The sequence below is a fragment of the Sturnus vulgaris genome, chromosome 13 (assembly GCF_052056855.1).
Source record: "Sturnus vulgaris isolate bStuVul1 chromosome 13, bStuVul1.hap1, whole genome shotgun sequence".
Lineage (NCBI taxonomy): Eukaryota > Metazoa > Chordata > Aves > Passeriformes > Sturnidae > Sturnus > Sturnus vulgaris.
In genome coordinates, this window is record NC_142255.1 from 15,260,488 (window position 1) to 15,548,845 (window position 288,358).

Genomic DNA, 288,358 nt, shown 5'->3' on the forward strand with positions numbered 1-288,358 from the left:
TATGTTGCCTCTGCACTGTTTTGAACTCAACTGATTTGGTTTTTGGGCTTGCTCAAAATTTCCGTGTGGTTTAACCCAGAGATGGTTATACTTGGGGGTGGGAGAGGGTTTACAGGTATTTGAAATGATTAGAATAGTGAACTATTTAGGGAATGCAAAATAGGAACTGCCACAGGAAAACCATGAGGGCTCTTATTTAGCAACTGTACAGTAGAGGGAAGACTTTTTTTTTTTTTTTGGGGGGGTCATTTTAGGTACCTCAAGGTCAACTTTCACCTGAGGGCTGTTGAGAACTGTTTCTTGGGCATGCCAAGAGCTTCCAGCAATATCATGCTTTGCTTAATTCTCATCAGGATGCTCATGCTCAGGCCCTACATTCTCAGATTTGTCATTTAAAAAATATATATATATATTTCTTTGATAATATCTAATTTTGCCTGAAAATAAGCGACATAAGCCACTTGTGTAAGAAAATACAAAGGGCTGGAGTCTGTGTAGCTGTGGAGTTGTCTGAGTTGCAGCATCTCTCCTTGAGATCTTTGCTCCCCATGGCCACAGAGCGGCAGCAAAATCCAAACAGGTTTCCCTATTCCTATCCCTATGTCAGGAATGAGCCCATGAGAGCTCTGCCAGGTGTGATTCTGGCAGAGCTGAATCCTGCTGCGGGAAAGGCTGGTGGGGATTCACCTCTAGCAGTACTCGATTCCTTTTGTGCTTTGCTCCTGGAGGAACTGGGCTGGCTGGGAGTGACACAAACTTTTCTAGTAAGTTTTTCCAGTAAGTTTTGGTTGAGTTGCATGGTTTTTCGAGGAAATTAATAAACTTTTTTTTTTAGCCTCTCTCTGAGGATGAATTAAAGGCATAGCAGAAATCAGTCTGGCTTTGGAGCATACATGATTTACTTCAGTCGTATTGTCATTACAGCTTCAGGGTCCTGTTAGGCTCTACAAGCACAGTATGAAACCATTCCCTAACCAATCCTTGAAGCCTGAATAAAAAGCAACAAGGGAAGGACCTTTCTGTTACAGGTAAGTTACAAAAGCATGGAGGCAGAGGAAACTTCCTTTTTGTGGCTAAGGATTTCTCTAGAGACAACTAAGAAACTGAGTCTTTACAAAGAGCCTAATTACCTTGGGATAAAGTGTTTGAATGCTTCTTGCCTAAAACTACTCTGGAAATACCTCAGGAGGTGACTGGAAAGCAAAGTTTTATCACAGCCCTGGTTCTAAACCCACTTGCTGCCCCATGACCTGAGCCACAACTAATAAGCAAGGACAGGGCTGGAAAGCAACTAATCATCTATTATAAAAGAAAAAGAGTGCAGCTCAAAATGGATTTTTGTCTCCTGGTGTATAAATCTTCATAATTTCTCTGCTTGTCTAGAAGGACAGGAATTTCTCTGCAACCAGAAAAAAGATGGCTGTGTCTGTAGCATGCCCAGCTCAGCAGAAGGGAAATGCTTGTTCATTATTTGCAGCCATAATTAAGTATGGGACACTAGTTAAAGGAGAAGCTGTTTGTTAAGCAATCACCAAGTGAGATATGAGGCTCTGGGAGCAGCATGGGACAGCACTTGCTCTAAGGAATGTAGTCATACAGGAAAGCAGGGCAAAGCACCACCAGGTGTGTGAACTCTGCAGCAATTTTTTCTGCCTTCCTCATAAATGGATTAGAGACAACTTGAATGCCTTCCTCAATTAACACCGTTTCCTATAGATGGAGTAATTTACTAGTTTAAATAGGAAATAATGTAGTACAACTTATTTAAATGACTCATCAGAGTCATTCAGCCCTCTGGTTTATGCCTGTCTTGTAGGAAGGGGTATCTCAAGGTGCCTCCAGAGCACAGGCTGTCACTTTGGGCTGCACCTCTTGCATGTCACCAGGGGCCTGTTTAATACTTTTGTTCTCTTGTCTTTTCAAGTTTGCCAGAAATGAGGTACACACACCTGTCTGAGTGATGTGGGTGCCAAGGAATTTTATGGAGAGATCATCTTGAGTGGGATTGCAGGATAACCTGGGCATCAGGCCCAGGCAGCACAGGGTGTGAAGGGCAAGTCCTGCCTGACCAGCCTGATCTCCTGTGACCTGCCCAGTGAATGAGGGAAAGGGATGTTTTCTGCCCAGACTGTAGTAAAACCTTCAACACCATGGTGGGTTAGTGGTTGGTCTTAAGAGCTCTTTTCCACCCTTAACAATTCCATGATTCTACAGCTGAGATGGAGATAAATTATCTTGCAGCTTACAACAGCTGGATGCAATAAAGAGCATTTTGCAATTTTAAACTTTTCTTTTGATCACTAACCATTAATTATAAAAGAAAAATAGTGCCACCCAAAATGGATCTCTGTGTTCTGGTTCATAAATCTCTATGGTTTCTCTCTTTGTCTAGAAACAGGAATTTCTTTAAGGTGCTATTGATCAAAATTAATGCTTATCTGTTTTCAAGGCTGAACACAAGGTTGGAACACTGGCACAGCCTCTGCAGACTCCTTATGATTTTCCACTGTACTTTGCAAATTAAATATTCCAGCACAAAATCTGTAGTAATTTCACTGCAAATAGATTTTGGAGGGATACTCTGACCATGAACATAACCCTGGAAGGTTGGTGTATTCTTTTGGAGAAAGGAATTAAACACAATTCTTACAGCCCCATTCCTAGGCAAGCCTGATGAATCTCTGACCATCCTCTTGCTGTTCTTGGGAAGGTACAAACACCTCTACAGGAGGTGGCACAAATACTTTGGATCTCAACTGACACATTTTCATACATCTCACTGTTTTTCTTCCTCTTCTACGTATAATCTTAACCTCCATGACAAATCTCTTATTTCCCTCTCTCAGTTGGTGGTCAGACTTTCAGCCCCTCAGTGCAATGTCAGTTTTGGAGCAGAGAGGTGTTGGGTGAGCTGTCCCTGCACCTCCCTTTCTCCAGGGCCCCCTTCCATCATCTCAGTCTGCAGTCAGGCTTTTCCCCTGAACGTGCCTGGATCCTGTTCTTTGGTGTCATTCCTGCTTGCACAAGTTCCCTGAACTTTTGCTGGCTGTTTGCATAACCAGGAGCGTATTTCCTGGCTGGCGTGTGGCCCTGGGGGTGAGTTGGTGTTCAGAGCTCTGGGCTTGTACTTCATGTGCTCTGCAGGGTCTCCCCAGGAGCTTAACTCCTTGTCTCATTCAGTCACTTTGTGATTTAATTTCTGGCCTCTCCCCCACCCCAGATATCACTGTACTCAAAATTTGTACAAAGATAAGATTCCCAGATGTGATCCTGATGATGATCTGAGGGAAAGTGCCTGGTACCACATTGCCTACTTCAGTCCTTCTCAAAAGTTTCTAAACATTAGCCACCTTCTCACCATGCAGCTGTAAATTTTAAAGCCAAGTTTTCAGGATATGGAATAATTTATGGAATCTGAACAGTAATAATGCCTCAAATGCACCTTGAGCTCAAGCTTTTGATATTTCTTTATACCCACTTGTCATCCATCTGATTTTCAGATTCAATATGGATTTCTTGCACAGTACAATTCTTCCTCTGAGTCATCTATCTGTTGAGTGTCAACTGATCATCTTTAGTGTCTCAAGCAAGCCAGAATAATATTTCTTTGCTTTTCCTCCTGTGTTTGCCATTTCTATTACTGACAATGGCCATTTGGCACCAGAGCTGCACAACTGCACTTTGCTCATCCACTGTACCTTTTGTCTCTTCTATCATCAGACCTCCTCTCTCTGGTGTTTGGAGCTTCCAGCTCCTCTGAGGGTAAAGCCTGCAGGTCAGCCAGAAGGGAGGAATGTTTCTGTGCTGCAGAAACCCCATTTTCTGCCTGAATTCTGCAGAAATGGTCTTCTTTGGCAAAATGTAGAGGTAGCCAAAAACCAAACTGTGCCCATGGCCTTGGAACCTCATGGTGGAAGATGCTCCAGGTGTGTTTCTATTTAGCTTCCTCATGTAAGAGTGGTGCTTCTGAACACTATGGCATTGAAGCTTAGTGGTATAGAAAGTGGAAGAAATATGGTGATGCCAGTTAGTATAGGCTAAAAAACCTTTTTAACCTTATTTAATTCAGGTAAAAACAATTCCTATGCAAGATAAACAAATGGAGAATCTGAGGTTTTTTTTACCATAACAGCTATTTCTTTTCTGTAGAATTCAGTTGACTATTTTAAAATGGAAATACAGTTAATAGTGAAAACACGTATTTGACATAGTGCAACAGAACCCATGGCCTTCCCTAACCAGAAGGAAATAATATTCTATAACAGGGCTATGATGTGGTTTCTCCCTGTCAGAGAGAGGCAAAGGAAGAGAGGGGAAATATTCATTTCAGGAAGAGGAGAAGCAGAGACTTCCATCAAGTCTGTCTTGTGTTGTCAACACCGGAGAGAAATATTTCATGCTTTTTTATAACTTTACTAAATCATATGGGAACATCAGGCTCTGAATAAAGAATAGCATGGAGGAAAAGAATGACTCAAAAGTCGATCTGTGTTACTGAAAGCACAGCTAAACTCTGGGCATGCAATATTCCTGAAACTGTTTTCCCTGCTTTTAAGGTTTATCCTTGAAGTCTCTGACTTGCTACCGCTATTGGAGGAAATGAATGCTGGAGTCTGTACAGGATGTTTGTAATTTGTTTGTAATTCTTCTAGTGGTACAAAAATAACTTCCCCAGTTTTGATTGAGTCCTCATAAAGATAATTTTGGGTTTATGTAATGAAATTTGGCAAATTCCTAAAGATATTTTCTATTTAACTACCAGTCTTAGAAACAAGATTGTCAGTGTACATCATTGATATATCAGCTGTTAGGAGTGATAGACTTGTAAAGAAGGAACATTTTCCTTCATTCTTAGTGTTGTAATTTTGAAAATCATTTTACTAACCTTCACTTTTAGATTAGACTTCATTCCTTATTCTTGAATTTTCTTTTTTTTTTTTTTTTTTGAGATTCAGACTTCTGAAAAATGTTTATTTCCTTCTGTAAATGTGACATTTTGACCCTTTAAATAAAATAGTCCTAAACTTAATCTCTCTGTAAAAACTGTGGAACAAAATTTGATACCCATGTATGTTTTCACTATTTCTTCTAAAAGCACAAAAGGTGATGGTGGTGATGGTGCAACAGTTGCTCTTTGGATAGACCACAAATTGGAGGCAGTCTGTAATATTTAAGAAGGTTTATGCTGTATCAGACTTTCTCAGCATTCCCACTCCTTCTCACGAAGGTTCAAAGGTATGTAAAATACAGCCATGTGAAATACTCATAAAGGCAAATGAAGCAATAGCCCACAGTCATGTGGGTTTTTTTTCTTGTGCATCGAGAACCAAAAAGGGGAAACGTTTTCATCTTGCACCATTTTTAGGCAGACAAATTCAACCCAAATGTTAATAAACAATTTTTAGAAAGGAAATTCTCTTCAGGTGGGAAGGGATTTGCTTTGTAAGAATCCACATCTGACCCAGTTAATCTTCTCTGTCTTTGGGAACCCGGGCAAGACCAATAATTCCATTGAGACAGTGTGGCCTGGATGAACCCTATGGTGTGACCAGTGGGGTCCTGTACATAGAGCTAAGACACTGGAAAACATTTCAGCTCCCAGGTGATCCATGTCACATCTCAGTGCTGGGAGTGGTTACCCCTCTGGAGGCTTTGGCAGAGGGATCTGATGCCAGGTGTTGAGTTGAGTGAGCAGCAAGGAAGGTGCAGGAGCATCTGAAGGGGGCTGGGAGGAGGCAGAGACCCCTTCTGCTGACCAGACCTATTAAACCAGTGTTTAAAAGGCTGTTGAAGCTCAACTTCTCTTTCACAGCTACAGAGGAGAAGGGTTCAGGCAAACCTGATTGTCAGCTTGTGTCAGCCAAAATGGCCACTTAAATTAATGCAACTGGTTTAAGTTTTTCCAAGTGATGCAAAACCAGGCAAAGTGGGAGAGTGTTACTGAAACTGAGTGTCCAGAGCTGAATGAAGAGCAGAACTCAAAGGCCAGGTTATCTGGGAAGAGTTTTGTGAGAACTCTGTGAGAAGAAAAGGATCTAGAATAGTTTTTTTGTCTCTGGAGAATGTAATTCTTTAGCAAAAGGCAGTGAAGAGAGCAGGAATATCCATATTGGGTGCTTGAGTATGGGATTAAAGGCAGTGGGAGGGTAACCTTGAAGGCATCTCCTAATTAATGAAGTTTGACTGCAGCAATATGAAAAGGCACTGTAATATTTAGCAGCAACTCCCCTTGTGCCATCCCAGAGCAGTGGAGCTCTGTGTGTCCCTGCCCCCCACACCCTGGATGCTTGGAGCTGTGTCCCCTCTCCTCTCCCATGTGGAATTGGTGAGTGTTTGGATGCTGAATCCCTGCTCATTTCAGGTTTTTTTTGTCAGAGTACCTTTGCTTTTCCATCAGGATTTATATCAGCCTTGGAATGTGTCTTCACTGTCTAGTTATGGAACATTCTGGAATATTGGCCACAGGCAGAGAAATGGTGTAATGGGAGCTTCCCAGGCTGGGCATGGGAAATAATTTAGGGACTGACCAGAGAATATTGCTAATTTTTGGAGGATTTGGTACCATTATTGGCATTTAGAGTCTCTATTCTAATGTGGCACAAGGGTCTGCTTTTTGGGACTATCTCTTACTTTTACAAAGTTACCATTTTCATGTTTAAAATATCTTTTGTTAAATGAAACTAGAAGAAGAGATAATATTCCTGATGCTTTTATCTGATGTTTTTCTGCAGAACTTTGTTTTCTATACCCTGTGATATCCTATGAAATAGATGCAGATTGGTCCTAAGGTCCTAAGAGCATTTTGTGGCATCTGGGTTAGCAAGTAAAAATTGTGGACATTCCCCTGGATTGATCACCTGTTCTAGGGTTGCTTTTGACTGCACACCTTCTTTCCTATACTAAATTTTAAGATGTTTACTGTTGATGGGGAGAAGAACTTGTACTTTACAAGCAAACAAATATTTGTTTCCATTACCCGGGACATATTCCTTTTTTTTTTTTTTTCCATGGTTCCCTCTCTAACTCTCCAATTTACTTGCATGTTTTCAAAATAAGAGTCTGGAAGGAGTCCCAGTTTGCTCCACTTAGGCATCATTGCAATTATAATTTCACATTTGGCCTTCAGCAGAACAGAGTGTCTTATCTCTTAGAAAGGAATATTCATAGGAAAACAAATAAAAGCACTCACCAGCTGGTGCCTGGTGGATTATACTGTTCGAAGTTCAAGGATATTGAGTATAGTACATGCTGATTGGCATTTATGTGGATGTTTCACTGGCATCATTTGGCTCTTTCTAGAACTAAATTCAGGCAGACATACACCAGTCTAGTTTTTGTCTTGCTGTGTGAAAAAGATGTTTAAGCTCTCAAAAACTTTCCTTATTCCCTATAGAGACTTAATTTGCAAATGGTCTAAGTTGGTTCCTTTCTTCCTTGATCCCACAGAATTGCTGTCTTTAGCCCTTTATAAAATATAGGTGGAGGCAGGCTGGAGCAGCAGCTGGCTGCCAGGAATGCCTTGCCTGCAGTGTGATTCCAGCCAGGAGAAGTGGTGTGATCTGCTTGCCTCCTGTCAGCCCTCAACCTGCTGTGTTACTGCTGCACAATTCTCCCCCTTTCCTTGTCCCCCTTTCCTTGTCCCCCTTTCCTTGTCCCCCTTTCCTTGTCCCCCTTTCCTTGTCCCCCTTTCCTTGTCCCCCTTTCCTTGTCCCCCTTTCCTTGTCCCCCTTTCCTTGTCCCCCTTTCCTTGTCCCCCTTTCCTTGTCCCCCTTTCCTTGTCCCCCTTTCCTTGTCCCCCTTTCCTTCTCCTCCTCCTCCTCTCCCACCACCCAAAAAGGGGCTTGGAAAGCTGCACGTGAGGGTTAAAAGGAAAGCAAAATGCTCTGATGTTTCCCCCTGGTGTAAGAGGAATCATGCCACAGCTTCCTTCACTGCCCACTACATCACAACTTGCAACATGGGAATGCTGTCTATGGTGAAAGAAAGCTTTAAAAGTTAACCTGAGGGAATCCTTTCCCCAGAATCTTGGGAGATTTGCAGCCCTCGTTTCAACTGAACTAGACAAACAATGAAATTGCATCAGTTGTCTCCAGGACTTAGAAAAAATAAGACATTTTGGTGCTAAAGCTTCACTGCAATAGTGGTAAAATTCCTGATTTTTGAAGAACAAAGTCTCTCCCAACTTGGCTGCTTAGTCTTTCTCAATACTAAATTATTTGCATCAGTTGGAGATTTATAAAGAAAATTAACAAGACGTTTAAAGTACACATCATTTTGGAACATCTTGCCATGTGATTTATAGAAATGCCATAAAAACTCATACATGCATTACAAATACATTTATGTATTACAAAACCCTTTGAAACACCCACACTCAACAGGTTGTTTTTCTCCTCTGTTTTCTTTTGCTGCATCTTAGTTCTATGTATTGAGGATGGTAAATGTACAGACATAATTTGGTTTGGTCATTCTGTACTAAAACCTTCATTCATATCCCTGTGCCAAGCAGAATACACTTTCATTCCCAACTTATGGATGCCTGCCTGTCTCTTATCAGCTGTGCTGAAGCTGGATGTGCAAAACACCTGGCTGTCAACCCTGGCTGTTACCTGGAAACATCACTCAACTTCTAGTGCTCTTTCACACACCTGGTCCCTATGTTTTTATTAAAAACCTTAACAGTAATCTTTTTGGGTTTATCACGGAGGCAGGGGAAAAGCAAGCTCAAAGTACTTTTGTTTTACATATATATTTTAGATCAGCCTCAAACTGCTGAGACAAGACTTAGGTGGGTTTTTTTCAGGCTGCAGTGCTATAAATCTCCAGACTGGCTCTTGTAGTTTATCGGGGCTGAGTGGCTGAGGTGATCCTCCATAAACAACTGAGACATGGGGAAGATTAATTTTAACGAGTGTTCTCAAAGCTAAGTGCTACATCTTGCTTCTAAGCCTCAAATTCACCCATTTTTTATTTGTATCTTATATCAGAGGCTGCTCTGTGGTTTTTTCCCTCTAATTATCTACACTCAAGCTGGATACTGTCAAACCCAGGGGAAAGGGAACATAGCTGTGTACACAGAGGTGGGGTTTCCACCTGGCCTGACTTATGCAAGGGTTTAAACTCCCAGTTGAAACACCTGGGCTTTTAAAGAGGAGGGATTAGACACTTGTGCCTTGGGATTGTTTCATTTGGTTTTGCCTGTGCAAAAGGCTTTTGTGTTTCATGCCCTCTCTGTAAAATGTTCAACCTTGTTCTAGGAAAGGCTCCAAAGTAAATTACAGCAGCCTCAGGGGCTGTTTTAAATCATAGCAGCTGAGGCCTTAGCCCAGCACTTCATGCTCCACCCTGTGTCTCTTCCACCAACACTCTCCATAATAACCTCAGATCTTCACCTTTTCACAGAGAGAACGCTTTGCTTTGCATCACTGCTAGGTTTTCCTAGGTAGGCTGGGAAATCATGAAATCTGGTTCACAACAAGCAAAGAGAATGAGAAACAGAGCCCACTGGCCTTGCTGGGAAACAGACAGTCACCAGTTACTGTAATTCAGTATTCCTGTTTATATTCTGGAGCACGCAGACTGACGAAGTAGGAAAAACACAGCTAGAATAATTGCTCCTGGGTATTGTGCTTTCATTTGCAAATATAACCACTCCTGAAGCTGCTGAGGACAATTTCCCTGAACTTCCAGCATTGTGCAATTGCCCCTATGCCTTCTGTGGCGTTTCCACTCTCCTCAGCTCTGACAAATACTGGTCCCTGATAGAGGCAGGGCAGGGGAATGGATGGATCAGTGGAATGATCCAGTACCAACAAATTCATAGTTACAAAAATAGGCAGTTATTCTTATCATTTCCTTGTTCTGACACAATTTCCTGCCCTCCTCTCAGGCTGTTCTGAAGATTGCCTGGATGACAGACCTGCTTTGAAGCCTGTCAGCCCCTCTGCAGAGCACCTCTCCTGTTGGGAATTGCTGTCCTGGAGAACAATGGCAGGGAGCAGGGTGAGGGGCTGTGCTGTGTTGTGCTGTGCTAGCAGCCTTTGATCACACCTGGCCTGCTTGTGGGCACTGCTGGGTTTTAGCATTTCTGATCATATCACACTGAAGTATAGGAACTGTGCTCTGCTTGGTGAGTTTTATTACCCCTCCTACAGATTTAGTCATGTCCAGCCTTCTTGGAGCAGCTCACAACAGGAGAGGGATGTGGGGACCAGAGATGCTCCTCAACGAGGTAGTTAGGACATGTCTGCAGCAGCCAAGGGAGGAAGGTGAACGAGTTTAATTAACAGGGCTCTGCCAGTGCAGTTTATTTTGACAGAAGAGGATTAATGAGAACTCACAGCTGCAGCCCTGCTGACAGGTCTGTGTGTGATGATGTTTGGCATGAGGGGCAGTGTGCAGATGGAATTGATAACCTCCTTGGCAAGCTGTCCTTGGCATAGGAAGCCTGAAAGGCTTTAACAATTCCATCAGGAGCCTTAGGGATCTGTCTACTGGTGGCTCTAAGGACGTTTGTGACACTTGGCCTGGCTTTGCACGCTCATCACCTTTAGCTTGCCATTCTCAAACCGTGTTAGGCTCAGTTATGGTAGTTCTCAGCTCACCTTCAGTAATTTCTGGGTCTTTAATATTAAAAAGCAATTGAATTTAAGAGACTAAAGAGTCCATAGGTCAATGTTTTGTAAGACAAAGTCTTTCTATTTGCTCATGGGATAACATTTGGAGAGCAACAGTAGGTGAGGCTCTAAGTAGTCTGTGGCCATGCCTACATGTAAACACTTGTTCTGATCCAGGAACCTTAATATTGAATAACTCATTCAGCATCTACGAGTATGTGCAACACTAACCCTTAGTGTCGGTAGTTCTATGTTATACTGATGAAACAATTCACTGGAAATATGTATTACCAACAGGGATGGAATCTGCTGTGCTCCAGTTTTAGGCTATGGATTTCAGCTTAGTGAGAGTTTTGAGCTCTAATAGAGTGATAACCCCCCCCCTCCCAAAACATTAACAGTAGCAAAAATAAAAAAGCAAGTATCTATTTTTCCTGATTCAAGTCAGTTGTGAGGAATGTAAAGCTTGGGTTAGCTACCAATTATTAGAAAATAGCTGAAAACTCTGCTGTGTTAAAACCCGTGTCTGTAATTTCTTCCTTCAGCTACCCCAGATCACACTTCATGAGCAAATGCCAATTCCAACAGGCATGGTTCAAGGTAGGAAAATACTCTCTTGAATGTGTATTTTGCCGAAAATAGACATAAAGGAAAATAATACCTGACTTGGTAGAGTCTGGAAAAGAGTAAAACTCTTTCTTACATTCACTCCCAGCTCCGTGCTCTGTTCTCTAGATCCGGGACTGGGTCTGGAGCACACAAATGATCTTTAGTTTGTGTTTGTATCTCCTTCCCAGGAGGATCACTTTGTGAGAAACCAGGGGTGATGGTGCACCAATAATCAGCTATTAATAACTCTGTAGTTGAAGGATAATCAACTTTTAATAACTCTGTACTGAAGGAATGGGGAGAGGATATTCAGGGGAAAATTTACAAAAATATTGAAAGACTTTTTTGTTTTGTTGTTTTTTTTCGTTTTTTTGTTTGTTTGTTTGTTTGTTTGTTTGTGTTTTTTGTTTTTTTTGGTTTTTTGTTTGTTTTTGGTTTTGTTTTGTTTTGTTTTGTTTTTTGTTTATTTGTTTTGGTTTTTTTTTTTTTTTTTGGTTTGGGGTTTTTTCTGTATTTTAAAATTTTTTTCCAGCCCTGTGTTCATAACTTATTTGCATTACTCAGACTCTCCATAACTTGTGAGGTGCCAACCTCCCCTCTTTCAAGGACCAAATGTCTCACTGCAGCTCTGGTAGGAGCTTGGGGCTGGGAGCTGCAGACACTGGGGTCCAGTTTTCCCTTTTCAGGATGAACAAGCAGAAAACCCAACCAAAATAAATCACTCATCATCTCCTCCCCTACCAAACACTTTGATATTACTGGGAGGATCAAAATTTCATAATTTATCCCTGATTCTTACTGGTTTCCTGTCTAATCCTGAGCCAAACATCAAAAAAGACTTTTTTTTTTTTTTTAATCAGCCTTTTTTTCTGACAATACTTCTGAGATGTAGGAAGATGATTGATTAATGCTGGTAAATTCCTGGATACAATTCCTTATTTAAATCCCTGACTACACTTCAGTTCTAGAAGTTGTCAGCTGGTCTCAGGAGCCCACAGACCCACTGCTCAGCTCTGCTTTACTCCTGGGATGAATCAGAAGCTGAATTTTCAAATGTTCCAAAAGCTCATTGTTTGCACAAGAAACAGTCCCCAGCATTGCTCCTCAATGGATTGTCAGGAAAATGACTGCACAGATTCTGAATTATAAGTTCTGTCACAAAATGCAGCCTGTTTAAATGGCATTTAAAAGCTAATAATGAATCCTGAGTGGTTGAAACAATTGTCTCACATCTTTGTTCTTTCTCTCCTTGTACAGCTGATGGAAATGTTGTCAGTGCTGTTCAAACGGTGAAGCTGCACACAAACACAGGCATGGGATTGAAAAAAGAATGAGGAGGAAGCTTAAGGTTGTGATGGTTTCATTTCTGTGAAGTTTAAGCTCAGTTTTGCCCATGTGATATTTCCACAGCTGAGACAAAAAAATGGTCAGTGACATTTCAGAGCAGAGAATCCAGCCCTAAAGAATGTATCACACATTTAACTGATAAGGTGAATCATAATGACGTTAAGAGGGATTGAAAATATGTGGTTTTTCAAGGTAACCTTTTGGAGCTGAAAGTGAATAGTCAAGCCACAACTAATTATCGTTATTGATTTATTAATCCCAGACTTACTGACATGCTTAAGTCTCCTAAGGTCTTGAGTGCATTTATTTGTGCAATTGCACAGAATGACTTAAACCTTGGCTTAGTTTGTGTTCTGGGAATGGCTTAACATTCAAAGACCTGGGAACAAGCACACCCTTGGTCCTGCTCCAAATTCTGCCTGTAAACCAGGTGCTCAGCTGCAAGGAAAATAGGCTGCCACTTAGGGACTTGTAAATTTGGATTTTGGGGTCACCAGGTCTATGGGACCCACTTGTCCAAAAGAAATGAAACATGATACTTAACTCTTGCAGGATATTTCACTTTGGGGTTTTGAAAAGCTTTTATCAACTGCATAGCTGAGGGGTTGTGTCCCAGGCTCACAAATGTCCCAAGCAATCTGTCAAGCCAAGTGCTGAAAACACGTCAGTAAAGCTGGTGGTGAACAGGTGGGGGAAAACAGAATTGCTCAAAATCGTGATAAGGGCATCTTCAAAGCTTCTGGAGGTGCTTCCAGTGAACACCTTCCACTTGTAGGTGAGATAAGAGGAGGAATTACTGACAAGCTTTTAACTTGATTGAGCTCTGAAGACTTGTTACCAGATACACACCAGCCAGGTAGGGAAAAGGAGTTTTAACCTACACAGGAGAGAAATTCAGGTTGATATTAGGAAGAAATGCTTCCCTGTAGGTGGTGAAGCCCTGTCACAGCGTGCCCAGAGAAGCTGTGGCTGCCCCATCCCATCCCATCCCTGGCAGTGTCCAAGGTCAGTGTTGAAGTGGATGGGGCATTGAGCAATTTGTTCTAGTGAGAGCTGTCCCTGCCCAGGGCAGGAGGCTGGAATTAGGTGAGCTTTAAGGTCCCTTTCAACCCAAACCATTCCATGACTGTTGTCTTCTCTGATTTGATCTCCTTGTGCCCCTGTGCCCTGATGTCTCTTCCTCACAACCTGAAGAAATGCTGCTGCAAACAGCCTGTGCAGAGGGGTGGGCTAGATAGAAATGCTTCACTTGCTGCCTCTCTGAAAGGTTGAAGCTGAACCTGTAATTAGGAAAGGAGCTAAACCCATTATTTTCAGCAGCCTCACATTGATCCATATTGCCCAGGTTTTGGTTAAGGCTGAGAAGGTCATTTTTCTTTTCAGCAGTCTGAATACAGGGCAAGAAAACACAGGCAAAGAAGAAAAGTTGCAATTTTTTCTCTTTTTTTTCTTTGCTGAGAAGACAGGTCTTCTTTCTCTTCTGGGAAAATGAGATATTCACACAAAAGATGAGTAGGATTTGATAACGCCAACTATGGTTCTCAATTATATATTTTCTCTTCCCTCACAGGAATTGATAATTGACATCCTTAATAAAATCCAGGAGAAAAACATTTGTGTGCATGAAGAGAAGGTGAACAGGGGCTCCTTGTGAGTATGGAAAGCTAATGAGAAATCTTGTTTAGACATATAGATTTCAATTTCTCATGCTGAAATGCTTCTATTTGCTGTATTTTTAACTGTGCCCTTTTTTTTGACAGTATGTTTTACAGGGGAATTTAATTAGTGCTCATCTTTAAGTCATACTTAATGACTTACTGTTATAATAATGCATATCTTGGCTCTCAGTGACTTCAGATTAAATTGGATATGTTCACAGAATACCCTCACATTGATGTTTTGGTGACATTTCCAAAGTTTCATGTTTCTTCCTCTCTTCCTCTTTGCCTGCCAGTGATGTAAAGTTCCTGTCCCAAGGATCTTCCCAGTACTGTCTTCCTTTTTTTCTCTTAGCTAGCAGTGAAGTAACAAACAACTTGATATTCAGCGTTTTGTGGCCTTATCAGCATCCTTAATACAGCTACATGATGCCTAAGACAAGAAAATTTCTCAAGATAATGTTTTGCAGAGCCCATATTTGGGTAATCTTGTATCAGTTAATCAATTTCTATCTTTATTGCCAATAAGTTGTGGCAAGCTTTTCTCATTTGGGTGGATATTGGCTATGAGAATTTAATTTCTGTGTCTCTTTCTCCTATTGCATCCAAGGATCACTGTTACATTTCATTTTGGCAGAAACACACACAAGCTGCTTTCCTTTGCTACTCCTGAAATTAGCAGCCACCTTTATTAGATTGCCTTTGGGCATGTGTGCAGTTTTTTTCTCTCTTGGCTGCAGCCTTTGACAAAACATGCGCAGAACTATATTTGATACACATTTTATGGGATCATACACCTAAGAGAAAAGCGTTTTAAAGGCTATGTTGTTTTAGTTCTAAAGTTATCTGAAGCTGATGTTTTCCTTGGTTTAGATTAAAGGGAAACAAAAACAATCGTGGCATAAGTTTCCTTTCTTCTCTTTTCAGCTGACATCGTTGATTAGTTTTCTGATCTCAGCCAACTTCCCCTTAGATTTTTGATTACATGAGCTGAGTAAAACTGTCCTATTCAGCATTTAGTCAAACTTTGGGAAGGTTTATGCACTTTAAGAGTTGCTGTATACTTATAACACAATGTTGTTGTTGAGCTTATGCTGGAACATCAGGATCTGGCCCTTCAAACATGACCTTTAAATCAGGAGGCAAAATAAAGCATTGCCAGTTTTTTTCCTGTTCCTCTAAAATTGCTCGCGTGTTCAAGCAATAATCTTCCTGATGTGTAGCTCCCAGCTCCTGAACTGATGGATTCTTTTTGTGAATCCATATGTTACTGCACATAGGTGTGAATTCTTCCTCTCCAGAAGTTGTTGAAGAATTGGTGTAATGGCTTTTATGTTTTCCCCACATTTTTATTCAGTGCTTAGAGAATGATTCTTTGCACTGTGGCAAACCCTACCCACGTGTCCATGACCATTTCTGTTTTGCAATGGCACCACGTGGTTGCATCACCAAGTTTCACTCCGTGGTGTGACATGGGTGTCACCACGTTAGTGGTGCTCGTAGACAAGGTGTAATTTCTGGTCAGAATGACATGTATGGAATGTACATATGTCCCATCACCAAGCCTGTCTTTCCCCATCTCGTTGTTCTGCACCTCCTGCAGTGATGCCCCACTTAAGGGATGTTGAACACCGCAGTGGGAGTGGTGACTGGGTGAGTGAGCTCTCAGGGAAGGTGTGTGACCCAGCGTGCTCCAGAAACAAGCTGGCACTGAGGGCGGATTTGGGCGGTGTTTGCCTTTCTATGCTGTGGCAAACTCATGAAGAAACATGTGTGGGACCATGTCTGAGCTGCAGACACGCCAGGTAAGCACATCACCTTACCCCATTCTGCCTCAGTTTCCTTGCCTGGAACACGGCTGCGGCCCCTGGCTCCCTTGTCAGGCACCTGGAGATGCTGCCAATAAAAGTGTTGGGAGATGCAGCCAAGAACAAGTGTTACGTGGCAGCAGTGCTGCTGTTGATTATATTTCCCTTGGCCTGCCGTCATTCGCGTAGTTTCCTTCCTAGCTCCACCCTCACCCAGGGCTCTCCAGGGCAGTGCTGCCAGTCCCCTGCCCTTTACCACCATCCCCAATGTCCCTGCGGTGTTGGGCTCGGTGGGAGTTTGGTGCTTTGGTCTTGGTGTGGAGTGGGCGGGCAGGATACAGGTCTGGGAGGGGGATGGCGATGTCCGAGCGGGGGATGCCTTGGGGGGATGCTCCAGGGGGATGTCGGGGAGATGCTCCAGGGGGATGTCGGGGAGATGCTCCAGAGGGATGCTCCGAGGGGATACTCTGGGGGGATGTCCCAAGGGGATGCTCCAGAGGGATGCCCCGCGGGGATGCTCCGGGGGGGATGCTCCAGAGTGCTGTCCAGAGGATGCTGCAGGGCCCCAGGGAAGCGGTGCGCAGCGGATGCCGGCGGGGCGGGTTGCGGGAAGCCCCGGAGGTTCGGGGGCGGGCGGGCAGCGGAGCTCGCAGGGAGGCGCCGGCGGCGGCACCGCCCCGGCAGGCGGGAGGGGACGGGGACAGGGCCGGGTCGGGCGGCGGTGACAGCGGGGACAGCGAGGACAGCGAGGACAGCGGGGACCGGCGCGACAGGCGCACGTGTCCGGCCGGGAGCGGCGATGGGCGGCTGCGGGCGCGGCCGGCAGGTAAAGCGATCCGGAGCACCTGGACACGGCAGGGTCGGGGAAGGGGGGGGTCTGTAGTTTGAGGGTTTTTCTTGTTGTTGGGTTTTTTGAGGTGTGGCGTGTTTGGCTGTTCTCTGCCAGCTCAGCCGCTCTCGCTGTTGTGCTGTTCGTGCTTCCCCAGGCACCCCGCAGAACCAACTTTGCCGTGGGAGCCTCGGGGTTACTTCGCTTTTTTGCTGTGTGTCGCTCCAGTGATGCTGCTCCAGGGACTCGCACCTTGTGTGAATAATGCTTTTTGTTGCCGGTGGTGTGAGAAGATGATGCTGGGGAAATTCTCTCCTTCCTCAGCCAACCCTGACTGAACCGACGCATCCCCATGCGCACTTGCTGACTGAAATTGAGTTGGTTGGCTGTTGGCTTTGACTAGATAAATAAGCCACTTAACAGTAATAATAAAACAATCCCTAAACTAAAAACAAACAGCAAAGTGGAACATTCTCACAAGTGCATTGACATAGCGGACATAGCGGAGTTCGCTTTAAGGGTAACTTTGTAATGTGTAAGGCATAGTTTGTTTAGGGATATTTTTTTTTCTTGTTGTTTATTTTCTTTTTTGTTTTGTAATTTGTGTTTTTTTTTTTTGTTTTTTTTTTTTTTTTAAAGAGCTGTTCATTACAGATTGTAATGAGAAATAGCGTGAATTTTCATTGATATTCTCCCAGCACAACTATGGCAACTGGCAGGGATCCAGTTGGTGCCCTTAGTTTTATGACAGTCAGTTGCTCAAAGCACACTGAAAGCTGAATTGCTGCTACGTGGCATTAAGAAAATAGAGTTCTCACCTGGATATCTTACTATTAATTTACCGTGATTAGACTATAGAATTTGTCATGTATTTTGCAGTAATTCTCAGAAGATTATATTGCTGAGTGAGTCGATTTAGCTGTCAGGATGAGTGAGTGTATTTGAGTAATATTCTTACTTGTTTGATTTCTAGCTGCTGTTCAATGCCATCATAAAATAGCTTATCATAAAGCAAATAAACTGGCATGTGCTGTAGCCTGAAGATGGATTCAGAATGTGTAGTTTCACTTTGCTATACCGTGGAAAGAAAAAATCAAAAATGGTGCAGAGAGGAAATTTTCGTTTTATTTCTTAAAAATTTAGCACTTTTCAAAAAATAAAAATGGTAAATTTTGTGCTGTTAAGACAAGTTTAACTTTGATTATGTTAAAAGAGATATGAGATAGTTTGTAGATGTGTGGATTTAAGGTGCCAATTATAAACAAGGGCATGAAGAGAGGCACTGCTGTCATTGACAGGAAGTTGGGTGTCTAAAGAGCCCAGGGATTCCTGTAATCATCCCCTCCTGGGACAGAGTGCATGAGGCTGTAACAGTGCTAGAAGTGTTGCTTGTCATGTCATTCAAGGTAATTAGAACCATAACTGGCTCAATTTCACTAATTTCACTGCAGGTTTTTTTCTCAGTACCTTTTGCATTTGGTAGGGTAAGCAGCTGCTTTTGGACTCACTGCACCTCTTACTTGAACAGATAATTATTAAAAAATCGACCTGCTCGGGCAAGGAACACTCCTGAGGAGAACAGTCCAACTTGGATGCTGAAGTTTGCTGGGATTTGGGACTGTCTGTGGTGAAGCTGGAGTCAGACTATGTGTGTGGCTGGAGTAGGTTTGGGACAGGGGAGAAACCTCACCCCAACCTCTTGGTTGTTCCCACTGACATTTCCAGGCAGTACTGAGTGTCTGCTTCTCCTCTTTTAGTCTACACTGTGCAGATTTGCCCATCTTACCTTTAATTTTTCATAGACAGCACAAAGTTGGCATGAGGCCCCCACCAGTGGCTGTCAAATTCAGGCAGGATGTGTGTAATAACTTGTGGTGTCACTTTGTTGTGAGAATTTTGGGTTTTAACTGTTCACCATCACTTATACCATGAATTAATTATAGTATAGGGTTTTGAATTCCAGTCTCCCAAAGTGCAGAGGATTGGGGTCTCATCACCTGGGGTCCCTCTGCCTGAGCATGGGAGGGAAGCTTTACATCAGCAGAGGAGAGTGAAGCATGCCAAGTATGCTCTGCATTTCCTCTGTGTTGTTTCCACCCTCGAGTGGAAGATTGCTCCCGATTTCCTCAGATTTGGAGGATTTACATTGGCACTCTTCCCACATTCCCGTTTTGCTTCCAGTTGTACTTATTAGATAACACGCTTGCATAGAAGCTTGTTTATAAGAAAAATAATATTTTTCTTCAATCTATTCCTATTTTAACTTAAGCAGTTAAATATTCCCTGGGTCCAAGGGATCTGTTTCAGGTTTAACTGGTCTTTGCAGGATTGTGAGGATGTTGGAACCCGAGTGCCTTCAATTCTGATTTTAAATTGCATATCAACGTAACAGTTCATCCTGAGTGCACCTCTGTTTCCTAAGATGTTGATGCTGTAAAATCAAATCCTAGAACCAGATAGAACATTCATATTCAGACAATCTATGTGTCTCAATAGCAGGGCTTTCTTATTGTATTCCACTGGAATCCACATGTTTTCTGTGCTCCACATAAGAATTAACTCCCCATTGTCTTCTGTGTGAGGGTTCTAATGAAGACCAAGAGTGATAAGAGAAACTGGGTCAAGTTTCCCACGTTAGATCAAATCATTGATCACCTTTTTATATACCTGGCAATTTCTGCCTTGGAGAAATTAGCTTGGGTGTAACTACAGGTTTACCAGCATAGCCATGGAGTGGGTTGATTGCTGCGTGGGCACATGGTTTTGGTCCAATTTAGGGATCAGCAGCAGGGAAGCCTTGCTGATGGGGACTTTGTTTCTGTTAGATGTTCTCCATCTTCCCTGGATATTGGGTATCTTGTGAGCTGCAAGGCACCGTGGATGTGCAGTCTGTCTGTCCTGCCCTGAGGATGTCACCTCCTAAGGCAAATTTGACTTTTGACATCTCTGTGGCCTCATGCCTCGCTGTGCCAGGCTAAACACTTGCAGGAGTATAATTGTATTTACACTAACTCATCAAAAAAGCTACTCTGGAGTGACATAAAGGAGAGTATTGCTCTAATTTTTTTGAAATATTTAGGGATTACAAATTTTTCTAAATTAAATCTTCAGTCCTTTAAAAAGCTACACAGCCAGAGGTAATTTTCAAACCCTTTAAACTATTCTTTCAACTTAGAAATTACTTGGTAAAATATTTGTAAAGACTGTAGAGAACAAGGTGTTAATTACCTTTTCTTGAAACATTCCTAGATGGTTTTGAACTTAGGTTGTTTTGCACTACATTATATATTCAGACAAATCAATTATCCCGGGGGAAAAAAAGCCTGTGGTGTGTGCCAGTTCAGCTGTTTGGATGGTGTAACATTAACCAGGTTCCTTGAATGAATCTCTCTTTCAATTAAAAGAGATCATTAGAGAGGAGAATGCAGAAGTGGGAACAATCTCAGTGATGTGGAGTAAACAGAGAACAATTATTTATAATTTCATATAATTCAAGATGTTAAAGAGGTAAAAATAAATGAGCAGGATTCAAAGATTTTTTTCCTAAGGTCCTCTTTAATAAAAAATATATTCTTCCATAGCTAAATTATGCTTCTGCTTCACACAAGTATAATTTATCTGTGGAACTCATTACTCCAATATCTTCCTGTTGTTAAAGATAAAAATGAATTTTAAAAGTTGTTTGGCAAATTAAGAGACAAAGCATGCACCCGGGCTGTTAATCACAAAAATGCAGATACAATTTCTGGCTGAAGCAGCTCCTAAATCATCATGATTCCTGGAAACAAGGAGATTATTTTGCAGGCAGAATCACGGTATGATTTCGTGACCTTATAGTCTTTCCCTGAGCATCTGTTTTTGGTCAGAGTTGGAGGCAGCTTATTGGGCTAAGTGGATGTTTGGAGTGATGTGGTCCCCCTGTGTCCTGTGCATGATGGAAATGTGGATGGGTTTTCCTGGGATCACTGCTGTTTTCTCTGGAATGGATTCAAGCAGGTGAACATTAGATGCAACTTTGATTTTCACACTTGGGGAGAAAACCTGAAGTAAATGGTGGGCTCAATGCTGTGTTTCTTTAAGTTTTGATTAACTGGCTATTCATAAATGTAATCTGTATAGAACACAGATGGAGCTGACCTTTTGCAAGGCTACACTACTGCTGCAAAGCTCCATTGTGAAATAATTGGATTATTGTGGGAAAATCTGGAGCATGTAATAATTTTAGTTTTGATTTCTATTTTCTTAAATGCACACTGCATTTCTAAGAAGACTTTTTTTGTTCTTGTCTTCACATAAGCAGCCTGCTGACCTTTCGGCATTTTTTTAACCCTTGCTTCTGATTCTTTCACTGCCTCCTGTCAAACCCCAGATGGGGACAAATTGTGTCAGTGCTTTCCTCTTGACTTCCACTGCTGCTTTTCTGAGGAAAACAGACCCTGGAGCTCGGTGTCCTCAAGTCTGCCTGTGGAATTGAAGCTGGAGCTTCCAGTCTGATAATGTAGATGCCCAACCCCTCCTGCCACCAGAGAGGACCTTCATGTTGGGCAGGTTGGATGGACACTGTGACCACCTTAAAGGAGAGCCTCTTGGTGACAATATCAGGTGGTCTTTAGTTCAAAGTAAGTAATTAGCTTGCTTGCTCCTGGTGTTTTGGTCAGTGCGTGGTGAGAGCTGGAGCACAGTGACCCAGTGACTTTTCCTCCTGCCGGGGTGGGCGCCTGTTCCTTATGTATTTACACAGATGCTCCCTCCCTGCCTTGTTTTCACTTTCCCACAAAAACAACTTGCTGAAATGCAAGCTAAATACTAGGGTAGCTTTTGAGATCTTTGTTTGGTTTTGTTGGCCTTTTGGGATGGGGAAGAATAAAGGGAGATCTTATTCATATCCTTCCTTTCTGGGAAGTACTCGTACCCTTGACAATTCTTCCTGTTGCCCACTCGTAGAACTGTAGATGTAGTCTGTGGAGTAAATTTTGCTTTACTGGAAACTTTAGGTTTCGGAGATTTTCATTGTTTTGGGAATTCTTGGAATTGTATAGCTTTGCTGCCTTGAGATCAGAGATCAGAGCCAATTTAGAAATAAAACTTTTGCGTAATGCCATAAATGAAGACACAGAAGCAGCTCTGTCTTTTTCAGATTTATGAGTGTGCACTTTCATTCTCTCCTCCCAAATAGATAAGCTCTGCTCTGGAAATTAAGTTTCTAGCCAGAACAGGGTATATAATCTATATTGTTTGATAATCTTTTAATGGGGGTGAATGGAAATGAGGGGGCCATGCTAATTTATTTGAGCAGGAATATGTCTGTGTTGCCATTGATGTGGAGGTGGTGATGATCAGGAGCTGTCAGCGAGGATGGGGCAGTCTCTCTCTCAGCTCACTTTATCACGGTTGTGAAAGTTCTTTTTTTTTAAAGTCTGACTCATTTGGGTTTAAGTGAGGAGAGATTAAGAGCTCAGTTCTTTGAAATTTTATTGGATGCAGGTTCCCCTTGAAGTAAAATCTTATTGAACCTAATGGTTTTGACAATTTCAAATAAAAATATCCAATTGAATGAACATAACTCATCCCCTTGTCGCTGCTTCTCTGGGTTTGAAGAGGAATGGTTTTTTGCTGTCTTCCCTCATGGGAAACATCTGCAGATCCAAATGGCAGATCATTAATGCTCATTCAATAGCAGGCTTTGTTCCCAGTTTCTTCGACTTGGAAACAATTAACTGGAGAGTTTTGTTTTGTCTTGTTTTCCTTTTTGAATGCAAACATCTAATTCCAGTTATATATTCTAGTGGATTTTGTAGAAGTCCTGCTATTTGGGATTGCTTGTAATTATCTTAGAATAAATGCTCCCTACCCAAATTCAGATAGTGGGAACAGTGCCTTTGTGGTTGGGGTGCTATTTTAATTTATTTTATTGTATAAGTGGCTGAATTTTGTTCAACTCTGTAAAACTCTAAGATACAAATCTCATTACAAGCATTTTGTGTTAAGTTCAGGAAGGCTTCTCATTCCTCCCATTCACCAAATGCTTCATAGTAGTATTTAGCAAAAAATCTGTCTTGTCTGTGATAGTAAGCAAAGGAAAGCTGATCAAACATTCACCTACTTGGGTGCAAAAATTGTTTGAACCAGAAAACCTGCAGATCTGTTTAGCTGACTGTGAGCAGTTTGTATTTCAGGATACTTGCCAGCTTGGTGACTCCTGTCCATATCTGCTAGACGGAGGAACTGAAATGTGAACAGCCCTTAAATCAATATTTAAAAAATGACTACATCTTTAAAGGATTTATTGACACCTTGCTGAAAAGTTCTGGATTTGAGCTTTATGTGATTTTAATCCATGTGCCAAACCAGGAAATTATATAATTATGACAGCTGAATTAAAATACCTTTTAGTCAGTATTCACCAGAACTAAACATCCATGATGAATAAACTCAGTGTTTTGTTGGTTAATTAAGGCTAAGTAGTCATAATTTGTGCACTTTACTTTGAGAATATGTGAATGGGGCACGATAATGACAAGTGGTCAGCTTGATCTGTTCTAAACTATCCTGCCTGCAGCTATGTGTGCATGAAAGGAGAATTAAAAACAAAACAAAACAACCCACTGTGGTAGCAGTGTACAAAGGAGCAGCCAGTGTGGTTGGGCAGCAGGAGCTGTAAATATGCTTAAGGGAAGGTATTTAAAGTACCCCACCCTGCCTGGGGCAAGTTTGCCCCAGATGAATCAGGGCCAAATAGTTTTCTAAGGACTGCATAATGTGTCTGCAGGTTTGTCATCCAGAATCATAGAAAAATTGAAAGTGGATTTTAAATTGCTTCGGCAGTTGTCATCCTGGCTCGGCAATGCCAATATTCCTGTTTTGTGGAGCTTTTCTGATTGGGTTACTTCCAGGAGCCAGAATTAACAAAACCAGGCTTTGCTATAGTTGAGGTTCTCTGAACTTCTGCAAGTAAAATCCTGAACAGGTCACTTATTATTCACCCCATCAGAGTATTCCTATATTTTAATTTTTGTCCTTTTTAGTCAAAATAGTTACTGGAATCATAGTTTATGGTTTTCTTATGATGCTGCTGTCCCTGTATTTAGGGACTTCATCTCTAGCAAACCAAAACCCCAGTGTTAAGACTTTGGAAGTGCCCAAAGTGTAATTGCCAATGCACATGAGTTAAATTTACAAACTTTACCTGATCATCTCAGTGGGAAAATAATGCTATAACAGAAACTGGAGATAAGGTGCAGATTTCTAGTGCCAGGAGGCTGAAAACTCAGATGGTGAATGTAAAGAGAAACCTCAAAGCTGGCTCTTTCCTGTGAAAAATGACTGGCATTTAGAGATGCGTGTTGGCATATGTTCAGTCTTTACAGTTGGGAAAAAAAGGAAGTTTAAAGGAGTTAAAGGAGTCTTTGGGTTTGTGTGCTGAGCACTTTGCTGTCATGACTTCAGGGGAATGTGACTGATTTTAGTTGTGTGTGTTGGCTTCTTCATGTTTAAAGTACTAAATTATTGTTCAGGGTGAAACCCTCAAACACTTGACTTCACCAAGAGATTCCTAAGGGGGCTTTCTCTGTCCGGAGATTTCCGAGTGTCCCTTCCAGCTTTCTCAGGGTGATGCACAACTCCAGATGTGTTATTATTATTAGGTGCTGTTATTTTCTGTAGGGAGACCTGTGGCTCTTGCAGAAAATCAGGCAATTCCCTCATTTATTGCTGTGCTGAAACCACGGAACTCTTTTCTTTAGGGCTCTTCAGCCTCCTTTATTTTAATTAAAAGGCTGCAAAAACACTGGTTCCCTTTACCTGCAGATACACCCAAGCCGTGTGCAGATGTTAAACGTTAGAGGACATTAAATGACACAGGTTAATACAGATTCAGAGTAATCTCAACTCCCCCATGTGCCCAGCTCTCACTGAGAGCTCTGAGCCTGGCTTGTGCCATGTTACCGTTGGAAAGAGGAACATGCTGTAGTAAGGAGAAAAAAAAAAAGGCAAACCAACAGGTTTTTGTCCTGCTCAAGTTGTCATCATGCCATTTTTATGAATCAAAAGCGTTCTGTTTGCGTTATTTTGGTAAATTGTTAAATAAGGAATCACACAGAGCTTTTAATAGACCTTTCCTCTGTAGTCACTGAATTTTGATAAGAAGTGTGACAGTAATAGTAGTTATTTAGGGAGAAATGTTGGCACATGGACAAGTAATTTACGTATAGTCAGAAGCTTCTTTCATTGAAATACATGAGCTAGTAAAAGGCAGGGGTTGATTTGGCCTCCAGTGGACATGAGTCTCCGATTTCCTTCCTAGGTTTGTTTTCCTGGAGAGTTATGGAAAGGGAGGATCTATTTCTGTGCACCTCTTGTTATAAAAATAAACCTTTTGTTATGAGGGAGGTGAGCAGGGGCTGGAAGGGAGAGTGAGGAGGAAGGAGGGCTAGATTCCCACCAGAGCTCCTCCAGCAGGGAGCAGCTCCTTCAGCATGTGTGTGCCTGCCTCTATCCTGGCTTTGTGTGAGCCCTGAGAAACCTCAGTTACTTTAGAGTAACTAAACTTTTTGAAATGAGATAAAAAGATAACTTTTTATCTCGTTCTTCCTCTGCTTGTATCCACACCTCTCCTTCCACTTGCTGCTCATCAGCTTTCCCTCTCCCCCTGCTCCTCCAGGTGCCCTGCTCCAGGTGCCAGCATTCCCAGGGATCTTCTGGTGCGATTGGGAACAACGAGACAAGTTATATAAACCAGATATAGTCAGTGGTGAAGAAGTGTCCCAGTTGCTGGTGTGATCTCAGCAGACACCTCCCAGGAGAAGGATCTGCCCCTCCAGAATCTTTCCTGGAGTCTGGTTTGAGGTGCACACCATCACTGCAGGAAAGCAGATCTTTGTGCTCAGGTGTCCCTGGAGAGGTCTGCTGCTCAGCAGGTGTTGTTTGCACTGTAGAGATCATACCAGATTGTCCCATTCTGCTACAATCCCATGAATTAAACTGAAAAGGTTGAAAAGGCCTTTTTGCTTGCACAGGTACAATTTCAAGCCACAATATTTTGAAGGAAGCTCAAAGAGTAGAAGGAACTTGTGAAATATGTTTGGAAAAAAAATACACCCAAACACTTCCTCCCTCATTTCCTCTATACATACTCATCATTTTTCTTCTGTTTTAGAAAAGACAGAAGCGAAATGAAAGCAATACTTTCATAAGCTGGAGGCAGGTGCAGGGTATTTTCTCAGTAACTTTCACTATCAGGTACTATTTTAAGATGCTTGTAGCAGCTGGTCGTTCTCTTCTTGTAGTTACTGTCTGCTCATGAATGTTGAGAAAAAAGCCCTCCAGATTATGCCAAAGAGCCTCTAAGGAGTTAAAGTGTCCCTGTTCCTCTCTTGCTGCTAAGTGGAGGAGGATGTGTTCTTGTTTCATGTGTTTGTGAAAGATGAAACTCATCACATTTGAGCCAATTAAAAATCAAAAAGCCAAGCATGAGATCTAAGCCTAGAGCCTAAAAACCTATGAATCTGTGAAAAACCCCCAAACTTAAAACAGAAAATATTACTTTAGATGCCTTTATTATCTGCATGTAACAAACAGGCTTTTCTTTAAGCTTTGTATTTACCCTGGATGTTACTTGTGATCTTCTGAGACTGCAGATTTCTTTCACCCCACATCAAGAAAATAAAGCTGTTTTGTTTTCGTTATCTTGTTTCCATTGAAGCATGTAAAATTGTTTCTTATGAAGCTAGTACTAGTTTTGTACTAGTTTGCCTGACTGCAACAGGTCAAGTGTCTATTTTATTTTCTATATTTAAGTTTAGCATCCTGCTACACTCTGCAAATGAACCTGTTACAACAGAGCAACAGAAGAGCAGGATCTGTACCCACAGACTGGCATCATTTCAAGCCCTACAGGGAAGCTTAAGCTCAGTGGGAAGATTTGGAAGCTGCCCAAGCCCTGACCCTACTTTAGCAGCAAATCACCTGTGCAGTGAAGACTTTACCTGCACTGCATCAGTGCACTCCCTGTGATGCTTGTTAGTGCTAAAAATAATTCTAACACTGATTTCCCCAGGGTAATTAGCCTGTGCAGAATCAGATTGAGATTAGACTCTTTTTTTCCTGGTGCCTTATCATATTTAAGTCCAGGTATTTGCCATATGCTGCAGGGAGAAAAGGCTGTCTGAGTTTCTCCATATTGTGCTGTATGGAATTCAGTGTCCCTTGCTGCCTTCTGGGATCGTACCCAGGGAGGAATGGCCTCGGGCCCACCCAGCTCAGCCTTTTGCTTTGGACTTGTTTTTTTCTGCAGAGGAGGCACAACACTTGCTTGAAGGTGTTGATGATCCAAGGAACATCCTGCCACTGGTAAAGTATTCCCTTTTCTTTTAATAACTGGTGCTGGGTTTGGAATGCTCCAGAGCAAACTGGTAATGTTGGACAAAGGGTTACTTTATTTGGATGGTATTTTCTTATCTCTGTGTCTGTTGGTGCTTAGCATAAAGCATTCAGATAAGGTACTGAAATGAGCCATTGCAAAGAAGGAAGTGTCGATTTCTTTAGAAAAAGTCATTCCATTCCTAGTAATGGTTTGCATTTGAGCTACAATGATATTAAAAACCTGGTGTACTTGGTATGTTCTGTTATAGAAATAACCACCCAGCACATACAGTGATTGTTCAGCCAGCAGAGAGCTGTTTCCCTGATATTTTCCTTTCTCTCCCAGGGAGAAATGGTTTCATTTATGGCTCCTAGAGCCAGAAGACTCAATTTATAGCAGAAAGATAAAAGAAAAATATGAAAAAAAGTCCTCAGTCTCTTACCTCCCTGCTCCCTTATCACCTTCTTGTCAGCCTTGTTTCTCAGTGCACTGAATTCAGAAATTATAAACCTAGTGGTGGCTATAAACTCATATTAGAACTTTCCATAGCCAAATATTGTGTTGCATAACAGAAATATAATTATCTTTTCTTGTAATTTGTACAATGTCTCATGTTTTAAGTCAGTGAATGTGCCAGACAGGCAGAGACTGGGGTGAATATCCTATTCCCGAACAGCCAGAATCAATAGGGGCTTTGCACTGAGGGAGTTCCATTAGTTCCTTCCAGTTTGAACCTATGCTAATATGCATTCAAGTGAGAAGCATCTTCCTAACAGCCTCTGATGCATGTGTTAGTAATTTCAGCTGCCATGGATTTAAGTGTTTATTAGCATTTAGTTGTAGCTGAAAACACACTTGAGTGAATTCCAGCTCAGAGGTGGCTGGCACACACACTGACCCAAAGTTTTCACCTTCATTGGATAAACAAATGAGTACAAGGTTAAATACATTTAATTATTCAAGAGCTGTAATAGTGCTGCTATGGTGCTCAGGTGTGTTTTTGTCATCTTGGCTGACTTTGAGGATGATACTTTAAAAATATTAACCAGGAGCATCTTCAGCATGCATGGGGCACTTCTGGGTGTGCAGGGAATGGTTCCATAGTGAAGAAAGACAATTTCTTCTGTAATTTCCAGTGTGTAAATCAATTTGGGTTTGTTCAGTTCATTTGCTTGGTTATATTGGGTGCTTTTATACTGTTTTCAGAGTGTCTTGCAGTGTTTCTCACTTGTGGCTTTGCTGGCTTCCTGTCAAGACAGTAAGTGAAGTAGAATTGCAGGATGATTTCTCTAGGCTTTCAATGGCATTTGAAATATCTCTTACAGCCACCTGGTAGAACATCTAAAAACCATTTAGCTCTAAATATTATATGAATTTAAGGGAGTGCATATGGAGTCTTTGCTGAAAGAAACCAAAGCACATAAAAAAAATTTTAAAAATTTCCAAAGACCATAATTAGAAGATACTTAAGGAAGGATAAAATGCTAGAAATATTTGTTCAATCATGGTGAGCTGTGACCAACTGTTCTGTCTCTAATTCTTTCTCTCTTGTCCCTATTACCCCCAAAAGAGGAGGAGATGGTAAAATAAAAGGATATAATAAAAATGACAGGTGCAATCAAAAGCAGTCTCTCTGAAGGAAGAGATTAAAGTATATGTATTCTTCTGAGCATTTGAGATTTGGCAGTGCATTAAAGAGAAGGCTGAAGGAGATAGACTGAAAACATTATTTTCTTCTTGTTACATAAGAACAAGGAGCCATTCAATTAAATCAAAAACAACAGAGTTAAATTGATAACAGGAAGTGTGTCTCTTTGAATGTTTTCTGTTTGCAGATTTTTGCTACAATGTGCCATTGAAAGGGGAAGAATAAAGAGGCCAAGCTTAGACCAAGAATTTGGCAACGTGTGTTTTTCCCTGTGGTTGCTTAGGGAATATTTGGCCATACAATTGGCCATGGACTTGTGAGGCTGAGGAAGGAAGAGGGAAAACTTCTGGCCTGTGGAGGATAAGGACTACATGAACAACATGTTGGTACCAAGAACACGCTTTCCACATGCAAGGGAGAATTCTTCTCACTTCAAAATAAAGCATTCCTATTGATGCTGTTCTGTTTGGAAGAGAAAAGCAGAGGAAATTGATGTAGGAAGAAAGAAGAGTTGTATGTGTGAATATGGGCTGGCCTGGCAGGGGGTACCCCAGTAATCCTGGCATCCCTGGCTCCTGCACCAGTGAGGAGGAGGGTGGTCCCCATTCCCAAGCTTCCAGGGATCTCCCTAGGGAACATTTCTTGTCATGGTGGTGATCTGTGTCTCTTCTGCTTGAACTGAGGAAGTGAAAAAGGGCCACGGGCAGATGGCTGATGTCAGAGTGCATTTACCCTTCAAATTGTATTTACCCTTTTCTCAGATGAGAACACAGTTGTGTGTTTGTTGTTAATTGTGTGTTGTAGCCATCATCTGGGTTAATTTGTTTGTAAATACAATACTTATGTAAGAGAAGCTGTAGCTGCAGCAGTAATGTGGGTGCAAAGGTTCAGAGGCACAGTATGGTTAAACTTCCAGGCAATCCAGTGACCTGGGATGGGCTTATTTCTTCTGTGGCCTCAGTTCAGGCAACCTGCTGCTCCCAGTGCAGCAGATATCACTGATGTGTTGCTCCAGTGTTGGAGCCATGAGGTGGCAGCTCAGTGGAGCCATCCCTGCTGTCTTGACAAAACCCTTTTTAATTTTTTAAAATTTTTTTTGATTCCACTGTGTTTCTGCTGGGCTTGAGGAGGACTCTGCCCCCTCTGGGTTAAATGCAGGTTGGTCTCAGAGACACAGTGTGGTCCCTGCACTATCCTTTCTGAATTGGCATTTCTAATCAGCAACTGAGGCAATGTAACTGGGAAAAAGAACGTTTAACTTGGGGAAAGCAACTGGAAAAACCTATAAGAGCAAGTCTGCTCCTTGGTAACAACATCTCAAAACAAACAAAATAAAAACAACGGCAGTGGGTCCTCAAAGTGAGAGGGGTGGAGAAAAACAGGAAAGGAATAGGAAGCAGTAAGTGCCTTGGGAAGTGGATGTTGAGCTGGGCTCTGCCTTTATTTGCAGCATCTTGGCTCCAGCAGGTTTCAGTACAAGTAGGCGAGCCATGCAGGGAGCACTAGCAGAAGATGAGCTGTTTAAATGACTCCCAGCAGTGTGTTTCATAATGTTTTGTGCAAACGTGTTTAGCCCAATAACTTCTGTTCTTCTGTTGCTGGCACGTGATGTAACAGTACCAGGGACCCTGTGGCTGCCTTGTCGAGATTTTATGGGAAGAGGGAAGGGCCTAAGTGAAACTCTGAGCTGGTGTGAGCAAATCCAGCCGTGTCTTGTGAGGCTGTGCTGTGCATCAGGTGCTGCTCCAGCATGGGCATCCCTTCATCCCCACTCCAATTGGGATTTATGTCTTTTCTCCTCCCTCTGTAAATTTGTTGTGTTCAGCCTGAGTTTAGTGAGAAACACAAAGGCATGGTGGGTCTTTCTATGCGAAATCTTCCTCTGTGAGGTTCATAAAACTTTTTACTTAGTGGTGCTGTAAGGCAAAAAAAACAATTTCAGTTTGTCCATGTGCACTTTGATATTGTGGCTGTGTTAAGCTGATACATCTACACTAACACACATTCCTCTTTGGGCAAAGCCTGTTATTGCCTTGTGCATGCATGCAATGCAATTAAGCTTATTAATTTATTCTATTGAATATAATGATGCTGATATTATTTATTTGCCAATATAAATGGGAGAGGGGAGGATTGTGCAGCTTTAGTTACATGGTAATGCTGTTAGAGAATTTTTTTTGTAGATTCCTGAACGCTCTGCAAGTGTGGCGAGGTTAGTCATAAAGTTATTTAAATAAGTTATTAAGTAACTGGTTATGCAGCCTCATTCAAATTAATGAATGCAAGACTAGATTTCTTTGAAAGCAGGCAGTAATTTTTCTGTGTGGATTAATCTAACAATCGTGCTCTGTTGCCTGTCCTGGTGTTTTTCCTAGTAATCAGGAAAACAGTCTGAAATAATTTTTTTGTCGACTGTGCAATAGTTTGTAGGTAAATATGCTGTTTAGGGAGCAGCCCTCATGTAGTTAATGGCTGTATATTTCTGGGGACATGGGTATGTACTGTAACCTCTGTGTGTGTGCCTGCAAAGGAGTAAATCTGCAGGTTTCACCAGCTTTTTCCTGACTGGGGTTTGATGATGATTTGACCACCTCTTTTCACAGAATAAGGATGATTGCTCAGCTGTTAACCACGGAAGAGTCTGCATGTGAAGATATTCCTGTGCACAGAGGTGTCCCTGTTCCCTTACGATGCACACACAGTGAGTGATTTTATTTTAGCTCTTTTATTTCTGACCCTTCCAGCTGTGTAAATACTTAAAATGAATCAACTCAAAGGTGAATCCACCAGTAGGTTTTCAAAAGTGATCCACCCATCCATTTTTGTATCATTTTTCTCTCAGTTGCCTACTTTACAAGAAAAAATAATTCTGTAGTCTTCACTGATGGTGGGTTAATGTAAAGAAGTGTTTTGGGTTCCCAGTTGGGATTCCTCAAGTTCAATGTCCTGTCTTCAACCTCAGCTACTTAGTTTGTGGAGCTGTTTTTCACATGTGCCATCAACACATCCTGTAATAATCCATGTAGCCTTGGAAATAGCCAACAAAGCCCTGCATGGCCTGGGCAAGTGGCAGCAGAAATGTCAATGCCAGCTTTGCCTGCGTGTTTTGTATGCTTGCATTATCACGATTTAACTCCCATCAGTAAGCTTTGTACAGAAACAGTTTCAAATTGGATTAATCTCCAGTTTTCACAAATCAAGGCTTGACAGAAGAAGAAATGTAATGGCCCCTCTTAGCAATCATGAACTAGTGGGCAGACATTGCATTTTTGTGTAGGAATAAATACTTGCTCTGGCTGTTTTCCTCCTAAATAATCAAACCTACCCACCAGATTGTATTTGGAAGCACTTACTAATGTGACATGCTCCGTTTTAAACTGTTCAGAGAAATGACTGAAAGTTTTAAGATGAGACAACATGAATCATAGTCTTGAGCGGCTGTTCACTTTTGTGATTGACTTGCCTCCTTCCTACGTTCCTTTTAGTCACCCTGGGGATCGCTGAGGCTGTTCTGTGCAGGAGGCATTGCTGAGATTCCCCTTGCAGCAATGGACTTGGATAAGCACTCCGTGTGGGGATCCCTCAAGCAGAAGACCCGGCCGTTCCTGCGAAACCTGAGCGTGAGGAAGACCAAGAAGAGGTCTGGCAAAATGCTGGAGAGGAAGGGCCACTCCTTGGACCGCTGTCTCAGTGTGTCAGTGCCTGACATGCTGGAGGTGGAGACTCTCATGGAAGAAGAAGAAGAAGAAGAAACGACGTACTCGAGCGCTCAGGTGCTGTCGAGCTGCTCCCCCAAGAGCTTTTCCAGGTCCGTGGTGTCCCTGAAGAGCAGGAACGCGTCGGTGAAGGCAGTGGGAGAGGAGTGGCTGTGGGCGTCCCAGCAGGGCACACGGACGGAGGTGACAGTCACCACCCCTGCCATGCAAGCTGTGGGCATCCAGCTGGTGTCCCCACGAGGAGCTGGGGCTGTGGGCAGCCCCGTGTCCGAGGGGAAGAGGAAATCCAGCGAGGACCTCCTGGAGCTGCTGCAGAGCTCCCGCCTGAGCGTCGAGGGGACAGAGGTGGGTGCTGGAGCAGCAGAGAGGCTCAGTGGCCACCTCCTGGGGGCTCCTTGTGCTTCTCCTTAATTTTCTGGGTTATAAAGGGATGGAGGATCCAACCAAGGCCAGGTTGGACGGGGCTCTGAGGAGCCTGGTGTAGTGCCCCCATGGCAGCGGGCTCGAATGAGATGAGCTTTAAGATCCTTTCCCACCTGAACCATTCTGTGAGGAGTGGGCTCTGTTCAAGGAATGAATGAGCAATATAAATAAGCCTAAACTTTACATGATATACACATTATTCAAGACTTCATGTCTATCTGGGGCTGCAAATAAAACTGCTCCATTTTTTTTATTCTTTTATTATTCTTCTCTTATTTATAACAATACTTCGCATTTTTCAGATTTGTTGGAATTGCTTGCTGAAATCAAAAGTTATTGCAATTCTCTGAGCTCTGAAATAAGATGCTGGTACACTTGCTTTCTAGTTAATAAAAGTTACCAGGATTGCTATGTAGCATAATCAATTTGCCATCCACCCACTCAAGATTGGTGAAGGCAGTGAAAGATGCTAGGGGAAAGATGGCTGTGAGTGAGGTGAACTCTGGCCTGTACCTGGAATTAACCAAAACAAGCACATGATGGGGAGCAGACCATGTGGCATCATTCTCAGGACAGTTTTTTTTTAATTTTTGTGATGATGATTTAAGAAGGTGAAAAACTAAAATGTTTCTTCTGCACTCCCTGTCTGTCTTGTCCCCTTTCCTTCCCGTCTGCCTCTGTGGTCAGTATTTGTGTCTGGACATAATGTCCCATGATCAGGAGGATCAGAGACAATACTGCCATGAAACTTAATTCCTGCCTGGCCTGAGCAAATTGGGAATCCTGAGGAGCTGTATGATAGCTTCATTACATAGACAGCAGGTTTGTGGCTGCAGGAAGCACTTCAGGCAAAATTTGTTTTGTTTATATTTTGTGGAAGTATGTCTGCTCCTGTTGAGTTCTCTCTGGGAAGGTTGCATTTTGAACTTCTCGATGCCTTTTTCTCATTACCTGCTTGTTGCAGTGGTGGGAGCTGCCGCTGTAGTCACCCAAGGTGCAAAAATGGGAACCGGGCGCTTTTGTTTCGAGTCATCCCTTGGGAATGGGGATTTCACAGGTTAATTGGTTTTTAACTGCACGTTCAAAGGGATGATTAGCGCTGGTGTGGGGAAAATGCTCCTTTCTGATATGAACTGCTTGTTTTGCATCTCAAAGGCTTGTGTATTCCTACCAAATGGGTGTTGGCTCCCAGCCTGTTGTGATGCAAAGTGTCAGACTGGTAGTTACTGACCATCGCTTGCGGTTTAGTGTTGCTAAACTAGTTTCATCTTGCTGGAGTGTTCATTATTCTGAGGGGTAGTTGAGGAAAGGGACTGAAATAGTATAGTGCTTTGTTTCTCTGCTCAAACGTTTCACCTCGCTCGGTATATGGTGAATATATGGACTCTCATAATTCTGGAAGTTTTTCCAGATTGTTTTAACTATAGCAGCGTTTTTTTTTCCTGCTGTTGTACGCCAGAAACCCTAATCTAAAATCTGCCTCAGCACAACGAAGTTAATACTGAGTCCTGCTCTGATTTTGGGCAAACTGAGTGTTCTAGGAGAATGAAGTACCTGTGTAGTGATGCAGTAGCTTAACCTCAAGTCAGTTGTCATCCAGATGCACAATCTGAGTCTGGCTTATTTTCTGCAGCACTTACATCTTTCCCTAAATGTGTATTTCTGTATTTACTAGTGTGTGTAAATAATTTGCTATTTACTTGTATGGCAAATCATCTCTCTGTATGAATATGCTTCCTTAGTGTAATCTACCTCCAGTGCAATTTATAAAGATCTTTTTCCTCGAAAATAAAAAGGAGAGAGTGCAGCAAAGGAAAGTAAAAATTAATAAGGAGCAGATTTAATTATATCGAATCTGGTGAAAAACAAATTCAATATTGGAAGGTGTCCACGCAGGGAGGGTGGAACTAAATGATCTGTAAGGTCCCTTCCAACCCAAACCCCAGTATTCTATGACAACTTCAATATTCAGCTTCACTTGTACTTAATTGAACAGCGACTGGATTTGTGCTGTGTGTGCCTTGGATGGGATGTTACAGAGGTTTTTGGTCTCTGAATGCTGGGTGGGTTTTTTCTGAAGAGCACAAGAGCTCACACTGTTCCTGTGTGGGCATCACTCCTTGCCCAGGGCGGTAAATCAGAAGGAAGGCAGGACCCTGGAACAAAACAAACTAAAAAAAGGAGAAATGTAGGTTGAGCTTCTTTTCCCACTGAATTGCTTGTTACATGCCACCTACTCATTTCCTGGTTCTCTTTGGCCACCTTATATCGTGAGATCCTCCCTGAGCCTGGTGGGGGAGATCAGCGAGTGCTTGTGGTTTTCACATTTGTGTGAACTCTACGTGCAGAGCTGTGGGTGCTCACCCATCACAGCCCATCTTCACCAAGGCTCTGCCCACAGGTATCGTTTTTCCATTTGTCAGAGATTTGCTCTCTGTTCCTCATTGCACCCAGCCTGAAGAAGCAAGTGAAGTTACGTTGAATCCCTGCGTGTAAAGGTTGTAAAGGGTTCCTGTAATGCCATTTTTTTGTTTTTTTTTTCCGTGGCCACTTGTCATTGCTGAAGTGCTCTGGTATCTCTTTATCTCCTTGCCAACACTTTGCAGTGAGTCACTGGCAACCCAAAGCCTTGTCCTGTTGCTGATGCTCTCAGTGATCTTGTATTTTGAATAATTCTTCTGCAGAAAACGAGGGGAGGCAGAGGTGGGAACACTTGTCAATAATATTTATGTATATTCATACATCTACTCTTAATTTGTTTTCATGCAGATACATTTGGGAATGTGACCCCCCCGGGTGTGCCCACTTTTGTTTAAAGTTGAGAAGTGTCACTGTAGTTCGATAAAATCAAGGTTTCACGACCATATTTTCACCAAGACTTTTATCTATATTCAGTGATCTCATTGCAGTTAGCTACCTAGAATAACAGTAATTTATATTATGTGGTGCTAAAATTAAAAAACACAAGTTTTTCTAGTTACAATTATAATTGTTCAGTATCTGCGGATGTAATGCAAGTAAACAAAAAACAGAATAGACAAAATCATAATTTTGAGGGTAATTTTTAAAATAAATGATATCAAGCTAGCCAAGACAGTACCTTAAAATTATTATAATTTCAATGCAGTTCTTTGATCCTGTGTTTGTCATGTAAAACAAGCTGCAAGGAGAAACCATTACCAGTGCCAACGATGGTGCCTGAAGGAGATTCCTGTGAAGCCAGAGACTCCAAGAAACACTAAGTTTAATGCACGAGTGAGATTTTATGCATACTAGTCAGAAAATTCAAAGTTAGGGTTCCCCTAGCAGCTGTAACCCAGCTCTGTTGTGTGAGAAAATTCTTCTGCTGCTCTTTATGATGATAATTTTTCCACTTTTAATGTGCTTTTGCAAGGTGGCCAAGTTATGATTACTGTGGGAACCATAAAGTTAGATTTTGTCTGTCATGCAAGGGAAATCTTACTTGCAGTGCTGGATTACTGTACTTCCTGATATGTAATATATGTACTTGCAGGAGGAGGAGGAAAAGAATTGCACAAAGGGTGTTTATGTTTATTTCAGCATGTCAATACAGTTGAGATTTATGTACTTTGGTGCAGGAGCCGGTTGACTTTTAAATGTTTCTGCACACAATGCTGCTCTCATCTGAGAGGTTTGGATGTTAGCACATGAACACACTTTCACATGAGGATCGAATTCCACCTTGTGTGCATTCCTGCAGACCGAGATTATCCTCAGCATAAATCTTTGTGTTTGAATGGGCTGCAATTGCCCTGCATCAGAGCTGAAGAGTTTCCCAGGCACGTGGGTGCTCTTCAGCCTAAATGATGGTCACGGGCACTGGAGCAGCCAGAGGAGCATCAGAGATGTCCTGGCTGATGAATCACTTCAAACAGACTCCTGGGCCAGTAGCCTCAAGTTTTTGGATGAGTCACTATTTAGGAAGAAATATTTTACTTCTTCTCCTGTAGATAAAAATTGCTTTGGATCATCCAGTTAGTGCAGCAACATGGGGGAAGTAGATGTTCTTTGTATTTTTTTTTTCTCTCTTTTGTCATGGTTTAACCCACCAGGCAGCTAAATATGACACAGCTTCTCTCTTACTCCTTGCTGGGTGGGAGTCATCACATGCAACAGAAAATTGGGGATAAAGGGTAAAATATGTGGGTTGAGATAAAGACAGGAAAGGACAGAAAAGGAAGAGGTAATTATTTTAATAATATTTTATGTATTATACTATAAATATATTATAAACTAAAAGTCTAAAGATCAATTATAATAATTATATATTTATATAATATTTAAAAATAATTAATATTTTTATAAAAGTGATACAACAGTTAAAATATTCAAAACAAATGAGGTACAGTGCAGTTGTTCATCACCTGCTGGCTGATGCCCAGCCAGTTACTCAGCAGAGGGACAGTACTTGTCCAGCAACTACTAAAAACATCAGTGTGTTATCAACATTGTTCTCACCCTAAATCCAAAACAGAACAACTGTACCAACTACTAGAAGGAAAATTAACTCATCCAAAACAAGGACACCTTTCCTTTTGACAATTTCTTTGTAACTTTTCCCCTGAGCATTTCTTTTAAAACCCAGACCAAACAAAAAAAAACCCCACAAACAAACAAAAAAACCCAAAAAAACCCAACCAAACAAAAAAAAAAACAAAAAAACCAAAAAAAAACCCCAAAAATCCAAACACCAAACCGAGTAAAAAACTATTTAAAAAAACCTGTAAGTGGAACTTGCTTTTTGGATGGTGAAGGAGAAGTTGTGGTCAAGTGAGAGCAGCCGGCCACCAGACACAACAACCTTCAGATATCTGGAGAGTTTGTGATAAGGACCTTCAGCACCCAGTGCTGGGCAGAAGAAGAAGAAATTTATTCCTGGCTGGAAGCAGGCACTTGTTTTTCCTGGATTAAACTCAAGAGACTAAGAGCAGTTGCTGTAAAACAGGAAAAAGAAATATATATTTAAATTATCTAATGCATAAGTAAGAGCATTTCTCTCATTACACATATGTATGAGTAATTTCTTGACTGATGCTAGGAGCATTTTCTTTCCTGTTGTTGTCTAATTCATTCTATCTTTTGTTGTCTAGTACTCGTGTGGAGAAATGGATTTTGACTCCTCCCTATCATCTCAAAATTTTGATGACCAAATGGTAAGTCCTGTCATTTTGAAGCTTGATCAGCAACACAATTTATTTTAGCTTCGTGTTCTTTGCTTCTTATCAATTTAAAAACTCTTATCAGATGAAGAAGTCATCTAGAGATTTGCTCAGTGTGGGTTTTGCTTTTTTTTTATTTGTGGGGATTTTGTGTTTATGGGTGGTTTTGTGTTTTTTTCATTTGTTTGGCTTTTTAGTAGTTCAAAGTGGTTGTTAATGTTTAGAATAGACCCAAACGTTCTGGATTTTTTTAAAGTTGTCTATAAAATCCATATTGTACTGGTAAATGATGAAAGTATCAGTATAAATACTCAAATAACAGTGTAGGAACAAACCGGATTAAAATAAATACTGCAAATAACACAGCTGTAGGCTTTGACAGACAGCAAAATCAGTTTTAGGGCAGTGTGAAAAGGCACTGGCAGCTCTGACACGTTATTCTCATGTAAAACATGTTTGCCTTTTGGATGAACTTCTCTACCTTTGCCCTCTGATAACCTCTCAAGTGCTGTCCAGAGCTGTTTTCACCGAGTGTTCCAGCTGGAGGATGATGCTGAGGTGTGTAACCCTGGCAGCACCTCTGATGAGCAAAAATCCTCTCGAGTTTGCTTCTGCTAAACCTCACAACCAGCACTGCCTGCCACTGGCCTTCTCTCTTTTGGGGCTGCATAAAGAAATGCTGTCCTGTCCTCTCAGGAGCTGTGTGAAATGTGTTCTGCTTCCTCTGAGGTTGTCAGATGGATGCAAAGGACGAGATGATCTTTAGGGGTCTCTTCCAACTTGAGAGATGCTATGAATGCACAAGAAACAGCTCGAAAAAAAAGTGCTGATAAGCTGATAGGATTTGGAAAACCTGTGTATGCATTTGTGGTTGTTCCATCACCACTCATTTCCAGGTAAAACCTTGCTTTTTTAAACATACTTGGTGCTGACATTTAGCTACTTGCATAGTGAAGTAAAGCCTGGGAAAGAAATATTTTTTTCTTTTCCCTCCTTTTTTTCTTTTTTTTTTGCTTTCTGTAAAAGATTGCCCTAAGGAAAGAGCAGAACTTTGTGTCTGCAGCGCTGGGAGCACACCTGCCTCATTTATGATCTGCTTCGGGAGGTGTGTGACTGATTCCTTTGTTCTCCTTAGGCTCTGGAGGAAGCAAACGACTGCCTGAGTGACCTGCCCAGCCCCTTTGCCTACCTGCTGACCATCCACCTGAGGGAAGGCAGGAACCTGGTTATCAGGGATCGCTGTGGTGAGCCCCACCTTTCCTCTGGCTTGCTCTAGAATTCACACAGCTCTCCTTTATCACTGATCTCAGTCTGGCAGCCTATCTGCAGTGCAGAGCCATGGAGTTGTGTCTCTCCTGCAGGTCAGAGCACTCGGGGTTGGGTTTATCCCCCCTGGATGCACAGGGAAGGGAGCTGCCCTCTGCTTGCTGCTCCTTCTTGGCTGCCCTTAGCACCTGTACCCATTCAGGAACTGCAAGAAGTTCTATCTGAGCTTTAAAAAAAACAAAAAGAAGAATAATTGGAGGTTTATTCAATGATGGAGCTGCTCTTAGGAGTGCTTTTGGGTTATCTGCAAGGATGTTAATGAAACCACAGGAGCAGGGCTGTAAGCCAACAATCCTCTCTAACCTGGGATGTGACTGAACAATGAACAGCATGCTAAAAGCCCAAAACCCACCCCCAGATGACGTATCAAATAAATTGCAAAACATTTGGGGAATTCCTGGAAAAAACGTGTGAAAATGCCTGCCCTTAACCTGGCTTGTCTTCAGGCTGCTGAAACAGGGAGTAAAAATGCTCATAAGCAGGCAGTCCCTTGCTGTGGAGGGAAGAGCTGTCCTCTCTGTGCAGAGAGGACTCTGAGGCAGCAGCTGTGTCAGGACCTTCTATCTGAACCTGCCAGAGAGCTCTTCCATATGTCCAGTCTTGATTTCATATTTTTTCCCTGCATGTGGGAACATTTCTGGTAGTTTTGTCTTGCAAAATGTCTGAGCAGCTTCTTTTGAGGTGAAGCCATAGGGTTTATTCATTTGGTTTTAAGCAAAATAAGCTTGCACAGCCCAAATGCCTGTGAAGGTTTGCACCTGGAGGGACCTGTCTGATTTAGGTTCTCACACGAGGTGCTCCTTGGGATTTCTGTTATCTGGTATCTCGGTTAACTTTTTCCATGCTGTTTTTTCATGGCTTCACAAACAGTAACTTTTGGTTGAGTGTATGCTTGTTTTTCCTGGCAGTTTTTGGAAGGAATGAACCAGTACTTAGATTAAGATCTTTACTGGTTCTACAGAAGCCTGTATTTCCTAACAGTATAGCAGTTCATCTGATTTTACTAGCAGGCTGCACAAGCCAGGACACATCCAACTGCTCCTATGAAAAAGATGCTGGAAATGAGCAATTCCAGCAGAGTAATATTTCTAGAGAAGACAGAGCATACTTTGCTCTAGGCTGTGTTTTGTTGTGTAAGAAAGCAAACGCTTGTCTTAGTGAAGCATTGGACAGCATAGTGAAACAACATAAGGGGGGAAAAAAATTCCTTTTGATAAGTCTCTGTTGCTCTGTGGCAAATGACCTCTCATTTAGTAAACTGAGCATGTGAGGTGATGCTTCCTTCAGTAAAACTGCTGCTTTTTATTGCACAGGCAGCAGGAAGGGAGAAAACAGTGACTTAATGATTATTCATCAGTCACCACCATTCTGCAGTGGTGGCTCCTTCAAAAAATAAAAAGCACACTGTGGATGCCCATCGTTACAGGCCTGTGCTGTCACTCTGCTTTATGTGACATCTTTGTGTGATGCTGGGGCTTGGCCTGCACCCACTGGGCTTTCTCAGCGTGCCTTTGAAAGCCAGGGGTTGTCAGCTCTGCTCATCTCTTCAGTGTGAGAAAGCCTCAGAGATAACCTGTGGGCTGGGAGTGTGTGGCATCCCTGCTCTCCCCACACCCTGGTGCTGCTTAGAGCTGCTGGGCTGGGGTGTATCAGTGTGCTCTGAGTAATTTGAATTTACAATTTACCCATCACAGTCTGAGTGGAGAGTTTATACCCCAGCATATTTATCCTAAATAAGGATTAATGTAAGTCTTGTAATTTTCCTAAATTTTAATTTATTATGCAATTGGCGATTTGTGTGGGAAAAAATCTCAAAGCAGTCATCAAACCCATCAGTTTACATTTTTTGAGGGACTTTCTTTACCTACTTAAAGATAAATAAAATGTTATTTAAGTGTGGTGTCCTGTCTTCTTCTCATATTTTCACTTTTCCCCTTAATTTTATTTTACAACAGTTTAAGCAGCTCAGGCTTAGGGGCTGCAGTGTGGGTGGGTGATGCCCTCTCCTGGCAGCTGAGTAAAGTCTCTCGTGCTCATGTTCAGTCTGTTTCTGCCTCTGTTTTGTCCCAATGCAAGAAGTATTTATCTGTGTGTACATGTAAAAACAAATCTAAGGTGTGTGACCAAGGAGAAATATTTCTGACATTGGAAGCAGCTGTTGCGAAAAAAAAATCCTGGCAGTACTCATCAAATTCACAGGTTTCTCCCTGAATTTACTCATTATATGCTGAACAGTTATTAATTAGGAAATAATTATGCTTGGCTGAGTAAAGGTGAACAGGAGTTCTACTTAGAACTGTGGGCTGTATGACCACCACGACTTCACTTTTTTCCAGCTTTCCCAGAATTTTTTTTTTTTTACTCTCTGCCTCAGTATGTACTGCTCTTTCCAGGATATGTTCCCTTTGGTGTGATATAAATTCCTCCTTCACTTTGCCAGATTTTTATTACATTTTTTTCCTTTTCATAGTATTAATCCTGTTAACATCTGCTCTTTCCTATTTTTCCTTCACTTTTTACTTCTTGCATTGCTTTTTATCTGTCTCTTGTGTCTCTCCAGTCCCTGACTTTCTGCAGCTCCTCTCCTTACTGCTCTCTTTAGAGAGGGTGCATCAGCCCAGGAGACTGGTTCAGATGCATGTGCTTCCTCTAAATTGCACAGCAATGCAGAAAAGAAAAATAAATCAGAGTTTCAGTGTTTCTTTATCCTCTTTTATCTATTTTTGAAGGGTAAGTGAAAGAAAAAGCCTCTGTACAGCAACACCCAATATATGTGCCCCAGCCAAGGAATCCAAGTGCTGCTAGAGCAGGATCTTGATTCTGGTGGAAAGTAGAGAAGCTCCAAAAACCCCCTTTTTTGGGTCAAAATCAGTTTCCTGTCGAGGGATGCAGGATGAGAGAGGTGTTACCTGTTGGTCATCACCTTGCTTGGAGTCTGATTTACTTTCTTACAGTCTCACCATACAATAGAACCTGCCTAAGCAGATGGTAAATTTGGCATGTTACCTGTGTGCACCTTTGGGGACAATGTTAGGCACTGCACAGGTCCTACATTTATAGTTCTTGTTGGGGATGAGCCAAACACCGAAGGTTATGGGTCTCTGTGTGTATATACACAGCACCAGAAGTTTGATTTTTATGTTTTTTTATGGTATTACTGTTACTAGATGTGTTTCAGTGATGGGAAGGAATTTGCATCTGTGTGGTTTTAATACTGCAGATAATAAGAAAGCAGGATTTTTTTTTTTTTTTTAAATCTATGAAGCACTGCAGAAGCTTGGCAGAACAGAGAGGTGATTATTCTGTATCTCATTTAAAAAAATTCACTGGTGGTCTAAGTGTTGGCATCTTTTTGCACCCTTAGTGGTTTAATGGCCTTGTTGACACTTGTTTTGTGAAGATCAACTTCATCCTTTGAGCTGGGAGAGGCTGGAGCCCATTTCCACCTGCTGGTTCACCTTCCGTGGGCAGAGTGATGCCTCGTGGTTGTTTGAGTCAACCTAAAGAAATCCCAAAGGTCCTGCTCCCTTTTGGCACTGGGATGCTCTGACTGTGCACATTGGCCCTGGTCGAGTCACCCTTAGAGAGCAGTGAACAAAGTGATGCCACAGCTGTGAGGAAGGGCTGCCTTCCTTCAGGGGGCAAACCCAGCTCTGCTGCTGTAAGAATAAATAGAAACTAGGTTTTGAGTGCCTGTGAGGGTAAGAAACCCCTCCCATTTCCAAATCCTGTGCTTTAGAAGTTCATTTTTCATCTGTTAAAGAGTGTGGTTACAAGAAACACATTTCTCAGATGTGATGTCAGCTGGTGAGTGGCTGTGGTTGGTGTCTTTTTTCTTTTTCTTCCCCTTTAACCACATTGTTCCAGCCTGAACTTTGTGTGTCTCTTTTCTACCTGGTTTCATGCTTTGTAGATATTTTTTTTTTTCTGCCTCGTCTCTGTTTCTTCCTTTCAGGTTTTATTTGTTTCCTGTTGCTGCACTTTGGTTTTCCTCTCCTTTCTTTCCTCTCATGACAGAGGCAGCTGAACGTGCCAAGGGAGCAAGGGGAGGTGCAGCAGTACAGAAGATGCAGTGCCTTAATGGATGCATCCTGCTTTTCTTGTCCTCAGCACATCATCCTCTGCTCTCACATCTCACTGCCTGGGGATCCTGGGGGGCTCCCTGTGAGCTGTGCCAGAGATCAGCCTCCCAAGGACAAAATAAAAAGAAATAAAAGTTGTAGGATAACATGCACTTTAACTTTCAGCAGTAGTGAGTCTGCAGGAACCCACCACTCGTAGCTCTGGGCTATCCAGAAGTCAGACCTTGGTGATCCCAGTGGGTTTTGGCAACTCAGGGTATTTTATCATTCTGTGATTCACTGCCTGGGTCCGTGCTGATACCAGAGTGCCAGAGGAAGGGATGTGTGTGTGCTGTGCTGGGTATTTGTCGGCTTCGAGCAAGTAATTGTTTGGAAAGCAAATGCTCAGAGCAATTAGGCTGAATCGCTCTCTGCAAACACACTGATTAATTTAGACTTTGTCTGTTTTCAGGGTATCTGCAATTAGATCATTAGGCCTTCAGATTTATTAATTATTGCGATGTATTAGGCAACTTTTCACACTCCTTTTTGAAAGGGGTAATCATGGCTAATTTACAACTGCTGAGAGTTTGAGTGGTGCTGAGCACTCGTTGAGATGTGGCTCTGTGAACATTGGCTTGTGCTGAGAGTGTCTGTCTGTGCCAAGCCCGGTTTCTGCAAAGTGTGTGCCTGAAACTTTGCCCTTGGGCACAGTGATCCCTGTGAGCATCCTGCCTGCCCTGGTGTGGGAAAGGAATGCACTGAGATGGGAACCTTAGAAACACAGGAGGAGTTCAAACAAAAGCAGTTTATGTGTCTGGAGGACTTCAAACAAAAGCAGTTTCTCTCTCTCTTCCCATCCTTGTAATGTTAAATTAGGAAATGTAGGGATGATAGCATAAGGAGAGACTACATGGGCCCTGTCACTCTTCTTGTGTCAGAATTGTAGTTTAGAAAACAGATTCCTTAAACTGTTCTAGCTCCATCAGTTGTCAGAGCTGAGTCTTGGGAGGCACCTGCCTGCATTAACAGCTCACACTGCATCTTTCTGGGACCTTGTAAGAGGATTTTATTAGGATGAAGACTTAGATTACAAGAAACAATGCTGAGTTGGGGTTGTTTAGCATGCAGAAGAGAAAGCTCCAGGGAGATCTTGGAGCCTCTGCCAGTGCCAATTAGTTGGACTAATTCTTACCAAAGACAATTCTGTGCTTTTAGTCACATGTCCCTAATGTGTCACATGGCATTTTGGTAAGTTTTTCTCAGTTCCTTTCATTTTTTTTTTTCTGGTGTTTCTGAATTGTCTTGAATAGAAAGTGCTATATCTGCATCTTTCATTCTATTAATATTAAGTTCAGGCATTTTTTTCCTCTCCTTCAGCATCCCTTAAACTGTGGATTTGCACACTTTCTTCACACTTCTCTGGTCTTTTCAGTTTATTAGGTTTTTTTGTGGTGGTTTTTCTTTTCTTCAGGTCTGTGTGTATTTTTTTTTTTCTGGTTGGTTTTATTTTCCCCTGGAACCTATTGGGACTCCTTGTTTCCAGGCAATGTTTCATTTCCATCTGGCCATGTAAAACTAGCTGGGCAGAAAACTTTCCAAAATCACCTGAATTTCCTGCCAGCACAAGACTTTTTTTTTTTTTTTTTTTTCTGATTTCCCCTTTAAGCCTTGATCTTGGCTGTTTCGCTACAAGGATGTAGTGGTTTTCCACTTAAAAAGAAAAATGTGTGTTCTATTTTAGAATGCCTTTTACTCCTTGTCGTAAATAACTCCAGTAATTCTATTTCTAGGAAGATTTTCAGATATTTATTCTTTACATGCATATAAAATAAATCCTTAATTTCCTTCTTCAGATTAAAATTTAGTTTTTTAACCAAACTTAAGATGGTCTAGGTTATATTTCACACTGCTCTTTGATTTTTTCAAGACTTTAAGGCAATTTGGTGGTCGTTTTTTATTTATTTATTTATGGAACGAGACTTGTTTCATATGCTACATTTCCAGTAAGTTTGCTTCCATAAAACAGTGTGTGGCTTGAAATTATATTGGGTCTTCTGGGTTTGCTGGGTTATTTTTTCCCTCGTTCTGAAGCAGTGGATGTGATCCATCGCTCGGTAGCTGCTAGAGGGCAGCAGTATCCATTTAAAAGCACCTTCAACAGTTTAGTTTCTTGGGCTACTCAACCCTCTCCTGCTGCTCTGTCCCAGCAACTTTTTGCTCACTGAAGTTTTCTCGGGTTTTAAGTGATGTCTGGTCTGCCTGCACTCATTGCTTTTTAGCGTTAGTGGAAGAAAATAGAAGTGAAATTGGTATTATGCAAAGGAATTCCAGGGAGCATCACTGTTGAGATGAATGTTCTTTCTCTCATGGGGAAGAGGCCTAGCTGATGGAATGATTTTTTTTTTTTTTTATGAGGTCAGCCTTCCTTTTTACTCTGATTTGGTTTGCTTTAGGCTAAGAAGTAGATTATCTTGGGTATTAATATATATTTTTTCCATATATTTTACTGTGTGAGAACCTACTTGTTTCACTGCACAATATATAAATTAGCCTCAAAGCACCTTGCTTGTCCCATCAGAGAGATATTTTTGGGGGGCCAAATTCTCAACTGGCTTTAAGAATAATCCATTCCCCTGTTGATACTGCTACAGCTGATGTGAGACCTTGCTTTCAGAAGAGCCTGCATGCACGTGATTAAAAGTTGTTGATTCAGTTGCCTTCACTAGGAAGTAGATGCTAAAAAGCTTTTTTCTTTTTTTTTTTAATTGGTCTGGCTTCTTCAGAAAATTATCCATTTCTGTCACAGTTAAAAGAAGATTATAAACAAAAAATCCTTTTTTTAGACTGGTTCATCTCTAACATCACCAGGCTCTTTTAAAAAAAAGTTATGTTTTTCTGCCTAGATTGTAGATTGTCTCTTATAAATAGCTTTTAATAGACCCAGACGTCTTTCTAAGCTTGAATCCAGAAGGCTTCAAGCCCTGAATTCAAATGCAGTCGGTAATTTGCAGTCTGCGCTGTTCATCCCATCAGGAGAGGCTTGCCCACCTGGCTTATTTCTCATTCCTTGTCAAGTATTTTGGTCACCTGGATGCAATCTGGGGTGTCTTAAAGGAAACCAGAACCAGACGCAGGGAGCTTTGTCAGCATCTTGGGGCAGGCCCTGGGGGCTGTGGTGCTGCCTCCATCCCCGACATTCCTCCATCCCCGACATTTCTCCACCCCTGCCCATCCACCCCAGCTTCACCCCAGTGACCAGCACCAACCCCCAGGTGCTCTGTGTCCCACTGCCCAGGTGACAGTCCAGCTGCTGGGTGGCACAGAGGTGCCATCCCTCGTTTGTAGGACGCGCTCCCTGTCCCCCCACCCGCCTAGTTGAGATGTCACCCCCGTGACAGCCCGACGGGCGAGCGCCGCAGGACCCCCCCCCACCCCACCACAATTATTTTCCCTCCCAATTAACACCGGTGCTAACTTGACACCTTTCCCTTGTCTGGCTTTGGTAAGCCGCCGTGCCCCTCTGGCCGGTAATTCGCGCATTAATATTTTCGGCGGCGCGGGTGCCGCCGCTCACCCGTGAAGCTGCTGGAACATTATGGAGCTGTCAAGATAGCAAGGGATTACCCAGGCTGCCTTGCTGGAGTAAGTGACACCACTGAGGCCCCGCTTTGAGATGTTTATTTTGAGAGTAAGCTGACAAGCATGAAGGCCTGATCCCAGAGTGGCAATCTTATTTAATTAAGGGCCTCTTTTTATTATAGCTTCCCCCCACCCCACCTTTTATTTTTTTACAATATATATTTTTACATAAACAAAATATATATTTTCCTTTTATATATATTCCTTTTATATATATTCCTTTTATGTACATGTGTATGTTTCTATATATTGATACATGCAATTATAAAGGAAGAGTTTATTAAAAATATATATGTGAGGATGGTCGTTAAAGCCTGGCTCGCATGAGCAGTGCTGGGCAGCCCTTCTCTCCCCCCCACCTCTTATTTTCCTTTACTGTATAACAACCTGGAAAGCTTTTCAGAGCAATAATGCAGTTGGGAGGCTTACTTAGCTATAGTCTTCCTGCTTCCCATCCTCAGTGAAAGGGCTTGGAGTTTTCTGCTTGTTGGTATTGAACTTGCTGGCGGTTTGCTTTTATTCTGTGTCTCCTATTTTTCTCTCTCTTTTCAGGTTTTGCCCTTTTTCATGGTTTTTCTGTGCCAAAAGCAGATGAGTTATGGCCATAAACCACCTGCCTCCATCGTCGCTTTGTGCTTTCATTTCATCACTTGCTTTCCTTGTCTTGGCCAGTTGCTATTTCATGCACAGAATAGGTTGTGGACATTATTATTATTATTCTTACTTTTAATTATGCAGCTTTGTCCAGCTTACCCTGTAAATAAAAGTCAGGGCGTTTTTTTGCCTTTTCTTTTTTTGGTCTTTTAAAATCTTTTTGAATTGACAACAAAGAGCTCAGCGCTGTTATTTCTTAATTCTGCTTTTTCTGAGGACTGCTGCCCCCCACACTGTGGGGCTATGATCTGTCTGTGTGTTCCCACTCCTGGAAATTGTGCTGGTTTTTAAACTGGATGCTTTGTATAATCATAGTTCTGAGAAATTTTTAAGGAAAGGTTTAGTCCTAACCCACTGGGAACAATGAGAAGCTGCCCTCTGACTTTCCTGGCTTTGGATCAGGCCCTTATTATTATTCTCTCTTAGAGGAGAAGAAAAAGAAAATTCTATTTAAGAAGTCTGCAGCTTTTTTTTTTTTTTTTTTTTTTTTTTTTTTTTACCAAAAAAGGTGTTTTTTTTCAATAATTATTATTTAGGAAAAGGATCAGCTGCAGACAGTATTTGAAAACCAACTTATATTTTCCTTCTGTGAATGAAACACACTTTATGTGCAGAATGGACCAGGTTCTACAGCTCTTCCTTTTTGAAATTAAAACAGAATAAAAACTTTCTATAATTCCTAGAAATAGGTCCATTTCCCAGGGGCACAGTTCTTTACCGTGCTGCATAATTCCAAATAGATGCACATAATTGTTTTTTGTTAAGTTCACATAACACTGATGAGAGCTTTGGATGTTTAAATATGTATTTTTCACATGCTCACAGGTGCACAAAATCATTTGCAAGACTGAGTATTGCTCTTAGGCTGGGTTATCCTGGACTGCCATGTGTTTGTCGGGCCAGTGGGAACCAGGGAGGACAGGTTCAGATTATTTCTCACTCTGAAGTCTGCTGTAGAAATCGGTCTTTTCTTCCAGCAGCCCTCGCTGCAGGCTGGGGGGCAGCCAGGACCATCCCTTTAGCTGTTACCTTTCTAATGAAATTGAACTGTTAGGAGGGAAGTTTAATTCCAACTATCACATACACTACAGAAAATACTGGATATGACAAGTGAATGGCACCTAGGCTCAGTTAATTGTAGATGCTGCTACATCTCCGTTTGATTTTTCCCATTCATTTGCAGCTTGTGAAGATTTTTTTGCAAAGTCTGTAGGAATAACTAAATGAACCATCATCTAGTTAAATCCTCCCCGTGCCTTGTTCTCCCTCTTACCTGGTGTCCTGCGTGGTGGTTGGTGTTAGGGCAGGTGCCACCAGTTTAATAACAATAATAAAAAAGTTGATTCCCTCTTCTGTTTTCCTTTGACAGATGCAAGTCTTTCTATTGCTGCCGAGTGGCACAAGCCTCACGCTCTGTCCATGGACATCTGCTCCATAAAAACAGGGGACATTATTGCCCTGGCAAATTGTGCCACTTGGATTAAAAAGCGTGTTACCTGGACAGTGCTTGTTTTCACAGAGTCTGTTCTCTGTGTGGTTTTTATCCTGAGCTGATGAATAACGTCGCTGTTTTTTCACTGAAACCTCAAATTAGGTTTTAAGTAAATTGGCAAAGTGACACCAGTGATGAAATCCTGACGGGTATTTTAGCTATTGTTACTGGTTTCCTTGGAGCTCCTATCCCAGTTACGATGCTTTGGAGTTTGGGTCCTTTGAATATATTCCTAGTCTCAGCATCACATTTTCTCTCTTCCACTGTGCCATTAGTTGGCCTGTAAATAGTGCTTCAATGCTGCTTCTGTTTGCTCTTTTACCAAATTAAAATTTTAACAGAGTTGTCAAACAACAATTAATGTTCTTTAAGAATAAAACAACAGAGATCAAGCAAACAATGAAGATTTTTTTTGGTGTCTGCTTTCAGACAACTTTCTGGTTTTCTCTGTAGATTTCCTGTATGAATGAGCAATTTTTATATAGGTAATTAACTATATGCATGTATCTGTAAAATAGGTAATTACCATCAACTGTTTTTAATTATTTTATGAAAATATAATTTAAGGTTGTGGAGTTGCATACGGGCATGCTAATCTATTTTTTAATTAATTATCACAGGTACAAGTGACCCGTATGTGAAGTTTAAACTGAATGGCAAAACCCTGTACAAAAGTAAGGTAGTATACAAGAACCTCAACCCAGTTTGGGATGAAACTGTTGTGCTGCCCATACAGACCCTCGATCAAAAACTCTGGATCAAGGTAAGTTTTGGTCTCAGATTTTTGAAAGTCTGGCCAATATTTTTTTAAGCAATTATTTTCAACTTGAGAAACATATTGATTTTTATTCGCTGTAGCAGCACGGCATAAAACACAATCGAGTTTAAGAGCTTCAGCAATTTCAAATTAAAATGCACATATGTCTTTCCCAGATTTTACTTGCATGTTTTGCTTTCCGTCTGCAAAAACCCAAGTTTGAAATAAAACTCCTTGACTGGATCTGTTTAAAGCCGTGAAAGCTGAATTCTGCTCTCTCTCTCTTTCTCCTCCTGCTTGTGTAAACTCAGGGAAACCAAGGGCGGTTTCAGAAGCACGTTTTAGGAGTGTAATTTGGCTGGGCTGCACAGAATTATTACCTGGGATGCAGCCGTGACAAGTAGCAAAGCCTTTTCTGGTTATGAGTAACGTTACAGTTACCAGAACCACAAGCTACCAGTTGTGAGCACTAATTGCTAAAACATCTGTAAGCACAAGTACCTGATTTTTGTGCAGCGTTTCATTATGCTGTCGTGTGGAGTATAAAGGAGCAGGCACAATCCATAGCAGCACACATGTCTCTGTTTACATAATATTAAGAAGATACTTTCAAAATGCTGGTTAAATATTTAGCTAAAAATACAAATTAAAGCGGGGAGATGGAAAGTGATCCCTGAATTATATCGAAGCTTTGATCTTTCAAATACAAAATTGAACTGAAAGGGCTTAAAATATCTGTTCTTTCATCGCCTGGGATAAAACTGGCTTATGATGTGAAAATTGGAAATATTTGTCTTATTTTGCCACCAGGTGTACGATCGTGATTTAACCTCTTCAGACTTCATGGGTTCGGCATCTGTAGCGCTCACTGAACTTGAGCTCAATAGGTAACAGTTCATTTAATTAAAAGTTATTATTGCATCTTAGTTGAGAAACAGAGAGACGTAGTGAAATGCTTTTTTTCTGGCTTGGAATTTTTCTATTCATGAAAACTTGTTGTTGATGGAAGAGTGGGGATTTCAAGAGAAATCGCTTGATATAAATCTTCTGCACACGCTTTTATCCGGCGTTGTGCACCCGATTCAAATCCAACCTGGACGGAGCCCAGTTCTGGCACTCAGAATTTCTGTGTGCAGCATTGTTCAGGGAGAGCTCACCCCAGGACAATTTATGGAGGTGGGAGAAGGTTTGGGACCTGTCCTCAGCCCCACGGGTGCCTCTCTCTGGGGCTGAGGATCGTTTAGCCCGGCTGCTGCCAGCGCCCCTTTTCCAGCCTCCCCCTGCATCCATCCCTGCTGCAGCAGCTGCATCTGGCCCTGATTTAGTGCCGAGGCAAGCCCTGTGCCTTTTGTCTGCTGCTGCTGCTGCTTGGGCTCAGTGTGGAGCTGGAAGCCAGGAATTCAAGTTTGAGTTGTTTCTTTTATACTCCCTTGCTGTGCGATGACTTTTTTGAGGGGGAAATGAGTTCTCCCTGTGCGGGGGGTGTTGTAGCTCCTGTGGCTGTTGTATCTGGATTTCTAGAAATGTTAATTTGTCCATGAGACAGTGCCACCAGGTAAATACCAGCATTCCTTTTTTCAGCAAAGGAACAGAGTCACGGAGGGGGATTAAGAGCAGGCAGAATAAATATCTCTGGAGTCAAATACAAATCATTAATATTAGAAGATTCACTTGGATGAGTTTCCCTGTCACTTTTCTCTGTGTAGTGGAGGTAGTAGTAACTTAATTCAGTGTGTACCTGAATATGGAGAGTAATGAGTAGTGAGCAGTGCTATAGGAACATTGTGCTGCATTATTAAAGGAGGGGTGTATTTTGTCAGAACCAAGAAAGAACTCTCCAGGTTTCCCATTTTAACATTTAAACTCAATATTGGGAATTTCAGACAAGAAGCTGAAATTTGCACAGCTCAGCCTGACCTTTAATAATCAACTCGAGTTAACTGGAGTCAATAAATGCACAACTTTTTTTTTTTTTTTCTTCTTTGTTGCCTTGTAGAACTACTGAACAGGTTTTAAAACTGGAAGATCCCAACAGTTTAGAAGATGACATGGGAGTGATTGTATTAAACTTGAGTCTAGGAGTCAAGCAAGGAGACTTCAAGAGAAATGTAAGTGGCTTAGGAAATCAAATTTATAGCTGGAATTTGTAGGGGGGAAAAAAGAAGAGCTGGCATAATCTGATTTACTGGGAAATGCCACCTTTATTTTCATCCTCTGAGACTCAATATTGAAATCGAGATAGAGCATAACTTTAAAAAAAAAAAAGCCTTGTATTTAGCTGGGTTAGAGTTGTGTAGACATTTGTAGCTGGATGTTTCTCTCTTGTCACTGTGATGTGCACTGTGGCAGTGCTCTCTGTGCTCTGGGCTTGTGTCCAGCACTGCAATGGGCAGGTTGAAAAAAAGCTATTATACCTTTTTTTTTTTTTTTTTTTTTTTTTTTTTTTTTTTTTTTTTTTTTGTTTTGTTTTGTTTTGTGGGGTTTTTTGTTGTTGTTTTTGTTTGGAATATTTTTTTGTTTGTTTGTTTTGTTTATTTGGTTTTTTTATTATTATTTTAATGAAAAAAACTTATCCATGTGAGATCTAGAAACTGATCTTGGATGTTAAGTCTTAAACTGCCCCAGTCCTGTGGAGGAGCCCCAGGTTGAGAGGAGGAGGTTGCTTGTAAAACCCTGATCTTCCCACTGAAAATTTCTTCACTGAGTTAATTGTTAGAAGTCCAGACAAGCTAGGCAGACTGGGAACACCATAACTGAATCTGATAGTTTTTTTTAAATTTCAGGACCTGCACATAGATTTTTTTGCTTCTATTTTTAAAGTTTTCTCCTAGTGTTTTATACAGAGTGTACAGCACACAAATATTGATGAAGTAATCCTGCTTCTGGCCCGCAAGGGGTGGAGAATACCCAAGATCAGGCAGTTAACCTGGACTGTCTTAACAACAAGACCTAGTTTTAAATATGTGTAATACATATTAACAGAAAATATTTCTACAAGCTTTCTGCAGAGTCGAGTATGAAACTTGCTGTTTACAGCACATTATTGAATTATAGGTGTGGAATTCCAGCCTGAATGGGATTATTTATAGAAACATAAATGTTTCAAGGGGTTGGAAAGAAAAATGAGAAGAAGCTAATGTGGGATATCTGCTGTTCATATTTATTTTTCAAATAGATGCCTTTTTGAGAATTGTGAAATCTTAATTAATAACAAGGTAATGATAGTTTATTTTTACCTCACTATGTGATTATTTGAAACCCTAATGACAATATTTAAAATAATGGTGTATTTATATGTCTGTACTATGAGATGGTTTTTATTTGGAATGTGAACTCCTCTGTAACTTATACAAGACAGCATTGTTACTGAATTGCAGGAAGAGCTGAAGCAAAAATGTAAAGTTACTTCAGCAAAAAAGTTAGTTTAGTCAGAAGAGCCTCAGGAACTCTAGGATTTTTAATAAGGCCTGGGCTAAAGTGGACCTAGCCAGTGAAACAAAGCTTATTGGTTTAAATAGCAGCTTTTGGTGCTCTTGGGTGCTTATTTAACATTCAGAGTGCAGATGATAGAAGAGCTGGTGCACGCTGTAATTTTTTTTAAAGACAATGTTTTAAGCCCTCATATTTCAAATGCAGATTGCTCAGCCATTTCCAAAGGAGTCAGAACAGTGAAATAGCTCTGTCCACATTAGCACTTAACAGCAAGATGATTTTTTTCCCCCCTTTTTAAATTAGCTTACTGTAGAACCAGATGGCACCAAAAATATAAGCCATGTTTCTTACTAATGGCTCTGGGTCCCTCCACTTTTTATTCTCAATTACTTTTTTTTTTTATTACCTCTTTTTTTTTTTTTTTTGGTGCAATGCAGGTATTTTGAGTTTGTTGATAGTTATGTTCCACGAGGCAGGGAAGGTAGATGGAGACGCAGTTGTAGATTTAGCCCCCTATTTTATAATAGTCTTTTGTAATTCATTTGACAAGCTGCTGTTTGAATTATTTTTCTAAAATAATTTCCCCATTTTCCTCCTTACCTGTTTCCTTTCCCTGGATTCTCTTTGGTACAATAATGGGGACTCATGAACAGAGATGGTCAAGTCGAAAGAAACGAACTTCATCCAAGGTAATCCTTTTTTTTTTTTTTTCACTTAAAGAAAATGAAGGTCCCCTCCCAAAATCTGTGCCCTCCTCTGAAACAGGCTAAACAAAGGAAAACCCAGAAGTGTAGAGGCAACCTGTCACAATGTGATGGCTGTGGTAACCTTTGCTGTTTTGACTTTTCTATTCATCGTGGTGGGAAATTGCTGTTGTTTTCTAATTGTAGGTGCCGTGGTAGTGTCTAGTGGCAAGTGAATGTAAGACCCCATTCACAAAGAGCTGTAGAAAGAGAGGAAAACTTTCTGTACTAAGGAAAGAAGTTTAAATTCAGCCAAAAAGAAAGGAGCTGTGGAGGGTTTGAGTTGTTTCAGAACACCTGGATGGTGGCTGGCGCAGGAGCTGAACGAGGCTCTCCTGCATCCCCCTCTTGTCTTTGGGGCTGCCTCCCACTATGGGTGGAATTTTGTGAGGCTGTATTTCTTCTGGTCACCCCTGTGGGTTTTGAAATTCCTTTTGTTCTTGGGATGGAGGCTGAGCAGGGAGTTTTCATTACCTCCATTGTAGCAGGATTTCCAAGATTTTTGTGTTGCCACATGTCCATGTAACATGCTTCCCTTGGTCTCCTGTAGGATCTCTGCAGGCTTCCATTACTTTTATATTCCTGTATCATTTCTGCATTAGATTTTAACTTGTTCAGGAAACAGACTGTGGCTTTTTATGTGTTCTATAAAGCTTTAATTTGCTATTGAGTAAATAACAATGATACAGACACTGCAAGCCCCAGTACTCAGCTTGAGAGCTGTACAGTCTCAATCTCTGAAAAGCAGAATTTGGCTCTTAAGATGTGTGTTCTCATGATATTTTCCCTCTGTAACTATCGGTTTGTGCCTAAATAAATTGAATCATTAACCTCCTCTTGTTTTATTCATTACAACCGTGGTGTGCTGTGTAGAGGAGCCAACCATCTCAGGTACTGTGCCAGCAAGAATGTTTTTGTCAATAGAAGAAGTGCAAAGTACAGCCTTTGGAGCCCTGATTGCAGAGATATTGCAGTGCTTGGAGCAGAGAGCTGCCAGGGATCCCTGAATGCCACATGATAGACAGTGATGGAATAACTGAACAGCTCATCACTTTGGTTTTTAACTAAAACTCTGGAAATTACTGTGCCCTGGCTTGGTCCGTGTTGCTTGATCCCCATCTTTGTCACACAGCTGTCTCTGGATACTGGTTGGCTTTGGTACGTGGGAAAGGGAGGCAGGTTTTTAAACTCAGGTTCTTTTTCTTCAGAATAGCCAAAATTCTGTCTTGGCTGCTGTTACTGGAAGTTTTGGGGTGTTTTTTTTTTCCGTTTCCTTAGGTGTTTTTTGTTTGGTTTTTCTTTTTGTTTTTTACATAATATCTCATTGCATTTTGTATAATTTTTTTACATACACGCTTTTGGACCTTTAGCTGTCAGCCTTTCGGCTCTCAAGACTCTGTCTTGTGCCTTAACACCTTTCAGGATAAAATTATGAGATGCTGAAGCGTGGTGCTGATTTAGGAGACATAAAAGTATTGTTTAAAAGGAAAAAAGCTTCAACCCTGTGCTCTGTTCTGTTCCAGTCACTAGAGGGTAGGAGAGCTTCAGCTCTTCCTAGGGAAGACACAGTTCATGCTCCAGTGTGATCTCTAAAGAAAACCTCTGTGACCATCCAAAGGCAGTAAAAAATATTTCCCAGCATGCGCCCGAAAAAATCTGACAAAGCAGTATTTCCTGGTTTATTGATTCTGCTACTGCACTAAAACACTAGTACTGTACATCAATAACCATCTTTAGTTAGGAAACTCTGCTCTGTGGAAGCAGTACTAGCAGTTTGTGGCAGAACATAAAGCCTAGGAAGAAAAATTGTGTGCATGGGGAATATAGGTGTCTAGGGAAGGCACAAGAGGTTATGGAAGAATAGCCAGAGAGTATGATGGGGTAGAAAACAATGTTGCTGGACGAGATAAAGATACAGGAATAAGGAGGGCAGAGGAAATGGAGAGAGCTGTGTAATGGATCCACAAGCTTGTCTGTTTTTTGGCTCCTGAGCTGACTCTGGTAGGGTTTTGCAGGAGGAAAACACAGTATACTTTCCATTTGAGCAGCTGAACTGAGACATCTAAATTTTCTCTCTCCAGGTTTAGGCAAATAAAAGTTTTCTATTTGAAATAGTTTTCCTAGGATTTTTTTTTTTAATGTGCTGAACTGCAGCTGACCCCTATTGTAATATTTAGCTTTTCCTCTTCTATAAATACAGGGAAAATGACTTATTTTAAGGATGGACAAAATGAATATAACTTTCACAGCTGTTTTTTAATCTGTATTGCCTACATGAAAGAAATCTGATTATCCTCTAATTTGACCATTTTGTGTTGTCTTAATGCAGATTTGGCACATCAGTGTCCTAAATGAGTCTTTTCACATTAATCACGGGATTCTTGCTGACTTCCCAAATTTACCCCAAATGTTGATGGCATGGATACCTGTTGCAGCTCCGTGTCAGACTGGCAGCAGGGCTCATGTGGGCTGTTGTGGATACTGTACTCTCTTCATGTGTGTTCTCTGAGCTCACTTGCTTTTTGAAGAAAGAGCTGCATTTCAGGCAACAGCAACAACTGTGTCAGCACAAGATCTCCAGTCCAGCTCCAGTAGCCTCATGGTGATTACAGGGAGTATGCAGGAAGAATTCCAGCAACTCAGTAAGGTCTTTTAAATCATTTTGGAGCAAGAGCTGTTGAACTGCATGATTTAGGTATCTCTTGATTATTACACAGTATATATTTTTCACTGCTGCTGGAAGGGAATCGTTGCATATTTGGGTGGATTTCCAAGACATGGGCAGCACATTTAGATCCCTCATTTTTCATGGGAGCTGAGAACAGCATTGTCCTCGGTGGGAGCCGTTTTCAAGAGTGTGGCTTTCTTCTTTTCCTCGTGGAGTGTGGCATTACAAAGGGAAGAGGATGCTATTAGGCAGCATTAATCTATTCACTCATATCTGTGTATTGACAAGCTCTCCCCTGTGTTCTGCTTTCCTTTCTGGGGCACAGAGGGAGTTGGTAGCTCTCTGCTGGAGCCCAGCATGCTGATGCTCAGTACTCTTGTTTGTCCCGGGTGGCTTGAGTCTCACCCTGAGTGCCCTGCACGCTATTTCCAGCATTTGTACAGCTGAGTAACCTTTAAGTGTTGAACATCCAGGAGGCAGATAAGCAGGTCTGCTTGGGGTGGATTGACCTGCAGCAGTTCAGTCCTGAAACAAAAGCGACGGAATTGCCACCTTGATCGCCTAAGCTGATTGAATAAATTGGCTGAAAGGCTGAGCGGACCCAAGGGTTCCTCAAGCATCTCATCTCAGGGGAAAATCCCTCACTCTCCTTCCTTTTTTTTTTTTTGTTTTCCTGTGTGGGCTGTTAGGTTTCATTTTTGTCTGCCTCATTGTGTTTGGCTCTCTCCCCAGTCCCCCGTGGGCAGCAGAGCTCTGCGGGGACTCGCTCGCCACAGGGTCACTCCTCGTGGTGCCAATCTCGTGTTGGTTCACTTGCCTTTCCCCCTGCCCTCTCCTCTTTCCTAAGGGGAATCTGCCTCTGCAGAAATGGTTTCTCTGCCTAATGAGGAGAGGTCCTAAGAGTCCTCCTATTTGTGTGTTGTTGTTTTCTCAAATGGCAAATTACGTGGCCCAGTTTTGACGTTGACCTCTTCACAGGGATTGCAGCAGGCTTTCTGTTGTCCTGTCTCATCCTTTTAAATGAAAGATGGCAGAGATGGGCTCACTTCACACTTGGCCACCTCGCCGTGTCATTTAAATGTACAATTTTTCTGCATCTCTTTATTGCTTCAAAAACAAGTTTGAACTTGGGGCATGTATGTGTGTGTCAGGAAAAGAGACAGATCTGAAAGCAGCCCTGATGCACCAGAGGGGATTTGCTGGGTGCCCATAGAGGGACATTACAGACAAATGGAGTTATCAGGGAGACTGGAGCTCCTAAAGGATTTTGTGAAGCTGGGTCAATGAGCCGGTTCTTTCCCCTCCAAAGCTCTGTCATTCTTGTTCAGCTCCTGTATTTGACTCTGTGAAGGCAGAATATAGCCCACCTGCTCATCCTTCTCTTTTAAACCAGAACCAGAATGTGATAAAAAATTGAAAGTTGATGTGAGAAACTTTTATATTAATTTTGAAACCAGGAACAAGATTTTGATAGTGGTGATGTGAGCACTGATTTTTAATTTTTCTGTTCAGAACTGTGGGATGTTTTTTGGGCACATGTCCCTTCTAAGCAGTTTGGAGAACCACCATCCTCTGGTCCTTTTATGGCAGGGTCCTGCTCTATGACCAGGCCATACTTTTGCTTCAGAGATTGCTCATTACTTATCTGATGAGTTACAGTCCCAAAATCTGCAGTGGACATGGGTTCTTAGACTTAAAAAAACATCTAGTTTGTTTTAAGGAATAAGGATCTCTGGATATTTTTGTGCTTATTGTCTGCTTTTTTTTTCTGGCTGGCTTGTTCAAGGGATGTCTTTAGTTCCAGTTTTTATCCATTTTACAGCAATGAATTGCTCATAAAGGTGACCTTTATGGTGTTACTGCTTATTTGCACACAGAGCCCAGCCAAAATCAGAGCTCTGTCTAGAGACAACCCTCAAATTCTGGTCTCAAGGCTACCTTGATTTCAGACATGATGAGGGGAAGGAATAAGCAAGCTTGTCCAATGCCTTGTGCTTGGGACATGTGCCAGCTTCCATAATAAATCATGTGTTTCTTAATTTCCAGCCCTGTAGCCTGATCCCAGCTTCAGCCAACTTTTCTGTACCTCAGCACCTTTCCGTGGGTCTGGGATGTAGCCAGAGTGTGAGCAGAGAGCTTACAGGAAAATAGAGCAGGGGAGGCTGGAGGGAGCTGGCATCCAGTGTGGGAGCCCAGCTGGAAAAGGGCTCAGGTTCAGCAGGGGAGGAGCTGCAGTACCTGAAGTGTGGCAGCATCAGTAGCCTGGGAGGTAACAGCAAAAGGAAGAACTGAATAGATAAACACTTCAAAATTGTCACTGATTAAGCAGTTATGTCCTCATTCTCTGGCCAGCATGGACCAGGGCTTTGGATTTTCTGGTTGTGAAGGCAGGTTAGGGTGGTGGTGGCTGGAGGCAAGGGAGAGTGTTTGGGGTGTTTTTTTCAGTGCTTGTTTTGCTCGAGTAACTCTGTTGGACTAATGGCTGTGCTCTGCTCTGCAGTAGTTTTGCCAACTCAGAGGGAGGCTGTGAAGTTTAATCAATTAGCTCTGTGTAAATCAGTTTGAAATGAGTAGGTGTGGGGTATCAGAGAGGAGGTAAGACGTCTAAAATAAATAAGGCAATATCATTTTCTTGTCACCTGGGAGGCTTTTTCCATAGAGCAGACTTCCCTAGGCAGCACTAAAGTTGACTCATTGAAGGCCTGGGTCTGTGGGTCTACCACACATCTGATTTTCCCCAGACGTGCTTCCTTCCAGAAACTGAGAGTGGAATCTGAGACACTGCCTGTTTCACTGGGATTTCCATCAGGGTGGTCAGAGGAACAGCCTGCCAAATACCTGGGGAGGCTGGAGAGGTGGCCACAGAGCAAGTACAGAGGGGCTCTTTGGTGCTACGAGGCACAGGAAATGTGCCAGACCTGCTGAGCAGGCTCTGTGGGGGCGACCTGGGCATGTCCAGGAAATCCAAAGCATTCCTCATGTGCTGTGCCTTGCAGGGCTGTAAGGCAAGCAGCCTTCCCATGCTCAGTGTGGAGAGAGCCCTGTGCCAGTGGCAGGGCTGGGCTGTGGGAGCTGGGGGAGCCTGTGTGGAGCTGCTGCAGGTCAGCACCCTGCCCTGAACCAGTTGCAAACCTCTTGGCTCCACTCTGCAGTGGGATGCTCTCAAGTGATGCTGGATCTCATGCAGGTCCTGTGAGCTGGTGACCAGCACAGCCCTGTTCTGAGAGGAGCACAGAGCACTTCTGCAGCTGCACAGCCAGAGAGGGGGGAGCAAGAGGCTCTTTGCTTGGGGCCACCTGTTTTGGGAGGTCAGGGTTGGTGCATTGCAATGTGTTCCAATAATACTGAGTGCAGGTGCTGAATTTTCCTGGGGCTGTGTGGGATCCAGGATGGTTTGGGTACCTCCCAACAGTCCTTTGAACTGTCAAGTCAGCAGCTACGAGGGTGGGGTTATGTGTGCTGTAGAGCTGGGGTAGGAAGGTCCCCAGCACTGAGTGACTCCCTAAAATATTGGCCTGGATGAAAAAAAGAAAAGAATCCAAGTTTGATTTGAAAACTGAGTGATAACAACTGTCTTTTGTGTTCAGCCTGGAAGCTTTGAAGAGAGCTGGATGCTTTGTTTTTAAAAGAAATTGTAACGTGGATAATAAACTTCATCTGTTTTTTAATTTTTTTTATTTATTTTTTTTTTGTGAACTAACATCAAATACCTCTTCTTCCTCCAAGGAAGGAGCAGGAGGGGGGGAGGGAAAATCCTTGCTCCTAAAGCAGCGAGTACATCACATCAAACATGACTATGTTAAATACTAAAATGTTCAAAGTACAAGCGAGATAGATAAAGGCTTTGATGGGAAGTGGATATTTCCCAGGGACATTACAAGCAATAATCCAGATGTTATGGTGTAATGCAATGAGTGTCCATGGATAGATGGGGAGCTCAAGCCAAGCAGCGCCTGCTGTAGGCCTTAGCCCTCCACTCCCATGCTGTTACGCCATATGGAAGCAATCTCCAGGCCCCCTTAATAGCCAGCTTTGGATTCCATTTTCACAGGGCTCATAGAGCTAAGTGGAGCTGTTTTATGGACAAGTTAGATAGAAGCCTTTCCAAGATAAACATCCAATTCGAAATTAGGACATACCAAGCTGCAAAATTATTTTAGGGCATATTTCATGGAAGCACTGCCATTTTTCTAAGGCGATTGCCAGACTAGAATGCCCTTTGATCCCTTGTGGACATTACTCCCTTTTTTATAAAAAGGATTTTGAAATAGTTGCAGTGTTTAGGGAGGAGTATATCTGCTGGGACTTTGAAGTATGTCCATGGGAACAGTCATGCTTTAGCTTTTTGGCCCAAAAGACAAACTTTTTTAAAAAAAAAAGAGAAAAGAAATTACATTGCAGCTGGATTTATGAATCAAAATCTCGTTTTCTTTTTAAAGGTAGGAATTTTTACCCATTGCGCCAGGAAAGCCAAACGGGGTGTTTAAATAGAAGTATATTAATATGCTTGTGGGATTCAGAATTCGGTATTTTAACCAGTAAAAAGCAAGTAAAAAATTTGTGAGTTCACCACCTATGATTTAAGAATTTTGTTGCCGGGTAATTGATCCATAAAAAGTAATCTTCAGACATCAGGTGCTTTTGCAATAGTTTTATTTAGCAACAACATTTCTTACTTGCTTTTAAAGCTAACACGTCCTGTTTTAAAGTGACTTGTGAAATCTTCTCCTCCGTCTTGCTCCCACCTGTACATGACATGATTGAAGCTCCAAAGTGTGGCGAGTTAAAAGTTGCTTCAGGAGAATAAAATATGGCAGGATTTTTACTGCGGGAAGAAGAGTGTAGCCTTGAGTTTTAATGTTTCCAGCTCACTCCCCCCCAAATAAAGGCCTATTTAATCATCCTCTGTCCAATAAAATATTGCCAGTTAGCAAACTGTTAGCGCAGCCGTGCTGCGCAAGATGAAGCTGTGGAGGTAACAAATGTGGCTACCAGGTAACCATAACTCCAGATAAAGAGCCTGGTGGTGTCAGTGTTTTTTCAGCAGGCATCAGTATTTTTGATTCGTGGGCTCAGTTTCTGGAAGCAGGAGCAGCAAAGGCAGCGGGCAAAGAGCTAAGGCGAGTGGCTGAGTGATGGAGGAGGTGGAAGATGCTCAGCCTTTCACCTGGCTCTGGGCTTTATGATCCTGGGCTGCCTCCCCAGAAAGGACAGACACGTTTTGTGGATGTAGCTGGAGACGTTTTAAGAGTTTACTTTAGTTTCTCCCCTGCTCTGTTCCCCATCGCTCTGCCGTGCCTTTCCCTGAGCCAAGGTACCAGATTGCTCTCAGTGCTCGAGGTCTGCTCTTGCCAGAGCTCAGCCAGGGTAGCTGAAGGCGACTTCTGTGGTGCTTTAAGCAAACCCTGCTGATTTTGCTGTGACATTGAGCACCATCCCTTCACAGGGACTGTAGTCGGGAAGAAAATCCATAGCATCCTACTGCCTTCCACTGCCTGCTTACCCTTAGGGAAGCATGGTGTCTCTCTCACTCCGGCTGTGCTTTCACAGCACAGTTAAGGTGAGCATGAAAATGTGTTTGGGTCTTGAAACATCTCGTGTTGCTGCCTTGCTTTGCAGTCGAGTTTCACGCGGAACATGCGGCTCTCGGAGTCTCTGCGCAAGAACCAGCTGTGGAACGGGCTGGTCACCATCACCCTCTTGGAGGGGAAGAACATGCCCAGAGGGGGCTTGGCAGAGATCTTTATTCTCCTCAAACTGGGAGATCAAAGATACAAGAGCAAGGTAAGTATTAAGGATTTCCTTAAGTTGTCTGAAGTCAGTGAGGTGCTTGGTGCTTCTTTTACTGGTGTTGCTACCTCAGATGGAACTATTCTTTTAGATAAGTGAGTCCAACACCAGGAGACCAGACCAGAAGCATTAACGTTTCACCCTGTTTTGATGCCAGTAGAGAAAGAGCAAGTTAGGAATATTGTGTGTTATCACTTTTTTGTGCATTTAACATACTCATCATGTTGATGGATGTTTGACATTAATATGAAATGAAATGAAATAAAGCTACATGCATCACACATGTGTTTTGTTCTCTGCCAATACAGAAGTTGCAATGTTAGATCTGCTGGAAAAGTAGACCTGAAATGGTTTCCAGTGCAAGGGAATTATTACTCTTTTAAAGTACATTTTTTGAAAAATATGTTGTATATTACAGAACCTTCCCCCAAAACAGATAAAATGTTCCATGGTTCTGATATTAATTTTTATTCTTCTAGGCTGTGTTTATCTGTATACAGTTCAGTTATATAAGAATCTAAGAAATGAATGGGGTTCCCAAGGATACACATTTCATCTGGAAAGTCTAATAAGAAAGGCTATAATTAAAATAATACTCTTTTGAGGGAGCAAGAGCTCTGCATGTCATGAACTGGAAGTGCAGAGGAGGAGAAAACAAACCTCCTCCTGTACAAAATGTACAGAGCAAGTTCACAGAACATAACATTTGGATGTAGGCGCATCTGAAACCTGCACTCTGTCCCTCACATCAGACCTCAAACCAAGGTCATGATATGTTTTCTATTTAGAAAAGTAGTTTTGAAAAATAACAAATGGTTTAGTTACTTCAGAATAAATAGATGTTATTCCCATTACAATCCCTTTTAATGTGTCTCTTTAATGGCTAAAGAGATAGATGTGAATCTGCAAGGCTGAGCTTTGCTTAAGAAAGAGGGTGAAAAAATACTGCTCTGGGTTCCTTAATTCATTCAAACCTGTTTCCAGGTGATTGTCCTCAAAAGGATTATCCTGATTTCTTCCAGTGAGTGATGGTGGATGATGACCACAGTCCATTGGCAGTGGAGCTGGTGGGGTCTACCTTACATTTTGGAATTTTCCCAGCCATTCATTCAGATAACAACTGTATATTTATTTTATTGAGAGGGAGGAAATAGAATATTTAGGAAGATGAGACTATATGTGATGGGCTGGGGAGCTTTGGTTGGAATGACATTAGTACTTGATGCTCTAACATCCAGCCTTGTTCTGTAGACTTGCTTTATTTTTTTTTATTTTTGATTTACTGTGAAAATAACTACTGTTTAAGAAAAGTAAATATTATAACTGCATGTTTTCTAGACACTGTGTAAGAGTGCAAATCCTCAGTGGAGGGAACAGTTTGATTTTCACTACTTCTCTGACAGGAAGGATATGTTGGACATTGAGGTGTGGAGAAGGGATAACAAAAAGCATGAGGAGCTTTTGGGAACGTAAGTTTGGTTTGAATTAGATTTTATTTCTGGGGTGGGGGGGAGAATGGGGTAAGTACAAAAAATAAAGAAGTGATTTTGACTCTTTTTCTTTTTTTTTTTTTAATGGATCAATTTGTTTTCATTACCAGCATCATAATGTATTTTTCTGTCCTTATTCCAGTCATGTCCAGGTTATACTTATATTTAATAAAACCTATTAATAGGTAATTGATTAGCCAAAATCTGAATGCAGAGATGCCCAAGCTGCCTCTAAAACCCGAAGTACTGAGGGAGCTCAGTGGCATCAAGGGGCGGGAATTTTCTATATTTTTGTGGTGTTATTGCTCCACATCTTTATATGCTCTGCTGGTGCCAGTCCGGGGATTTTGTGCTCCTTTTGAGAATGGTGTCCCTTTTTTTCTGTTTGTACTTTGATATTGTGTTCTCCTAAGATTCTTTAATTCCATTCCACTCTATCTGAATCTGTACAGCGTTGTTTTCTTAGTTCTCTTCCTTGCTTTGGCTTTCACCATCTCTCCAGGCGACATCTGTGCTGTTGGGTACATGCAGCAGCACCAGGAACCACTCGCTTTTCTGGACACCCTCTTTGGTCTGTCCATGCTCATCTGCTGCAGCATTATTGCCACAACTCTGAATTTCCTGAGGGTCGGGACCCTGCCTGCAGTTGTTTGCTGCTCTCACCTGGCCAGGGTTTCACAATGTGCTGACTAAATAACAGTAACTCACAAGAACATTCTCTTACTTTAGGCATTCAAATAGTTTGAGACTATTCACAGAGAAGAACAATGCCCTTTGGCTCTAAAAATGTTTGTGGTTTTGCAGAGCAGGAAATTCTTTCTGGCTGAGTGCTGTTGCTCATCACATGGAGAAGTGGCTGAAGATGAATCTGTTCCTTCCATTCTCACAGTTACTTCCATTACTTCTGATATTCTGTTTAGAGTTAAGAAATAAAGCAGTGTTTGCAGCTTGCCTCAAGTCAGTCTCTGATGCTGGAGCAATTCTTCCTTAGGTTTTTCCCCTTTTTAATTTTTTCTTGGGCTTTTTCCCTACTGTTTTTTTTTTCCCTACTGGTTTCTGGCGGGTGCTGTTTAGTGTTGCAAAAGGTATCAGTGAAATGCTTATTCTGTTCACTGGTGAGGTCTGCGTGGTAGATTTACCTTAAAGTAAATCTTTCAGGATAAATCCCTGGAATTGCTCAGTGCCAGGCTGGCTGGGACCCTGAGCAGCCTGGTCTACTGGAAGGTGTCCCTGCCTGTGGCGGGGGGGGTTGGAACAAGATGATTTTTAAGATCCCTTCCAACCCAAACAATTCCATGATTCTGTGTTTAAATGTATTTTTGATGTATATGTGGAGAAAAAGATCTTTTTCTTTTGTTGTCTTAAGCACAACAAATTGGCTGTAGCATCAAAACAGGGAAAAATACATTAATTTTTGAAGAGCAAGAACGAATAAACACCAAGTGCATAATAACAGGTATTGTTTTTACAGTGTAGAAACTTTTTGACACCCTATAAATAATATTTTATGAAGGGTTCAAATGCAGTCTAATCTGGAAAAGGATTCTCTTGGAAAAACAGCATTATGAGGTGCCATGTTTATTGTCTCCATGATTTCCAAGTTGAGTTTTGAGATTTCTGGATTTCACAACATCATTGTAAGAAATATTCTTTAGTAAAATGTTTGTGGGTTATATTCGGTCATTACACACAGCAGTGCAGCCAACTGCCCTCAAATAATTTGCATGGCTTTAAGGAAAAAGCAAAATTTTCTGGATCTGACTTAATAATTTTGTGGTCAATTTATGAATAGAGTTAGAATTCATTATAGTCTCTTCCAGCCTGTTCAACCTCCAACTGTGTTGATTAAACCTTTCAATACATGCATGTTTTTAATATTTAACTGAAGCTGGAGGTGCTCACAGTGGAGTCAAAATCTGATAATCCTGACTGCAGAACTTTTGTGGCACAGAGACTCCTGTTAATTCCTTTAGACTCAGGGTTTCAGATAGTATGGATGCCTTAATGTGGTTCTTCTCCCAGGCATAATTTGTTTTCAAGGTAAAATATTGTTCTTGAAATAGGACCTGAAGTGTCTGTGGAGAGCATGGAGCATGTAGAATAAGGAATGCCTTGGACCTCTGGTACTGAACACAAACACCTGGGGTGTTTGTCTGCTTCTGAATTAGTGAGGAAACATTTCATGTCACCCTTCTATCGCAAAACAAACCCTCACTGTCAGTGCACATCACGAGCTAAATTATTACATTCAGCCTACCTGCAGTCTCCTTAGAGTTTCAGCTGGGTCCAATTTCTCTTCCTCACTTAAAATCCCTCAGCCTTGAGTGGTTCAGCTGCAGGCTCTGACACTGAGGGCTGGCTGCATTTTGGTGCTGGATGAAATAATCTCTATTTAGTCTGCACAGGACTGTTAGTAACGTTTATGGAGTGCTTTTTGTGTCCTTTGGGATAAGAGGCATGCTATAAACAGGAGACAATGTTAATGTATATGAATAAACAAAGGTGTTAACGTGTGCAGAATTTGTCCAGGCAGAGTTAAATTGTTTATGCCAGGTTGTTAGAGAGTGTTTCTGCATTAGGGGATATGTTCTGGAAAAAGAGATGCTGCAGAACGTTGGAAGGTTTTCTTTCACATATTTACCTCAAGAAAGAGATTTTACAAAAATTGCTAAACTTAAGACCATGAGCTCTGAGACTGGAGTGCATCCAATATCTTTATGATGAATGCCTCCAGGAAGCTGTCTTTGCAATAAGAAACAACCCATGTTTTAAAGGCTGTGCTGTTGGGATGGAGCAATAAAATCTCCATTATGACTGCAACCAAAACCTTCACTTAAATCTCACCAGGCTGTAGGATGAATCAGAAAAAGCAAAATTTGTCCATTGAATAAGTCATAATGAGACCTTATTAATTGTTTCCCTGACACCTGTGGCATTTGAAATTTCAAGCATTAATCATAGATACATCTTTCTGTACTCTCTGATGATTCTGATTTCTTTTGTGAACAGCTTTCAAGAAGTCTGCAGGGGGTAAAGTGGCACTGTTGTGTATAGATTTTTTTAATATGTATTTATATAAATATATATTTATATATTTAAAGATACCTGTCATAATTTGATTAACTATGAATGGGAAAATAAAATACAACAACATGGCTAGCAAGAAGCTAACCTCAGCATATTTTAATGAAATTTTAGCATATGATTCCCTGATAAATATTTTAATCCCAAATTTTCTGTGTACTGTTCTCAAGTATTTCTCTGCTAAATGAATAAAAAACAGGGGAGAAAGAAGCTACGGGTGAGGGCTTTAAGACAGAAGAACAGTCTTAAATGAAAAGCTGTACAGGACTAGAGGCTAATATAGAGGTGTAGACCTCAATACTGATTGAGAGGAGGAAGGAAAGCATTTAATTAATTGTGGTTAAAAGAAATAAAAGTGATACACTTGAATGCACAATGCATTCTTAACTTACAGAACTACAGTCTCTATAGATTGTACGTGTAGCCACTTGTGTGAAAAATTCTGTCTGAATTTAATATGTAACATAGTGAAAGATGACAACAAGCAGAGCTGTTCCATGCTAAAATGGGATTACTGTCAAGAATTTAACTCAAGAGATCATTTGTATCACCTAAAATACAAATGTTCTGAGAGTTTTGCCCTTTGCATTCAGAGCAGGCAACTTTTAAACAAAAGTGGATTACCTCCATTAGTTTGATTCTGTGCTTATCACAATAGTCTGTTACCACTTCCCTGTGAAATAATTATCTGTAATTAGATCTTGCAGATAGAAAGCTGAGAAAGAAGGAAAGGAAGACTTTCCATTTCAAGAGAATGAGGGAAGTAGTTTGGAAATCATTAGACTCATTTTAATAGTGTATAAGTGTTAGTGTGGAAATTGCTGAATTTATATAGTAAATTGAATGTCTAATTATTTTACGAAGCTGCATTCTCTATTGCAGTGTGATCAATTATGTTGTATAACCTAAATGAGACAGATTGTCTTTTTTTTGTTTTTTCTTAAGTCTTTTGCCAGTGCAAATGTGGGATTTTTTTTCAGCTCTTCACAAGAAAATACAGGCATACCTTGAGTGAACACAGATGTTTTAAGGAAAGTTAGTTTGCACAGAAATCTGACATGATTTGAGGAAGAAATACTTACACTCCACCTCCTGCTGTTTTCCCCTCAACATGTGCATCCCTCCAACCCCCCACACCCTTATGCTCCATCCTTTCTTTGACCTTATGAGAATCCAGTTCTTTTAGGAAGAGAAACAATTCCAAATTGCCCAAACAAGATAGAATTATATTTAACTTTGACATATGATGGAGTTTGAGGTTGTCTATTGGTGGGAGATGCACTGTTATCTGAACAAGTTGTGTTTTCTGTCTTACTCCATGGAAAATTTTAAACATAAAAAGCAACTGCAGCTTTTCCCAGTTGTGGCCTGTGTTGAGTGGGTGGTGTATGAAATGCTGATGTGGGAGACATGGCCTCTGTTGCCAGCTGAACCACAGACCAGCTGGGTGACCTTGAGTTTCCCCTCTCCTTCCTTCAGTTTCTGCATCTAGGAAAGAAAAAAAACAAAAACACCCACCTAAAACCAACAACAAAATACTAAACTCCAAGATAAGGATACATCCCCCCCTTTTGTGCTGATACCCAAAGTATCACTGGAACTGCTGCAGCCTGAGACACACTGGTGTTAATGCAGCCAAGGTGATGTTGACCTCCAGTATGGAAAGTGATAAGGGCTTTTTCTCAGAAAGAAATAAGGTCTTTTTTTGCTCTCTTTGTTGTTTTGTTTTCCTTCCTGCTGTAACTTTTCCTGACATATTTTTCTGAAGAGTCTAGGCGTAGCAATGAGCTTTAAATGCAACCTCTCACACTTGGAAATGGTGTTGAGAGGCAGCCTACGTGCCGAGCCGTCTTGGTACTCTGCCTGGTTTATTTTCCTTCTCTTTCAAAGCTCTTGAAAGCAGTTAATAAGAGTAAACTTGAGACCTGTTGTACTTCCAGAGCAGTGGAGAGAAAAGAGCACACTTAAGGCAAAGTCATTCCTGTTGATTGTGGTCAGAGGAGGCTTAAGGAGTTGTGTTTTAGTACATGGAGGTACTGGACAACTTAGAAACTCATCAGAGCATTGGCTTTTACTTCATAGCATGGTTTCTTGGGTTCTCAGGCTGAAACGTTTTGAGATTTTTCTCTTTTTTTCTTTTTTTTTTTTCACCCCCTTTAGCATTCACAGAAAATAGGCTGTTAAGAAGCGGAAAGCATGCAATTTATAGCAGATGGGCATAAACTGCTCCAGCTCTACTACTGGAATGGGATCAATCAGGAGCACTACATGCACCATTTACCCAGAAGAAACCCACCTGGGGGAACCCTGTGGAATTTTAGCCTATTAAGACAACACCTTAACAAGTTTAGTTTAAATAAAAACTTGTCGGCAGGCATTAAGTGAAGCAAAACCCCTCACTCTCCATCATCCACTGCCCGTCCCTTTGAGGAATGTTCCTCCTCTTGTAGTGTGGCAGCAAACCTTCTCCTTTCTTTATTTATTTTTTGCTTTTTACCCTCTTTTCATCTGTAACTTTTGTTCAACCTGTTCTTACAAGCCAAGCCCCACAGAGGTTCAAGAAAGTTCCACTCCATTTACTGGACTTCTAAATAGAAGACATTTAGCTAAGCCAAGTGATTAGACTTTTTGTTGCATTTAACCACTCCCTTCATGTGTTACTGGCTGCCTGGTGATCCCTCTGCTTTAGCCCATACCCATATTTTATTGTTGTCTCTTTATGAATGTTTCTCTTTTATCCTCTTTATTTTTATTTTTTGGGGAAGTATGAGGATAATGATACATATTAAGTGCAAGGAGTGGGTGGGGGGGACTTTTAAGACAATCCTTCCCTTTGGGAAATATAACAGTACACTGAAAATGTAGCTCTAGTAAGGCTTGTAAAAGAGATTGGGGCATACAGTATAATGTAGCATAAAATGGAGTATGTGACTTTAAAGAAACGAATCTATTTTAGGCTAATGTTTTAAATTTTACATTTGCCCCTTTTCCCCCAGGTGAAATAAAATTGTGTTTCAAATCCATCGCAAAACACTGGGGGATTTTAGAGGGGAAGTGAGGCAGGCCAGAGTTAAGTTTTCCTTCTGTACTTGCAGCCCAAACCTTTTACCTCTCCTTACCAGTAGACAGACCAGAAAGCAAAATCTTACAGTAATTGCAATAGAATCTGCCTGATTGGTTTCCCGTGTTTGATTTTGGGATGATTTTTTTTTGCACTCTTTCTATCCTGAAGAAACAGTAAGTTTTGGTGCCTGCTTATTGCTGAAATCAATATAAATGTTGCTTTATTTTTTTTTTTACCATCTCCTTTTCCTTGGCAATGTTGTTCCAGATGCCACGTTGACATTACTGCCCTGCCAGCAAAGCAGACCAACTGCTTGGAGCTGCCTCTGGAAAAACATCCAGGGTCCCTGCTGATGCTGATTGCTGTTGCCCCATGTACAGGAGTGTCCATCTCTGATCTGTGTGTCTGTCCTTTGGGAGACCCCAATGAACGACAGCAGATTTCTCAGCGTTATGTGAGTTTGTCTGTCTTTTTTTTTTTTTTTTTCCATTTTTTTTCTTTTTTTTTTTTTCTTTTGAAATAGTCAAAATTGCAGAAAAAAACTTCTTCAGTCATAATAACATGCCCCCTACCAAAGAAACCTATTAAATGGAGTAGTTGTATTTTGAATGACAGGGATATTGGCAGGGCAGACAGACCCAAGCAATTTGGCTGTTTGTATTTGTTGAGTTTTAAACTAATGTTCTTTGCAAATTTGAATTGTATTAGGAGATTATCATGGGGAATGACACACTGAATATCATGAAGAGATAATAATATACTTAACTTTATTCCCTCCTTTGGGGAGGTTATTTTCTGGAGTTTCAAATGTTGAGAGATAAAACTTTGTGGCTTCCACATCCTCAAAAGCTAGTTAGGAAGGAATAAATGTATCTCAAGTTGTGCCAGGGGAGGTTTACACTGGATATTAGGAAACATTTCTTCACCAAAAGGGTTTTCAACATTGGAACAGGCTGCCCAGGGAAGTGGTTGAGTCATCAGTGCTGGAATATTTAAAAGACAGGTAGATGTAGCATTTGGGGGTATGGTTTAGTGATGGGCATGGCAGTGCTGGTTAATTGTTCAACTTGATGATCTTAGAGGTTATTTCCAACCTAACTGATTCTGTGATAAGTTATTTGGTGGTCAAATAGTCTCTGTTTCTTACTGAATTACAAGCAAAATACATCTTTGTGCTTTTCTTCTTGCAGTGTATAAAGAATTCATTTCGGGACATAAAGGACATTGGCTTCTTACAAGTCAAAGTTTTAAAGGCAGTGGACCTGATGGCAGCAGACTTTTCAGGTATTTTATTTCTATTTTGCAGCATATGATGCTATAATATATTGCAAATTATAGACTTTGTGCAGTACTGTCAGTTGATAGAGGAAAAGTAAATCATCCCATCATCTCTCCAGCACTGAAACCTGCCTCAGGGAACTGACACACCAAATGGCTTTGACTGCCTAAAGTATGTGGGAAGGTCCAGTGGATGGAGATCTTAATTTCCCATTAGACCTGAGCAATCTGACAGATAACTTTACAACAGCACATCATGCTAAGTGCTTTTTCCATCAGGAGTATGTAAAGTAAGAGTTGACACAAAGCAGTGGTGCCTGCAAAGCACCTGCAAAGCAAAGCCTCTCCATCTTCTATCAGGTGTCTTGTGAGTTTGGAGCAAGACTGAAAGATTTTGGGGTGTCTGATGTGGTGCTGGGTGTGTGGGTTTGGGTGATGCTGCAGGCTGTCACCTGAAAGAGAAAGCTTGTCAGCAATGGGGCTGCGAGTGTGATGCTTTCTCTTAGAGCTTATTTGAGGCTTCAGTTTGGGATGACCTTTTTGGTGCTCTTAGTCCATGAAAAGTATGGATTTTCCACTGAGCTGTTCCTCAGGTTGTGCTTGGTCCTGACAGCAGTGGACACTTACACCTTTTAAAACCACAGCTTTATATTGTACCTCTGGGGAAAGTCTAGGAGGTTGATACTTCTCTGTAGCGACTGCCTGGATATTATTATTTTTATTATCATCTTCTCCAGGATTCTGGAGACCTTTTAATTCCCCTCTCTATCTCACAGCAGCTCATAATTCACAGGCACAGCATTGTGTGTTGTGTATTTGCTGACATCGTCGTTTTTTTAAGATAACTTGTTGATAAAGGCAGGAAAGATGGTAGAGAGAAAACATTCTTGCTCCATTCCCTCGTATTTGTTACATAAGAGAATGCTGCTCCTAAAAAAAGGAGCAAAGGAGAAAACCCACAATTAATCATGGAACTATTTTAAGGCTATTTTCAATTCACTGCTTAACCCTGAATTGGAAAAAAATGTTTACTGCAGTAAGCAGTACTTTAAGGAACTGAAGAATTTAATTTGAAAAAAAATACCAAATCAAGCCAAAACCTGTCAGTAACAAAAAGTAACCTGTAAAGAAACTAAATTGACATAATGTATAGGGCCATATGGAATTAGGAATGTAACTGCACCTTGCTGACTAATTTAATTTAGTAAGTGTAGCACAGCAGAGCAGCCCCAGCTTTGCCATGTGCCAAAAGTTCCATCTAGAAATATGTGAGGTTTTAATATAGACAGAATTCATGGAAAGAGCTGAGCCCAGAAGGTTATTTACCCTCTGGAAAACTTTGCTGATGCTAAAGCAGTTGCATCAGTGATGGATTTGGCCCCTTCTCCCTCAGTACTCAAACAGGAGCATGTGGGTGGATAATGAACATTGGAAGAGACACGCAGGTTCTTGATTCTGCAATTCAAAGACTTTTCATATAGAGTATGTGACACACATTCCTTGTGCATAGCACAGAATGAAATTCTGCTTAAGTAAAAGGTTACTCAGTCTGTCATTATATTCAAAATAACCCAGGCTTTGAGCCTGATTCATGAAGCAAATGACAAATTGTTTTTCAATGGCAGTGCTGAAAATATCCTAGTATTATGCTGTAATAGACCCACCAAATTGCAAAAGGATGCAGCCATTTTAGGTAAAAATAGCATAATTTCTGATCATGAAATGAGAGACATAAAGATTAATTATCTGTTCTGAGCCATTCATAAATGATTAGTGCAGCAATTATGGGCTTCCATAATAGAGCCCTCCTAGAGCAGTGCCATATTTCCTGCATTGCCAAGGAGACTGCTCAGATTTATTGTTATTGATAAAAGTAAATTCAAAGTCCCAGCTAAAAATCTAATAAAGGGAAAATCACAGAGGGAATCAGAGGTACAAAGATTTCCAAGGGTTAATAGAGGAGCAGTGTGAGCAGGTGGTGTCCCCTCTCTGTCCCTTCCTGTAGCAGTCACGAGTCTTGAATCCCCCAAGTCCTGCAGACCAGTGGGTATGGTGAGTGTAATGCCACCTTGTACCTTATTCCCACAGTAAAGATAGGATTTTGATGTAATTGGGATTTCTGTCAGTTGCTTGTATATTGTCATCAATAGATTTAATTGCAAGTTTTTAGCTTGCTGTAATAATAGTGATCAGAAAACATACACTATCTGCTTCGGTTTTGAACACTGTTCTGAAAATCCATATTTTACTCTTGGACATAAATTTTTGGGCTGGTTTCCAGACAGCTGTATCATATATGTAGAAGCTCTTTAGCCACATCTACCCAGTTTGAGCCTTCTATACTTTTATATTCCTAGATAATAGTTCTGTTGACGTGGAAATGACTTTTTCTGCTTTGTTGGATGTTTTCTGTGTACGCATGAGAGTTCTTCTCAAACACTGCATTTGCTCACTGACCAAAAAATAGCATTCAGAATACCAAATTATACAGTGGGATTGTTTTTGGCATATACCAGTTTGCATTTCAAGCAGTTTTTCTGAAAGGCTACATGCATTTTCCACACTTATCAGGGAATGCGCATGTAAGCTGAAAAGGAGAAGACAAATAGATTCCAGTAATACACATGGTCTTTAAACTTTACCAATATTGACTAGTTAATACCCATTGTTTACATACTGGAAAGATTCCTGTTTAGTTTATAAACTTCTGAGAGTAAGACCCTTAAAAGCTCTGCATTAATAATACAGAAAATAAGGATTAAGAAAAGGACAGTTTTTGCTTAAATAACTTGTTTTTCTGGTATCTAAATCCCTGCATTGCTGACATATTTAGATGCCTACATAGAAGTTAGGCTGGAGTGTCTGTGGCCGAGTTGTACATGAACATTGGAGATGAGATTAAATCAACTACTAAGCCAGACATGCTGATAAGTGGCCACTCTGCTCACAAAGGAAACTGCTGAGCTGCAATGAGTTAGGAAAACTACAAATTCATTTAATGTGAGTGATCAAGAAATATATTAGCAAACGTGTTCACCTAATAGAGTCCATGTTGACATCTTTCTTGAGAGGAGGGTTTTTTTTTTTTTTGCCTGTTTTGTTTTGGGGACTTTGCTCAGTTTGTTTGCTGTAAGTACAATACCTGGATCATGCACGGATTCTCCAGTTGATGTTGGGTTTTGTTTAAACTGTGACATGGCATTGAGACTTCATAGCTTCATGGACTTGCTCACATGGAACTAATTGAAGAGATGCTTCTGATTTCAGTCAGTGTTGTGCTTCTTTTCTCATGATGTGGATACTTAATCCTGTGATCAACTGAAGAAGACCACAGGCTGTAAGCAGAGGATAAAATAGGGAGTGTAACTGCAGCACTGCTCCTTCCCTGGCTCAGAGCAATGGTGCTGCTTTCCTAAGGGCATCTGAGTAATTGTCAACATGAACAGTTCTTTCTTGCTATAAAGACTGAGAGATGATTCACTGAAAGTCTCAAGATTTCAGGTATTAGAGTGAAGCCCCCTGAGTGAGCTGTAAGGTAAGTGTTGGAGTTTCCAGGACTGGGGATGATCAGAAATATTGTTTTTTTGGTGAGTAATTCCAACAGGACGGGGCAGTTCACAGTTGCTTTAATGGATCTAATTTTATTTAACCAATCACTTCCTCAGCCCTACTGCAAAGAAGGAGTCTGCATACTAAATGCCATAACTGGTCTACTTAATTTTCTTTTATTTCCCTAGGCAAAAGTGATCCTTTCTGTGTCTTGGAGCTGGGAAATGACATGCTTCAAACACACACCGTTTACAAGAACCTCAATCCAGAGTGGAACAAAGTTTTCACATTGTAAGTGGATTGCTTTGGAAACCATGCAGCAACTCCAGTTAGCAGCTCAACTAAGAAAGCTATTGACTTTGGGAAAATACAAAGGTCAAGTTTAAAATATGTCACTTTTTTCATAGTCAGAGAGGATGCTGGAGAAATATCAAATATAACTTAATTAAAGCCTTTTGCCTTTTACTAGTTCTTGCATGGAGTTTATTAATAGAAGTCATTAAAAGAAAAATTACTGTGATATTTATAGGAAGAATCATGACTAGACATAATGGAGTCATAGCTTGATCCAAGAGATAATGTAACAGAAAGTTGAGACCAGATACTCACGCCTACATTTTCCGTAACTTAAAATAAAATATGTTTCATTGAACCTTGGTAGAATTCTTGTTTAATTTGAAGTAAGCAGAGAATTAGAGCTCACATCGGTTTTGGTATATCTTCTGAATTTAAACTAGTCAAACATGTTCCAAATTAGATGCTTAAATTTTTATGAAAATCAAGGTATTCTTTTATTTGTCACTTTATTAATAATAAAAGTTATAATTTAGGTATTGCTTTTAGGCAGCTCAATTTTTTAATCTTACTTTATGCTGACAAAGATTTTTGTGAATAAGTGAGTGAGATAAACGTCTCCCAAGACTGCAGCAGTCTATGCAAAGGCTGGCAATGAAGCACTTGTGACATTTGCATCTGTCCACTGGAAGAACAGTTTGAAAATTATGAACTTCTTGCTAAAGCAACATTCATAAATACTAGGCTGAATGAGAACACAAGAGAAACTATCTGATTTCTTTAATAGAAGTACTTTGCTGGATTTCTGTTTAATTCAGGGACACAGCTGAATGCTTGTTTCTTGGAGTCCTTTCTCATACTTTGTTCTCAAGTAACTTCCACTCATCACTGTTTTTTCTGAGACTGTACCAGCAGATGAGTCTTGTCGGATGTTCAGCCAGCAAAATAAATCCAATAACAATCCAAATTTATTTTATTTAAAAAGAAAGTTTGTGTCTGTACTTCCTGTGGGTCTCAGAAATGTCAGCTATGGACTCTCTTTAATTTTTTTACTAATGTTGCCTGGCTAATCCAAGCACCAAATCTGTAGAGACAGTCAGGCACTCTCATCTCCTTATATTTTTGTCCATTAAAAAAAAGAAATAATTAAGCCCCTTAAAAGCTATTGACGATTTAAATTTATTTTGGAGCAGTGTGGATTGTTTTGGGTGGATGAGTCCATTACAGCTGGAGCTTTCATTACCACTAGGAAGCCCTCCCCATTATATCCAGGTTTTCTGCAGCACACTTCTCTGTGTGTGTCACTGTGCAGTTTTAATGCAATGAAACTTGGGTTGAATTCAGCCCCTGACCTCTCCAGCCACCAGAATTCTCTGTTGGAGAGCTGAGTTTTACATTGATAGCATCACAAATACAAAAAGTACCAAAAGTCACTGTCTGGTAGTTTCTTCACCTAGTTATGCAACTGAATCATGAGGGCAAAGCTTGGGGAATACCCATCACTTGATTCGTTTTGGGGGGGAATTTAATTAAATGCTAGTTATATACCCCAAGGTAATACAAACTTAATTAGTAAAATAGTAGTCTCAGATCTTTGTGGAGCAGACTGTGTGCATGTGTATTGAATATTATTTTTTATGTGTCTGTGCTTTTTTTTGTTCCAGCCCTATTAAAGATATTCACGATGTTCTGGAAGTGACAGTGTTTGATGAAGATGGAGATAAACCCCCTGATTTCCTTGGAAAAGTTGCCATCCCTTTGCTGTCTGTAAGTTACCTTTATCACATGTATCATGGTTGGCTGGGAACAAATTGCGTTGTTTTTCCCCTGTAGCACAAAACCCCACAGATTTAAACAGGTTTTGTGATGTGTACATGCCTTAGTTGACAGTGTTTATAGTTCTCCTTTGTGTAACAAGCACTGTCAACCCATCTTAGTACAAATTTGGTTGATTGGAAAGCAAATTGCAGAAATGTCCTTACTTCATCATTGCCACGTAGGTCTGAAAACATAATTGAGTTGTTCTGTGTGTTTCCACACCGTCTTCTGAAGGTAACATTTTAAGCATGTCTTTGTTCCGTCTTGCTTCTTTTTACTCCAAGAAAGTAATTGCACATCGCAGTAGGATTGACTAGAGATAGCTGTTGTTATTGGCACAGCTGAATGAAATTACCTAAAAGGGGTGTTTTCCACTCCATAGTGCTTTTAAAGACTGGTGGCTTTTGTTCTGTAAACAAATATGTGAGGAGTGAGTGCTACCATGGGAGTATAAAATCAAAACTGGAAACAAAGCGAGCTCAGGGGAAAGTGGTTGCTCTGGAGATTAAGGAGAGTTGAAGCTTTTTCAGAAACAGCCAAAAAAGGCCAAGCTAAAGAGAGTGGAACATGAAAGGATCATTAAAAGACTTTAATAGAGGAATGGGGGGAAAGCAGCTTTGTGTTTGGTAAGACTGATTTAATTTTGAAACAAGACTGGTAGTAATGGCAAGCAAACCAGATCAAGAGGACGTAAACAGCTCCATGTGCATGTGCAGTGCCACAGAAGGTTCTGGTAGCTTTTACAGTAATGTGTAGGAAGAACTTCCTAGGCTGTGACTTATTAAATCAATGAGTAGATGAGGCTTGAAACATCATGGGACTCTTGTGTCATATGAGCCAAGTTGTGCAAACACGTTTAGCTGTAAGCATGGGGGTTTCTGTGAGTTGTGAGGCAGTGATGCTTTGCAGGAACTTCCCTGGGCCACGGGGAGGCTGTGACAAGTATTTGTACAGTTGAGCCCTGTGCAAACGTCTGGGGTGATGATTTGTTCTGCAAACATCGTGGTGTGATTCTCGGGGCTGTCCCGTGCAGGATTTGGACTCAAGGATCCTTGTGAGTCCCTTTCAAGTCAGGATATTCTATGATGACATTTATGCTTTCCACATATAACCTGATTCCAGCAGCACAGGCTGTGGTGAGATGCTTTTGGTAATGCTCGGTGTGATGCTGTGGGTAATAGCACTCTCAAATAGGCAGATGGTGGATCCTCATTGAAGCTGCTGAGTACAAAATTGCAGTCTTGTTTTGAAACATCCCTGTGAAAGCAGATTCACCTCTGCAGAAAGGCAGGCACACATCTTCCAGGGCTAAGGCAAGCACTTGTCTTTGGGTTTCAGAGATCGGCTGCTGCAGGAAAGGCAGTGATGGATTTGTGGGGCTCTGTCCCAGCAGAGACTGGAGAAATGGGAGATTTCTAGGGGGAAAGCAAAGGTCCTATCTGATCAAAACAGATCATATAAGCCTCACAGCATCAGCACAGTTTAGGTAAGGGAACAGTCAAGATCGCAGAGGGGACTGAAACATTTGGTATTTCCAAATAAATAATGAACTGCCCAGAAAACTCTTGAACTGACTTAGAGGATATGATCCCAAACTAAAGAATGCTTTATAGTGGTAAAGAAATAGGTCTATGTGCTCCAGTTTCGTTGTGATTTTGACTAAATAAGTGTATTTCTTGTATGGGTGAATTAAAAGCAATGTGGCTTCTGAATCTCTTCACAAAAGTGTGTATGCTTTCATTCATCCTGTGCTGTTCACACTGGTGTCTGAAACAGGGGAACCCCAGCAATTTGGGGATATACAGAGTCTAAGATACAGGAGTAAATACTGAGCTTTCAGTGGCCCACGTGCTGCTGTGAGCTTTACAATGCTTTTCCCTCTGTGGCTCAGACTACGTGATCTTTTTGGGGATATTTTAGATTGTCCATCTATTTTCGTAGCTTGAGTTGTCAATATCTCCTATTTTAGAATAATATTAGAGTCAGTTGGGCATGGAGGATTATTTGATGTTTACAGGGAGGAAAAAACCTCTTAACATCTTTTATTCCATTTTTGATCACTTTGTTAATTTCTCCCCAAGTCCTCGTATCTCTGATGTTACTGGAAGAGAGTGGCTGGAGCAGCTGCTCTCCTGCAGACCCAGTGCTTGCCAAATGGCCTGCATGATCGGCAGCAGGCTGTGTGGGCTCACAGTGAGAAGATGTTAGATTTGGATTTTCTGTTGATTTTATAGGCATTTGTCAAGTATCCCTTAGGAAGCATGTAACAAGGCAGAGGAGGGGAGTGCATGTGTGTGGTAATGTCCAAACTATGCAGTGTAGGTTTTTCTGTGTCCAAGGTTTGGAACAAAAAAAATAAAATAAAAGTTGTTTATGCTTTCCCTTGCCAACTGATCTTCTTCCTTCCCATCCAAACTTCTCTGCCTCCTATTTCAGTCAAATCTAGTGTAAATATACTCATCTCTGCTTCTGATTAAAAACATTTTGCACCTATTAACTTGGTCTGCTCAGAGAGAGAACTGTAATTTTCTAAGCTCTTTTTCTTCAAATGGGAATTTCAATGTATGTTGTCATTTTAACTGTAACTTTGAATGTATCCTTTGAACCATTTAGATAAATATACTAAAAGAGAACAAAAGTTAAAGACTCAAGGAAGCCTCACAATCATGTAGGTTTAATTTCTGTATGTAATCAGGCCTAATATTTGCCTGGCATTGAATTGTCTTTTGAAAATAGATGTGCTTTTGCCATTCTTCTTCCTGCTAAAAATGCACAAGTTTGACTTATGAGCTGTCAGCACGTGAAGTAAGTTTACTTCAGGAATTGTTCATGGATGACTAGATTCTTTTCTTAATGAAAAATTGCCGTGAATAAAGTGTATGTTGGAGGGATGTGAAATGTTTAATTAATATGACACCAAATTTTGGGTTAAATGTGTTCAGTAGTCCCACACTGGCATTTTGCAAACATGACTACACCCTCATCATCACATTAACACAGGAATAACCTTATGGCACAAAAATTCAGGGATGGTGAAATTATGTATTCTTTCCGTTCATCCTTGACTGTGATCTAGGATTACAGCAGGAACCAAATAAGAAAAATAAAAAGCTGGGCAGCATGAGAAGAGTTTTAAGGTGCCAAATGATGAATAAAGCTGCAAACTTCACATTCTGGTAGATGTGATAAAGCAGAATTGGATAAATGCACATTTTGCTAGCAATAAACTGAATTTGGGGAGCAAAACAGAGGGAGAGAAGTTTGTAGTTTGGCTTTAACTTTTCCATGTTGATCAACCTATTGTACTTCTTTTCTCCCGTTCTTTTTGTCAAATTACTGTCCTCCTCTAAAGCATGTGTGAGACCTCATCTCAGACACTGCTCTGGTCAGCCACATTCACAATTTACTCTAGAAAAGACACAAATTAGTGCTACCATGGTATCCAGTGCAGTGGATCCTTCTCTTGCAGAGGTGGCCCATAGAGTATGGCTTGGCCAAGCCTTGGGCTGGCAGGGAGATCCTGGGGCATGGGGAGTGCAAGGGAAGCCCATGAGCTCTGAACAGTGCAGGCTTTTGTGCCAGAAACTGGAGAAGAACCTGGGGAGCAGAGAAGTAGGGCAAAAACTTTATTACTTCAAGAAAGAAGTTTGATAGGTTTTAGAAGTTTTGTAGGTTCTGGGGGACTTGAACTAATTATCAAAGAAGTCCTTTCTATCTCTGTGTTCCTTTGTGTCCTAGATCTTAGTAAAGGCAACCGTGTGTCTCTTTGTGAGGGTCTGTCTTTTTTCTTCTGCTTCAAGAGACTCCTGTCTTCTAGAAGGCTGCAAGTTATTAGAGACATGGGAGCATATAGTGTGCTTCAATGAATTTGAAAGCAGAGTATATCAAATATCCTCATGTAGAAAGGCCTTTGAGTGAAGAGTTGTAGCACAGAATGGAATATTTTTTATCTGCTGGATTATCAGGTCAGAGTAGTCCTCAGCTGCACCCTTTTTTTCCAGCCAACAGGAAGAGGTCTGTGAAATATTCTCAAGTGCCAGGCAAGGTCAGTAGCCAACGATACACTGAAAACAAGGAGTGTGCCTTTGGCAAGCTTAATGGTCTACAGGATGGCCTGGATTCAGAGAGCAGACACCTGAGCATTGCACTTACTTAGCACTTGACCACAAGTGCACAGTCCTTTCCAGGAGAAAGTTTTAGAGTTTGAGAAAAGGGAAATCGCTGTGTTTATGCAATGGAGGCAGCTGTGAAGTGTGCTGTCTGTTCTGACTTTTATCCTGATCATGAACCAGGATTTTAGGGATGGGAAAAAAACCCCCACATCTCTTCCAGGGAAAACAGTGTCTTGTTTCTGACATTAATTCTCCCCCAGCCACTCGCTGCTCGCTGAAAAGGTATCAACAGGGATGCTGTCTCAAGTATCACCTAGGATCCTTGTGTTCCCAGGGTTTTTAGCTCCTCCTCAGACAGGCTCAAAGCCCTCATTTGAAAGCCCTGCCTGCTTTCTTTCAGTCCATTAACTCCATAAATCCAATTTCGTCTTTGGATATCAGTCCTCTGCCAAAAACCCAAATCTCCGTTCCACTTTGGATCCCACAGAAGGTTATTCAAAGTGTTTGGGGTAAAATGTTTTGGGGTGAAAGAACAGGCATTTTGTACAACATTGGTTTGGTGCATATGGCAAGACTAGGGAGGAACAAAATCCTCTTTATTCACATACAGGTGGATCAAATATGTGGCTTGCTTTCATCTTTTCCTGGGGAAACACGTCCTTTGATAAGGGGAGGTGTGTGTCTATTACAAGACAGCTTTATGTTATGCAGGGCAAATGGGATGACATTGTGCATCAGCAATGAGCTCAAGCAGGAGTATCAGAGGTCCCAAATGCTTTAGATGAATTACCCTTGGAGAGTAGCCATTACCCTCTCCACACGTCACGGGTGTTGATGTACAGAGGTTTAACCCAGCGTTCTTCTGTCAGGTCATCAATATATGACATTGAATCTGCATCAAAGCTGGATACAGAGTGAAGTTTTCTTAAAATCAATGTAAAAAAAAAGCCTCTAAACCATATTTCTTTAAGACAAGAGCAATGAAAAAACACGCTTTGCTGCGTAAGGGTCCTGTCTTCTCTGTGTTTTGTGTCATATCAATCTTGGCTTTTGCTATTTCATTAAAATTCCCAAGCGGTCAGAAGGTTGTTGCTTAATAGATTTAGCATTGGCTGGCTACATCAATACTGTGTTTAGTCACATTTGTTTTACTGGGGACATCTGTGCGAAGAGTTTAGCAAATATATTCATTCATTTGAGAGGAACCTGGTGCACTTTGGACCTTGACTGGATGGTGGTCTCGTGTACCTCAACATTCCCTTCAGTTAGAGGCAACTTCAGGGAGTTTTTTGCCTCAAGTGCCTCTGTGAAAATATTTATTGCAAAAAAGAATTTCAGCTTTTCTTCCAAGTAATAATTTCCTTTTTGTGGTCCTGTATGGAGAAGGGATGTGACACAGAATATACAGCTTTTTTCTGTGAAAATATGGGTATGATTTTGTCTTTCTGTGTTGACTCAGAAGAGGGAAATGTCCCAAGTATCAGAAATTCCCATGGGATGAAAATCCAGACTATTTTTCTGACGATGACCTTGAAAAATGCAGCATGTGGATGTGGTAGGCACTGCTGTCCTCATGTTAATCCCAGGGTTATGGGCAGTCTTGCTTGGTGGTTGAGCCCCAGTAAGCTATTAAGAAGCTTTCAGAGAATACAGGCATTAGTATTCATTGAGGATATAAAGCATCATCAATAAATGAATAATATTGATTATGTCTCTTTTAAGGTGCTTATCTGCAGATATTTTCACATTTAATTTGAATATTCCTTTCCCTTCCCTTTCCCATAAGTAGATAAGCTATTTTAGACCCAGATACCAGAACTACTCATTGAGTCAAACCCCTGTGGCATCATCAGGTTTGTAGCAAAAGGTGTTTGGGTGACAGAAGAAACCTGATCTTTCTGACACTGAGGTTCATCCTATGACCCCAGTCCTGGCTGCTCCTTTGCACAGCTGGAGAGAGCATTTAAGCAGTCTTTGGGAATGGCAGAGACTGGGGGAAAGTACCCAGAGAGCAGAAAGAAATAGATGCAAAATAAAATTATTGTAACTGTCTGTCCCTCAAGTTAGGGGAGAAGCTGAAAAGAATCTGGACTCAGCCCCAAGAACAGGATGTAATTAAAATGAGGAGTATTTAAGGCTCTTTTGCATGTTTTCTTGTGAGCACAGTTGAGACATGCCACCAGTGTAATCTCCATGCAGTCATGGGTCTTAGAATTACCCTGTACCTTTTGTGGAACCACACTGCCCTAGCATGGTGCCAAAACTGTAAGGGAGTCTTTTGTTTGACTTATTTTTTAGTTTGTTTTTTTTTTTTTTCCTTTTTATCCAAATGAAAATACAATGGAGACAGGCCATTTCATTGCCTGCCATTCTTGTCTTGTGCCTTTTTCCCTCTGAAGAGAGCCTAAAGCTAAAATATCTGCATGAATGTTTAGTTCTAGGCTGAGTTATAATTGCACATCTTTTTCCAGACAGTTTGAACACTTAGAATTAAATATACCAAATAAATCTGACCGTAAAACTTTATTTGCACTGCATTACTTCCTGCTCTGTTCTATTTAAGAATAGCAGCAACAATAATAATGACACCATTCAAGAAATTTCCCAAGCAACCCCTATTTACAAATACAGAGGTGGAAACTACTTGTTGCTGATTTAAAACTTACTGTTTGAAAACACCTGCAGACACGCCCAAAATGTTTGATTCAGCTCCAGCTCTTAAAATAACGAGTCTTTTCCCCAAAGCATTTTTTTGGAGTGCAGGATACCACAGTATCCAGGCTCAAATACTTAGAAACATTTCTTTTCCTTTTTCTACCAATTTAGCTCTGTGGCACATTTCCTTTCCTTGAGGGTTATGCTCTTGAAAGATGTAAGAAAGAAATATATCCCAAAGAATATAAAGAGGCATTCCCACTAGCTGTTGCTTCTGGTGTAAATGGCTGAAACGTGATAAGAAATATGTGTACCTGAAATACAAGGAAATTCAGCTCCAAAATTAATAACCATGGAGAATCCAGAATTAGGATATTGTGATACACACTGGACATCTGCATCTCTGCAGGCACACTGGGTATAAAGTACATTCTATCCTGTCACAGCAGAATCCGTGAATCAAAGCTCAGGCTAAACCTGTTGCTGGGGCACCCTCGACGACATCAAACCAAATCCTTCTGTCTCAGTAACCCTGCCATCAGTAAAACCATTTATCCTTTAATTTGTAAAATTTAACAAATTCACTATTTTCCAAACAAAATTTAGTTTTCATTCAGTAAATTTATATTTTTTTGCCTTTTTTTCCTTTTGAAGGGGGGCAAAGTAAACTGGTGAGAAAGCAGAAACCTTTCTGATGGGCTGACAATGCTGTATATGGCATGTGGCCCGAGGACCTTCTGATGCCAGTCCATTTGGCCCTAGAAGAGGGTCTAATCACTTTGGCAGCTCTTCTGTTTTGAGTCTGCAGGACTGCAAAATGGGTTTTCACCTGCCCCTTTCCTGAGAGCTGCAGCATCCAGCTCCAGCACTGTGTGTGCTCTCTTGTGGTGAAAGCAGAGGTGCTTTGTGACCAGTTTAGTGTTATTGTTTTCTTATTTATTATTGATTAATTCCACATTGGTCTCTGTAACTGTAAAGCTTTGGATGGAAAAATAGGAAGTAGTTGGAGTTCCTTGCCATAAACCACTGAGGATGCAAAATTGGTCCTTGTGAGATCCCTCTTCCCCTTCAAGCCTTAGGCAGAAATCCCATCTATCCTTTGACAAGCTGTTTTGGTATAGAAAGGATGGAGCAACATTGGGAAAGAAAGTGACCTTTCCCTTGTCTTGTGAAATCACTTTGTTCCTATTACACCTTCTTTTTTTTTTTTCCTTACTTATTTTTACCATGGTTTATATGAGTGCCTCTTCTAAATGCCAGAGCAGCAATAGCCATTTTAAATATGGTTGCAATTTCATGCCCCCAAATTTCCTCCGTTATCTTTAATCTTTGATCATTACAGTCCCTCAATATAGCTTTTTGGTAAGCTGCAGTTTTTTATGTTACTGCTGTTTAGAATTAACTGGTCTGCTTCCTAAAATGCCAAATGTTTAATCAATACATATCCTACTGTGTATAATAAATACATTTCTGCCATCATTTTTGAAGAGAGAATGTTTTTGCTTTGAGCCAAATAGTTTACAAAATGGCAAGGAAGGTATTTTGGTTTTGGGCTGGTTGTTTTTTGTTTTTTTTTTAATAGATGCTTAATGAGATAGGGCCAACCGGTTGATCAGAGCAGAGAAGTGGTATTGAAATTCAGAGGTGGGGTGGGGGGGAGAAGTCTTTTACATGAATTAGTTAATTTTGAACATTTGTTACATTAGCATTCGCTCCACTTCAGCCGATTCATTTCTTTGGATTGCATTTGTTTGCTGGGTAATAATTTGATAGCATTGCAATAAACTAAGCATTAAGAAGTGGTTTCGTGTACTGGAGTGTGCAGTAGGTAGGTAAAGTTGTTGTTTGTGGCTCTTTTCCTAAACTTTGGAAGAAAAATCCCATTTTAAACTTGTAATAACAGAGGCTGATTACTTCCCATCAACTCACTGGCTTCCAGGGCAGAATTTTCAGACTGGTTATTGCGTGCACTGCTCTACTATAAAGTACAAGGTCTGAAAATTAAAGTTGGACCATAAGAGATTTAATCTGCAATTTTATAGGTCTGTAATCCAACAGTTGTTTTGTATTTCAGGCTCCAAGTATATTATCAGGGTTTGGGGGAAGTTTTTGGTTTTTATTCTTTTGTGCTTGAGTTAGTTATTTATTTATTTGTTTGCAGTGTCTTTAAATTATATCCAGAATTACAGCCAGGAAAAATATTGATGCTTTTTCTCCCCTCCCCACCTTAAACTATAGATTAGAAACGGTAAACAAAGTTGTTACACACTGAAGAATAAGGACTTGGAACGTGCTTCAAAAGGAGTAATTTACTTGGAGCTGGATGTCCTGTTTAATCCTGTAAGTTGAAGTATTTTCTTTTGCTTATCACTGGTGTAAGAAAATAGCAAATCTGCAAGGACGAGGTGGGGATGATGCTTTTAAAACCAAGAGCCAAGCCAGAAAAGTCGTGTCCCCATTGCATCTGGTGATGGAGGGATGTTTGATGTTGTGAGTGAAGAAGATTTGGGCTATCAGAGCTGTGGCTCCTCCAGGTGGATGGGACAGAGAAGGGGCATTTCTGGAGGGACAAATAATCCACAAGCACTTTAGGGAGGAGGTGCTGATTCTGCAGCCACGGCTTCAATTGCAACAGCCAAAAAAGGGCTTCAGGTTCATTTTATTATACATTACTTTTAACACTTACTTCTCCCCCAAAAAGCTGACCCAGGATGTTCTCTTCCCAGGGTGTTGACAGGAAAATTAATGAGGCATGGACACAGTGCTTAGTTTTTAGGTGGCTGAGTCAGTCTTGATCCTTTATGCCCTCCAGCCTTTTACTGAGTTTAACTCCTATTTATTAAGGCCACCGTGGGCTGTGCCACAGCTCTGCTCCTGCTAAAGTGAGTTCAGCCTCGCCCAATTTAACTTGTCTGCATTTTCCTTAGCGTGGAATCATTCTATGATTTGGTTTCCAAAGCTCATCTCATGGGCAGGGTGTCCCTTACAGCAGGCTGGTCTGAGTCCTGTCCACCTGAATTTTTCCATCCACCCTCTCTGGCCAACCTGTGCCAGTGCCTCACCATCCTCATCGTAGAAAATATGTATTGAAAGCAGCTCCTATGTTACACAGAGTCTGGAAAGACTCAGACATGCTGAAATTCCTAATCTTCCTAAGCAGTGCTGGTGCTATGAAACTGAAACAACTCCTTTAAAACTACATAGTGTTATTTTTATTGTATTTTTTTTTCTTTCTAGATAAAAGCAAGTATTAGAACATTCAAACCCCGAGAAAAGCGCTTTACTGAGGAGAACCGCAAATTTTCTAAAAAGGTGAAAATTGTATCTGGGCTAAGCTGCTGCATCTGTTTCAGAAAGATTTGAATTGCTGTAGCATGGTTGCAAGAACAAAACCTATTTATGCATAAAATGCCGAACACATGTAAATTCAGTATATTTCTGTATATATTAAAAGGTTTGTTTGTGTTAACGCAAAATTGCTTTCTGATCTGGCTTGCATCAGTAGTTCTGCTTTGTGCTTCAGAGTGGGGAAAATGATAGCTGTGGATTTTGCACAGTTCGCAGCACTTAAGAGCCTTATCCTCTTCTTTGTGAAGAAAAGCTAAATTCCTTATGTAAAAAGTCCATAGGATTTTCCATAGGAACAATGGCCATTATTCTTGTTAAAATTGAGAGGCCTTATAATAAGTATAAAAATCCCTATTTATTTTTATGGACTAGTCCAAAATATGTAGAAAAGAGGATCAGACTACATTCTCTCTGTCCCTTTGCCTGAGACATTGGTGTATTTTAAGAATTGAATGAGGATAGAAGTAGGTATGTGTAACTGTTTTATTTAGTTTTGGCATCACTTTGTAGCTTTTTTTCTTGTTTTTTTTTTTTTTTTTTATTTTTAAGAGATGAGGAAAATCTGGAAGGTTTGGGTGTAATCAGAAAGCAGACAGGAGCTGGCGAATGTGTCTGAAATAGAGGCTTTATTTGTAATATGTGTCCTGGCGTGCATTTGTAGCTTAAATTATCCCTGTTTCTGAAGCAATAGTAGGATATTAATGTGTTTGATTAAACTCCTCTTCTCCTCCCCTCCTCCCACTCAATATTTATCAGATCTTATCAAGAAATGTTGATCGCGTGAAAAAAATCACCATGGCAATATGGAATACAATACAATTCCTTTGGAGCTGCTTTCTCTGGGAGTCCACAGTAAAGAGCCTGATAGCATTTGTGGTAAGTGGATTTCTTCTTTTACTGCATGGGGCTGAATGATCTGAGATCCAGAGTGTTCCCGTGCCTTCCTCCCCACCAGCACAAAGCCCGTTCTCCTCTGCTGCTGTTGTTTCATGGCTGCAGGGCAGCTTGGGCCACACTGGGCCTGATGGGGGTGGAAATTAGACCTTCAGGAAAGCCTTTCCTTGCTTGGAGCAGAGGTGTTCACCCCCTGCACCCAGCACTGAGGATGTCCATGTCCATGGTGGGTGATGCTTCCATGCACAGGCTGTAATGGTGTGGCGACTTTGGAATTTTAAATTATTTTTAATTTGAAACATGGCAGCTGGGGGGTAGGAAAGGCAGGAGGTGGTGGCCAAGAGGGTGATGTAGGGAGATGCTTTTGATGTTGGTGATGCAGTGAGCTGATGGGTTTTGTCCCTTCCATCTTCCATTGCAATGAGGCATCGCTTCACTGCAGGTTATCAATTCCTGCTCTGCCTGTGTTGGCATTGCCTGTTGCAAATTTATTCTCCTGACTGTAATAATACATTGTTTAAAAGAAAAAAAAAAAAAGGAGAAGGCCAGTCAGTGAATTCTGCTGCACTCTGCAAACAAAAAGCCAAGTTCTCCACCTGCCTATCCTGCTTTTTATCTCTCTCCTTTTTCCTCTTGGTAGTAAACACCCCATTTGCAGTTTTCTCATAATCCACTCAAGCACAAAAAGATTTTGCCTGCTCTTTACTCTGCGGTGTGACATTTTCTTCATGCTTGAAATGTTTGGCATGCCATTAAAGGTTGCAAAAATCGTTTTGTGGTGGTCCAGCATGCAGAAAGAAAGTTTTTGAGTTGAGTGTTTATTAAGCAATACAACATCCACATCTCTAAATTTTCTCCTGTGTTTACTGTCTGTGAATTGTAAGATGCTTAAAGGCTTTTTTAAGGAAAACACTTCAGTGTACTTGCCACAGATGGGTAAAATAGACCAATCTTGATTGAAAGAAGCTTCAGAACAAGGACAGAGGAGCTGTCTTAACCCTGTAGGTCAGAGGGATGGCTCACACAGATGAGTGGGTAGGATGAAGAGGGTATGTTCTTTCTAATTCTATGTCTTCCTTTATCTTGAAGTTCATTCAGAAGATATGATATGATATATATAGTTAATGGCTGGAGAACAGAGTAGTTGGTACCTCACTGAAGTAAGAGTGGCTGTGAAAAGGAATTCTGTAGTTGTGTCCAAGGGAATCAGATGGCTGTTCATGCTGGGGCTGGAAAGGGAGGGTAAAATCCCAGTGTCCATGTCCTGCCATCACTGTACAGCAGGAATTTAAACACATATTTGAGAGGATTACTCTTTTTTCACCAAAGTGCTTGTGAAGTTGCAGCTGTCAAGTTCAGTTTTCCAAACCTAGGAAAAGTTTGGAAGGGGTGGAGAGGCAGAGAAATAAGAAGGTAGGAAAATGGATCTACAGAAAAAAGAATTTATTCCCAGTGAAAAGGAGTATGAGCAGGTTACAAGTTACAGGTTGATAAATCTTTACTGGATACCATAATACTCCTGGTTTCCTGAAAGCAAGTGGGTAATGGGAAAGGAATAAAAATACTCAACTCTAAGAATAATTACCACAGGGTTATTCTACAACCCCAAAATTTAAGTCTATCTGATTTTTCTCACATGGAGATAATTCAGCTCTGGCACTGAAAATGAAATGCTAATTATATATCTCTCTCTCACTATTTCCAGCATGAGTGTTCATAGTATTGAAAATATGCACACAGCACGGTAGGTGCAGGATCCCTCCCTGCCCAGTCTGTGTGGAAAATCCACTCCTATGTGCTGGTTAAAAGATGAGGTGAGGAGGATGCACAAAGCTTCTCTGCCCATGTTTCTGCTGGGTTCATGAAACTCTCATTGGTAGCTTCGATGCCAGTTAGGCCCTCAAACTAGAAAATGCATTTTTTAAGAATTATTTTTCCTTACAGATGATGTCCCTCGGGCCCCTGGCAATTACCATTTTGATCTGGTATTTCCCTTGGTTTCTCTCTGCAGGTAACCCATGCCCCTTCTTCCAAGGGGGAATGAAGTGAGGGAGGAGGAGGAAGGCAAGCAGACAGTGTAATCATCAGAGCCTTGTTTTCTTCAGCAATCAGACAAAACCCACTGCCAGACAGATAAAATATTTCTGAGGTTGTCAGAGGACAGCAATAGCCAAGGACAGGGAATCTTTCACCTTCCTGTTTTAGTCTTCCCTCCCCATTAGTGCGACAGTTTGTGAGTGTGACAAGGACATCAGCTGCTTTAGGGGTGTGAGAAAAAGAGGGACAGGTAAAGAGGGAGGAAACAGAGGACAGTACAGGCAGGACACGAGTGAATGAGAAAAATGCTCCCACTCTGTTTTCTCATATATAAGATTCATCATCCCAGTGTAAATTTCTTTATTAGGATGTAATGGTGAGAGGAGACAGTCCAAGAACATGTGAGTAGATGAATTTTTTTGTGCTATAAAATGTAATCACATTTTTCATCAGTGTTCTGTGCTTTTAATCTGATGATTTTTCATCTGAGTTAATTGTATAGGCACAGAGGACACTGGGCTCTTCTGAAGCACATGTGAAATCAGATTTTTTTCAAGCTTAGAGGTTTAGGAAAGAGGGTGGAAAGGGAGGTGAGATGAAGAGCAAAATTTCACTTTTGATGATGTTTGCCCTGTGCATAAAGGGTTTGGTGGAAACGGTGTTACACAGCTAGAGAAAACATCCTGGGTCAGAGGAAAAGGGTCACACATAGGATTTCTGGGTTCTTCACAGTTCACCTCTCTTCGCTTGTCTGGTGTGAAAAATGGTCCCACATGGTTGTGTGTGCCTGGGAATATCAGGAATATTCCCCCACGTGAAAAATGTTGCCTGTAGAATTGACAGTGTCTGTATACCAAGAGACACCTTTAATCACTTTGTGTATTCTTCATCAATTCAGTGTTTCGGGGGATTTGTAGATTTTTAAGACCAAAAAGACCTTCAAACATTCCTTTCTGTTTAATCTTGTATAGTTATCTCTGTATTCAACCCAGTATGTTGTGTTTTGTTTGAAACAGTCATCACAAAAAGGTCTTTATTTTGAAGATACCTGGTCACATAGTCCAGTACATCCCTGTATGGTCCTTCTCATGTGCCTGACACACTTCACATCCTACCTTGGACAATTTTCTACCAGTTTGCACTCTCAATGTTGTCGTTTTAGTCTGGTTCTCTTTACTCCTTCCTCATCACACTTTTCTCCATTGAGCCATCACTTCCACACAGTATCACTGGTGTCCAAAAAGCCAGAACTGTGTGGTGTAAAGTGCCTGGGGGAATGTCTGCTCACAACTCAGCATATAAGTCTGATTATAACCTGTTTGTTTTTCCCACTCATGCATACAAAAACTTGTTTTCTTACCTTCCTGTTGCACACTTAAACAAAATTTTTCAACCTTCTTTCTGTATGCAGACACTCCCTGCCCGCTCTGCTTCCCCTTTGCTGGTAGTGGAAGTGAAATCTGTAAAAACCAAATCATTCTTACTGTATTATATGTATTTTTAAAATATTTAAAAGTTAATTTTAGTCACAATGATTTTCATGAGGAATTATGCATCATTGCACATTGTGCTTGTGATTTTATACAACATAATTACACCTTCTATTGACAGTTTTCTCTGCATTAATGGTAATTATGCCATTTAATGAAATTACAGTAATTGCATTAAAAAATATAATCTGGTGCGAATTAAAAGGATATATTGACTGGAATTTTTACTATCATATATATATTTTTTGCAAGTTTGTATGATAGTTGCAAGAGATGTTGACAGGATCAGGCAAATGATGGGAAACCAGCCACCAGAGCACCTCTGGTGTGACTGGCAGTGCTGCTGCTGGATTCCTTCAGGGTCCCTGCACACTCACCCATGCCAGAATACTTCATTTTCACTGGCAGCATTTCCCACTCCAGCAGGTTTAGGCTTCTTGCTGATCCAGGCTGCTGCCAGGGTGGGGACAGGTGGGAGTGATTTTTCCAGCTCAGCCCTTGCTGGCAGCCAGGGCCAGCCAGACAAGGAATGCACAGGCAGCATTTATTTATTTTGCAGTGACATTGCACTGTGTCTACTAATTATTTTATGATGGCTTAGTGCTGGAGGTAGGAAGGGGAGGAATGTGTGGTGATGCAGCATAATGAGTTGGAAATGTGGGGTCAGACTCACTGCAGCTATTTAATGGTGGGCAGCTGGGAAAATGACAGGCATGGGGGCATTTTGGAGCACTTTGGGCTTCCCAGAAAGCTGGCTGAGGCAAGAGTGGGGATGCTCTAGGGGTTGTGGATGCACCCAAGTGTTTTGTGCTCCTTGCTGCAGAGGTGAGATTTTGCCTCTCTTCTGCACTGAGGTCTCCAAAGCTCTTTGAACCCAGAGGGAGCTCCAGGATGCCTGGTTTTTGGCACTGGCCCCTTGGGCTGTGGGAAGGTGAAGGCTGAGGAGCCCAGGGCTGGCTGGGTGAGGCTGCAGGGATGTGCATTGCTCTGCCAGTTTGCTCCAGGTCTAACTGGGGCAGTAGCAGAGAGAGGACAGAGCCTGCAGCCTGTGACCTCCTGGGCATCTCCACTGAGTGTGATTGAACACTCTGCCACTTCATCCTGCCTGCCACAGGAGCTGGATCTGAGCCCAGCCAAACTCATCTCAGAGAGAAGATACCAATCATCTTATTAGACATGAACAATTTTTGATCCCTGTTGAGCTGGGCTATATTTATAGAGATGAACTACGGGCAAAAGGCCATTTGCTTGTTGACAGTGTCCTCTAAAATTGCTAATTGCCTATCAGTAAGAGGGAAATGTTTTTTATCCCCTCGGGAAAGATATTTGTTAACTCAAATTCTGAGCCTTCTGGAGTTTACTTGGGGTAAATCTCTCATTCTGTATGTGGACAAGTGTCTCCTGCATGTTATAGTTTGGCTTTCTGAGCAAAGCACAAAATGTTCCAGCCCTGGTTGTTGAGCATAATTCAACCCTGGACATGGCAACAATATACGGGTAAAACATCCTATTTAACTCCTGCATTGTTTTGCAACACAGTGATTAATTTTATTTTATTTTTCCCTAGATGGGAGGGAAGTTACAGATCAATAAGGGGAAATTCTTGGGATGAAAGTTTCACAGGGAATATGAAAAATCTATGGAGAAGGGAGACCAGTAGCAGCTATGGAATAAGAGTCACCAAACCTCTCTTGCACCTCTTGTCAACCAAGCAGAGGAGAGAGGTTTAATTTAACTGAGTATTTACCAGTAGGTAGTAATAACTCACTCTTCTGTAGGGTGAGGAAGCAAGATGTGCTCTCACATGAGCTCCCCTAAAATATTTCTTATTTTCCCTGCTAATTTTGTCCTGATATGAAGCACAGACCGCCCTGCCATGACTACATGTGTAACTGATGAGAAGGGTATAGTCTTTTTCTCCCCCTCTTTTTTTTTTTTTTTTTTCTCCATCCTCACAGCTGAGACGAAATAGAAATCATTGTTCCCAAACTACTCGGGAACAGCATTAAAGTAATGGTAGATTAAAATGTCTCCACATTAAAAGCTAAATAAAATGAATAGATGTAATCCTAAAGAGAGAAGAATGAGTATTCTTCAAACACTGAATAGGGAACTTGGAAGAAGAAAAAACTTTGAAAAAAAAAAAAAAAAGAAGGAAAAAAGTATTAATGCAAAAGAGATGGTCTTTACATGGCCATTACTGTAGAGCTCTTGCTAAGGGCTGTTCTCAGCCCATTTGCAGCTTGTGTTTTGCCACAGTTTTAAAGAAGCAGTAGGCAAAGGAAGGAAGGCAGTTTCTGTTAAAATAGGGGAGCTGTAAAATAACGCTGCTACAGAAATTCGTTCATGTTAAGGCTGGAGCTGGCGCTGGAGGAGCAGCAACAGGCAGGTTTCAGGAATTTGACCTAGTAAGTAATTCTTCAGAGCCCCCAACATTTCTTCCCCTCTTCCCCTCTGCAAACCCCTGGCAAAGGCACACCTTTGAAATCGTGGTCTCTGTCTCTGGTGAAAAGGCTGGAGTGGAGAGGTGTGTTTTTATTCCAGGCTGTTACATCCCAGCAAAAGCATTTTCCTCATGACGGGGGAAGCGTTTCCATCCTGCTTCCCCCTGGCTGCTCGTGGCAGTGCCTGTGCAGGCAAGGCTCCAGTTCTGGCTGCAAAGCTGTCAGGAGCACGGAACCTGACACGAGTGGCTGCTCGGATGAGAAACAGGCTCCTCCAGACAATTAGAGGAGGTGGTTTCACCCTCTCCCCAGCAATTTTTACATTTCCACTATTACTCTTCCGTGGTTGAGGGGGGAATACAATTTAAGCTTGAGATCCCAGACTTTGCTTTGCTGCAGCAGTTAAAATTCCTGGAATAGCAACAGTGATATTGACGATGCTGAGAGACACACAGCAAAGTAAACACATGTTATTTCCAGCTCTTTCAAAAATGCAAGAACAAACAAGGACAAAGTTAATAGGGAAATAACCACTTTGAGCCTTGACAATACAATAAACAAGATTTAAAAAGCAAGGTTTGAAGCTTTGGAGTCAGGGTGAGATGGAGCTGAGCAGAGACCAGTACAAATATCCCTTTTAACTTTGAAAAAGATGGATGGTCTTATGTTTCCAGCTCAGGAGTTTTGAGGATTTGCTTCTTACCAGTGAAATGTTCCAAAATAAAAGTAAAAGCAAAACTATGTTTTGCATCTGAGGAGTCATTTCCTCTGTGTGTGCATAACAAGGCAGTTGTCCTATATAGTAATTCCCTTGATTTTGGGGTTGGGGATCTTCCTCTTAAATTATGCTGTACTGATATTTTTGAGGCTTTCTGTGTCATATACTCAAAATTTGAATGCATCACATCGAAATGATTCCCTCAGCCCTGGTAATGAGAGAGACCTAAATCACTGCCTCTCACTCTTTAATTGCATTTTTCTGGGTTTAATTGATGATAAAGCCTTTTAATACCTTGGCTGTGTGTGTTAAACACTGTGGTCCAAGTATTTGGGTAAAAGAACAGTCCTGATGTAGGATAAGCCTCTGTGCAGCTGGTCAGCAGGAATGTGTATGCAGGCATCTAGTCGAGAATTAAGGCGAGGAGAAAGAAATTCGGCTTTGTTATAGTACGTGGATTTATCACTAGAAGGTGTTGGTGCTAAGATAGCTAACTAGATATGTGTATCTGTCAGTCTCCTGAACTAGATTGGAAATGTAGTTTTCATCTCTTTGGCTATTTAATCACAGCCCACAAAGCCAAGATCAAATGTGGATTCATTTTATCTAATAATAAAAAAAGAGGCAAATTAAAAAGGGCTTTTTCTAGCTCAAACCTGAACTAACTGCATCCACAAATATTTCTGCCTGCCTTTGTGCTCAAGTTGCAACCTGTTGGAGAACTCTGCTCATTTCTTGCATTTCCTGCTAATTTGATATCACCTTTTATTTATTTTATTTTTTTTTTTTTCCTGGTGGTTGAAGCTTTGTCATTTGTTTCGAAGCTGTCATTTTTATTAGTCTCCCTGGCTGATCTTTTTGGGCTCTCGTCAGGTGGTGTGTGTTCTCCATTGTCTGCCTGGTCTTGGCAAGCTGCAGGTCCTTTTATTGCCATATGACGTGGGCGTGCTTGCAGCAGTAGCCTGTAATTATACCCACCACAGGTGACAGCTACAAGAGCGCTTTGGTAATAATTTTAGCTGCCTGATCTGATGTTTATGAAGAGCAAACCCTCTTTGTGGTCTGGCTGGAGTTTGCTATATTGTGTTGTACTTTTCGCCGTGTGATTTATGAAGCCCTTTTTCTATTTTTTTTTAATTTTTATTTTATTTTGCTTTTTTTCTTAATATATAACGTCTTGTGTGTTTTGAAGTCCTGAAGTTTTGCTAAAGGTTTTTGTTGATCTTGTGCTATTTTGTACTTTTCCTATTTATTTTTGCATGCCTTGTATTTATTTTGCTTTGTTCAGCACAGTAAAATGATACTCTTGCCTGTTGCTGGGTTTATTTGTATATTTAACACCACTGAACTCCTGTGTCTAACGCCTTACTAGCTGATATTCTGTGTTCTCCCAACTGTGAGAGTAATCACACATTAGCATCTAATTATTTTTTTTTTTTTTTTTACCTTTGGCTATTATTTAACTGTATTAGAAAAAGTGAAATTCTCTCTCCAGGAAGGCAGCACTGGTTTCTTTACTCCCAACAAAATTGCAAAACTTGGCATATGTCAAAGGTGAATTTAGCTCACGATATTTATGGTTCTCTTACAAACCTCCATTCTGACTTTAGGAATTTGACACAAAAATTTTGGACAAGGCTAACATGCCCACTACCTTGAAAGTTGGCTTTTCTCTTGTGCTGTATTTCTTTTTGCAGTCTTAAATCCTTTAGAGGAACTTGAGATTAAAACTCATAGGCATCTTCTGAATTTTTGATTCATATCACAAGAATCTGACTTGTAATTCTTCTGAATTGAATGGCAGGTTGAAAACCAAGACAAATTTATCTGCAATGATTTGCTATCTTATCTGATCCTAAAGAGATGATTTTCCATGTCAGGATCCAGTCATTTTCATTTTCCCAATTTGCCTCGTGCTTTTTCTGAAAGTTCACTTTATTCATAGACTAGAAATTGCATAAACAAAGATGAAATTAGTATTCTGAGTTGAATGAATGTTGCATCTGCGTGAGACTCATTAAACAGGAGTGTGAGACAGAAGCTACTTACCCACCACTATTGGAAATACCAGAATTTGAGAAGCTTATTTGTAAAATTCCCAAAGTTGGCATGGATTTAGACTCTGCAAGCTGTATGGGAAAAACATACGGCTCAGCCCAAACAAACAAACAAAAAAGGCAGGAAACCCATGGCATGTAGGATGAAAAGGGTATCTATAAGGAAGCAAAAATTACATTAAAATTAAAAATTCTTATATTTAGTGTGCACTCCCCCCCACCAGAGCCACAGGTGTTTTGATTTTCTTTCAGTCAGCATCTGCTTGGGTTTGTCTCATTATTCACATTACTTTGACCTGACACCTCTTTTAGAAAGTACTTTAAAGCACTCAGTTTTACATGAAAATTGTAGACGTTGACTATTAATGCCCATGTCATTGGTGGAACACCCCTATCAGTATTATTTTTATTTTTTTTTCTTTTCATTTTAAAAAGGTAGGTTTTTTTTTTTAAACACAAACGTAAGCTTAGAGCAACACTGCATTCCCCTGAAGCATAGAGGAAGTTTTTGTTCTTCTAAAATAAGGGAATAAGTAGAGACACATCTGTAGGTGGTTTAAATCACTGTAACTCCATTAGCTTCAGCAAACCTGTGTTATTTAACATCAATTTAAAAATCTACATCCTCGTTTTGGGAAAAAAAATCCTGTGTGAATAGAATGATCAGGTTTTCTGAGAGGAAGAAAAGCCTGTAGATGGCGATGGACCCTCAGGAATGAGCCAGTTCTGGCATTCAGCCTTTTGTCAGATTTTTCTGGCAGGTTTTCTTTCTCTTGCTTGAACTATTTTATTTTTAATTTAATTCACCCTTTCTCTCAGTGCTAATGTAACACTAGTTGCAGAAATCGTGACAACTGGAAGAAATTTCCTATTTGAAGGTAATGCAACATTTTGGTTTTATGATGGAGACAGATACACCTTGAGGGATTTCTCTTAAGGCGTTCTGCTTGTCGGGCTTTTTTCTTCTTTTCTCTTTTTTATTTAAAATAAGAAAGAGTTGGATCCTTTACAAGTTCTGAAATAAAAAGAGATTGGTAGAGAAGCTGCAGAGCAAATACACTTTTTAAAAAGCCTGTTCTCATTTAGCATTACTTTTCTTTATTAGCAACTAAGATGTGCTTTAACTTAGAGGTAATTCTAAGTAATCAGAAAGTTCTTGGGTTGTTTGAGGATAGCAGTAATAGTAAAAATACCTTAAATTATGGTATGTCCCTTTCTTTTTTTTTTTTTTTTAATATTCAGTTGGAAATAAACCTGGAGCAGTGAGATGACTGCAAAATGCCAGAAATCTGATTACAAAAAAAAAAAATCTTTACTATTAATTATGTATGAATTTGACTGCTTCCCCAGTAAAAGTTTGCACCTTTTTACTACCAATAACATCAATAGAGTTTTGATCTCTTCCCCCACAACTTCATAAAAATTAAATCTGTTATTCTTAATTGTGGCATCCACACTGTAATTAAGCTTAGCTGGTTTCTTTTGGTATTTTTCTGTGCAGTTGGTTTTTTTTGGTTTTGTTTTGTTTTTAAAGGCAGTACTGTGATTTTGAGAAGTAATAAATATGTAAAACATGTAATGTTTTGTACCAGTCTAATATGCTGATTTATTTTACCTTTAGCATTACCCGTGTAAAGTCAGCATGTTTACTGAGAGATGAGTGCCAAAGGTGAGAAAAAGTCTTCACTGAAACAGCCTTTAACTACTTTGCTAGCTCAGGTTCAGAACTTTCTACTTTTGTTTTGGGAAGAGTCGCTGTCTTCTGTACTTTCCTTCAGCTTTCATCTTTTAATGGAAGAGAAGAGCAGCACATCTCTGTATCAAAGCCAATTGTCAGCTTTCATTAGATGCATTCTATTGTTTGTTCAGATTAGAAATAACTGCATTACACTTTGACTTTGAAGGCTTGCTTGTTTTTAAATATACTGGGTATATGTGACCTTTTTGTCATTTGTGATGCACTTGGCTTGGCAAATTTGAGATACCCATTTCAACAGCAGCCAAACCTTTTTGTAATGCAGGTACTCCACAAAAAGGCACTTTTTGTAGGTCTACAAAACAAAACAAAATCCTGCTGCTAATGAAAAGCATTAATAGCCTCATTGTAAATATTTTCACCTGAAAGGGTACCTCAAATGCATTGCTTGGGGGACAGAACCCTCAGTGCTTTGGGAGACTGCAGCACCCATTTTTTAGCAGTGGGTGGGAATCCAGTGAGCTGCTTTTATCCTCCCTTTGTGTGTTGGCCATAGGAGATGTGGCTGCTGTCAGAATTTGATGGCAAGAAAGTCTAATTCCATTAAAAATTTTCACTAAGCAAATTTTCTTAAAATGTTTAGAATATTAAATGGGAAATGCATAATTGATACAGCGATATTAGCTTTTTTTTTTTTTTTTTTTATCTGAACATGCCCATCAGGAATGAGATGATGACTTGTTCTAGCAGTTAAGAAAACTTCCCCAGATACTTCCATGTACACATTTGGGAAAATTATTTGCAATGATATATTTCAATTTCCTTAATAAACTAGACCTGTCTTCCTAATTCCCTTTCCCTTAAGTCCCTCTGCAGGGGTTAAGAAATGAAGTATTTTGAAATTATTATCAGATAACTGTTTCTACAAATAAAAAACTAATCTAAGCTTTTTAAAAAAAAAAAAAAAAAAAAAGAAGTAGATTTATATTCCAAAGCTGGGAAATAAACAGTGGCAGTAGAAAGGAAATATGAGATTAATAAAAATGAAGACATTTTGCAGAGCTACTCTGGATGGTTTTAATCTTGTTTTGTTTCTTTTTTTTTTTTTTTTTCCTTTCTTCTGGGAAGTAGTACTTCTGCAGCAGCATGCATTGCAATGAAAGCAATTCCTGCTTTCTTTTTTGAAAGTTGTATGAATACTGGCAGAGCCAGTGGTCCTTTAGTGCCCAATGAATCCTGTCTCACACACGGATACCTATAGTAAGACACACAGAGTGGCGATGAGATCAAATGCTCTGGTTAAAAAGCCTTAGGGAAGCATTATGTGTCTGAGGTCTGATCTATTGTCTGGGAGGTCGGAGAGTGTTAATGCACTCTGCAAAGATTAAACTCCCTCTCTAATTGCTCCAACACTTCCTTAAAGGATTTAAACAGTCAGGAAAGGTGATGCTCCTTGTCAATTTTTGTCTTCTGACAGCTGTTGAAGTTTATCTGTCTTTCCATGGAGACCACTAGATCATGCACACCAAGCAGTGGCAAAAGCACAGACCCCAAATTAGGACTGAGAGCAACGAATGCTACTATTTACAACTATTTCAGCTTTTAAATACTGTAAGTCCTCAGACCAGGGTTGTCCCTACATTGCCAGGCCAGTTACTCTTGGTTATAGGAGCTCCTGAAGTCCCATGAAAAGTTTAATTGCTGAATTTGATGAAAGTCACCCTTTTAATTCCGAAGTGCTCACGTTATGGTCTGCATCCCTTTTTGCTGGGCTGGTGCTTCCCCAGCACATCTCAGTGGGACTCACAGCTCGTTTATCCCAGGGCAGTGCCACACCTCAGATACTGTGAGGCACTCTGCTCTTTGCTCCCAGCGTTTTCCTCTCCCTCTCTAAGTCTGATTAGCATTTGAGTTCTCTTGGTCCATAAAGCCTCAAACAAAAATTATTCAGGCTGGTGAGACTCAAGGCAGGAAAGTTTTTCTGCTTCCGAACCTGAATGTCCACACTGACAAGTACCTGGCCTCTGCCCCTGTTTTTTTGAAGCAAAATAGAAATTTGCCCAGTGGATCAGAGCGACTTAAAAGAACTGGTTTATTATTTGGCAGTCTAGATATTTGAAATAACTACGTTTGCAAAGGATGCTGCTTTTGCTTGGAAAGTACTTTAAGGGCAGGGATGGAAAAGAAGGTAACTGTTAGTGAGGAGGGAGAAGCCTGGCTCCACCCCAGCAGGATTTGGGAGATTTAATATTTCTGCAACAAGGCCGTGGTATCCTCACGTTCACAGTAGGGTAACATTACTGTAACAAGAGTGGAATTTGATCCATCTTTTTCAAAATGCCCGTTCCTGTTTCACAGACAGATGTGAGTGTGTCCTGTTTCACTGCAACTCACACAATGTGACAGCTCTGCCGACCAGAGAGCCATCCTGTAGTTATTTTTTCTGGTGGATCAGAAGCTTTTTAAGTTGATAGTGTCTGTGTTTTTGCTAGTCTTGTAGCATCTAAATGTGTTGGTGTATCAAATCCATTTCACACATAAATGTATAAATATGACCTATATAAATATACATATATTCAATGCCTCTTTTCTAGACTCTGAGCAGATGAGTAATACAGCTGTTCAAAGGAGAAAAGGATTTTTTCTTTCTTTTTTTTTTTTTTTTCTTTAAAGCCCTCTTGGCTCTGAATCGGAAATTGAGGAGTAGAATTCATCAAGTGTATTCTGATCGTTCTCAGATGGGTAGTTCCTCCTTCCCTTCCTGCATAGCATGTTCCTTTGCACTGTTGCTATATTACATGAAATGTTTCATCTGTATATAAAAATTAAAAATTCAAACAAAAATCTGGCCCACATGAAGAACAGGCCCTTTGGGCATATGGTTCATTATGCATATTCGTTTAATTACTAAAACACTTGGGATGTCTCTACTGCCCTTGCTTTCAACTTGTAAAGTTGGATCTGTTCTGCAGCACAGAATATGTTGAACAGGCATGTGTCATAAAGGACTTCAGTTTTCTCCTACTTCAAACTCTATATAATGTTCTTGGCTGAATCGTTAGAATTTACTGATTATTAGTTCAATCTATTGCATCAAAACAGCATTTCAGGATCTCTTTTCTCTTAACACCTTCTCTAACCCCAAAAAAGCAAGTTTTACAGTGGTTCAGAGTTGTGTTTAGTGTTGAAGTAATGTGAGACTCAGGATTTAGATTTCAGGCACATTCCCACAAAGCACCTAAAGCTGCATGTTGAAGCTGTATAACTTTTATTAGCTAGGAAGGGATTGCTGTGATAGTGTGACTTTAATTGATTTTCAGGGCAAACAGGTGGTGATGGTTCAGGCATCCCCCAGTCTCCTGCCATTCCTAATTTGGAGTTGCACATATAATAGCTTTATTAAAATAAACAATCTTCTGGCTTTAGTTTTACCTGAACAGCTGCCTGGAATTGCAGGAGTCTTGCAATTTTTCAATTTTTTCTTTTTTTTTTTAAGATTATTCTGTGTTTTGGAAAGCAAGATGCTGCAGGTCTGCTAGTGGAAAATCTCTATTACATAGTCATGCTGTCAATGTACAGGGGGTGTTTTTGTGTGTCACTGCTGTTAGCTTACAATGGTAACATATCCAGGGTATAATTACAGGGAGCCTCAGTCAGCTTCATGCGTTTGTTCTGTAATGCAGCAATTTTGTCACACTGTAGATGATGAACCTGCTGAAATTGTTTAAGTGTTGTGTAATCACACTGTACCTGGTGTCCTGGGTGTGTGTCAGGTGTGGGGAGGGCTGGGGTTCAGTTATGAACTACATTTCCCCTCTTCACTGTGGGAAGTCTATCCCAGGAAGATGAAGAGATTTTCTGGGCTCTGGCATGGGGCTGTGTTGGGGAATCCCAGGTACAGCTTAAGGACAGAAAATAAATAATCTGGAATTCTTTTCCTGAAAGGATATAATCTCACTGCTCTATATGTGCTTTAGAGGTGTTTTTAGATTTCTGCGTTTGTGGTCTTGGTTTACTGATTTGTTGGTTTGGGATTTTTAAATTTATTTTTTTTTGTTGTTGTTCCTTTGCTCTGTTTCAATCTGGAAGTGTTTTCTTAGGAATGGAGGCTTTGGAAAAGAGGGTGCCAGGCAGTTTTGCACCAATGGTGTTACAGTGATCTATTCCTCATTTGACTGGGTTTACTGCCAGGTTCTACAAACCTGTTTTTTTTTATTTTTTTCTTTTTCCCCCTGTACCAGAGCTAGAGATGGCAGGGAAGTAACCTTGTGTGTGATTCTCACTGAACACAGTCTAATTTAACATGTTTGCTTTATTAGAGCCCTTTTTCCTTTACTCATTCAGCTCCAATTTACATTATGATTGTGAAGGAGGAGTCATTAAAGTAGTTTAAACATATCATTTAAAACTCCCATTCTTTGCCAGTTGGAATCCAGTTGAGAGCCCAAATTTAAGAGCACTTCCACCATCCCTCCTTCCACTGCTGAACAATTACGTCACCATCTGCCCCTTGTTGCTAATGTTTCTCAAAATGTTAACAAATACAAATTTGTTACAATACAATACAACAAATCTCCAAATAAGTGGACATTTATCAGCTTAGCTAATGATAATTTTTTTCATGACCCTTTTAAGATGTTCACCTTATCCTGAATAAATAAAATTTGTCTACATTTTTGCCTACTTTTAAATAGCACAATATTTTTCTCTGATGCTTTTTGGAAGAATTATTTACTATAAGATCAGGCTTTTAACTTGTATAATGCCTGTCTTCCCTGCCAATAGATTATGACTTTGTGTATGAGAATAATTCCAGAGCTATGACCTTGCTGATAAACAAACCAAAGCATTAGAATTAAAAATGACCATTTAATTGATCTACAATATGATACAACAGATTTGTTATTTTTTTTTTCTTGCATGTCATCCCCTCTTTGTTTTGGGATTTTCTTCAGTCACCTTGGTCTGTGATAGTAACCCATCTAGAAATAGCATACAGATTTATTCCCCTGGCCCATCCCCAGAGGATTACCCCAAAACATAGAAAACTCTTGTTTTTGTTTTTTTTTTTTCTTCTGATTTTAAGCTTTATTGCTTGAGGGTCTTAGCTGTATTTTACTTGGCACAGGAAATGTAAAATACGTTAGATAAAAGCATGAGGGAAAAATTAGACCAGTCAGCATGTTGGCAAACAGCTATTCCTTCAGTGTCTGCCGCCTAAAAGGATTTGAAATCTTTTACTCTAAAACTGTTGTATGTACATAAATATAGAACCCAAAACGTTTGTTGGAGCTGATTTTGTTTTAACCTCTCTTAGGGATTAGGGATAAAGTAGGAGCCACAAGAAAATTGGACAGGGGCACCCACTAGGCTCATGGGCATTGGCTTTGGGGTTGGATGCACATGTTTTAGAGGACAAGGTGACACCCCCAGGCATGCACCCCTTCGTGTTGGAAATTATCATCCACACTGACCACTGTGCCAGGTAATTGTCAAATAGCTGGGATGCAATATAGAAGTCTTAATTTGCACACAGACTTTACAAGTGATACGTTCAGTGGAATAAATTTAGACTGAGTGCCTCTTCCCCGACCTCCTCATAACAGAAATATATCCGTGGATCTTGGTTCCACTTTTCTAGGCTGGGTAACCTCATTAATGTAACGAAAATAATCAGAATAAAAGAAAACCGTCACTTTTTAATTAGCTTAGTTTTTGTTTTGCTGCTTTCTCTTTCTGATTCCAGGCATTGTTACAAGTAGGGGATAAATCCATTGAACGTGTTAACGACAACAGTAATTCAGGCTCAGAGTGGGGACATTTTGTAAGTGTTTGCAGTCTTGAGTGTAGCATCCCAACCTTCCCTGATGGAGTTTCCGACGGCAGTGTCCCAAGAGGATGGTGGAGAACAGATTGCAATATTGTCAGCTCTTCTGATTTCTGTGTGACTTTTGCAGAACATGCTTCTTCTTAAAGCACTATTTCTTAAGAGTCCTGTGATTGCACATGAATCACAGCTTTCATTTAAAACACAAATGAGTCTCTACTTCCTACCAGCAGCAGAGAAAATGAGATCCCCCTGAAGAGTCTAAATCAGGCAATGACAAAAAAGGCCCTAACACATATTGACTTAAACAGTATGAGGTTTTTTGCGCGTTTTTAGGACTATTTTTGTTGGTTTTGCATTTCTTTTTTTCATTTTTTTTTTCTTTTTTAATTGGGAGTGGGGAGCATTGTTTTTTTTTTTCTTGTGCTTTTGAATATTTGGTAAAATTTTGACCATGCTGACCGGAGTTCCCATCCTCCCCAGGCTTTATTCTTTTCCTCCCTTTTCTTGTTGAATCTTCACACGTGATGTAAATTGTCAAGCACAAGCTGGGTACCTCCCAACAAGTTGGGGACCTTTTTTCCCCCTTGAGCTCATCCTGGGCCATTCACTCAGCAAGATGCAGTTGGGAAAAGAAGAGTTGGGATGTGGATATGGCAACAGGACATAGCTTTGTGTCGTTTAACCTATGCAGGCATCTGGGTTGGGCAAACATGGCTTGTTGTTTGTTATCCAAAGCATTACCTGTGGAAAAAACACAGTAGGTTGATGCACATGATAACAAATTCTGCAAACATATCCTTTCTACTTCTAGGTTCTGTGCAATCACAAGTTAGGCAGACTGAGATTTTTAGGGGCACAGTTTGATTCTTTGTTTTGGCTTTTGGGATGTTTAAGTAGATTTTTTGTGTCTTTGCTTTTGGATTCTGGTTGTGCTTACACTTGCTTCAAAGAGCTTTTTGCCTTATGGTACACCCTTAAAAAATTAGTAAGTTGTACGCTGGTGTGTGGAGCAATGCAGAGATAATTTGTAATGTGGCATAAATATTTAAAGCTCTGTATTCCTTCAGGTCATTTTTGATTTTGGTCGTTGCCGTTCAATACAGCGCACGTTCCGCGCTGCCGTTGAGATGCTCCCTGTTCTTCTGCCAGGGACACAAAAAACAAATTGAATCTAAAGTAAATAGGTTTCTTCTGCCAGTGCTGGTTTATTTAAGTATAATTTCTCTTCCTGCCACGTTCTCCATTACTGCATTGCAATGAGGGAGTGACTCTGCTCAGAGCCTGACCCTCCTTGAGCTCCAGTTTCGCGGCTGTGAAGTGCAATAAGAGCACGCAGTGAGGTGAGGGAGCATCAGGTGGATGTGGGAAGGAGAGTATCAGTCACAACGACTCTGGAATGTATCTTGGGAAGAGGATCTTTAGTGGGAAATATATGCTGCATGGTTTCCTCAACCTTTTTTTGCCGTGCTGTGAGATGGGGCTGTATTAAGATAAATACCATTCTTTTTACGGCTTCTTTTTTTTAATACTCTCACTACTCTGTACAAAGCCAGCCCAAGAGCACAAAGCCTCGTTGCTGCACTCCCATCAGCCTGGGCACTCACCAGGCACCCTGATTTTTGTCAGTGGAGGCTGAGCACTGCTGTGTTCCTGCATCCATATTGCCCATATCTGGAAGAGATTGCTCCATATGCACAGCTATATATGCACATATGCACAAATGTACTGCTCTCTGTGAGTGTGTTCATTCTCTCCCCTACTCTTGTACTCTCCCTATCTAAGGGCAGGAATAAGTATCTGTCAGAAATAATTTGTTGTTGACAGGCTTATTGCCTCCAAGGGATTCGAGTGCCCTTTTGGGGAGCCAGTATCTTATGTTATTGGCTAATATCCTGTATTTTGTCTTGAGCAGAGGGACTGAAAGCTTAGAAACCCCCCAAAAATACAGAATTTGTCTCTGAATATTTATTCTCAAAAAATTCTCCTTTTTTACAGAGTTCTTTTGTGTGCACATGGCAGCTTGAAACTGTGTAGACCAGAAATAAGTTAAAAATACAGAATTCCTCTCCCTTGTAAATAAGGGGAAGCACATCTGTCTGTCTCAAATTAAATTCGCTGATTTGGTTTGGTTTAGTTTAGTTCAAAATCCAGCTTGGACATTCACAGTAGTATCAGTCCAAGTTTTTCTCCTGCTTTCACAAGTAATACATAACGTGTTTATAAATCGCAGGGAAACTTTTGATGAAGCTGTTGGAAGTTTACAGTTCAGTTAAATTGTGGGTTCTGAAACTTGGAGTTTCAAACAATATTTTTCACAGCTCTGCTGATGAGGCATTTCATTAGCCTTGGAGCCTACACTGACCGAGAAAATAACTTTTACTATAGATTCTTCTCGTGAGTTTAATCTCCTTTCACTTTTATTTCTTCCATCTGATAGGATGTATTACTCTCCTCCCATCACTGGTGTTGTCCAGGAGTTATTCTGTCACACAACACAGCATCCCTCACTGCACCACAAAGGCTTGCCAGGTCAAAAAGGACCTGTTAATTTTACACTTAGAAAAATTGCAATTACTGTGTAGAAAAATCACGCAGAAAATGCTATCTTACGCTGGGTTTCTAAGCCTCTTAAAACTGTTCTATCCCATGACTGTGGGTTTGCTGGTGACAAATGTTTTATGGGCATATTTTAGTAGACACCCGTCTAAAATCTGGTCTTAATAGTCAGATGCTAAATTGGAACCAGAGCAGCAGAAAAACCAGATTTGAAACGTGTTTCTAAGGGTTTGTTTTTACTTTCAGTTGAGACTCCTTCTCTCATCTTTTGTACTGCTGTCAAAAGGGCCACTCTCATGGTTGTTCAAACTCCATGCTTCTTGACAGGAACAGTTGGACCCCTCTTCAATGATTTTCAGATGAAACGGCTTCCAAACCTCCAGAGCTTTAACTTGTAGTTATTAGGCCCTTTGAAATAGCAACACATTAATCAGCTGAAATCGAGTGGTCCTTTCTCCAAGGCTGTGATATTGCTGTTGTCTTCTAGGTAGAGCTCTAGTCTAAATGTTAGTTTCAAGAGATCTTTTTTTTTTCTTTCCCTCTAGATAGGTCTATCCCAATCCTGTTGCTATTTTGATCATTGTTTCAGAATGCTGTGAATTAAAGTGCTCACTTCTATAATAGGCTTTTATACTCCCAAATTGCATTAAAAGGAATACTGTAGAAAACTTGCTTCTGCTACTTTAACTCTTAGTTTAGAAACTGGCTGCTGTGCTTTTAACTTCTCCCTTGCACAGCGTGAAGCCACAGAAAAGGTATCAATTATGTAATGGATTGTGTCTGACAGAACTTGGTCTAACAACGAGAAACACGGAAAAAATAAATGGTTTGGTGAAACTGGATCATTTGAAGCAGGGTCATGGTTTGTGTCCCTGACTTCTGTGGTTCTGGGGAAGTGATCTGAACCTGTTAATGGATTCCCTTACTAGTTTATGTATTAGGCAAAAGGCAGACAGGGGATGACAAGAAATCAAGAAGATACTCTTCCTTGCATTAGCCATTATTTACTTCAGCAGCTGCAGCATTCTTGAGTTTTGGCAAAAAAAAATATTGATAAGAAAATAATTTAGGGAGCATAATTCAAGACCTCCAAGGAATAAAGCATCACTGAGGAGAGAGAGTAAAAACATGCATGATTGAGGACCTTGTCATTTGGGGAGTGGGTTTCTGTGTCACAGGGCTGCTGGTGCTGTGGTCAGTGTCAGGGAGCTGCCTGAAAGTTGATAAAATAGGACATGGGCCTGCTTGGGATCTGCTTTGAAAACTGATGCTGCAGAACTACTCAAAAGGCTGTTAGAACAACAGAAATATTTCTATTCTCTCTATAAACACACTCTGAACTTTTATTATGTACTGTATGTTCACAGCAATCATTTCCCATACCTCCGAGGCTAAATAATTTCTGAATAGCTAAATCAATTTGTCTTGTGTCTGTGTCGTGTCACAGTAATGAAAGTTCCCTGTACTGTGGCAATAGCAGCAAAGCAGCTCTTGTTAAGGAGATGTGGGAGCTCTATCAAAGCTTCACTGTCTGAGCTATAACTCAGCAGCTGATTAACCAGTCAACACTAGAAAGGAAGAGACAGCATGCCTCAGCTACCCATTGAGCCTACAGTGAGATTTTGTAATTAAGTTTGAAGTTTCATTTGGGGTCTGAAACTTAATAATACACAAAATGTACTGTAAGATCTAAAATCACCAAGGTCTTGCTTTCATAGCTTGCCTGAATGACCTGTGATTGCAAGGTTGTGTTGCACTTGCAGCTGAGCAGGGTGATGTTCACATGGGATGGTGACAGATGCACTAAAATTGGGTCAAGTCCTGCAATTGAGTGAATGAAGAGAGGTTCTTCAAGAGCTTCATTGACTCCTTGTAGGACTTTGCCTGGCTGGCTGCTGGTGGGGTCTTTTTGCTGCATCAAGAGAAAGCTGAGTTTGCTCATACCCCAGAGAGGTGGTGCAAATGCAACCCCCTCCCATGGGCTGAAGCAAATGTTTTGAATTAATATCTGGAAATAGGAACTTCTCTGAAAGGAATTTACATAAGGTTTGGATTGATGTTTATATGTATATCTTTTTTTTTAAATTTATGTGTACCTGTGAAAGATACCTGTGGAGATATGTACAATAACAGGTCCTCATTCTTTGAAGTGACATTTAGGGTAGGACAGAAGCTGTTAGCACCTTCACTTTGTCTTAAAAGACAAGCATATATTCATCCAAGGGAGTTGGAATAGCTTCAGAGGAACTCGTTCAGGTTAGAACTTTTCATTTATGGGAGATGTTTTAGCTGGGAATATCAAAATTTTTGAAGGTTTTATTAGCTAAAGTTATGCAAGACTCCTATAAGACAAATCAAGTACCAATTCTTGGCCTGGATTCATGTGTTTCTGTTGCCTTGCTTACATACTAAATGTGGCTGTGTGAATCATTATCACTTCTAATTTTTTAGTATGTTGAAAAACAGGATCAAAAAGGGGAAAAAAAACCAAACCAAAACCAAATCGTCTTCCACATTCCTGTGCTGCAAATCAATAGCATGGGGATATATTTCCTGGATGTCAGCCCATTTTGTAAATGAATATATCTCAAAGATTGCTTTACTGGCCGACAAATGCCAGGAACAGGATGACAGTGTAATTCCTTGCATAGCAACAGCTAACATGCAATCAGGTGCACTCCAGAAAATGCAAGTGCTGTTTGGGCAAGGTTATGGATACAGGCATTGTTTCTTGGTTTATGTTTGGCCCATGGTAGGTATTAGCTGGCCATTTGTCTGATGTCAGACAAGTATTTTTGTTTAAAAAGTTAAAACAGCTGCTGTTTTCTGGGGGTGTAAATTCTCACACTGCTGAATGCAATGGAAAGTGTTTCTTTGGTACAGTGTGGTTACACTTTCAGGTTCATAACACAAAATACATTGCCATAAATATCCCATTCTACAACTGCCAGCATTGTCTTTATATGTAGTATTTGGCAGGACAAGGATGAGGGGAGGTGGAGATTTAGTTTCCTCATCACCCATAGAGTTTTCCCTTTGTTGTTTGAGATACTTTTATGGGATCTGGCTCATTTCCATTTACCTGTATTACTCTAAAAATGTGACTGTAGTTTCTGATCAAACCAGCTTCTTCTGGGGAAAGAAAAAAATCAGAAAAATGTGTTTGTGCCTTGTCTTTGAAGGAGATTGCTTAAAATAGCTTCAAGTTGCTACCAGCATTAGGCAGTTCTGGAAACACTATGTATGAGTAGAAAAGGAAATGGGATCACAACATACATTTTATGGCAGTTCTGGATTTAGTTTATTAACTTTACATTGCCAACCCCTCCAACTTTGCAGTCTGTTCAGGTGTTGTTGGTACTTGTAAGATAGGATTGCAGTTTGGCTTGATACAGTTTTTTTGAAAAATCCTGTGTGCTTTTTAGATCCCCATCGTGTTCTTTGTGTGTTTTGCAGTTCCAGTTTGGCTTCTGGTTTTGCTTTTAGTGGGTTTTGTCAGATACCAGTCCAAACACACAGACTCATACTGGTTTCTAGGAAAAGAGACTCCAAAGAACCAGTGCAATCAGAAGATACTGTGCATGAGAATGGAGACTGGGCTGACTGGATCCCTCTCCAAAATAATGCATCGTGTGCAACCCAAGGCCTTGCCTCCTGCAAGGTGACAGTCCTTTCTCTGGGCTGCTGTGCCAAGAGTGCAGGTGGATTAATGGTGAAGATGCATTTGCTGATCATCCCCTCTGGAGTGACAAGGGAGCTCCGTGGCTCCAGTTGCACAGGAGGAAAATGCTCTTCCCCAGCCTGGGAAAGACCCCCTGGCAGCTGGGGTTTGATGAAGTGGAGCAGGTTTGCCACTCAAAGTGCATCTGTTGTACACCAGCAGTAGGACAAAAGGCTTTCAGGCTGGAGGGGTCCCAGGAAGGAGTGGAGAAAGATTTTGGGCTGACCCTCATGTTCATGGCCTTCTCCTTCCCCAACTACAGCTACAGCCTGATGAGCACACACAGAATAGAGGGAGCAGATTTCTTTGCCAAAATAATAATAACCTGAATGAGGTTAGCAGGCATTCAAGGATGAACGTGCAGAGTGATAATTAATGACTGTCAGCCTTTCTTACGTGTCCTTCTCTTTCAACACTTGTATGTATTCCCCCAGGTGTTTGTGGTCACCGTCTGGACCGTGGAGCTGTACATGGTGCCCCTGGCTTTGCTGGTGCTCTTTGCATACAATTTCTCCCTCGTCACAACAGGGAAGGTCAATAATGCCCAGGATGCCCAGGCAAGTAGAGTGGCAGGAACATTTCTGGGCAGCCCCGGCGTGCCCCTGAGCTAAGCATCAAGCATTTTAATGGCATTAAGCTGGTTGTGTAGCTAAACAGCACTTCTGTTTCAAAGTTACTGAAAAGAAACCTCAATTCTCTCCGTTTTCATTATTCAATTAAAGCAATAAACCATTCAGAGTAGTAGGAGAAGATGAGAGTGTGTAGGAGGAGGATTTCACTTATTAAATAACTACAAACGTTTTTAAGTTGAATTAAGAAAGGTTTGCAAAGCAGAAAGTTCCTAAAAGCCATTCCCTTCTTGTCATTACACTTTGCAACACACTAACGATTCATGTTTCACAGAAGAGGAAAGTCAATAGTATCCAAAAGAGAATGTAGTTCTTTTAAACTTTGTCCTATGATCTGAGGTGTTAAGAAGCTTTTATTCCTCCTTCCCACCCCCAGCTCTTAAAAGACAATTTTTTCCCCCTAGAAATTTAGCCTTTGGGTTTTAACTTGTGAGAAATAAAGTTTTAAATACAGAAATAATCACCAAGTGTGACAAAGTGCTACTGTTAGGGTATGAAATGATTGTTTGATGTTACAATTTTCTTTTAACAATGGTAATTAGAGCTAGAAAGGAGAGTAAATTCATGAATGTCCATACTATTCTGTTTTTAAAAATGAAATAAATACAGTAATGAAATGGAAGTCAAAGGATCAGTTCCTTCTAACTTTCGATTAAAAGATGATTGACATTGGTAACCATGAAGAATACCTTTACCTGAATGAGTCAAGTGGCTTTTACACAAAGGCATAATATCCTAGAATTGAAAAAGTCAATAGCTGGTTTATTAGTTTTAGAGTGAAAATTTGCTCCTGGTTTTGTTTTCATCTGCTCCCAAGTGGAAAGATTCTTAGAAAACAGGAGAAGTTGGATTATCCAGACCAGGGGATGCTTAATTTGAAAACATGATAAAAGAAATGCCTTTCTCCAGTTTCAGCCAAGTCCAGAATAATGCAGAAAGATACTGTGTGTCTACAGTGACTACTTGATTTCATCAAGAAAAGCAGGACTTCTCATGTCAGAGAATCCCAGGCAAACAGATGTTTTTGTTTTTAATACAAAAGGCAGTAAAAAACAGCAATAATAACTTACCAAGGGAAAAAAAAACCTACACAGAGAGTGCTCTCCAGCCCCTTCACTCATCCTCCGGTGAATTTGTTGCATGTTCAGGTGAGGAGAGTCTCACATAAGACAGAAGAATTAAGCAGAGCATCATTTAGGTGGACACTGCAAAAAGGCTATTTCTAATAATACACCTAATTGTGATAATAGTAAAGAAAGGTCCATCAGGAATTTGGCTCTTTTCCTGTCACACTTTTCTGTAAGCAACACCATGCCATGAAATTCAGGGGTGCATTTTGCATAAGCAAAATCACACGTCTGCCAAAGTGCTTTGCAGGATTGGGATCATATGGAACAAGTAGTCAAAGTGCCTTTAATATTACCTGATTCCTTTTTTATGTGTGTCTATGATTCTAACCATCTGTAGGTCAAAAATAGACAATCAGGTGCTAGCCTGAGTCACATCTGTCCTGCAGATGAGAAAAGGGTTTCTTCAAAATACCAATGCTTTTTACACAGTCATTTATTTATTTTCTGCTTCTTCAGGCCTTGGCTGGATATTCACTGCCTTTGGTTTTTGTGTGCCAGCACTCACATTTTGTGTATACAGAGGAATGCAAGCAAGAGTCTTTGCAAAAGTGAACCTCAAATTCTCTCTGATTTCTGTGCTATAAAATGTGAATAACAGTATTAACCTTGTACTCCTGATCCACTTGCCAGGAGGCTAAATTCGGGAATATTGGTAAAATGTTTTATGATTTACAGATGGGGAGCTTCTATAGAAATTTAAACCATGATCAGTGTTAATTCAGCTGCTCAGGGTATTCCAGAGAGCCAAAGAATAAATCTGGCTATCTGAACTCCCAGTACCTTTTACATCCTAGATGCAACTGCTTTTCAGGGGAAAAAAAAGAAATTAAAAAACCCCAAAAGAGAAACACCCAACCCCCTAAGAAACCCTAAATCCAAAACATCTTTTTATTGTGATTCTTCACATTCTTTGCATGTTTGCTGTATTTAAACTTGTAGTACACAGATTCAAATGTAGCTATTAAATAACCAAGAAAAAACTGGAGGACCCTGTTAAAGGCTCAGTTTATTAAATACCTGAATTGAAAGCCAAGTGCTCCTAATTCCAAGCCTTTGCCAAGTCTTTTGTTTTCTGTCCTACCTGTCAGCACAGAAGTTAAAAGGAGGAAATAATGCTGCATAGAAATCTGCCTGTGATTCTATGTGAGATTGATTATGTTCATACTAATGTGTTTTCTAAAGTCTAATGTTTCAGTAATGGCCCTAAAGGGAGGGAGCAGTCATTGTGGCAGTGGGGATGGAACAAGTTGAGTATGGAGTCCTCAGCCTTGACATACCAGTTGGTGCATTTGCAAGACTGAGAACAAAGCTGTTTACAGATAGTAAAAGTTGGCAATGTGTTTGAAAGCCTGTTGCCTTCAGATTACTGGACACAGCCACTAATGCTTTATTTAGACTTAAAATTTGTATAGGGTATTGCATGCTCTGTTCAGAATACCACGAAAAAGAAAGGTCCTTGAATATAAAACACTGTTTTGGAAAGGAGAAAATGGTGGGGGTTTTTTATGACTTCCAATAGAAGTGGGAGAAAATTGTATAGTGAAATGTTGTGGGAGTATCATAAGCGTTTTGAACATTGCCTGTCACTAAAAAATAAGAGTTGTGTTTTGTAATATGGACATCTGCTTCTGCAGGAGCTTATGGGCTTGGATGAAGACGAGGATGAAGATGATAAGGTAAGCATATCTCACAATTCTGTTGACTAGAATCAGAAGGGAGGTGGGAGAACACGAACAAATAATCTCTCCATAAATCTTCAGTTATTATCTGTATTGGGAAAACAGGTATCAGCAGTTTGCTGCTTGGCAGGTTTGAAAGTAGGAAGGGGTTGGTTTGTGTAACATTGCACAGTGATGGTACCTGTGTGAGACCTGAGCACTGACAGAGCAGCCCCAGGTTGTGCCTGACCCTGTGGTGGGCACACAGCCATGAATGTGCACCTACAGGGCTGTGTGTGGGTGGAGGAGATGCAGAGATGGACACAAGGATGTGCATTCCCCCCTTGCTGCTGTTCCAAGTGCTGGATGGCATTCCCTACTAATGGCCTTCCCCAAACGATTTGGCATTTCCACTTCAGTAGGCCAGAATTGGTGTGATTTGTGGAGGGCTGGTTAGAATTTTCTCAGCATTTCTTTCAGAGCCTGGGAAAAAAACCAGTTTTAGCTCAGCGGCTGAAATGTGGAAAGAATTGGAATTGGCAAGGCCTGTTTTTTATTTTATTGGAGCATACTTACTCATTCTTCTCACTCTGAAAAATTCATTGGATTTTTTTCCAAGTTTATCAAACCACAGTGACAAATGATAAAAGGATTAGAGGGCATGACATATGAAGAAAGATTAAGAGAACTTAATGTATACAGCTTGAAAAAACATAAGTAAGTGAAGGAGGATCTGATAATCTATAAATACTTTAAAGCTAAAAGGTGAGGAATTATTTAACAAGCAACAGCATGCAAAGGAACATTAGCTGTTAGGAAGAAAATGTTCATGAGGGAATGTGAAACTTTCAAATTGCATACTAAGTTAATAAGACTCTTCCTGAATATTCTATGTTTTAAAAATGCTGCAAAGAAATTGTTGATCATTAAGAAGTAAATCAATAGCTCAGCTAGCAAGTGTACCTTAACTCTTCTCAGTCACAGACCCTGGGATTGAAGCTCAGCAGACTAATTGATGGGAACAGTTATTTAAATGTAACTTGCTCTTCTGCTGTGGTTATATTTTAATGAGCAACCAGAAATCCATCAAAGTTATAAAGTGAAGTTTAGGCAATCCAGCTGAATTACAGGTTTCTTGCAACACACAATAGTTGTTTAAATGTTCTCATTTATAATTTACTCTTTACATCGTAAAATTCGTCAGCTGAATGGACCAATATCTGAAAATCATCAGAAGTTGCTAAATGAAAGTTGCATCTTTTTCAAAAGAATACTGTGTACCTGTAAAAGTCAATAATTTCTATTTAGTGGTACTTGGTTCTAGACACCTGTAAATATTATTTATGTGATGCCTAAAGGTGTAACTTATTCACTGGAACAATCCCATTTACTTCCTTCTATTTTAATATTCCTAGTTTTCCCTTGCAAGTGCTGAGGTGGAAAAAGAGAAGTAAGAATGTATTAAATAGGTATCAAATCCTCTGTTTCCTGTGGTGTGCAGTAGATTCATTGCTGCAATGCTAAAATATTCTAGGTTACATTTACCCTACATTTAACTCCAGTGACTTTGATTCTCTCTACAAACACGACTGGGTCACTTCAATTTGGATTTAATGACTTTAGGTTTTTGCCTCCCCCCAAACAGCTTCACTTGTCATTCCCTTTCTTGCTTTATTTTAATTAAGTGTGCAGGTTTGGTAGAACTCCTGGAGAGTCAGTGTTGAGCTGTTGATGGTTTGGCCCTACCATTTTGTGATGGGAGCTGCCTCTCTCTGCCTTTCACACCCACCCCACGACTCTCTGGCACACAGAGCTGGTGGCACTGGCTAAAGCCTCTCACAGTAGACACCTCCAGCAGGCTTTCTCATGAAGATAACACTTCACATCCCAACATTACAGTAATAATTCATAATTCATTCTAACTGTTATGGGTCTATGGAATTCTGACACAGAGTTGCCAGGGGGGACAATTTCCAGCCCCTACATTTGTCCCATGTCCAGTGCTGTGCAGAATTGCCTTAATGTCTTTACTGTGCCCCTGTGATGAGCCATGCTTGCACTCCCATGACTTGCATCTTTAAGTGCATTAGGTTATTCTGAGTCAATTTTCCAAGTCTGAGGGTGGCCAATGCTCTCTGGGTAGTGTAAGAAAAATGTAATTTTATGACACTATCTCATGGCAATGTCAACATTTAAACAGACAACTCTACTTTAAAAAGAAGTCTGTGTATTTTTTTTTTTTCCTCCCTAATACAAGAGCTCCCAAAGTTGAAATCTGCTAGTTGGGTTGTGGTGTACGAGGTCACTGTTTCTGTTTCCTGTCATCCTGCTGTATCAAAATAGTCACACACAGAGCCCTTCTGGGTTCTGCTGCCTGTTAGACATAACAGACCGTGCTTCTGGGAATTGTAACACACCCTTGAAGAGATGAACTGTTTACAAATTATAAATACACAGACACTTAGTTCAAAAACCCAAGAGCAGATTAACTCCCTCCACCTAGACTATCTGTCTTAAATGACAGGGCTTAATTGCTGCCTCCCCCATCCTTTCCCCCTCTGCCCTCCCCACATACCAGCATGGAGGGCTGTAAAAGATAGCAGTGCTCTGTCCCTTTGGCACGAGCTCTTCCATGGATAAATGCCTTCTCGGATTTGTGCCATCATGGACACGGAGTTCAGGCTGTGTCCTGTCAGCTCTGGGGTCTGTCAGGCTGAGTAAGGATCGTTTCAAAATTACATCACTTTGGTCTGCCAGTAAGAAGGTATAGACAAGCATGCAACTCACTTTAAGTTGTCTGATTGTTGACCAGTTCTATTCTTTTTATTTTGGTTTTTTTTTTCTTTTTCTTTCTGTTTCTGATAATGACTGTAAAGTTTCAAGAGCAGACAGTTACCCTGTGATGATTGTGTCATTGCACCTGACTGGAAGGAGCCTTGGAGTCTTCTCCATTGTCTGAGTAAAAGTTTACATCTCCACAACAGCCAAAACTTAATTTACTACTCTTTTCAGGTCTGGTAACTGATTCAAAAGAAAATCAGAGACAAAACTAAAATCTACAGTAATTCCTGTGTGGGGGTTTTGTTGATTTTTTTGGGGGTTTTTTTTGAGAGTTTCTCTCCTGTGGTGAGCCGTGTAGTCCTGCTTGGCTAGTGCAGTGTAACAGGGAAGAATCAAGTGATACTGTGGCTTAAAGCCAAGTTATTTGGCAACTTCCAAGAAATGTTTAGTATCTCATGTATTGGGAAAAACACAGAAGTGGAAAAAAATCACCAAAGAATAAAAATGCAATGCCTTTAATGCAGGAAATTCTCTGTCAAAAATAGGTACCAAAGATATACAAAGTTTTATGAACACAATTCAAAAAGACTCCAGCCAAACAAATTAAAGTCAAATTCATCCAGTAGCAAACAGCTGACATTTTCCATTTGAGTTAGATTCAGCATGTGGAAACCTTCCGTATGGATCTTATTTGTACGGGTGGATTACGATGAAAATTGCATTAATTTTCTCCGCAGTAAAGGTCAGTAATTGAAACATGAACCAAGAGTCTATTGTGTAAGATGCTATATCCCCATACTTAGGAAAGGTCATTCAAGACAATATCATCTCATTGTTTTCTTCCTTGGAAGTATAAATAATTTCATTAGTTTTTTCTTTTTCTCTTCAATACAATTGCAATATAATATTTCAACATCCCCCATTAAGATTGCTGAAGAGAAATGATGGTAAGGACTTGAAAATGCCCCGTGATACACTGGGTATGTTCAGACTGACAAGGAGCATCCATGTCCTCCACAAAATTATGGGCAAAAAGACCCAGTTCAGGGCTTGCTGTAGTTTTGCTTTGCTCTTTTCCTGGGAGCCTTCTTTGTACAAGAAGCTGTAAGTTAAATGGTGTCTTGTTAAATCTTATTTGCACAGCAGCATTGTCTAGGGCTGTTCTTATCCATAGGCCTCTCATAAATTGGCACAGTTCTTACATCAGTGCCATGAGCCACCCATTCATAGGTTTAGAGGTGATGCGGGAGAGGAGCTGAAAAGAGATTCTTGCAGAGGACTTTTAGATATCCTCACAAAGAAACCATAGCAGCCCTATGGCACTCCAGAATTCTCCCTCTTCGAGAGAATTACCTACCTAGATGTAGGTAAAAGCCAACATTGCAACCTTTCTAAATCTCTGGAGAAAGTGGCACTAGGCAGGTCACAGGACTGAGCACATGAGTCTCAGGGAGTTCTCCTCCCTTAAAAACTCCAACTATTTAAAATGTTAAATTTAAATGTTAAATTTAAAATGTTAAATTCTATTTTGAATTGGCCAAATATATTACTAGATCACTCTTTCTCCTGTACCCCAAATTGCTCAAGATCATTACCTAGATTATAGATGATGATTGAGTAGTTTTAAGTCTAATTGTTCTTAAGTCTCATGTGTTTCCAGGAGAAAGCACTTATTTTAACAAAATTTATTTACTTTCCCTTTCCATTTTTTTAAATCAAAGATGACTGATGATTTTTTTATCTCCATTCAGGATTGATTCTTGCTGCTTTTTAAGCATGTGTTCCTCACCTGAATTGTGTTTTATTCTATTGTGACTGCTGATATTGCTTGAAAACTTGTGGCAATACCAGTGGACTTTGGGTTACTTTACATGTCTATGAAAACGTGAGCAAGTACAGAAAATGCTTCTTAAGCCCCCTGCATTTCATGCCTGTGCATAGAGAAAGAATCTGAATTACGACCTAGGGTTTTTCACATAGGATTTTTCTTGGACTTGGCTTAGGAGATTTTTGCTGAATCCCTGTGCATGGATGAAATCCATCTAATGCAGGCAGAGAAAGTGCAGACATGACTGAACAGGGTATGGAGTGGTCATCTTCTTCCCTGCAGGGAGTGTTCCCAGCCTGAGCTGTAGGATGATGTGCTATTGCTTTCCAAATGTGTCCTTTTAAGACCAATGCTGCTCTCCTTCATACCAGTCTGAAGTGATTCTATTGGCTCTGGTGGAATTATTCCAGATTTCACACCTTTTTAACTGAGAGCATAAATTGACCTGTATGTGTTGCATTTCCTCTATTTGGTAATTATTTCAAGTACACTCGGATTCGCTAAATTTCCACAGGCAGGCACATTTGCAGCGTGGTGTTAATAAACAAAAAGATCCTGTGATGCACAGTTTCAGGACTGCACGAGGCAGTTGCTCAGAGTTTGGCAGCCATCCCCTCGGCGTGCCCATCCTCCTGGAAGTGCTGAGGAGCTCTCCTAGCAGGCTTTGCAGCACAGGGCAGGGCAGGGACTCAGCAGGGCGGATTGCTGGGCTCCTCTCAGCAGCCTCAGGCTCCCACCCAAGGCAGGAGCCAGTTCAAGGTTGCTGTGGTGTTTGCAGAGCTCTGCCTGGAATTCATTTTAGCTACCAAGAGGCTGTCTGTCACTCCATGGCTGCCACCTCCCACTAGAGCTTCGTTCTGCTGCTAGACTGGAGCGTTAGCAAAGTGTTCCCTGCAGACCATGGAGGCCAGTGGTCTGCTCTTGATGCCCAATAAAATCCTTTTGGTTTCAGAAGTTCTTCATGGACGAGTATTTTGGCCCTAAGGTGTTGTTTTGCACAGGTTTTGCTGGACACCGGTAAGGTCGGGGTTTTGTAGTCCATCAGAGAGCAAGTTGCAAATTAAATCCAACTTTGGCTAACTCTGCTTGTCTCTAAATAACAACAGCATGTTTTGTTGGGTTTTTTTTTTTAAAGCAGAATAATAGTGGGGCAAAAAGGAATGCATGCCTGAGCTATTTTCCTTTCTTTCCCCTTTCCATCAATCTTGTTTGTTGCTAATACACTGAAGAATTAATAACTGGTACATTAGATAAATCCTGGTAAAACACTGCCCTAATGTGCTTGTAGCAGCAGTAGCATAATGAGACAGCTACTGTAAGAGAGCTAATCCTGAAAGTTAGGCCAGCCCAGGGCTAGGCAGACTAATTCTTCCAATCCCTGAAGATATTCAGGATTTTCATTCCTAACTGAGCTGCCTGTATCCTGTTTTCTTCTTCCTTTTGCATTAATCCATATTTATGTTTTCTCCTCCCCTTTTCCGCATCTTTGCCCCCAAGTGTTCCTCAGCTTTATATATTGAGTTTCCCTTGGCACGCCAGAAATCTGCTGATGAATACCACTTGTTTGAAAGTTGCATGCAAGATTTTTCTCTACAAGTGTTTTCTATGAAATCCAAGTGAGCAAGTATTATGTAGAACTTACCCATGGCTTCAAGCCTAACTTTTCGTTGTGTGCATATGATATTTGCAGTATACATCAGAAATACACTTAAGAGAACAACAGCAAAAATTGTCTGTGCACTTGGAGCATCGCTTGCTGGTTTGGATGTATCCAGAGGAAAAATATTTGAAGGATAGATTTAAAAAATAGGAAACAGCTTTCTGTAAAGATGAAAGCTATTAATCATTGAAACAAATGATCAAAAGAAGTTAGGGGATCTCCACCATCCAAGCTTTGAATTCAGTAATGGATGCTTGGCTGGAGAAGAAGCACTAACGGGTGGCATTTGGCCTTTGTTCCAGAGCAGACGAGTGAAGAATTTTGCCTTCAGTGTCTTCCCCCATAACTCTTAGGATTTTCCCTTGCAAGACCAGCTCTGACTGTTGTAGCTCACCCGTTGTGAATTGCTGTGTGAGTGCTGGGGACATCTTGTCCTGGCCTGCCCCATATTCCCACCCTTTTAAAGTCTTCAGCATTGGGAGCCCCTCCGTGCTGGGGTTGTGTGAAGGTTTCTTTTGTAACTGACCCTAAATGTCTCAGAGCAGCATAAGTTCCTTCCAAGGAAGGGAGATGCCAGAGCTGTGGTAATTCTTTAAGTGTATTTATGAGTCCTGTTTTTTACATATTTCAGAAATAGAAAAATCTAAGTGCATCTTCCAGTGCAGCAGAGATTTTGGAGTCTTCATTTCTGAGTTCAAGTTGATGTATGTTAGCTGGAGACAAAAGACTTAATTTCTGAAATTGCTGGATCTTGGTTGGTGTTAGGTTTTTTTTTTTCCCTCTCCCCTGACATGCTTAATCTTTTGTAAACCCCCTTTTGTGGTTTTGTTCAGGCAATTAATGTAGAAATGCAGGGTTCTTAAATCAGGATATGCAAGGCAGAGATGAAGTAACACACTGATTATATAATTAATTCTCAGTTGTAAATTCATTTTGATGGAGTTAATTCTTTCCCAGAGGCTGAGGACTAGTTTTGGTCCACCCACAGTGCTGTAATCAGCTAAGAAATAAAGGAGAAACAGGCCCTGAATTAATGGAAATTATCACGAGTGGTTTTAGGGAAATAATGACAGAAACAGGCAGGATATTTCATTTTCAATTCATGCAAAAGCTTCTGGGCTATGATCTTAAACTACTGGTATCTAAATTCAGTTTTCAAGCAGTATAATACATTGAGTCCAAAAGAAATCAGAAAGAAATGATACCTGAAGAGGATGGAGAAGATTGTGTGAGTGGTGGCACCTTGCACGGATGAGGAAGTATGTTTATTGGAAGATGTATTTTGGATTCTTTTTTTTACATTTTCCACGGATATGGTGGTGTTCAAATACAGCCTTCTCTATGACAGTTACCCATTTACTAATAAATAGGGTCCAGTGACTGCCATCCTGATGGACTCTTACTGCTTCTGACAGTGTTTTGTGAGGTGCTGGCTTCACAAAGCATAAACAACACTCCAAAACCTAAATAATTTGGAAAACCTCATTTCTTGTACTTCATTTGTCTGCTACTCTGTTGCTTAACCAGTGACCTAATAATCTTGTCCATGTGTTTAGACTGCAGGTTTCCAGAACAAAACAACAAAAACAAAGAAACGACGTTGACAAATTCCCAGGATTTTCACACGATTATGCACACTGTGCATACACACAGTTGCAGCCTATACTTCTCTCAAATAACTGATTTTATTTACAAGGTTTTCTAATCCCAGTGTGTCTCTGCCCTTACATTGGTTGGCCATATTTTGCATCAGAAATTGAAAGCTCTGTTGTCCAGGGGTGATTTTAGCATGCAGCCAGGTGAGCAGGGCATGCAGTTGTCATGACTTAGGGACTGGCAGTTTCTGGTTTATTTTCTGGCTCTGCTTCGTGGCTGCAGCAGGAGTTGTGTTGTGTTGGTTAAACTGTGTTATCACCACATCTCTGAGCTCCATGAGGACGTGTAAATGAAGTCAGCATGATGCAGACAGAGCTGGCAGATGATCTCCCTTACAGCTCTGGGCAGCAAGAGTAGGCTTGCCCTGCAATATCACTTAAATAAAGTGGTCTGCCTGAATTTGGACAGAATGAAATTCCCACTGTCTGGTTTTCCATGAGCTGCTCCCCAAATTCTGCTTCCAAGTTTGGTGGAAAAAAAGCCAACTATGGCTAAAGGACCGTTGTACCATTCCAGTGAAGAAATAGTTAAATATAATTTCAATGTGTCATTTACATTTGAGCCTAACGAGATTATAACTGGAGCTGTGTGAAAATGACTTTTTGGTGCTATTTTCACATAAACTGACTATTTATTTATTTATTTTGTTCTGGGGTTATTTCACACCCCAAGGGTTTCATTTTTGTTGGTTGTTTTATTAATGTAAAAATACTCATTTTCACACCCAAATGTGTGATTATTTAAAATGCTGCTTCTATTCATTGTGCACTGACTTGCAACCTAAAGGCAAATATTCAAATGTCTGGAGCTTGATAACTCCGTGGTGGTTTTGGCTGGCTTTTTAAACTCAAAAATTGCTGGGGAAAGAAATGGGCAGTAAGTAATTAAAAGTGGTGTAAGGGCTGCATTCCCATGCCTGCCTCTCAGCATCCAAGGATGGGTCACGGGTTATTCCAGCACCCTCTATAGAGTGGTGCCCTGTCTCAGCCCCATAAAGACCCTCTCACAGCATGGTAGTGCCAAAATTCTGGAACAAGAGCCCTCACCTCTGTGGCCCTGTGTGATTTTTAAATAGCCTCTGACCCCGTCCTGCATGGAGGAATAATGTGGATGACAGCACAGAGGCAGAATTGCCGCAGTGTTGTTGCAAAAGTCTCTGGCCCTTGCTCATTCCCACCCACCCTTTTCTCTACCTTGACTGGTGTGGGCCACGGAGAACAGGGATACAAAATGCTCTTTGCCATCATCTCCCCTCTCTGGGAACAGATTGGTTAAAACACAGCTTAAGATGTTTTGTTGGTTTGTTTTTTGTTGTTTTATTTTTTTTTCTAAATTGGACTGATTTTTAAGTGTCTAAATGTGATGTAAAATCAGTGTCCAGGGCTCTGCATTTTGTAATAAGTGAATGTTTTGCTGATTTCTTGCTAGAATATCTGCAACCACGCCAATTTGCATGCCTGTATGTGTGTTAGATTGCTGGCAAAGAAATGCTGAATGCTGATAATTGTACACTGGTTTTCAAGCCTGATTTAAGTAATTTTGATTTTTAATTCATTCTGTGCTTCCTTTTAATTTCTGCACATGTGTAGTAATGTCCTGTAGTGTTGTTGCCTAAAATAAGCAGTAAGAAATGTAGTTGAGATGGCCGCTGTAAAGGGAAAATGACATTTTTTCTTTTGATCCTTTTTTTTCCCCCCAGTAAAAGAATAATTCTCTGTATACAGAATGCTCAAAAAATACTGCATTCACTATCTTGCTGCTAATTTATAACCACAAACCAGCATGGCTGTGGGAAGCCTACAAAGCTCAGAAAAGTGATATTTAAAGTTCTGCACAAGAATATTTTTGTTCTCGAGGAGCACTGGGCAGCCAGCTCTCCACACCAGGGGTGCTCAGCACCTCCTGTGCTTTGGCATCCAGCTGTGTGAAATCCTGGTTGAGATCCTGCAGTCAAATTACGTTAGAAGATGGAGAAACCTCTGTCCATGTGTTGAGGAAAAGGAAGAAAACAGGGTTCTATATAAATAATGTTAGTTCTGTGTGATAAACCCAGGGTGTTGGTTCTGTCCTTTCTTCAGTGAAATCCTTGAGGTCATGGATGGATCAGCAGTGCTGGGAACCTCAGTTTCACCATATGTCTGTAAACACCCTAGCAAATTATTAAAAGATGTGGTTTTCTGGTTTCTTTTGATTAGGAATCTGAGAAAAAGGGGCTAATTGAGAGAATCTACATGGTCCAAGAGATCATCATAACTGTTCAAAGCATCCTGGAAGAAATAGCATCGTTTGGAGAGAGGATTAAAAAGTAAGTAATTTTTTTCTTGCTTGGCTGTGATTTGAACTGAAGCAGAACCAGGAGGATCAATTGTCTTGCTCCAAAAGTGCAGCAGGATAAGCTGGCCAGTCTCACCACTGCTTAATCTCTTACACTCCTTTATTCCAAAAAACCTTTGCAGAGCACAGGGGAGAGGAGAAGCAGTGTTCTTTACTGATGTAGCTTTCAGGTTTGCCTGAATTTCTGGTCTTGCTTGTTTGTGTTGGGGTGGGGAGTCATGGATGCCACAGATGCTGCTTGAAGATATGGGCACAGAAGCATCAGGCATTTCCTTTCAGTCCCATCACAGAAAGTGGGTGCTGATGGTCAGTGGTGCCTTTCCCATGCCCTCCCCACCCTGACCTGGCTGTGGGGGTTGCCAGTCACTTGTGTCCCTGGCCAGAACATTGATCTTCTTCTGTCTTTACCATTTTGAGCTGTCTGCTTCCTGCTGATGCCACGAGGAAGCCCAAAGGGGATTCTCAGGGCCTCATGGCAGGGGGGGAGACACAGAGGATATTCCTGACCTTGCAAAGGAGGGAGGTGAAGAGCCTAAAAAAAAATAAAAATCCCACACACAAACACACACAAACCTTTTATAGCTCAGTCTTTATTGGAGCTTAATTGATCCATATTGTTGTCTGTTTTGAACACAAAGTGATGGTTTGTGACCGAGCCTCACTTTAATGAGGAGCTGGGTTCAAGCTAAAAATACAGCGACCACATGTGCTGTGGTGCCTCACTGGACATCCCAGCTGGGGTGGAAGTGGCCCAGAGATGTATTCCAGTCTATGAACAGGGCACTGTTCTGCCCAGCTGCATAGCAGGAAGACTCAAAGCACTTAAACACTGTTAATTCTTGTATTCATTTTGGTAACAATGGTCTTAAAGAACACGTTGGGTATTAATGTGGACGCCCGATGTAATTTCAGAAGAATTCTGTTGTAGCTCGGCAGTGATGTGCCATTAAAAATTGCTATCAAAGTTTTTTTTGTAAGTGACAGACTGAATTGTGCTACAGTTTCCGTCTGTCACTCCAGTTACACAATCATAGGGAGTTTTCATAGTTTAACTCAATTGAGCTGTTTTGCTATTTTTTTTGCTTTAACTTAAGCTACATTGATTGATAATGATGGGTCCTCTCCCACCTATTTTTACTTAATATTTAATACATCTATTGAAGCTTAAATGTAATTCTTGAAGCGTCTTATTAATTTTATCTGTCAAGGGAAGTTTGTCTTATTTTATAGCCTGATAAGTGGTCCAGATTCATTCTCTCTTCTTCCTACTCCCCATCATTGTGATATGATGAAGTTAGCAGGCAGATTGTGTGAAGCAGAGATGCCCAGATCCATAAATCCACCTATGGACTAACAGGCATCCTTGTAGTCCGGGTATCTCAACATTTGGTGCAGGGCATAGGGTTATGTCTTACAAGGGCACAGAGGGACAAAGTAATTTCCAAGATGTGTTAGCAGTGGCTTCTCACCTTCAGTCCATCATTGACTTGCAGATGAGAGGTCTGAGTGAAATAAAATCCTGCTTTTCACTACAATGTGGCCAAAGTCTGAAATGCTGTAGTAACCAAGCCTTTCCAGAGTGCTTCTCTTGGATTGTTGAATTGCAGAAGCTTGGGCTGCTGATGGTTTATTACAGCTTATCCAAGCCAGCCTCCTATATTCAGTGTAGTAAAGAATTGCTGAAAATGTAAAGGTATGGGAGAACATGTATATATATGTGGACAGATGTATATAGAATAGTGTGGCCCTAATGTTATACAGAGAAATTACTCGAACTGCTCTTTCACAGTTTGGCATCATAATTAATCCAATGCAAGTAATTTGATGGGGATGACTCTGGCTACCTGCCATGCCTGGGTCGTGCACTGGCCACACATCTCGTGCCATCTCCACTGTGGCCCAGAGGAGCTGGCTCAGCCCAGTGTCCAGATCAGATAATCAGCTCATGAATAATGGAGAGCTGACTGGCGAGCAGAGATGTGTAACAAGTGCGACACACAGAAGAAGAAACAAAAACAACTCACTTAGACGCCTAACAACTTCAATGAGCTCCCAAGGGCTCCTCTTCTCTTTCCTTATCATGATGTCTGTCTCTCAGATATCTCCCTTAATCCATTATAACATCCAGATGTAGGAATCTGCTTATCCGCCTTCCAAACGGTCTGCAATTTACAGCATATCTGAGCACTGCAAAGAGGTCATTAAATTATTATTGGGTAGCAGAGCACAAACAGTGTCCAACAGAAATGTTGAGAGGGATTGTGTTTTTTCCTTACAGCACATTCAACTGGACGGTGCCTTTCCTCTCTGTCCTGGCCTGCTTGGTCCTGGCAGCAGCAACAGTTATTTTGTATTTTATACCACTGAGGTACATTGTTTTAATCTGGGGTAAGTACTCCACTGTGTCTCATTTGTATGAGATAAATACAGTATATGTCTACAGAGTGAAATCAAACAAGCTTTAAACGACCTGTTACAGAGACAAACAAGTGCTGTTGCTTAGAGGTGAATAAAGATGCTATGAACTTCTTAAAATTACCATTTCTCCCCCCTGGGTTATCCGATAATTTGCTTTTCTTAGGGTTCTTTATAAGTTTCCAACAGCACCACAAGAAGAGCATTAGCCTAGATAAGCTACTTTCAGTGTTATTATTCTTCTGCAGGAAAGTAATTAGTTTCCTGGTGCTGGAGCCCTCCAGCTGGGAAATGGTAGGAAGTGGACAAGATGTGTTTGCAGAGCTGGACCATGTAGATTTGGGAGCCTTTTGGGTCTGAGTATCCTGGCAGTCAGGACAGGCTGTGCCCAGTGGGACACACTGAGCATCTCCTTTTGTTGTGGGTCAGAAAGTATTTGTGTGAAGATACATAATGAGCTAAAAGAGAAGCTTTTAAAAAGTAAAACTTTCCTGTTGGCATTTTGAAGAAATGTGAGATCATCTTTCACAGAAAGAGGTAGCATTGAAGGGCATAGAACTAAGGGGAATGGTTTTAAACAGAAAGAGGGCAGGTTTAGATATGAGGAAGAAATTCCCTGTGAAGGTGGTGAGGCTCTGGCATAGGGTGTGGCTGCCCCATCCCAGGTTGGACAGGGGTTGGAACAGCCTGGGATAGTGGAAGGTGTCCTGTCTGTGGCAGGGGGTTGGATTGAGGTGGTCTTTAGGACCTTCCAACCCAAACCATTCTATGATTCCAGCTGCTGAAGACTTTCTACATCTCCAAATGACCTCCTGTCTTATTTAGGGTGCTAACTTTTATCTCAGCCCTGAGGTAGAAAGTGTGGAGAACACAGTGCAGGTAAATCCTCACTGACCTGCAGAAGCTCAGCCCTGATGTGGCTCTGAGTTGTAGGGACCCCCTGTCCCCCCTGGGGCTGAGCCAGCAGCTGCTGTCTTGGATGTCAAAAAGGGAGGGAATGAGAAGGTGGCATTAAAAAAAAAGCCATTCTTGGGCAACAGCAACAAAGAAATAAAGGATTAAATAAAAAAAAAAATAAAGGGCAAAAGGAAAGGGGAGAAATTGCTCGAGTAAGAAGTTCAGTAACAAAATATTGTTGTTCTTGTATGGAAGACATGGTGAGTACATGAAAACTATACATCCATTCAACATCATCTGGAGTGACAGGGCCTTCAAATATGATACATGTTAAACAACTACCCTGTGGCAAGGCCTCAAAAGACCTTATGGTATTTTCTGTTTTTTAAAAATCAGGTACACAGAAAATTGTGTTGTCATTTTGCTACAAGTATATGGCTGAAAAGCTGAATCTCAGATGTGAAGCAGGTACATTTCAGGGAGAGGAGAAGGCTGGAGCAGCCATCACATTTGAAATCACTTTGAGGGAAAGCACTATGAGATTTTGGACAGGGGCATGATGGAATTGAATGCTGTGTTATGATCCTCAGAGGCAACCAACATTTAAATTTTTTGCTATTCTTTAAAATGGGTTAGCTGATTTTCTTCACCTAGAAGACCTTGAGAGGCAAGAGAAGACCTTATGACCTTCACAATAATGTGAATGTTACACTCCCATGGATCTTCTGTCCAGACTAGGGACCACCTCTGCCAACTGAAGCTTAACCAAGTCCATGGAGATGGACTGCTATTGCTGCAGTTAATAAACCTAATTATTCACACAAAGACCAAAGTAAAGCAAACCTTGTGATAAGGTTTTACAGTCTCCCACAGCATCGTAATATGGGCAGTTTGGCAAATGTGGCTCTGCAAAAAGGGGATAAGCCATGAGGGATGGGGAAGGGAAGCTTTCATTTTCTGAAGAGATGGAAGGAAATAAAAGCCTTTTTCCCAATTATTTTCAGAACCTTCTGGTTTGTCATGTAGGATAGCAGATTTAACAGCACACCTGGTTTTCAATGTGTGTATTCTCCCTGTAGTATCCCCCAGAATGAATTCATGCTGCAATCACTTTTCACCACGTTGTTGGCAACAGATGATCCCAAAAGTAGAGAAATACCTTTATCAATAATGTCCTCTACTTCCTCCAGGAAGCACTTGTGAGATATTCCATGTGACAGGGAACATGTGTGTGGCTTTAAGTCTGAGGCACTGTTTTCACACTAATTTTTACTTGTGAATTCCCTTTCCCTTTTTCACCTTGCCTGAACAAATTTAGAGGGAGGGAGTAGAAAAGAGTCGTGTTATTTTGTTTGCCTTTATTTTTTTTTTTTTTTTTTTTATCCTAGGCATAAATAAATTTACTAAGAAGCTTAGAAATCCCTATGCCATCGACAATAATGAGCTACTAGATTTCCTCTCCAGGGTACCATCTGATGTTCAAAAGGTAAGTAATGAATGGCCAGAGCCAACAGAGGCAAGCAGTGACACTGAGAGCGGCTGGGTGCTCCGTTTGGGAATACAATGCCAAAGACTTTTGAATAACTGTGATAAGGAATCTGGGGAAAATCCACAAAGGAAGGGGGAGAGAGTGTTAGAAGAGAGGGGAGCCAAAATCCTTTGTGAGAAGGATAAAATGATTGCAGAAAAAAATTATCCTGAAAAGACCTACTTAAAAATGATCTGGAAAATCACTCAGCGTGGTTACTGAGCTATGGTTTTTGTCACCTTTCTGCTCTGGTATTTGTACAGAAGGAGGAGAAAAATAGTCTCTTTGATAGAGATAACCATCCAAAAGGATTTGCTGAATTCTCCTTTTTCTCAAGATAGGGGAGGAATGGGGGGGAATTATTTCTGTGACATTGTGCTTGAGCTCCAGGCCTCCTTTGGACAGTGCCCTGCTCATCTTTTTCTTTAAAGAAAACCCTGAAATGTGTTTAAAATACTCTACAGTTGATCAGATCAATCTTCTACCATTATGGAATTATAAGTTTTAATCTAACCAGAATCTATCCTCCCTCAGTTTCAGTCAAGTCTTGTGTCTTCTCCCATTTCTTTGAAACAACAACATTGTCTTCAGCAATCTCGCCTATCTTCCTGGAAATTATTTGAACTATAAATCCTTTCGAATGTCAAGATCTGTTTATTTCTCTTGGAGGAGGGAAAATAGTCTTGCTGGGTAATGAAGCCACACGATATAAAGGATTCTTTCTTTTGTTTTAGCTGACTGGAATCTGTGTCCCCAGGCCCTGATCCTGATGCCCAGGATCCCTCTGACATTGTACCTTTCTTTGTGAATTGTGGCACTTCCCCTGTGAGGTGCTGCTCACTGGGAATGAGGGAATCACAATCTCATCTGTAGTGACTTTATGCTGTTGGAGGCAGAAACTGAATTGCTCACATGCAGTGTTGAGGCATCTGGTAGGAGCAGGGTTGGAAAAAGCTTCTGGTGACATTTATCTCAAGAGGCCATCAGACTGATTGGTGGCAGCAGTAATAACTGGGGAGATCTCACTATGGACTGGTGGGAGGAAAAAGGCTAAGCAGGAGCATTCATAGAGCCATTAAGCTTCAGTATATTTTTATTTGTTGTCATTGCTCTTGTAGAGGCCACTAGATTTGCAGTGATGGTTTGCATGTGCCCTTTAAGTGTTTATGTATAAAGATAAGCTGCTTTTCTATTTATGCTTTATTTAACATTTACACTTACAACATTTCCTTGAGTGGTTTCTATCATATTGGGATCCTTTGAGCTCTCCAAGGAAAATGATCACTGTTTTCTATGGGAAGAATGATAAAAGTTCCTTGGATGGGACAAACCTTGGAGTTTTCCACTAGTGCTGAAAATAGTGACAGCCACACACTTTAGGGACAAGTCATCCATGGAAGCTCCAAAGCCCCTCTGTCTGCTTTGTTTTATGGGCTGTCAATGCATCAGCATTTCACTGGGGTGCTGCCGTGAGTTAGGAATTACTCCTGTCTGTACAGTACCCATTTACAGCCACATGTTGGACAAAAGACAGAGGAGGAGTGAAAAAGATTACATGTTGAGCCAAATTTCCCCCATGATTTCAGTGGGAATACTTTTGTCCCATACAACAGACAATTTGGAGATTACACCATCCTTCACAGTTTACCACATATGTTTTAATCATTATATTGTGTATTAATTTGTTTTGAAAGGTGGAGGTAGGTTTTTCCAGGTTCTGTTTGGGAGAATACTTTCCTTTTCTGAAATTATTAAGTATTCAGCATCCCAGGGTCTGTGTATGGTTTTGACAACTGTGATCTTACTGTCTATTGGGATCCACTTGAATGGAGACTCCTGAGAGAAGTTTATTAAACTAATAGGTTAATGCCAGAAAGATAAGAAAAACAACTCCCAAACCAAAACAAACCCAAAAGATTGCTGAAATCAGGTAGAACCCCATGTATCTCATTAGAAAAATCTGCTTTTAATATTTTTGTTTCAAGAAATGATGCATGACTTCTCAAATCCTTCCTGCAATTAATCCCCCATGTTCCTGTGTTTAGAAAATGATTCATTACTTTTGAACCTTCCTTAGTTTCCCTGGGTTTGTCCTGGGGGAGCCATTAACACACGCTGCAGCGAGCTAGAGTTACCTAAGTGCAAACGTCATGCCTGTTTGTTTTCACAGGTGCAGCACGCTGAATTGAAACCATCCAGCAGCTCCAGCCCCATCAGGAAGAAGCGGAGCACACTATAGGATGCAGCAGGGTTGGGAATGCAGCACCTCCCTCCCTGCACAGGCGTGCACACACGGCTCCCCTCCCCTCCTCCTCGCTTCAGAACAACACTAGAGTCACTGCCACAGACTTTCTCTTTCTTGGAAGATGTGGTTTTTGATAAGCGCCTATCTTGGGTTTCTTTTCTGGGTTGTCTTTTTGGCGTGGAATCCCAAAAAAAGAGCAAGGTGAAACGTGAATTAGTTGTGGGATGGGGAGGAGAATGGGAGAGGATGGTGCAACTGCACCTTTTATTTTTCTTTTTTTTTTCCCCCCCTTTGATTGCAGAGACAAGGCTGGATGTGGCAGCACTCCCTGTGTTATGTAGGAAGAGATAATTCTGCTTAGTGTAGCAGATCAGCTGAGCTGATGTGAGGAGATGCTCTGAACCAGTTTTTAACATATCCAACAGATTTACATTAAGATATGAAAGCTATTCTTTTCTGAGTTAAATCACTGTGCCTAGAAAGGTTTAAGCTCTGAATTAACGAGTCTTTGATACCCATCTTCTGTTCAAGCAGTGTACATTTTAAAAAGTTTTTTATCATAATTAGCAGAAAGAGCTAGGAGCTCCAACAGTATCTCAATATTTCATCCAGCACTTGTGGGTTTTTCTTTTTCCTTTTTTTTTTCCTTTTTTTTTTTTTTCCCCTTTTTTTCTCCTTTTTTTTTTTCCTTAAAGCTCAGCCTGTGGTTAACTCTTTGTATACTGGAATCATCGGAGATCCATTGCTGGCAATGGATGCACGAAAACCTTATGCCATGAAAGGATTAAGAGAAAAGGCTAACTCAGTGACCTGAAAAGACTCTGTTGGCTTGCCTTTTATAATTCCATCTCATCAGATATTTTCAGCATAGCTGTTGTTTTCCTGTCTAAATCCAGAGGGGTCAACACTACAGATCCAAGAGAAAGAAACGAATACTTTATAGCCTTAAAGAAACAAGTGCTTGTGCAGAAAGAGGGCACGTGCCCAAAGAAGAGGTTGTGCAATAGTGTGCAGGCTTTGGTCCACCACTGATGTCTTCTTGCAGTCTTTCCTGGTGGTTCACAAGGAGAGGACCCAAAAGTGAAGCCAAGTGAAAACAGCAATGGAAAGACAGAAGAAAGGACCCCATTTTGTGTTCTGTGGAAAATGTGATTTTTTGCTTGCTTACCAATCTTTTAGCAATTGTGCATTTGCTTTATGTATTTCAGAAAACCAGCATTAGACAGGTTGTTTGACTGGGGAAACTAAAACACAGAATCATATGTAAAACCTGCTTAATTTTGGTGATACTGCAGCTCTCGGTCCTTTAGGTGCTGTGAGAGTGATTTTGGGAGTGATTTTTCACCACAAGTCATTGGTAACACGAGAGCTGGAGTTGTTGTTTATGATTCCCAGGCAGGGATTACCACCAACATTCCCTGGGGTAGTTGACAGTACAAAGAAATACAGAAACCTGAGAGATAGGATTCTTTTTGGGAAAAAAAAAAAAAAAAAAAGGGGGAAGAAAGGAAAAAAGGCTTTGAAAGTCATCTAATAAAAGGTAAAATGGTTAAAACCTTGCTTATGGATTGGTGATCCAGATGGAGCTGTGTGTGGTTCCATAGCACAATCTTGTGGGCCAGGAATATGAAGAAGGAAGACTAACAGCAGACTATTTTGCACTGGGTTATTAGCCAGATTCAGTAGTTTTTCATAAGTTTATTTTTTGAAGTCCCACTGTGCCTTTGAATAAGGACAGGCACATTTTCATATACTTGATTGGCTAAAGAATGTATTTTGCTCATGCAAAAACTGTGTGTAGCTGCAAATGGAAGGATTGAGGAAAGATTATCCTGGTTTAAAAAGCCACAAAAATGCCTCTTTGTTTGCACGTGTGCTTGTGTACCCATGCATATACAGAGTTGTGTATAAAGAGTACATGTATAATGTATTTATAGGCGAGTGTGTGTGGGAAAATGGGTGAATATACAGATTTAAAACCTTGAAAATGTTTATGAAAAATGCCAAAGATTCTAAAGCTTATCATCTCGCGTCTGTTCTTCTTCATTTTGTATCTTTCCCGGCATGTCTCTCTGGCTGAGCCAGATCTCTGCATGATTTGATTTACTTCAACTTAATGAAGCTGGTTGGAAAGAGCCTTGTAGAAATTACAAAATCTCCAGTAAATCTCCTTCTTGTACATACAATAGACGTCCACGGAACCCTTTTGTTAAACCAGTTTCTCAATCTTCTCTGTAAACAATGCCTCATTGTCTCGCTTAAAACTATCATCTGGTTTATCATACTGTAATCTTGTTATTTTGTAAGGACCAAAGTCAGGCATATTTAAGCAGGCGTGTGGGATCTGATTGTTGATTTGAGTGAAAACATTCAACTGCGGGAAAAACTGTTTATTTATTCAGAAATTCACATTGATACTTTAGTAGTTTGAGGGGTTTTTCTTTAGGTTTTTCCACGTGGAACTGATTTCTGTTCAGGTGACAGGGTGATATCTTTTTCTTCTTCTTTTTTTGGTGTAGATATGTTGGGTTTCAGAATAATTTGTGTTAATTGTTATGCTGGAGACATACCAAATGAAGGGATTTGGATGGTCCAGTACCTATATATGTTGTGATGAGCTCTTTGTTTTGATAAATGCTGTTTGAAATACAATAAATATTTGAGGTTAAGATAATGCTTTTAATTTGTCTGGATTAGGAGATATGTTTCACATTCTTTGCAATGCTGTGCTATAATATTTAGTATCTGACTAGGTAATCAAGGACATCCCTTGGCAGTGCAGTGTAACAATTCACACTGGAGTTTGCTTGGAGTAAGGAGTGTAAGTGCATCTCCTGCTGCAGCAGGAAATGAGGTAAAGCCTCACCTCACCTGCCTACAACTCTTTAGTGGGATTTCTTAGGCTCTACTTAAAGGAAAGGAGGGTTATGTTACTGCACAATCTGCTTATCAAACTCTATATATTCAGATTTGTTATGAGATTCTTAAAACAAGGCTATCTTTCTGTGTCCATTTCCCCTTGCAAATTATCAGGTTTTTGCATTTTTAATCTATTCAATGTATAGCATAGAAATTAAAAACTTACATTTTTACTTCAAGGTACTTGTTCCAGGGCACTTGCAATCTAAGGTCTCTAAGACCAGAACTCATTCAGAAGTTCCAGTCTAACTTTGGGTCTTTTGGATTGTAGAATCATGGAGATTTAGGAATGTGAAGCATGTCCACTAACTGTACAGTGTGTAGATAACTGGGTTTGACATGTATGTGCAAATGCAGTATTTACTCACATTTGCCCAAACATAAGGTGCTGCTGAAGGTTTGGTTTTTTGAATATTCATGAATAGGACCAAGGACTTGGCTTCCCTATAGATCGTTGTTAGTAAAAGTCAATCACTGAAACACGCCTTGTGGGAAGCAAGCAAATAACTGAGTAAAGCACAGCTGGAAATGCCACACACCTTTCGTTTCCCTCTGCTTGAAAATCTCTGATTTTAACCTTCAGCCACAGCTCTGCTTCCCTCTCAGTCCCCTCCTGAGCCACCCACAAAGCAGAGGAGAGCCCAGGCTTTGTCCTGCTTCCCAGGGATCCCCCTGGAGAGCCCTGCCCAGCACCATGGGAAAGGGAAGCTGCTTGTCCCCTAGAAATTAAACTGGCTGCTGCTAATTCCCTGCCTGGGGTAAGAGTACAACAGCTCCCTGAACTGGGCTGTCCCACTAGAAAACAGAGGCTTGCCATTTAATTTCCTGTGCTCTCTATGGGGCTGTGTTTTATTTTATATTTTTAATTTGGAGGGCCTGATTCTGCAGGCGCTACCACAAGTGGAACTGGAGTTATTTTCCCATCAGACCAGTGGGTTCACACCCGGAAGGAATTTGGCTTCTCTAATACCTTAATTAAAAAATTGACAAAATACATTCTAACCAAACCTTAACCTTTAGATTTTCCATCCTTTAACTAAGCTGATAGACTGTTTAGGAAATGTTGGCTTTTTAGTCGTAGAGACTATGGCATGTGTTAGTAATGAATCCTGTTCTGATTTTAATATTGTATGTTGTTTTATCTGTAAAGCTGCATGTGTCAGGGCCCTGGTGCATCTATCCCTGTAAATCTCACAGAAGCTTGATAAGAATATCTGCTCCTCTGCATCCTAAGATATACCAACTCAGAAGGAAGCTGAGATGCTCCAAATTATTGTTGATTTGTTGCAGATAGGCTGGTTTAGTCATCCTTGAATTTGGGTAAATTAATCCAGGTGAAATATGATTTTGGGACAAAGTATCTGCCTGAGAGTTTATCAGAGGGGAAGACCCTCAGCAGTGATTGAGTAATTCAAGGAAAATGTGAGCAAAAGGTATATTTGTGATTAATGTAAATATTCACCAGCACTTAGAAATAGTGTTGTAGTGAAAAAAAAAAAAAAAAAGAGTCTCTTGACATTATAACATTTTTAATCTGCTTTTCTCTGTGATGCTTTGACTGAAAACAACACAGTATTTCAAGAGAATTTAGAGGGCCACTTGTTTTGCATGGAAGTTGTGCTCGTCTGACATAAATCTTGAAACTGAGCACAGGGAAGCAGGAGATGGCATCCAGGTCTCAGTGTTTGCAGCAGCACCAGCACCTGGGCAGGCACAAGTTCAAGTTCTCAGTGTGGCTTTAACCTGAGGGCTGGTGGTTCTTGTTAAATTTTACGTGAATGAACGTTGCCAGTCGGTTCCTGCGTGTTGGATTGAACACCTGCAAACTCCCTCCTGGCCGAACATGATGGTGTGCCTCTTGCAGGGGAAGAAAGTAAGAGCTGGAAGACTTGCTGGTGTAAAATTGGTGCTGATGTCCTAGTGCAACCAGCCTTCTAAACTCTTGCAGAAGGAAGGTAGGACAGTCTCATGGACTGGGCACATACATCTGGGTCTGGGTCTTACAGGGCCAACCATGGTCAGGTTTAGATGGTCAGCAGACTTTGCCTCTCACTCTTAAATATTGTCTGCTAGGATGGCTCAGCCAGCACATTTAAAGAGTAGCTTTCAGCCCAAGAAGGAAGCATAAGGCCCTGGCCCTCAGTGGTTTGGGGCATAGATCAATGGGTATTGTAGGGAATGCTTCCCCAGGGAACTTAGGGGCTGCTTACCTGGGGATCTCCCCTCCCTGCTGGATTTATTGTGGTCAGACTTTCAGCAGATGAAAGAATGAATTTTTTTGCTCTTGATTTCTGCATTTTGGTAAGTTGCTTTTATGGTGGGATAAAACATTAAATGTTCAACTGTCATCTACAAACTGAAGGTGATAAAACCTAAGGACTTGGGCTTGCCACTTCCAAATGCACAATCACCTCAATTCTCCTTCAGTCCCAAAGGATCCAAATGCCTTCAGGACAGTGCAAAGTCTGCTCACCCGTAATGTTACAGTGCCTTCAAGGATGCTGGTGAATACTTCAATTTCACACTCAGTACTGATAAGTGAATATAAGGGGGAGTGTCTTAGTACACTACTCTTTATTTCTACCCTGTTGTTTTTTTGGTTTTTTTTCAATGAGATCACATGAAAAGAAACAAACCAAATTATTTCTGTTTCTTGAGCAAACTGCTAGTTCTATCCTAGCTACTCTATGTGGAACATGGGATTTGACTGGTCTTTGATCTCTCACTGTCACATAGGGCAACTGATTTTATGGGCCTGAATCTGTGCACAAACAACATATTTTTCACTTGCTCAGTACTGCCACCTCCCAAAGTAAATATCTCTAATCCTCATTTTCAAGAAGAGATGCACAGTGGAAAGAGCATATGTTCCTACAGACAAAAAAAGCCTGTTAGATTCAGTGAGTTGTGTGCTAAATTTTGCTTTGATCATGGCTGTCTGCTTTCTCCCTCCATCTTCTGTCTGCCCATGGTCGGCTCATTCCAGAGTATCTGAAACCACACAGCAGCTACAACCTTAGAAGAAGGGCTGGGAGGGGGGTGAAGTCTCCCTCCAGCTCTGGCAAGAGACGACTTTACTGAAAGTCAATGCCATTCCCTTGCATTTATCACTGCCACTCTTGCTCTGCATATTTTTGGTATTCGCCATGCATTGTTAGCAGTGATTGTCATGTAATTAAATCACTGCTCATCACAAGAGCCTATTTTTATGCTGAGATAAGCATCAGAAGTCTGCTGCAGCGTCCCCCAGATCAATAAAGATGTTCCCTGTAGGATTACAAATAGTCTGGGGTTGTACAGGGCACTAGAATTAATTAGGAATGATTTCTCTTTTTCTTTTTTCTTTCAATACATTTTTAATTGTTTATCCATTTTCGATGGGCTTGTTTTTAACTCTGCAGTGATGGCCCAGATGCTTCTGTTCAGACCTTTGGAGTAGGATATGATGCCAATTTGGGCAATACCATTTCATATAAGCAGTCACAATTATCATCATCTTTCCACAGCCATGTGTGACTGTTACTTCAAAATATGTTTTTGAGTGAGGTATTTGCATCTCAGGCTTTGCACTTGAGATTACAGATAAATGAGTTTATTAAACAATTGAACTTTGAGATCCAAACACAATGAGTAACTTTCAGGTGCTACCCTGAAGATTTTGGTACTCTGATTCGAAGGCCATAGGGCAAGTGGAGAAACTCGAGCCATTTCCTGAAGATGCATTTTCCCATGGTCACAGGACAAGTATGTGGCCGAAAAAGTAGCCTGGATTATTTTGATTTAGGCTTTCCTAGTCTCAGCTGTCCACTTTCCTTTGCATTGTTTCTACATTTTGTTCTGCTTGTGTGGCAAACGGGTGGAACCACCCTCCCATGATCCATAGGAGCTGTGGGATATGTAAGACCCTGTGTGGTGAGACAGAAGCTTCTGGAGAGTTTCTGTAAGCAGAGTGGGAATGTCCATGAATGGATGAGACATAGGGAAAGTGAAAACCTTCTTTTCTTCTTTCCCTTAAACAGCTGAGTGGCTTGTCCTTCTGATCCAGCATCATAAAAAATGGAAACAACTTCCTCAGCTGTGCTGGTGAGAGTGTGTTTGCTCTCTGAAGAACAGGGAAAAAGTAGATTCCTTTCAGGGAATAGAAGCAGTGTCAGGATTCCTGTAGGAAAATATCACCACTTCTCTACATGAAAAAGCAATGAACAATTGATGTTTTGCACTTGCAGTGCTGTACTAAAGTGGTGTTCTTCATGAGCTGCACCTGAAGTGCACTGAAACCAAATGCCTGCGGAGCTCAAAGGTTTTGGATTAGTCTTCAAAACTCTATGAAAGGGATAAACAGTGGCCAAATTTGCTGCTGATAAACTGGGTGCCCCTAGTGCTGAGAGGATGGTGATGCCCTGAAGGAGGATTCCTCACAGTAACACAGTGTTCCATGGAAATGATTCTGCTGGTGTTAGGATTAGGAGACCCCATGACCAGATGTGCTACAGGAGAGAGGAAATACTTTAACTTAGGCCCATTAAGACCCAAACCATGTGAGTTTACTGCATCACAAACCAGCAGAAGGTGCCCAGAGCATGATGTGATGCAGCTCCTGTCAGGCAGCCAAAACCCATCTGCCCAGGGCTGGCATGGGGCAGCACAGAAGATCTGTTGGCATCTGAACATCTCTAGGTTAAAAGCTTGCTGAGAACACTCTGAATGAACCTCTTTTCATATCATCAGTCAGGAGAGAGCTCCTGCACAGGTCACATTCTGCAGTAGTGCCTTGTTCTGTCCTCCACTGCAGCAGTGAGCACTAATAGCAGAAAGGGCACCGTTGTTCTGTTTGTGCCAGCAGAGCCTGGATGGTTTCAGCACTTGTTCCTGGCTTACCCCATGCAACAGAAAATTCAGTCTCACCCCTTTTCCACTTACCAGCTCCCTCCTTCCTCAGAGGGAAGGGGTTCTGGGGGATTTTGTTTGTCCTCTGAAGCTCTGCAGGTCTGCTGCTCACCAGAGGAAGTGCCCAAGGGTGCAAGGTATGAACGTGTTCAGAAAGTGAGAGGTCTGTGGAGTGGGATTCTGGCAATTCTTCTATTGCACATGCAGAGTGTTAGGCTTCTTCGCAGGGAATCTCTTTCCAAAATTATTTTCTGTTTTCTCACATGTTCAGTCATTTCCATCATCACAGTGTGACTTGGATTAAGGTAATTCAAAACAGGACACTCCTGTAAAAGTCTCAGAAATTGTTAGGAGAAATAATTCTTCCTATTGCCAGATTGTAAGATGAATTTCTCCATTTTTTAACTCTTACTATTAGAGTTCAGATATATGAGATAAATTTAACATTGCCATACATTTTGTTTGACTGCAGCGCTATGCTCAATGTCATGGAAAACTGGATGACTTAACCAGAGGGGGAAGTATACTGAGATTTTTGGTGGGCAGGTTCCTTAAATTCAGTGAGCACCATCCCAGTCCTGCTGAAGTCAATGCCATTTTTCTGAAATTAGCCCTGGACACCCTTGCTGAGTGGTGACCTCTGTGGCAGTTGCACGGTCGCCTCACAGATAATTTGCAAATTGCCCATGAACCATGCGTGCAAACGTGTCTGGTATGGTGCTAATTTACTGGCAAGGTCTGGGTACACGGATCCAGCACTCTGCTCCAGGGGTGCTTCAGCCATGCCCAGCAGCCAGGGGAGAGGTTTGATTTCTATGCAGCATGTCAGGGATGCCTGATGGATGGGCTCAGCCTCCCTTTCACATGTGTTTAGAGATCTCCAGCCAGGCCAGAATTTGCCAGATGACCGCAGTAGGGAAGGCAGCAGAAATATTTCCGTAAATATGACCCCTCCACACCCCCAAAAATTTATCTAGTTTGTGCATGGATGTTACAAAACCCTTGTTCAGGGCTTCAGGAAGTGGCTGGACATTATCTGTCCTGTGTTCCGGCTGGGTTTATTTTGGGGTGGTCAGAAAGGAAATCCTAGCGGAGAGGTGAGTGGAACATTTTTTGTTGAACTGATGTGAAAAAGAAAAATACCTGGCCATTTGAAAGGGTTTGAACTCTTAGCATAAGGCTCTGGGAGATGGATGAATGGTCAGAGGGAGGTGACGGGCGGGTCAGAGGTCCTGTGGCATAACTCATCACTGTGAGAAATCCCTATCTCCCAGTGAAAGTCTGAGGACTGGCTGGCAGCAGCGTGATCTGTGGCAGCCAATTCATCAGAAGGATTTCCCGTCTGAATATGCAGATGTGTGCACAATTATTTTACCTATCTTCACAAACAGAGTCCGTGTCCCTGCACGCTGAAATAAATCTTGGCACTGTCCTCTCCAGGAGGCATTTTGGGTTCAGCCTGGTTGCCTGCATCCTGCAGAGTTTTGTTCAGTGAGTCCTTGCTCACAGCCCGTCTCCTCTTCCCTTTCCGCTTCCCCTTCCTCCTCCTCCCATCCCACTGCAATCACTGCTGCCCAGACCCATCCTTCACTTGCACAAAACTGATTTCTGTTTATGGAGCAGCTGGCAGCAGCAAGGCTTGAGCACTGAGCGATGACTAAGAAACAAGCCCACTTTTCCCTTAGCTGTCAGGAGCTTTTAGAAATAACACCCTCCTCTGAGGAAGTCAGAATAGCAACAGGAAAATAAGTAAAACCTATTATAAAACAGTTGTCCAAGAACTTAGGCACGGCGCGGGGTAGAGATCAATATGCTGTGAAGGTTAAATCTATTTTCACACTGTGTTCTATTTCACAGTTTAATGGTGTTTTAATGTGTCTGTCACTGAGCCCCCTTCATGTTATGCAGGTAGAGCCTTTACAAAGGAGAAATAACGTTGGCTTTACAAGCTTCACAGTAACATCTTATTTACCAGCTGAGATCTGATGCTTTCCTCTCTGGAGGTATGCCAGAGCCTGACTTTTATTTTATTTTATTTTATTTTATTTTATTTTATTTTATTTTATTTTATTTTATTTTATTTTATTTTTTAAATTAAATTTTTAAAAAGATATTTTAATTTTTTATTAGTGTTTTATTTTATTTACTTTTTTAAAAAAAAAATTTTTAGAAGCTGTAAAATGTTGCCTTTACAATAATTTTAGATGGCTTTTGGGGAATGCCTGTAGGGTTGAGAGCAGCAGGAGCATGTGTGTGCCTGTGTAGAAGGGACAGAAATATCTACTGCTGTTTATACAAGCTAAATACATGGAGGATATGCAGAATTCCCAGGCTTGAGTTTGCATCCAATTCACAGTAGTATATTTGAGTGCTTTATCTTGAACTCAGCTGATGCTGGGATGTTGGATCAGGTTTGGGAAGAGGAGGACAAAGTAAAGGTTCTGAGAGAGGATGGGGGAGAAAGAGGGCTGATTTCAGCCTGTGCCAGTGGAAAGGGTGGAAGGAAAAAGAGAGGGAGCAAAGGCAAAGAAGGAAGTGAGATATAAAATCCAGGGTATGTGCAGTGCTAAAGCACACAGTCTTGTGCTCTGTGTTTGGGGTGAAGAAATTTATATTTCTAAGGCTCAGCTTACACCCTTTGTTTAGAAGAGGAAGAAGGAAAAAAAAACGCCTGTTCTGCTTTAATTATCTCTCTTGAGCTTCAGCTAGGTAGGGAGAGGTTGGGATACCCTAGTCCAAGGGCACTGCTGGCTCTGTGCCTCCACGGGGAATGGATGCTCAGATGTGCTGACCTGCTCGGTGGGGCTGCTTTGGCAAAGCTCCCCCTGCCCCCAGCAGCTGGACAAGCCCCTGGCCATTCCCAGGAGTCTGTCAGGGCTGCACACACCTGTGTTTGCTCCCCCTGACAGAGCTGGGTGAGCCACAGCCCAGCAGCTCCTCTGGTTTTGCCACGAGTGGATCTGGGTGCCCGTGTTTTCCAGAGGGACTTGCTCCAGCCATCCTCCTACTGTGACGGATGTGTGCAGCTGGGGGAGGACAACCTGCTCCTGCCAGTGGCTTCTCCTGTGTGGTCTCTGTGCCATCTTTGCCCTCAGCAGCTCCCTTGCATCCCTAGGAGAGCACTCTCCTCCTCTCCCTTGCCTTCTCACATCTCTCATCTTTTGCTCCCTCAGTTGCTCTTTACCCTTCTCTTCCTTTGTCTCACAGCCAAATGACTTAACTCTGCACAGGCTCCTGGGAGGGGTAGGCTGTGAGAGGGGAATGCAGCAGAGGAGGAGATATGATATTAAATCTTCTTAGGAGCAACTTGTTAAAAATCCTCACACTTCCCCTCAACTGGTCGCTTTGCCAGAGTAAAAACCTTTGCTCTGCCCAGGTCTACCGAGGCCTGGTGCTTGTTGGAGCGTGAGTTTTTAGACTTGCAGAGCATTGACTTGGCTTAACCTGTGTATCCCACCGCAGCAGAAATGTCTGCAATGTGTGTTTTGGCTTTGGTGTGCTGTCTGCTCTGAGTTCATCTCTTCCCCCCTTCCGTTTTCCATTGTTGGAACAACAATCTTCTGCTGGATGCAGAGCTCAGCCATCCCTGTATTGTGGGGCCAAAACAAACTCTCTGCTAGCATGTTTTCCATCCTCCACAAGTTAAAATACCAGTGCTGAGAGCAGCTGCCCTCCCAGGTGGGGAGCCTGTTGTCCGAAAATCCAACGACTGACTTCACGGGGCAAAACTTTCTCTCCAGCAATTCTGCTGAGAAACGAATTTATATCCTTTGGAGCTGAGGATGAATCATTTTTGGACAGCTCCAGTGGTTCCCTCCCCAACCACCACAGCCACCAAAGTGCAGCGTGGTGAACAGAAACATCACCAAGCTCTGTGCTGAGCACTTGCTTTATCTGTGCTTTCCAAATAGATGGAAACCTCTGGGAAGGTCAGGGCTGAGGACAGAAAACTTTAGGGAGACACAGCCCCATAGGGCTGCCAAAAATAGATTCAATCCATTTTTCTGCTCCAATGTTTTTCAGGTCCAATGTAGTTAAGGATGGTTGTCACTCAATACTCCTTGCTCAACATCCCTAACGCATTCACATCTGGCCTTGTGTGAAATGGTGAGAAAAAAATATCTGCTTGGTAACAGAACCTGTTGTTTGAATCTCGTGTCTTTGGGTTTTGGTTTGTTTTGGTGTTTTGCACTGTCCTTTAAGGGTTATTTAACTACTCCAACCACTAGATCAAGTCCATGAATATCTGAATTACAATCTCGAATGTACACTCGTCCCTTTTCTGAAAAAAAGAACTGGATACCTGTTATGGTTCTAATATTTAGGGACCAAATTTATATAAGTATGCCACCTTAACCACAGAGTTTTAGATTAAACTGGAAATTTGAGAAAGCTGCCTGATCAAGTGGCTTTGAAGTTTAATGTACATTTTTAGAAGTAAAACTTTGCCTTGGGCAATCCATGGCCAGGTGCCTTATATCAGGTGTTAAGATTTTGGAAAAGTGACAAAAGCCACACTGAAGCAGAAATGCTTCATTGTTGTAAACTAAGTTTCTTTCCTGCTTCAGAGGGGACACCTAAGGAAAAGACTGTTTCGGTTTTTGTCTTGCTGAAAATAAACTTTTACTGAGGTCATTAATGCAATAATATTGTTTCTTTGAAACCTCAAATTTACTGCAGCTTTCCTTGTGAAATATTAAAACATCGAAATCACAGATTAGAAGTAAATATAAAGTTAGAGACAGGAAGATATCCAAAATCATGCGAATTTTAAAGAAATTATTAATACACAGGATATGTTAGTTTAGTGTTGGCTAATTCTTATTTATAGAAGCTAATGGAGGATTTTCTAGCATGAAAGAATTAATATTTCTGGTAGCTGACAGAAGAGTTTTGCATCTCCTGCTGGGAGAAATTCGACATTCCCTTGAAATTAGAGAGTTTCTCCAGGGGTTGGTGTTTTCTGCCTGTCTCAGTTGTGTACTTGGGTGCTTGCTGGGGCTCATTTGCAGGGATGTGTTGGGAGCAGGGGATGGTGGCAGAGGGAGACTTCAGAGATCTGAGCAGCTCCTGGAAAAGAAATGGGTCTGGATGCTCCCAGATGGGAGGAAAAGAGAATTACTGAGCACCAGCCAGGTCAGAGCTTGTGGTCCTGTCCAAAGAGAGAATTGTGCAGGTTTGCTGGCACAGTCCATAGAAATTAATCGTTTTTAGAGTGTAATTTAGATTTTTTCCTTTACATATTCTGTTGATCAAGCTTGGAAAGAATTTTTCAGAACTTTGTCAAGTGAACATTTGAATTGCCAAATGATGTCACACAGAGTCCTTGTCCTGGTGGATTTTCATGGGCAACCTGAAATGTCATGGTCCTGGACTCTGAGGTAAAGAAGTTCTTCAAATGTTCATAGCCAGTTCCACTTGTATTTCAGGTCATTTCCAATGGACTCTGACTTGTGGAGATTTTTGGCTTCTTGAGTACATTTTTGAAGTCATGTTTCTGACAATGATGTTAACTTGTGGCTGCTCATATTTTCCAAGTGTCTAAAATTTCTCAGTTCACATAAAATTCTCTCTCTGTAAAATTGACCCTATAAAACACCCAGGATGCACCAGCACCACTGAAGCAATTTAAGTGAATCCAAATATCTGAAAAACATTGTTTAAAACCCTCACCTAGACCTGATACTTGGTGAAATTTAGTGGAGTATATACGTTTGAGATACTTCTAAGGATAAAATCAGTTCACAACCTGATAATAAGTACTGTGATACAAATTTATACATTTCTCTGAAATGCTGAGACCTTCTTGCCACGTCTAAATTGGAAAGTCACAAACTTAGTTATATGTTTTATTTACATCTCTAGCTACGTTTTATTGCAAGACTTTGGAAAAATATTTTGTAACACTGCAATAGTTCTGACAGTAAGTCAATGTAAGATATCATAGAAAAAGAATTCTCAACAATTATCCTTCCCACCCAAACCTTTTCTTAGAAGCAGTATTAGAAAACTTTAATAGCATTTCACTCCCACCATAGGCAAAAAGATTTTTTTTCATTGACTTGAAGGGAAGAAATATTTAACCCTTTAATTTCTGCAGTAGCAGAGAGGAGTAGTTGAGTCATTGGTGGATTTTGGATTGAAATGGAGTTATAATAAATTAGAACAGTTCCATTTAACCTGAATGGAGCAGCTCTGCAGCTGAGGTTCTCTTTCTGTGCTTGCACCCCCCTCTAAAAATATCTGTCCAGGTGCCATCGTGATGCAGTGGAAAAAAAGAAGCCACTGATCATAAAGAAGTTGCTACTGTGCTGCAGGCAATGCAGAGGCTGAAACGTGATAGTGCTGGCCCTGACACGAGGCTGGGAGCTGTCAGAAAGGTCAGGATTGCAGAGATGTGTCTGTGCATTTCCAGTGCTCGCTGCATTCCCTTCTCTCTCTCTGCTCTTTCCTTTCCAAACCGCTCTGGAGCAAGAACATCCTCTCAACAGAGCTCCCTGGACAAACAAATGTAGATAATAAAAAAGTGGGGAAAGCTTCAAAGTCAGAAATTTCCTTCAAAGCCCTGTGGAAGGGGATGTATTTTGGAGCATGAAGGCCATTCTGGATCCTTGAGCTTCCTCTCAGAGCTTGTTTTTCCATGCTCAAAGTCTTGTACCTTTTCTTTTTTTAAAAGATTTGCTAATTCTGTTCTCATCCTCTGTCTGCCAATTCTTCTCACAGTTGCATTAAATGACACATTTAGAAGGTGTGATTGACCAGGTTCAGGTGAAATTCAGTCCATTACATTTAAAACTCTGATTCATGACTGCAAAATTATATCAACTCAAGTGCAAATTAGAAAAACTCAAGATACCGGTTCTCACCTGAATTTCAGCCTTACCTGAGAGCATTAAATCATTGTCTACATCTCTGCTGTGGGAACTCAGTGTGGGTGTAATATCTGTCAGAGGAGTTGGAGATATAGCAGGGTTAACTCCTCCTGAAATGGATCTGACCAGATTGCCCAAGTCACACAAGACAGCTGTGACATGGCTAGGGACCAAGTTGTGGCCTTCTGTAACCATGATAGCATCCTTTTGAGCAGATTGCTGATTTTTCTTCTTTTTGCCACTCACAAACCCATAAAACATTACCAGTGGAGATGAAGATTTCTGTATAATTATGAGTCTGTGAGAATGGGCTTGATCTTCACATCAGATTTTTTGGATGTACATCTGTATTTCCCTTCAGGTTCACATGTTTAATAGCTTATTTGAAACCAGTTGCATACTTTTTACCTTTGTCTTTAGTGAAATATTTACATTTCTTCAGTGAACACTTAACAAAGCCACAACGATTTATAAACACTTAACAAAAGCAAAAGTATCCCCCATATCCACATCCATAGCCAGTCATTCCAAGCAACCTTTATTTTTTTAATTTTCTTAGACATATATTTCTACAGCCTCTTTATTAGTGCTGTTTTCCAAGATTTGGTCTTCAGGTTAAGCTGGGACTTCACTGTGTTGTGGACCCATCTTGCAGCTCTGCCACCTGATGCCCAGGAGTACAACAGCCAAGAGCTTCTTCCTGGCAGCAGGTGAACCTCACTTGGAATGGAGCAGCTTTTATCCTGCTGGTGACTGTCCTGTATAATGAAACATCTTCTTTTCATCCATAACTTTAGTCCATTTTTGCTTGCTTCTGAACTTGGTAACAATTGCAAAGCAGCAGCCAGGAAAACTGTCACGTCTTGAGTAATACATGGACGATTTTAGGCATTGCAAAAATCAAAAGAAGCAATGGGCCAATCTCAAAAAAATCACCTGCAAAACATCAAATGGCCAGTAGGATTTTTAAATGGCCATTTATTCCAGGAATTGGTACCCCTGCTTTTGTATAATTGTACTTAGATGTATCATCAAGTTCAGAGTGAGAAATCCCACTCTCAGGAGGAGTGTTAGTAAGCAAGTAAGCCAAGGGATGTGAGAAAAGGTAATACCTTTTATTTGACACACTCATCTCAGCTGTGGGCAGGGAGACAAGTTTTCAAGTATTGAAGCATGTTTTCAGGTCTGAGAGAACCCACTGGTTTTCTGGTTGCAGCTCTCAAGTTCAGGATTGATCACATCTGATTGTACCTCAACACATCAAACCACTACAGGGAGCTGCAGATCTCTTTTAGTGGGAGTTTCTACTGGAAGCAGAGTTCTTCCATTAAATTCTTTAACAATGAAGAATTATTCACAGCTGCTGGATTATGAACAGGACACAGCCTAAAAATGAAGCTAACTTTGACTTTCAATCTGTTTCTTAGCAAACTGGTCATGTGTTTCCCCAGCAGGATTGCTGGAGTGAAAGTGTCCACTGTGTTCTGGCCCAGTGTAATCTGCATTTCTAATTAAGGCTATTTGCAAGTCCAGTTATCTGACATGTGCAAAGAACAAATAATAAAGCAATGAGAAAGCAGCAATCTGCAATGAAACCTTTGTTTCAGATTTCCTTCTTTTATCTCTCTCTCATATAAATGTCGAGTGCACAAAGGATGCCTTGGCAATGGCACTCACTGCTGCAGAGGGTTGGGGCACTTTTGGTTATTCTGATCTGCTTTGCATCTCTAGGGAGTTCCCCATTTGGGCACGAGGTGTTTGATAGAAATGGCTTTGTGCTTGTAGATTCTGCTGGTTTGGGGTAGTTCAGCACCTTGCAGGGCTGGGTCTGCAGCTGCAGCTTGGCATTCATTCACCTTAATGATCCTTCCCTCTTGGAGCTCTCCATGGTTGGTTCAGGGGCTGGGCAGAAGCATCACCCCATGTTCAAAACCAGATTTTCCTAAATTACTCACTTTTCAGGTTTCTAGGCTCTGCTCTCTTACCTCTCTTGGAAGGAGAAGTGGACTGTGAAACTTCTAAAACAGTTTATACTTCCAGCCTTTGTTTTGTTTTATTTTGTTTTGTTTTTCCCTGCCTTTTTTTCCCCCTCATCATTTGACACATTTTTGCAAACAGTCTCTACTTTCACTTGAAGTCTCACACAGAAAGTGAGCTTTTTTCACCTTGCCACCCTTCCTGCTTGGTCCCTCATCACTGGCTTTGGCTCTGATGTCTGCTGCCCGTGTACCACCCTCTTGAAATCCCAGGCTGGCTGAGAGACATCCAGCCTGCCCCACTGCTTAGGCTGGTTATCTCTGATTGGGAACTGCTCTGAGATAGGAGAAATTGAAGTGGAAACCAAATCTCCAAAGGTGTGAATTGTCAAGGAAAGGTTAATCCCACCCTCCTGGAGTATGAGTTGCTGATAATTCCTCTGAGAGTTTAACAACAGAAGTGATTCTTGACCAAAATTGAATTTAATTGGAGAAGAGTTTCCAATGGCCTTTTGTTTTTCTTTTCAGTTTTATATATAGGAAAATGTTTTAATGGGTTTCAACACCACTTTTCTGAGTTGCCCAGGGAAACTGAGCCTGTTTGTTAATCTTTTTTTTTAATACAAAATTAAACTGGAGATAAATTTTACTGTTTATTTTCAGATTTACATTTCCAGTGCTGAGAGAATAAAAGCCTTGAGGATGCATTAGCAGTGGAATTCTCCGAGATATTGCAGCTTCCTTGTACATCCAAATGTTGGATTTAGAGGAGCATTCATTTTGGGGTTTGGTTTAGCCTTTGAGACTTCTGTGACAGCAGAAGTCAGTAAAGGCATGACCTGCAATATTAGGTCTCAGATTCACTCAACAGAGCTTTTCTCCTATGACAAATTTCTTGTGAAACCCCAGTACTCCATCCTTCCTAAGTACATTATCTAACATAATGTATCCTAGTGTTGAGAAATTGCAACAGGTTTGTCTAAATCATGAATTGCTTTTAAAAAGCAAGAGAATTTTAAGTGCTGGGTTTTTTTAGCCTCCTTGTCACTGCTAAACCTTTAGCAGTCCCTTCTTTCTATTATTCATGATTTCTCTGCCGTTCTCATAAGAGGTTCATGATGATTTTTGATTTTAGAAGACAGCGCTATAAAAAGCAATTAAAAAAGTCAAAATATCAATAGACTTGTGATATATAACCACAAGACTTGGCAATACTTCATTTTCCTTCAAATTTAGTGTCTTCATCTCATGCACAGGTTTTCTCAGATTTCTTTTGTGAGGAAGCAAGTCTGGAGCTTCAATTTTGCTGGGCATAGTATAGAAAGAAGAGAGGAACAGTGGACCTCTGCTATGGTGGGGAAACCTAATTTTTGTCTCAGTCCTTTGATTGAGTCAATGTTGGCTGGATGGAGGAGCTTGGTCTTGTAGTCAGATGGAGGAAAGCTGGAATTGGAATGTTTAACCTGAGAGCTTTTTTTCTGAGAGCTCCTGAAGAGACAGGAAAAAAAACTGGAGGGAAACATTCAGAAAAGAGGTAAATAACCTGTGAAGTGTTTAATCTTTGTCCTGCTTGAGCTGTTTGTCTATTCATTCTTGTATTACTGTCAATCCTTTGTTTTTGTTGCTCCCAAAGTGTACCAAACACAGCACCATTTGTCCCTTTCATGATTCCCTCTACCCTTGGCACTACAGTTTGCAGAACATCTTGAGAGACAGATCCGTTTTAGTCATTTCTCACCTCATGCCTCTTTCCATGATCTAAAATTCAGCAGAATCTCATCTCTGGTGTGATTCATAGCCAGGAAGACAAGAACACAGCTGGAGGCTGCAGTATGCAACAGGTATGAAAAGGAAGGGAAATATTTTATGCTGCTGCTATCACCAAAAATAGATCTGTAAGACCAATGATGAAAACTATCAAGATCAGATGAATCTTACTCTTTTATTAGCTGCAGAGAAATAAATATTAGGGACAGATAATCCCAACCTGTGACATGCAGCTTTTATTTTCAATATAATATTAAAACGATAGCATGCAAAAGAAGAATTTCCTTCTTCTTCCAGTCATTGCAGAAGCCCAGACCAAGACAAACCACCTGTGACCCCTGGTAGGTCAGACCTGAGCAAGTCTCAGCCACTCTGTGAGGACAGGGAGAGCCCACCTCCCCTGCCCATCACAGGCAGCAACCCTGGGTGCATGGGGGTGAAGAGTTCTGAGATCCTCCGACTGGGAAAGGGCAGGAGAGCATCACTGTCTCTTCCAGGAGCTCCAACACCAAGGGGAAAAATAAATCACACAAAGCTTAAATAGGAAACCGCAGCTGCTGTCAGATTAAATCTGTTACAAGTGCATTCCACTGCCTTGCTGAACAGTGTTTTATTTCACACCTCAAAATGTGAGGCCCTGTGCCATGGACTTGCTCCTTTTTCCCTATTCCCCCTAGATGATTTAACAAGCTGAAAGTGCAGCTGGAAATTAATGCTTCCTGTCTTTTTAAATAATGTGACATTGAAAGCCTGGTATTTAATGTGTTGGCATTTAGCATGCCACAATATTTCAGTTACTTTGCAGTGGTTGGGGTGCAGAAGTGTTATTACAGCTGTTCTGAAATTCTGACAAAGAGGTGCATTTCTCCCTTCTTTTTTTTTTTTTGTTTCTTTTTTTTCTCTACTCTGTCCCACCATAATTGCTTTTTGCTGCATCTCTGAACCGTAACCATGGCGATCTGCCACATTCATCAGAGGACCCTCTTGTTGTTTTGCTTGTGTGAATGTAAGAAGGGGAAAAATATAAAAAATAGAAAAAAGAAAGAGGAAGCATACAGTATTTCCAGAACTTCCCCCCAAAAAGCACAGATTTTTCTTTTTTTTTAATATTTTTTTTCCTTTTCTTTTCCTAAAGACAGAAGCTGCATTGGAAAAGTGGCCTGGCCAAAACACCAAGGACTTGTTCATAGCCTAAAAAAGGGAGATGAGGAGTCTGAGTCTGGAGGTGTCACTCTGTGGAAAACAGGCTTCAATAACTGGAGCTTTCAAGCCATTCCCCCCTGAAAGGAGGAATTGTTATGTGCAGAAAGGGCAGGAAAAGTTGACCGTTTTCCATTTCGGTCTGATGACAAGCTGGTCCTTGTTTGGAGAAGAAGTTCATGCAGAACATCATTACCAGAAACTCATGCCACTTCTGACTGGGGAAGGAGAAATTGCTTGGATTTGGACAAGAGCTGCCCTTTTCTGGGTTTGCTGGGCACATGGTCTGCTCCTCATGCCATGGGTGGTAAGGAAGGAGAGATGTTGAAACTGGCTGTGATGAGGCAGGCAAGAGGTGAAGAGGAAAGGGAATGTTCTTGCTCTGACATGTTTTTCTACATCTGACACCTTGGTGTACTTCTCTTTGACTGCTTTAAGGATCTTTGGAAATCAGCCTGGAGACTGTAGAGGCACTTGGGCAGTTCATCTTTGCCCATGTTCTGGAGCTACTTAGAAGGGATAGGAAAGCTGTCTGACATCCAAAGTGTCCTTTGACAAGCCTTGCCCACCTAATCCATCACTGTTGGGGGACTCTTCAAGACATAAGCAAAGAAAAGCTAGCAGTGGTTGTCAGAGGGTTTTCATGGGATCCTGTAGTGTGGAGCATGGGACATGGCATAATTTCCAGTGACCAGTCTGTCACATGAGATGGCTGGGGATGAAGGCTTGGTGTCCTGCAAAACCTGTCTGGTTTAGCTATAGAAGAGATTTGTGCCCCTATAGAGGTAACACAGCTCATTTCCATGGAGTAGAAACAACTACCTAACATTATTTTGCTATCCTTCAACACGACAGCCTGGAACAGAGTGATGAAGCAGCTGTGCTCTGGATCCTATGGCAGCACTCACAGGGTGATTTTGAGAGATTTCCTAAATGTCCTTGCTGTGGCAGTCATCTGCAGCAATACCCAATTTTCTTGTAAAGCAGTAGCTCTTGACATAAAGCTTCATCTGAATGAATAATTGCATGTCCCAAGGCTGTAAGTTGTTGTAATCAGGGACTGGGCTTTGTTTTGGCTTTACAACATTTGGTGTCTGGGACTTTAGAGCAGCAACAGGCTGGTGAAATTCACCCCCAATCCCAGTTTGAAACTCTTCCAGCCTTGTGTTCGTGCCCTGCCATGGCTGGCAGTGCTCATCAGCAGTGACTGTGGAGCTGTGGCAATCAGGGGAGCTTTTCTGCTCCCCCTTTGCTCTCCCTCAGCCAGCTGCACCTTCTCTAACTTCCTCAGCAGTGGTTCTGGTGGGTCAAAACCTCAGTGCATGCTGCCAGTGCCCCAGTTCACAGACTGGGATCTCAGTCCGTGTCAGTGGTTTCTGGCAGCTCGCTGGCCCGTGCTGGCTCTGGCCAAAGCAGGGCACACATCCCTCCTGCCACCAGCACAGAGAGCCTGGAGGAGGCAGGAAGGTTCCTCAGGCAAAGCTACTCATTGTCGTGCCTCAGCGTGGGCATTTGCTGGCGAGGCAGAGCCACCAGAGCATTGCTCAGTGACCTGAGAGGTATTTGGTTGGAAAATGTCTGGTTCTGTTCTCGTCTGGGAGCCATTTGATCCGTCCCCAAAGATGCAGCATAGTAAAGGGCCCGGGGGCCTCCCATGGGTGACAATGGATACGTTGGGGTCTGCAGAGCCAACTGGGCTGTCTACAAGTCAAAAAGTCTTAGAGACCCGTTTGTAGGTGGGATTGTCAATACAGAATAACAAAGCGAAAAGCACTCCGGGCTAAATGTTATCAGTGATTATTTTTAACTTTATTTTTACTGTTTCTGATGTGTTCTTCAATCTGTCTTGTTGATGTTTATTTTTCCCTTTGCAGTAAGGGTCATATGTCATGCCTCCCTTGCATCAGGTGCCATACAGCCATGTACTGTCCTTCCCACAAACAGTTCCCAAAGTCTTTCCCTGGGGATGAGCTCTCACTGGCACTGCAGTCACCGACTTGTACGTGCCCTGTAACAGGAGTTTCTTTAGAGGGTGTAGGACACCTTATTTCTCTAATGAACCTCCCAACTGGAAGTCAAACAGGACATAAAATGTGCAATAATATTTCAAAATATTTTCCATAATCAAAATTCACAATCAAAATTCATAGTAATTGGAAATACCTCTAAATCTAGTATATTTATATTTGGGTATTTAATATAGGGAAGCTTATTTGCCCTTGCATTGTTTTCTTGCTTTCTGCCTGATTTTTCCACATTCCCCACAAATCTGAGACCTAAACGGTAAACTCAAAATAGGTTTCCAGTTATTTATCAACCATAATGTAGAACTTTCAGAATGCTGAATTCTGAAGAAGTGTTTATCTATGGAAGAATGCTCTGTATGTTGTTTGCAGTGGGCGATCAGAGGACAAAGGTAGAACCTTTTTTATGAGCAGGACCAGCACTAAATCCTGTTCCACAATGTTCAGTTAAAGATTCATTGAGTCCATGTCTGTAGATGTAGAAACCTACTAGTGAAAAATATAAAGCTACTCACTAAATAACTTGAAAAGAGGTAAATTAGGTGATGAGTAATAAAAAGTGAAACAGCAACTTTTCACTGTGCAACTGTCTTAACTTTTTTTTACAAGGAAAATAGGACAATGAAGGAAATATGTAAGGTCCCACGGGACCATGTGAGGTCCATCCTGGGAAGCTACAGGACCTCTGGGAATGCAGCATCTCATCTCAAGGAAGAATGGCCACAGGATGAGGTGGGCTTTGGAGATAGTTGTGGATGTAATACAAGCCTGAGGTGCCAATTTAAATTTAACATTTTTCCCCTAGAAGTGAGAAATGCCTGGAGTTTTCAGCCTCCTGCAGATGAAAAACAATAAAGAGGTTCTACAGGGATGTGTCTTGGTGGGACTAGAAAGGTGCTCTTTCCATACTGCTGATCTCTGAAAGAATTGTTCCAGTATAAGGTAGGTTCTGAGCCACAAATTATTTTCATTTTTTTCAGCTCTATTTTGATTGTTATGGCTGAACACAAAATAGGGCTCAGCAGGGCCATTTGGTGGAGCTGCCATAGGCTTGAGCTTTCCACATAGCAACACTGCAGCAGTCTGTGTGATGAGCACCACAAACTGTAATGCCAGGTAGAGCAAATGGAACTCAGAGCTGGAAATTAAATATTTTTAATTAAAATCCACATCTGCAAGCCGATCACTAAGAGGCAGGGTTTGGCTGCTGAATTCTGCTGCCACACTGGGATCACCAGTGTCAGAGTTGCTAATTCCAGAGAGGCATCCAGCAGATCTCACTGGTTAATATTAAATAAGGTGCTGGTGACCGATGGAAAATGTTTTGTGAACTGCCCCATCAGGAGTGATTGTATCTGCTTGTGAGTAGTGTCACAGGTGGGGAGCATAGCTCTTACTTCTGTTGGGGCAAGCCTGGCCTTGATGAAGGTTCCAAGATATCTTGGAGCTCTTTTGATGCAATGGCCTCTGAATTTGTTGTTATGTCAACAGCATGCCATGAGCTCAAACTAAGCCAACCTCAGGGCTCTGCTAAATTCCTCTGACTGCTCTTTCTGTGGCCTTGGAGAGAATTTCTTGACCTCTCTCTCTTTTTTTTTTTTTTAGGCAGGAGAAGGCTGAGTAGAGCTGGATAATGTGCTGGTAAGGTTACTAAGCCAGAGGTTTGTCCTGCACACGCCCCACTGCTGCTGGCTCCTGCCTCTCCACTTCCCCCACTGCTGCCTTGGCCACCTCACAGCATCCCCTGAGCAGAGCTTGTGTCTCTGGGTGGTCTGAAGGAGCACTCTGGGGCTGGAAACATTGCCAGGAAAGGTTTCATTTCACCATCACTTTCTGTTTTTAATGGAATAACTGAATCAGTCTCACTCCATCCTTCCTTGTGCAGCTATGGAGGCAAGGACGAGCCAATGAGGAGTTAATTACATTCCTCTGCACCTCTCTGTCTGTGTTATAGGCCGTGAGAGAGCAGGTTTGAAGCCTGTTAGCAATGATTTCAAACCAGAGGATAGAGCAGCATATTCATACCTGGTTAATATGCCTCAGCTCTCATCAGCATTTAGCAACCCCCTACTCTGCCTTTACTGCTGTGTTGGTTTTCTATGCAAATTGAACTAATAGTATATTTTTCATGAAAAACAAACAACAAAACCTGTATCCTAATATCTTTTAGCAGGAGACGAATAACGTCAAGTGGCAGACTAAGAAAAACATGCCAGAAATATTTAGAAAGGCTTTGGGGAAGAGAAAAGCTAGAGATTTCTGTTCAGTTCCTAAATTTCAGGTTTGTTGTTGAGGTTTGTGTCTGCTTAAATGGAAAAACAGGAGTGGTAAGAGAGAGATGAGAATTTACAGACTTCAAACATGAAGATCTCTGCAAGACAAAAGCTTGTCACCCTCGTATGTCTTCCCAATTAGTTTGGAAACAAGACTTAATCAGCTGAGACAGTCTGAGCAAACAGGGCTCTCATTCAGCTTTCTCTAAAAGTGGCCAGATTAATACTTAATTCTGTCAAACAAGAAGTGAAGTTTGGAGAAGGGCGGCTGTTGGTGCTACAGAGCAGGTGGTGAAACACGAATGGTCAGGTTCAGTTTTGTTTAAAATCAATTTCATTTGCTCTAACACAACCAGGTTGTGTTTGTATTTTCAGTAATGGCTGGGAATAATTAATTCTCTTTTAATTTAACAGATCTCTCTCTCATCACTCTAACGAAACCCACAATTTTTTTTAACTTTGACACCAAATTAACTCGAGATTTTAAACCAGTTGTCAGTGTGCCTTTAAGTCAAATCCTCTTTCCACTTTTAGCACAGACGCATGAAAGAGGAGGCTGCTGTTCCTCCATGAGCACGGGGGAAGATTGAGTTGTGTGTGGGAGGACAGAACAGGAGAATACTCCAGTTACTGGGACCACTCCTCCGGCAAAATTAATAAGTATTGTTAGAAGGTACTTTGCAGGGTAAAAAAAAAAATAAAAAAAAATTAGTCTCCTAAGTGTAGTCAAATCAGGGGGCTGAGCTGGCAATAATAATAATTAAGGGGAAAAAAGAATTGAAAAAAGTTGGCTAATTTTCTACATCATCCAGACTTATTCTGGGGAAACAGGAGATAGCGCTTTTGTCGCTGTTTCCAAACTGGATAAATCACCCAATCTACAAGCCATAACAAATCTTTCTTCTGTTCTAGCTCTTTCTGAAATTATTTTTCCTCCAGAGAGGGGTGATTGCAGCCCCAAACTTGATTCTGAAGGGTCCAGGATATTCAAGCCTTCAAAGGTCATTCAGACACAAACTAAGACAGACCATCTAGCAAGCATGTGGGGATTGAGTTCAAAATCAAATCTAGGTACTACAAATACCCAGAAGAATTTTCTTTCCATTTTCTATTTTGCCCCATCACTCATATATTGTACTATTGAGTTATCTAAAGAAATAAAGCATGTTTATGTCATCTAGGTATATTCAGCAAACTTTATTCCTCTCTCAAGAGTTCATCCATCAGTTCCAGCCTCCATCTAAGCTGGGGACATGTGGGTCTGTAAGTATATCACTGCATCTTTCTACATCCTGTTCATTATGATGGCTGATCAGCAATCTGTGCTTGAAGAAAAGCACAAACTGGACCCAGACAAACCCCACAAGCCTGTCAGAAGACAAAAAGGGTGAGGAGGGGATAAATCCTTTTTGCTCTCAGAAGTAACCACAGAAACCTGATGCATAAGATAAATATAATGCAAATAAAGAGGAATCCAGTCTCCTTTCAGCCCTTTGGGGTTATACTGACCTGCAGGATTCATGTCTCCTTGGCAATACAGCACCTTTCAAAGGCTTATCAAATTTCAGTTCAGATTCCCTTCTGTTTAATTTTAGAAAATGATAACAGAGTTTCAATACTCAAATAATAAATACTTGTGTTGTTTTATTTTCATGGTGAGATTATTCTTGGTTGATCTTAATTAACTGATCTAGTTCAAAAGGTGTCCTTCAAATTGCATAATCTTTCTTTACTGTTCCCCTTGTCTCACCATCCTGAATCCTGAATGCATTTAAGAAGCGTCATTATAACCTCTTTTCAATCTTTAGGTGTTTAAATAAGACAAAGTCCCTTAACCTCTTCATGAGGGAGCCAGCACATTCCTGTCACATATTTATACCTTGCTCTGCACTTGTCCCAGTAAGGTGTCTGTTCTTAAATACCCGAACTAGATGAAATATTTCCACAAGTTTTTATCAAAGCTTTGAGCATTGATAGCTTTATATCAAAACCACCTCTCCTAGCACAGTCTAGCCATTCCTTGAATGACCAATAAGCCAGTTTCTTTCTTTCCTATGTGCCACCTATTGGATTACTTTTTTCCAAGGTTTTGGCATCTCTCTTTCCAGGGCTTGGTGAATGTTTGGAGGAGTACAGATGTGAAAATTCCAGTTTGAGGAAGCCAGAGCTTTGATTGTTTGCAAAATCTTGAAACTCCGTTTCTTCTTGGCATCTCTTCAGCCATTTTCTGCACAACTTGTGCTCCAAGCAGAGCAGGGCTTGTTTCTGTGCCTCGACAGAACTGGTAAGAAGAATACAAGTCCCATGACCATGATGATAATAATAATGATAACAGTAATAATACTTGCATGGTAGTCTAGGTGACCCCCTCTTAGCCTTTCTTCCTCATGTGTTTCCAAATCAGCAGATGAAAAGGGATTTGCAAGCTCAATGAGAGTGTTAGCCATGCTCTAAGCATCTTTTGCTACTGAGTTCTGCAAAATTACAAATCAAATTTGTGTTGCCTATCAGGTTTCCTAGGAGCCACAACACGAGTTGAAGCAAGTTGTGGGGACTGTGGGAATTGCTCAGGTGGTGCTTCAGCAGCTCCAGGGTGATTCCCCTGTGTGTGATCAGGTCAGACCAGTGGAGACTGTCCTAACTTATAATTCGCTTTTAGATCAAAGATCATATTTTGAGATGAAGAATGCAATTATGAATAGTTTATAAACTGTTAGTAAATTATTAATAGAGAAGAATACCCAAGTCATGAATAACATGTTATAGATTATTTAAAACTCATCAGTTCTAGTAGTGTAGATGAATATAAACCTGGCTAATAAGCGAAGTATTGAACAATCCATAACAATTGATTTACTCATTATTAATATATCTATTACTACCCTATTAATGTGTTGTTCACTATTTATGTGATTGCTCTGGCAGTAAATTAATCTAAACTGATTTCTTTTTAAACAATCATTTGGAAAAGTTATTCTTCTGCATTCTGAATTTGGAATTTGTTGAAGAATACATATAAGAACCTTTTTATCCCTGTAGTAAATTAAAATAATTTGACTCACTCTCTCGGGTAATGGCTACCCGAAAGGAGGAATTTCGTCTGCCACTGCTTTTGACAGCCCTTTCCATAAACTAATCAAATTAATGTGCAGCCAAGGGAGAAAACTAAAATCATGATGTTGATCTAAGGTTTTGATAGGAAAAAGTTATCAGGCTTGTTGGAATTGTGGTCCATGTGAGAACACCCTGGTGAGATGGGTGGGATCTACAGCTTTGGTTGTAGGTACATTATCTGAGCACAGCTCCAGGGATAGCACTGAGGAAGGAGCTGGTAGGGTGGATATCAGGAAGCATTTCCTGGCAGTGAGGTCTGTCGGGTGGTGGAATGATCTCCCTGGAGAAATGGAGGAAGTCCTGTTGCTAGAGTCAATTAAAGGCTAGTCTAGACAATCCCTCCATTAGGATATTCTCCTAAGGAGCACCCTTGTAGACGGGGAGGGAAATGACATGAGGGATGGGAAAATGACCTCATCCATCTCTGTCACCTTTAAAATGCAGAGGCTATGTTGGTGTTGGCTACCACTCCACAGAGGATGCCAGTAAAGATATTAATCGTAGAGATGGTTTTGTGATAAGGCTGGGAAAGAGACAGTAAATATCAGTGACTCATAAGAAATGGCAAAAAGCTTCTTCTTAGTTGTCTTCTGGCCATTATTTTTGTGGTGAGGTCTGTATAAGAATCAATTGAGCACATGGGAAGAGCTATTTGGTCCATTAATAGTGCCCAATCAGGTAGTGTTTGAATTTCATAATCATAAAAGATAACAGAAGAAAAAAGATTAAATTGCAGTACACCTAAAATGATTGGAGCATTGTCCACTGGAGACAGTCATCTTGGCTCCATCCACAGTTGCATTCCTTAGAACTAATGCTGTAGCATAATCAATAAAAGGAGCTCAGCTCTACCTGGGTCATGGCAAAGGGTTTTATTTTATCTCTCTTGACCCACTTTGGCCCTGTGGTCTGTGGCAGCATCAGCAGCTCCTTGCTGGCACAAAGCTGGCACCCTGGTGAGAGTGCTGGTACCTGGACACCCAGCAGCAGAGTGTCACTGGCAGAGCAGGAGGGCTCTGAGGACATCTCTGCCCTCTCTATCCTGGTGTCTGGCAGATGGAACACAATCAGGGACCCCTTCTGCCTGCCTGGCAGTGAGGTACTGGAGCAGCTCCCTGTTGCTTTTGTGGCCACCATAAATGTGATCAGGTTTAGGGGCTGCTCCAATTTGTACAGCACTGGCACCTCCAAGACAGCTGGAAAGCAAGAGTGGCTTTAAAACATCACAGAAATGCACCAAATAAGTGCTTAGCTCAAAAACTGACTCAAAGACTGACAAAGGTCTGTCAAAATCTACCTGTGCAGGAGAACAGGGAAGAGATAATGATGGTTTTTACCTTACTAAGGTAGAAATTATTTTCATCCTGTGCAATAAAAGCCTAACGGTGTACATGCAAGGCACAGCTGTACAATTCATCTCATAGCCAGAATGTTATCCTGAAAATTACGTTTTAGTTAACAAAGCACACAGCAATTCTCCTCTTGTCCAACAGCTAGAAGTCCTGAAAGAACAGGTAGGGAAGGCAGGCTGGGAGTAATTTTCTTCCTCTCACAAAACATAAATTGCTTTTGACTATTTGTTTGTTTGTTTTTAGGTATTTATTTATTTATTTTTTTAAAGCGAGTTTCCAAGGTCATTAAAAATGAATGCAGGCCTTTAAATTTCTAAATACCAGAGGAGCTCCCATTTGCTTTCATCCTCCTGTCAGCGTCTCTTTTCGGGAATATTGAAGCCACAGATGCGGAGGAAATGCGCCCAGTTGGTAGATAACGCCTGACTGGCCTCTGACCCTGGGGTTAAACTGCTGTCTGGGCTGTGTGGACCAGTATCCCCCTTCCCAGGGATGGAAAGCTGCCAGCCAGCTGTCAGCATGCCAGGGCATTGCATCCAGCACGGGGACGTGACGATACGTTATCTTTTTAATGTCCACTCCTTTCATGCCCCTCTGTGCTCGCAGGGACAGAGGGGATTGTGCTGAGCTTCCCATCAGTTCTGTTTTCAGAGCTGCCAACTAAATCTGATTAGTTTGTCTTCATTCCCGGGAAAGTAAATCTGCTGTTTATTGCTGGGTCCATCGAATCCTGGTTATTTCGACTGATGCTTGTTAAGGCATATTATTATTTATTTTCCTTATTGTGCAATAGCCACAAGGATTTTTACAGTCTGTTGAATTATAGGTAAACGGATGGTTTATCAAGCTAATACAATGAGACTGGTAAGGCAGAGCCAGGCTCTCTGAGCCTCTGGTGCAATAAGGGAAGGGACAGATAGACAGAGATTCATGTAGCTTTGATTTGGTCCTGATGGCACTGAGGAGAGTGATTGTTGTTGTTGTTGGAGCTGGGCAAGCCACCAAAGTGGTTTTTGAGGGGTCTCTGACTGCTCTGCTTGCTGCAGAACCCCCATGCCCTGCTGCAGGACAGCTTCTGCCTAAAATCTATAACCAGAACATGCCCCTCCCAAAGCCTGAGTATGCTACAGCTTCATTAACACCACCTCAAGCTGGCTTGGGTTGGGTATTAGGGAAAGAGGGACACACCTTACAGTCCATTATCACAATGATGTTTGCTGCTGCTCTGGTGATTTGGGTTCTCTCTGTTCCTCCCTGGCCCAGCAGTGTTTGCACTTGCAATAATACTGTGAGTTTAGAGACGGGAAATTGACTTTAACTGGCTTGCCCCAAGACATACACAAGGAGTGTACAGAGCAAAGGACTGAACTGTAGAAACAGATCCTGAGCTGAGCCCTGCCCATCCCCACACCATTCTCTTTTCTCCAAACCGAGATGGAAAAGAGAGGTCACAACCAGGCATGCTTTAAAGCATGGCAAACAAGCATGGGACTGAACAGCTTCCAAACAGGATCTTCCTAAAATACAATCATCAGTTAAGGTGCAGAAAAGACTCATCACTTCCCTCTGTATTGTATTTATACTCAGCTGCTGCCTACCCTAGACATGCTTGCATCTTTGAGGGTTGAAATAACTCCTGGGAGGACACAATCTAGACAGTTTTATTAGAGCCAGTTTTCCTGCACTTGGAGCTTCCCAAACTTTGACTCAGAACTGGTTCTCAGTGGGATGCAACAGGGTCTTTCAGGAACGCACAAGAACAGAAAGTTACTAGTCCTCATCAGTCACTTGGGCAGGATATTTTTCTCTCAGTGTAGAAGCTCCTAATGCTTGTTTTTATCTTTCTAAAAAATATTTAGAAAGTGAGTTTTTATATATATACGTATATACACACATGGATGTATTCCCATTGTTGCCATGAATTAATTTTTATGAAGAAAACCTCAGAAGTGATTTTTAATTTTGAAGTAAAGAAGTGTATACCACAGTAAAGCTTAGCAGGTTTATAACAGATCTTTTTCTCAGGTGGTAAAGGCCTATGGTTATTCTCAGATTGTGTCTTGACTTTATACATTTAGACATTGGAAAATCGAACTCAAAGTACAGCAGTTCTGGTTAGCAGAGTCTCTGGTAAGAAAGTGGAGGACAGCATAAATACAAATTACTCTGATTTGGGTGTAAATCATTACATTTGGCTTAAACTCAGCATTGTTTAAGCTTCCTCCAAACATCCCTTCCACACCAAAACCTCTCACACCCCAAAGTATTCACGCCTATGCTTAAAACACATAGAGGCTTGGGAGAGCACATCTGCTGGCAGCAGCAGCAGCTGTACGAAAGCATCCTTTGCTTGCTTTCATCTCCTTCCTAATGGAAAGGAAAATGGAGCATAAAGATATTCTGCAGAAGGTTAAGTGCTCCTGTCGAAATGCGGTGGGTTTGGAGGAGTCAATGAAGCAAAGCAGGATTGGGGGGTGGAGAGGGCAGGGGGGGCCTGGAGGGGATGCACTGGGTTCTGTTGTTTGGCTGCAGATGTGTTATTCCAATTAACTTGAAAGCGGGAATGCGAGGGGTGAGCAGGAGGGAAGGTGAGGAAGCGTTTTTATGGCAGGAGGTGAAGTCTGCCCCGCAGACAGTGATGGAGATGGCCCTTCTGGTCTCTCTGAGGTCATCTGGTTTTATGTGAGGCAAAAGGTGCAGAACCAGGACACGAAACCCAAACAGGAAGGGTCTGAATGGCACATGTGGAAGAGCTTAACAGGCACATGCTTGACCCAGGGCTTGGATTGCTCATCACTGAGCAGCCCTGTAATTACAGGCTTTGCTGGACAGTCACTACAGTGAGTTACAGGATAAGCCACTTGCCTTAATTTGATGATAAGCACTGCACTTTGACTATGTGTGGTTGTCAAGGTCTTTGGGCTTGTTGAGTAGATGGATGGCATCAGGATGTAGATGAAAAGATATTTAAAACATTCCTGCTGGATTTCAACACTGAAGGTACCTATAATTGCACTGTGGTGAGAGTCTGGTGAGTTAATCAGCATTTCAGGCTGAAAAAGAGGAGGGAAGGAAGTGTGTGTGTGTATGTGGAGGACATGATAATACTGAGAATAAAAGTTAATTAAAAAATAAAATCAAGAGAAATGTGTCTCTAAGGCCACTTCTTTTGCAGAGACCACCTGTCAAACGCTTCCCTGTCTATAAAACCCAAGATTGGCTTCCAATCTACTCTGCAGTTCTTTAATTTTTAATGCCCCTCCCCTGGTCTCACAGGTGGCTATTATAGACAGAAGCTGTCGCCTGTATAGATACAGATGTGTGTAATGCATGCACTGAACATGAGTGCTCAGGATTTGGGAACTGACACCAGCCGGGAGCGGGAGCTGCCAGAGGAGGTTGTTAAAGCTGCAGAGAGCAAAGTGTCTCAGTGTTGTTAGGGATTGCCACGTCTCTTCTTCCTTCTCCTTCTTCTTTTTCTTGCCTCTCCAAAATGTCATTTTGGAGAATTTGAATTGACAGCATCACTAGATGGTGAACTGCAGGCAGGAAATTCAGGGTGTGGGTTGTGTATGGGATTTTAAGGTAAGAACTTCTGGTTTTAATCCAAGTCTCCTCTGTGTTCCAATCCTCAGCTTCCCTGTTGCAGCAATTCCAGGTAAAAAAGCAAGGAGTCATAATTCTTTACCTGACTCACAGGGGTGTTGTGAGGCTCAGTTAGTTAATTATAGTAAAGCTTCTGAATAATAATCATAATAACACTTAGCAAATGAAAAGCGAGTATTATTATCGTTAAAGTAATGACAAGGCACCCTGCTGAAGGAAGCAAATATAATGCTGATTATTAAAATCATTTGTATTTAGTGGCAAATGTAGCTGCGGCTTTATAAACTTAGAGATGTAATCTTGTCCCCTAGCCATAAAAATAAGTAATTCCAAGTGCTTTGTTGTTAGGCTTCTCAGGAGCAAACAGGTACCTTCAGTCAGAAGAGATTTTATTTTAAGAATTAAGAGAACAATGGAAGAAAAGAGGGGGAAGCCAACATCTTGCTGAGGTGAGGCTAAAGGTGGGTGTCTTCTCTGAGCACTCCCTGGCTGCTGTGCCCCTTCCCACTGGTGCCACCGAGCCCCAGGGACAAGGGGTGAATCTAGGTGAGATTGCAATGAGATTGGAAAGTGAATGGGAAATCTGAATTTGGAGATCTGTAGCCCAGATTTTGGTACAAATGACACACACAAATTATTGTCACCACACCCAATGGTAAACTCTCAGATTTGCTGCTGTGCATACACCCATCTTTTGGATGTAAAGTAAACATCCATCTTTTGGGTAACGTTAACTTTTTCTTCCTTTTTATTTTTAAATTTTTGCCATTTGACTACAGTTTAAGATTTGAGCAACTAGAAGGAGCCAGTCAAAAAGTCATTGCTGTCAGTTGCCTTCTGGAAAAAACGCCTGTTCCCATCAGAAATAACATCACTGCAACGGGTCATAGCTGGCTGACACTGTAGATGTCATCTCAAAAAATGGTAAAAATATTGAATGGGTCTCTGGATGTGCTTTTCACTCTTCAAACATGCTCTGGCCAAGCCTGCTTTAAAACAAACAGTAAAATCTGCAGAGTCACTGTTTGCCTTGTATATTTTGTGTTGATGGACGGCTTCAGTTATTAGGGCTATTAATTCAGCAATTTTTTGGAACATAAAATTAATTTTTGGAGGAAATAAACTACATAAATAAAATGAGTATAATTGGATATCGCTCTAGTACCATTGATTCTAGGGCTGTAAATTGCACTTGATGTTCATGGTGTCAGGCTCCGAGGCCCTTAATTCTGTTCCTTAAGGATGACTTATGCAGTCAGGGGCAAGTGTTTGCTTCAGCAAGTTTGACTATCTCAAGGGGATCCCAAATTTGCTGTAAAGGAAAAGGACTTGCTTGTTAATACAACCTATTTGCTTTTAGGTTGTAATATTTCACCTTAAAGCTGGCTTTTGATCCCGGGAATGGTTGTTATTCATATAAATCTAATGCATGTGAACGTGGCATAAATATTCAGGTTGACATTCAGGTATTTGTATTTTACTCTTGGTTGTGCTGCAGTTGAGGTTGCATTGTACTCTTGGTTCTGTGGCTGCACATCTCTTCTTCCAAGGTATTTTGTGGCCAGTTTTGGAGTGCTGAATTATAACCATTTTCTTACTGGGTGGGATGAATACATACATATCAGCTTGTGAGACTTCAAAATCACAAATATAGCAAGTTCAAGGACAGAATAAGCTTTGCAATAGATTGGGAAACTCTTCTCTCATCTCAGGAATCTACCAGTAATTGTTGATCCATTTCTGGAAGTGTAAGTTTTGAGGCACAGCAATTCATTGCCATAACTGCAGCATACTTAGCCCTGAAGGCTTCCAAGAATAAAAGACAAAGTAGATATATTAATTCCCTTTACTTCTTACAAGGTCTTATCTTGTGTGGAAACAAAAACAGAATCCACAGAGGTCTCCCTTCTGGTCCAGTCTGAAAGAGGCACTTAGGACCTCTTCAATCCTTCACTTTCTTTGTTTAATTTATTTTACTGTCATGTATGAACATCTTCAGGAAAATATTAATTAGAGTGTGTGTTCCTTGACAACTAACTCTAAATGGATTAAACATGCTTTACTCGATGAAGCAAAGAGCTGTTGATTAAGAGAAATTGAATTGTATCCCTGAGATAATTTTCTGTCTCTGTGTCTAGAGAATATAACTAACTCCAATGCTTGGAGAAGAAACGGAGACACCACACTACAAGTATCTCAAAAATAATAGTCAGGACATACATATTAATTGATTTAATGTAAAAAAGCTTGATGCAAACTTGTGCTGAGACTTTAAATTGAGGTCCTGACCATTCTCTGTGGTCACTAGAGGATCCTTCAAGAATGGGAACGACCTGGCAATTTCCAGTTTGGATAATTATGTTCTGCTTCCTTAATGTTTCCCATGCCCTTTCAATTAGTATGGTAATCATCTCCACTTTGCGACCTACACTGAAGTGTAAGTGATGGTACATGCTGTTAAATAGCTGCTGTGCTCCACCCCAGGAGCCACAGTTTTCCAGGAGTGATGCCAGAGTGAGAGAGCTTTGTCATCTGGTGGAACCAGGAAAGTGAGGGACTCCAGTGGCAGAGTCAGAGCTGCCCCTTCTCTGTAAGCTATTTCAGAATTTTTCCGGGATGATAAGTCTAAAATGTGCAGGAGATCTCCCTTTAAGGAAAAAAAGGGACAAACACACGAGTGTGGAAAGGAGGAGAGAGTCATTAAGTGCAGGAAAATAACAGCAGGTGAGGAAACCTCTGCTGCAGCTTAGAGGTGAATTTTTAGTACATCTGGTGCAGTCCATCAAGCAGCTGTGGAGGAATGAAGAGGTGCTGCAGCTCCTCTCTCCCTGACAGTGTGATTTAAAGAACTGCTCTTTGCTAGCCTGGCCTTGTGCCTTTCAGTTGCCTTGAAAGGGAGAGAACAGTGTCTCTGCTCCCTCATTGGCATTTGTCTTAAAAATAATAAAGGAAAAAAAAGTAAGAAAAACAAGGGAGCATGTGGTTGTGTGTGGGAGTTTTCCACACTGAACCCCCTGGTCAGCCACTGAGTAACAAGACAAAAGGAATATCTCACTGGGCTTCACATGATTTGTTTACATTCCCCTTAATGGCAAAGAATTTTTTAGACCAGTGTTACACCTTGTAGCTGATATGGTTTGCAGCGTGACAGCAGTCCCAGCTGCCTTTTGGATAGCAGAGTTTCCTTGCAAGAGATGTGTTGCTATTTCCATGTTTTTTTGATATGCAGCCCAAATGAAGTCTCTGAAGGAGTATCTGTCTTTTGCTAACAGCCATCATTTTTATATAAATTCGGAGGTATTCATATTATGTCTTCATCTTCTATATCTCAACTAGTAACAATATCACAACTACTCCCTCCTGACAACTATATTCATTTCTCATTAAAGATATTTCATGTTTTATTCAGGAATTTAAATGAAGCTATCAGAGCCTGTAATAGCAACAGTTTGGGATAATTGTATCTCATTGATGGCAGCCTCAAGAGTTCTAATTAATATATATTTAGCTCCCTGGTTGTCTTTAGACCAAACGCCTCAATATGAAAGACTGGGTGAGGCGATAAGGAGAGGGGGAAGGGAACAGACTCCAAAATAACAGCCCCTTTTGAAATTCGGAGAGGAAAATCTGTGTTGTGAGAAGGAACTGCACGCTCTGGGATTCTTTCTGTTTCTCCCCCCTGCTTCAATCCAAAATAACTTTTGAGATATAGAGTCCTTTTTGAGAAATAAAATACAAGAACCTAGGTTTGCTGCCCACTTGTTTGGGGGAAGGAAGGATGACAGATATGTATTTTTCTCCTCCAACGATACACCTGATATCCGAGTTCAGCTTATCAGTGGTCTCTGCTTTTATTAGCTCTTTCCCTGCCTCCTCTGGCCAGAGTGCTCCATTCCAAACTGCTCAGTTTCACAGATATGATCTGCAATGCAAACAGGCTCTCATTACACTTTTTTTATACTTAAAAAAAAAAAAAAAAATCTTACTTTCGTATGTGCCTGATTAGCCCTCACCATACAGCTCTCAATTTTCTTATCCCTTTTGGGCTTTTTATTCCTTTCCTCTCTTTCCTTCAACACTACCTTTCTCTCTGTTGTATGAAATGAGCTAAAAAAAGATTTGGGGAGGGGGTATTATTCTGTCATTGGAATTCATAGCACTTGTATTCACTTACAAGCCTGAACTATTTTCTCAAATCACTTCAGTCTCTGTGACTTTCTCAGACTGTAGTTTATAAATCACTTTTGTGGTACACTATCTAGAGGGGATCAAGACCCCTGGAAGCTTGAGTCATATTGAATTGCATTGTGTAACGGAGAGTCATTAGGAGTTTACAGTCAGGGGGAAAAAAGAAGTCTTATAAATAGGCTAATTCAACTGGCACTTATATGTTTTAAAGACATTATTGAGGAAGCAGGATGGTAGTATTATTTGCTCCCAATTTTGCTCTCATCAGCAGCAGCTAAGGGTTGCTCTTGAATAGGACAGGAATAGAGATTTTATAGACCTCCAGCTTTAAAACCTCTATTTCCCCCCCCTTTATTATTTAAGCAAGTACTAAGGACTGTTTAGAGGTTTATTTAAATGGCTTCCATGCTGGAAGCTAATCCAGCCTATACTGGCTCAAATTGCCTCAGTTTCTCCTAAATAAGAGCTGCTTTTCTCTTACTTCTACTGATTTTTTTTTAAGGTATTAATTTAAGAGAAATATATGGTGCAGAACACAGGCTTTCTGACACTGAAAGGATTTTCAGCAGGAGGTTTACACAGCAGCTGCATTTTTCTAGTCTGATTCTGACAGTAAGGTTATTCCAGTAAAGCATCTCCTTTTTTCCCTTTCTTTTAAAGTTAAAAAAAGCGTGATGACGTAATGTGAAGGTATTTATTTCATTTGGGTGTGTTTTGCTTGCAGATTTGTGACACAGAAGTGTCAGCCCCTGGGTGTTGCCTCTCTGTGGGCTGGATCTTCTTGGCTGAGGTTGGGGCTGATCAAATACCTGGATATCCTCAGGCTTACAGGTGTGGTAGATGGAGAACAATGACCAGAAGCAGGTGCCTTGGCTCTCAGGAACTCCAGCTCACTGCCAACAAGCTCACTCCTAGCTGAAATTGCTGCTTTTTAAAAAAAAAAAAAAAAAAAAAAAAAAAAAGACAATTCTCAGTATTGTCTGCAGTTCTCAGCCCCATGTCATCCACTTCCATGCCATCTGTGGGATTGCTGTGCTCAGCTTGGTCAGGGTTTTCTCAGAAAAAAACAAAGTGAACCCAGGACGAACCCCTGGTTCAAAACAAGGCTGGAGTCAGAAGTTCAAAGGGTGGAGAGTTGAGCAGGCTCACATGGCCAGCTCTGGGTGAAGTGTCTCCCTGGGATTTGGTTGATGGGTTGCTTGGCAGCTCTGCCCCAGTGCTTCCATAACCTGGGCTGGAATCCAGCCCAGTCCTTAGAGATGGAGGGTCAGTCCAGTTTGATAGCATGAGGTCAGGAATGGAACAAGGCTGGGATATCTCGATTGAGATTTGAGTGTATAAAAGTATAAATCAAAAAAGCAAAATCCTTGAAGGGACGCCTTGCAGCTGTCTTGGGAAATGAAAGGCTTTAAAATAAGTAGGCTCAAGAACATGAGAATCCTGCAGTCAGTGCAACTAATAAAGCTCTTTGGTCTCAACTCAGGGAACAGTAAAGTCCCCTCTGTTGTCTGGAAAAGTGGAGGGTGTATGGAAAACCTGAAGGAGACGCTGCTCCTCAACACAGCGAGCTGCCAGCATACTGAGAATTATCTGTGCACATAAATACAGATCACAGCTTTTATACTGCTACTTCTCAGTCAAATACATTGAAAAGCTTATTCTAAAAAGGCTTTGTCAGCTGTAGGGACCCTTTTTCTGTGTCCTTGAAAATTCTCCATAGGCTCAAAGTTCACCACCAAAGTCATGGAAGGGGAAAAGAATGAGCTTTTTTATCCACATTACTCCTGAATGCTGCTGTCTCATTTTTGCTGCAGGATACTCATAATTTTATGCTTATTTAAACAGACACATATCTAGTTTATGGGCATATTCCAGGAAAAAAAAAAAAAGAAAGAATCATGTCGCTTAGAGTGCAGTTCTCATGGGCAAACACCTGATCCCCTTTAATAAGAGATAAAAGGGAAACTATTCCCTTGCCAAGCTGCTACATTACAGGGTTTTGCTCACAGTAACATGCTGGTAAGCTGCACATCTGACTGGTGCATGGCACAGCACGGGCTCAGCTTGCAGGTACAGGAATTGTCAGCAGCTTGTGTCAGTGCCACTGAAACCCACGACAGCAAAACTGGGATGGAGCACGGAGTGACACACAGTGAGGGTGCAGGAGAGATTTCAGAGTTCAGGATGTGCCCATCTGCTAATCAAACACAGGTCAAGGGGAGAACTAATTAATATTTCAAGCTGCATCAGCCTGGATCCTTACTGTTTCAAAGATTTAGGTTATTTGTTTGTTTGTTTTTTTGTTTTGTTTTGTTTTCCCCCTAGAGTTTGCAATGGTTTGGGTTTTTATTTCTATTAGTATTTCCTTAAAGAAAGTGGGTAAAGTGCTGAGTTCCCATATGCTACTTTATTTCCCCCTTTTCAAGGATATTTTAAGTTTGCACTGGTTTTCTTTGAAATAGTCTGTGCTGGTGCTCTTTCATTCTCTGTAGTGTCTGTTACTAGTTGAAAGCTTTGGATTACCTGCTCTTGCCCAAAGAGATGGTCAGAGCAGTTAAAGAAAACAAATGGCTCTGCTGTGTAAAGTGATAAAAGTTACAGGTTAAAATTCTGGATCTGTTTTGAAAGGGACAACCATAAGATGTCTTTTCACAAAATTTTAAAGCTGTTGCTGCTGGACTTTTGTTTTTAACAGGAACACAATGAGACATGCTAAGGTACCTGCCACCTAGCTGGTGATGTGGGATAGCTGAGGATCCAAAACAGGAAAGGCAGGCTGATCTCTGTGTTACCCCACTGCACACCATCATCTGTGTGACAAGGAATAGTGCCATGAAGCCTTTTTTAAGGAGATGGAATATACAGAGTTTGGTATTTGTTATGACTTAAATAAGGAAGGCAGTATACTCGCTTTTCTAGTTTGAATTTGTGAATCTGATTTCTCTTTTGGTCCCCACTGGATTAAATTTTGCTTTTATTAACTGTTTTGCAGGATATTCAAGGGCTGATCTCTAGGCAAAGCATCACTCAGGATCTCAGATTTCAGGAAAAGCTACTGTTGGTGAGTTCAGTGGTTCTGATATAACAAAGTCCAAAAAGTCCTCTGGTTCACTTTAAAGCAGAAAGCAAACATTGGAGATGTTGGCTGAGTAACTTTGCAGGCAAACTTGTATCTTCACTGAACCAGAAGGTATCTCTTATTCACACCGGTATGGACACATCAGGAACCCAGTGAGAAGCTACATTTAGGAGAAGGTTCCACTGAGCAAACCCAATGTGCACTTAGTTCAGATAAACCCTGGAGAGTCAACCAGTGAGACCTCAAAGTCCGGAGTAATTTGTGGTCTGATGTATCCCAGCCCAACTTCACCGCTCTCTTTTTATAAATCAAACGGAAAAAAAATCAGGCAAAATGATCAGGCACTCAGATGTGGTCCCCGAATAAGTGCAAAGTCTGTTTTGTGGTGTCTGGGTCTTGTCTGATTTCTGCTCACACGCCACTCAAAAAGTCCATGTAGGTTTTAATCTGACATTCAACCTGTGCAGACTTGAAAAGAAGGTCAATGTTATTCAAGTGTATTTCACTTCTAGTGATGGTGGAAGCGAATTATTTTCAAAATCCTTTATTTTGAATGTCCTGTCTGGGCAATCTCACTAAAAGAGCAGTACAGTTAAATGGCTAACCTCTTTTTCTCCTCAAGGAACTGGCAAAATACTTGCATCTAAAGCTTTCTATAATGCCTTTTACAGAGTCAGTGAGTGAAAAGAAAGGAAAATATTATGGCAGTGCAGCTCATAAATTTCTTCTGATTTTTCTGGCACCACGTAACACAGAGGGCTCCTCTATGGAGAAGGTGTTGTCCCACCAGGTAGGCAAAGCAGACCTTTGTAAGGTATTTCAGAAAATTGCTTAAAATAAAGAGATAAAATATTGAGTCTAAAGGTGTAGTAAAAAAAGGGAACTTGGTCTGAGAGGATGGAGCAAGCAAGTGGAGGAGTATCTTCTCCTTGCCCATGATGCCCTTCCCTAGCTTCACTGTCTTTTAGGATTTCATCAATGCTATTGCAGCATTTCAAACTTCTGTGGTTTGAACCCAACACAGTTTTTGTAGTCTCTGACAGCTCCTCCCTTTCTAAACATGAACAGCAAAATGCAAACACTCAAGAGAAACTAATGATACTGAAAATCTGCTGAAAGCAGGGTGAGGGAGAAAGGAGAAGAGCAGATTAAGGAAAAACCCTGCTCGAATACATCCTTTTGTTTTATGGCCAATGGAGCTTTCCTCGACAGATCCACAAGAAACAAAGAGTTGAAATCAAACGAAAGGGTCAGCGATTAGCAGAGAAGTGTGTGTAGCATTGCAGCAAGGCCACCAGTGCTTGTGCTGGCTTTGGCTGCTCTCCCCCACCCCTCCCTCTGTGCTCCCCCCGGTTACACGATACTACTTGGGAACATGTTATCAAGGACTGAGAATCAGGCCAGTGGCTGCTGATGTTAAAAGGACATGACATGTGCACAAGGCAGGGCATAGGGGCTGGCTGCACATATTAAAGGCAAACACATCACAATCCAATTAGTAGAAATGGAGTGTGTGTGCTGGCTCTGGGAATTTTTTTTTTTTTTTAAGTAATACTTCTGTGCTTTTTCTATTGATTGATTTATTTTTGAAAGGAGTAATTCCCTTCTAGCTTTTCTTCCTCATCTCCTCCCTCCTTCTCCCCACCTTCAATTCCTTCACTCCCGAGTTTTCACCTCACCAGAGGAACATGAGTTCAAAGGCAACTGGAGTAGAAATAAAAATAAAAACAAAATATTGCGAACGTGAAGAGTTCTCTAATCTCTTTTTGACCTTCCTGTACAAAGGGCAATTTCTGCAAATCTACTGCAAACTTGTAAATCTTCAGTACTGGGAGGGATAAAAGCAACATAAAATATTTCATTAGAATTTAAGCTGACTAGCTAAACGTGTGTCTGTGCATGTACAGAAATTTCTCATTCCTGTGTTTTAAAAATTGTTTTAAGTATGTCTCATCTTCCTTAACACGTTACCTAGCCACCAGAGTTTATCGTTTTATTGGAATGCATCTCCTGTAGCTTTCATTCACTATTTAAGTAAGAGTGAAGGGAAAAAAATTCCTAAAGGAGGGACAGGTCTTAAAATCCTGATACCTGAAAAAGAGCACAATTTCCATTACATTCAGCATGTTTTATTGAATGCAGAATTAAGTATAGAGGCAGTATTCAATATCTACAGTGATGCATTCTGGTTCTGATACAATGAGCAATATTTTGCTATTGGACTGTAGTCTTCCTGCTTGTTTACCTCCTAGTCTAGCTGAATAATTAAACTCATGTAAATTTAAGTTTGTATATAGTCCCACTGAGACTAAGGGAGTTTCTTGTCTGCCTAAAGTCAGTTTCTTTCTAAGTAGTTTGTTGGTTGAGGCCCAAAGTTTTATCTTAAGTCATTATGCTCAAAGGTGTCCTTGCTTAGCAAATCACTTTAAAAAATGCCCAGTTTTAAGGATATGCCCAACTCCTGCTCATAAGACTCATTCTGGTAAAATGTGTGGCCATGAGGATGGTCTAAAGGAAAGGTCAAACAGCAGGGAAATCAGACAGGCTCTTCTTTGTACTCATGGTGGTAAATACATAGAATTTAGTGAGAAGAAAACAAAACCATGGGGAAAAGGAGAAGTTCAAATGAGGTAGGTGGACCTACATGGGCATTCTTGCTTCCTTCCTTCCCACAGCTTCCTCTGTTCCTATAATCTCAGCACAGATGTTTCCTTTTTAATCCCTGGCTCCAGCTGGCAGAGCATCTCTGCTCTACCGTACTTAGTCGCAATTACTGTAGACATTAACTCTGCACATGCTTCGGAAATTGACTGCTTTTTCTTCCTTGGAAATGTTGCTCATCATCAGGTTTTTAACAGCCAGAAATAAAGGCCATTTGTGTAATGATGAATCTGATTCCCTTCAAGATTTGTAAGAGAGATAAAAGGCACAAGAAGCAGGCTTAAAACAATTGCTGGCATGGTGGAAAATTTGGATATTGAATTTATAATACCTTGCTTTACTAGTACAGAGAGTCTTCATCATATGATAGGAAAGGAGTGGGAAATATGTCAAGCAGATGCCATAGTCACCTGCCTAATGCTACTTTTCCAAATTAATCACAAGTCCTTTTTTATTTTGATTAGCAAAACAGAGACTTGGTATATTAAGTGTGGGGTGTGTCTTCTTGCAGGTGAGCTTTAATTTATTAATGGAATAGGGGTTGATCTAAGTGCCAAAGCTGCAAAATCCTAAAGTTAGATTCAGTCTTTTCCTTGCACCCAGGCATGAGACTGTGTCAGCTCAGGGTCACCTGTTTGTGGCATGATGCTGCTGAAGTCCCATCAGAGCCTGCTGTGACCCTGGCCAGATTATAGCAGGAAAAGAAATCTAACTCTTCCCTGGGCTTGAAAGCAACACAAAATCCTCTAGCTACTGGATTCAGGGGTCCCAGTTTACCCTGATTGTCCTGAATTTGTATTTTTTTTTTCTTTATTCAACAGCTTTCCATTGGATGTAGAAGTGATCTGAGACAGCCACTCTGCCATGACAGGTGGGATGGATGGACAGAGGAAGAGTGAAGAATCTGAAAACATCACACATAGGGTAAGGCAGTTCATTTGCTTCGGTGAAAACTCTTAAATAATCTAAGTAGACTATACAAAATACCTTTAAAATTATCAAGAATCTCTTCAGTTGATCTGCACTCTGTCTTTTTCTGCATGATGCTCATGGACTCGGATTGCCTGCTCTTTATTCTTGAGGGCAAACTGATTTAGTGCATGAAAATCTATTAATGAAGTCACTGTGCTGCTCACTTTGTTCTCCTCTTTTCCCTTTAACACCTGCTGAAAGCACTGGATGTATTCCCACTGCTTTCTTCCCCATTGCTGTGAAGGAGGAGAACGGATAGCACATCCAGCCTTCAGGTGGCTGCTAATGTGACATGTACAACTTCAGACATTTATGTGAGCACCCAGAATTACAGGATAAAGTTGGCGACAACCTGAGGTCACCTTGCCTATAAACCACCTAAGCACTGCCCTGCAGGTAAGAAACTGGGAACCTGTGCCAATCTCTACCAGTTAGTGTTCTTAAGTGAGCAGACCATTGCAGAGTAGATGGATGTGCTGCTACAAACACACAAACCTTTTAAAGGCCCTGGAGAGCTTTCAGTATGGATTCTTGCTACCTCTCAGTCATTAAGAAACACAGGATTGGTTTGACAATGACAGTTCTAGGACTAAAATGAGAAAGTTCTGGCAAATGATAACAGCTCTGTATGCTCCTGTGGCAAACTTGCACAGATGAGTGTACAGTTTTCCCAGGAACGACCTGTGAAATCCAGATTATTATATAAAAAGAGAGGTTTATTCACACTGTATTGCCTAATACTCTATGCAGCCTTAGTATAGTTATGGCCCATTGAAAAGGCTCAATGATTGAGTATTTTGGCTTTCTACTGCTATTGAGTCCATTCACTGATGGAGAACAAGAAAAGAGAATAAGAAGAAGAAAACAAAACTGAAAGTGCTTGAGGACAATTCAACTTTGAAATTGTTTTCATTAAATACAGGGAAAGTGCAAAATGAGCCCTCTTTGCAACTTGCTGGATAAAGGCTCTTATGAAAGCTTTCAGTATTTTTTTTTTAGCTTTGGCTCTTCTTGCACTCTTCTAGGCTAGATGAAGTGTGTATGAAGGCATCATTGACATCAGCAATTGGAAAGTAAAGCAAACAGTAAGTGCAGCTTGGCTATTGCAGAGAAGCTGCAAAATCTACTTCATAAGTAAGGCAGGAAGAAAAGAGAAAGTTAATTTTTTTTAGCTCGATGACTTCTCTTTGATCATATTTCATGTAGCATGCACAAGAATGACACAAATAGTTTGGTATCTAAGAGAAAAAAATTAAAAAGGGTGGGGGTTTTTGCTTTGAGGGGATGCTTTGCAGGAAGAACTTGAACTTGTGTTATTGAAAAATAACACACTCATACCAAAAATGAAGAAAAAACCCAAGCCAAAACAAAGCCCTGCAGAGTTGTAGGAGTCATTTAGAAGAAGAAAGCTGCAGTGAGGTTAGATGTAATAAGACTTCTAGATTGTAATATTTAAAATTTCAAACCAGTTCCAGGTGACTCACAAAATAGTTGTGAGAATGAACATCAGCAAAAAACTGCAGCAATAGTCATGGAGGATGAAGGCACTTCAAAGCAATCTCTCTTCACCCTCCCAATTCTTCTAATTTAAACCATAGCAATGACCATTAAAGTTACTTTTTTCTGTAAATGAAGTTTTTCAAGTTTTTTGGCTTTAACTTTTTATTACCAGATCTGGCTTAGTAGGTAGCTTAAAACGTTTAAAAGGAACTAATCTGCACTTACTTATTTCTTAATAAATACATTGTGCCTTATGCAGCGGTTTTGTTGCGTGTAAAGTCAGGAAGGAAAAGGGACTCAGCTCCTGTGTGCAGGCAGCTAGATTCACAAAAGGGTTCTCACAAACCTGTTGAGTCTCTCACTACCAGAGGATGTCAACTGGTGCCACGTGGAGTTGGGAGCAGGGATTGAGTGAAGGCTCTTGACGTGCCCTGTCTCTAATAAGAGTTGGCCACTGTGGCAGAGTTGAACAAGAATTCCATTGTGATGGAAGTGAATAGGATTTGTATTTATTGCTGAGGTGCTGGGAAGTGAATGAACCTTGGAGTTCACTTTGGCTCCCAAGCTATGTCAACCAGCCCTCCATGGTCTCGCTGCCTTTCCCATTCCTTCCCAAGATGGTTTTGCCTCCCATGTGATGGCATTGATATCAATTAGTCATCCAACACCTTATGAGCTACTCCAAGGAGGGCCATAGCTGATGCCATGGGGGCCTGATTTCTATGCTACATATTTGAGGGATTTTTTTTTTTTTTTGCTTCCTCCACTATGGTCCATAAAATGAATTTCCTTCAACAGTTTGGGCTCAAGTTTTGTTATTTTTATCTGACCTTGTATAACACGCACCACAGTGCAGACTGTGGGGGTGACAGGGAGATTAAAAGCACATTTCTAATCCAAACAGATATACAAATATAGACTCAGCCTACGTTTCTCTCTTCCCAGCTGCCTTATGAGGAAGAGGAGTTGGCTCAGAGAAGTGATCCTCCCTAAATCAGAAAGACTGGTGTAAGCAACAGGGGAAATGGAGAATACAGGCTTTCCCCCCCACTTTTTGTTTTTGAGATATTTATGAGAAGGCAAAAAAGCTCTTTGTATCAACTCATAATTTCAAATGGTTCTCACATAATTTCAGGAGGTGATTCTAGATATTGGTTCGGTTTGGATTGAGAGATTGGTTTGGTTTTGTTGCCTGACTCAGTGAACTTGATGTTTAGATTCGTATTTCTTGAGCTGATAGTCTTGTTATGAATTTAAGCTGGCTTCTCACAAACACTCCTAAATAATTGATACGTTTTCCTAGGGAAACAGCCAACTTGTATGTCTCAAAGTATTTGCAAACCCCAAATTTATATTAAGATTTGAATTTGAATTGACATTTACCCACACAATGTTTGTCCATCTCCATTGTATTTATGGGCAGTGGTTATGTTTTTGGCAAGTTGACATTTAATATTTTTTCTGTAGTTCACTCCAAAAGGAACAAAAAATTGGCTCAGATTATGAATTCAAATGGAGTTTTTCCAAGTGCCTATATTACAAGTTCCCCTTCACCATCTGAAAACTGAGCTATGCTCCTTTTAGTATCACTAAGCACTCATGATAACAAAGCTAGTAAATATTTTTCATTAAGTTAGACTCATCAATCCCATGTTATCACTAAATGGAGTTTAGAAGCAAGGAAGAGGAGAGCCAAGAGACACCCTGCAATGTATTTGTCCCAAAGGAATGTGGAAAAAATGTACCAATGTCTCTTCTCACCTTCTAAGAGAATGTTAAATTTTAGCATAAACCAAATGGGACAAAACTGGTGGCTCTATGCTAGCCAACAAACTATTTCTAGAACCACTTAAAATCAGATTTCCCCTTGGGACAAGGGAATTCTGCTGCCCCACAGCCCCTTACTTAAAACTGTAGGGAGGAAAATGAAAAAAAAAAAGAAAAAGGGGGAAAATTAAAAGAAAAGGAAAAGCCTTCAAGGTCAGCTAGTCCATCCCTTGCTGATCCAGGCATGCTGCTGACAGTATTTTCACATCCATGAGTGCTTTGTCCAGGCTACTTTACCTCCATCACTGGGGCTTCCATCCACTCTCAGGAGAAATCATTCCATTTATTTGTTATGACTTGGCTGTATGGATTTTTTTTTAAGTTTTATTTTTATTTTCATTGACAAACCAAGCAGTAAAGGTTGGGTTGCCAGGTCCAAATTTCTCCACAGTATAGGCTGGATTTTTTTTTCTTATCTGAGAATGGGAAAAAGCTTTCAAAGTAGAATTCACCCACCCCCCCTTGCTACTCATCATCACGAAACCCTGACTACAGAAGCATCTCATTCATCCCCTGAAGTGTAATCTCTTGAGAACTCAGAAATACTCCATAACGTGAAAACACTCTTTGTTTTGAAGGATAAGAAATAATGGACTTCTTCCACAGTAGGTAAAAGGCAAGGTTTTGTGTTGAATTAGTGTCAGCTTTTACTAGGACATGGGGTTTTATATGTATTTCTGAAGTAGACATGTGTTATGATCCTGTGCGTGTTCTCTGCTGCTTCAGCTCTATTACTAAGCAGAGTCTGTCTGTCTTGGGGTTCATTTTCCAGCATCAGAGAATTCTGAGCCTGATTCTGATTTTTTTTGCACCACTGTTCTAAATCAGACAGGATAATTGTCACCAGCACGAAGCAGAGGTGGGTTAGATGGACCTCATGCACTTTGCATTTCAGGAAGGAATCAAATTTTGCTTCCTAACTTTCACCTTTGGTTTTAGACAAGCAGTATTTTGTTTTTCAAAGGAAAACCATTGGGGGAAGGCTATATGGGGGACAAAATGTAGCTAGGCTGTGTTCTGCCTGTGAATTTGCAGGCTGCTGTGCTAGGCATCCAGCTCTTTGTACTAACAGGAGTGCTAATATGATGTATTAAATGTCACACCAGCATCGCTGGGTATGCATATCTCTCCTGTTGTACTGCCTGTTTATGCTTATTCAGCTCTTTGAATAATTTAACACATTTCATACTCCAAATTACCCACAACAGTTTGACGGGGCTGCTGGCAGTTTACTTGAAACACTCAGTGTTAGGTCAAAGTAGGGCCCAAGCATCTGCTAAATAGAAGGACATTTCATACTTAGCAAAGCATAATTAGATGTATTCCTGTACAATTTTCTTTAAAAAAATAGGTAAATCCATGCTAATCCCAGTGATACCATAGAAATAAGGGGCTGTACTGAGCTCTGCTATGTACAGCCCAACCCCAGGAATGATTGGCATTGAAGGAAAATAATTCTGGAGACCAGTAGTTGTTGGGGACAGATGAAACTAAGCTGGATACTACAGCTATGTCAGAATGTCACTCATGCAGTTTCAGAGCAGAAGTACTGATCTCCTTGGTGCAGTTAGGATGAAATTAGAGATTTTCGAAGCTCCATCCCCAGCAGCGTAATATTCTTCATGCATTTATCAGAAACTTGACTGAGAACAGCAATCCTCTGGTTGGATAATGAACCTGGAGCACATGGAGCAAGAACACAGTGCCCTGCACTGTTCCATCCCCTGTGCTGCTGAAACCAGAGGCATGAGATGTGCCATTTTGAGTGTACACTGTGAAATCTCTCCCAGGCTTCACCTTTCTCTGTCCTTAATCAGCCCATGGCTCTTGCACTGGGAACATTTTACCTAGATGGGCATAGAAGAGAGACAGGACAAAAGAGAATGGGGCTGGACAGATGGGGCTGCGAATCCTCAGGATTAAAGCAAGTGGTGACTCAAAAAGGGCTGCTTTGTGTGGATTAAATTAGGAAAGAGACAAAATACCTGGTGCTTTGTAGATCTGCCTTTCTGGGATTGGGGTGTGCTTAGCCACTACGGCTGTCATCTCTTTTATTTTGAGGAAGATGCAGAATAAGCATTGCTTTCTGAGCAGTGCTGGTTTGCCTTTTGGTGGGGTGAGGCTGTGTGATGTCCACATTGGACCATTTTCAGTTGACACAGGTAGCCCAGCAACAGAGCAGCTCAAAATAGTTTTGGCAGGGGGTTTGCACTGCTGGATGCATGCAGCTCTGAGACATGAGGCAGCAGGCAGGGGCTGGGAGGAGGAATGATCTCCCCCAGGGCCACCCAACTCTCCATCAGCACCTCTCCATACTCCTCTGCTCAGATAGAAACCAGAGAATGGACAGGATAGCAAAAAAAAGAGTGTTTTCAATTAAGACTTAAAAATCTCATCCCTCACAGTGCATCAGGTGGGAGGAATCTCTCCCCAGCCCCGTGGCTCACCCAGGGCCTCACAAAGTGATGATGCAGGGCACAGTCAGCAGAGATATTTGCAAAGTGACAGCAGGGCTCTGATTGAGTGAACCTCCCAGGTCCAAAGCCCCATACTGCTCGGGAGGATATGCTGAAAATCTTTCTCAGGGATTTGCACATCCTTACAACAACTAAGGGTCTGTAATGAAATGTTTGCTTATCATCCATTTAACCCGCTTCGAAGCAGGCTGAGCCTGCATGGTAACCTCAGGTCAAAACTATTTTGGATAGCTGAAACTCATGATAAACACATGCTTTTGAAGGTTAGAAAGCCATCAGTGGGAGACATCAGATTCGCTTCTTTATTATTAGAAGGGGAGAAAATCCAGGAGTGTTCAGAGCAGCAAGTTTTGTATAAAACATGAAAAGCAGATGGGGGGAGGTGGCAGAAGGAAGGAGGAATCTTTTTTGATACCAAACAACATTGCTTCTGCAGCAAATCCTTTTTCCTTGTAATTTAAGATTGTGCTTGAAATAAGGAGCCAGCTGCACCCGGGGGGAGCAGAGGGCAGCCTGTCCTTTTGGGTGCTTGATTGGCTCTTTCGTGTATACCTGATAATTACTGGAGCTGGTAGGAATCCAGTTGTGCTACTGGAACATGCACTGAGCAGCATCGTATCCACAGCAGCCCTGTTTGGTCTGAGATCTCCAAAAGTGGGAGAGAAGATTGTCACAGGGCACAAATCTTTACAGATAAGCAAGTTATGGCCTTGCCCAAGCTTCACTGCAGCTGGATCTCCTAAAGGTCTGTGCCCACTGAGGGGCTCTCAACTGTATTAAAGTATTTCACTTAGAAAATACATCTTTATTTCTCAGGTCCAGATAGAAATCCTACTACTCCCTCTGTGACATAGGAGGAGTCCTAAAGCATAATCTTGAGTGCAGTCTCACAGACATTGCTTTGGACATCATCATCAAAATCCTGGAGTGATGAGTGAGATGAGGGGAGATGGGGACTCTCTTCACACATGCCTGCCCTGAGCCACAGCTGAGCACTGCCCAGGGAAACCAGAAACACTTTCATTGCTTTTTGAGACAACTCTTCATCGATGTGTGCACGTGTGCCTGCACACACACACACAAACACACACAAGGCAAAGTTTCATCCCTCGGAATCACAATCCTCTGAAGCCACCTGTCTCTGAACAGTTTTCTGTATAATGAGCAGAGCTCTGTGCTCTGTAACTTTTCCCTTTGTCCCCGATGCCAGCTGTATAATTCCCAACCCAACAAACATTGCACCCTTGCAGAACTTCTGCCTCAGTCCAACAGTGCTGTTGTACCAGGTTTTCTGCCATAGCAGCCGCCTACAGGAATGATCAGCAAAGAAACAGCAAAGGAGGATTCTTCCACTGGGAGGACTCTGTGTTTTCTCTCTTCCCAGGACCTCCACGTGAAGTGGGCTCAGTTTCCAAGTGAAAGGATCTTGTTTTTTCTCTTTTCCCCTAATGGTCAGAGATGGCAAACTCCCTCTGGGATCTGTGCATTCAGCTTTGTTCTTTCTCCCTCTCCTGCTGTCGCCAGTAATTAAAACTGAGCGAAAAAACTGAACATGCTATTTTTTGAATAGATATTTGAAATTTAAAGTGGAAAAAAAAAAGTTGTGAAACTTGTCAGATCAATGATTTGACACATATTATTTAGCTGGCTCTAAATATTCTGGAGTGAGAACTTAGTTAACAACTTGTTAACAAAGCATAATTCGGAATAAAACCCAGCTCTCTCTTTGCTAGCTGCATTTGCAATATGGAGCTGGTTCTAATAACTCTGTCTCTTAAATACCAATGTATTTCTCCTGCGGTTTCTAAGAGTTTTTGCCACTGTGATGCACAGAAGTGGGATGGAAACAAAATACAGAGGCAATGTCCACCAAATCTTGGTGGTTGAGGAACTGCTGAACACCTTGATGTGAGTAACTTGTTTGAGTCACATGCAGGACATTGGTGCTGGGGAACTCAAGCCTGCCAACACTCAAAAATTGGTTAACCATTTTAATTAAGCACTTGAGAATGAATGACATATGAAGAGCAATTTCTTTAAAGAGAAAGAAAATTAGAGGTAATTTTTCTAGTGTCTGTGTTGTAGTTTGCACTCTCTGGCCATGTTAATGTGTCTCTTTGGGCTTCTTTTAAAGACTACTTTTTAATGATGGATAAACAGGCCCGTTTTACCCCTGAAGTGCATCCCTTACACCCTCACACCTGTAAACAATGGATTTTTCCACATGAAATGAAAGGGCAAACACACCCTGCTAACAATTTTGACTCTATGGAGTGGTGTAGCATATAATCTCCATTACTTTTCCTGTGATTTGTAAGTGACTGTTGCTAGGTAATGCCTTTTCCACTAAGCATCAGTGAGCTAATGTGAGGGCTTTGAGAATGTTACATTATATAATTAAGCCTTTGGTGGTGCTGATTTCTACTTTACAAAAGTCTCAAATCTTTTTCATGTGAGCAAAAAAAGTTTTTACAGCATTACATATAGGGATAGAAAAAGCACCCTTGAAGACTCATTTTGTGGTAATGTGAATAATTTCTGCTTTTAAAAAATTATTACACACAGCTATCAGCCACCCATCACAATGGCATCTAGCTAGACTCTCTGTTGTTTAGATGGAAAACACGATAAATACACGGAACTCATGACCCACTGGAGGTATCACTAGATCCCAAATATCTCTCTGGACTCCATAATCCATTAAACAAATGTGGTCCCTTTGTTCTGACATCTGGACACTTAGTCTAACCATGACCTTTGCTTCCCAGGGACAGGACTGGGATACAGAAGAGCTTCTTCAATAGGATGTGACTGGTTTGACTGAATATGAGAGCAGAGGTTTCCCCAGGATCTTCAGATGAGAGCCTCAAGGTACTGTGAATTTTGTTTAAAGGATGAGATGAAGAAGGGGGTGGAAGACATGCAAGTGAGAAGATACAAACACAAAATACAAACAAACCACAGAATATAATGTTAAGAGTTTGTATTTTTTCAAGCTTCACGCTAAGCATCAAGATCAGCAACTGTCATTGGAGGGGGAACACTTGGCCATCACAATACACAGGACTGTGATGCACAAAGCAACCCTGATGCAAATTTATTTAGCATCAAGGATCTCTAGGAAAAAAAAAAAAAAAGGCAAGAAAAAAAGCAAGAAAAAAACTTTTCAAGGCAGCTTTGATCGGCCCTGGCACTGCGTGTGAAAGTCTAGCTCAGTTCTAAGACTGCCAGGGTAAGTGAAAGAAGAGCCTTTGTAATTTTTGTCTTACAATTATGTCACTCAGTCCTGTAGCCTTCATTCTCCCCGTGCAATTTGTAAGAGACGACAAGTCATTCAAAGCACCTCTGTTTACAGAGAGTCTCAGTAATAGAACACCACGGTCGGGCAGATTCCATGAACTGCAGACCCCGTGCTGACAGATGGGGTCTGTGACTGATTGTTTGATGGGCGCCGTGGGTGAGGCTGTAGGGGAATAGCAGGAGAAGAAGAGGGCACTGGGTTTTTTGAGCTAGGAGGTCATGTCGGTTAGCACTGAGAACAGCATTCAGTGTTTTTCTGTTGCATTGTTATCTTGGTGCTGGTGATGAAGTTTTAATTGGGAAGGGTGAGGATGATTCTGCTCTCCTCCCACACGGCTCTGCAGATGCTGCTGCTACCGGCAGCTTGGGGCAGGGATTCAGGAGCTGCTCGCTTCCCACCAGGCACGAGCCAGCAGAAAGGAGAGATGAATGAGGTGAGGATTGCTGCATTTCTGAGGAGTGTCTCCTGTAGATAATGCTGATCTGATGAGCAAAGCCAAAAAATGATATGTGTGAAGATACAAATGCCTTGTGCAGAATGGGTGAAGCATAGAGAGCAGGACACGTCCCCCTCCGCACTGATAATACTGCTTAACCCAATTCAATCTATTTCTGTGGCTTGGAAAGTTTTAGGATTCTCTGCTGGAGCCATCTACTATCAAGTTAGTGATAAAATGCATTGCATTTTCATACTGTAATTAAAAAAAAAAAAAAAAAAAAAAGGCAAAAAAGCAGCCTATTTGAAAACAAAGAAAAACTTCCGTGATCTATTGCCTGAAAGCCGCTCAATAGCAATTAGCTAATATCAGTTATCTCCTTGCTGTACAGGCTTCCTGATACTGCAATGTATAGTTTGGGTGCTGGAATGCTAACAATTATTTATTAGACGCCTCAAAGCATCCAGGATCCTGGTCCTAAGATCCCTTGTGTTCGAGGGCTGTGAAAACAAAGAAGAGAAGATTCCCCAACTAACACGCTCACAAAGTAACTACAAGGCAATTGGCAACAGATGAATTCGCACAGAAGCAGAGCAGTATGCTGGGAATGATTATAGCAGAACTGTCAGCATGAAAGGCAGGGCTCATGAAATACCTTTAATCACTGGTGATTATTCTTTTTCTGGGCAGTCAGCTCTTCTTCCCCCCCTGCAATATCTTGCAGCGTGTAGCAGGATGCATCCAAAGGTGCTGTGGTCCTGCAGGACACCACCCTCCATTCTTGTCTCCATCAGGTGAGAGGCAGAGATTTTCAAACCTGTTAAGAGTCAGATGGAATCAAGGGATAGATCCCCAGGATCCTGGCCCGGGGTTTCTCACCCTGAAGCAGAAGACAACGCTGTCATTCAGAACAGCAAGTTCCCATTCACAGTTATTTGTCATGTTAATTACTACAGACAAATTTCTCCTTCATCTCAATCGTGCAGGTCAAAGCGGAAAAGTTTAGCACTTCAGAACATCAAACTTTGCTTTCATCTGAGTGTGGGACATCGTTCTGAAATTCCTTTTGATCATGTAGGGAAAAAAAGAAAGGAAGACAATTTGAAAGTTTGCTCTTGATGGGAGTTGTAATTTCTTTGTTAAAATGAAGGGAAAAGGAGTCTCTCTAGCCATTAGCCATTGGCTGAGTATGTTCATAAACTCACATCCTCACCAGAGCAGGTAACCCATGAGGAAGAGCCATGAACAAATATTGACAAATATTGTCTCTTCCTTCTGTATCCATTCAGGATACTCATCATATCATTCCCACTTCATTAATTTCACTCCAAGCTGTTAGCTCTATTAGATCCCTGTGTACTGTGCTGTAGGAAATACCCCTGGCTCAAACCACACCACTTTTCACAGAAAGTGGCTGCATACCATGCCTGTAATTTACTGCACAGTGTACCTACGCGCTCCCACATTAGCTGTAATCTCTGTCGTGCTCACGCCAACATTCCAGCAGTATTTGGCATTTCACGAACGCAGTATTTATCACTGAAGTTCATACAAAGTTGCAAACCCTAACGAGGCTTATCAGCTTTTACAAACCATCTCTGTCCACTGACAGGCTGGGTGTAATTCCACTCACTGTGCAGTCACTGGATGTGAAGAGGGAACGGAGAGGGGGGAGCTTCAAAGCAACATTTCGTATCGCTTTAAATGAATCATGAAATCGAATGTCTGCGTAGCCCCTAAGTTCCTGCAGGTGAGATGTAACCTGCAAGCTGGGCACTTAGAGCAGCCTTTCAGTCAAATAAAATCTTCTCATCGTTACTGATGTGGCAATTATGCCCTGGAAAAGAGCAGAGTGAGAGGAGGGGGACTCAGAGCTCAGTCCCAGCAGTCACAGAAGGGTGGCTGGGGGCAGATCAGGTCAGCCAGCCTCAGTTTGCCCATTGTCAAGACAGAAATCATCACAGTCACTGAATTTATTTCAGAGACATATCAGAAAGCATAATTAAATATGCGAGTTATGAACATTTCCCCTCTGAAATTTCAAAAGATTCTGGTATTTTTATGAACAATATTGGTAACCTGCTTTGCTGCCAGCTCAGCCCTGTATCTAGGACTAGAGCAGGCACTAAAAAGCTTGACAAGAGACTGGCAGTATCTGGATTTCTGTGTATCTACATGCCCCTGGGTATGTAGCACCCCACCACTACCCCTTTCCTGCTCATCAGGCACAAGTGTGACACACTGATGTGGGTGGAATTTGATTGAGAAATGAGCTACTGTTTGTATTGTCATCACAGAGCTCTCTAAAAGCATGAAGTCGAGCTGAAAGAATCAGAATGTTTAAAATGAATTTCATGAATTTTCCTCTTCTGCTGTGTTTTTTGGTTCTTCAGTCTGCATTCACGTCACTTGTGAAAGGTGATGGTGGGATATTCCTTTATAACAAGACCTCACAAACGCTTATTCTCTCTTTCATTTAATTCCATGATATCAAGAGTCAGGCTGATGATTTTAATGTCTTCAGGTAATTCATTGAGTATTGTGTAGTTGTGTAGTTCCATTGACTTCATCTGAGATGTTACAATACCAACTGACTCTATGTCCCCTAATACTGGGAATTATAAGAATAAGATCAGCCGAAGTTTGTTTGTAAAGCACAGCTATCTCCTGCCAAAGAAACATTTGCAATGGCTGGAGAGCAGGGTGGGAGGTCTTATAGAGTTATAGAAGGAAAAATGATCCATTAATTGCATTTTTAAAAGTCCAGTGCTTCTGTAGTTCTGTTTGCTGATGCACAGCTGTAAATGCATTCCCTTGCTAACAAATGCTTCAGACACATCAGGGTGTCCTTTTAAGCCACTGTTTACACCCATAGACCATGGTAAATCTTTCCATTCTGTTTTTTTTTTTAACCCCCAGGACCCTTCTTGCTGATTTTTTTTTTTTTTTTTTTTTTTTTTTTTTTTTTTTTTTTTTTACAGTGAGTGAATTCCAAGTGCTTCTGACTTGGATTACAGAAGCAAGTTCCCCTGCCTCCGTGAGTGACTCATGCTCTAACCTCGGTCAGGTCACTTAGATGGTGTTGTTGTTCTCTATTTCTTAGTCTTTAAAATGCATATTTTGTTCTCCTCACAATTCTGACATTGTAACATCTTTCTGGCTCTAGCAACAGTCTGTATCATTTTGGATATACATTATCTTGTACAAAAATACCCACTCACATCTCATACCCTGAAAAATCACAGTAGCCAAAACTCCAAATTTAGCTTGAAAAATGTAGAGTTGTGCAGACAAGAGGACATTTTTCCAAATGTGAGTCGATAGCCTTTTTCTCTCTAAGTAGTTTAGGCTATCAGAATTTTTTAGTATTTAAATTTGCAGCTCAGGCTCCTGCTGGGTGCTCCTGGACATGCTGGACCACCCAGCAGGCAGAGTTGTACTCCAGTGGTGTTTTTGTTTCGCCAGGGATGAGGATGGTTTCACTGCAGATGTCCAATAGCTGGATACTGATGCCCATTCCCTACATCCTCCCTTCCTCTCCCCACTGCTGGTTTTCACATGGTGCTGTCTCCTTGCTGCCTCACCTCCAGTAATTGAGGAAAAAGTGGAAGCAAAACCAGACAAAACAATTTTCCTACTGTATTTTAGCCTGGCTATGTAAACATTAGTAGCAGCTAAAAGCAGCAGTCACAAGGAGATCCCTTCTCTGAACCTGTAATCCTGGGCTGGAAAAAGCCCTATTCAGATGCAGTCATCAGTGGATCTTTCTGCCATCCTGTTAATCCCTCCTCCCTTCCCACCTCACACCTGCCAAAACAGGTTTACATCAAAAGTATCAAATCCCTTTTTTTTTTTTTTTTCTCTTAAATGTTTCTGAGAGACCTGCGAGGACAGAAGCAGTTAAGGAAAAACCAAATCCAGTTTTGCTGCATTTTGGGAGGAAATGAACTTGTGTGTTTTGAAGCATTCCCACAGGCTCAGATTTTAGAGCACGATGAATCACTCACTGAAGATTCCTGTTTCTTCTCCTCTGCCTGCACAAGGTGCCCAGACAGGGGCTGTGGGCTCTGTGAGGGTCCAGCCCTGCTCCTGGCAGGCAGGGCCAGTTTGAGGGGAATAGGATGCTCTGCTCTCACCATAGGCAAGCCCTCCCGCTTCTGGCAGGTCACTGTGCCAGCACACGGTGCTTGGGCAGTGCCAGGGCTGTGTGATGCTGTTCTTGTGCTCCCCAAATCCAGTCTCTCCCAAGGACGTGTCAGTTCTGGGATCTCTTGATGTGTCCAGGAGCAGTTTGCACTGCTAGGGTTGCCAATATCCTGTTTGACTTCAAACACCATCAGTCCACCTATGGAAGACCACATGGACACGAAAGGTTATCCCCCTTTATAAAGGTTAAATGTAGCTAATTCATGGCAAATGTCTATCATTGTCATTTACCAAAGCACCTGCATCCTGAGCTACCACCTCCCTGATCCTCACTACATCCTCCACCAACAGGACAGTGGTGGCATCAAAGGGCACTTGACATTTTCTGGGACTTGAGCATCCGTGGCTCATTATGAGGAACAGAATATGGAGTTGAAGATCCTTTACTGAGGAATCTCTGGCTCTGGATCCATAAATAAATCACCCTTTACCCAGCTTGCTCACATCTGTGCTGTCTCAAGCAGGGGCAGAGGGAAGCTGTCAGCCTGGGCACAGACCTTCACTGGCACAGAAGGAATAGTCTGGAAGGCAGAGAATGACACATATCATGCTTTTACTTTGTACAGCAATCTCGATATTTTGTATGTACTTATTGCTCTGAGTTTGTCTCCCTTTCCCACCTGTACTTACACTGTCTTTTTTCTGAGGCTTGTTATTATTTCTATTGAGCAATCTTCAGCCGAACTGGGAGAGCTCGCAGTGACTCACTTACTTGAACATTATTGCCTAGTTCTTTACACAAGACAGATTGGATATGAATGAGATCTCTTGTCCTCATGAGCATTATATTTATTTCACAAGACATTTTCTTCAGAACTCTCCCTGCAATAAATTATGTGGTATATTTATTTTTTTCTTCTACCATGCTATAGTTCTGTCCCTTTTTTTGTTGTTTCTCATTTTTTAGACACTTCTTCTTCTATGATCTGCTGTTGTTGTTTTCTGTTTTTTTTTCTTCTCACAATCTCTTAGCTGTATCCTTGGAATTTTTTCCCTTGTGCATTTTTTAGCACAGTGCATGTATTCGATGTACTCAAAATGAGAGCTTGAGATAAGTATTTAAAGTAACAAAATGATTTCCCTCTCTTATCTTTCAGATGTTGTGTAATGACTGGGAAAAAAGGAAAGAAAAAAAAATAAAAGCAGGTGAAATGTTTTAAATGAAGTATATAACTGTAAGGAATGCAATCGTACATATAATTTTCTGATTTCATAATGTCAGCTAAGTGAAAGATTTTGTAGGTGCTTTACTTCTAAAGAAACACTTTGCTGGATTTTAGCAGCTGCTTTTGGGAAGAGCCTAAAAATGCTGAAAGCCCTGTGTAATCAAAGTAAAAGTGAGTATATTTAGGGTGGATGAAATAGGACTTAAATGCAGCACATGTCCATGGTGTTTGTAGGAGTCCCATCTTAGGTCTCTGTGTCATTGTCTGTGCAAATCACTATGGTCCCTTGCTTCCCAGCTCTCCTGCCTGGTCTGTCAATCCCTCTCAACCTTTTTATTTCCCCATTGCTTGGTGGAGGTGTGTTAGAAATCTGGACTTAGCTCAGTTTTGGCCTTCCCAAGGGTGCATGCTGGAGGGAAAGATGATTTGAACTAAAACTGAAATGCAAATAACCCAATGAGTGCTTTTGAAATCCAGGTACAATCTGGAATTTCAATATTGCTGAACAATGTTCAGCTACTAAGGATGAGTGTTTCACTTCAAGACTAATGTCTTATGTCTAAAACTAGAACTAAACTTCTTTACCTGGAGTTCAGTACCACACTAGGGCATGTCATTCAGGGCAGTGGTGGGATTTCTCTCCTTGATGACTTTCAGGGATCACCTACACAAAAAGCATCCTCAGTCTGATCTGGTGTTGATGTTAATGAAGCTCCAAGAAGCCGGAGGCTGGCCTAGAAACCTCCAGAGGTCCTTTTCAAATGTTTTTTCTATGATCTTACAGTTCTGATAAGTGTGTTACAGTAAAATAACCAGATGGACTTTTTTTGGAAGTATAGAACAGATACCCTGAGGGCAGAAAACAGTATGTGGAGAAGACGCCATGGGTGGGGGTGGGGAGAAAGACACTTATTTCCATTTATGAGTTATAGAATCAGGACTCCTACAAGGAGTTGAGAAATTTGTCTTGGTCTGGAGATGAGAAAAACAAACACTTCTTATCTTTTTACAGTAAGGCTGCCTGGCTTGTGATCCTCACCCTGTCTCGAGAAAGGGTAGGCAGTGTTTCAAATGTTGGGGTCAGGCTGGTTCCTGCTCTATCTCATCAGTCTGGTGTACATATCTTTCCAGAAAGGATTAAATGTGTCTTGTCTCCTGTGGTTATATTAAAGGGCAGGGAAGAGGCAAGGAGCCTTTTACTTCTGGGAATGTTCTGCCTGGAGTATCTGCTGCTGGGGTAGAGGGAGGAAACAGCAGCCAGACCTCACTGCTGTCCCCAAGGCTAAGCAGGAGAACTCTGTGCTGAGACCTGAGTCTTGCTTCCCCTGTGCACAGGGCCAAATCAGCAGGAAAGGGGTGTAGGAATAGTGTTGGGAAGGGTGAGACAGACTGTGGGCCCAGCATCCCCACCATGGGCATGGTTTTGGTTTTGCAGCCAGGGTTGCTGAGCTAAGGACACCCCACCCTGAGATGTGTTGTACAAAAGCTTAATTTCACCCCTGGCACAAGTCAGTGTCTTTTCCCCCTTTTCTGTACATATTCCTCTTACTTGATCAGCCAAAACCTTCTGCTGCCACAAAAACTGATGTGTTTTTTTTGTGTGAAATGAGATTTTTGTACTCATCAAGGCCAGGTCTGGCTGCTCTGCCAGTAGATGTCCCTGCACGCCTGGCTGTGGTGGATGTGCTGTGTCTTTTCCTGGGAAAGCTGACTTCTAGCACACTGAACTTCACATCATTCCTGCTGGATATTTTTCATATGGATTTTAATTTTTTTCCCCTCTCATTTGGGCTTCTGGTGTAAAGTCTAATCAATTTCCACAAATATAAAAGCTGAACTTAAAACCAAAGATCATTATTTTATTGCTAAGTTGCCTTTTCACAATCTTTAAATATTTTTGTGTTTATTTATAAAACAGAGTACTGACACCAGACAAAGTCCCTGAACCTCTTTACCCTGCTCTGTCCTTCACTCCTCTTCTGCATCATGCATTCAAATAACTTCCACATTTTTTTCCTTCCTTGGACTGCAGCGTTTTCTTGAAGCAGATATTGCTTTGGTGCACTGAATTGAACAAAACAAGACAAAATGAAACCAAATAGTGCTGAGCACCAGGTACTCAGTGCTTGGTAGGAGTCACTTGGCAATTTTACAGATGCTGAGAATCTCAACCTTCAGCCTGTAAGGTGTTTCCTGTAATACAAGAATTTATCAGCTGGCTTTCAGAGCCACATAGGTGAGTTCTAAGTGTTTTCTGCAGTACTCTGTGCTCTGTATTATAATCCTGCAATTACGTATTTGCATGCCTACTAAATTAGCACTAGAAAGTTATCTTCAAAGTGCAAAGCCTTTCACTGCTACTCTTCCTGGGAATACAGGGATGATAATTGTTACGGAGGAAAATTACCTTTACACGGTATTGATTTTGTGCCCTGCTGCCTGTCATCATTCCTGGGGAGGTTTTTCCAGGCTCAGGACAGGGAGCAGCTGTGCTGGAAGCCCTCGCTGGTGGCCGTGGAGGGACAGGGCAGCGCTGGCAGCTGCGGCATCGCCGCCACCCCTGCGACTCGTGGGGGGCACCAGTGACCCACTCCAGCAGCCTTTCATTCCAGCTTTGAAGCAGGGGTAGAAAGAGGCTTCAAAAAGCTGGGAGCCACAGCCTTGGAGTGGGGGAATGGCTCAATAAATTGGTGTAATATAAGTATTTATTGATTTAAGAGCAGCCTTTTCTTTTGCCTTGCTTTTGTCTTCTAAGGGAACTTTCTTTTAAATTTATGTCCCACATTGTCACATCAGGAGGAAAATACATGAGAAATGTTTTGTTATTTCAAATTTATCACGTATTACGTCAGCTGGCATTGTGGACTCACAATATGTAATGCTTCATAAATTATGAAAAATAAATGTTTTATGGGCTTACTACGCACTCTGTTTGAAAACCGTTGAGCTGGGGAGACTCGGTGACCCCTGTACAAATTAATGTGCACATGATTTTCATTATTGCAGCTCAGATAGGAAGTTTGAACATCTTTATATATTTATTTAATGCAAAATGAGAACAGAAGTTGCTTGAATACAGTTAGACTTTCTGGCAAGAAGCAGGTATCATTTAACCCAGCTCATAACCTATTGCTTCCCTCACAGTCATTGTTATTCCAGGCCAAAGCTTAAACTCAAAATCAGAGCTGCGAGGACTTAGCATGATCTTCCAGAGGTCAAATCCTGCAGCCTTTAGCCAGGCAAACTAAACCTCCGAGTTGGTAGGATTTTGTCTACGCGAGGACTGCGGCATTTGCAGAGCACGAGTCAAGCACAAGTCAGGCTCCTGCAGAAGGGAAGGCAGTGAAGGATATTTCCACCCAGCTTTCCAGCCCTGCTTTCCCTGAGCGTGATGGAGAGTGACAATCAAACAAGAGCCGCCCATCTCAGCTGTCAAGGGCCTCGTCAGAAACAAAAAAACCTCGATCTCAAGGTACCGAGGATCTCAGGGTACCGAGGATCTCAGGGTACCGAGGATCTCAGCCTAATCAAACACAGCATCCTTCAGCGTGGAGCCACAGGAATCCAAGGGAAATGTCCTTGCCTGCCTTCACGGGGAACCGTGTCATCCCATTTTCCAAGGAGCAGAGTTCACTCCAACATGTGTTGCATGGGAGGCGCATCTTTGGGGGGAAAGGGCGCGGTGATGGGAGGTACCGGGAATGGTGAAGCACTCACAACTTTTTTTTTTTTTTTTCTCCCTCGCACCCAAATATTTCTGTGCCTTGCAAAGAGAGGGGGGTCAGGTGTTGAAGCTCTCTCCTGGATGGTTTTTATATTGCACAGATCCACCACTGTGTTTCTAATAAAGCCATCAAGAGCACAACTGGGAGCTCCCTGCATGATCTTAAGCAATATAAGTCACTGCTTCAGAGGACTCTCTTAACTTGAGGCTGGATGCACTCAAAAATCTTCCAAGTTATTCTCTCCTAATTCGAGTCAGCTGAGGCATCAAAATGTCGGGCAGATGGACAAGATCCCTGGCTGCAGCCAGCCTGTTTTCTGCTGTTACTCTTGTTGCAGTCAGAACTTAGAGACTTTTATTGTAACTGTTTTTTATTTAATCAGTGATATTTTGTGAATTTAACATTTATATAAGCATACTAAAGGAGATTCCTGTGTGCTTTCTAGTGTAAAAGATTGTGCTCTAAGAATCCTAAACTGGATCAAACAGTGATCTTATCTTAAAAGTGGTTTTCCTTCACTCCTTTCCTTTTCCTTCACTCCTTTCATTTTCCTTCTCTTCATACGGCCATTAAGAATTACTGGATTTATAGACAGTGCTTAAGGACAGCCACTACTGCGTTTGCTTGGTCAAGAAAACGAAAGGATTTTCTTGTCAGTTTATTTTCTTATCAGTTGTATTTTCTCAGACTTGTTAACTTCAATTGTACCTCATGTTAGGGAGACACAAGAGAACAGATAAATAAGCAAAGTAGTACGACCCAAGTTCATACTTTCTTTTTTATTTTTGCTGTGACTTAAATATTTGAGAAGAGCTCCTGCCTCTGCCTCTCTCCTCCAGTGGATGGCAGTTGAGTACCATGGAACAGAGCAGAGCTGACTTGCACCTCGTTGTAACTCTCTCAAGGAGGCAACCGCTGATTGGAATTAGCTGTTCTTTGCCTGTGTGAAATATCACTCAGAAATACCTGAAGAATTAGAAAAGGAAGAAATGGAAAGCATTTTCAATTTATACTGCTTTGTTGCTAGAGCGGGAGCAGATCTAAAAGTTTCTTCAGCAGCTGAGGGGGAAAAAAAAAGAGTCTTATATCCATATACACAAGTTTCAAGTGTTTCCTTTTTATATGTTAATCTGAATTTTCAGTATATGGATGCTAATGGAAAAAAGTTCTTGATTTTCATTTTGCTTCTTGACCTCTACAGGCTTTAGGTTTTAATATTATACTCATGATTTCAGCATGAAGAATAATTTTTGATGGCAAATTTTCCTTTAGTGAAGTCTCAGCTGCACCAGAAAGAATAGGATAACTCCCAGGGATTGGGATTGTGACGTGAATTTGGTCATCATCGAAACTGCTACCAGTTTTCAAATGTTCCCCTAAAAGAAAAGTTTAAAACAAACTTTCCAATCAGAAACAGAAACCTAACCACGTTCCTCTTAAAAACAGGTCTCCTCCAACTCCTCCAGTTTATAGCACATACCCTTGGGCTATTACAGTCTAGAAAAATCTGAAATAAAACCACACTGTTTTCTGGGTCTGATCATGCATCACTCGCTCAAAAAGAAGTTCAGGGCCTCCTGAGAAATACAAAGTTTAGGCCTTCCTGACACATGTTGCTTCTTTTTAAAGAAAACAGTCTAGTGCATCTTTATGGCAAATACATAATTTTAGTTTTTTCCCCTTTATAAGGAATCACAGATGGATTGAAACAGAAAGCTTTAAAATGCATTTGCAATTCCAGTTGCATATAAATAATATTGTGGTCAGTATCCTGGTTGTTTTCAACAGAAGTTATTTACTTTTCAAATTTTATTGCTTTTACATCTAGTCTCATTCTGTTGCAATATAAGATCAGACACAAATAACTGTTTACACCAAAAATTAAGTTTCTGTAAGTAACTGTTTAAAAATGTTTCCTTTTATGTTTACTGCTGAAGGATCTCGAGCACTCCTGCCAGAAAGGAAGGTATTTATTATCTCTCTTTTACAGATGAGGAAACTGAGACACTGTGAAATTAAAAGCTTTGGGAAATTAGTGCACAGTAAATTACGGTGTGAATTTACTGTGTACCAACCACCCCGCACGAACTCATCATGTGGACTGGCAAAGAAAAAGGATTAAACTCCCTTAAATTATCTTATATTTGCCATGGACAGACAGTTGCCATGGATCAGCTGAAATGCAGCAACTTCTCAACCCACAGAGTCACTCGTGCAGTGAATCCCCCATTGGAGAGGAGCTGTTCACAGGGGCTCTGCTGCTAATCTGCTCCAACTCCAGGCAAGAGTTTATTTGTCACTAATTTCCCCAGCTGGTTTACCTAAAAATCACAGAAGGACTCAAAGTCAGACTTGAGTATCCTTGCAGCCTTGAAAGCAGAAGTTGTGAGTTAAAAGCAAAGTACTGGGGAGTGATAAACTTTGTCTTTTTGAAGGATGGAGCATCTGCAGGATGTGTCCAGGCAGTGTATGGGTTAAACTGGTGAATTAGAGTGGTGAAACCAGATGAATCCTGGAATTTGACTCATATCTCAGGGGTTTGGGGCATTAAAGTTGCTTCTAGCATTGTGGCAGCCAAGCCCAGTAAGGAATTCCACCAGACACCTCTTCCCACCCCTTGGGTTGGGTCGGTGGCTGTGTCCAGGGCACCCTGCAAGATCCCTTCCACCTCACAGTGCCACACCTGGACACCAGAGGCACTGGGATGGCCACTGCAGCCCTGGTCAGTGCTCACTGGTCCCACAGTGACCTCTGGGCTCCAGAGGCCACCAGTGAGGATCCAGGGGTGACCTCCTCACCCTGCAGCAGGCTGAACAGCTGATGTTGAAATGACTTTGGCAGGAGCTCTTTCCATTGTGTCTGATCCAAGCTGGAGAGATGAGCACGTAGGGAGCTGGGACAAAGGTTGGCTGGTGGGAAGGGAATTACTGACAAGTTCATTCCACTAATAAACAAAGACATAAATGATGATGCTATAAAGAAAAAGCAGGATTCTCTGGAGAAAACTGTAGAGAGACCTAGTAAGGAGGAGAGATGTTTAGACAACAGTTTTACATTATAATTCTTGGTAAAAAATGTTCTATTTTAGCTCCAAGATTGAGTCTAGTTAGAGCTGCACCAGTACTTAGGAAACAGCATGTATTTTAATGCCCTGTAAACAGGAATAACTGATAACTAGTACATTTAAATGTGAAAAGCAGAACTTTTCTCTGAGGGAGGTGTTATTTTTTTTTGTTGTTGTTATGGATTTTGTCTTCATAGTTTACATTGCAGCTATAGCATTCCACAGGCAGTCATTTATCTAATGACTTATATCTTTCAGTCTGTGGAAAATGCAGGATAACAGAGAGAGAGAAACAGTAGTGGTAAGTTCTTTTAAATTTGTTTTTCAGGGCTGAACTTCTGAGCATAAATATACAGAAATTAACACCTTCATAACGTCCCCTCACTTATTTCTAGAGTGTTAACAATACGAAAACAATGGGATCAGGGCACTAATTACTTCAATCCCTCACACCCCAAAGTAAGTAGAAGTACATTTGCTTTTGGTATAACTGAAATTAAGACAAAAGAGTATGTCTGAGAAAATATTTTTTTTCTCCTGTAAAGTTTGCTCTTAGAGAATGCTTGTTTGTGCTAGAGAAATGAATTCCATGGAATATGACAGCCACCTTTTATGGAGGCAAGTCAGACTCACTGGGCTGCACTGTTGTAAAGGAAAAGTTTCACAGACATAATTAACCTGTGGAATGCCCTTCCACAAGATACTCTTGAAGTGTTTTTACTTATACTGTCTGTTTTTATAATTCAGGGCATCATGGTCTTCTTGCTGAGAGTAAGAAGCAATCTGCTGTGTCCCTTCATGATGTGCCTCCCCTGAATGAATCAGGAGGTCGTGGTGACTCTTGTAGAGATGGTCACTGCTGGAGCTGGAGGAGGTGATGGATTCAAAGGGAAAGCCTGGGGCTGTTTCCAGAAATGAGCAAGAGGTGCAGCATGAGCCCTGTGACAAGGACAGCCCAGGCTGCTGTGTGTGATGAGCAGAGGGAAGGTGTTGCATACACCAAGGAGGGTGGCAAAGGAAAAAGGTGAGTCCTGGCAGGAGCTGCCCATATTCTTCAGCTCTCAAAATGCTTGAAGTTACTAATTGAGATGGTGGGCAAGGAGGAGGCCCTAGTGCCTCAATGAGTACTGCTGATTTGCAAAGGAGCAAAAGGAAAGGTCTAAGAAGGTCCCATGGCTGAGTCTGAGTGATGGTCTTGGAGGAACTTGGTGTTCAGCACAGCTCTGCCTCTGGAGAAGGTGGGAGGCAGAAGTGCCTTAATTCTGCTGAAACACCTCAGGGGTACAGGCACAAAACCTTTGAGGGGATGGCCCAGGCACTGGAGTGTGTCTGGGGGTTGGTGAGTGCACAGGGGCTGGGGGGAAGAACTGTCAGACCCTGACTCTTGACCACATTTTACTAAAGATTCATCTGTAAGGAAGGAAAAGTGGAAGGAAGGATGTGTGAGTGAAGAATCTTCAGAGAGATGGTCCCTGGTTTGAGGACAGTGGTGTTTGGAGAGGACCTGAACTCCTGTTAACTGGTGCTCTGAGAACCTTCCACATCGGTACACCATCCAGAAACACTTGTTCTCAGAAACTTCCATACCAAAATCATGGGAAATATTTGAACTTTAGATGACTCCAGACTTCAGTTGCAGTTTAGTAGGATTTTAAGGCTGGCACTTTATATATATATATATATATATATATATGACATATATAAATACACATACACATGCAAAATATATATGTGTGTGTGTGTATTTATATATATATATATATCTTAGGTTGTTTTGATTCTGTCAAATAAATTCAGTACCTCTTGTTTAAGGTAGAACTGGTAGAAAGAGTCTCGTGCAGGAAGAGATTTGATGGAGCCGTGTTAAGCATCAGGGAATTTGCATCAGAGGTTCTTCAAATGTTTCATTCAAGGCCAGCTTGTCGTTAACCTGAATATTTGATTTGAAGTCATGCTGGTTTCACATGTCAAGCTACCCTGGCACTGCGTGAAAGTGGTGGGAGGAAAGACTGGATGGGGGGAATGAGCAAGCAGGGAAGGATTTGGTTATCAAAGCACAGGACTTAGATTCAATAGTAATCGACAGAAGGAGATTACTTCTGCTCCTCGTTCAGACAAGGGCTCTATCCCAATACATTCGGCCACCCCTCACACAAACAGAAGGACCTCCACATGCATTGCCAGCTTCATCCAGGAGCAAGGAGATGGTGCAATGACTTTACTGCCAACCCAGGGAAATGGCAGGCTTGCTAAGGCCCAACTCTCAAGAATATTAATAAAAATAAATGGTTTTACCCTTTCTGGTCCTGCTTATAGCAGGCTGCTAATAATGCCTTATGAGGCTGCCACACAGTTCAATCAATAGTTTGATTTTTCTGCCCTAGAGCTGCCACAAGCACGAGCCCCACGCTGAAGTGGCTGAGTAAGGAGCTGGCTGCAGAGACAGAATGAGGTGGCAAAGGGGAAATGCAAGATGAGGCATCTTGTGACTTCTAGGAGACTTAGAGATGGGCCATTCCTGCTGAACCCCATCCACCATGGTCACTGCCACATCCCACAGGAGCTCCTTGAGGCCAATGCTGGTTATTTATACATTTCTGTGTCGCCTATGGAAACATTCGGGTTTGACAAAGGGAAAAAGCAATTCAGCGTCCTTTGACTGAGGAAGGTTGATTTTCATTCGAGACAGAATGGCTCATTTTTACCTTTTTAGCTCCTGGAAGAGTAAAAAGTGAGAGGTCAAACCTGCATCACCATGACAACCCCTGCAGCGAGGGTTTTTGAGCAGATGAAGGGGAGTGATAATGGAGCTGAAGTTTCTGCCCGTTCATACTCGCTGGGCTTTTTGTTTGTTTTTCCTTGTTTCTTTCCTTTAGGCCCGGTAAGGTGTGGCCCCATGGATTTTTCAGGGGTTGAAGGATAACACTGGCCAGTTTAAACACAGCCACACTCTGTTTGAGATCAGTCCTTGGTGCTGTAGTGCCTGGACACATGTGGGGTGTATATAAACCATATAAAAAGGGGTTTATAAGAGATAGTCATGGAAGATCAAACATCCCCTCAGATGCATTCCCTACACTCCTGCAGGTACAACATGCCAGCAAGTGCAGCTGTATTACCTGGTTTGCATCAAAGAGAACTGTCATCTCTGCCTTTCCTGACAGCACCTTTGGAGTCCAAAAATAAGCTCAATAAAAGAGCAATTCTCTGAGGAGAGGAGACATTGTAGAAAAGAAGGAATTCCAAATAGGGTGGGGGTCTAAGGAGATATACTCAGGAGGGGCTGCAGGTGGAAGCTCATTTGGGTTGCTGAGCTCATGCTCCCATTTTCTAGACCTGCACAAGGGGGAATGTGTAGAAACAGATTGCAGATAGCTGAGGTCACAGCTATGGAACAAAACCAAGAAAAATTGAAGTCCCACAAACAATCCCCCAGATTCCCTTTACCTAAAAACTGAGCCAACTCCAGGGAAAAACAAGCAAAAGAGCAGATTACTCATTTTTAACACCTTTGGTTGTTTTAGGTACCTCCTAAATTTGGTGCTTTCCTAACATGGGAAGACCTCTCAGACTGGAAGATGCCTCATTTGACATGCAGACACAGCACCTATGAAGGGTCATCCTCAAACTCCATATAGATCATCCAGATATTTGAATATTATGCCTCTTCAGAAGTTATGAATCATCCTTTCTTTACCTTGTTGTCATTGCAACAAAAAATGAAACAGAATAAGAAATACTAGCTCAGGTATTAGAGTGTCAGAAAAGTTAATTTTGTGGGAAGATTTCCCCAGAGTCAGACTTCAGTGGGATCTATACAGACATCAGACAGTTACATGGAGAAGAGGAATAGTCAGGGTTAACACTAAAAAAGTTTTGAATGGCTATAAAACCTCGAGTTGAACCAATTCTCTGTGCCCAAAGGATTAGGTTAAAGCTTTTGCAGTGCAGTGGAGATGAATTATTCCATTTTTGCCTAGTGACTGGTTTCTCATATCTTCTTCCAAAGTGGTGGACGTGTCCCTTATGTCAGGATGGAGTTACACAGCCCACCACCCAGAAAGGCAAACTGCAAAGAAAGAGCACAGATACGACGTCTCTACCACCAGATTTGAAACAATAGCTGCATCAACCCAGCAAGAAAGCAGAGCTGGGCTGTTGGGATCAGCCTGCAGATAAATCAAAGTGAATCTGAGTGATAGTGATGTGATGTTGCAATAATAATTCACTCCTCATGCTGATTTAGAAGAGGAAGCCAATTCAGAGCTTCAGAAGCACCAGGGCCAGCATGGAGCCCTGTGGGACAGAATGAAAGAGAATAGTCAGTTCATATGGAAACAAAGTGGAGGTTATCAATTGCATAAAATGCATACCTGGCAGAAGACAGATGAGAGAATTTCTGGAAATGCTTTGGATTATAATCTGTCCTTCAGACAACTGATTTATGAAAAGCTGGATTCTTGTGTTTTATTCAAACAATCTGAAAAATTATGTTAAATATGAATCCTCTCTCTGTATGTGAGAGGATTGCAGGGATAGTAATTTAAACAGGATGTTAGAGTATGACAGAAAATGCAATTTCATCTTTACAGTGATGAGCCAGAGACCTCAATTTTCCTCTTCCTGTGATGTGACTCTCTTGAGTCAGACTTGAACTTTAGTTATGGCCTGAGAGGGGGGCAGATTGCCTGTCTGCTGGTGCATCTCAGGACAAACGCTTTTTGGGAGCTCAGTCTTTGAGGACAAAATAAAAAATGCCAATCACATTGGCATCAGACCATTTGGAGGCTTTAATTACATTTATTTGATTTTTATTCCTCACTGCAATTCTACTCATCCGTTTCCAGGCACAGTGGACTCAATGAAACCTGATGTTGTTTTCAATTTACCAACATCTCTTTGGAAAACAGACCCATCTCACTGTAGAAATGTTCTGAAAACAAATTAAAACAATTCCTCCTACCCCCAACAAGAGCAATCAAATGCCAGAGCTTCATTTTATGCTTTGCATGGATAATATTTGGACATAAATGTTACCTGGCAATTGTATGTTCATTGACATTGTATCTTTAACATTTCAGGTGATTAAGCTGGACTCAAACATTTATAGTTTTTAATTTTAAGAAAAAGCTTTCCCATGACAATGGAGTGAACAGATTCGAGAAAAAATTTAGCCTAGGAAAGACCTATGGACTGGCACAGGAAATGTGAAATACTACATGAGCTCTGCTAATAGGTCAGTACAGTTGTAAGAAGTCAATGCAGTATCAGCTGCTACCTGGCAGAAGAAAACCATGACCATGCAGAGCATTTCCAGCACACCTTCAGCCTGTGAACGACGCTGGCATGGTGAGCAAATATTGCTGTCTGTGGGTTAAAGTTCAAATGCATCACTTGAGCAGATGAGGAGTTCAACCAGGGCAGAACAACTTGCCATTTCCTTCAGGGAGTGGTGGCCATGGGGTGGGGAGGGACGTGGGTGTGAGAGTAGGATACAGACAGTCACAGCCCTTCTACAGCAATTACCATAAAGATTAAATAAATACAATAGCCTAATTTCACATGGAAGTACACTTTAATTAAGTCTCTGCAGAACAATGAGCTGCTTCCATAAGAGCTGTGAAAAACATCACTAGGGACTGTCCAGAGGAAGAGAGAAACAAACAAGAGAAGGTCTCTTTGTATAGAAAATATGTACAGGAAGTATTTTGAAAAGCTTGTCCCCAGTTAATTTACCTAGGAAGAATTAATGACAAACTCCAGGGTTTTGCTCTGGTTTTATATAAGTTCCTCAGCCCAGAGCCTCATGGTTCTTCCCAGACAATTCATTTGCAGACCAATGCATTTTTTTGCATTTACAGACTATTGCAAGAGCATCACAGGTTATTGTGCGTGATGTATGCCAGTGGGCTTAGCTTGGCTGAAATGCTTCTGGGAGGCAAAGTTGTGCAAGATAAGCTTCAGGTGTATATAAAATAAAAATTAGTTCTCTCAACTCAGTTAATAATACATTCCCTACGTTAATATGTTCAGAGACAGAGCTAAGTAGGAGGTGTTAGGGGAGCATCACCTGTAGAACCTCCCTCCACACTTTCCATAATTTATCTTCCTGTATGATCAGGGATCCTAACGCACAAGAACTACATGAAAATGAACCAATTTTCCATTATCATTTTTACAAACACCAGGATGCATTGAGTGCAGGGAAGTTTGGCCAGGGTCATGGTTATTCTCTTCCTGAGATTGGGATGTTCAACAGAGAACAGTACAGCTGCTGGCATCACATCAACCACCCATGACTTATGGTGAGTTTCAGCTCATTGACACCTAGAGAAGAGGCACCTTCATTGCAAAGGAAGAATTGAGATGTTCCCTAAATCCCAGCCAGATACAAATCTTCACAGAGTGCAAGTGTCAGGGCAGCTTGATGGGCAGCTTGATGTTTATGAAAGAAAATTTTGCCTTGAAGCTTGGATGGGTAGGTAGTGGGTGTAAATTACAAATGACTTTTTTTTACCTCAGAATCTATTATAGACTACTTTAAAAATTAATATTATTGCTTTAGAGAGTGCCATCTGGTAGCTTTCAGCTATCAGCTCTGCAAGGCTCAGGCAAGTTAGACCTGGGGAAGCACAAAATCACTTTTGTGCTTGATGCTTATCTTACACCAAGGTTGTGAAGGCTTTTGGTCAGGCACTGCCTTTGTTTGCTTGCTTTGTTTTTATGCAGCTAGGTAACGTAGCTGGGCCCAGCTCCACAGAGAGTGTCTTGGGCATGACTGCACTGCAACCCAAAAATCATTACAACCAGACAATCAGCTCTCAGAGCATGCCAGGGTCTGCTTTTTCTTTGAAAGGGAGTTGAAGCCCTTGTGGAGGTTTAATCGAAATCTGAATGCATGTGACTGAAATTGGCTCCCTGTGATTATTTATACAAGTAAATCTCTGCTTCTCACAAGTTCCCAGAAATCAAATGCCAGACTTGTGTGATCATTATTTTTTTTAAAGAAGTAAATATTTGTTGAAAATTCTTTGCTGTATTAATTTTCCCCTGCCTTCTCTCAGGCAGACCTGACAGCGATGGAGAGACTCCTGGTGTGCATCAATCAACCTAGAGAAGAGGGACCAAAATAGCTGATTACTGGGTCTGTAATGTCTTATCCTCAGAATGAAACCAAATTTTCAGGTAGCTTTTAGGATGGCTTGTTTTCCTCATCCATGTGTATGCTCAGCTAAAATCTTCCAGGAAGTGATCTTTGTTTCAACAGTAGGTATGTCAGGTACAAATATTTTAAGGAGGAGGTAGTTTAAGCCAAGGGCTGCATATTTTCATGTTTTCCTAACCCCCAGTCGAAAGCCCATCTGCCACTAAGTGGTTTATAACTTGACAGTCAGCCACCACTATTTTTTAAAATATTCTATAATGTTTATAATGTCAGTCCCTGTTGCTAACCCTTTTTTTTTTCTTTTACTTTCTTTACTTTTTTTTTTTTGTAACCCTTTTACCTTCTTTTTCCCTGCTCAGACCCATTAGCAGGATGTTGTGCAATATGGTGCTTGTCATCTGTTTCAAAGACACAGTGATGAGATACAGGTATGCCAGATGGATAAACCTAGTGTGACTAATTATTGTGTATTTGCCTTTAATTATTATCATTTATTACCAGAGAAAAGACAATAGAGGTTCCCAGACTCAGAAGGGAATGTCGGCAGAAGGGGAATTTTTGTCTTTTTGGTTTTTTCCTTTTTTTTTTTTTAAGAGACTGGCACATCAGCAAGAAAAGTTTTCTTCTTGGAGAGAAATACTGCAAAACATCCGAGACAAGAGGAGACAACATGACCCAGGGAATACTTTCCTTTCCCTGGCACATACTTGAGGATCAGATCTCTCACAGCTAATAAATAGGTTTTGTGTAACTATAGAACAAGTATTCTCTTGGCTGAATGTCCACTCAGGGCATAAGGAATGTATGGATGCCCTTCAGTCATCTCACAGAGAGAGGTCTGAGTTCAAAGCGACCTCTAAAAATCACCCAGCCCAACCCCCCTGGTATTGGCAGGGACATCTTCCACTAGACCAGATTGCTCAGAGCCCTGTCCAACCTGGCCTTGAACACCCAGAAATGTGGCATCCACAATTTCTCTGGACAGTCTGTGCCTACGGGTAGGCTTCAGTCCTCTTAGTCTGGTTTTGGAGACGTTTACAGCCCTGGCTCTGCCTTTTTGGCACCAGAAAAAAAGACTAAACCATAAGATGTACATTATGTCCTCCATGGAGAGGTGAAACCTGAGGTCCTTAAGCAGCAATTTCTGACAAAATTAGGCTCAGAGTAGCAAACACTGACATTGGTCTCTCTGCCACCACTGAGCCTTCAAACCTTTAAATGGAATTTGCCTCCATATCTGACACTCATGTCCATTTCTACATTGTTTGGCAAATGCAGATTTTCTTCTTTTGAGTATTATGACCTTATTTTCAATCAATCCCTTCGTAAACACACACATTTGCAAACACTTGCTGTTGTAAAACAAACATTTTAAGACAAAGGGGGCTTTACTGTTGCACTTCAATAGGACACTGAGGACAGACACTTTACTCAACTCAGAACCCACAGCCTGGCGTGCTGGATGATTTTGAAAGAGTATAGAAGGTTGACAATGGTAAGAAACTTTTGGAAATGTTTAATACTCTGGTCCCAAAAGCTGCTTTCAGGTTACAGCTGAATCAGCTGTCATTTACAAGTGCAAAGTGGGTTTATGATGGCTCATAAGACTGATCTTGCTTATGGGGCACTGCACTTTAATTTGAGAGCAGCCGCACTGATTTGGTAAACAGATTGAGGAAGAGCTTCAGACTCCAGGCTTTAAAATTCATGAGGATCTGATTTAGTACATTTTACACTGGTATTTTAACATATTTGCTCTATGGCTAAATTGCAGTGTAACCTAAAGGACCAGTCATATACCACAATCTACCATAGATAATACAAGATATAATCAATGTCACCAGGCTCCTGAGCTTATTTCTATGTTTAGTATTTGTCAGACAAATACATGCAAGGGCATTAAAACAACAAAGTCCGTACATGGATGATTTGTGAACAGGAGAAAAGGCTAAATTTGCTACTGTTTGCTCTGAATAGCTTACCCAGATTACAGGCCAATTCTGTTTTGGACAGAAATATTTTCCATCACAGAGTGCTGAAGTCAAGAGAGTACTGTTCCTTTGGCCGCAGGATGGGCTGGAGGGCTGGGCTGTATTTTGGGATTGGCAGCTCTGACCGTCTCCCTTTAACCCATTTGAACACAATTTGATTGGGACTTGACTGAGCACTTAATAGTCTGTGATTGCCTTGATTGTGGACTTCTACTTTTAAACCAAATGCAATGTCATTATTACATATCAAGAAAGAACGGTCCCTGATAACCAAAAAATATTACATTAAATTGGCACACTGAGAATTAAATATGCAGAATCAGCCTAATGAAATAACTTGCCTTTGGTTGTAAGAGCCTTCATCATTCTTAAGAAGATTTAATGCTAATCTGACTTGGAGCTGTTTCAGTCCAATTATTTTTTGGAAAATTTTTTAGCTTTATTTTTTCTTTTCAGCAGCATTATTCTGTCTTGACAGTTTTTATTTTGTTATTTTTGTGGATATTGAGTAAATGGGAAACCAATTCAGAACCATTCTTAAGTAGAAATGAAATGCCCTGTAATCCAATTTTGATCAAAATTCATCTTTGCTTTTCGGGGACCAAGCAGCCTGTGCAGTTATCTCTGCACTGCACAAGTTGATAATAAAGCAAAGCAAAGCTCACATTCTTTTTCCTTTGCACGTGGTGGGAACTGGGCATTGTTCAGCTGGAGAACAATGTGCTGCTCCCCCAGCATGTGGCAAAGCAGCAGAATGGCAAGAAGAAGATTTCTCTCTGTGCTTCTACTTCTGCTTCTCTAATGTCTGAAGTAAACCTTTATTCCCGCCTGTGGGTGGGTGGTTCTCTTCCCTGGAAACCTTCCTGTCTCCCTCCCCTGATGCCCTGTGTTTGCAGAAGATAGCTCAGTGCTGCAGCACCTTTCCCAAAAGCACTCCTAGGGAGCAGAGACACGTTCAGCTCTCACCACAGACCTGGCTTACAGCTCCTCTGCCTTCCACTTCAGTACCCATTGCCTTTTGGTTATGCACAGATACAAAAGCCAAGATACATCACAAAAATACAATCCCTGTCCAAGCAGTGACAGGACAAAGAGGTTTCCTATGTGTTACATGGTGCAGGGAGGGATCCCACATAACACGGGGTTTTTGCCTTATGTTTGCTTCAATGGCTCCAGCTGCGCTCTTAACTGGCTTTTATTCTACTTTGCCTGGCAGGAGCAATACCTCAAGGAAGGCTTTTCTGGTGCAACATCAGCAAAAATTGGTGGCTTAAAAATTGCTGTTTGCAATCAAGCAAAGCTGCACCATTCCTCCTAAAAATGCCCTTATTTCTTCTGACCACTCATTTCTTCACCACTCCTCCTACCTACAAGACAAGCTTTTTTTTCAATGTTCATTTCATATAGCCTTCCATGTTGTAATGCAATAGGTGTTCTTCTAGGATGAGACAGAACATTGAATATCAACAAGTTTTCAGGCCTCCATCCACATGGGCTTCTAAGTCCATGGGGTTCTGTGATAGGTCATAAAGGAGGGATACATCATTAAATAATCATCTCAACGATTATTTAATGCCACCTGTCCCTGCCACCTGTCCCCAAAAGGAGAAATTAGGAAAGGTAACACATCAGTATGAGAGATGATTAAATGTAAGTCTCTGGTAACTTCCCAAGACACAGAGCAAATTTTTTCTTTTCCTTAGTAGCAGGAAGCTCATAACTAAAGGATACAAGCTTTTAAAAGAGATTGAGTGTTGTTTCAAGATATCTTTATGTTCAGCTACCCTTTATTAGTTACCGTTTTGTTTGTGTTTATTCTTCTCATCACATCTTGTAGTTTCTTACTGCTTCACTCTTCCTGTTCCTCACCATCGAACTTTAAACCATTCCCTTTCTTTCTTTCTTTCTGAAAAACTGCCTGCTGGTATTTTCCATGAATCCATCTGCATTGAATTATTTATAGATACAATAAAGTCCGCTTTTGTCTAATGTTTATTTTCTTTAATAATAAGAAACATGGGGAAAATGTTCCAAAGAACCGAAAAAGGACTTGAGTTTTCCTGGACGCTAGGCAACAGTAGCCAAAAAGTACAAAACAAGCTGTATGGTGTTCATAAGATGCATCTAAAAATAATAATCTTAGTACATTGGTATCTATAATGTTCTTTGAATATGTTATATTTTCCAGATCTGAGCCTTGGTTTTAATGCTGTCATGACACTCTGAAGGTTTCAATGGACAATGAGTCATATGGAGGCAACCAGGAGCAATAAGCAGATGGATTATTGCTGATCCAGCCAGATCTCTGCTACCTGTTTTCTTTGTCCCAAGTGTTTTAAATAGGTCATGGAGGTCTCTTGTACTGCTCGTTCCCAACCAGTGGGTTTGTCTTGGACCTGGTAAAAATTAGAACAAACAATATATCTTGCTAAATGAATGAGTCACTGCTAGTCCTTTGTTACCTTTTACTGTTAGTTTGAATTTACTTTCCATCATGATTGAAAGGCTTTTCCCATCTCCTTTTCCAGTGGAGGGTTTATGCTGCTCATTGCTTCTTTTTTCCCTTCAATTATGCGAGCCATGCAAACATTTCCCCTTGAACACTTTCCAGCTCCCCCACCCCGTACCTCACCCACTCCGTGTCCTCCCCCTCGTTTACACAGCTCCCTTCTCCACTGTGTTTCCTGCACTGCCTACACTAATTGCACTTAGCATGGATGTGGTGGGGGAGGGAGAGTGGAAAGGGAGAAAGTAAAGAGAGGACTTCTGAGGAATCTGTGTGAGTTTCAAACTGGAGGCTCCTGTGCACATGGGAAAGATGGAAGACATAAAATAGGCAGCAGAAGGAAGAGGAGAGAGGAACAGATTAAAGTCCAGGTCCAGACTGACCAGAGACAACCTCAAGGTAGGAATGTATTGTTTCTCATGTTTTTGGAAGGAGCAAGGAAGCACCTGGAAGATGCAGAGATGGAAGCCCAGGAGATCCAGTTCCTGCTCTCCACACCCCCACATGATGCAAAATTCAGAGGGTAAGGCTTGTGGAGCTCTCCTTGCCACCTCTCCTGGCAAAAGGTTATTCTGCATGTGGGAGAGGTTGCTTTGTTTCTTATTCATACTCCTTGACCACTCACTCTACTGCAATTGCTTGTCTAAAACACTGTTCACTGCCTCTGTCCCCACTCCAAAACCACAGGAAAAAGGACGCTGACACCACAGAAGCAACGAGCTGCATGTCAGGGCCATTCTTGCAGGCTGGGGATCAAATCTGCCTGGACGACTTGCAAAATTCAGTCCCTGCTCTCCTCACAGTGGGATGTGGATGTAAACGTCGCCTCTTTCTCAGAGCAGCTTTTAAGAGTGAGTATTTGTGTCAGAAAAAACAAACACACGCCATCAAACAACAACCCAACTAACAAACAAGCCCTCAGAGACCAGCAGCTCCCAAAAATCAGCACTCAGTACTCTCTGAAACTTCACTCATTTGGATTCAAAGGTACCTGGATGCAGAACACTTGAGCTAGAAAAACTGCACATCTGTGGCATGTGTTTATTTATTTATTTACCTGTTTTCCAATCTTGCACCTGCCTACTTTAGCTGATCTCTAGCTATCAAATTGTGATGGAGCAAAAGTAATAAAATGCCTGTAGGATAGAAAAACCCTGCCTGAAGTTCTCCCATAGCTCAAGCAGACCTAGAAGATGCACAATTCAATTAAAAGAAATATAAAGTTTTTCTCTCCTCACCTTGCCATTTTCCCCTTCTCTTCTGTGCATTTCATAAATCCATATATATATAAAAATAAATAAACACACATACACACACACACTCACACACACACAAACCCACCCCTCCCCTTCCCAATCCTTCCTTTAAGGTTTAATTTAACAATAACATTTGCGATCGGGGTCCTGAGCATCTCAAGGGCATTGCGCTTGAAATTGCACACACTCCGCACCATTTATCATAGCCTGACATGTGTCATGTTCCAGACTGCAGCTCCAAGAGGTTACAGCTCACGACTGCTCCTTTGTTGATCAGCTGCCGAGACAACTGAGGCACCTTTCTTTCTTTTTTCTTTCTTTCCTTCTTTCCTTTTTTTTTTTTTTTTTCATTTTTTATTTTTTTTATTATTAAAGCTGCACTGTCCTCTTTTCAAAGGGTTCATTCTGACACAATGGAAAAAGAAAACGAATTATTTTCTCCTCTGTGCAGTTCCCCCACCACATCTTCACCAACCCAAATTCTGATCACACTTTATTTGGGTTCAATAGCAAAGCTTTGGCTGGTTAATATTACTGCTTAATACTGGATGCAAGAGGGATAAACTCTTTTCTGTGCTTGAGGAGAAGAACAGGGTGTATAACTGCTAAGGATATTGGGAACAGTGCTAAGGCAGTTCCAAAGTGCTTTCCTGTGGCAGCATCCACGTTTGCCAGGCCAGTGAGTTTATCCATTGCTGAACTTCAGTTCTGAAACTTCAGGGAAAAGAATTTTCTCTTCTCCAGAGCTTCTGTTTCATTTACTCCACCTCTCCTCCTTCACTTCCTTGATGGCTTGCAGATTTCTTGCTGTGTGCAGAGCATCTGAGACCTGCGTGTATCTTTGCAGGAATGATGTGTACAGCAATTCAGCAAACCAGGCTGTTTATAAACAAGCACCACTGAATTGCATTCATAAATCACTTGTAGATCCTACTTTTGCCAGTCTTCATCCTGCCAACCTGCATTTGTATAGGGTATGGGTATGAGTGTCACTGCAACTTAATGTGTAAAGGATGCAAGGTACTACTGATAGCAAGAAATGGGGTCTGAACACTGGTCTAAGATCTGAACAAAAGCAGATTTTGTATTGTTCTGCTTTCTCAAGAATGTTGGCATATCAGGTGAGCTACTAATTTATTTTTGAACTATTTATAATAAAGAGTTCTTGAAGGCAGGAAATGCTGAACTGGAGCCGATTTCTCCATTTCCTCTTCCTATTTTCATGTTCTGCTCTGTCCTGGAAGACCTCAAGCCTGAAGGTTCAGATCCCAAAGTCTGTCAGTGTTTTGGAATGATACTTGATCTTTCAGATTCCTATTCCCCTCTGAGCTCTAAATCACGCAACGTTCGTCACCACCTGTTAGCATCAAGCACAGCCCCTGCCGACACAGTTGGAGTTGTCTTACTTTCTCTCACACTCTCAGCTCTTGTCGATGGATATTTTTGGAGGTTTCCTCGGTTTAGAGGCACTTGATTAATCAGCAGTGCCAGATGGGAAGACTCAACTACTACCACCATGTGTGTGTCACACGCCTATTAGATTCACAAACAGAGGGGTTTTTTTTTGCCATTGGCCAGCAAGATTTCACACTTTATCCTTCATTATATGTTTTTTGCCCATGTCAGACCTCTTTGCCTTCCAGTTTAGCTTGCTCCCCTCTAGAAGTCTGATCTGAACAGCACCTTACTGCCTGAAGGATGCCTTGTTTCCTCCCTGTTTCTCAAGGAGAGAAAAGCCCAGTTTTGTGTCTGTGGCTGGGTAGTCCCACATTCACAGCATCCTCTCTGAGCTGCTCCCAGGTTCAGATGGAGCTGGCTCCCCACTGCCCAGGATGCATTCCCCCCTTGCATCTCTGCTTGTGTTGCTGACCTTGACTCGTGCTTGATCCCCTGCCCTCCCCCTTTGCCAGTGTCAAGGCACCTGCCTGTCCCTGCAGGGATGATGTAGAGCCACCAGCTGGGATGGCGTAAAGCAGCGCCGGGGCTCGGCCAACTTCCAGTCACATCACTCTGCCTGTCCTGGGGAGAGCAGCCACCTGCACTGCCCCACCTTCCCCCACACTGGAAGGTGGCAGTTTAGCAGAAACACCACAAGGCACAGAGCACAGAGAGGTATAAGGGCAGAGACCACCATAAATGTGGGTTCTCCATCATTTTGCCACCCTAAAAAACCACTTTTCTGTGCATTCTGTGCAAGGAAGCTTCTTGACTGCCCGGTGTTAAAGGAATATGATGTCTCCCTAAAACTCTTAGGGAGACTTACTGAGAATATTTAATAGGGTTGGAGTTGTGTTATTTATAGAGGGGCTGAGCCCAGGGTGTGCCTTTGCCTGTCTCTCTTTTTAGGACACCTGTTCCCATGAAAGTGGTGTTTTAATTCCTCACTCCAGACCACACAGGGGCCAGCTTAGCCCCCAGCAGTTTTAAATGAAAGATGAATAATTTTATGGGTATTTTGTGGATTTATAAGGAGGAAGTAAGGAATCTAGACAAAGGAAAGAAATAACAGTATATGGCAAAAATATTAAAAATAAATAAAAACCCACTAAAAATAAAAACGCCCCTCAGCTTTCCCTCTCCAACCATGGTTATTGTCACTGTAATACTGCTCAGAAATGGTGTCCCTTTGGGCTGAGAGTGAAAGTGATACACAGATACTCTGAGTGTAATAGAAAAGCAATGAGGAAAGCAGCACACACAGTAATCAGGTGAGCAGACAGGGTTTCAGCTGAGACAATCCTCTGAATATCTCAACTATGGAGGAGAACTAAGACTGGATTCAGAACTGGCTTGACATCCTGGTCTCCCTGTGGAAGAAAATATGGCTACAGCAGCCTCTATTTATTGGGATGGCATTGGGGGAGGCTGGAAATTAATTGGCTCCTTGGATATGAGGAATAAAAGTAACCTTGGCTCCCTCTGCTAAAAAGAAAAGGAGATAACCACCAAACCAAGCAACATATAAATAATAGGAGAGCCAATAATGATTTTAAAAAAAGTATTTAAATGCAATCAGGCAGAGTGGAGGAAAGAATAATGACATGTGTACAGTAGACACAATGTAGATTACAATTTATAACAGGATACAGGATGGAGCCAGCACTTGATTAGGGGACCATATTACAAATTTTTCAGCATATGTCCTCTGTTTTTCTTTGCTTTGGCATAGAAGGCTGGGCACTGCTGGTAAGTACATCAGATCGTCAGAAAATGCCCATGTTGATGAGAATTGCAGGATCCAAGGAAATTAACTTGACTTGTATTTTAGACTATTCTGCCATATCCATTCCTTGCCCAGAGCTGTCAACTGAGAAAGAGTTGTGCCTGCTTACAGCTTTAATCAGAGATAAAAATTACCCTTAGTTCATGAATATGTTTATCATGGAGATATGTCAATGGCAGAGAATAGATTCTCAGCACACAGTTCTGCATGTCTTGCACTAAAACATGTCATATACTGATGTGTTTTGTTCTACAAATAGCACCCTCACACTCCACTCATTGTCCAGACACAGACAGAGCCTGGGCAGGGAAAAGTCCTCCACAAGGAAGCACAAGCAGTTTTTGCTTCTAAGCTTGGAGGGTCCTGAAGCTCCTTGTGTATCTGCTTGCTGTGGTTTGACCACCATCTATGAGCTATTCACCTGACTGCCAGGGGAGAGGTGAAGAGGGAAATTGTCCTTTGGTCTGATCACAAAGGCTGTTGGGGCTCCTTTGACCATCCTCTGTGTCTTGAGGCTCCGTCTCCCTCCTGGATGTGCTCCCAGCTGCTGTTGTCTGGACCCAACACTTCAGGCATGGCTCTTGACCATTAATACCAGTAAGTCATGCTCTGTGGTGGGGTGGGGGGAAGCTGTGATGTGCTATTTCTTGTGGATAGTCAGGCTATGATAAAAAGGAAGCTGTATTCATGAATAGAGTAATTTTTTTCCACTTCTCAATGTCTTTTTTCTTCCCAGTCTGGTAACATCACATCCCTCAGAGTACTCTAAATTAAAGAAAGCAATACCAGAACAACAACAAAAGCAGGAATGGGAATGGCACAGCAACAAACCAGAAAGCAAATGGCTGACAAGGGATGTTTATATGTTGCACGGTGTTATTTTGGCTGCTCTATTTGTCCAAATTGCCCTAGAAAACAGAGAGAGCACAAGCAGCTAAATGAAGGCTCCTTGAAGTTGGGGTTTTGCTGGATCCTGATGCGTGTGTGGACTGGGTGTGGGTGTGTTTGTGTGTGTATGTTGGGGAAGAAGAAAGATTTTTATTGTGATCTCTTTCTAGACAGGCATAAACACCCCTGTTTATTTCCAGCATGCCATCTAAATTCAAAATTAGCATAAGCTGATGGTGTTAATTGATTTATATGCATGCAGGCAGTGGTTTATCAAAGGTAGGGGGACATAAGGTCACTCCCCTAAGGGCCTCCTGGGAACAAGTATCCATCTGAGATAATATTGAGACTGGCATAGTTGGGAATATAACTGTGTCCAAGTATGAAGAAACTGAGTTCTTTGTCATTAGCGGCAAAATAATTTTTCTATTAATATTGTAATTCTCCTTTTAATAAAGGCTGCTCTCATTGAGGTCGAGGAAAGTGCCCTCCAGGTCTGCTCTGAGGTGGCCCAGGCTGCAGCTGGAAGGCTGGCTGCCTTCCCAGAGAGGGGAAAAGTCCTGTCCAATGTGCCATCCGAGCCAGGCTCTTGGAATTTTGTTCCCTTCAGGTCAGTGTACCTCAGCTATTGTGGAAATGCCAGAACACTTCCTCAGAGGAGGTCAGCAACGACACAGAGACAGCAGGGACCAACAGGGACTTCTTTACTTTCTGAGGAAATTTCATGAAAATATTTCCCCTGAGCTGTACCAAGAGCAAAGCCAGAAAAGGGTCTTGTCTTGCAAGTGTAAAAGGAGGAAAAATCCATCCCCTCTTGCACTGCTGGCACCTCAGAGGGAGGAAAGGAGACAGTCTGAAAATGCTGTGCCCAAAATGTCTCGGTTTGGAGTATCTATTTTAAAAAATCTTGTTTTTCATGAAAATGGGTTAAGCTGAACTGACAGTTGATTCTTCTCTTTTTCCTTTCTCTTTCTCTGTTTGTTTGTTTGTTTGTTTGTTTCTCCTCCACCTTTTCCTGGGTGAGTCTAGGGAATTCAGACGTGAAATCCATCTAAAAAAAGCATTTTCCACTTGTAAGCAAACCTCCCCTGCCTTGCAAATTGGGAACTTTCCCTTCTCTAGTAGGAGCTGTAGCATCTGATTGCTCTCTGACTAAGTAGGAGCTCGACAAGGCCACCTTTGCACTGAGGGCACCCCTTTGACTTCAGTGGCTTTACTGGTGCAAAGAGAGGGTATTGGAAACTTAGTCTGAAATCACACCTTTTAGGTAATAAGCAGCAATGAATAGAAAAGAAAAGGAAACAGGAGGCTTATAGGATTTAAGGAGTTTCTTTTGAAGAAAGAATCCACCCTGCTGCTGATGGCCAGACGCTTATGTGGGTGTTGAGATGTGCAAATAAAACAGGGTATAAAGCTGTTAGCAGTGGTTCACAGCAACAGACCAACTCCTGTCAAGGAGAAGCAGGTTAGGTAAACTTTTCAGGTGTTTGGAGGTGAATCTTTTCATTTGTGCACAGACCTTGTTTGACCCAACGATTTCACATCATTACCAATTGCTTTGTTCGTACCTATCAGACTTCCTTCTTGTGCTTTATTGGTTTCTGCTCTTGCTAACCTCTTCCAGCAGTTTACTTTCTAACATCCTGAAAGCTTCATCATGACTGTTCAGCACACCTCACAGAGGGCTGAGATTAAAAGTTAAAAAAAGAGAAAGAGTGAACACAACAGGAGAGGAAACAGAAGAGCTTTTGGCAGCAGCTTGGTGACACCCTGGGGGGAGTCAAATGGGATGAGTAACCACCCGAAATAATGGCAGAAGGGAAAAAAGAGAGAAGACACTCAAACAGCAGGGCTTTAGTGAGAGAATTAGTAGAAACATGAAGCTGAGAAGGCCAGGGGAGGGGAGGAAAGCAAAGTCTATCTCTCCACCTCAGCTCTCTGTTCCAAAGAGAGACACTGAGCCCTGTTAAAATAGAAAATGGGACCATTTAGTTTACAACACTGGTCACAGATATCTTGTATTCAGTGTCTGCTTCTCTCCTGGACTGAAAGTCTGCTTGGTTCTGAGATGCAAGAGCAGTCCCAGGGAAATCTGAAGTGAGGCCAGACAGGGGAGAAGGTGGGGATTAAACAGGAGCAGATGGTGTCAGAGCCACCTTCAGTGGCTGCAGGGCTCTGGTGTAGCACAGCATCAGCAAAATCCTCCCTCCTTCGGTGCTGCAGAGCTGCATTTGTGTCCCCCCCTGAGCACAAGGCTGCAGGGACACAGGGAAGGCCAGAGGACATCAGCCTGGCCAGGGCTCACTCTGGCTGAGCCCAGGACCTTCTGCCTCCTCTATCCTGGCAAATCTCAGCAGGGTTATGTTTAGGCTGATCAGTACTTGGTGGAGGATAAACATTTCATTTAACACAGGGAGGATGAGATTTGGGAGCCTGGCTCCTTCTGGATGGAGTGACAATGGAAACATTCAGTACTCATGCCAGGAAACATCATAAGATTTATTTGGTGTCAATAAAAGAAAGAAATGTTTTGACAAAACCAGAATATTTTACTTGGGTTAAATTTTTTTTTAATAATTCTCTATTATATGATAGCAAATTAAAATGTAAAGTCAAATATTGTTGTGTCCCCCTCAAAAATTTGGCATGGGTTCTTTAGCACAGTCAGAATCTTTCTTCTAGTTTTCTTCCAAAAAGAAGCAGTGTCAAAATCAGTTTGATGTTATGAAATGTTTTAGTGTTAATGGAGGCACCTAATAGTCAGGGTATGTATGGCTATCTCTGCTTTTAACGTTACAAAGAGTCTGACCTCCAGGTGCTCGTCTCTGAGGCTTTCAACTCAATTTGCAAAATTCAGGCTTTGCTTTAGGTTTAGAGTAGCATGAAGCAACATAAAGTTCAGTGATGATTGGATTAGGCTTTGACAAATATGAGAAAAACATTGAGATGTAATGTTAAAGCAGAAGGAACTCCAGGAAAGAGCAACTGGAGGTCTATTTTGTGAACATACTGAATATGTGGCTATAGCTGCAGCATATTCAGACTATATTAAGTTTCTAACAAAAGACATTATGTAAACTTTTTATTTGAATAATAAAAAGAGTATTTGACCTGCATTCTTTTCTCATTAAGTATATTTTTTGTGCACATTCTCCTGTGCTTTTTTTTTTTTAAATGCAAATGAAGAATTAAATTGGTACATCTTCAGACTAATGACTCTCATCAAGATTATTTTAACAATTCCTTCCCAGCCTTTTCAAGTCCTGTTTCATGCTTAGGAGACACAGAGAGTTTTACCTTCCATGTCTGTATTTCTACCAAGTGTAGATTTGTGACATGTGCTGCCATGTCCCAGGATACATAAAGCTTCACTTTGGTGTCCTTGACATCTTTGGTCCTTTTTGTGGCTATCTCATAATTCATGCAAGTGATGCCATACAACTGTAAGTTTTTCATGAGGTCATAAAACTGATTTATAGAGGTTTTCCCATAATCTCCAAGCAAATTAAAGAAGGTTGATGGAGCTATGCAACTCACTGTTGCCTCAACAATGGTCTCATTCAGAAATGACACTGAACAAGATTGAGGTATTAAGATATCAAGAATGTCCTTAAGAAGCCTTGTCTGGCTGCAAAAAAAATGTGATGCCTACAAACCAAGAACGGCTGTTTCTTCTACATTTAGTTGATTTTACCATGACATCTACCTTAAGATTAGTCAGATATTTTCTTCATTCACTTTCTGCTTCCAAATGGAAAAGTCTGATTAATCCATTGCAGATCAGCACTTACAAAAATAATTTGAGGTTAATCTCCTTTCCTTTCTGAGAAGTTTGGAGTTTTAGATGATCCATTTTATAAATAGTGTTTTATTTTGTGTTTCAGCTTTTAAAATAATTTTACAGTAAGGGAAATATTCCAATAAAGGGAAAGATATTTATATATACCTGTATATATTTGCCCATATATTATATATATAAACCAGATATATCAAACTATATATTTATATATCTAAAACTGTGAGGGTATCACATATAGAGATATTAAGCTATTTAAAATGCACATATTTAAAAACGAAACACAAACCTCAAACTCTATTTCTAAACTGTTAGAAGTGGACATTTCAGAATTGTGGGAACTTTATTCTTCCGTCTTTATTTCTGAAGCTGTTTGTGAAGTGCTTGCATTTTGACAGAACTATATAGTCCAAGAAAATGAGCTTTCACTAAACTGCCTCCAACTTCAATATATGCCCTGTGTCAGACTCAGAGAGAGCTTCCAACCTCTGTGGCTGGGGCTGAGTGCCAATTACACTGCACCCAATGGCCTATAACTGTCTTTTTTGCTTCTGTGAATATCACTTTTCTCGTTAAAATCTTCAGGACAGCTTGCAAAGTATTTGCTACTATTGCTCTGGATTTAAAAGTAACCTTGAAAACATTTCTCCATGGTAGTAATCGAGGTGATTCTTCCATCCCTTCTCAAAAATGGCAGTATATCGTTCCTATCTTTCCACCTCAAACTCTGCCCAGCAGGCTTCTGAAGACCTTTTTAAGGTGGGTGTTATCCTTTTTATTTTCTTCTTATTTGAATATTTCATCTCAAACTTCACAGGGAGATGACTATCTCCCAAGTGCGTGAAACCAGCCAGGAGTATTTTATACACATATTCTAAAGCATTTGAAGCAATCTGCACTGTGATTATACATAAATAAGTAAAGAAAATCTTTTTTAAATCACCTTTGTATTGGAATGAGTGGGTCTTTACCAAAGAGATAATACAAACTAAGAGAATTCTAAAGGTTAGAAATTCAGGCCCTTTAAAGAGTATTTGAAATAAAACCCAGGAAGCATAGACATTATAAGTATTAGTTTTATTATTAGAGTGAATAAATTATTGTTAGAATTATTCCCTGAGTGATTTAAAAGTGCTAATAGAAGTATTGAGCAATATTCTGATCACACAGTTTTGTAAATTGGAAGTAACTTAACAATATGAGTTCATTAAAAGGGAGATGGCATCAACCTTGCCATATTCAGACACAGTACAAAAGGATGTAAGTATTTAAATAAAAGACAGACACATTACAGAACTATAGTTCAAGTCAAAACTGCTTTATGGCCAGTGTATTGCAACAGGCTGTAAAAGAAAGTAATGAAATCATTAGATACTGTGTCCTTGCATTCTAGTTTCTATTTACATGATAATAAACCATTATTAATATCATCATCCTTGTTATTGTTCTAGTATTGTGAATTCTTGTAGTTTTCTCATTATTTTCCTTAAAGCCTCAGATGCTGGAATCAGGTGATCATCAAGTAAATTTCCAATTCCTATTTTTTTTTTTTTAATTTATGTTATATCCTAGTTTTCTAGTTGTGGAAAGAAGTTCAAAGGCACATTTTGAGTGCAACTCAAATCACCTAATTTTATATAACTACATTAGATGAGTCAAAGCACAAAATTTATAAAATCCAGGCAGTGTGTGAAGCACAGAAGCTGCCCTAAAGGTCCCAGCATTTAAATGAAACTAACTCCGTTGTCGCCAGTGCCAGTAATTACAATAAGCCTGGCATTTCTTGTTACCCTGTGAAATTACCTGCAAGGCCTTTTCATATTGTTTCCATGCTGTTGTTTTCATGCTCAGTAGAGCATTAAGAGTCAATGATGGGCAGCTCTTGTGTTTGACTGTGAATCGTGGGGCATTTTGCTTTGGGCTCTATAGAAAATCCTCAAGGTGTTTATTGACAAATGCTTCCTACGGGCTGCTGTAATAGAGAATTCTCCTCTCTGCTCGCTCCCCAGTTCCTACAAGGCCAATCTGCTCCACATCTAGGCTCGCTGTTGCAAAAAAATAGATATTTTTTTTCAGTACCCTCCGTAATGTGCCTTCAACAGGAGCTATGGATCAAGCGTGCTCCAGACCAAAGGCACTCAGTCCTCCAGCTCGGAGCTGTGTGCTGCCATTTCCCCTCCATTTGTTTCTATGGAGCTGACTGTGTGTGCGGTCATCCATAAGGGTGCTGAGATACCCTGGAGAGAGGAGGAATAGCTGTAGCTATTTTTCATTATTATATACTTCACTTCGTAATAAATGAGATCCATAGCATGTGAACGCCGCTCTTGTAGATCATCATATCAGCAAGCACAAGGAACCTTATGTGCCACAAAGCTAAATAAAATAAAGTAAGTAATCCTGAGAAAAATAGGCTGCGGGGAGAAGGCTGAGTGTTCAGGGCTGCACAGTGCATCCTCTCAGCCTGAGAATGACCTCAGGACTTGCAGCAGCTAGAGAATGGGTTTTAAAGTCTTAGTTTTAAAGCTAAAGTCATGGTCTACATGCCTGCCTCATGTCTATCTCTATCCATATACAATGCAGAATTGTACAGACTTGCACTTCCATCACCTTGCAGGTGTCTTTGGGGTAACAGGGACCAGCAAACAACTTGTGACCCAGAAGAGAAATAGCAGCAGTATCAACAGGACTCTTCTTCAGTGCTCATGATAATGGTGAGTGTTGAGTGTCTCTATAAAGTAGAGCAGATCAGATGTGGAATTTTAAGACCAAGTTTTCGACAAATCTAGTTTTGCAAAACCCTCATGGTCTTTCAGGTAGGGCAGGTATTTGTCTGCAGTGTAACACAGCAGATCTGGATGGTCCTGCTGAGTTTCTCACCTTCTAACATTTTGACCAATAACCCAAAGATGTGAGCTGTTTAATACCTAATCAGTGCTAAGAAAATTACGGATATCTATTTCCTGAGCAAGAAATCAGGAACCAGTCCTAAAGCTGGGCTTGGTGTACACAAGTGTTAGCAGAAGGCTCCAAAATACCAAAACATAGTACTGGAAAACCACATTCAGAATCATACAAAGAGAGAAAGAATAGAGATAGAATAAAATGTAGCTCTTTTCTGGAGGTGAGGATTCTACCTTACAGTTTATTTGGCATCGTAACACTTGTAAAATCACAAACAAAAATTTACACATACATACACAAACAGAATTCTTCCACTGTTCCAAAACACAGGGGTTTTCTTCACTGTTTGCCTTGGGTGTGAGTTGAGAGGATTCTGGTTTGGTTAAACTTTCTGCCTCTCAGATAAAAAACAGCAGCAATTTTCTGCTTGAATTTCTCTGTGACTAAATCCATTGATCATCCTTTCTCTCTGTGAGTGAGGAGTGTGTTTTCTCTTTAATAACTACTATCCTTCTCCCTGAATATTTTTTTTCTCTCCCCTTCACTTGTTTGTGTTGTGTTGGTCAGTCCACTGCACTATTCCTCCGAGAGACAGAGAGAGCGCAAAATTGAAGTTATTTTATGCTTGGTCTCCCTCGGTCCCAATTTTCAAATCTTCATGTCAATTTTCACACATCAGTGTCATATGGCGAATGCTATGGAAATTTCAGTGGGGTCCTTGGGAGACAATTTATACATGACCCCCTATTCCCTCCCCCAACCAGACTGCAGACCCTGCCTTTACAAAGAATAAATGGATTTATAATTAATGTGGATTTTAAAATGCAAGTACATTCAGAAATTTTTGCATTCGTTTGCCTCTGTTGTAATATGAGTTCAAAGGAATACAAGCTCTCTCTTTTTCTCCTTTCCAACCCTAATAAATTGGCCAAGTTAAGTTACTCTAAAATTGCCTCATGTTGAAGTAAAAGTTCAACTCATTATAACTTTACTTTTTTCCCTAAAAGTTATGCTGATGAAGGTTTATCAATCAGCTAATTTGGTAATCACCTGTTAGCAAATATACTCATTGCCACCTACTTAGGTGAGCAAGGTTAGGAGGAAATGGAACATGGTGAGCTTGGATGGGTAATTATATCTTCTTTTAAACTAATGAATGTGCATGGTCTTAAGAGTCCTCGGTGAGTAAAATCCTAGGGCGAGATACAAAGGCTCAGCTGACACCAGCAGGGCATTTCAATCATTGACCTTAAAATGGGCCCCTGACATCAGAAAGGGGTACACGTCACCTGCTGCATTTTACAGCGTTAATTATCCTCTCTGTGGGCGAGAAAGGGATGACAAGAGTTCCAGGTTACATCTCAAAACATCTTAAAACTTAAGCCATTCGTGAGGCAACCTAAACTTCATTCAATCCCCACTCTTTAGATTTTACTTAAAGATGGTACCAAGGTATCATATGTACCTGATTCTCTGCACCACCCACCACCAGCACCTAGAGAAAGATTTTCTAACATTATTAGCCATGAAGTTTTGGATAGTTTATTTCAGTTTGTTCTTTTTTTCTCTGACAAAACTAGCAAATAGCAACAGGGAAAACCTAATGTCTGACTTAGAAAGAGCTCCATCTTCCCTCCCATTCTTTGTGGACCCTCAGCACCTCTTGCAGGTTCTCTGCTTTACCAAAAATGAAATTTTTTTTATCCTTCAGTCCCTTATGTATCCTTCACCTCATCTTTGTCTATTTTTTTTCAATTTTGGCAAACTATCTTAGGAATAGAAGCTGCCTTCCCTGGCAATTTTGTGAGCAGCCTCTGGATGAGATAGATTTATTGGAATTGTTGTCCACACCTCCAATGTGGCCAGAGGGAAATGCCCTGGATGAGCATTCTGCTGTGCCACACAGGGACCAGCCACATGTGTCCAGGTAAGAACACACTCTAATTTGAAGTAACATGACCCTCGGAAAGGCTGCAGAAAATATATTTGTTTGGCATGCTGCCATTTTGCTGCTGGCTGCAATCTCACCACCTCTCCCAGTCTAGGTCAGGGGAACCCTTGCAGAACAATTCAAGAGGGGGAAAAGAGCATCTATAGGTTCTGGGACTGAGTCATCCCTTAAGATGCTGTTGTCTCTGGAGGCACTGCTCAGACAAAATCAGAGAGTTCCTCTGAGATGCTGAGACCTGCAGGGATGGTCTTATGTAAAGCTGAAAGCTGTAGGAAATGTTCACTGTAAACCATGTGAAGATCTCAGTTTTTTGCCTCGCTGGAGAAAATTAATCTTGGAACAGTGACCAAGATTGCTCCAGTTTATCCAGGACATGCCCATAGCACTGTTCTAACAAGTTTTATGGTGGTGGATGAGGTGCTAACTCTGGGACAACTTTGCACCACGCAGTCACAGGACCATCAGTTGAGAGCTGCAAACCTGCTGTTCTCACCAGCTCCACTGAAAATCAGAATTGCCTGTATCTAGGGTTAAATGAGGCATTTTCACTGCTGGAACAGCCTGCCTTACGCTGATGGAGCTGGCAGAAGGATAGAGCCCTCAGCTATATTGTATATATTCCTGTACAGACAGGGGTAATCCACCAAACTGAGGCACTATAGCACATAACTCAGAGAGTGGGCACGTGCCTCTGAGTGTGTGTGTGCACCTGGGTGTGTGAGAGACAGAGATGAGATATATGGGGAAATACATGAGAGATGAGACCGGAGAGATAATTTCCAGAAAATACAGCAACCATCAGAAACTCTCTTTCCAGCTGGAGGGTTTTGCAGTGCTGGTGCTTCTCTCTTAACTTGACAGCTCCACTCTTAGCCCAGCTCGTAGTTGCTGCCTATAAATTTAATTAGAATGGGGGTAGGGGAGGAACAAGCCTGCACGGCGCTTGGCACAGGGCTGAAAATAACCAGCTTTAATATGTTTGACATTGAAGCACCTGCTAAGGGCACAGGCTGCTGTACAGCTGACCGACCCTGCTCTGGTGACAGGATGTGTCACTTCTCTTGTCCCCAAAACGTGCAGCCCACCCCATAGCCCAGGGGATTGTGTGCATGGCTCTGGGGCTGGGCATCTCCCCGAGCACCACGAGGCAGCTTTGCACCCTGAAGGCACCAGGGAGGGATCTGAGCACCCCTGACCATGTGGAAAGGGACCTGCTCAGGCACTGCAGTGGCAGCATGCCCCGTGTATTTCATTTTTCTCTCTCTGATGTAGTGGGCTATTTTCTGTGTTTGCAACTAAGTGCTGCACTGCAGCCAGCCGTGAACATTTCTGTTGGCCCAGCTGGCCTCTTGTTTTAATGCTGTTCTCAGGGCTCTCCCTGGGTAGAGCAGGGAAGTAAACAGATTGGAACTTTGCCCACACATATATATTTAATTGTGAGCTGATTTTATGCTAGGGAAATGTAATAGACCCATCACTTCAGGCAGACAACTCCCAGCTGAGGCAACAGGTTAGAGATTCCCCCCACTTCTGGAGCTTCCTGAGATGTAGCAGCTCTTACAGATATAGGGACTCCTTGACAGAGATTAAACCTTTTATACTGTTTCTGATAAGTTCTAGGCAGTGTGGAAGCAATTTAGGGATTTGAGGGATACTTGACCTCTTTCCTATGCATGCTGCAGGGATCTGCTTGTGATCGTGGCTTTGGGTCATATTTGGAGATGTCCCAGCTGAGAAAAGAAAGTCCCAGAGCTCTTCTCACAGAGTCCAGCAGTGACACAGTGTCAGGATGCAAATGAAACCTGGACCACATCTGACCCTTTTGCCACCAGTAAGTGGCACCGATGCTGCTGCTAGAAACACTTTTCAAATGTGTAATTTGATTTTTTTTTTAATTGTGTTTGAATCTAACCCAATTTTAGTTCAATTCAAGTTAGCCAAATTCAAATCAAGATCAGATTGAATTCCCCTCGAAATCTGAGGGTATTTTCATATCCTCCAGGGAAGGGCTCAGTGGACCTGAACTTAATTTGAGGAAAAAAAGATTACAAGTGTCTTGAAATCATCTTCACAGAATCATGGAACAGTTTGGGTAGGAAGGGACTCTTAAGGTCATTTAGTCCATGAGCAGACAGACAATGAGCAGAGGGACATTTCACGCTAGACCAGGTTGCCCAAAGCCCCTTCAGATCTGACCTTGAATATTCATCATCCTCTTTCTTTTTAGGGTTCCTCTGCCATGCAGCACCCTGCCTGGCTGTGTTCTCTACTCCAAAGCCCTGGAAACAGCTGCATTTGCTCAGACCTGAGGATGAAGCAGCACAGGCAGCCTCTGAGCAGGGCACCACGCCAGGCAGAGGGGTGCACACAGCCCTTGCATACACCACACAGGACCTGAGAGGGCAAGACAAAATCCATTTTAAATATGCAATCGAGTCGTGCAATTTTCAGCCTATTCAGGCTTAGCAAATGCCTTTGAGGGATCAGACTACCAAGCACCACAAGTACAGTTGTGACTATGCACCAGTCTGTAATGCAACAGCTCTGATGTGAAGTTATTACCGCAGGCACAGTGTTGATACCTGTGTTAAGCCTCTGAGCATTGCCCAGTGTGAACTATGTGTTTCCACAAGACTGAGCAGACCCAGACAGAGCTGATTGCTCTTGCAGTTAATAAAAAGCACTGCACTTTCTCTCTTGACAATCCCGACACCTGAGTGCTTCCTACGTATGACAGTTAGCACATTCTGGTTGCTCAGTGGCCTGTGAGAAATGAGCCTCTTCTCAATTTAGTTCCTATCATCAGACAAGCAGTACACACAATAAAAAACACACCTTGACAGTCAGCCCCCAAAGTAGCCCTGGGGACTGCAGGTCCGAACTTCCCTTTCTCTCATACGCAAAGCCGTAAACCAGACGGAATTTATCGGGCTGGACTCTGCTGTGTCCTTCAGGTAAATCAAGGTAACTCCACCAAGGTCAAAGGAGTCACTCTGGGCAGTGCAGAATGGCCTGGAGGAGGGGAACTTCTGCTGACCCCACCACGTTTCTTCTCTAGATGGGGTTTGTCAAACTCTCCTGACTTGCATGGTGGCCATGGCCTGCTACAAGGTCCCCTCAATCAGAGCAAGGTACAAGCCCTGCCTCCACCCACTAGCCAAGCATTTGGCCCAGGAACTGACTGACCTCCTCACAGCAAAGAGCACCAGCATGGGTATGATGTCCTTTTTTTCCAGGAGGGTGAAGAAGGCACGGGGCAGGGGGGCTGGAGGGCTGGACCAGAAGTGGGTGGATGGTGGCTTCTGTGACAGGCTCTGCTCCAGCCAAGCCCAGCTCATCAGGTCATGTCAAACGGAGCTAATATAAATGTCAGTGTGCTGCTTGCAGTTGTGAAATCTGTGTTTGTTGTACTGCAGTTCATTTTCAGTCTTCCAGCTCTATGGATGCTATCAGCTGACATGTCTGGCTGGTATCCTCTGCCAAAAATACACACTCTCTCAACATTTCTCCGGAGTTGGGCTTTTTCCCCTCTCCCTGTGACATGCTGATGTCAAATTTCTTCCTGGCTCTGTGATACACAAGACTGTCCACACCTACCAGATAATGAGTTTAACATTTCAAGGACAGAAGCTCTCTCTCTCAGTGAGACACAGGGTGGATGTGCAGGCCTGATCTGGGGTAGGTGCCAAAGGTGGCAGGGCTCTTTTAAGCTTTTTTGGCATGTTCTCCCTTCAGATAATCCAACCCAACAGAAACAGATGTGTATAGCTCAAAGTACCATTGGTATTCTTGCTACAGTTAAATACTATGTTGTTATTAACAGTAGCTTAAATTCTTCCCTCATCATTCCTTGCTTTTAGAATAAATCCTGTTCTTCTGAGCACCCAGGTCTCATTCTTCTATTGATGCTGCTCTGGTTGACCCCAGCTTTTCATCATCTCCCCACCCTACAATTTTATGTTGGCTTCACAAATAAAAATTCTTACTCTCTTCCATTCTGCTGCCCTATCTTTTTCTTGGCAACCTTATCTGCATATCCAAACTCAAGCATCCATGCTCTGACAATGACTCACAAGTCTACTCCGGACTTGTTTCTTTTTGTCCAAAACTGAAACTTCATGCAGCGCCTTTGACTTTTACTCACTCGTGGTGAGATGTCATCTTAAGCTGGCAGTTGAATTTCCAGTTTCCTCACCACAAAATCTTGCCCCTTTGCTTCTCTCTCTCTTCTTTTTTTTTTTTTTTTTTTTCCTATCATGACCTGGAGCTTATATTTGTTACTAAGGCTCCAAATATAAGGAGTTTTTCCAACTGGCTCACCTCCCTCTAATTTATTACCTACAGAATGTGTCTATGTCTTTCTGAGTTTTAGTTATAGGAAATAGAAAAGATGCTGAATTTCCTGGTGCTCCACACAACTGAAACTCTTACAGAGGTTATGAATTACTTGGATTTTATCTGTGCAAACATTATTTTTTCTGGACAAATTGAATCATATGTACGCTTTTCCAAATTACTCTGTAAATGTAATTTCTCCAGTTTATCAGTGTGACCAATGTGTTGCTGTTTTGGTTTCCTTCTTGGAAGGAAGATATTTCTCCATGAGAGTCCCTCTGTTTCAACAAACGCAAGTTATTCCTTGCTTTGAAGACACTCTTCTGCCTCACTCTTTAGCTTGGTCTGATGAGACACTGCTGGTCACAGTCAGGAGAAGGTCAGAGGGGCAGCCAAGGAGCCAGAATTCTGCCCACCCTCCCAGGCTGGCTGGCTAGGACAGACACACTGTCTCCTTATGACAGACAGAAGTAAGTCTGCAAAGCTCTTCTTTCCTGGATGCAGCTGCACTTTATGCTAGTGCATATTCTTCTGTTATTTCTCCTGTACTTTTGCCAGTTCCTCGTCCCTTAGTTTTGTCTAAGCATTTCCTGGGAAAAGAGAAAGATTTTTTATTTCAGCATCACCAAGTACAGCAGGTCCCTAAGCTCAGTGATGAGGACTGTGAGATGCCTCGTGCAATGCAGGTAATCAATAACATCAATTAGAAAATGGTTACTAAATGGCAGTAGGGGAGCAGAATGGGACAGGAACCAGAAAGGCAGTTCCAAACTATATATTTGAGACACCCATGCTTTGACCTTCGTGGATCAAACAGGAGTTGGACTTCCATGGTCCTTGTGGGACCCCTCCCACTAGGGATATTCTATGACTCTGTGGTTATTGCACTAACGTTTGCAGAAATGTAGGGTCACCAGGACCAGAATCAGTTCCTCTGGCCAGTGAGTGACAGCAGTGCTTTTATTTTGGCAGGCCAGCATCGTTCCAGCCAGCAGCATAAGGCACAAACATGCACACGCAGAGCACCCTCCTGCCCGTGGCAGCCAGAGCACCCTTCAGACATCCCACCTCACCTGCTGACACAATCCTTCAGCACCCACCAAAACCAAATGCAGCTAATTGGAAGGTGATGACAGCCAGAAGACTGCTGGATTTGCATGCTAATTCCTCTATTTTAGCATCACACAGCCCAAGTACAGGTAAAATGAGACTCTGCACTTCATTCCAGACTTCTCCACAGTACACATTAATACACACACACACACATACACACTTTCACTCTTGGGCTGTCCTGAAGCCAAAAATCAGCTGGAGATTGCATTACATGTGCTTTCCAAAGGGCTGGCCAACAACTTCAAGGGGCAACATGTTTGTTTCTTTTCTCTTGTTAGGACAGGGCTGCAAACTGCAACTGTAGATGGGTCTTTAGAAATCACAGCTATCCAGCTTATGTGGGGAGAACAGAGCTCTTTCCACACGCTGGGTTTCAGGTTCCTCATACTTTTTATGCCAGGGCTTAGAATGGATTCCTGACTCTTGTATTACACGATACTGTTGAAGTTTTGTTTCGAGTACCCAACCTCCTCCCCTGTTCTACCACTGGCATTTGCCCCTGATCTAAGTCTACCAATTATTTCCTTTAAGTGTCAGCAGCACACCCGACACACTGAGATATAACCTTTCTTCTAGTTGATGCTGTTAAACTATTAGTTGAAACTGAAGTTGCAGTTGACAAGTGTTACTTCAGTCACTAATAACTACTTCAGACGTGCTAGTGGTGTCTTGGCTCTTAATGCTGTGGCTCAGGGCTGAGGGAGTGTCTTTACAGGTCACTTAGAGCCATCCATCTGATCCGAAACAAGATCAGTCAATCTCTCCTCCGGCTCTGTGCCTTGCTTGCCAGGAGATTTCGTCTCCATCCCCCCAGGGCTGCAGCAGTGGCATACCTGGGTGGCTTTGGGGGCTGCCCAGGGCCCAGAAGATCCCACTTTGGGACATACCTGTGACCCACAAGCTCAGTTTTTGTATTTGCAGCCAAAGAAAAGCGAGGGCTCCAATTCCTTGAGGTAGAATGCAGCCCTTTCAAGGGGGTAAGATCTCTTGCATCACAATTTACTTTCTGTTTTAATTTTTCTTTTCTTTTTTTTTTTTTTTTTTTTTTTTTTTTTTTTTTTTTTTTTTAAAGCAGGCTGAACACTTTCCTGAGAGAAAAAGGATTTCTGCATGGAAGGAGGATGGGTACTCAGGCACACACCTGAATTCTGCACTATGAGGTAAGGGATAGATTTCCTTTCACTTCCCACTCCCCTTTCTTCAGGCTCCACTCCTCCAGTCTTATCAAAGCATCTGAGGTATCTCAGACACAGAAGATTCACGGTTTGGCAGAGGTCACAAATATTTCCTTTATATTTTGGCAGGGTTTTGGCACAGTCTGAGGATAAATTTCAAACAGAGTAATTTAAGGCAAGGCCAGATCATCAGGGGCACTGAGCTTTATGCCCTGTTAATGCAGAGAACCCTCTAAGAGATGTTAAATCCAGAAAAACCTCCACTTTTCCTTTGTCTCCTGTACATAAGAAGCTACAATGTGATATAACAAACTAGGTCTGGCTTTTCAATAGAAAAAAGATATGTCAGGTTTTAAGTCTCCTTGACATGACAACATCTTCATCTAAATCGTGAAGCCATCCTTTGGATAGCCCAGCCTTGGTCTAATGTCTTTTAGAAAATGATGCTCATTTAATTCCTGAAATGTGAAATCTAGGTCTCAGGTCAAGAGCATAGATGTTGTTTAGCTGAAAAATTTAGATCCATCAGACTGTCTGCAAGAGTCTGCAACTTTTCAAACTTTAGATTGCAACTAGACTCTTCCTGCTATATATAGTCTTTTGAAGAGTAGCATCTAAATAAAAATACCCTTGAAGTACAGGGCACTTTTTATGCTCCTATCCTCACAATTTTTTAGGAAACAAAAGACTTCTTCAGGGCCACAACTTGTCTGCACAGAACAAATAGCCAGACCTTGGCTAAAACTTTATTCCTTTTTCACTCTATATCCAGCCCTGAATTCTTCCCTCAGGCAGGATTTTGATGGGACTTGATGGGAGAATCCCCTAAGACAGGCAGGGTCAGATCAGACAGATGAGGAGACTTGACAATATAGGAGATATGGAAGCACCTCAGCCAGAGTAGGGCATCTACTTCATGGGAAAATAAACCAAGTTCTTATCTTAGTAATTGTACAGACAAATTAAATCCAGTCCCAAGCAATCAGGACTCACCCCTTCACTGTTACAAGATGACAGATCTCCAGCCAAGCCACATATCCTTTGGTAGTAGAGTGATCAGTGCCAGGCAGATTTCTAATTCTCATAAGATGTGTTAGTTATGGGAAGGATATTTCTACAACACAGGAAAATTTTCATTCTCGATGGGAAACACAGCTGGGCCAAAGGAAAGCTTGTGTGGCACCTGTATCTAGAATGGATCACACATATGAGCTTCCAGAAGGCAACAGAAAGTGCATTCATATGGCAATTGTGTCTTTATATCCTCTCCATGTGTATGAATTTATGGTTGTATGCACAACCATATCCAGTTATTGAAGTATTTGATGATCCAAAGTGCTCAAGGCCTTCTTATTCCATCTCATTCACTGTTAAAGTTCTGCACAACCTTTTTACTGGCTTTCAGCCTGCCATAAATACAAATGACTTGCCAATAAAAGCTGGTATCTCCCTCTGTCAGGAGGACTATAACATCGTTGTTATTTAAGAGGTGGCAGTTTTGACACAATTCTTATTTAAAATTTGTAAAAGGAAAAAAGATGATGTAATAAATCTGCATGTTCTTCCTAAGCAGCTATTGAAAGTGGATGCTCTTCCCCTTTCCAAAAGCATCAGCCGTTTAATGTTTCCTAAGTTGTTTTTGCATGAATTAGGGCGTTGGAGTGAAGCACTGTCAGTTACAAAACCACGCTGTTGTCTCCAGCTAATTTTGCGTTAGTAGCTCTTTTAAACTGCTAAATCTAGTTTTTAGTGTATGATAATTTTGTTTAGTGAATGGTGTAAAACAGCTGCTACTTTTCTGATGAGTTGCCTGTTTTCCATTTTATGTCTCTGCAAGATGTTGGGTTTCATCATGGCCCCGTTTGATAGGCAGCTGAGAATAACCTGTAAAAAACCTCCAAAACACAACAAAAAGCAAAGAACCCCAAATCCAGGGATTCAACAACTCATACAGCCAAATTTCAGTAATCAGTCCTTCTCTGTCCTTACTGGTAACCTCAGACCATCTCAATTCTGCACTAGGATGATGTAAATGAGTTGAGCAGGAGAGCAGGAAACTTGTTGTTCTAAAAGGGAAAGTGAGTGGCCATCCAACACCCCCAGACTCTTTGGGGAGGTGGGGGCTGGTTCAGATTATGATGCTGGGTTTTTGTAGCCTTACTGCTCATGCTGCTGCTCCCAGGTCTCTGCCTGCTTCTGGCCAGAAGGATGAAATTATGGCTTGGATGAAGTGATGGCTTGGGGTGCCTTTCCAAAGTAATTAATCATTCTGTTTTCCTCAGATTCTGCTTGCAGCCACTGCTTCTTGAGGGTCGTTTTGCCACTGAATTGCTTGGGTGCCAAACTTTTCCCAGATGGCTCATGGCCATCAGGAGAAGGGAGAAAGGGCCAGACTGTTCATGACTTAGTTACCCCTCACTAACATTTCAAGGGGCCTCTCTTAAGCAGAATCCCCATTACCTTTGTGAAAGGTGTTTTCCATTTGGTGTTCACCAGAGGTTCTCACGAGGAACCACTTAGTGGTCATCCCGTAGATACTTTGCTACTGACCTTCCCAAACAGGCAAACAGCCCTGCTTTATTCAGTGGGAAAAAGCTGAATGGTTGTCTTTGATCTTGCCTTATCCCCTGTATCCTGTGGGCTGGCATTTGTTCCATGTGTTCCAAGCAAGAAAATGACAAAACTCATAAAGGAAGCACTCAGAGAGCTTCTCAAAGAGGTGAAGACTAAGTTCTTTCCAATAATAACCCACACTCCATAAAAACATCTTAGATTCTGTATAGACAAATTGGAAGCAGCTTGCCTCCCTGATTCTTCCTTCCTCTGCACTTACTCTCCTCCTCAGCACAACTCAGGCTTTTCCAAAATCAGTGCAGCCCATTGAACAGCGGTGGTCTAAACTGTTATGGAGATCTTAAACTGCTGAATTGTTACAAGCTAAAATTGATTGCAACTGAGCCTGTGAACTGAAGTTCTGGAAACAGCACAGAGAGAAGTGGGGAAAGGGTACGAAAGATCTTGCTTTATTATTTTGGGGTTTTTTTCCTCTTTCATAAGATTTCCAAACAATTTGGCCTTGATGAGTTCTGCATCTTTCTCAATAGCCATTGGACTGTTTTTCCTGGTATTTTCAACATAAAAGGTATTCTTGGTTTGCTTTCCAGTTTTCTGGTTGCAGTGTAATTTCTAAAGAATTCTAAAAGTCTGCTTCAAAATCAGATCCAGAGGAAAAATCTATGATGTCAGATCCAGAGGGAAAAATACTACAAAATTTACTCCTCCTCAAGCTAAAAAAACCCTTTTTACCCTTCCAAAACTAAAAATCATCTTAGCCTGTTTCACTCTCTTCTGCTTTGATTTTATTTGCACCCCCATCACGAGAGCATCTGAACACCTCCGAGTAGTGCATTAAGCAACGTGACTAACATCTGTCACGTATGGTTTGCTCGCTGTCTCTCAGCACCCTTACAATGAATTTAGTGCTTGTGCAGGATCAATAGTGCTGGAGACGGGCAGTCTCTGTTCGGCCTCAGAGCTGGCACAGTTTGGGTGAGACCCTTGTGATGGTTCCCCCAGCCTGCTGTCCTTTGTCCCCCGAGTGCCAGCCCATGCACTGGGCAGCACCCATGGAGAAGCTGCTCTGCACCAAGGCTGTGGGACAGAGAAGTCCAAGTAATTTGGGGAAATCAGATGAGGCTGCCAGCGTTTCCATGCTCTCAGCTGCATGCTGAGGGACATGTGTATGGTCTTGGGTGCCTTCAGTACTCAGAAGCTCAGATGGATCCAGCATCACTGATTTTCCAAGCTTTCCACTGATTTTCTGCCTTCTTCAAGTGGCTTTGCTTATTTTTTTAGCATCAGTTACAACTTAGGGCTATTGATGGACAAGGATGTTGCTGTTTCTCACCATCAAAAATTTCTCTGCCAGATTTCTTTGTCAGAGACAGTGTTCTCAGCCACTGAAATCAGGTCAGTAAATGTCCCGTGCTGAACAGAGCTGGGAGCCCTCACCTCTGGAGCCAGCACAACATGCAAGATCTAGGCATCCTGAGGCACTGTAATTTCAAGCAATATGTTTTCTTAATGGGCCAAATATGCTTTGCCTAATTTTGCTTTCAGTGCATGGGATTGTTATTGCTCAGTGGCCCCACACAGGTGTTTAAGCAGTTTTGTGGCAAGGTTTTCCAGTAGCAGCATGAGGTTTTATTGACTGTTACCTTAAGAGTAACTTCAGAAGAAATGACATCTCCAGCTGGTTGTGATGGATGCATATGGAGCTGTGGCAGAAAAATCAGGAGCCAGTGACCTCTCTGTCATGGTCTATCATATTTTGGGTAAGAATGCAAAGCAACTGTAAAAGGACACTGTTTTTCATGCAGTGAGAAGAATTAGGAGGGATAAAGTTGCTAAATTACTTGTTTTTCCTGAAAACGGTTGGCTTGCCAGCTCTGATAATGTGAACATACTAGGGATAGGTCAATAAGTAAAATAAGTTCCATATTTTGTGAGGATTCTAGGTTGTGTGGTTTAATTTGTTCTATGAGTGTGCATTAAATGGTAGACTAGGGGACTCTAGTCTCTGTGTGATAACCTAAATTATAAATTACACAGCTTTTGTCACATAAGAGACATCTGACCCACAACTTGCCCTTGTTCCAGTTCCATAGTAGGTCAAAACCCAGGTGAGCACCACTAATTTCTCTTCAGTGCCACCAGTCTGTACCTTGCCATCCATAAAAAGCCAGCCCAGGTACCTGGCTCTTTGGAAACCCAAAACATTCCAGCAGGACCCAGCCAGGGCATGTTCCAGAGCCTGTTCCTCCGGGTAATATCTGAGACTGCTCCACTGTTAGCAGCAATGGAAACAGGAGCTATTTGATCAAGACAGATAAATACATCTATTTCAGAATACATAATCTTACCACATATGTGAAGTAGTTTAATCATTAGCAAGTTGTCAAGCTTTTATTGAATGGAATTAGCCTCTTTATTTCTGGTCAGGATCAATCTTTTTTTCCCCTTCCCAGTACAATGAATGCGTATATGTTACACATTGCAGCGTCTGGGGCAGATGACACTTGCCAAAGGGTTTGATGATCAATTCTGATACAAATCTGACATGAAGAAACAGGAGAGAATCTGCATCAGATGATCAGTGGGAGAGATAAATTCACATTTAATGCTTCTAAATGTCTGTGCTTGTTATATCCATCTCAAACACAGTATTCAAAAGCAAGCACAGTGCACAAGATGATGCATGGACAGAGTACAGGGGTGAGGATGGCATTTCTCAGTGGAATATTGTAGAACTGTGGAATTGAGAGCCTAGTTAGAATTAAGTGCAATATTAACTATAAAACTATGGCGGAGAGAAATGGCCTCTTGCCCACCAACTCTGGGAGACAGAGGCCATGGGCAGGAAAAAAACCAAAAGGATTTTCCATATTTTTCTATTCACTAAAAATCTCTGTTAGATTTGCACCTCCAATCTGGAGATAGAGGAGAGACCTATTACCAGTCCCAGACCTTGGAGCCATGCCTTCATTTACCACCAGTCTGCTTTGCTCCTCTCCCTCTCCCTTTCCAAGCAGGGCTATATATGAGTATTCATGAACACTCCTTATTATTTCTCCCCTCACAGTTGCTTTTTTCTTCCCACACCTGCCAACATTAGCTCCTTTCTTTGACTCATGCTGCTGTACAGCCTAATGCATGTGATCTCCATGCCAAGATGTTATTTAATTTCCCAACAAAGTTCTTTTGGCGTGGAATGAGCTGAGCAGTAAGAGCACAGGAGGGGAGGCATAGGCAGGGGTGGGAAGGGGAACGAGAAGAAACAGGGGCTCAAATTTTTGTTGCTTCTGGCTTCACACATCCAGGCTCTGCTGTGTGTGTCCAGGGAGCAGTGTGGGTGGGTGGAGGTGGCAGCAGGGGCTTCATCGATGGCAGGTTGCTGAATCAGGAACCCTGACACTTGTGAAGTACTCTGTCAGGAACATTAAGTATCCAAAAGTGATAAAGCTTCAATTTGCTAGTCCATTAGACTAATTACTGCAATAATTAAGTAACTACTTGATTAGAACTAATGGGTACCTAATTATCCAGGAGAAAAGTATCAGGTGGCAATTATCAGGTGGCAATTAATAGACTGGAGTTAATGTCTTAGCACTGTCTTTGTATGAATTCATAAGCAAGGTAAAGAAAACAAACAATAACTTATTAATATTTATTGGTGCCACAGTGTTTTTCAGCTTGTTTCATTTACACAGAACCAATTAGTGAAAAGACAGTTAGTGTTGCAAAGATGTAAAGTGACTGAAGCAGGAGTTTGATTTTAAAGGAACAGGATCACATTAGCACTTATAAGCAAAGACAAATGGGTATCAGCCAGGGACTTGATTCTGGTGCTACTAATTCATCAACAGAAGAAATCAGAGTAATTGAACTCAGTATTAATAATGAAACACATGGGAAGGCAGCTCCTGTCGTAATGGGGTTCACTTTAATTTTGGTCCCTCCCTGGGTCTTCATCAGCTTTTTCTACACTGCCCAGGAAATGCAGGGACACCTCGGTGGAGGAACAGGAGCTTCCCTCTGGCAGTGGTGGGAGACACAGCAATAAAATCCTGCAGATAGTGCTGTGAGCTCTCTAAAGGAGACAGATTTGCTGGACAGCTAAAACCTGGGAGCAGCACAGGTTCCATCATAAAGGCAAGATGGTACAGCTGAATTCCTGCTCCTTCACTATGTTGGTGTAAAGAAACCACAACAACAGATCCATTCCTAGTAATTCCCCCTTAGCTCAGCACCCACTTGAAACATCACTGTGAGTTCTTGTGGATGAAGTCTATGAGTAAGTTTAACCTACTTTAGACCTCAGATAGGAGAGTAGTTATTTTTGGGGGGTCTTTTTTTGTTTGTTTTTTCTTTTCATGGCTATGCAAAGGTCCAGCTTCTCCAATTACATAATTTGCTATGGTTTCTTTGAGGTCAATCCAACTGTAGTGATTTTTGCAAGATGAAGCTATGGCCTAGGATCTACTTTTCTTGCTCTCTTCTCCAGATTCAAGAAGCTTTAAATGTCCCAGCAGAAAAATGAAAAATACCAGGGTTTTCTTTCCTACAAATCTTTATGATCCTAATGATCCTCTAAAGTGGCTTCAATCCAAAAACAGTTGTGCATTCAAGTTGTCTCCTTGTCTCTCTATGGGAGAGCTCATATTAGCCATAATTACTCTCCTGAGTAAGAGTTGTTAAAGTGTGATATACAATGAACTTGTGACTGATTTTAGAGCACAGAATAAAGATTTCCCTTATAAACCTCAATCCTTTGAAATTCATCTGTTAGTAACTGAAAGACCAAATTCTAAGATGGCTTTTGCAGCTCTGCACAGTACATGGTTTTATGGAAGTGGAGGATCTTGCCTCTACCCCCCCATCCTTTTTTCCATGTTATAAATAAATGAAAAGTATCCTAATCATATTTTAGACTGTGTGCAGAGTCAGACACTAAACCATAATGTCTGTATATTAGAACATGTGGAATGATAAATGGAGATAAATCTAAAATTTATAGAACATGAACATTTGCATAAACTGCAATATCCAAACACATAGGCTGTTAAGTAACAATTGTCACAAAGGGCATAAAAAATTCAACTTTGTTTCATGGAAAGAACTCAAATTCCTAACATGATTAAGATAATATATCATTTGTTCCTATCTTATTAAAGGCGTAATTGTTGTTAGACACAGAAGTGGCATTAACTCTAATCTGGCTTTATATATGTACAAATAGGAGGGGAGGTGGATCTGAAAATTGATGCTTTTGGTGATCCATAGGCATTTTATTAATGTTTGAATAATAACTGCCTGGAGGGCCTGTTATAAATTAAAGGGACGAATTGAGATATAAATTTTTATGAGGACTAGTTATACATTTCCATTATGTGTTTAAAAATGAAGGAATTACTGTGAACACAGCAGAACTCACATTTATTTGAGGTGATTTGGATGGGAGGGAAGGTGCAGTGAAGGAAGCTGCATGCTGGCTGTAAGAAAGATGTATCTGTCCCTGTGAAAAGATATATCATATGTCATGCATGAACTCTCTTCTACAGCAGACTTTTCTCTGCAGCTGATTTCGCATGATTATTTATTTGACAACAGCAAGTGATGATATAGCAGTGAGTTTTAGGCCACTTAGAGAAGAATTCTTATTCTTAAATCATAGAGGATTTCCCAAACCCAACCACTGTCAAACTCGAGTTAATCTAACAGAGAAACCCAGTAATCTCTTCGGCATACATTTCTCATTATTCCTCCTGCCTGGGTATACACATCTTCATTTGCAGTGCATCTATGGGACCAGCAGTGTTTCAGAGCTTCCTCCTGCCCTTTGCTGAGGCTGCTTTTGGGAGCTCAGCTCTGATTGCTCAGAAAGCAGCAGCCCCTCTTTGTTGCCCAGCAGCACTGATGCCCTGGGAGATCCTCACACAGCCCCATCAATGCGCTCTGACGAGACAGCACAGGGGATGACAACCCAAAACCTTCACTCAGGCAGGCTTGGCCCAAACCCACTTCTGATCATAAGGGAGAGGAGGCAGGATGCCAGTATTGAGACAGCCACTCAATATATGGGGACTTGTTTTCCGTGCCCTGATTAATTGGAGCTGACCACCAAGGGCAAAGCCTCCCGGATGAAACTCTCCAGTGTTTGACCCCGGTTTAGAGGCTCGATTGCTCTAGACTTCAGTAGGTGCCAGCAAGCTTGATGCCTTGGAGGTCTCTGTCTGTCTTCTCTGTGCCTCAGTTCGCTGTCTGTAAAGCAGGAAGGCTCACAGGAGTGCTTTGAGGAGGAAAGTGTTCATTGGGATGATATCCAGAGATATGGCAATGTTGTATCATCTGCAGACATCCACACCAAGGTAGCAGCTGTGCAAGTGTGTGCCAGGGGAGCTTTATTGTGAGACACACAGCACAGGGGCCTTCCATTTTACAGCCTTTCATGTGAGCCAATTAATCAATTTAAATTTTGTAGGCTTTTTTTGTTGTTTTTTTTTTTTTTTTCCTCCCAATCCTCCCTTTAATGAGACTTACAAGGGCTGGGCAAGTATTTTCTTTTTTTGACTAGGCCTGATTCATTGGGAAATAGGAATTGAGGATACTCTTGGCTTGAAGAGAGCCTGAAGCATTAATGGAGTTGAAAAAATATCAAGACCTAGCTTAACTTCATTTTCCATCTTTGAAGCATCACCCTTGGCTCTACCATTCATGGAGATCACTGTGCACACTTACAGGGGAGTGGTTGGCATTACCTTTTGATCTACAAACAGTGCTATTTTTTTCTTCCCACGGTGGAAATGAGGTGGTCTGCAAGAAATATGACAAAATGTCCTCATGGTTCTGATCAAAGTTCTTACTTTTGGCAGTGTTTAGAGTCTGGACTGTATTCCCAGGCAGCTCAGTCTGTGACAGTAAACCTGTCCCAGACAGGTTGTGACAGTGAGAGGAAAGATCATCTCTGCTTGGCTCCTACACAGTTGGTTCTGCTTTCTACAACCTCAGTGTTTTTTCTCCAGTCTTTCAACTGAGAAGCACAATTTGTGACACTCCCAACCTTACCAAGATCAGCCTCTCAGTGTCTGTTACCTTCAAGGATAGTGCCACGGTTGTGTCTCTCTCTTTTCCCTGTAAAGTCATACAAACAAAGTGATTGTTGTGAAAATATCATCCAACAAGCATTGAAGCAGCAAAAATTATTCTCCCAGTCAATTGGAGCCTTTTCTAAATGCATTACAGTGCTGGACAAGTGACTAATTAGGCAAGACTCATACTGTCTGTTTTTCAAAACTATGTTTTTTCTGTATGTGTTATTGAAGGGACAGATTCACAAGAGTTTCTTCAGGGAAGATGCAGGGGAATGTTATAGAGAGTAAGTTCTATGACAGAATTAGCAAATGTATTAAGTACAGTGCCAATCTGGTATAGCAGAAATGACTAAATACCCATCAGGGCCTGTCACTCGTCAAGAAGTGAAATCTTAGACCCATTTAAGTCAATGACAAATGTTCACAGAATCTGGCTGCAAGTTAATAAATGTTTGGAGCCTGTATAACTCAAACTCTGATATTTGTCAGATTAATTATTTGACTGATCTTATTGTGTGTCAAACAATTTCTTTGTGGAGTTAAAATGCTTTGTGTTGCATTATCTATAATTCTGATTAAGAAAACATCATGCAAGGATGAAGATATATCATTGCAAGTTTTATATCAGGTCATAGAGAGTTAATATATACAATATTAAATAGTGTAAATAAATATTGTATTGTGAAATGTTCAAAATGGGCCACGGTTGAGGCTGTATTTTCTGCCTTATTTTTTTGATATTTCCTGATTGAGGAGTACTTTAATATTCAACCTGAACTTTCTTTTATCATATTCTTTTTGTTAAGCTACATTTATGTAAAAGGAAAGAAAATAACTCTACATGTACACCAATTCCTTCAGCTTACACTTGCCTTTAATACAAAACAGAGGATTTCAGGACTATATACATCAGGTGTTTTCAGCAGAGTAGCAGCAGCAAATCATAGACATTTGTCATTCCTTGGAGCTGTCTGACAGTTCTGACAATTCATTAGGCTGGGCTGAAAAGAGGTTTAGAAAGCGAAGGAAGGATCACAGGTAGTGGAGTTGCCTTTGCATGATCCAGTAATAGCTGATTTGTATCATTTTTGGTGATGGATACACTCTTCAGATTAAACTCAGCTGAATTTTCCCCATTTATTCTTTTCTTTTTTCTTTCTCTTTTTCCTTCAAGAGGAGCTTCTGGGCACATTAGTCTAGATTTAGACCTAGATTTATCCCAAGGAGTAGATGCCCAGGAAATTCTTCCTGGAATCTCCTAATATTTGTGGCTTTTCAGAGCTAAGGAGAAGTGAAGTGAGTTTTGCTATTCAGTTTCTACCTAGTGAGGCTTTTCTTTCCTGTGTTTGAGTTACATTTTTTGCTGTGGCTGCACCATGACATGTGCCATTCTTCAAAGTCAGAGTCATTCCTGCCAGGATCTATGCAAATCTAACTTGTGACTTTGTGCAGAGATAAGTGCCTCCATTATCCCACTCCTTCCACTTACTGATTTGCTTTTGAGACTCGTACACAAGCAATTTTTTGACTTAAAGGCAAATCCCTTGCAATAATGCTGAATCCTCAGAACAGGCCACCTGGAAAATATGTGATCTTCCATTGGAAAGCATTTTCCCTTTCCAGGTTGGTGGGCTGTTTCAAATCATGCAGCCATGTAAAATGCCTGGGTCAGAGTCTGAGTGGGTGAGGCGATGCTGCTCGGCCAGGGAGCATCCCTGGGGTCAGGCAGATGATGGTCCCCAGGATCAGCAATATCAGGGAGCCTGCTTAGCCCTGCAGAGGATGAATAGCTTTCCATCTTCATTCTGTCTGTTTTATAGCTGCCACAGAAGAAGCAGTCTGAGATTGAGCCTGACCCAGTAGTATTATATGTAGGTCTTACAAGAGCAATATTTGCTCTTGATGACCATTGGAACATAGTCCTTTAAAGAACCCTAAAACAGCCCTAGAAGAAGGGCTTGCACACTGGCTTTTTTGGGGGGTTATTATTAACATTTTAAGTTTTTCAGACCCTCAAAACCATCTGTAAATTCTAAGTGCTTCCTAATTTGTACCTTTTTTTTCTTCTTTATGTTTCGCAGTGCTGACAGCACTGCCTCACCATCCATCTTGAGCACAAATCCTTCTTCAAGTTAAAATTTCCTGCATGTCTCAGCCAAATAGAGAGACTGAAACCAAGGTTTTAGGTGGACAATCCCAGAAATGCAAATTATTTTAGCCTTCTGCTTCATCCAGAGCGTCTTTATGGGCCCAAAGTCAATCTCTTTCCTGCAAAAATACACACAAGTCCCTGTAATTCCACGTGCAGGATTGGTCAGTATAAAGCAAATAAATGACACACGTGGATATTGGATCATGTGTCACCTTGCCCGATGTGCCTCCAGATTTGTTGGTAGGTTTTTGGGGGGGTTTTGCAGTGATTTTTGCAGTCAGTTTTGAGTGACAGGCTGTACGCGTTGGTTTATAATTCTGGAGTTGTGAGTGTGGGTTGAACTGTTGGCATTAATTATTTTCAATAGTGAGTCAGAGGCTGAATTACAGGATCCTACCCGTGGATATAAAAGAAAACAAAGAAACAAGCGGCCTTCCTCTCCCTCCCCTGACATAAGTCATATTTTGTCTCCTATGACCTCAACCGGCCCTTTAAATTTCATATCAAACATTAGAAAGAAAGAGGTCAAAGTAAGAGCCCCATTGAAAAAAAAAACCCCACAGCCAACCCAGATATGAACTATGGGAACTTGTCATCTTATCATCCTAATTGAAGTCATTCTGCAATGTATGACAGTCCATCATATATTCTGCCAGTCAGTGTGTCATACATGATGTGTAACAAGAGAGCTCATAAACCCAGAGGGGAAGCCCCTTCTTTTTTATTACTTTATTTGATCATTTTCATAAAAAGTCCCCTTGGTCAATACAGAGGGACGTGTTTATTAGCCCCATTAAAGCTTTGTCCATTCATTTGACACTGTGATTTACACAGCTTTACCACAAAAGAATCCCATTATTTCCAGTCTGGGGAGGTGTCTTTTTTTCTTGTGTGATGGAAAAATAAGTGTTTAATTCCACAGGTGAAGGCAAAGGAAGGGGAGGTTGTTGTCAGAGGCTCAGAAGTAAACAAAAGGATGCTTTAGGTATAATTGACTCACAGAAAGAAAACATTCCCAGTAAATATAGAAAAATAAATAAATAAATAAAGATGCTCTTCCTATGGAGTGGGAATTTAACTGGGCTCAGCTGAACTTTTTTCCCCCCCGCATGCCTTCATTAAAAACAGCAGAATTTGGCAAAATTTCCCTCTGTGTTCTACTCATGAATGTTTCTAGAAAATATCAGCTTTCATACGCAAATATTCTTGAAGTGAAATTGGTGGCTTCCTTTGAACACAGCTAGTGCCTCAAATCCCATCTGCTTTTCCTACAACACGCCCACTCATTATCTAGCTTATTTGGCTTTATTTTATTTTTTTTTAAATGAACACAAATTAAGCTATTTAATCAAATATGTACATGATTACATGGCATTTTTGCATAAGAGTTATACACCCACGGAAATCATTAATCACAGATAACAACACTATGTTAAAATTAGACATTTTGTTTTCTTTTTGTGTGCGTGTGCTTTTTAACATAATATCCTGCGTAGCTCTAATTTCACCTCTACTCTCATTTGAATAAATCAGGATTGTTTTACAACAAATTATTCATTTGTCTGTAGCTCTGATAATTGGTATTTATGTTTAGATTTGATCTCAGGGGAATAAAAATACAGAACTTGAAAATAAAATTGGTGTGGTTCAAATCCCAGTTTTTCTTTTTTATTTTTCTCTTTTCTGCTTGCAGAGAATGTCACCATGAATGTCCATTGGCAAACTGGATAAGAAGGAGTGTCACAGTGCAGGACAACCTAGAAGATGACAGGTATTTCCAGGCATAGCAATGATGAGATCAAATTCCCCTCAACCTGCCTTGTTTGCTGATCTTTTAATCAGATTCAACTTCACTGCAGCTACAGCACAAGGTTCCTGACAATGTATGACAGCATGTGACAGAAAAATAGTTTGATTTTTTTTTTTTTTTTTTGGCCATTTGATGCTATTTGAGATAAATCTAAAGCCCAAGCAGCATCTGATGAATCTACCGAACTACTTTAGTGGAGGTTTTTAACTATTCATAATTGAACTGGAGGGTTTGGGGTTTGTGTTCGTGTGTTTGTAGTAGAATCCAAACAGGAAAGCTGGGAAATGATCTAAACCCTTTGAGGTTAACCTGCCATGAAAGAGCATCGATGACAGAAGAGGACATTATTAAAAAGAAGCTGAAAAAGAGCCACTGTATCAATCCAGAGCCCAAAGAACAACACCCAAGGCTGTTTGTGGTGCTGCAGTGATCTGCATTTCATCCCCCATCTTCATCTCTCCAAATTTCCTCTGAATTGCTTCTGGGCCAAATTCTTGAGAAAGAAAAACACCAGCAAATTTTGAATGGGAATTATCAACCTTTTCCCTACAATCTGCTTCATATTCCTCTCACACTCATGTTCTTGCAGTGTCTTGGGGAAATGCTTGGATCAAAGATAAGAGAGAACAAGGAAAGGAATGAAGCAAGAAACAAACAAGAAAACAAAACCAGTACCCCCCCCAAACTTTTTGATGAAACTCCTCTGTGAATTGTGTGCATGGTTACAGCAAAGTTTAAACTGCCTTCTTCTTCACCAGAACTTAATTCCTGCTTTTAAAATCAGGCTCCCTTTGATCTTGAGGATTGAAATGATCTGGAAATGAAACAGCCAGTGCTTTGCAGAAAATCTGGAGAGGGTCCCAGACATGGCTTTTACCTGGAAGGCTTCCAAAACAGGATGAAATCTTTCTGGTTTCAGAACAAATTGCAAGATTTTTTTCTCTATGTCTAGTCCAACTGTGGAACTCTAGCCCTGATGTCTGCTGCTTCCCAAAGCACAGATGTAATAACCTCTGAGGTGAAATGAGAATGTTATTCCCCCATCTTCTCCCCTCTGCCTCCCCTCTGAGGGTTGAGGGCTGAGAGAATTTTATTAAAGTGAAGGCTTAAAGTTTTGGGCAGACTTAATTTGAGGAGACAGTTGGTTATAACCCAGGCTAGGGCCATCCACGTGAAGGTTGGAGGGGACAGAGCACCAGGAGGATCTATGACATCTGGATCCTGTTGAAAGCTCAAAAATATCTGCCTGGCTTCACGTGACCTGGCCCCAGAGCCAAAAGGGCTGAGAAATGTGGTTAAGAGACTGCAGCAAGCTGTGCCCTAGCAAATGAGTCCCACTGAGAAAGCAAGCACATCAATATTTCTTTGAGTCTGTTTTTTTTAGTGAATATATTTCCATATGTTGCATTAATATTTCTTTTATTGGGGCTTGTAAGTCCATCTGGTATTTGTATTGGGAGGGCTTGAGCTGGCAGATCCCTGTGCTGCTGTTACACACAGATCTGGACAGCCCTTGCAAGGACGGGTAGGTGGTTGGGTAGGGACAACATCTCCTCAGCTGCCTTTTTAATTGGATAAACTTCTCAAATCAATCAAGATAACCAGGTTACTTATTGTCAATTAGCTCCCACTGTGCCAGTGTTACAGCATAAGTATGGGCTGAGTATAATGTGCAGGAGTTCGCAGTCAAGAAACCTCTCAGACACTGTGCAGTGTAACAACCCTGATCTAGGTGGTGTAAAGGAAGAAACATACCTGGGCATTAATATTAAACAAAAAATGTGCTGAAATATCACGGTTTGCCAAGACAATAAGAATCACTTTCCTTCGCATGTATTATTAAGGAATTGGGGAATAATTATCTGCTTTAATACAAGCTTTTTCCTTCTGCATGATTAACTTCAGTGATATCAACAGAGAGCGTGATGACTCCGAAATGACAGCTCCTGGTAGCACGTTCTGGAATTAGCAGAAACAGGTTGTCACTTCAGCCCAGTCAGGAGCAGCCAGTCTCTGTGTGCAGGACGGCAGAGCTGGCTTCTGCACCAGACATCTGACAGCCCGAGTGGGCAGCAGGGCCAGGCTCCTGCCAGGTGGCTCCCAGGTCGGGCGTGCAGGGCTCTGCTCTGGCAGGAGATTGGATTTCCTGGGGCAGCACCGTGTGATTTTGGCCGTGCAGCTTCCAGACTGAAAGCGCTCCATGCTCCTCGTGCTGAGCTGTGACTTGCTCTGCTCTTTGCACAATGCACTGAGCTGATTTTAAAATACTTTTAAAATGCCTGGCTCTAATGCCAGTCCTGTGTCTGGCTGCTCAACGTGCAAAGTGACAGCGCACGCACCAGCCCCTGGAGGGGATGGAGAGAGAGGCAGGACAAACACGCCAGAGCTCTGAGCAATGGCATGAAACAACAACAACAAAAAAATCCTTTCATTCTTACTAAAGTTGTAAAAAGTCTGTCATGGATTCTGTAGAAATTAATCAATATATGGAAAACTGCGTAAAAACTGTAGGGGCAGCGAGAATCTGTCTATAAATTAAAATACTGTGAGTTTCTAGAGTTAACTGGGGAAAGCACTGGGGTTACTAGCAGGGCTCTGGAGCCAAGACAGAGTCCATGGAATTGGATCCTTCACTAGAGTCCATATTTTGTCAATGTCAGGATACATAAAAACTGTAAAACAAAACAAATTGTATGTATGGAAGGAAATTAGAAATTTAGTCCTGCATTACATTCCTTTGAAAATTTCATAGTAATAAAAAAAAAAAAAGATGAAATGCCCATATATTTTTTAAGAAAAATAGGAGGTGAAAAGATTAATTCTCAAAATCTGCGAAATATACAGTGATGAGTTACTGAGGGTTGCAGTAAGGGGGGGTGTTTTTGTAATTCTGTAGGCATCTCAGTCCTCTGGTGAAATGATGTATGGGGCAATCGTCTGGTAGGGGCTGATGGGATGTAAATGAAACTAATTAAGGAAATGTCAAACATAATTAATAAAACAGGTTTAAGTTGCAAAAGCACTGTCAGCTGAATGAATGGGGAAGAATGCCTCATTCCCATTGTTTTGGGGCTTGCTTGCTTATTTATATATTTATTTATTTATTCCTTGCTCACCCCTTCACCCTCCCAGCAGCTTTTTCAGTTGCACCATTCAATTAGATCTCAGAAAGCTCTTGGCAGCCTCTTGCATTTTCACCTTGCCCCCCTTGCGAGCTGGGGTCCCATAGAATAGGAGGAATATAAATTTGCCTTGTCGGCTTGCAGCCTGGGAAGAAGAAGGAAAAAAAATTAATTGCTAACTCCTCGTCTTCCCCAAGTACTACAGGACATTAACATAACCAATTTGCTTGAACTCCTCACTGGCTGCTTAATAGAGCATCTGACCAGCTGATAAGACCTGGGTGCTGCTGCCTATGATACCTTGTTATTAGCATTTTCATAATATTCAAATTTACAGCCCCATGATTCACTAGCCTCCATTCATTATTGATAAGTACAAAAATAAATAAAAAGGGTTTATAAATAGCAAAGGGGGGTGAGCGACCTATAATTATGGCAAGCAAATTAGGGTGCATGGTAGAGTCAGTTACATTTGCCTAGGAGTAATGATGCTCAAGAACTTTTTCTCCCCAGGGACCAGAAAAATAATGGATTCCCTGGCAGCTGCAGATGGGCCAGGAAAGGCTGTCACCCAGGACGCTGTTTATATAAGTTAGGCAGAGCATATGGCTCTGTGTCCTGCCTGTAGCCACCTCCAGATATTGCAGTTTCAATGGAAAGAAATAAATACATAAATAAAAATAGCCCCTCGCTGAAAGGTGGCGGTTCAGGGATACGAGGAGGAGTAGGAGGAGAGTGGAGGGGAGAAAAAAGCAAACAATTAAAGGGAGTCTGCTCAGAAGTTTCTGTTGAGAGCAACCCCAGCAGCTCAGGGATCAAGTAGGGTGATAGCCTTAAAGCCAGAGGCTGTTTAGCTGCATCACTGAAGAGAGAAAGATGAAATGTGATTTCTGATAAAGCAAAACCTTTCCATGTTGCAGTCCAAGGCAGTCAAACACAAAAGCTTTGAGCATGAGATGATAAAAATCATGGTCCCAGTTGAAAGTAGGAGCTACTAGAAATAACCACTGGATACTTTATAATTTAGACCCTGTGGTTCTATTTCCATTAATCCAATCAAAGGCCTTTTTTTCTTTACTAATGAAACTAGAGTGAAACACAAAAGGGAGGCTGACCTGTTAGCAGGTGACTGTTTCTTGTAAGTTATTCATTAAAAACACCCTAATGCTCTGGTGCTGAAGGAGGCTGTACCTACTTCTGTATAAATTAAACATAAGTGAGTTGGTTGAAAGATTAAAAAAAAAAAAAAGTTATTTCTCCTGACTCCCAATCCTTCTACAGGATCCACGTAGAGGAAACAGCCCTTGCAGACATTTGCAGTGGGCTGGGGATATTTATGTACTAGCTGGCCTCAAATATTTCAATTCCAGGTAGCTCCAGTTTTATTGTGGACATGAATATTACCAATATGGTGCAGTCAACATACTCTAGATAAGATAGGGATGAGCCTTGGTTTGGCTCTTCTTGGTTAAGCCAAAGTAGGCCCAGAAATAAAAGGGAAGAACTTTGGCAGGAAAACTCTAGTTCAGATGTTTTCACACTTTGATTTTTTTTCTTTACTAAATTTAATTAAATTATTAGTGAATCTGTGTTTATTTGCATCATTCCATCTTTCTGTTCTGAAGTTTGGATAATGTGCCAATGGCATTTCTTGTAAAGATACTGTATCTGAAAATACCAATCAGCCTGCAAATTTCCAAGCTAATTTTTCATTTTTTCCTGTGTTATTTTCAGATTCTTCCAGCACTTCTATTATGCATCAGTATTAGCAAGTATCCACTCTGGATTGCAGCCATGTCTGAATTTCCAGTTCTCGAGAACTTTTTTTTGTATTTTCACAAAAAATGAAGAGAGTATATTTATTAGAGCAATTTTCCAATTGCGCCTGGAGCCTTGTCATTTTAATGGACAAGCAGCAAAAAGTCCAAACTGAAACTTATTCATCTTTATTCTCTGAATTGTGGCAAAGTTTACAAGGTGAACACAAGCTCAGGAAGGAATCCTACTCCTGCAGCAAACCTTGTCCCCAGAACATCCCCAGTCCTGCAGAAGCTCACACCTGGGCCTGAGCTGTCCATCTTCCACACATGCATCCATCTTCCAGAAACATCCTTAGGCATCCTGTGGGCTCTGCTCTGCCTTAAACCTCACATTAGCATCATCGAGGGAAAATATAAATTTAAACTGACACACACTTGCTTTTCTCTTCCTTTGTGTTTAAACACAGATGGTTGCTTTTGTTGTGCCACCGCATTTCAGCCAATGCAAGCAGCAAAGTACTTAACTGGAATATATATCTCTTTTCCTTTCCAAATATTCACAGGTTGGTGGGGTTTTTTGGTGTTTTTTTTTGTTTGTTTTTTTTTTTTTTTTTGGTGAGGTTTTTTGTGGTGTTTTTTCTTTTTTTTTTTTTTTTTGGTTGGTTGGTTAGTTGGTTGGGGTTTTTTGTTGTTATTTTTTGTGGTGGTTTTTTTTGTGAAGTATCATTTTTCAGAATATATACAGTGCTTTCATGCATCTTAATCTAATCCATTAGTCCTTGTAATTTATTGTTAACTGCTTGGATGTAGGGGCCATGACAGCTTTGAGTAAAGCATTTAAGCAGGCATCTGCTTTGTATAAATTATAAGAACCTTGGTCACACAAGGTTTCAGACAGAGACAAAGGTCTCTTACCAGCATCTGTGGCCTTGGGGATAGTGATTTTTTAGTTGTTTGTTTTTTTTTTTTTTTACCGTAAGAAGCTTTAGATCTTGGAAACAGTAAAATTATCTGCACACTTGCATTTACTTTTGTATTTGGTAATGTTAACAGCTCCAAGGCAGGAGTAACGTGATTGGCATGGGGTTTGGGAGCTAGAAAACACTGTTAGTCTCAAATCAGCTCCTTGGAGGCTAAAGCCCTGATTAACTATAACTGGAGTGGATTGTTTTAATCTGACTGCTGTAGTATTTTTTGTCTGGTCATTTAGGCTTATTTCTGTAAATACTTCAATAAGCCTGAATCAACTCCTCCAGTTCCTTTCTTTGTCTCCTGCCATCGGACATGGCGTGGTGTCACGACATAAGTTAGCAGAACAACAGGATTAGGGAAAAGATACCTGTGTCACTGAGCAAAGAATTTATTTGTGAACAGGAGAGCAAAAACAAATTCTCCATGTTATCTTAATATAACCCAAAGCCCCTTCTCTCCTCTTTTGATTACCCTCCTGGGTTTTGCCTGGTTTTGAGACGTCTGAAAGGACAGCAAGATTTTGTTGGGGATGCACAGTTGACCAAAGGTCTGCTGTGCAAGTACTCTCATTGCCTTCTCACTTGTGCTGCTTAGATTAATTTGGCTCACTCCTGAAGATTTCTGCATTGCACATTTTCCAACTAAACCAGAAGAAGTCTGCTGGAGCAAACTAATTGAAGCAGAGTACTCTGCATCTCACTTTGGCACCATCATTCCATGCCACAGACACAGTTCAGAGTTAATAAGAATGCCATGTCAGGGATGCCACTCACCAAGGTGAAATGCAATGCAGTGGTGGACAAGCCTGGTGAATGGTTTTCCTCTTCAAAAGTAGCTTGGAGACGTGGCTTCACTCTCCTTAGTACCTCTGGCTGCACAAAGGCAGAGCTGTGAAGGTGATGGGATCACAGCAATACTACCCGAGTGCAGAGCTTTGGTTTAATTTTTTTTTTATACCAATGGCTGGTCTCAGCTCTAATTAACCTACTCCCCTATCAGTCCATTCCCTCCCCACATGCCGTCTTTTCCCCTTCCTCCCTGTGATCTCCATTTCACTGCAGAGATGGCCTGGCAAAGAGACATTATTCTATTTAGGAGCCGAGCACCTCACTAGGGGTGACAGGCCTGTTTTTAGGTCATTTATCTAATTGCTCTTTGCAGATAAGAATTAATTAGCCCGATTATTTTTCTTAGTTTTTGGATGGGTTCCCCACCTGGAGAGAAGAAATTCCTCTATGTCAGTGATTAATTGCTGAGCCAGAAGCTTTCTGCCTTGCATTTGTAATAAATGCCGACTAGTTCTTCAGGTCGCATTAGGAACCAGGCAGATTGTGGTTAAAATGCACAGGATAATAAAGCATTTCTACAAATAAGATCACTGCCATTAGATTTTGATTAAATATTTTAATTTATCTGGAGGTTGAGGGACTGCGAGAATCAAAAGGTTTAAGGTCTCCTATTCCCAGCTTTCTGATGAGAGTCGCCCTATAGCCCTGTGATCTAAACCAGATGAACCTCATGGCAATGCTTCAGCTCAGGATTTGGCACAGCTGGTTTGTCTCATACTGGTCTGAGTGCTCGGAGGGCCATGAGTGTGCAGCCAGCTCAACTCGGTTGTGATAACATTTTGTGAACTACAGGAGTCTGGTCAAACTGAGGGAGGAAAGGTTAAGATTTGTGTGTGAAATTATGGCAGGCTTATATCCAGCTGCGTTTAACACAGTAGAAGTTATTTTCATTTCCCCTTTTCCTTCTCCTTTTTCTTCCCCTTCACCTTTTCCTTCCCTTTTTCCTTTCCCTTTCCCTTTTCCTTCCCAATCCATTTCCCTTCTCTCTTTGTTTCCATTCCCTTTTTTCACCTTTTTATTTCCATAAGAAATCTGAACATTGAGCCCAAAGAAAAATCTATTTTTTTCTGCAGGGCCAACTAAAGAAAAGCAGTGGCCTTGATTCACAAGCTGGTCAGCCTAGGACAGGTCTCTTTTCCAGGATTATAGAGCAAGCCAGACAGTATGATCTCCTGTGCCCTTAAAACCTGATTTCTGACCTAGAAAGTTCATGGAAGAAAATTGGAGTCTTGCCATTTATTTTGCCGTGCTTGTGAACTGTTTGGAGCCCCTGATGTCCCAATAGGAGAAATTAATTGCTGTTGTTAGAGCAGCTTCTCTGATCACAAAAGATGTGGAGCTGCCTACGCTGTGGTGATCGTTGCTGCCTCGAAGAGATGAGGGTTGGAAAGGCACAGGGATGAGATGCTGGGTCTGAGTCCCTCTGTCTCACAGCTCAGAGGTGTTAGCAGGGCAGTATCAGGGCATCTGGCACTAAATACCTTTGCTGTGTCTGTTGTCCAGAAAAGAAAAATAAATCTTCCTCTTGCTGCAACACTTGCAGAACATTTACATTGGGGAGAAGTAAATTAGGGTCCCTCTGTGGATTTTGTTAGTGGATAGTTATTTTTCTGAGGAATTTGTTTTGTTTTCTTTTTAATGGAAAGAGGGGCAAAAATGAGTAAAACTGAAAACATGACAATTTTTTCTCCTGACAAGTGGGCTGAAGACAGATGAGAACTGATATTTCTCTAATGTATAGGAACAATATTGCATTGTGAAAAGTAACTTTCCATGGAACTTCGTTCGATTCTTACTCAACCACAGTATTTTGAGAACACCATTCCCAGCTGTGATTTAAAGACAGAAAAATCTAGTGCTACACTGATGGTTAGTCAAAAATCAATGCTTAAAAATTGCTCCTAACTTCAACTTTGAGCTATGGGACTACGAGAGCTATTTTGGCTTTGAGTATTGAGTAAAGCTCATGTGTATCAGATATAGTTGATATTTCTCACTACCTACAAAACCATCAAAATTATTTTATCTTTTCTTTTGGTAAATTGAAGTGTTATTCTGGTCACCATTGCTGCCTGTATTTCATAACTAGACAGAAATACACACGCAAGACAGGGAACCTATTTTTTTTCCTTACCAGATACCCAAACAGAGTCAGATACTTGAATTCAGTGGGAGTCGAGGTGCTAAATACTATTTTTGATCTTAGCACATTGGACCCTATTTTAACTAATATATTACATAATAATTTGGGAATAAAAACAACATCTCCCCATGTCACTGGGAAATTACATTACCACCCAGTTTTCGGATGTAGGAATGGAGTCCCTGTGAGTCTGAGCTTTTCCCTTAATGTCACAAAATGTGTCACTGGAAAAACTTCACACAAAACCTTAGCAATATCTGCTCTTGTTTTAAGCCCACACCAAACCATTTAATTTAAGTAAGATTTACCTCCCCCACCTGCAATGCCATTTCTGGCACTGTACATGAGGAAATTTAACAATATCGAGTGGCCTGAGTTATGATAATGAAAGATGGTTGCTAAGAAAAAGCATGGTGATAGCCAAGAAATTAATATTACAGAGATGAAAATCTTCTTATAGACCCAAAATAATAGATGTTCTGTATCAATATATGACTAATCAGCACTCAAGGATTTATTTTTCAAATTACAGAACATGGTGGAGACATTTAATGCAATATGGTCTCCCTTCAGAGAGATACAGTATGTGACTAAATATCTCCAGTGAGTAATATTCACACTTACTCAAGTACTGTAAATATATCCCTGATAAATCTGGAGAGCGAATTCTTGTAAATTCTTGTTTAACACTGCAAGGAAGCTTAATAACTTTCCAATCTATCAACATGTTTTAATTTCCTACTGTGCAGTTTTTAACCGAAACAAGGCATTTAACAGAAGAGATTCAAAACTAATGGATAATGGACTGTCATGTACTAAAAAACCTTGGTACCAAATGTGACACTGGATTGTGTGGGTTTGGCCAGGACATTTCCAAATGGGAATGTTTCATCGCTGCTATCTCTAATTGTGCATGCATTTTACTGTAAAATTAAATGCATGTGCAGTGTGCAGATTAAAATAAGAAAAAATCCTCTCTACTAATAAGTGGGAATGGCTGAGAACCTGATGGAGGGTTGCAGCCAGGTGGCTACATCAGCAAGCCACACGTGTACTTACATGTGCTTCCTGAGGTCCAGGATCCAGGCGAGCAGAACACCCAGTAAAAATCATGCCACACTTAACAAAACCAATCTATTTTTAAGTGGGATTTAATAATGTTAACCTACATGTGTTTTACAGGGCTTGGAAGGGTGCAGACTGGCTGATTAGTAAATCAAGTTTATGTGATGTTTCAAGCACTTAGTTTTTTTGCCCCCCTTATTTTAAGCAGGTACCTCAAAAAATTAAATCCAACAAACTCATTGACATACATAGTTACCAGGCTGGGCTTTTTGGGGTGTAGAAGAATCAGTCTAATTTCTGTAGCCTCTTTTCTGAAAAAGCAGCCCCTTAACTGGTGCTCAGTGGAGGATCCCTGTTGCAATGGTGTGCCCAATAAGCTCATGTTGGTCAGAGACAAGCCAAGGGATTTTTTTTGTCTTGGGCTTGAAAGGAAGCAGGTTTCAGAGTGAACATGCCATCTCTGGGACATCCTCAGAAAAGGGTTCATCCTCCTTAAAGCATATTTCTACATCTCTGCCATGAGAGCAGAAGAATTTCTAGTCAGACCCTTGAAGTAACTGGGACACGGGCTGTGTGAGGCTGTGAGGAAATCAGCACTGCTCCTGGTGCAGCCACACCACCCAAAATCTGAGCTGCCTGGTAGTCTTCAGGTATTGCCCCAGGAGGAAAATTCAGAATTAATCAGAGCTGTGACAGAGAGATGCCTGAATCATTACTGCTACTTTTGTGTGTTACATCAATCAATCTTTACCAATAAACTGAAATTACCTCAAACTTTTTATTTAGAGGTGGTAATTGTCTTTAGCTAACTAAACATGTCCCCTAAACATTGGGACATTTTCTAGGCAGAGACTTGCTGTGGCCCTTTACATGAGCAATGCAGCAATACCTGTATACTGTTCTATAAAATGTACAAGATTTTTTTTTAATATAAATTATTCAGTTATTATGATGCTGAAGCTACTGATACTGTGTATATAAACGTTTCCAGTCCCAAAATGGGCATAAAATACTTACTCTGAATAGCAAACATGAAAGAAAACAACTGAGCTGAGAATTAATGATTCACCATTTCCTTTTTTGTATTTTGGTTTGTTGGGTTTTTTTCCAGCTCTGGGGGTCTCTGCAAAAGAAACAGCTTCCTACAAGTGATAATATGAAATCTTCTTGTTCTTCCTACTTGCCTTTTTCCTCCCTGGGGTCTTTAAACTTACTTCAAGCATTTGAAAAACTTCCCTAATTTTTCCTATAGTCTTCTGAACCAAGCTTCCACAGTTAGTGGAAGATGTTTTAATGTCCTGCTATGTGACGGAACTATCCAGTATTCTCTGTAAAATTGATGATATGTGATATTTTTCTTTCTTTTTAAAATTTTCTGTCAAAAAATATTATATGGGGAAATAAACACAAAAAACCAAATACTCAAAACAATACCAGACAACTGCAATAGGCCAAGGGATGAAATCATTATTTCCTGACCCCCTCAAGCCACCTTTTGCCTACCACAGTGCAAAGAAATTAGGAGTACAGAAAGGTACCTCTTTTTTTGTCTATTATTCATGTGATGAGGAACATCAAAACAATTCACAGTAGTCTTCTAAATGTGAATATTATCAAAATCAGCACTTCCACTTGAATAATACATTCCCAGACGTGTCTTGTTATGATTCACAACTGTCTAGTGTGATCGAGCCTCTGGTAACTCTCTCAAAAGTTCTTGAGACTTTTATTTATTTCATCATTTCAGGAAACTCTTTGTAAAGATGAATATCTTTTAATACCTCTTGCCTGGGTGCAAGGGGTGACCCTGATTTTTGCAAAATCTCATTTTGCAAAACACACGCTGAGTATATTAAGGCCCTGATGAGATAGAGCGCTGGCAAGAGAAACCTTCAAACATTACTTTTTTTTTCCTCCATAAAGTGGAAAACTCTAAATGATATTGTTGATTAGATACAGCATATTGGTAAAGGTCTTGCTAGCTCTCCTGAGCATGTCTGCTTGACTTCTAAATTCACAGCACTAAAATGTTTTCATTCCCTTTCCGTTCACTCCCCACTTAATCCTTAAGCATTTTCACCTTAATCCAGAAGTTTTCAAATGCCCTGACAAACCAGCTAAATGTAAAGAAATAGCTGCTTCTCTTAGCTTTTTTTCCTGTCAATCATTTAAAACCCAGTGTAATGTGTGATGAGGATGACTCAGTTTGTAGAAAAGCAGCAACTTAGCAGTTGGCTAATGTTTTGTGAGCTGCTCAGCTTAAGCAGATGGAATACTTGTATTTCATATCTCAGCCCCGTCCCTGATTATGGTTTTTTAGCAGTCCCAGGTACTAACTACCTCGGCATCAGAAGAGATTGGTGGCAGGCTGGTGTTCACAGCTTACTTGTGATTCTGGAAGGTTTTCTTATTATATGCAATAGTTCTGTCAGACAGGTGTTGGAGGGATGCAGTTGTGCTTTGGGGAATAGCAGGTAAATTTATGCAGCTTTAAAGGACTGGCAGATTTAGCTGCCTACATATGATTTAAGGGCCTGATCCCAAACCCATTAAACTTAATGGGAGTTTTTCATTGACTTAGTTGGCTTTGGATTAGCTCCTAAGTGAATTTCCAGTAGAAGGCAAAATCCCAGCCAACAAAGCTGTCGATTTCTTGGCACCCTTGTCTCCTTTTAGTGAGCAGTGGCAGAGCTAAACCTTCCAAAGCTGCCCAGTGGAGTTATTCTGACAAACCCAACCTTTACCTGCAGACAGTTTTATCCCTTACCTGGTACTCCCAGAATATTTCATTTAAAAAAATTGAAGAAATAGAAATGTAGACCTTATGTAAATAAATTTGCCTCTGTTGCCTTAGAATAGAGAATTGCTGCACCAGGTTGGCCCTAAGAGCTGTATAACCCTGTGTGCTCTCTGGATTTGGATATAAGCAGATATCCTGGTAACAATACAAGCATATTTTTCTAAAGTTCTATGCTGTTTTTCAGAAAAAAATCCCCATGGCCCAGAAAATCCTCAGACAAAAGCCCTCTATGCATTGAATAGCTCTCAATGTGTTTTTCTACTATGAATTTCTCTATAGATTGTTTTTGAAAGTATACAATCACCCCTAAATATTTTTGCAAGGAATTTGCAAGTTGCCTTTGTGTTACAAAGACAGAAGTTTTGTTCTTTTTGAATATAGCCCGTGCTAGTTTCCTTTGATGACTTTTAAATCTTGCATTACTAGAGACAGTGAACACTCATTATCTATTTGCCATTTCCAGGCCAGTCAGGATGTTAAAGACCAATCTCTGACCTCCTTATCCCTCTTCTAGGTTGTTCTTTTACAAGATAAAAAGTCCTGATCTATTTAGCTTAACTCAGAAACTATAATGTAACTTTTCCTAACCTCAAATAATTCAGGACCTGCAATTACATTTTGTGGTCAGCTTGGATTCAGTCAATACATTCAGCTTACTGGATACAATGATATTTGTTCTGACTTAAAAAAAAAAAATTAGTCTGACTCAAGCTCCCTCATAAGATATTGTGGGGGAGATAGTGGCAGAGGTGGGTGGGGGATCTGTATTTAGAGGATTCCTGACATTGCATTAGTTAATAATGAGGGACATATTAGTATTCTTAAAGTTCCTATGGTCTCTATGCTTCATACAGAGCTGTAAAATAAAACAGCCATAGCCATTAATATGCTAATGTTATATGCTATGACCATGTTGCTCTCTCTCTTGAGTATCTCCCCAGTCTTCCTATCTCTTTCCACATCATATTAACACTCCCTGGGTGAAATCCTGACCCTATTGAAGTCAATGGCAAAACTCCCATTGACTTCACTAGAGGCAGGATTATCTCCTCTGAGGAGCTTTATGGCTTCACTCCTGACTGCTTTGCTGTTTTCACTTCCTACTGCATCCCCTGCTTGCTCTCCCTCGTTTCTGATAAATGCTCACCCTCTTGCTATCATTTATTTTGGTCTTACGCTCCTGGTTCTGCACCTTTTTGAAATGAGTCTGCCAGCATGGAAAAGTCTTCCTCTGCTCTGCCTGCCCATTGACTCCCTCCTCCTGCTATCAGATCCTGCTTAAATTTTGTATGCTAATCTTTCCCTGCTAGCCACTGCATTCTCCTCTCCTTTCCCTGCATCCCATCATGATATAGTATATACTAACACTAAGAATAGGTGAAAATTGCCTGTCTGCCTCCTCAGATGACTTCAGACAAGGTTTTCATATGCAAGACATCTATAGCAAGAGAAATGCTTCCCAAGCATTTTCTTCCTCTCGTTTTTCTACCTTGTATTCAGTCCTTGCATTAGATAGACTTGTAATATTAATTCCTTGCTGTCCAGCCTTATATTTTTAATTTAATTTTATTACAGTTATGCACAGTTATAGAAAAAATAAATTACCCTAAAATTAGGATGCTGAATAGGCTAAAGGAGTATTTAGAAATGAGCAGAGAACAATGCTCTCTAGATAATTTATCATGCAGGCAAGAAGAAAGAGTTGCCAGACTAAGGACTTCGGACTCTCCATGAATATATAGTGTAATCAGTAAAGAGTTTGCATGATCAAGTACTAACAAGAAAACATCTGAAATACAAAGTTCATTTAAATCAATAGAAAGCCTCCTATTCTCTTGGCTAAAGGCCTAAGGAAGGATTTCAGGATTTGACCCTTTGCACTGGATTTCAAAGAAACCTTGTAATACATTGTGGGGTTTTTATATTTTATTTTAATTTAATTTAAGTACCTAGGCTGAGCAGCTTTATGTTGTTGACTTTGTATAGTTATGAGCCTAAGCTGAAAGATCCGAGAAACTATTAATACCCTCCAGAGAAATATCAGCTTGCAATAGTGAGTATGGATCCCTCTTGTTGACCTAGTTTATATCTACAGAATCAACCTACACAATTCCTTTCACCAGCTGCTCTGTGGCTTAGGGAGATGGGGTGTTAATTAATGAGACATTTGTTGAAATTTATAAGGGCTTTTCCTATCCAGGTTAGACATAAATTATGAAGGCTCTGGCAAAGTGGGCAGAATATTGTTGACTGTAACTGTTCTGCTTATTTTAGCCAGTACTAGAGAAAATAGGTCTTCAAAGAACAATTTACGTGCAGGAGCAAGCTTGATGAGAAAAAGAGAAGAACATTTTAAAGAAAAAAATAAAGTTGCAGTATGAACTGATTTGTTTTTCTTACTCACTGTACTATTACTTTTTGAAATTTCTATTTTCAGTAAGGCCTTTTAGTCCATGATTTGTTAAAAAAAGATAATTGTATGGTGATGAGATTGTGATCTGTTTGAAATGCATATGATGTCATACGAAATTCAGCATTATCTGCTACTTGGATTTTACAGAGATAAATATATTGGAAATGCACACACAGAGAAAAAATTAGATAGATTTCCTTTGATTATGTGTAGTCTCCATTTTAATGTTAATTTCTAACAAATATTCTAGCATGGGAATTTAACAGCAGACGTGTTGGTAGAAATAGATTCTTTCAAGTGAGTGTTGGAGTACAGTGGTTTTCTTAATAATGAAAAGCAAATTTCCATTTCTGAATCATAAGCATTGTCATCGTCAAGCTAATTCAAAGCCTGACATTTTATCAGTCAGGAAAAGAAACATGTTACATGCATTTAATTAATATCTCCCTCTGAGGGTTCGAACACGCACAGGAGTCTATAATAGCTGTTCATTTAGGAGCCTTTCAGTTCAAGCAGTAGATCCAGATCTGGAGGTCCCTGTTCCCATTCACCCTCAACCCTTTTCATTTCTTATGACATGTGCAGGATTATGTGCCAGTGGAGCAGACATTTTGCAATAAAATGTATTTTCATCAGAAAATGCTGATTCACTAAAAGCAAAATAGTACTTGGAAACACATTGCTTTTGATAAGCTTCTGAGAAAATACAAGTGGGGTCTGCTGATTGTTTCTGTTTTTTACATTCAGTTTGCTTTTTTTCCTAATTTTTGAAGAAAATTTTGTTTCATTTTGAAACTAAAAAAATAATCCCATTTACCTTTTTCCTGCTTTTTCTCCAGAATTTCTCTCAAAATCACATCTTTTTGGTTTGCAAAACAGTTGTGTTCATAGGCACCAAGCACAATAACCCCACAAACCATTCTCAATATGAGAATCCAAATTGAGTCATCAGATAATTCTAAAAGCTAAGAGCTCCTACAAGCTGAAAGAAAAGAGTTGAGTCCATCAAACAAATATCTTTCTGAATTACTACTATGACAAATTCAGACAGGAGTAGCTTTCTTTCATGGTTACTTAACCATTAGGAAAAAAAAAAACATAGTCTATGTCCTGAAGATAATGGTTCATGAATGGTTCATGAAGATGTTTCATGAGCTACTGCAAATCTTATTTTCCTGAGGGTTATCAGAGACGCAGAAATCAAAAAAGACCTGGTGCTCAAATTGTTTAGATCATCCTTTTCTCTTCTCCCTGTGACTGTGCCATGTCCCAGGAGCCATGTGAGCTCCTTGCTGGTTGTGATCTGTGGGGCAATCAAAGAAGTCATTTCGTGTTCCTCTCAGCCATTGGGCCTCCTGATCTCTTATCAATTACCTGTCAAAAGAGGTGGGTGTTCTTCTTCATTAACACATTGCAGTGTGGTAATTAACAACCAGATAGCACAGGGCTTAGAAAGTGGCCTCTCTTGACCACTTGTTCAATAAATATTGACATAAGCACCAGTAAAAGTATGTCATATGGGTCTTTGCTAAAAACAACAAGCAAGAAAAGAGTAGAAAAGCAAACAAATTGTATCATGACTTGTTTTTTGAGGAAACCACCACCAGGTTTTAGCAGCAAATTGGAGCAATTTGGGTGTTATTCAGGCCCAAGTTGTCCTGTTTCTTGTTTCTGCCCTGTCTGAAGTTGTGTCTCCCTCCCCCTGCTTTTGGGTGGGGGGCAGAAAGGGGAGGTTACCTTCCCGTTGAAATAAGCCAGCAAGAACTTTGTCAAGGAATGAACTCTTACTGTAACCCACACCTCATTTGTCACCCTGATGGGCTGAGGAAAAGTGACATTTACAAACTGAGAATGAAAGTACATCCATTTCACCAGTCTGACACCCTGATATAATAACTATTTACCTTGAGAAAGAGGGACTGAGATTTCCGATTCTTGTGAATCTTCTCACTTTGGCACTTATTTTCTCACTCTGTCAAACAGCCCCAGATTAATGGAACAATTTGTTCAACAAATCATATTAGCAGAAAGCGCACAGGGTAAAGAGAAGGAGGCGGGGGAGCAGGAAATTTTTACTCATTCATAGCAGTGGTATCTCTGCAAATAAAAATGTAGTTATGCCTGACATTTACAGAGGTACAATGTGAAAGGGAAAAAGTGTAATGACTTTGGGCAGTTGAGAGATCACTTTGCAAGAACAGTAGTGCTCAAAAGGGAATAAGATAAAGTTACACATAACATCTAGATTGAGCTTCTTTCTGGAACATATTTGTCAAACACAGCAGGATTCGTCTGTGTTTAAAAAAGAGTTTTCCATTAAAATTAAGCACCGTGTGCTTTCCTAACTATAAAGAAATGCTGCCTTACAGTCTGCATTTCAGAAATGTTAGGTAAAGAATTAAAGTAAGTTGGAGCCATAGAGTGAATGCTATGAATCCTTCTGCCTGGATTGATAATGTCTAAGGGACTGATATAAACACCATTTAAGCCAACAGAAGATTTTCTCTTTCCTTCACAGACAAATTGGGCACAGAACAATCAGAAATTCAACTATTCTGTATTTACTCCTTATTTGCACTTTATAAAGACAAACAAGGTTTCTTCTATTTCCCTATACACAGATAGTTCCTACCATGGAGTCAAGAGAATGGAAGAATTGGGTACATGTTTTGGTTGGGAATTGCAAACGAGTTAAGACCGTATTGATGAGTAATTCACTGGGCAGCAAACCATACTTCTTCCTCTCAGCTCTTTAACCCAGAGCTCCTTGCAAAACTGTGTGCAGTATTTATAGCACATACAGAGTAGATTATCTTTAAACAGTGTTTCTTTTTAAGTCTGAGCTGCCTGTTTCTGCTAGCCATGAAAATATACAGAGCAATGCAGCATCATCCCCCTGCATGCACACTCACACACTTACACATTTTAAGAGGATACTCTAAGTTTGCCATCACATTAATTTATTTCTGTTAGCTCAGTACAGCAGCACTGTACCCTGTTCTCCAATGAAAATTGACGCTCCTTTGTTCCACATTTCTTTATGCCATGACCTTGGGTGTCAAGAGAAAATATTGCTTTGCATCCTTGTGTTGCTTGAGTCCTGCTTCTCTCTTTATAGCTTATTACTTGGCACACTTCAGAGCCCCATGTACTGCAATGAGATGTGCACTGTACAGCAGGTAACACTTGGAATACTTCAGGCTATGGAGATAAGGAGAGATGAGTCTGTTGTTCACATAATATTTTGCCCCAAATTCAGGAATTTAAATGAATGGTTCAAAGGTTTCTGGTGGAAAATTGTTACTTTCTTAGTAAAAGGAATCAGCCTTCTACATGACTGAAAAAAAAAAAAGCTGAACAACAAAAGTCATTACTTATTAATTCAGCTAGGCTTTACCTGTGACAGTGAATGAGATGCATGCACAACTTGGTAAGGATCTGGGCAAAGGGAATCTGGCACAATTGCTGCAGCTGGGATTTCCAGCAGCACCACAGAGAGCAGAATCTGTCCTCTTCAAAATACACTGAGGGTAAGGGTCACTGGTGACATTTCCTGAGCAAGCACAGCAAAAGAACTAAAACTAACCTGATTTTAAGTGGCTCAACCTCTTCAACCTATTTCAGTAAATGGAGAGCTTCTGAGAAAACCTTGCCCCTGTCCACCCACCCCACACTGAACAAGCCCCAGACATTAGGTAGGCTGATCCCTCTGCTGACCTTTCTCCTCCCTTTTCCCACTCACACATGGTTTTACTCCTTATTGATTTTGTGAATTCCTGAAGTGTCCTGTTCTTGATGACCCTGAGGACAAAAATGCTGCAGTCCACTGTGGCTGGAACAATGACCAAGGGTGAAGGTAGTAAAGACTTGGCTGCTCTTCCATGGACATCTCCAACCTAAGACACACATGAGTAACAACATAATTAGTTCAGAACAAAAGAGGCCTTGTACACTTTAAGGTTTACACCTCATTGATCCTTCTGGAAGCTTCCCTGTTCCATGGAAAGTAAATTACAGCACAAGGACTCGGCTGTAAGGAGAACTTGGCATGTGCCATGCTCAGATGGCAGGTTCTCCTGCCAGTCTGCAACCCCCAAGGTAAATCAGTCCCAGCCGGGAAGGAGGAGTTTCTGGGTATTTTTTTGTTTTTGTTTTGTTTCATTCTGTTTTTTACTGACAATCTCTTCTTTCGTTTTAGTATGCTACCACAAGAGGAAAAATAAAATCTGGTTTTGTATCTTGAGTGTTCCAAAAAGTATTGGATTTTTGGGTCAAATTTGAAATTCTGTGGATGGAGCCTGTGGACATTTCATATATAGATACTGAATCAATCTTCTGGTGCAAGCTAGTCTTCCTTACAGAAGCATAAAACGAAGGAGGTGTCAAGGTGGCTGTATTGGAAATATGCTACAGGGAGTCTAAAACTAAAACAAAAATAAAAAACAAAACAGCCCTCCCTCTCCAGAGAATCTGAAAAGAAAGAAACACAAAGCCCTGATTGTTGGTCTGTCTGTCCCAAAGCATCTCTGTTTGCCAACATATTAGTATTCCAGAAGCAAATGCTCTCATCTTTTCCCAGCTGGGGATTCTCCATCTCTCCAGGCCTGTTCACTCCCATTTAGTCACAGATGTAAAGATGGACTAGAGATGTTTGACACATTTTCTAATTTTCTAGAAATTACTAGTAAGCACAAGGACCCTATTTCAGAAATGGCCTTCAGAGTAGAGGTCAGTTTGAAGATGTATTAACAGTGAGGGATACTCCAAGAGATGGTCCCCTGAATGTAAAAAAAAAACAACAAAAAACCCTGAATCTGAAAAACTAAAATCCACAAGCTATGTCTGTGTGTAGTACTTTCTTTGTGAAGAGTAAATCATGTATTTTAATTTTGACCTCTTTGAATATTTCACATTTTCATTGTCATGGCAACTGCTGTTTTTCCTTTAGAAATATCAGCAATTCAAACCATAATTCCCTTCCTCTTTCTGGTTTCTCCATATCCCTGGGTTATTTGCCCCAAAAGAACTCCAGTAAATTGTCTGTGATCCAACTGTAACAATGAGCTGAGGCAGTGGGTACTTGGGCACAAATGCCTAAAGGGGCACTAGAGTAACTCTCCAAGTCAGAGATGGATTTTGGCAGGAGCCAGGACTTCTCCAGGTGCAATCACAGCTGTTTGAGTTGGGTTTTCTGTGTAAGCAACAGAACAGCCCAATTCTTTGCTTTTTGTGTGAACCACAGTGCCAAGGTTGTGTGTGTGTGTATATATATATATATATATATATATATTTATATATGTATATGTAATACCCAAAACATAAAACACCAGGAAAAAAATTAAACCACTGTCCTATATTAAATACCATATTAAATCCTAAGTACATAGTTGGGTCTTATGAGGTTTAATCTTCATGGGCTCTTGCTCAAGGAGCACTTGGGTCCATCAGCAGAAGTTGTGCTAATCAGACCTTACTCTGGAATTCTATTTTACAAAGCATGTGGGCTAAAGGCTCCTCTCACACATCACTCATGAGCATTTGGAGGGCAGCAGTAACTCCTAAATAGAAATAGTAGTCCTTGTGTCATGTGAGATGTTTTGGGTCATGTGGGAGTGCAATATCCTGAAAGCTGAACTCTGCCCAGAGCTGCAAACCTACTTGTGTATAGCCAAGAGGAGAATTTTGTAAACTGAAAAACAGAACCTTTAAAAGTGTATATCTTGCAGTGAAAAATGTAGCAGATTAATAAGAAATATGATTAGCATTTTGCTTCTTTGGTGACTCCTTATTCATAATAATTCTTTAGATATGGAGCAAACAGTTCCATGAGTACAGGATTTAATGAAGCCTAACAAAGATTTTTAGTGGAGATGTGTCTCGTAGCTGGGTTCACTCTGTTTCTTTAAGGTGAAAACACTGACAGCAGCTATTTCTCCAGGAAGCTTTTCCTGGTCTAGGGACATTCATAATGCCTCTCTCCTGTGTAAATTATCTGATGTCTAATGGTGACAGACGCGTACACACATACACAGACTGTGATTGCATAAGCCTGGTTTCCTGAGTAAACCATGCTGAAAGAATCCATCAAGAATGCTAATCAGAATTTGAGACCTTCAAATACCATATGAAGTAACACAGCTACTGCTTGTCATGCAAAGTTGCAAAACATCTATACATAGGTCCCATATAGGTGTGCATGTAGAGTTTATAGATAGATATGCATATATTTGTGTACATATCTATATCTGCAGAGTTTCCATGTGCTAGAAACTCCCTTCTTTAGGCAGCACATTATTGGTTTTGTTGCCTCTGCAACTGTGAATGAGTATTAATTGGAGATGACTCAGTTTGCTGCATGATTCATCCCAAATGTGAAAAAGGGCAGACTGAGTGGAATCTCATTTCCCCATAATACAGCCTGGGGTAGATGGGCTCTGGGACACCCACGTATTTAGAAATCTGACATACCTGTGAAACTTTATTTTTTTTCACCCCTCTGATGAATATGGAGACACCAGTGTGAAATTTGTACACTCTGCTCATCAAGCCAATGTATAGAAACTTGCTGAGCTGAGACATAAATATGGTCTAATCATCAAATGTGGATTCAGGTCTCCCCTGCTGAGCAGGTAACAGTCTAAAGTGTTTAAACTGATACCTGCCCAGCATGTGGTATCTTAATCAGCATCACATTCCTGCACTTCCTCCCTCAATTTGGTCTACAGAGACAATGACCTCAGGAAGACAATTTTATTTTAGTGTTCAAATTTGTCTATATGAATATATTTTTAACTCATGCACTGCCTGCTGGGTGAGCTTTACATCCTCTGTGCAAAAGAAAAAGTCACTCCTACTCAGGGAATAAAGAGGTAATCAGATGGAAGGTGGAAAATTGAGAACCTTAATGAGCAATTTAAGAGATCTCATTTTTTTCCAATTTTTACTATTTTAGACCAAAATCAGAAGTTGGGCTGCCATGGAACCAGGAAGTTCCAGACAGGAGTAGCTCATCCCTGAAGATGCTATCTCACCATCCCTCACACAGGCAGAGATGCAGTGTCTGGGGTCTGCCAACACCTGCGTATGCCATCATCCTTCTTTCTGGGCAGCTCCAGCCAGAGAGGAAAATTTGTTTTTCCCACTTCTGCTCAACTCCTTCTAGGCACAGACAGGGTGTACATGAACTTTAAAAGAAGTCAGAGCTGTCGTTGGTTTTTGAATTCCAGCCCTGTTTATTGTGATCAAGGACATATTTCCTTCGAGGAGGCTTGGTGTCATATAACCGCTGAAAACCGGGGAATTCATATGTCTGGAACAACCCATTTGCATCCCAGATTTTGGACAGGCTGGCAGATTGGGAATGGCTGTGAAAGCTTCGATGCCTGACTCCAGCCTTGAGCATCCTTCATCCACACCTCTCCCTGGAGGCTGGCGGATCTCAGCACATTCCCTTACTCCTGTCCACTGAGCCGCTTGGTCCCTGCCCTTCACACCAACCATGGCTGGAGACACTGAGTGTCCCCTTCCAGGTAGGAGAGGGCCTGGAAGAGCGGGGCGAGTCTCCCGGGCGCCTTGGCCTTATTTCCCACTTTCACCGTGGCGGCAGGGCCGGGTGGCAGCCACAGCAGCAGCAGCAGCAGAGCTTATCTGCAGCTCCCAGCACTTCCCCCCGTGTGCGTGTGGGAGCCGGCGTGCCACGGCCTTCCAGCCTCACGGGGGAGAGCCGCGGCCGGGCCAACAGGAAGGCTCCCTCGCCGTGCGCCGCATGGCCGGGCCTGCAATCGGGCGGCTGCAGGGATTTCCCGTCCCTTCCGCCCGGGCGGCTGCAAGGCCGCGCCATCTCTTCCTGCGAGGCCGGCGAAGCGTCGGCAGCGCCCGCTGGGCCTCAGGAAGCCGCCGGCCATGAGCGAGTGGCGGCGGGGGCGAGGAGGTGACACTGGCCAAAATCCATTTGTTTGGTGGCCGCCAGGCCGACACGCGCTGGCCGGGCCGGAGGAAAACAAAAGCGGGATGTCTGCTTCAAAAAAAGGCAGGAAATGGAGCAGCACGGGGGATGGGGAGACCTATTGGGACTGGGCTGGGGCTTCTCTCTTAACCTATTGTTTCATTATATATTAAAAAAGAAAAAAAAAAAAAAAAGAGAGAGAGAGAAAAAAGAGAAAATAAATTGAACACATCCTGTGACCTCTTATCAAGCCATCGGGAAGAAAAACAAACAGCTCATTCATCTAAAGACTCTGGGTGTTTTTGATGTGACTGCTGGACTTGTTAAATCTGTCAGGCCAGGCAGGCACAGAGGGGTCGGGACCGGCACCCTCCCCTTGCTTTTTATGACTTTTGGGCCAGGCAGGAGCTGTTTGTTTGCCAGGGTTTCTATAAACAGCATTAGGCATTTCCCAGCTGGCTCTGGCCCCCAGGGCCTCTGCTCCCTGTGTGCAGGAAGTCTTTCATTCCCCTCTTATCTGCAAACTAGAAGATTTTGATGGCTGATGGTTCTGCTTCACGTCCCCTCCCTTTTTCTGGCCATACACCCATAATTTTCCACTTCTCTTCTTCCAAAGAATGTGACATTTGAGGGATTTGAGCTATTGCTTTATTTAGCTCTCACCTATGATATTATTATTCTTTTTAATTATTCTTTTATGACTTCTGTACTCATGAAGAATTGGCCTTATGCTCCAAAGTGCTTCAAATCCGACCTAGTAAAACCTCAGCGAGTCCTGGTTCACAAAACATCCACATAAATTTGTTTACATTGTGCCTATAAAAAAGCCATATTCACTTCTCAGATCTTTGGCTAAGCTGTTAGATTTTTAAAACCAAGAATGGTCATCAGGTCACCCATGCTAAGCAGCTTTATAATTCCAGTCTTAGTATTTCACTCATTTCCCACTGCAGTGGGGCTAACAAATCATTTTCTGCTAAACTATATCTTTCAGAAAGGTATCCATTCCTGATTTGAAGGCTTCAAGAAATGGAGAACCCACTACATCCACTAGGAGTCTGGGTCATTCAAATTAAGCAAAACACTTAAAATATCTTTTGAGTAGAAACTAGAGTGCTGTTCTGACTCATGATGAAATGCTGTGGACAGGATCTTTTCCAGCCTGAGAAGAAGAGCACAGTTCAGTGAATAACTTAAAGGATATAGTAAGGAGTCATTCCTAAAGGAGTCTTAAGTCCAAAGAAAACTGAAATTACCAGACATACATCCCCCTTTTTTTGTGGTATGCAGCCTGGCTGGTGGCTTGCACTGGCCTCACTTGAAGTCTGTCCAATAATGGCCATACAAAGGGAATGGCACAAGTATTATTGAAATTTCAGGGAACATCCTTTGAGTAGAAATGTGAGAACTGTGGCTCTAGCAGCTTGGAGGAAGGGAAATTGTTAATCTCAAAAATCTTTCATGAGAAAGGACATTGTGTTTTTACTGTATGTCTGAGAGGAACATACAAGAATTCTCAACAATTTTACTCCTTGGCCTGCTCCAGGTGGGTGGTAGGAATTTGGGCTGTGCTGATTTGGTCCAACACTAGAAAATCCCACAACCATAATATCTCCATGCCATAGCCAGTCCACTGAATAATTAAAACATCAGCAGGTGCCTGCAAAAAATTGCACAAGTGTAGACTCTTCTGGTACTAACAGAGATTTAAAATTTTCACCAGAGATAACAATTCCTACAGCAAATTTAAATGAAATTTACAAATATATAACTGAAAACTGGACCCTGACACAGTTCAGATAATTTCTTTAGGTGCATCACTGCTACCGGTGTTTCATTTTCTAGAAAGCAGGATATGGTAAAGTGCCATGATATATCATTGTGAAACACTGTTTGGAAGCTCACTTGACCTTTCAATCTTGGTACTTTCCATATTAATCCCAGGCTGCATAAATTATAAGAGGGAAGATAAATATTTAGTTTCTTACTGTTCTGAACAAAGTCCCACAATGTTTTCTTTGCTGGCTGGAGCAATTCAGAGCAACCAGGAAGGAGGCAGGCAGCCTGGTTGTCTTCCCAGGATACTGGTAACACAGACTGCACATCTAATTGCAAAAACAGAGTAAGGAATGGAATTGCAGGCAGGTTTTTTTCAGATTTTCAGAGAGACATAAGTACAAGAGAATGGAGGAAGACAGGGAAGTTGAAGACTAAGGAAAACTACTTTATTCATTTCACTGACACTGTGGTACCTAAATTTGCTGTTGATTTATGGAAAAGCTTTCAAAGCCCCCTCCCTCAAATTAATATTCAGTACAAATTACTCTCAGAGGCTTTGAACATTTCCCTACTAAGATCCTTCTGAATCAAAACATATAGCTCAGAATCTGATTTTTCTTTTTTCTCTGATTTATCAGCCTAAATTAAGACTGTTTGGTATGAAAATTTTGCCCAGAGGATTTAGATATATGTAAGAATTTTCCTCTTACTTATTCCCACCACTGTGTTGGAGTTAAAAACATTTCAAGAACTTTTTCAAGTTACCCAGTAGGTCTAATGGTTAACTCAAACCAATTATCCTGAGTAACATCAGTGCTTTCTTTAACTAATTTATCCTTGGCTATCTTCAGCGAGCTAAATCTGTGTACTCAAGTCTTTTGCAAGTTCCCATGAAGTTTAGCTCCAGGTTTTGGCTTCAGCAGAACCAGAAATTGCACAGTGCAGGGACTGTGAGTTAAATCACTATTGCAGATGACTGTAGATCTGTAAGGGAAGAGGTCAAGGGTGGGACTTTACATATTTAATGTTGGTATCACTTGTGAAACTGGAGGGACTAGTTAAAGCACAGAAGTGAGAAAGTTGAGAGAGAGATGATAAAAAACTGATAACTTGTATTTCTTAGAAGTTTGAAACTGTTTAATTGACTCCACGGTTTTTTTAATTTTTTTTTTTTAAGTTGATATTTTTTTTCTTAATCTTGCTGGCAACTTGAACAGCTGATGTCATAGGCTTCTTAGTTTCCAGGTTCTAAAAGAATTGACACACATCAAATAAGCAATCAATTTTTGCATGGAGCAGAACTTGGAATTTTTAAGGTGTATTCAGCTGATTTGCCCAGCCTCTTGCAAACTGTTAATTTCACTAAACCCACAATATACTGATGGTCCTGAGGCAAAAAGGACTTCCAGAGCCTTTAGAGGGAGTCCTATACAAAGAGCAAGTGTGAAACTCTTGAAGTCTATCTTATCCCTTCATCGAGTGTTAATGGGATTTGTATTGATTCATTGATGGGAGATTACACTCCTTAGTGTGTTTGTCATTAATACTTATTGGTAAAATGTACAACATGTGGAAGGTCAATATCTCATCCATATCCTTTCTCTTTTTTTCTTATTTGGTTTCTAGTAGTTGGAAAAGGGGCTCTAAGATAACAGCCAAGTGCAACAGGCTGTTATTAAAGAGGCCCCAGCTAGCAGCAGCCAAGTGGAAATCTTCAAACATTGATTTTCACAAACAGATTGACTTCCCTTCTTCCTATACATACAGCACCAGAATGATTAAAAAAAAAAAAGTTAGACAAATATTTATACATATGGGTAATGAGAACACCTGGCATAGCAGGCAAACAAGCTAATGGGGAAGAGATGGAATGGATGTGGATCTCACAGTGTGTATTGCATCCCAAGCAGCTTGTTTTCTCCACTGATGTCTCCTTCAAAGAGCCTTTTGCTCCAGAGAATGAACGTGCTGGAATTGCTGCTCTTGAGAGCAGTTGGGTTTCCACTCTACCTCAGGACAGAAGCAAAAGCCACCCCTCATTGGAGGAGGGCTTGTTAAAACCTTCATGTGCCAGTGCCTTTACTGGGATGTTGAGCAGGCTGGTGATGGCATTTGGACAGAGACATTTGTCTCTCAGGACCTGGGATGGCACCACCAATTTATCTCATGCTGACCACAAAACAACCATCACCTGATAAAGACTTTCATTTATTGCCAGTGACTGGTGAACCTCTGGAGGTTTGCTTGGGACAAATACCAATTCAGCTGCCAAACCTTATCTGAACTATCTGAACCTCTCATGTCTAAAAGAATTGGGCTGGAAATCTCATCAGATAAGGATTTACTCTCTGATTCACTCTAGTTATTACTTCCAGATGGGTTAGAATTACTGACATAACTGCCCCTTTTGCTTGGTATTTGGTGTATCCAGTTCTGGCTCACTACATGGGAAAAAAGTATAATTGACCGAAAAGTATATGTATAATTTATACTGTGTAAATTTTGATTGTTCTTCATTTTTTTTAGATTTTATCCTTCAGTCTCCATTTCCTAACTGTTCCTGAACTGTAAAGAGATCTAATTTTTCAGCAGAGAGCCTTCTGATTTCAATGAAATCTTTGAATATTGGCCTGCCTTGTTTTGGTAATTCATAATAAAAGCAGATAATCAGGAAGGGTGGGAGACGGTCATACCACTTCTTTTAGGAGAGATGCTGAATGAAAAGCCAGTATACATACAGATAACTGAACTGCCTCCCTACTTTTATTCTTTTTTTTTCTCCTTACACAAAGAAGTCAGATAAATAAAGTATTCTGTCAAGAGATGCTCAAAATTCCATTTCTAAATATTTCCTTTGCATATTTACATTTTTACAGTGTACTCACATTTTTAAGTGCAATGTTTCATTCAATCAACAAGTCTTTTTTTCCCCCCTAATTTCTTGGTTTTTTGACATTCTGAGAAATTGTTTACTGGTGTTGATTGACGACAGTTCCCACCTCCTTGGCCAGACTTTTTCTGAAAAAGATGAAAACTGAATATTCCTTTGTCTTATTCTTAAGGAATAAACCAAAGACTACTGTAGAGTAAAGATGCAACCAGAAGGGCAATATCATTGGTATGGGGAGGGAAAAGTCCTGCACTGACAATTGGACAGGAACCTGTGAGAATGAAAATCTTGAACTTTACGTGAGAAGTTCAGGGATCCAGAAAGGAACTGAGGTTGTTCAGATGGATTTTAGTATCATGCCATTTCTTGTTAGGGGCTGGCAGATGTACCAGAGGGATTGGGATAAAAAGGGAACAGAAGTTGGTAAGTTTGAAAAAAGCAAAGTGTATCTTGCAAATGAGAAGACAAAATGTCCAGAATGTCCACTGTAAATCTGTGACATGTCCACAAGCACCATGAGATGCACATGGTGCAGCATCTTCATGCAGGATCATCTAGTGATTAGGAAGGGAGGAATTCCCAATTGACAACAGGTCAATGGTCCCTCTAGTTCTCTAGCCTGTCTCTGACAGTACCAATTTTGAAAGATGAACTGTGGAGTAGTTTCCCAAGGGAGGCAGTGGAAGTCCCATGTCAGGGGACTTTTACAACTAGACCAGACAAAACACTAGAAAATGTACTGGAGCTGTAGCGAGCAATTCTGCATCAGCAGGGAGATGGGTTGAATGATCTAATATGGCTCTTCCATCTGCAATTCCTGTGAGTCTATGAATCACATTTCTGTGTGGCAATGCAGCCGAGTAAATACAGTGCAGAGCAGTAGCAGCAGCTATCTTGGTATCTCTGTAACAGTAGCATGAGTAAATTAGGCAGACAAATTCCAAAAAGGGATATATTTGAGTCTCTAGTTCTAAATCCATCTGTTCAAACTGGCTATAGCACAGTATGCAACTGCTAATTCCTAAGTGGTTCAGGCAGGATAACAAGATATTTTGTGTCAGGTATGCTATTAGCAAAGAACTAACCCATTCTTCGTTCCTGTTTTGTTGTACAGAGGTAGTGTTCCCTAACTGGGCACATTTTGGATAAATACAAAGACTGGCCCAGCTATCTATAGCCTCTGTGAATTTTAGCTGTAACCATATGGAAGGATCTTGCAAAAGTAGACTATAAAAATTGAAAATATGTCAGTTTAAGATGCAAAGTGTCTTCTGACTGGGAAAGCAAGGGTGGAAGAATTGAAATATCTTATTACCAGACAAATGTGCAAAAAGCTTTATCCTGGTCCTGTGCCTAGATGATCCAGACAGAAATTAATTCATGGACAGTTGGGTGGGTTTCAAAGCTGACCATATGTCAGACTAACCAAACATTTCTTTTGTGCACCCAACCTAGTCCAGTGGATCAACTAGGCTTTGAAAAACCACTAACTTTGTTGATTGATTTGGGAAAGGGAAGTATCTAACATATCAAACTCCACTGTCAACAGTAATCACCACTGAACAGGATTATGTGGAATAAATTTTCAAGATACTTCTATGGAAATAAGGGCTGTATACAGACATGTTACACAGATGTTATACAGTTGACAAAAAGTCCAGTGTTTCATTGATTACTTCACAGGAGAAATTTCTCTAGCAGCCAGGAAGATATTTTTTCATAAATCAACAAGAAAGGAAGGGTGTATGACTTTTCTTGTTTTTTTGATTCTGGTTGCAAAATCCTGCAATCCCAACCACCAAAGGCTTATATTTCTCATCACTGGTCAACCCATCCCCTCACAGCCATGATCTTTCTACAGCCCTTCTTAAATACGTTCATTAGGTGTTACTCAATTTTCTCAATTGTAGCATGATGTTTCTGCCACACCTGTGGGATCATATTTGGTGACTGGTGATCCCAAAAAGTTTTTTCCTTAACTGGCTTTTGAGAGTGCAAGAAGGTCACCACCTCCTGAGCATCACTTCTAATGGGGGAGGCTGCAGCACCTACAGCACATCCAAACTCAGAGGCTGGACATTTATATGGGACATAATTTGAGAATAAACACATACATTTATTTGTGTATGAGTAGCTGAACTACCTCATGGAATATCCAGGTTTTTAGCTGTCACAGGCTCCCACGAGTACCTTGACTATTCATAAAGATACTGAAGAATTCAGTTTCATGACATATAGATCTGGTGGTTTGTTTATTCTGAACTGCAGCAAAATTTCTTCACTATTCTTCATTCATTTTTCCCTCATTTAAAAAGTTTCATTCACCCAGTCATAAATAAGTGAGTAAATAAACAAATAACCAATTCCACACCTTTGTGGAGAATAAAATTGAACTGTTTATAAATAACCCATAAGCTGAAATGTGTTTGCATAAACTGTTTGATAAACACTTAGGAAAAGAGAAATTGGGAAAAAAATCCATCTTTGTATTTTTCATCGGGAAAATGAAAACTGTTTTTAGGTAGGAGAACTATTTGCACTTTTCCTTCTGTTTTTGAACTGACTTGGTATAAAATCCATTGCCAGAAAATTCTGAAATTAGTAACACATTACTGCTTGAATGTAATAGTTAAAAAGTTTTTCCACTAACACTTAAAAACGACTTGGACTTGTTTGTTATTGTTAAAGGAGAATGTCTTGTCTGTAGCTGTGTTAAGGTTTGGCACCTGATCTGGACAAATCAGCCAAATCCCCTTGACAGTCGAAGGAAAGAAACAGGCTCCATTCCAGCCCAGCCCAAGAAAGACATCTGCAGTAGGTGCTACAAAGAGCTATGAAGAGGCAACCTGGACAAGTAACTCTGACATCTAAATTTTGTCTGGTTCAAGCTGGATTACATGAATTTCCCCATAAGGTCCTCTCAAACTAAGAGAACATTTGTTTCCCATGCTATTTACAGTTGTTATTATAGGCATCAGATGAACTATGTCAGTATAAATCCAGTAATCACAAAATGCAGAAACTTTGACATAGCTGTAGAATGAATGCCAGCATTTAATAATTACATATGTACATTTACATTATATCTATTTTGTACCTGGATATAGAGGAAAGGCACCTACAATTACGACATGTAAACTGCTTATGTGACTTCAGTGAAAATAGACTGCAACTAAAATCAGGAAGGATTATTGTTACCTGTAGGTTTCTGGATTAAGCAAGGCATTCACGGAGAGGTTTGTTACTACAATATAGCCCCCAAACTTAAATGTTGTGACATTAGCAAGTAGCTTATAATTAAAGTATGTTGCCATTTCACCAGGCTTTCATTTATAGGATAAAGTGCAAATTCTATTCTCTGTGAACTTCAGACACATCCAACTTTTTTCTTTGTTCTTTTCTTTAAAGCTTTGCAACAAATGCATCTCCATATGCTTATATTAGTTAATTTAGTATTAAACATATTGGCTGTGCAAAATGTTGGCATGCATTAATAAATGTTTTCATTTTTTTTTATTCTTTTTTTTTTCCCCCCTCACTTTAAATTCTTCCTTTGACTACACAAGCAACAGCTGTCTAGCTTCCTGTTCAGTACTGGATCTAATGCCTCTACAGAAATCTAGGTCAAAACACTTGGAATGCATGAATATCAAACAGAGTTTTCAAAACAGCAAATGAATACATCTTTAACTGGTGACATTTTCCTGTAGCATATGGCTGCAAGCTCAGGGGACTGCATGCTTTTTTGATGAATATGTTCCGTCAAAAACTAAGGAATGGCAGTGGGCTTATATCACCTTCTGTTTTGCCTTATGAAATGATAATACAAACTCATAAATGGATACTACTATCACAAGACTCCTGCCTTTTGTCCAATCCCAAAGTAGTACAAGGCCTACTGGTTAAGAGCCTCACTCTTTGGTCATGTTAAAGTATAAAAGATAACTGTCAAAGATGCATTTTTGTAAAGCACTTGCCCATGTCACGGAGGGCATAAGATTACCTGCATTTCCATACGAGTGGAAAACAGCAACATACGGTACCAGGAAAGAGGCACACATTAATTCTAGAATTCCACTAAGACATTAAACCCTGCATATAATTTTTTGCAGAAGAATGGCACACTATAACAAAGGTATTTTTAAAATAGTTTAGCTTGACAACACAAATGTGCATGGAAAGTTGTACATTTTTAATGATAGAAATAAGAGAATAAGAGAATTAAGAAACAAACTAAAATTAAAGTGCTGGCATCTCAATAAACCCCATATCAACATGAAAGTGCCAGTCCAAAGAAAGCTGCTCTAACAAGCTTGTCTGCTGCTCTCTGAGAAGAAAGCATTGGTTTGGCAGCAACACCAGAGACTGTTGAATAATTAACCAGCTACCAATTCTGACCAGTAGGAAACGATGGAGTAATTATTTCTGGTCATGTATTCATCTTCTCACACAGCAAAAAAAAAATAAAATAAAATCTGTCTAATACCTCCTTAGCTTGATGAAACACATAGAAAACCACCTAAATACTCTTGAACATTCCGTAAGACCTAAGGCTGGAAATGCATGTCAGCTGGAAGAACACTGGCTCACCTGTGGGATTTACAGGGGGTTGTGCAGGGGTTGGAAACAACAGCGTGGTAGGTTCTGACCTCCAATACCCTGTGAGATGTATTGGGGCAAACAAATACTGAATTCAGGTTCTGTTCAAAGCAGCCAACAGGTTTTTTTCTGGGTTGACACTCACGGAGCAAATGTGAGAACTGAACCCATCTAGATAAGCTCTGGTCATACAAAACTGTTTTCATATGAAATATTTTAAACAACTGTGATATAAAGGATGTGTGCTGCTGAGTATGTATCAGGGCTTCTCCTGCATTTCGAGGTTTCTTTTCAGTTATGTAAACTCCCCCAACATTCTGCCCTTCCTCATCTCCTAAGAGCCATATTAAAACAATCCAGGATCTAAATTTCACTGTTCCTCTGACACTTCACTAGTTTCACACTACCTTGCTGGCTCAGCTTGTAGCTCCAGGCAGAGACTGAGGAAATAGAGTGTGAGAGGAAAAAAAATAATCAGAATTCAGTCAATTTTTGAGGTTTTTTTTAACATTTTGTAAAAAAAGCCAGATCATTAAAAGATGGCTAGATGAACAAAAGAAGTGATCAAATAAAGAATGATTATCATTAGTCTCCTATGCATTCCTCACAGTTTATAGGAAATCTATCTGTTTTCAAAGGTATTTAAGATGGGTGCTTAATATATAGATTTTTTTTAAAGTAGTTGGTTAAATAAAAATGAAGAATATAAATCCTTTTGAAACAGATAGTTCTACTACTTCTAAGGGCAGCTTTGGAAACATAGTGGTTTTTCTCTTCCCTTTGTCTCCCTTGCTGTCTTTTATATATCTTATTGTCACTTAGGTGAAACTTCACTACATTTAACCCTACAAAGGGAACAGCATGTGTTTAACCTTCACACTTTGAGCGAGTGTTTTTCTTATAAACATCTCTATCAGCATAATATTTATAGTAGGGGTAAGCTGATTAAACTATGGATGCAGTCACTGGTGACCCCTTCTTTATATCACCCAGTAGTCCACTTAATATCTTCTCCCTGGTTGAGAAATATTAAAAATTCATCCCATGTTATCCATTTGAATGACTCTTTTTATTCCAGCAAAATAAAAAATAAGGGCATTTTCACAATGCCTTTCTGAGAAGTTGGATGACGTATTTTTAAAATATTCTTTCCATTTATGACACTTTAAATTTTTATTGTTGTAATGGTTTAATTTAGGTACATTTTTTTCTCTCAGTAAAGTAGTCAAATTTCAATTCACTTGATGTTAGGTAAATGAACAAAAATGCCTGGTTGGTACAGCATGTGAAGTCACAAATTTAATTATTTCATTTTAAAGATGAAGAGTTATTTTCTCTGAAATCAACAGAAAAAAATAGCACAATTTAGTTGTACTTTCTTTAGTTCTAAAATTCCTCTATTTACATTAAATAGAAGGACTTGTATCAATCCAGTTGTGGGAAAGAAAAAGCCAGCAGAACTACACAGCCAACTGAGCAGGGGCAGTAATGTTTGAGCTGTGAAAGCAAAGCTCATTTATGTTTTAAGCTTATTTTATTTTTCTTAAATCAACATTAAGAAGGAAAAGTTGAGATATTAATTACCCGTTTACTGCCAATGTAGCGGAAAATGTAATTTATAGACCACTTGCAAAAAAAGTGCTTGCTTAATTTAAGAACTCAAATTATTCAAATAACATTTTGAATTTGATTATTCGCATAATTGAAATGTTGCTCTCGCAGCCTGAATTGCTTCTCTGAGTTACAACCTGAGCAACAGTTAACTAAGATCACAGTCACTGTGGAGATTGTCACAAATGTGAGCAGGAAAGGGAGTGAGACTAAGCCAATGTACAGCACTTACCTGGAGAAATTTATTGGACAAGCATCAAGGTTTAATTGGAATTTGATACTTTCATAGGCTGTCTACACACAAAGTTGTTGCCTCGCCCTTAATTTTCCCATATGGACTATATATAATTAATTTGGTCCCACAAATCTGCATCCCTGAAATGAGTGATGTGCAGAAGGCAAACTGTCTGTGTCTGAACTGTCTGTGCCTTTGATCAGGCATTGGCCACTGTGTTGTAACCAACGTACAACCAAATTTATATTCTGGTTCACCAAGCCAGAAACTTTGGTAATGCAGCTGTGTAGATGTTGAAACTGAAGTTTGTCCAGCCCTTCTCTAGGAACCTCCTGGAATCTCTACAGTATATTGCCACTGAGTACACTCTATGGAACATTGACACTGACTGCAGAGATCTGCACTTCTGAAATTCTGACATGGATAATATGAAATGTATTTCCCTTTTCTACAATGCCAAAAAAATAGGGCAGAATCAATACATCCAGATACAGGCTATCTATTGACTAAAATCCTCATTTTGCTTAGGAAAGATACCTTTGAACTCAAAGATATCTTCCTGTATCTTGGCAATTTCCTAAATAAGTGTTTCCTATCCCTAGTAAGAGAGAGAAAGAGATTAAATAGGATGAAAGACAAATGCAATATTTCATACTTGGCACCTAAAACACTCATGAAAATAAACCTTTGAAGCACAGAGCACAGGAGGCTTTAGTGAAACTGGAGAAGGCCTACCTTATATTTCAAGAATGGATTAAGATATTTAAACAATCTTGCATCCATACAGCAAGGGTCTCAACTGGCCTACTGCAAGTTTGATTTCAATGCACCTGGACTTTCTTAGTAAGAGTATCTCAGCTTTTCCAGGATTTAGAAAAAGATTCAAACAGATCTAACACTAATTTTTAAATTCTCTACAGCAAATGCATGTAAATTACTTTTTACTTAATATATAAAGGATATTATAGTTATTTATTAGTTATAGATTAGATATAATCATTAACAGTAATTTATTATTCTCGGCGCAATTGCCATCCTCGTCTCTCCCTGGCTGTTAGTGAAGCCAAGGGATCCTCAGAAGAATCCAGAGCAGAAGCTCATGTTAGGAACTACAGGAGAAAAACATTAAGATTTTCTTCCCAACAAAGAAATAAGCTGAGAATATGACAAAATTTCATAAGGGAAGATATATCCACAATTCTTTTTCAATTCCCATGTGTCTAGGTGGAGATGATAATGCACATTCTTTAACTTGGGCAAGCAATATAAACCTTGTCAGCCTCTCAAAATGACTGAAAACTTTCTTTGCTGAAAAATATAAAAATAAAAATTAATATTAAAACCCGAAGTTTACTCAAAAACACTTAGGAAGTGCTTATAATAAAGCAAAAGTAAAGTATTGTAATAAGAAGGTGTCCCATATCTTTAGGTATGGGTAGTTTTACTTCTGTTATATATGACTAGAAATTCCCAGGAAAACATTAGTCCATTGTGAAAAATTTTTGGCCCTTTATTTTTTCTTTAATTTCAAATCTAATGACATCTTACTAAATCAAACAAATCAAAACAGACCCCAAACTGTGGGATTTTCAAAGGAAATGTGACGATTCATGTCTCATTGAGTTTAAATACCTAACTTCATCAGACTCTAAAAATCCTATCCATAGTCAAAGATTTGGTGTATAACAAATTGGAAAGATTTTAAATGACAGATGAGCTTTGAGAATTATGGATTAAATTAAGTAGAGGCTGTTTTTTTTTTCCCAAATTCTCAATGTCTCCAACAACTACGTTTCGTACTTTGCTGCCGAGAATATGAAACACTTGGACAGCCAATGGCACGATGTTTTCTGGGTTTTTTTTCACACCCTTCTTTCCCAGCTTGTCTTTTCTTGTCTAGTCTTTTCTTTTCTAAACAAGTCTAATTCACTCTTCACATTTCAGCTTCCCCATCCTCCAATCTTTATTATTCTTTCCTTCTAGTCAGCCTGCCTTTCAGCTACGAAAAAGAGGGGTTAATAAAGCCATGATTAAGCTGTAAAAGGCTGACATTTAGATATCAACTATGAATCAACAGCTGAAGTATTAGTGAAATGATTTTGTATTTTTTTTTCTCCAACACGAGCACCCTGTGCTGCAGCTCTTCTCTTATGTTCCACTTTTCCAAGGTGTAAAGGGACAAATCACAAGTTGTGTCACTCCATCCATGGCTTTGCCCCGCTCTATGCTTGCCTGCCAAGTCTTGATGATAAAAAACCAGAATCTTTCTGCCCTGAGAAACTAAAGGTGGAGTTATTAAACCCATCGGGGCAGCTTATCTGGGGAACATTTTACCCTGGCTCACAGGCAGCCAAGTGAGGCGCGAGCCAAACTAGACAGAGAGAGACGGAGGAGAGGAGAGAGGCAGCACAGAGACCCCATTAGCGATTCCCCCACTGCAGTCTGAGTGGCAGCTGGGAACAAGGCAGTAACTGTTTGCCCGTTGCCCATTCTTGTGTTATTTGGTAAAATAAAAGTTCTTTTCTCTGAGAATCTTTGTACAATAAAACAACTCTCAGTCATTCGCGAGTCAGGGGAGAGGAGAAAAGGGCCTCAGTGTAAAGTGCTGCAAACTGGCACATTGTTTCCAGTCATTTTCTCACTATTCACATATAAGGGGAAAGAAGAGGGAAAAAAAAAAAAAGGGCAGAGGGATGAGAAAGGAGGGGGAGGGAGGAGGGGCGGCTCAGGGTATCTTTTGACAGAAATGTCAGATGCATGGGGCTGCCGGGGGAGGAGAGGGTGAAGTGTGTGTCTAAGGAGGGCAAGTTTTGCCTCAAAGTCTCCAAATGAACTCCTGGCCACACACTTCCCCCAGCCCTGAATCTTTGCCCATCACCTTTTTCTCTCCTTGGCTAAGATGGGATAGAAACCAGCTTCTCTGAGACCTGGAGGTCGGAGTGCTCCAAATGCTGCTGTGCAGAGAAAGGACAAGATGGGCAATTCTCTCCCTCCCCTTGCTGCATTTCTCATGGTTTTCCTAATAACAGACACACTTAGCAATTTAATTAGCAGAAACTCTACAGAGCTGAAGGTCTGACTCCTGCACATGACATCTTCTATTTCCAGGGATCAACAGCATAATAAATAGCCACACAAAGGTTTTTAATGAAATCTTTTATTCAAGAGTCTGCGTGAACTTGGCTCATATTAGGTGTTTCCACAATAATAATAATTAAAAAACCAAAGAGCCACATGACACTTGTCAAATGCACAGAGTAAGGCACAATAACTCCCTAAACCACAATATCAAAACTGCTCTACCACTTGGATGAATCTGTACCTGGAAGCACTGACTGCAGGTTCTGTACTCAGAAGTTACATACTGAGGTCTGAAATTTGGAGAAAAGCATTTTCCTCAGCCAAAATTCAAGACCTTTCAAATACTTGTGAAGTAACAACACAAGCGAATAAAGAAATAGTGACACTAAAACAAAGTTTCTGGTATTTCCTTCGTGGTTCCTTTAAAGTAGGAAAGGCAAAAGCATTCTGAAAGGGACAATTTAAGTGTAAATCTAGAAGCAAGGAGAACTTACAGGACTGATAAGGAAGTGGTAGATAAGAATAAGGCATGCCAGCAGGAGACATGGAAAATCATGGCACAGTATTAGTTTGATGACTAATTTATTCTCATGCCAAGGCCTGGATGTAAATCCAATCTGAAGAGAGGTTTTTTTGAATGTGCCCACATCAAGCTACCCCTTGGTCTGTGGGGTTTGTACCAAGGGAGGCTTCACCTCCCTAAAACCTTCCACTCAGAAATCCCATAAATGATTATACCCATTATGGAGTCCTCAGAGAATGTCCCATGCCAGAGTGTCACTGTGTAACTAAAGTTACCATAGGATTTTAATTCAGTAGAGGGAGCTGTGGGTGAGACTGATGCAGTCCCAGCCCAGGGAAGATTGATTGTGTTCATTCAGCCCCCACAGCCTGAAAATGCTCCCTATTTATTTTATTCAAGTTCTTGTTACAACACATCCCTGAGTTGCCAAGATTTTTTTTTCCACTAGCAAAAGTCCTTTCCTTGTTCACTTCTGTGATACAATCAATCCCAAGAGCACTCTGGTATTCCACTCTGGTTTTGCCCCCTTAGTGCCAAATCTGTTTCATAATGGCTACATGCATTACACCAGAGAAAGCTCAGTATTTTAGAGAGCTCATAGAGACTTGGCTGCCACTTGTTTTGTATTTAAGCATGATGCTCTTCTGGATCAGATACATCCCAACCTTTGGGATAGCCAGGACCTATCATCTGAGCAATTCAATCTAGGTTATCTCCAATACCCTTGGCAAGCTTTTTTTAGAGCCGACTAGAGTTAAAAACAACATTTACAGTTATTTTGCATAATGATTACAGTGATTTCATAGCTTCGTGGCTGCCAGTGAAGCCCTACATAACGCTAGAGAAATAGTTTTATCACTTTAACTGTCATCCAGCAAAAATAAAAAAAATATTGGCCAGAGACTAAAGGATAAAGTAAGTTCAAGTACTGAAGCAGAAGTTTGTGAGCCAGAACTGATCCAGCAGAAGCTAGAAGTACATTTGCACATAAGCTAGTAAATTATGTATTTGTCCCCTTAGTAAGTGTAAAAAATGCCAGTCCACTCAGCAAGCAGAGTGCTTGGTGCTGTTTCCTTCAAAGCACCTCAGAAGCCCCTCTCTTTCCTACCTGTCCATGGAATTGGAAAGGTTTATTTGAACACAAACTGCACACTGTATTAGGCCAGGGCTTTTATAGTTCACCTCTCAAGTCTCTGCTCAGGAAAAAAAAAAAAAAAAAAAAAGGCTTTAGTCTTCTGAAAATAGCTATTTTTCTGATTTCAAAATTGGGCTGAATAAATAACATTTGTCATTAATGAGCTTCATAAAGTTGTTGTACAAACTGAACTAAACCAGAAAATAAAAAATGACACTATCTTCCAATTTTCCTTTCCCCTTACTTCACATCTATCAAGACTGATAGACAACACAAACACACTAACTTGCTCTGTGGGTTCAAGACAGTGATAACAGTTGTCAACAAAAAATTGCAGAGTAATGGTACATGTAAGGACACCCTGTCAACTGATACTACTTTTTGTCATGTTCAAATTTGGAAAAAATGCTTTGACACTGAATTTCCTTGGTAATATTCCTATGCTGCTCCTAGCATCTACATGAGCTAGAAGTGAGTTCTGCAGCAGTGGAAACAGTGGTGGAGGGAGCATCGTGCTTCAACTCTGCAGCTGGAGGTGGATCTACTTCTCTGCAGGTAATTAGAGCAGATGAAGCACACATTCAGAAAGTTTCACAAATCTGCCTGTGGAGCAGAAACATTCATAATAGTTCATCCTTGTTTAGTGTCTGATGAAAAAAATCCTTTTTGTGATAGTTTATAGGGAATTTGAAAAGGGTTTGTCCCATTAGCCACTGAACAACCACTTGCTTATGTGAGTTATGAGGAACCTTTATGTTCATCAGCAGTGGATTAAAATGTAGTGGATAAGCATCCACAGGGACCTATTCAGTCTAATTTTGGGCCACTAAAATCATCACCACTGTCATTACTGGTTATTATTATTATTATTGTTATTATTGTTATTATTATGTTTTCCTCTATCATGTTGTCAAAAGGCTTTAAAGCAAGATAAATAGCAAATTTAAAAAACATTGAAATTAGTGTGCAGCTATTAGAAAAGTCTGTAAAACCTGATGGTCCTGTTAATGCAATGTTTTGTGTAAAATATCTTAAAACTGTTTTCCTTGCAAGATATCGTGATGAGCACGCAGGAGGCATGGAGAAGGCATGGAGAATGAAGAAAAAGAATATGTGGCCATTGGGCTGAGATACTAAAAGACTTTCCAGTGTTAAATTTGTACCTGGCTCATACATATATTCACCTGTGTATTGGCATGATCTTCAGATATTATCTTATTATAATTACTACTTAAGCATTCACTTTGTTATTTGAACCTGTAAAAAACTCTCCTTTTCCTGGGAATTTGGGGTGTAGAGAGAGTGAAATCCACTGGAGGTGTGGAGTCTGTGACTAGAAACTCCTGACTGCTGTTCCTGCTGCTGATTTGGAAACCATTGTTTTATCTTGCTTAGTAATAATCACACTCATCCAGCAAAATTAGTGGCTGTGCCTATTACTCCCATTATTTTATGCAGCAAGTGCATTGCATGAAGGTACAGATGATGTACAATTTCTTGTGATTTTTTATTTGCTGTCCCATCTTCCAACTAGTTAAAATTCAAAGGCCACAGATAAAATATGATGGAAATACCAAATTCATCTTTTCAGTGTGAATTGCAGCAGGCAGAGTTTTCCAAAGGCCTTTGGATTCCTGCACAACTTTATGATTTCAGAGGCTTATAAATGACAGTAGCATTTTAACCTTAAAATGTGTCATGGAAATGAAACTGCAGAGTTTTCTCTGCAATTCTGACTTCAGAACATATGCTATATGGAATAACCTTCCGGCTCTAACTTCTTTGCTTTTAACAGCCACAATCAGAGCCATGACTGAAGGAAGAAAATGTGTCAGTGCACTCTTGAGCAGAAAGTTGAGGAACTTCATTGGAGCTCCCAATGAAAATATGTGTCTAAAAGTGAATACAATACTGTATGCTATATGTAAATTAATTTTTATTAATGCGATATCCACATAAAAAGAATATTTATGATTGTGATCATCAAATTGTCAAAGTGGTTCAACCCTGTCTCCTTGTAGGTCTCCAGGAAGGTTTTCAAATTACTATCATGTCATCTGAATGATTCTCTAAACTCCAACTTTCAAGTGACTTTCATAAATATCACTACAAATATAAGGATGCTGATGCTCTTTTGTCTAAACTTGACATCTGGACCCGAAAGGACTCATTTAAATTAATGAAATGAAGAATCACTTTGCTGAAAAGCGGCTTTTGGAGGATCATCCTTTACCACCACTTATCTTTAAAGAAAAATAAGTGTACACAAGCACACATCAATGCAGCTCCCCAAATCTCTGAATAAACTCCTAACTCTCTGTGTACAGTGTTACTTGACAGAGCTATAGGGCTGCATAATTACCCCAACTCCCGCATCAGGCAGGGAAAGTTGGTGACATGTTGAGTGAAATGCTACACTGTGTTAATAACGGTTTTGAAAGAAATCAGAAAAGTTAATCATGTGTGGACACAGGGTTAAGAAGCAATGTAACAGACTATTAAGTTTAATATAGATATGTGATATAAGCATATGCAGACAGCCATTAGCATAAATTCATGTTACAGAAGAGCAGTGCAGCATCGTGCGCGATGGATTTATTGCACACACGGTGTGCGGGGCGGGCACCAGAACGAGGGAGAAATGGGTCAACAAATTCATAGGCAGGTCTTGAGTCAGACTGGCAGAACCAGGGCAAATGCAACCAGGCTGCTTTTCAGTGGTGACGTTGTCTCAGAGTGACTATCTATCACACAACAGTCAAATCGCTCGGCTGCTGTTTTCTGTGGGCTTGAGCATGAAGACGTCAAAGTCTGGAGTGCACATGAGGTCCTCTGCTTTGCATTCTTACTGTGTGATGAGGACAGCTCTCACAGATCAATTTCTGCTCCGTGGTTTGGTAATAGATATACTGACAAATTCTGCAAAAGCAAAATGTCTGATGCTGCTCATGAAGAATAAGAATTTCAGAAGCCTCCTTATATTTGTCCCATTTACCTGACTTCAGGATCCTTCATTCATACTGTATTGATTTTACCCAGTTACCAACAGAGATGAGCGAAGAATCTGTAACTAGTTCTGAGAATATGCCTCCTTTTTCTCTTCATAGAATGTCAAAAATATTCATTACATAAATCCACGGAAGAATTCCCCCAGTGTGTTAACTGCCTGTGCTGCTATTTGACATTATCTAAATATACGTGGTTAAAACTGGCTCCTGCTAACTATTCTTTCTTGAAAAAAAATTGATTGCAGGCACATTTCTTGAAGATGACTAGAAAAAAAAAAGTTCAAAATAATTTACAGCTAAATTGGCCAAAATGAATTGTGTCATATCTGAAGAGACTGCAAGATGGAATAGCGGGAACATTTAAACTTTGTTTATAACAACCAGCGTTTCCCCTCCTCTCTGGTTAGTGCAACGCAGAGTAATTGGGAAGAGGCCACAACTGGACTTTTGACAACATTTATAGCATGTATAAATTGCACTGAACCACTTGTCCTTCATAATCCCAGAAAGAGCTTTTACACTCCAGATGCTTCCTGCATTCTGTGTTCCTCCTAGCAATAAAAGCCCACAACAAAATAGTGGTAGGGCCTGACTCAGTTTAATAGTGGTCTCCTCACAATACCTACAACTGTTTAATGTTATGAATCCTTAGAGTTATGCTACTCTTTTATCAACAAAAGGAAGGGTTACAACCTTCCACATGTACAATGTTTTTATTGTATTTTGCCTTTGGGAATTGCCAGCCCAGTTTAATCTCTATCTAATGGTGTGTGAGGGAGAAAGTCTCCCATCAGCTCAAAGAGTCATTGATATTCAGGTGAGATCCAAGCTGTTTTCCAAAGTTTGATCATTCCTTCATCTTCAAGGGCTGTTTGACATCTTACCACTCACATGTGAAAACAGGTCTAAAGGTGAGTGTGCTTTGTGAACTTCAGTGTGGGTCCTAAATTTTGCTCAGCATCTTTGCAAAATTCTCCATATTTCAGATTTTTAGCTGTCCTTAACATGGAGGAGTTTACAGCTTGTTTCAGCAAATTACTCATTTAAGACATTTTTCATTACTCCTGTAACTCCAGTGCCAAAGACTGAACACCTCAAAATTATCAGTAGTGCATCTTATTAGGACTGTTCCAGGAGGCAAATCTAAAATGAGTACAGGAGCTGAAATGTGAGCTTCCACTATGGAACACAAGTGTTTGGCTGGAAGAAAGATGCAAAAGAAAAAAACTTTTGCAAAGTTGTCTGTAATGATTTTATGATATGTGGCCTTTCCTGCATAAAAGATTATTCTGGATCCTAATGAGATTTTGGGTTCTGCATCCTTTTTGCTGTCTAAATGCTGGCTTTACCACTGGAATTGAAAGGAAGAAGATGGAGATGATCTATCTGACTGAAAGGACACAAATTACTGGACAAACCAAGAAAGCTTGTGCTGATTGTACTAGAGTGCCAAAGAGCACTTTGAAGCCAGTCTTCTTTAAGGATGGAAATCCTGGAATGACCTTTGGAACTACTGCTGAGCTGCTGATTATAGATCACACACTAAAGAAGATAACAGCAAAACACTGGGGTACTGAAATCACAGTTATCTCATAGATGAGGTTAGCATACAGCAGAAAAAGGATTCCTATTTTTGAGGGGAAGAAGAGGAGAAAGGATGGAAAGATGTCCATTCTGAGTCATTTGTTCATCTTGAAGTATAAGGAGAAAAGGGGAATGGCTGAGAGAAAATGCAACCTTCACACTGGAACAAAATGCAGTATATCTACAGATGGATTTATATAGTGCAATACTTTATGGAAAATTTAAATGCTGAATTCTAGCTATGATATTTAGAATATAGCATTTTCTTGCTACCACCCTACTGTATCATGCTGAACATCACCATTTCCCTGTACCATGCCAATCAATATTTCAGTTAGAAAAGAAGGTAGATTATAAAACGAGGAAGATTTCCAGTGAAGTTCAAATGTAGGTTTCACAGGAAGAGAGCCTCAGCGTTGTAGTTGCCTTTGAGTGGCTGAAGAACTAACTGCTCTGTATTCCCAGCCTGATTCCTTCCTCCCTACCTTAAATAAAAAGCCATCCCATCATGCTTATTAACATTCCAGTTCATCAAAGCAATTGTTAAATAAAAAAAATTGAAAAAAAAAAAAAGAGGAAAAGAAAAAAGTTATTTCAGCACTGACAGAAATTATTCTAACATTACATTTCAATAAAATACCCCCTCCCCTGGTCCCTCTGTGTATAAGCAATCAATGGGTTAAGTTTAGATCACTAACGTATGTTCCATGACCCCAGAATGCTTCATCAAATGTACTCATTACCAACTGAGCAAGTGAATGAGTAGTTGTGAGCCGCAGTTTAAGCGCTGATGGGATTGTGTGTGAGCCCCAACGTGGCCGAGGTATTTAAATTTTGATTTTTGTAATGGGCTTTGACATGTTTCATTTCCTCCGAGGGAGCACTCAAGACCTCTGAAAGTAAATGTTGCTAAAAAGTCATCAAGGCAGAATATTAAAATGCCATCAAATGAAAATTTCACTAATGCAATCCGGCTAGGCCTTCAGGTACCCGAGCGAAAAGGGGAGTGTCAAAGGTCCCGCTTCTTTTAGTGAAACATTATTTGTTCCTCTTCACTGACTGTTTCTCCAAAATAAATTATTTAAAGTCTTATTTCTTTTTTTCTCCTGGGCCTTTTAAAGTTCAACTACGCTGAGAGGAAATGTGGGGAGGGCTGCCGGGGGAAGGAGGTGTCATATGTGGAAATTTAACAAATTGCTGTGCATGCATCATGCGCTGGGAAGATTGGTTTACACTCCTGGATGTCTGGAGCCTTGATACGGGCAGGGGACGGGCACTGACACGCTCTGGTACAGGACTTCAAACAAACACAAGGGCACAGACCCACACGTGTCACCACAGGATCACAGCCCAAGGACGGGGTCCAGCCTAGGAGATATTAAGCACATTCCCCAGGAAATAGGAGGGATTGGAGAGCTGGTGAGCTCACCCAGCACCTTCCAGGTTCCTCTCCTCCCCTGGAGACAAGACAGAGGTTGTAAATTTTTCAGACCCGTTCCCCATTGAAATGGTAAAGCAAGAAGCATTCAGAGGAGAGTAATGAGGTGGTAGGAAAGCAATGTGGTGGTGGGTGTAGGGATCTTTCTTTTCAGTGGAAGACAGAGCAAAGGCAAAAGGGCATTGTGCTTGGGATAAAAGAACTGGAGACTCTGGTCTCACTTCCACTTGTTTTATGCCTGTGTAAATCTGCAGCTCTCTGGCTGTTCCTCCCTACTTACAACACTGGGCAAGACTTAAGCCCCTTGTTCCCAGGAATCTGGAGACAAATCAGGAAAGAAAAATAACAAGACACTATTTAAAGAAGTGTTATTTTGTTGAGCTTCATTCAGACTTTACGAGAAGGATGAAACAGAGGCACCCTGACCTCGTGCAGAATCCCTTCCCAGCTGATTCCACCAAGGATATTGAACAATGAACTCAACCAGTGGAACAGGAAAGAGGAGAACTGCACCATCAGGCCAAAGAGTGACTGACCGAGCATAGGCAGGAGGCTTGCTACGGTCAAACTTCATAAAGCTGATTAACACATCTCTGCCTGATAGAGACACCACCAGGAAGAGGGCAGGCAGCAACTGTCAGGGGGACAAGCAACTATTAAAAGATGGTTGAAAAACAAGAGTTTCCAAATGATTCGTAACTACCCTTTGTAACCTTCTCACAGATGTTTGTTTCGAGTGAAGGGAGTGAATGAGGTTGTTTTTCCCTTCTCTCAGCCATTTGTGTATCACTCTTGACTTGATGTAAATTCTGTACAATGTAGTTAATAAAAGTAAATGAAAAGATATCTGAAGCAATTTCTCCAGTGGCTCCCCAAGTCCAGGGGAAAAAATCCTCTCTGCACACCCACAAAGCACTCATTTCAAAACCCATTCTACCAGTTCCTGACATTGTCTGATTTCACATTAGCACAACGGATGGAAATGGCATTCAAGCTAATTATCTACAGGAGACTGAGCAAGAGGTTGAGGTGAGCTCCAAAAATTAAATAGGAAAAAGAAAAGAAACTAGAAAGACACAAAAAGCACTGCCCCAAAGGGTCCTGTAAAATCCTTTCCAAAAAATTTCAAGGCAGAAAACAGAGGATAAGTTTTTTTGGGAAATCCCCTGAAAACTAAGCCCAGCCTGGATGCCGGAGGAGAGAAGCAGGCTCTTTGTCACCAGGGGAGTTTTGGAGTTTACAAAG

The 288,358-nt window shown here is 41.0% G+C and overlaps 1 protein-coding gene and 4 long non-coding RNA genes across 7 annotated transcripts; all 5 read left to right on the forward strand.

The window, feature by feature from the left end:
* Positions 1–16,746: 16,746 nt before the first annotated feature.
* MCTP2 (multiple C2 and transmembrane domain containing 2) lies at positions 16,747–134,329 on the forward strand. Of its 3 annotated transcripts, none has more exons than XM_014874605.2 (24): positions 16,747–16,864; positions 31,479–31,576; positions 32,361–32,936; positions 38,126–38,188; positions 39,330–39,438; positions 49,990–50,132; positions 50,937–51,013; positions 52,123–52,234; positions 54,212–54,247; positions 62,589–62,753; positions 64,098–64,228; positions 70,665–70,851; positions 71,588–71,681; positions 75,413–75,515; positions 77,183–77,285; positions 86,342–86,443; positions 87,341–87,415; positions 88,208–88,327; positions 111,329–111,451; positions 114,288–114,329; positions 124,432–124,541; positions 126,849–126,958; positions 129,271–129,368; positions 131,581–134,329. In XM_014874605.2, exons 3-24 carry the CDS (start codon positions 32,424–32,426, stop codon positions 131,647–131,649), a joined length of 2,685 nt encoding a protein of 894 aa, XP_014730091.2. In that variant the 5' UTR covers positions 16,747–16,864; positions 31,479–31,576; positions 32,361–32,423; the 3' UTR covers positions 131,650–134,329. The 3 variants fall into 3 exon arrangements, with proteins under 3 accessions (XP_014730091.2, XP_088028769.1, XP_014730095.1); XM_088172643.1 differs by lacking the exon at positions 16,747–16,864 and adding an exon at positions 27,162–27,214; XM_014874609.2 differs by lacking the exons at positions 16,747–16,864; positions 31,479–31,576; positions 32,361–32,936; ... (4 more) ...; positions 52,123–52,234; positions 54,212–54,247 and having other exon boundaries at positions 62,621–62,753; positions 64,163–64,228.
* Positions 134,330–174,408: 40,079 nt separating this feature from the next.
* LOC148222262 (uncharacterized) lies at positions 174,409–187,328 on the forward strand. The gene is made up of 4 exons (XR_015806416.1): positions 174,409–174,497; positions 174,747–174,941; positions 183,118–183,220; positions 187,068–187,328. It is a non-coding gene; the product is annotated as an uncharacterized LOC148222262 (long non-coding RNA).
* A 14,055-nt stretch (positions 187,329–201,383) lies between these two features.
* Positions 201,384–204,234, forward strand: LOC148222263 (uncharacterized). The gene is made up of 4 exons (XR_015806408.1): positions 201,384–201,596; positions 202,436–202,552; positions 203,312–203,391; positions 203,772–204,234. It is a non-coding gene; the product is annotated as an uncharacterized LOC148222263 (long non-coding RNA).
* A 9,133-nt stretch (positions 204,235–213,367) lies between these two features.
* LOC148222264 (uncharacterized) lies at positions 213,368–221,839 on the forward strand. Its single transcript, XR_015806409.1, has 4 exons — positions 213,368–213,886; positions 217,730–217,831; positions 219,690–219,786; positions 221,751–221,839. It is a non-coding gene; the product is annotated as an uncharacterized LOC148222264 (long non-coding RNA).
* Positions 221,840–227,253: 5,414 nt separating this feature from the next.
* Positions 227,254–242,145, forward strand: LOC148222265 (uncharacterized). Its single transcript, XR_015806423.1, has 3 exons — positions 227,254–227,461; positions 228,448–228,535; positions 242,046–242,145. It is a non-coding gene; the product is annotated as an uncharacterized LOC148222265 (long non-coding RNA).
* Positions 242,146–288,358: the final 46,213 nt, after the last annotated feature.

Excerpts from the sequence above, each read along its gene's own strand:
- MCTP2 (XM_014874605.2), top strand. The coding sequence starts at position 32,424 with ATGGACTTGGATAAGCACTCCGTGTGGGGATCCCTCAAGCAGAAGACC. Across the intron at positions 51,014-52,122 it reads ACTGAACTTGAGCTCAATAG|AACTACTGAACAGGTTTTAA; the intron begins GTAACAGTTCAT and ends GTTGCCTTGTAG. Across the intron at positions 86,444-87,340 it reads TGGATGTCCTGTTTAATCCT|ATAAAAGCAAGTATTAGAAC; the intron begins GTAAGTTGAAGT and ends TTTTCTTTCTAG.